The sequence below is a fragment of the Vanessa cardui genome, chromosome 4, assembly GCF_905220365.1.
Source record: "Vanessa cardui chromosome 4, ilVanCard2.1, whole genome shotgun sequence".
NCBI lineage: Eukaryota > Metazoa > Arthropoda > Insecta > Lepidoptera > Nymphalidae > Vanessa > Vanessa cardui.
The window spans coordinates 14882019-15170376 of NC_061126.1; the positions used below are offsets into that span (position 1 = coordinate 14882019).

Here is a 288358-nt window from a genome sequence, read left to right on the forward strand (position 1 = left end):
TTATTCAATTCATTTTTTATTGTTATTTTTTTAATGTTTTTTCGTGTGAATATTAGTAGTAATTTAAGTTGCTTTTTTTCTTTGGTTAACATTTTTTATTTTCTTTCTGATTTTGAAGTAACTTGTATATATTTTTACAATTTTTGTACGGTCCCAAATAAAAGTGTTCTTTCTTTCTTTCTTATTAGTATAGATTGAGCTTTTTTAATACATGATTCCCAAGCACTTATTATGAGATCACTTGGATTAAGTTTATTTTGATTCGATCATTAGTCAGATCACATTTAATTATACACGGCTGTCTTAATCGACTACTTAATGGGCTTGATTGTACTTGTTAAGCTGAATTAATCCTTTAACATCTCGTCAAAGTCACGATATTAATTTGATTATACTAATTAATAACATATTAATATTATATTAAAGCGATTTTACTAAAACAATGCGTGACTTTCTTAATCATTATCATTAAATATCATTACAATATTTATATTTTTTATTAATAACATTAAATGCTTAAATATATACAAATATGCACTAAAACTAGTTACTGTATAAATCTTGACTTGTAATGGTGGCAAGAATGCTAGCAGCATTTCCCCGTTGAATCGCAGTTCCGATCCTCTGGGTGTCCGTGTGGAGCCGAAGTGGATTGCTAGTTATTATATAAATGTTGTAACAGTGTGTAGATGAGCCACGGCTGGGCTGCTGTGTGTATATAATACACGGGTACATGCATGGATTTGAATCTAAAATCATCGCGGTTAGTTATCTACATAAATAAAATTAATCAAAATGAACCAGTAAAACATATTAATTGTATTTTTTTGTAATCACACTGGCTCACTCGCCTTCAAGGTGAAAACAAAAAATATACCAATTATTGGTTACTTGGTTTGGTGGCAGAATATCTGATTAACCAACCCTTAATCACCTACCCAGACGGGTTTTCACAAAGCTTTATATAAAAATTAATATCTTTTGTACAATATTATGTTTTTGCTTACAGACAGATACAGTTTATGACATAGGATTGAAGGTATTTATTTGCCGCAAACTATCTCTTTACATTGTCAAATGTGTTTAAATAATTATTATATAACTCTAGTCGATATGGTCTATAAAACGAAAACGAAACGACCTTGTATTTCTGTAGAACCTGTTAAAAGAAACAGTTATCAACCGACTTTCAAAAGGAGGAGGTTATCAATTCGTCTGTATTTTTTTTTTTTTTTTTTTTTTTTTTTTTTTTTTTTTTTTTTATGTTTGTTACCTCATAACTTTTCACTGGGTGGACCGATTTTGATAATTTTTTTTTTGTTTGAAAGGTAGTGCTTCCCGTGGGGTCCCATTTTTTTTATTTTTTTTTCCGATGATGGTATCCATGTGAAAACGACATAAGTCTTAAATTTGCATTATGTATATGCGCGACAAATAGGTGAATAACTGAAAATCACGTTAACTAATTTTGATAATTCTTTTTTTATTATAAAATATATACTTCAAGGGTAATTTGGTGAAAGTTTGGTAAGGTTCTGAGTACAGGATCCATAACAAAGTAACGGAACGGAAGGGAACGGAACAATTCTGAGGAGCACGTTAGCGATACTCGGTCGAATCTTTTATTTATAGGTTATTTGGATATTTGAGTCACCTTCCGTAATGTGGTTATGTTTATGTAATTATCATAGTCGAATATTATAATCAACTAGCTACCCACCCCGGCTTCGCACGGGTGCAATAGTGATACTAAATATACTACAGAATTTGTTTATATACGACATCACATCGCAAACTTCTAAAATTATCAGTGTTTCTTTACTATATTGTTCATGTTTTATATACACAAACCTTGCCCTTGAATCACACTATCTTTTAAAAAAAACCGCATCAAAATCCGTTGCGTAGATTTAAAGATATAGGGACAGAGAAAGCGACTTTGTTTTATACTATGTAGTGATGGAACTCCTATACGGCTCGCAGTTAGGGTGCGATATGGGACAGAATTTCTTACTATCTTTAATCAAATTTTGTGTATGTGATGTGATGTCATATGATGTACGAAATATAGTTGGTCTTTTTCAAAGTTTTTTTGCTGAGTTCGATTACAGCTCTTTCGAGGGATCCTTGTAGTTTACGCCGCGTGACGTATTAAATCCGCATTTTCGAAAGTCTATTTTTGCTTTATTCGCAAGTTTCCTTTGAAATTGTCCTCGAAGTAGTTTCTGACTCATATAAACGGAACGTTTAATCTATCCATATTAAAAAAAATTAGTTAGTCAACATCAGCTTCACTTAAAATCAAAAAATAAATAAAATTTTAACAAAAAGAAAAACCGACTTCAAACAAAACACTATTTTAAAACAAATGAATATGCACGAAAAAGTAATAAAAATAATTGTGTATTCAACATATTTTTTAGAGTCTTCCTAAGTTAAATGAAATGAAAAATATTAGACTACTTAAAAGTCGATTAACGATTATATCATGTAGTTATAATTATTGTTATATTTGGAGTCGGTGTCAGCCAATAAAACCCTACAGTATATCTATCAAAAAACAATACGAGAATACTTTAACAAATATGTTTTTTACAAATTACCTTTTACACAATAATATACTGGATCAATCAAGGGGCTCGTATCGCTTCTTTCTTTTGATTGTTGGGGCAAGGGCACCGTGGCTGACACCGGCTCCAAATATACCAATAACTATAACTACATGATATAATCGTTAATCGACTTTTAAGTAGTCTAATATTTTTCATTTCATTTAACTTAGGAAGACTCTAAAAAATATGTTGAATACACAATTATTTTTATTACTTTTTCGTGCATATTCATTTGTTTTAAAATAGTGTTTTGTTTGAAGTCGGTTTTTCTTTTTGTTAAAATTTTATTTTACCGATTAAATCAAATACTTGTATTATTTTTTTAAGTTGTGAGCTAATGGACTAAAACTTGCTTAAGTGATAACTTATCTTACCGATTTAAATAAGTCGCTTTAAGGTCGATTTAAGTATCGTTTGTTGATAAGAACTACTGATATCCTCAAACCGTATATGCTACTGTGTTGATCTGCCTACTTTCGCCTCGAGGCTTTGCAAAGTGAAAGCATAGTGAGAAAGCTTCCAAGTGAGGGATGAAATTTTGCCACCGAAATTGACCAATCCATAGTGGGTTGCGTCATCGAATCTCCGACGACCTCCGGGATCGAGTAGTGTGTACAGCGGTTTTCATATTTCACTCCGAGGTCCCGAATTCGAATCCCAGTCGGTAAAAGTTCGTTAGATTTTTCTGTGGTCTTGGTCTTGGTCTAGGTGTTTGTGGTACCGTTTTAACTTCTGATTTTCCATTACCCAAGTGCTTTAACTACTTGGGATCAGAGTAATGTATGTGATGTTTTTCAACATTTATTTACTAAACCAATAACAGTGGACACTGACTTACTTAACATGAGTTATAAATATGTTTGTTGGACTTTTCCGAAGTACTCCTTAAGCTTTATTATACAAATCAATATACTACATATTTTTTAAAAAACATATATCAGTCGGCATTATAATTGGGGATAGCAAAACAGCGGGGCGTCCAAACGCGTCCGGTTTCAGAGTAAATCCAATTTTATTACGCCAATAAAAGGCAATCCAATTAAAGCTGAAGCTTTTTTTACGGGCAGCTCTTGGTTGTAGAGCTCTCGACTCGAGAGCTGGGAGAACGCGCCACAGGTTCAGAATGTAACTGTTGCTATAATAAACTGGCAAGTCTTGAAAAAAAAATCAATTTACCAATAGTGTAATCTTTTAATCCTATTTATTTTTAACGTAAATAAAATCTGTACTCCGGATTATATAATTATACAATGATCAGTTTTACAAACGTTGCTAAGCGAGTTTTAGACAATCACTTGTTTCTTTCTGTCATCATTGATTTTATATTTAAAAGAACAAGACAACACTTTAACTGGTACCTCCTTAGGCAACATTAATAAAAATTTAATTGCTAGTTGGTTAAAAACTTTAAAAAGAAGACTGAAAAAAAGCAATTGAATTGCGTGTTTAAGGAGCTGATTGAATAATTATGAAGTTAAATTACTCAATTATTACAACGTATTCAACTTTAATAATATAAAACATGATAAAATACAAAATAAGACTTTGAAACATTAAGTGCTGTTATAGTCAAAACCAGACAGGAGCGTACTCCGAAGCCACTAGAAAAACTATACTAGAAGCGTATCCTTCTTCTATCTTTCCCTAAGATATAATTAGGGATTATTAACTTTGGGGTCTTATCTTAGGGTGAAACCAATAGAAAACCAACGCCCCCCCATTTTGATATTATAATTATAATATTTGGTAACTTAAACTGATTTTCGATGTATGTTTTTAATAGGAATAAGGAGCAAACGAGCAGTAGCAGGCGCGCTCAGGATGGAAAGCGTTTACCACCGCTAATAGACCTCTGCAACACCGGGAGGCTGGCAGAAGCTTTGGCCTTTAAGGAAGGAGTACGCTTTTTTCTTGAAGGTTCCCAAATGATATCGGTTCAGAAAAACCGCCGGTGAAAGCTGGTTTCTCAGAGTGGTTATGCGAGCCATATATCGTAGTTATACATTTTATATTTATTATTTTTTATTATGAAATACAAAAAAAAAACATGCTAATGAGAACAGTCTTTTTGAAGCATTATTGAATTATCATAAATATTTACGAGCTTAAATTTGAAGCTATCACTGATACAAAAATTTAATTCCATTAAAAATAATTGTAAATAAATTCAGTAATCACTATATTTTATCAATTAAATAACACAGATAAGTTAATAAAATAACATAAATTAAGAAATACCATACGATTTTTTACACGTATCTAAGCATATTTAATATTAAGAAAATAATTAACAGGAATTAAAGAGGCAGTTAACTTTAGTAACGAACGAAATATTTAGGACGAAATGTCTTAAGCCTCGCTAATTGAAGCAATTACACTATTAAGAAGTTTCTATGACGTAAAGTTATAACGCGTAATTTTATAGACAATATATGTGAGGCAATTCCCCATTCATTACATTCCCACATTTTAATTGCGATGTTTTTAGAAATTGACCATAAAATCATCGTGAACCATGCTAAAAATATTAATCATTAGTTTTTTCTTGCTTGGTTTTGAAGGTATGAAGGGTTTTAGGTTTAAAAAGTAGCCTATGCCCTTTCAAAAGTATCAATCTTGTTTCATACAAAATTTCATCGAATTTGGTTTAATGGTTTATTATGTATCACACAAAAAGATGGAGCTACAATAACATTTATAATATTAGTATAGATTTCTTATATTATCATTAAGGTACTAAATATGTATGCGCTTACTTGATATCATGCTCATATTTGAAGGAGAACATCGTAAGGAAACCCACATGATTGGAATATTTCTAGCAAATGGAAAGCCACGATCAAAATTACAATCAAATTATACTTTATTCAAGTAGGCTTTCACAAACACTTTTAAATGGTCATTTAACAAACTATATTAAGTGAAGTTACCGCCAGTTCGGAATGCATATTCTATTGAGAAGAATCGGTAACAAATTCAGTATTTACTTTTTTTGAAGCTTTAAAAATATAAAGTCATATGAGTTAAATGCAAGATCTAGCCTGGAAGGCTAGATTAATGACACGATACATAATAAAAACTCCACACACAACGTCACATGGTTTTAAAAATAGAACGCTATTCACACACGTCAAAAAAACATAAACGTTATAATCTAATTTGAAAAGTTTAAATTAATTATCAAATGGCTTCACATTTTCATGATTGTGTACGCACATATGTCAATCGTAATATTTTATCGTTTACGAACCAATTAATAAAATCGCTGTGCCCCGAATAAATAGTATTATTCGATCCGCTGATTGCGCCTCGTTAATCACAGTTGGACCATTGACTTTCAATATTAATCATATGACTTCTGTCAGACTTGACACTTTCAACTCTAGTTAAACGAGAATCATATTTTTTACAAAATATGAACAAATTTTCCGTTGTATTCGAGTTTTATACTTTAGCTGTTATATTACAATGAACTAGACTGATTTAGATATGGAAAGTAACAGTCTGTAAATTTCCCACTGCTGGGCTAATGGCCTCCTCTCCCATTAAGGAGAGGGCTTGGAACATATTCCACCACGCTGTTCCAATGCAACCGCGTTTTTTTTTCACCGCCGAGCGCGAGATGAATTATAAACGCAAATTAAGCACACACATACATATATATATATGTATATATATATGTATTCATCATCAAGTCATTGGTTTAGATGCATCTGAGCTATCTCGTCTCATTTAGATATGATATACAGATAATTGTCAGTTCGTACCCGGAAATAGCAAATCGGAAGAAATACATAATAAGCTAACCTGCAAGTATCGGATAAATATTTCCCGGATATATATACATATCTACTTTTGTTAATAAATAATTGATCCCGACATCAATGTTGAAGAAGCGTCATAGAACCGACCACACACCTTGCACAAATAAAGCTTATAATACCAAGAAAAGAAGCCCAACAAGAAGTAAATATCGTAACATTCAAAGTATATTTACTGCACTTATAAAAATGATAGATTCACAATGTTCAATTCAATAATAGCTTAAGAAACATTCTTTCAATCATCTTTATGTATTTCCTTAATTACCTTTTAGTGGTGAGAATACGCCTCAAATAAATTCCCCTCGAATCACTGACAGTTCATTTTCATTTGTGTTTTATGAGTCTATAAAATTTGAACATAAAATGGTATTTAGCACAACCGGCATAAAAAACTTGAACATTATAGATTTCTGATAAGTATATAATAATTAATTGCATAATATAATATTGAATTATCAACCAACAATTATAAATAAATAAGTAGTATTACAGCTTATGATAATAATAGATCCCTTTTTTTATTTCATAATGTTTAACTACTGTTACTTACCAGCACAGAACTTGACAGTAGCTATTATGCCAACAATTTTGGGAACTAAGATCTAATATCTCTTGTGTCTATAATTAAACTGTGTCACTCATTCTTCAAACCGGAACAATAATGCACTATTGCTCTATTGAGGTAGCATATAATGATACCTACCCAAAGGTTATACAGCCAGTAAAAAAGTTAGTAAAAACAACAGCCTGTAAACGACCCATAGCTTAACCAAAGACTTTTTTCATTTTTAAGAATAAGTTTTGGAGCTTATTTCACCACTCCGCTCCAATGCAGATTAGTGGATACGTCGATAATAAACCAAGTACACAATATTGTATTTATGGCTACGACAGTAACTGTAACACTCATTAAGTATTGCTACTAAAACTATTTAACAGTACAGTAACTAGACATTAAAACTTTGTTATATAAGGAATTGTGCGGAAACTTTCCAGCATAGGTACTATGTTAACCGGTTACTTCTTCTGACTAATTACATTCTACGTTAGAATTACTAATGAATAATTCTTCGAGTTCTTGATAAAGTTCATGATTAGTTGCGGCTGGAATACCGAATATTTAATTACAACTATTAACTCACGTCTAAGATTGGATAAGAGAAATTGTAAAAAAAGAATTTGGTCGTCGCGTTCAAGTGTGCAACAAATATAATTGTAAAGTAAGTTAAGTCTTTCTCTTCCATTAACGAGAGAGTTTGGAACATGTTCCATCACGCTGTTCCAATGCGGATTGGTGAAATGCACATGTGGCAGAATTTCGATGAAATTAAGCACGAGATGAATTTTGAACCCGCAATCGTCGGTTTAGATGCACGCGTTCTACCCACTGGGCCATCTCTGCTCATTTTTTTTTACTTTTTTTACTTTATTAATAAATCTGAGATGTAGCGTTTTAAACTCATTCTAGAACTTCAGATTATCCATGTACTTAATTTGTGTTCATAATTTACCTCGTGCTCGGTTGTGATGAAAACCATCGTGAGGAAACCTGCATGCCTTTAATTTAAATGAAATTGTGCCAGCCGTGTTGAAGTATAGTGGTAAGATAACTCCAAAAAATCTCCTCAAAATAAGAACAAGCCCTGCAATTTTTTTTTGGTAATAATTAAGACTAATTCATACATTACTTCGTATTTGATTACTCACATAGAATCTGTGATACATAGTATTTCCTGCATATTACGGTAACTTATATTATTTCTCAATACTTTCTTACGTCGTTATATGTCTTTTCCTGTTTGCTTGTAAACTATGTCAAGTGTCACTCCGTCGAGCTTATTCAAAACGTATAAGCATATAATGTACGCATAAATATGTGCTCCGCTAATTTAGACACACTACAATTAATCTAAATAACAATTTGCTCATTGGTTTAATGGCTAGATATAAGGCTACTGTAGATCTTGAGGTCGTGGGTTCAAGTGGGATCGGGACGATATAAAGTTGTATTTTGTCGAAAAGTTCCTCCTTTCCTGCAACTAAACTCTATCAGATCATATCGATCTGCTTTCTCATCGAATAATGTAACTACAGTCACAAGGGGCATAACATCTTAGTTCCCAAGGTTGGTGGCGCATTGACAATGTAAAGAATAGTTAATATTTCTTACAGCGTCATTGTCTATGGGTGATGATGATAACATACCATCAGGTGGCCCATATGCTCGTCCGCCAACCTATTCCATAAAAAAATGTCATTGAGCTAGTCTCCATTGATATTTTTGTAGCTGAAATTAATGACATCGATATCATCATTTAAATTTTTGACAGATATAAAAGCATAATATTATTAGTCAATACAACTATTGAATTGCTTTAATAAGGAATTTAAAAAAGAACTCATTATTCATAAAAGTAATTTTTGACTAACTGAGTATTCAAGAGGAGATTCATTCGAATGATATTTAATAATAATTCAGAGCGAAACAGAATGATAATTAAAAAGAAAAATTTTGCGGACAAACTCATTCAACTGGGAGACTGAAGATTTTTATAGAATTGACAGTAAACTAAGGGAGAGGTTTCGCGTTCAATGCCCCGCGCTACTAATTGCATCCGCTTGCATTCAGCCATTGTCGATAGCCAACGCAGGTTTAATGAATATCTTTTAAATACCCAGGCTCGCGTTAAACCGAAGCAATTTTAAAGTTTTTCCCTATATAAAAGAAGCGGTCGGCAAAGTTTGACTGCTCTTAATTATTGCTACTTAATTAAAGTCCTCATTTTACTTGAGATATCTTTTAATGTTTCTTATTTAAACGGTATATTTTATTGTTTATGAGACTCAATTAAAAATTACGTCAAAGTTGTAATGGTTTGTGTAATATAATTATTTTACCGCGAATATTACGGTATGGAGTTGTTGCTGTATTTCTATTTAACAAACATTATAAACATAGCATTCTACTAACCGTTAGCATTAAAAATGTAAATACTGATTTATATTTGTTACATTACTTTACATTACGCCTATTAGCGACAGATACCACTTGCCAGAGTGTCAGCTGTTTGGTGATTTGCCTATAATTAAATGTCATTAAAATTGCATATAATGGATGTCAATGTCAAAGTAAATTTCGGTTTTAATTTTATTATAATAAAATTATTTATCGATCCATTTCTTATCAAATTGACATCAAGTTTATTCTTAACATCAAATTATTCGAAATAAATATTTGGAATTTCATGATTTACTGATTTCGCTTTTTGTTCTCAGGGGTCGTGACGAGTGAGGCGATGCCGAGCAAGTCAAGCGTCCCTACGATGAGCCGCTTGCTGTAATGCTGTGCTGCTGACACTCTAGCAGCATAATAGTGACTTTATGTGTTTATAAGTTTATACAGTTAAATGTTATATTCTAATAATGATAGGACAATCATTAATTCCCAGCCGGACCTCTTAACATGTCCCCAATGTACTAATGGGAGGCTATTCAGAAGCCAAAAAGGCTTAAAAATTCATACAACCCGCTGTCATAGCCTTCCATTAGAAAAATCAAATGATACTTTTTCTATTTTACCTACTAATTCGAACTGTGATACAGATTCAATTAATTTTGAAAATCTATTAACAAAATGTCACAAAAATATACCTTTAGTAAAAAGAATCCCTAGGGGAGCGAGAATATCTCTAGCTAGATCTTTATCCATTGTACTTCAAAATTGTCTTTCTAATAGTAATTCGGCATGGCAAAATCTTTTTACGTTTTCTTTTAAGTTTTTTCATGTCGATAAAACCAAAAATGGTTCCTTATCGACCAAATTAAAACAAAATAGTTTATTAGATAAACAAATTTCAATTCCAAAATACTCATCACGACCTCAAAAATTTGATTTAAAGAAAAATGTTGAGAATAAAGCAATGGATGGAGATTTTAAGAATGCAGCTCGCATTCTTTTTTCTAGCGATACCATCGCACCTTTTAATGATATAACGTTAGAATCCTTGCAAGAAAAGCATCCTTTGCCATACCCAACAACTGTGCTTCCGCCCCCGCCTACACAGAACAATTTTTTACTGGTTAAGGATGAAGATACCTATGCCGCCATTATGTCATTTTCTAGCGGGTCTGCTAGTGGTATTGATGGTATCACTCCACAACACCTTAAAGATCTTGTGAGTGCCTCAGCCGGTGACGCTGGCAGGGCCCTATTAAATGACATAACTAATCTTTGCAATTTTATGCTATCTGGTAAGGTGATTTCATCCTTTTTAAAACATTTTTATGATGCAATTTTTATGACGGAAGTATCCGTCCAATAGCAATCGGGACCACTTTTCGCCGTTTGGCATCTAAATTAGCATGTAGGCACATAGTCTCCACCCTAAAAACCAAATTTCAACCAATTCAACTCGGTTTTGGAAGCAGAGGTGGTTGTGAAGCAGCATTACACTCTACTCGTACCTTTCTAAAAGGAAACGAGGCCGAGGTACTTCTGAAAGTTGATGTAAAGAATGCTTTTAACTCCTTAGATAGAGGAACCTTGCTTAACGAAGTCTTCTCTAATCTGCCTGAAATTTACCCATACGTTTGGCAATGTTATAGTTCACCTTCCAAATTATTTTTTGGTGAAGTTACAATTCATTCTAATGTAGGCGTTCAGCAAGGAGATCCATTGGGTCCTGCTCTTTTTAGCTTAGGTATTCATAGCTGCATTTCGAATTTAAAATCTAAATTAAACGTTTGGTACCTAGATGATGGAACTATAGGAGGTAAAGTAGATGACGTTATTGAAGATTTAATTAAAATTAAAGAACAATTTGATAAAATTGGTCTTAAATTGAATTTTTCAAAATGTGAAATTTTTTTTACGGACAATTTAACTCACAAAAATATTAGTTTGGCAATAGATAAATTTAATAAAATTGCACCTAACATAAAAATTCTTCATAAAGATACACTTTGCCTCCTTGGTGCACCATTATTTAATGAGGGCCTTCTCTTAACGAAAAAATTAAAATATTTTCGGACAATTTTGACAGACTGGGCATTTTAAATTCTCATATAGCTTATACAATCTTAAAACATTGCCTTTTCGTTCCAAAATTAATGTACATTCTACGTGCGAGCCCAATCTGGAAATATCCTAGTCTTACCAATCAAATCGATGCCACACTTAAAAAAGCTTTAGAAAAAATTCTAAATTTATCTCTTGATGAATATTCTTGGAGTCAAGCTACACTTCCCATTCCTTTTGGTGGCATCGGCGTGAGAAAAATATCAAGTGTTGCCCTCCCGGCCTTTCTCTCTTCTGTACATAGCATTTCAGACCTTTGTTCAGAAATTTTAAAATCAAAATCTGTAAAAATCATGGATGTTACTGAGGCGATAGAGACCTGGAAGGTAAAGTGCCCTAATGATGATATCCCTAAGGAAGTTACAAAACAAAAACTTTGGGATTCTTCATTGATTTACGCTACACTACACAGTTTGACACAAAATTTAACAAGTGCTCAAGACCATGCCAGGCTTCTAGCGTTATCATCTAAAGAGTCTAGTCACTGGTTGAATTCATTACCCTCTAAAAATCTTGGGACACTTTTAGATAATGAATGTTTTCGCATATCGATTGGTCTCCGACTGGGAACACCTCTGTGTTCTGAACACAGATGCCCGTGTGGAAAGGAGGTAGACTCTTTCGATTTACATGGTCTCTCTTGCCCAATGAGTTCAGGTAGGCTTTTCCGCCACGGTTCTCTTAATGACATAATAAAAAGGGCTCTTGCCACCATCGACGTTCCTGCTCTTACTGAGCCTCGTGGAATTAGTCGTGATGATGGTAAGAGACCTGATGGATTAACATTGGTTCCCTGGGAACGAGGTCGGGCCCTTGTGTGGGACGCTACATGTGTTGACACGTTGGCCCCATCTCATATCCGGGAAACAATGTTAAGAGCCGGTGCCGCTGCGGAAAAAGCTGAAGCCAAAAAAATAACTAAATATTCGTGTATTATATCTAATTACTTTTTTTGTTCCATTTGCTGTTGAAACGCTTGGCCCTTGGAGTAGTGGTACAAAAAGCTTCATCAAAAGTACACCTCGCCTCATTGCCTCCACTGGTGACAAGAGGGCTGGTTCGTTTTTTGCCCAGAGGATCGGAATTGCGATTCAACGGGGAAATGCTGCTAGCATTCTTGCCACCATTCCACGCGGTCAAGATTTATACAGTAACTAGTTTTAGTTCATATTTGTATATATATATTTAAGCATTTAATGTTGTTAATTCTTATGTTAATAAAATAAAAAAAATAAAAAAAAAAATTTATAATTAAATAGAATTAGTAATTGAAATAGTGTGTATTTATAACCGATGAATTATTTGTATTGCATACATTTTATATGCTATGTGTTATAAAAAATAAATATTTATTCCATGCGTAAGAAACATCGAAAATCGAACTCTATCTCAAAAATTTAATTAAATCAAAAATTGACTTTATCTCTCATATATTCCACAAAAGTATTCTAACCGACAATTAGCAAATACCATTTGTCCAAGAATTTAAAAAATAAAACACTTCTTTGTATAAAAACGGCATAGGACATATAGCACTAATACCAACAATATTACGTGGAAAGGAATATATTATATGTATATTCCTTTCCACGTATTTTATTATATAAAATAACCAACATCTGATCACCGTTTCTACAAAGTTTTTATGGCCTAGATACTTAGATGACCAACCCCACCTGTGTCGCTGGGTGACTATTTCGATAAGTATCAGTAAGCACAGATAGTGAAGTGGATACCACCTCTTTTTAAGTACCTATTCCGGTGGAGTCTGAGCCGGTCCTACTTCATGTTTATCTATCGAGATAAAAAAGGCAGACGTGCCTAATTTATTATTTATTTAATTACACTGGCTCACTCTTGTATTTTAAACGGAACACAATAATACCTAATAGTAGTTCTGATTATCAAAACTAATGGGTATTGATTAATGATAGCCCATCCGTCTCTAGGCCCTTAGATTATTAAAATTATTATGCTATCAAGTCCATTTGGTAGGCAGAAGTGATTAATCCTCATAAATTTGCTTTGAAACACAATAATTAAACTAAATAAAGTCTTAAACCACAAAATACCTAAAATATATACGATTCGTAAAACGCTCTATAATTTGAATGTAAATTATAGTCAAGGGCAAATTCTTTAAGGGCCCGGTCAACTAGTCTTACCAGAAATTTTCACAACAGGTAATTATATATAAAGTAACTCATAATTCCGTGACATAGAAGTTGACTCGGAAAAGTTTAAAATGTGTTTTTGCTAAGGATTATTAAAAGCACTTAATTTAAATTAGCTGTTATTAGTTATTTTATAACGGATATTTAATTTGTGAAGTGGATATCATTGTCACTTCAAACGAGCTTAATTATAGCTCACAACTTAAGCTATATATGTTTAGATATATAAGGATGAAGCTGCTGAAGGACTACATAATCGAATGCATGTGAGTAATGAAAAGGTGCCTTATGTGTAAACACCAATTCACCTTGGAAAAGCATCGTGGAATCACATACGGCTCGTCAGGGAACGCGCAAAGGTATTTTTGGTTTTCTGAAAAGATTTTTTAGAAATCACAGTACATACATATTATTAGTATCAATACCATAACTATTGCTGTATTAATTACACGAGTTGTATTCTGTATTAAAATGAATACAACGGATCAATTTAACAAAGATATTGTCACTTTATCGAAATCGAATCGAATCGTAACAGTTTCTGTTTAACAATTTTATTAATCCACTAACACTACAATCCAGTTCCGGTTTGGTTGAAATTGTATCGACATACAATCAGGATAAGGATTAATAAGTAAATTTGTCCCTTATTTACGATTAAGCTGATGTTTATTAATCTGCAGAATAGTTGAACGGTTATACAATCCAAGTGGAATTGAAGTTATCATTTATCACCGGTTTTAATGGGTATGCCAATCCTAGGTCCCGGCTTCGATTCCCGGCGGAGTCAATGTAGATTATCATTAGTTTTCTATTTTGTCTTGTGTCTGGGTGTTTGTGGTACAGTCGTTACTTCTGATTTTCCATTACACAAGTGCTTTAGCTACTTACATTGGGATCAGAGTAATGTATGTTGTCTCATATTTATTATTTATTTATTTATACTTATAATATGACTTGTTCTAAGAATCGACTAGAAAAACAATTTTGAAGAAAGAAGGATATAGGTTATCCTAGAAGAGTACAGGCTAAGAATATTTTGTAACTAAAGTATATTTTGATTAGATTTAACTCAAGTGCTATCAAAATTTCCTTTTGTCAATTATGCTATTAAAAGCACTGTTGAATCGTCATATACCAACTATTTTAAGTAAAGCTACCACCGATTTATAGAGTAGGTTCTACCGAAAAGAACCGGCAAAAAACTCAGTCGTAACTCTTTTTCAACATTAAATAATATATCTAACGTACAATAATTCATAACCAATGACTTACAATAATGTTAACACAAGTAGAAAATATTTCATGCAATCCAGTTAGAGTTTAAATCAGGATACTGAGAGATGAATTTAACACCGAAATCCAACTATGAATAGTTCAGGCAGATGTCATGTCTTAACAAGGATCGATACGAGATTGCTCTTAAAATATGCACGTAGTACTGGACGACGTGATTATAGATAGATCCTCCTAGCTCACATGGGACGAACTCCGCAAGAACTACGATATTCGATTCGAATGTAATTTATTTATCAAAGGTTTTATCTTTGGTTCAATATTTTTTGACTGACTCGATAACATTTTGTAAACTAGGAAACGCCCGTGGCTTCGTTCGTTCGGAATTGGTCTTTTTTATATTGGTACACCACCGCCCATAAACAATGGCGAAAAGAAACATTCAATATACCTTTCATCACCAATGCGCCACCAATCTTAGAATCTAGGATGTTATAACTTTTGTGTTTATAGTCGTCATTTAGAATATAAGAATATTCACTAACATTATTTTTTTTTTTGTGTAAAGAAATCAAATAATTTTGAAACTCATCGATGAGTCAAAATTCGTTTGCTATATTTCTGGGTCATGTTTAATAACTGAACTGACTCAAAGGGTTTTAAAACTGTGATATCGTCGTGTATATTACGGAGTGCAAATTTTACATATTGGTTCAATTTTGATGTCAAAGCATTATGATAAGCATGACCTAATTCTACAACCAGGATTGACTCCCAATTAGTAAACCCAACAGTCAACAGCATAAAAAGGAAATTTTGTATTCGCGTTCAATTATGATAGTTCGTTCTACAAAGGCGCATTTTAATAGAACTTTTACATCATATTTATATATATAGACAAGAAAAAGGAGACACGATTGGACTCATATCATTTATTCATATTGACATAGGCGTCACACAAACGTATTTCATACAAGTATATAATGCCCTAATATCACTGTTCGGGCGGAAAATCCGATATCTTGAAGCCGAACATTGATGAGTGTTTAAATATTCATGAGAGATGCGACGCTCAGCCCGCTCTTAGCTACACTACAAATGACGCTCTAGGATCAAACAAATGCAGGGTTACCATTTTTTTTAAATATTAAAAGCAATTTTGAAGTCATCAACGGTTTTTACAATTGTAACACTGACAAAAACTTAATACATTAACTATCTATATTCATAATTGTATACAGGTCTACAGTAGACCGAGAGCCTACATATATATGTATCCTTTCGATCCATATTTTGCCTAGTCCACAATGTATTCTCAAATTGTGTAGTCAAAATATTTCGTTATTACATCCATAGAATTCTATTATATAACAGTTGAAAGGTTGGCCATATTTGACATTTACAGATTCATAAAGTGTATTCTAAATAATAATTTCGTGCAGGGGTACGATAGACTTGTAAAATAATAAACAAGATTTAATTGTTTATCTGTATATATTAATAGCTGGCAAATATTTATAGTATAAGATCGTCCGTTAAGCAAAGTTTTGAAACTAGTCTCAGACACACTTCAAACTAAGATAAATCGATTCCGAAGATGACAGCCTTGTCCGTTGAGGTAGGGTTGTCTAGCGATGGAACCGAACTCTATATAAACACCACTTACATACGTGTACAAATATCGTTATACTGTTTCATACATACTATAATTTACTTTAATAGAAAAAGGATTTAATGTCTAAAATAAAGTTGTGGCTTTCTCTTATTAGTTCAGTTATACAAACTGCACAAAACTTTATTTTTCAAGACTGCACTTTACTTCGAAGACGCTTTTGAATTATAATTAAAGGCAATTATTCATTTTGTTTTATAATCAGTTATTTGCCAGCACACTTTTCTTGCTTTTTAGCTATCGAACGAAAAGCTATTTTTATTATTTCTGTAATAAGTTCAATTTCGAGTCAAAATAAAACTCATATTATTAATCAAAAATGTACTGAAATATTTTATGTATATATGTAGTTTTGCGATTTATTATAAACAGTGTATATACGTGTACAACAGTATAGTATAATATAAAAGTATATTACATTTTATGTGTATTGTACAAATAAATATGTATTATAACGTTATTTTACAATTTTATTGTAATTATCTAAAAAATATATAGAATTCAATGATTGGAATTGTGAAATATAATATGACATGTTGTTAGTAACTTTTTAAAGTCAATTAAATTTAATTAATCAAAATAAAGCTTTTAAACTGTGGCGTGGCGTGTGAATTGATTTAAAAATGTAATATGGGTGAATACAAACTGCCCAAGATCATTCCATTCGTTGAAGTTTGTCGGTTGCCGTTTTGAGGCGTTCCAGTGGACGGCAACGATAAAAATAAATAAATAATAAAAACTTTTAAAATGATATTTCTATATATTATAAAACAAAATTGGATTTTAATGTGGTTTTTATTAATAAACGGAGCAATTCAAGACGAAGAAGCGCCAAGAATTTCAACAATCCTACTTATCACTTTTTCTTATGTTTGTTATTCAAACTATAAAATGTATATAGACACTTATTAAACCTGTGTGAAGCCTATACGGGTAGCTCGTACAATGTATATAATAAACAGCAGAGATTAATTTCAACAAATCGAGTTCAAGGTTCAAACTAAACAGAAGCGTCGGGAGCCAACAATAAACACTTCAAGATACTAATTGTCGTCGGAATCGAACATGAACTATGCATTTAGTACTATTACGAACGCCAGCTGTGTTTGAACTGTTCTCGAAATCGTAGTTACATACATTTGTATTACATTAACAGCCTGTAAATCTCCCACTGCTGGGCTAAGGCCTCCTCACCCTTTGAGAGGAAGGTTTAGACCATATTCAACCTCGTGGATACACGTGTGGCAGAATTTCGTTGAAATCAGACAAATGCAGGTTTCCTCAAGATGATTTCCTTGATCGTAGAGTATAAGATGAATTATAAACACAAATTAAGCACATGAATATTCAGTGGTGCTTGCTTGGGTTCGAACACACAATCATCGTTTAAGATGCATGCGTTCTAACCACTAGGCCATCTTGGCTATATACTTTAATATAAATGATTACATAGATTGAACACGCGGTCCAAAGTACAGATAAACTAGCAACACCAAGCCTTACAAAGTCATTACATAACAAAACACAAATAGTTGAATCTCTAAGGCCTTTCTAGGCAGGTAACGTCAATGTCCTATAAGATCACTGAGCCACTAAACTGAAAAGAGCTTTATTTAAAGCAATAATTAAATCGTCATATTAGAGAAGAGTGACGTTATGATTTCCGGTTCGAAAAGAAAGTTCTACCGAGAGGAACAGGCAATTAACTCAGTAGTTACGCTTTTCCATCATATGAAGTATGTCCAAAATTTGCAGTAGAAAACATTATACACTTATTTATTTTTGTCGTGTAGATAGTATTTGTAACAAAGGGTTAATTTCGCGGATACAAAGCTATAGGTTCAATTGCTTAAATGGATCTTGTGCGATGCCCCATCTGTTGTTTTGCGTTGTACAATAAGATATTCATCTTGATGCAGTCAGTTACAACAATATTGGTTAAATAATTTCAAGCTGTACTAATAGACTATTTGACTAGTTTTTAAAATCCATTTTATATTATTTAGTAGAAGTTAAGAAACCCAGTAAAAGTTGCGTTTTTTATTTCTGGAACATATTTGCCGAAAAATATCATATTAAAAATTTCATATTTAAATAGCGCGCAAAAACGCTACTTGGACAATATGGCGCTGCAATGGGGTCGGTGACGTCAATTTCCTGTATTTTAATCTGTGGTACATATAGTAGAAAAGCAAAGTTTACAAGAAAGTGACTTCATCATAAGCCCGGCCAATCAGGAGCGTTTTGTGTCACGTGACAAACGTTTGAAAAATGCGTCTTTATTTATGGGTTTTGGAATAAATTAAGTATTATTTTCAACTTTCGTTACTAAATAACTATTTTTAAAATCATAATACACACTGATTACAATAATTCACAATTTATTTTTCGCATTGTCAAATAGCCTATTCAAAGTCGCAGTTTCAATTCTGACTTCTACAATTATCGTCCAAAATTAAAGTAACCTGTTCGAGTCTGAGAACTAAAATTGGAACATATTACTGCTATGGTACCACATTGATGATCTAATGCAGGTATGTGACATATGAAGCCACCCATACCATCGATGCCGAAATCAAGAACATGAAAATTCAGTGAAGCTTACCCGGACTTGGACCAGCAATATTCGTTTAAGATTTACGTTTCCCAATAAAATTCCACAGAAATTTATAACTTTGCCGTTTCATAAATTTAAATCATTTTTAAAAAAATACATTGGTAAAGAGGATAAATTGGTAAAGAGGATACATTGATAAAGAAGGCATATTATACAGTACAAGATTATGCAGACGATAAAAAGCCGCTGTTTGACTTATACAGGCATATACAGTTGTATATAACTAACCTGAGTGTATTTTTAAATATTGAAAAAGAGTAACTACTGAGTTTCTTGCCGTTTCTTCTCGGTAGAATGTACTTTCTGAGCCGGTGGTAGCTTCACTTAAAATAGTTGTAAAATGACGATTCAAAAGTACTTGTAAAAACCTACATGAATTAAGTATATTTTGATTTGATTTAATAACTAATGACTTGGGTCAGACTATACATATTTGTCAACAATATTCAAAATTATAAATACCTAAACATTAATCCCCAATCTCGTATTTAATCGTAAATCAGTAATGTATTTTATTACGCAACGGTAGAACAAATTCATGAGTAACCTCGGGAACTTAACAAAAATAGGTACTGTATCAAATTCGGCTGGCATAATAATTAAGTAACAGGCGCTCAATCAAGGCTGAACCCTAATAGCTGAGATTGTGCAATACGCCTTGTTCCAGTTTCTAAACCTAAAGTCAAAGTACAAATTATTTAGGACTTGTGTGCCTTGTATTATGACACTGATAGCATTTGTTCTTAATAAAATGCTTTGGTATTTTCCAGTAAATTCGCTATCAGACTATTTCAATCTACATCTTCGTATATCGGACCTAACATATATACATATAAGTAATGAAACGTAGTAAAAACATGACATAATATAGTACTGTATGATAACTTATATTATTTGATATAACTGGATAATTAATATGAGGTATTTAATGTACATCATTGATTCGATTAAAATTACAACAACAACAACAACAACAGCCTGTAAATTCCCACTGCTGGGCTAAAGGCCTCCTCTCCCTTTTAAGGAGAAGGTTTGGAACATATTTCACCACGCTGTTCCAATGCGGGTTGGTGGAATACAAATGTGGCAGAATTTCTATGAAATTTGTCACATGCAGGTTTCCTCACGATGTTTTCCTTCACCGCTGAGCACGAGATAAATTATAAAGACAAATTAAGCACATGAATCAGCGGTGCTTGCCTGGGTTTGAACCCGCAATCATCGGTTAAGATGCACGCGTTCTAACCACTGAGCCATCTGTGCTCGATTAAAATTAAAATTTTGTAAATGTGAAAGTAACTCTATCTATCAGTCTGTCGCTATTTCAGTACCAAACCGCTGAACCGAATTTGATGAGATTTGGTATGAAGCAAACTTGAACTCCAAGGAAGGCTGTTTTGCCTTGACATAACAATTATCTTACACATAAGCGAAACCACGGGCAACAACTCGCACATAATAACATAAAAATTTAACAGGTTTTTTTGTAAGCGTCGGTACAGAGTCACTGGTTGTATGATAAATTTGCATTGACAGACTGATATCAATTTATAACAATTATTCAAATAACAATGGCGGCTGTTAATCATTTGAGTTCGGCATGTACAAAGTCGTGACTGAATCGAATTTGAAAACATTATGACATTAATTCATCTGCATATAACCGGTTATCTGCAATTCAAACGGCTTTAAATACGATCAAACTTGTAATAAGATTATCGAATGTTATTTCGATAATGATATTCTAAATAGCTAAAAATTATTTTTATGTAACGGGCGGATCATGAGTCACTGTAACTGTTGACTTGCAAGCAGGATATATTAATATAAATAATTGTATTTAACTAACTTGACTTTGTATTTTTTAAATGTTGAAAAAGAGTAACTACTGAGTTTCTTGCCGGTTCTTCTTGGTAGAAGCTACTTTCCGAACCGGTGGTAGCTTCACATAATTGTAAAATGACGATTCAAAACTGCTTGTAAAAGACTAGAATAAAGTTTATTTTGATTGATTGATTGATATAAATAAATAAATAAATAAATATTGGACAACATTCCATACATTACTCCGATCCCAAAGAAAGTAGCAGTTGTAATGCTTTAGCACTTGTGTTACGGAAAATCAGAAGTAACGTCGGTACCACAAATACCCAGACCCAAAACAACATAGAAAACTAATGAACTTTTTTTACATCGACTCGGCCGGGAATCGAACCCGGGACCTCGGAGTTACGTACCCATGAAAACAGGTGTACACACTTAGCAACAGTCGTCATATATATAGTTACGACTGTTGTTTAATTAACAGTCATAAAGATTGCAGTCGTTTTCAACCGACTTCAAAAAAGAGGAGGTTATCAATTCGTCTGTATTTTTTTTTTTTTTTTTTTTTTTTTTTTTTTTTTTTTTTTTTTTTTTATGTTTGTTACCTCATAACTTTTTACTGGGTGGACCGATTTTGATAATTTTTTTTTTGTTTGAAAGGTAGTGCCTCCCGTGGGGTCCCATTTTATTTTTATTTTTTTCCGATGATGGTATCCGTATGAAAACGACGTAAGTCTTAAATTTGCATTATGTATGTGCGTGATAAATAGGTAAATAACTCAAAATTGGTTGGCACAATTTTGATGAATCTTTTAAAATTATAAAGGACATACTTTAAGGGTAGTTTGGTGAAAGTTTGGTAAGGTTCTGAGTATAGGATCCATGACAAATTAAGGGAACGGGAGGGAACGGAACAATTCTGAGGAGCACGTTAGCAATACTGGGTCGAATCTTTTATTTATGGGTTACTTGGATATTTAAATCACCTTCCGGAACGTGGTTATGTTCATGTAATAGTCATAATCGAATATTATAATTAACTAGCGACCCGCCCCGACTTCTCACGGGTGCAAAACTGATACTAAATATACTAAAGAATTTGTTTATTTAGGACATCACATTGCAAACTTCTAAAATTGTCAGTGTTTCTTTACTATATTGTTCATTTATTATACATACAAACCTTCCCCTTGAATCACACTATCTATTAAAAAAAACCGCATCAAAATCCGTTGCGTAGTTTTAAAGATATAGGGACAGAGAAAGCGACTTTGTTTTATACTATGTATTGACGGAACTCCTAAACGGCTTACAGTTAGGGTGCGATTTGGGACAGAATTTCTTACTGTCTTTAATCAAATTTTGTGTATATGATGTGATGTCATATGATGTACGACATAGCATACGAATAGCTCTTTTGCAAAGTTTTTTTACTGAGGTCGATTACAGCTCATTCGAGGGTCGTACCTTGTAGTTTATACCGCATGACGTATTAAAGCCGCATTTTCGAAAATCTATTTTTGCTTTATTCGAAAGTTTCTTTTGAAATTGTCCCCGAAGTAGTTTCTGATTCATATAAACGGCACGCTTAATCTATCCATATTAAGAATAAAATGTTAGTCTACATCAGCTTCACTTAAAATCAAAAAATAAATAAAATTTTAACAAAAAGAAAAACCGACTTCAAACAAACAAAACAGTATTTTAAAACAAATAAAAATGCACTAAAAGTAATAAAAATAATTGCATATTTAACATATTTTTGAGAGTCCTCCTAGGTAAAATGAAATGAAAAATATTAGACTACTTAAAAGTCGATTTACGATTATATAACGTAGTTATAATTATTGCTATATTTGGAGTCGGTGTCAGCCAACCTATACTATATTTATCAAAAAACAATACGAGAATACTTTAAGAAATATGTTTCTTACAAATTACCTTTTATACGATATTATACTGGGTCAATCAAGAGGCTCGTATCGCTTCTTTCTTTTGATTGTTGAAGCGGGTACCCGTGGCTGACACCGGCTTCAAATATAGCAATAATTATAACTACATTATATAATCGTTAATCGACTTTTAAGTAGTCTAATATTTTTCATTTCATTTTACCTAGGAGGACTCTCAAAAATATGTTAAATATGCAATTATTTTTATTACTTTTAGTGCATTTTTATTTGTTTTAAAATACTGTTTTGTTTGAAGTCGGTTTTTCTTTTTGTTAAAATTTTATATTGACTAGATATAAATCCAAATGTTCATTATATACGTTTTGATTGATGTTTTAATAAAGAAATAATAATCTTCATTCAAGTAAATTCGTTTTCAAATTCGATTAACGAATATCTTTATATTATTTTAATAAATTAAAATATAAGCTAACATCGGTACTAAACTACATATAAATTTTATGTATAAATTTTTATAAATAAAAAATAACCGCCTTCAAAAATTAACTAAAAAGAAAAAAATAATCAGTTACATCCATATCCAATTTACGATTTTTTAATCACCTCTCAAAGTCGGTGCCAAAATTGCTAATATAGGTACATAATACATACATACAAACCTAAATCTATTTATTGTATAGATGACACCATTAGACAAACCTTACTATCGATACAAATTAAATGATTTCAATATAGGAATTTATTTACTTTCTTGGCACCGACTTCAAAAGGTGATTAAAAAATCGTAAATTGGATATGGATGTAACTGATTATTTTTTTCTTTTTAGTTAATTTTTGAAGGCGGTTATTTTTTATTTATAAAAATTTATTTACTGCTTTTCAGTGTTGTTTTGTTATTTATAATTACAATTGGTAGTGTTTGTCATTCACTTTATTATACTCAGTACATTTCGGCTTTCGACTCTAAACATAACTCAACGCCGTTTCAATACGATGTGGACTGCAACTCAAATTAAGCGTTACCTAAGTTACAATAGCCTAATGTTAACTGCTCATCGTCAATTAGACAATACCATTTTTCCCGATGCAATACCGTTAATCATTGAGGAGTTCTCTTGGTAGTCCACCATCAGCTAGACTTCATCATAGGCATGTTTACTAACATCAATTGCTTGAAGACTATCTTAAAGAAATAGAACTAAACCCGTAAAATAGTTACTTACTAATAGGTTCTGATTACCAGTTGTGGTCTTCATCATCAGTTCTACTTCATCAAATGTCACTTTTCGTAAGCATATGACCAAGGCACTTTGAATAAAACCGAAATCACTATAGGTGTGCCTATAAAATTTGAGGAGTTCCCTCGATTTCTCCAGGATCCCATCATCAGATCCTGTTCTCCTGACAATGGGACCACCTGTAAAACATGCCCTTTCAAACAAAAAAAGAATTGTCAAAATCGGCCCAGCCATCTTCGAGTAATTCGGTAACATACATAAAAAATAAAAAAATAAAAAAAAAAAGGCCCCGACGAATTGAGAACCTCCTCCTTTTTTTGAAGTCGGTTAAAAAGAACCTCAGAAGTCACAGTTTCTCATTTAAAATATAGTGTAATTTGTAAAAACAATCGGCACAGATACTTGTATTGGTACCAATAATTTTGCATATGTTAAACATATGATTCAGCTTTCGCACGGCGTTTAAGTACTACATCGCGAAGAAACCGGTATATAATTATGTATGTAGTGTAGATCTGCCAGATATTTGGGGCAGAGCTTTGGAAATGAACTTCTCTTCGGATTAAAAAATTGAGTACCCTATAATCGGTAGTAAGATAGGCTTCATATAATATAAAAATACTTTTAGATAAAAGTCTTACTGTCTTGTATCATAGTGCGCTTCGCTTGTTATAATTTTTATTTTTAATTTGTATCTCAAAACATGCTTGCCTATTTTGATTTTTTTATATGTTAGTTGGCATACGGGCAGGAGGCTCACCTGATGGAGCACCAGGGCTAGCAGGTGCGTTTTAAAACATAAACTAATTATGTAGTGATCATTATAAATAAATATTTAAACGAAGAAAACCTTAAATATTACTAACTGCGTGACCCATATATACGAAAACAAATCAATAAAACATAACACTGTGTTATTAAACATAATTATCAATATTTAATATAATCTATAACTTAACGAGTTCAACATTTCAAGTAGCGATCACGCACGTGCGGATATGCGCACGCGCAGCTTACACAACGCTGCCGCAGGTGACGGGGGTTGAATGAAGTGCGACACAGTTGCAACACCGCCCCATTCATGCAACTTGCAACAGTTAATAAATCTTATTTATCAACAAGTTCAATGCCTTTTTGCTTGTTAAATCAATACATAGCATAAAACAAAGTCGCTTTCTTTGTCCCTATGTCCCTTTTTAATCTTAAATCTTTAAAACTTCGCAACGGAATTTGATGCGGTTGTTTTAAATAGATAGTGTGATTCGAAAGGAAGGTTTTCACTGATCATTTTAGAAGTGATGTCTTAATAAACAAATTCTGTAGTATATTTAGTATCAGTATTGCACCCGTGCGAAGCCGGGGCGTGTCGCTAGTATTTGATAATATTGATAAAATAAAATTAATTATTTATTAAACCGAACCCTTTTTGAAATGAATTGCGGTTTCACTAATTTATAGCCCAGTGTGTACTGGCCTGATTTTTTTATCGCGTTTTGTGTTTAATTTGTTTTATGATCTTAATAATTCTTTTAAGGCTCATTAACTTGATATCTTTGTAAATTATATTATTTATTAAAGTAATTACATTAGTTGTAAATAAAACCTGTTTATTAATGTATTATTATGAGACAATTGTAGATTATTAAAAAAAGGATCTAGAAATAAATAATCCTCCTTGGATTGTTGTTGAAATTTTAATTTTCTAATTATATGAAATTATTAAAAATAAACTAATTTTAAACACAATTGAAGAATATAAAGAGCATACCCTACTTGCTCACACAATGAGCTAGTACTCGTTTACTGCTATTATATTATGTAAATTTAATGAAATAAATAATTTAATTAAATTAAAAAAGTGATGATAAAGATAGTATCTGGATATACGTAAAAATACCCTCACAGTATGAACTTGTATGAATTTGACGTCATCATCAAATTTACAACTGTTTAAGAATTAAACAATGCATATGCACATACAAGTAGAAACATGGATGGTCAGTAATGTACTATAAAACAAATGACAAATGACTTTATTAAAATATTATCTTTGCTAATGAATATAAAATTACTTGTTACTATTGATGACAGACCTGACATATGTTATATAGATTTCAACATATTTAAAACAAGTAGTCGCCCTCGGCTTAGCTCGCAGTCGTTTTAGGATGGTTTGATTGGTTGTCATGTATTAGGCAGATTCCATCAAATTCGGTTCAGCGGTTTGCTCGTAAAAGAGCTACAGACAGACAGACTGAGTTACTTCCTCATATATAATATTATATAGATAAAAATGTAATGAAACTTAATCAAATAAATTATTCTATTTTTAAATTATATTCAATTGAAAATATACCAATAAAATATATATTAATAGCATAAACGATTGCTATAAACGATGTCCAAATATTGACTAGACAATTATGATATATAATAATAACACACGCGCGATAAACTTATATTTACTTAGACGGATTTGATGATTAAGCATATATGTCAAATTGTATAACAATATCATATATATTTTGAGCCAAGATGGCTCAGTGGTTAAAGCAAGCATCTTAATCGATTGCAATTCAAACCAATTTTTTATTTTGGCATACAATAATTTGTTACTAATTGTCCCCCACACATGTCATTGAGCAAAACACCCATATCTCTTCCCATTCCATCACTATAAATTTTAGTACATTTTTTGGGAGGAACATGATGTGTTTTGCTTGGTATGGCGTTGACATAAGCTGTTGACTGAGATGGAGGCACCATACCAGAGCACAGCCCAGAACGATCCCCAGAGTCAGAAGCGCCCCGACAATCACAAGCATAGTGGTTTATGAGAGAGTCAAAGCGCTCCGAATTATACTTACTTAAGTCTAGTAGATTGTTCATGGCTGCGATATGACCAGTAATTTCATTTTGGGACAATTCATATTTTTTTGATATGGTGTCTAAGGAGCTTTTTAAATATGATATCTCAGCCTGAAGAGCAGTCACATCAGCCTCATAACCTTGTCTCATATCTTTCACATTCTTATTATACTCAATCATTTTTAATTTGAGTGTATTTCTTTCCTTACAGATTTTTTCATAATTAAGGCAATTATTTCTAGATTTTATCAATTTTTGTGTTTTCTTAATATACCTATTAATTTTAATATATTTCTTGAATTTATTATTACTTAATACTAGACTGGAAGAACCTATGTCATCACCAGTCAAATCAATTGTCGAAATGTCATTGTTACTGGTGAGTGGGGACACTACTGTGGCTTTATATCCAACCAGTTCATCATATAGACACTGGGTTTGAGAGGCCTTCAAGTTGAGGTTATTGTTTTCTAATTCTGATATATATAGTTGGGCCTTATGTAATTTAGCTTTTAAGTCATTGGTGAGCATAAGAGCTTGCTCATACTCATCTCTGCAATTATCAAACCCCCTGACTATTTCTTGCAAATTATTATTTTGTTCTTCCATTTCTACATATCGTAAATGTAACTGCGAAAGCTCAGATTTTAATGCGTTGTTTTTATTAAGAATTTGCAAGAATTCTTGTTCATTATCATCCCTTTCTTTTAACAGTAGATCACACTGAGTCCTGGATGCTTTTAGTTCCTGGAGCGTCAGCTGTTGTTCCTCGGCCTGACGCGCCTTGGTGCTACGAGTCATCATGTTTTATAAAAATAGAAGTTATTAGATAAAATAATATAGACGGCGTCAGTGTGATCAAACAGTTGCTATAATATTTGACTTATAAATTGTGAAATAGGGTTTCTATAGTGAGTTAGAGGGATAACAAGAAGTTGAACAAGAAAACTTTTTAAAATTGAGTTCGTTACCTGCGTAATGTCAGCTGACGAACACAACACAAGAAAACACTGCACATTAACGAACGACACTCAGTATATTAATATACTTTTTATATATTACATTAATAACTTGATATAAATACAAAATTAAAGCTAATACAGTTATTTTTTATAATAAAATAATAATTTTTATTTGTTGAGAGAAGTTTTTTTATGACATTAGGCTAGTGTTGCCACAGGAAAAAAAAAGTAAACTTTACAATGAAGCGTCAACAATTAAATACTACCACCGTTTCGGAAAGCAGCTTCTAGCGAGAAGAAACGGCAAGTAACTCGTATAGTTGCTCTTTTCATATAAACAAATTAATAGTTTTGTTATTTACAGTTATTAATGTTCTATCATGGAACCCGAGCCTAACTCCAGGGGTTTCTTTCCAAAAAGTACTCTTTTAATGAATAATACGATTTATTTATTAATTTAGTCTTAATAAATCTCCTCGAAAGGTGAAGGCCTATATTTATAGACTGTTCCTGTGATATTTTTCTGAAATAAATAAATAATTTCTACGTCAGGTATATACATATTATGTTAATAAATATTGCAGTAGTTAGCAAATTTACACGTAGGTAACCCATTATTTTTAATGACGCTAACGAACGCAGTGATATTAAAGGTCAATGACCACTTAATAATGAAATTATATGAATCGACTTATTTACCTATTTTATCATTTAAAAAATCATTATTTATATTAATAATTACGCCTGTAACAACGTAGGCAGTCAATATTTAATTCACTTAATTCAGTATAAATGTCACTTTGGAATCATTAGTGTATATAATGAGATATCACAAGTTCTTAAAATGGATCTATAATATCAATAGATTTTTTATCAACATGCGTTCAAATGCGTATCTGTAAAAATCCTATCTAAGATGATTAATGGTGATTTTTATTGGCAGCATAGAAAAATTTATAGTTAGAAAATGTAAAGTAACAGCCTGTAAATTTCCCACTGTTGGGCAAAGGCCTCCTCTCCCATTAAGGAGAGGGTTTGGAACAAATCACCACGCTGTTCCAATACAGATTGGTGGAATGCACATGTGGCTGATTTAGATGAAATTAGACACATGCATCCTTACGATATTTGCCTTCACCGCCGAGCACGGTTATAAAGGAATTATAAACTCAAATTAAGCACATATATATAGTGGTGCTTGCCTGGGTTTGAACCCGAGCATCGTATATATATATATATATATATATATATATACGATGATTTCGGGTGTATATATATACCAAAGAAAGCACTACTGAAGATTCGTTTACTTAAATTATGCTTATGAAAAACAAAACCAATGTGTTACCGACTTTTCCGCGAGAGATCCATTTAATAAGACTTTGCTATTAATATTTTTGTACAACTCAATAATTAATTGTTAAAATTAAAGTTAATAACTTTAATTTAATTTTCTTTTTAACTTTTGATTATATACGAATGACTTTAATTTAATTGAACGAATCAACAAATATTCAATGGACAGTTTAAAATTAATTATATAACAAAAGTGATTTGATTATAGGAGTGGAGTTCTCAAGGTTATTATCACAAGATAGGGAGATTGTTCTGCAGCCATTCCTTCGCTACGCACAATATATTTACCACTTCCGAAAGGAACTATGTACCTATCGTACAAAGTATAACATTGGAGGCATTTTAATCGGTATCTTAATGGTTCTGTTAGCGCACACGTGTTATCGTAATTACTTAAATTGATAGTGCTTTATGACATTCTGATATTAAGTGGAGCCATAACTTACAAAATGATATGAAATTTTATTACGGTGTACGTTGTATTAAATTCTAGTTTATTTATGAAATAATAAATAATATCTATTAACGCAGATAAGAACACGAGCCTTTTATGTATTTAGCTAATTCGTAAACAGTTATCATATTGTATTAACAGCGTTTATATATTGCTAACAAGAAACGGATTTGTTTGACTGTGTTTTCGTCGAATCACGTTGCATTATATATTTCCAACAAAAAACTTATATATTAAATCAATATGTTATTTATTAAAGTGGGCTGATAAAAACTTTTTCAAATGTATAGAACCGGAAAGAAATTAATTAGTTTTTAATTTAATACTTGTTTACTTCCAGGCAGGATACATACCTATATAATTGTAATTAACTAACATGACATTGTATATAATATACATTGTATATAATACACAACGTCATGTTAGTCAAAATAATTTTAATGTTAAAAACAGCATAACTGAAATTAATATTAGCATTTCGAACCGGTGGTAGCTTCAATATGGGAATGAAACGATCGCCTCCTGGCTATTTCATCTCATATTAAATTGTTTATATAATATATGAGAAAAACAAAAAAAAACCCGCTGAGTTTCTTTCGCCGGTTCTTCTCAGGTCAGGGTATTTTCTTTTCCGAACCGGTGGTAGTGTTTCAATTGACCATCAATAAGAAAGTGTAATGCTTCTATATTAAATAAAGTTATTTGAGTTTGAGTTTGAATTAATATAGTTTGAATAAAGTTTATTTTGATATCCACCACAATAATTACAGAATCAATATCAATAAAGTACTATTTTTTTATGCCTGGAAGTCAACATATACTAAGACATCTATTTGCTAACATAGAATTTCATTTTGAATATTCTTAAAATAATCTTTATAATCAGAGTATTATAGACTATATTATTTTGCAATACAGCATAAGATAAAGCGCTTATTTCGGTTGTACGAAATGTGGTGGGTAAATTTAATAGCTCGTTCTGGGTCACGTGGTACAGTTTTTGTTTGGGAATATATTGGAAGCGGAGTGGCTCGTGCATGTCGGACAGCGTTCAGTGTAAATCAATTAGCATCGACAAACTGCCAACTTGTTTCACCATGACACGTACATCAACGGAAAAGTGCTTTTGTTTCGATTTCAGAACCGCTGCCTCGGATTCGTTCGGAAATTTACACGAATCGGTTTATCATTTAGTGGTCGGTTGCTATTTTTTTCAAAACTTTGACTGTGATATTGTACGTACAGAGTAAGAAAACCTTCGTCAGTTTTCAAATTAATTCCTATATCAAGTCATAAACTCTTAGTACGTTTTAAATCTAAACATCAAATCAATGTGACGCAATATGTCATTCTCGATCGTAAAAGCAGATAATCGCTCACACTGAGCACAAGAATATAGACCTTTTTCTTACCCCGACTGTACGCATATCGTATGCGATTAATAAAAATACTCATCTATATTGAATAAATTTATTTTGTCTAAATCTAAATTTTTTTTGTTTTTCACGGCGTAATCTCTTCAATTCACCAAATTTCTAATTAATAATACTTGGATTTGTTGTTCTATGGGAGAGGCTTTATGTTAGCAGTGGAAGGCAAAAGTCTGAAAAAAATCAGCTTGTTAATCAACATAGTCAATGCAATTCTTAGTTTAATAGCTTTTAATTGATCAACATGGACGTCCGTCACATATATCAGCTGTCAACTGTCACCATGTGTCACTATTTTATATTGACACTAACAGTCGGCCGCGGTTTCGCTCGTGCTTTAGTGTGTTGGTTGTCATGTGTCAGGCGACAAAGTACCCTATCCTCCTATCATAGAGTTCAAGTTTGCTTCATACCAAATTTCATCAAGAGAAAGGAGAGAAAAATAGCGACAGACAGGTTTCTTGGTGGTAGGGCTTTGTGCAAGCCCATCTGGGTAGGTACCACCCACTCATCAGTTATTCTGATGACAGTACTCAGTATTGTTGTGTTCCGGTTTGAAGAGTGAGTGAGCCAGTGTAACTACAGGCACAAGGGACATAACATCTGAGTTCCCAAGATTGGTGGCACATTGACGATGTAAGGAATAGTTAATATTTCTTACAGCGTCATTGTCTATGGATGATGGTGACCACTTACCATCAGGTGGCCCAGATGCTCGTCCGCCAACCTCATAAAATATAAATATAACCTCATAAAACATAAAACATAAATATCATAAAAACAAAAAAAAGACAGTCAGACAGACAGAGTTACTTTCACGTTGATAATATTATTATAGATAGTTGGTAAGGAAAATTATGAAGTCATATCTGTTGTACAGCTGCAGAAACAGCCGTCAAATATATAATTAGTAAGTGTTATAATAGTACCTGAATATCGAGTACATAGCTCAGTATATAAAACCAGATTGTTTATTTAATCAACTAGATAGAAATATGACACCTCCATTAACATAATAACCAGTTAATTTAATATTATATTTCATAAATATTGTTCTGATTTATAAAATATATCCTCGTTCAGTTCCGGAAACTGCTGCTGATTCTGTGCTGTATTAAAACGCCTCGACAAATCATATGGTGGGAAAGAATTAACTTACTATAAAGTATTCTCATAACTTGTCAGCAACATACAAGTATTTAAAGACGACAGATTGCCTATGTAGGCGAACTGGCAATTGGGCTACCTAATAGTAGAGGGTTACTACAACTATTGACGTAAACCCTATCAGAATATTAACCATCCTCTACATAGTAGATGCCCCACTCATCTGCGAAATGAGATTTTATATTCCGTATACCTAGAGTAAGTTGTATATGTTAAAGAAAAACATCGTGAGGAAACCTGCATGTGTCTAATTTCATCGAAATTCTGCCACATGTATATTCCACAAACCTGCATTGAAACAGGTGGTGGAATATGTTCCAGACCATCTCCTTAATGGAAGAGGAGGCCTTATCCCAGCAGTGGGAAATTTACAGGTTATTACTTACTTACTTACTTATACCTAGAGTTACACGGACTCATTCATTCTTTAAACCGGAACACAATTATCCTTTATATTGAATATTGGAGGTATGTAATTTAAATTGCGAATCCAATAAAATGGAATAAAAATAATATGGTGATAATTTATGGAACTCAAAAAGTAGCAACATGCACTGTAGAAGAGGTTATTGTACCGCCTTTTACCGAAAGGCAATTATGTACCTATATTTCGTTGTTTCAATGGACACAAAATTTTCAATAGATTTCCATAGTCGACGATGCTTTAACTTGGAATTAAATGTAAATACTGCATCTTCTATACTGCCACTAAAATCGACCACTTACTTATGTAGCCCTTTTCCGTATACATATTTAAACACATATAACAAACGTATAGGTAACATTTACTTACCAGTGAACTAATTGTAAAGGAGGTAAATGACTACTACGTCCCATGGACATGCGATACCAGCTGCTTGAAGATACGTAGTTTTTAAGAAATGTGTGTTTCCCAAATCGTATCAATTCGGTAGACTGCTGGCAAAAACTGGAAACTTCCAATTTTGACAGAATATCCAAAGATGAAATGCAGTAGCCGCAATCAATTGAAATGACTCTAAGGAACGTTCCCAGGAATATCCAAGTTTAAGTTACTAACTCACCAATCACAATTTTTTTAAATTTCATCTCCTTCGCACCAAATTTATTCTACATCATAATACAATTTTGGCTCGACATGCTTAAATGATTTGTTACATTTATTAAAACAATAACGGTTCAATTTAACAAATAAACCTGTTAAAAATATAACATATGTTGACCCGCATCTGACCCTGATATAACTAAAAATTTAGACCACGTCTGTAGTTAAAATGTATGAGCCTTATAAGGCACAAAAACATTTCGGTATCCCAATTAATTGGAACAATATAATATACATTTATTTAATTTTATTAACACGAAAGATTTATGAAGTATTAATGAATAACTCTAGAGCTGTAATTGTAAATTTTATACCGTGTTTTTCGTCTAATAGTATAGTAGCTTTATGTATTATTTATCGGGGTCTGCTCCGGCCATATCGAGAATGTGCCTATTGTACCCTAAAAATAGTTTACGTGACAAAAAATAACCGCGTCGACAACAATTTCAGATCAATGTGAGCCCGATCGTTCACTAAAATAACAAGTTTTTTTAACAATAAATATTGCTGAGACCATTTTCTAGGCTGTCAATAATAGTGTTCGGTGTGAATAGATTTAAGCCGTGCCGTGCCCTAAAATTACGGATTCGTGAAATGGAATGTTTGTCCTCGAATATTATTTTGTATTCATATTAAAATGCCCTTAAACAAATGTTCAATGTAACGATATAATCGTTGATTGTTGTTTAATTTATCTGAGTTTTTTTTTATTTGAGATTATGATAAATCGAGGCAGTTACCTAAACGATGACATGAGTTTTCATTTCTTTTTTAATAGGTTAGTATTTTAATTATAATCCTGGTAGTATAATAGTAGCTAATTGGCAAAAGGGACATCTGATGGTAAAATTGATCAGTACCTGTGATGACTAATATTATCTACTCTTAACATCGCCAGTACGTTCCCAATCCTGCTAACTAAGAAGTATAAGAACTTTGCTGTTGAAACTCTTGGCCCTTGGAGTAGCGGTGCAAAAAGCTTCATCAAAAGTATAACACCTTGCCTCATTGCCTCCACTGGTGACAGGATGGCTGGTTCGTTTTTTGCCCAGAGGATCGGAATTGCGATTCAACGGGGAAATGCTGCTATCATTCTTGCTACCATTCCACGCGGTCAAGATTTATACAGTAACTAGTTTTAGTTCATATTTGTATATATATATATATATTTAAGCATTTAATGTTTTTAATTAGAAGTATATATTTTAATATAAACATTAAATACAAATATTGATCGACATTTATAAGAAAATATTATATTGAGCTATATACAAAAAATGGAATTCATCAAGAACGCAACTGACAGTTCAATGTTTCCGTAACAACCCAAGATGAGTACCTCTTTCCTTTATCTGACCGGTGACACCACTTCCTTGATTACGTCACTCAGTTTTCTTTCAACGATAATATACACATGTAATAAAAAAATGTGCGTTAATCACTTGAAACCTTCTGAACGAATCTGTATGTAACTCGAATTGATGTGTCGTCCGTATGGTTAGACACTATTTATTTAATAGAATTCCCTTGATTCTTATTTATTATTCCCTCTTTGTTTAATATCTAGCGAAGCGGGCGATTAACAGCTACTTACGATATATATATTTTTTTGATATAATATGTATGAATGAACAGAAAAAAAAATTGCTATAGACCATTCAAATATACAATTTAAAAAAAGAATCTTGTTTTTCATAAAATACAAAACCATAAAATTTTAAAAGAATATCAATGATAGTATACAAGAGAATTCGAAATAATATGAAATACATATTTAACTGCGAAAACATTAAAATTTTATTCAAACCACTGTGTAATGTTTTAACGAAAATATCATTAAGGAATGAATATTTAAATGTTTCAGACAATAAACAATTTGTTCGACCGAATATTGCTTTTGGACAATAAAGAGTTCGATTTATAAGAATTGCATACAAAGAGGAATATAAATACAATCAAGTTAAGATATTGGGAACATTTTAGAAAAATGTGTACGAATTTGATGTAGAACAATATAATGTTAATTTTGCATTCAACTGTTAAGTGAAGTGGTCAATGAATGAACGGTCAAGGAAGAATAGAGAAGGTTAGATTAAAATTAGAACGAGTGACATTTAACTAGTGCCGAGATGGTAATCATCGGTTGAGATACACGCGTTCTAACCCAGTGGTTTCGAGTGGATTTCGGGTTCAAGCCCAGGCAAGCACCACTATGTTAATGTGCTTAATTTGTTTTTATAATTCATCTCGTGCTCGGCGGTGAAGGAAAACATCGTGAGGAAACCTGCATGTGTCTAATTTCATTGAAATTCTGCCACATGTGCATTCCACCAACCCGCATTGGAACAGCGTGGTGGAATATGTTCCAAGCCCTCTCCTTAATGGGAGAGGAGGCCATTAGCCCGGCAGTGGGAAATTTACAGGCTGTTACTTTACTTTACTACTACTACATTTAACTAAAATCTTCTCAAATATTTTTTTTGCATTCACTGCACTTGATAAATTATATATACATATTTTGAAGGCCCATGAACTTTTAAGTATTAAATGTAAACAAATCTTATAAATTATTAAGAATGGTTGAAATTAAAATAATTTAAATGCATTAGTTTAGAGTTTTGAATTATATAATAATTAATCTGCTTCCAGTGTCTTGACTTTACAACTGTCTTTCATAATGTCCTGACTTGAAATACTACTATACCTGCGCTTGGACGTTCATAGCACAGACGCCTTCTCCCTGGTTCTTTTCGGCAAACAGGACCTCTCTCCTCACACATCCAATTCACAGATTCCATATGCAATATATAGATTCCCAGAAAATATTCATCACCTCCTATCACCTCTCGCTACACATCATGGCTCAAACAGCTCTTCCCAAGTGTTAGCACACTATTCCCTAAGGAATTTCGCCTTGTGACGAGGATGACACGACACACCTGGTGGTCCATCCAAGTACTGGAGGAAACAGCCTGGTCATTCACGGATGTTACTTTTTTATTGTTCCTACCACGACACTTGTTGTAGTCCAGGGGAAATTATCTGTATTGAGTTTCAAGCTAAAACGATATCACATAATAATAACAATCCCATAAATATATCTTACAGTGATAACGAAAATATAACTTTCCGGGTTTTATTACCAATCTAATCCCGGCGTAGTTGCAAGTTAAATTTGGCTCTTCCCCGGTCTGCCATAAAGCAATTCGTGCAATATACTGTTTCAACTTCAAACGAAGCCACCCCAAATCATATTAAGCACTAAATTTTCAACCCTTGTCCGATTTTTTGATGGCCATGCAACTTTGACTTTAAAATTTTATCACTATTTTACAGTCAGATTACTAAAAATGAATTTATCGTTATGTTTAACGAACTTTCTGTGATTACGGCTTTATTATAAAAGGCGTTTCTTTGATAATGGTTCATTAATAGATTCTGAAAAAATCTTAGTTTTAAATTGTTCCAAATAGTACATTTAATTAACACAATACACTATCAACCTACCCGGCTTTTGACGAGAAAATACAACAAGAATAGTATAGGAAGGTAGAGCATATCAAGAAAAGATTTAATGTATTTAAGTCATGTTAATTTTGTAAAGTTTATTTCACATATGCAAATATATTTTCTAATTCAAGTTTTTTCATCTAAATTCTCGTTAAAATATTTAATGCTTTGCTTACCTGTTAATTTCGATTGTATTAAAATACGATTTCGATTTTATTAATGTAGTACGAAAAATATAGCTTCAAATTTAACATTGTTATATGATTTTGAATTAATTAGGGTTCCGAAACGCATTGTACTTCCCAGTATTAGTTATGTGTATATTAAATTAGTTCAAGTGAAGCATTACCATATGATTTTATTTATGATTAATTAATTAAAGATAAAATTATTTAATTTGCCTCATCGTATTGACAGTCATTTACCTGGCATTATTATATGTGTCCGTATTAAATATATTTAAATTTCAATAAAAACTTATTTTAATATATGTATTCAATAATCTTTACGCTATAGTAAAAGTACTGCAAAATATTTAACAATAAGCGCATTCCGTAACAATTTTCTGAAATTGACTATAAAACTTAAGAAACGTAGTTGCAGCTGTGCAACATTGTTAAAGTTACGTGTTAAAACGTTAAACGCTTAACTTAACTCAAAACCTAATAAAGTTGGAAACCATTTCAGTTCTTATTTCAGAGGTTCATAAACAAGTACAATGTTTCTGAACGTTATTGTACTTTTGATTAAAACTATGATTAAACTATTTGTTGAATGATTGTTGAACTATAAGGTTATAAACGTCATATATCTTTACACCCACTTCATAAATATGTATGAATTTATTGTTATATAAAAACAATCTACATGTAACACGTAATCACAATGCTGGATTAAATTTCCTGTCCGTTAGAGGAGCTTATTACCAAACGCTGCTCCAATACAGGTTCATGGAGACATATTTCGTAGACATACATTCGATACATCTTAAGCTACTTACAATATGTTTCCACAGCTGAGCAATATCGATAATAATTCATATTAAGTCAAAAAATAATATGAAAGCGTAAGAATTTTACACGGCATGTAAAGAGTCCCAGGTTAGATGCAAACTCCTAGCATTATTGTCGATAGAAGCTTTAGGCTTGGAAAATTTCAAAGATTTCTCAGCAAATTTCTTATATACTGTATATGTATAAGTTACTCCACCATAGTCAGGAGAGATTTTGTTAGTTATTGGCACTAGGCCAATATTATATTTAGTGAATAAGAAAATACGTTTCACAAATCATATGTTATTAAATCATCTACAATACCATCCAATTCTAGTACAGTTATGAACCATCGTTACAAATACATACTGTACTAGTTGTCAGTAGTTGAGTTGATTGTCACGTGTTAGAAAATAAAAGTAACATATGTCTTTCCTCGGAGTTCAAGTTCATTGGTTTGGTAGTGAAAAAACCACAGACAGACAAACAGAGTTACTTTCACATTCATAACATAAGTATAATATTATTAGTATAATAGGTAATAAGCATACTCATATACATTTATCTTCAAAAATGTGCAAACTATTCCTATTCCACCTAAAACGAAATCAGTACACAGTAGCTTTTAAATAAAAGATAAATTGTTTTCACTTGTTATTACGACTAGCAAAAATGAACAATAATCAAATTAAAACTTGGCTCCGGCAACCCCATTCCGAGGAAATAAACCAAAACGCAACCTCGATGTAAAAGTTGAGAAGATATTTGTGAAATAGTACGACGGCATCGTAAGTTCCACGAACAAATAGACTTGAAATAAAAGTTTGTTTACTGTTTAACAGCGACCAAGTGATTTAAGATGCCTACTTTGGAAAGTTAGATTAAAATCAGTTGTTTACAAAAATGATTAAAATATTTGATTTATTTTTATTTATAATACTTTGGTTGTTGTATATATTGACCATTTATTTTGTCACCAAACTTGGGACCTAAGATTAATTTATATCCCTATTACTATATTATAGTGATGTCGATCATAAAACCACATCCATTTTTCTGGTTGACACTTTACCACTAAGTGGCATTTGTAATGAAGACAGCTCATCTAAATAGGCCGACATTATATTTTCATTGTTCCAATCTTATATGTCTTGGAGAAAATGAAACGCAAGCGCGATGCAGAAACCATCCACTTCATAAAAGCAAAATATCTGTAAACATTAATAACATAACGTACAAATGTATAAATAAAACTGCTAAGTTAAGTCGTCGTCTTCAAATTTCGAAGAGACAGTCTGGAATTTATTTCACCTTACTGTTTCAAAGCAGGTTTCATCTCATGTCCGTGGACCAGTTATCGTATGTTTTCCAGAACTGTTCAATAATGATTATAGTAGAATTTAAAACCAAACAAACACTGGTAAACATACATAAAGCATATGTCCAGTCATTGGAACATATTGACTCACAAACATGATCAAATCGAACGAAAATTTGACAGCAAAGATATATTCTGTAAGTATCAGCACCGATTAGGGCGTAATTCAAACATGAACTCTGCGAAACCGATTAATTGGCTCAATTGTCTGAATCAGTTTGACGTGGCACGAACAATCTGTAGGCAAAGTTTGCATGCAAAAGTCGCTCTTAAACTCACCCTACGATTGGATTGTCTACTACGCGAAGTTTGATAGCTTTGAGAAATGTAGTTAGATATGATAGTTCGTGTATGCGATGAATTATAGCTCCCACGATATAAGCAATTCGAGACACGATACGGATTGCTACAAAACGAAGTTCGGTGCGTTTACGTTTAATCTGAATTCGGCGAACCCCGAAGGTTATACCAGAGTTATTAAGATAGGAGTGGTATCGAATAATTTTATCGACAGCTTCAAATTAATGATATTTCGAGAACTTAGGAGTAAACTGAGCTCATTATTATGACGGTAATATTTTAAAGCTATTTTCGAGAACAATGGAAATACTTTACATTTTTGACGACCTCCATGGTCGAGTAGTATGTACACTGCTTTTCATGGGTACACTCTGAGGTCCCGGGTTCGATTCCCAGCTGACACGATGTAGAATAAGTTCTTGGCTTTTATTGAAACAACAACAGCCTGTAAATTCCCACTGCTGGGCTAAAGGCCTCCTCTACCTTTGAGGAGAAGGTTTGGAACATAATCCACCACGCTGTTCCAATGCGGGTTGGTGGAATACACATGTGGCAGAATTTTTATGAAATTTGTCACATGCAGGTTTCCTCACGATGTTTTCCTTCACCGCAGAGCACGAGATGAATTATAAAGACAAATTAAGCACATGAATCAGCGGTGCTTGCCTGGGTTTGAACCCGGAATCATCGGTTAAGATGCACGCGTTCTAACCACTGGACCATCTCGACTCTTTTATTGAAATGTTCTATCAATATTTTAAATAAGTGCGATAATTATTTACTATATAAGGTTCAATAACTTAACAACGGTTTATGAAATTAATCGTAAAGTCCATTTATACGTAAGATTTCGAGGCACTTAAGCTCATTTATTTGTTTGTTTTAACGAATAAATGGTATGACTGTTATTATGACACTATTATTTTATAAAAATAAATAATAATTTTTTTTTTGGAATAAATTTGTTTTTTGCGAATTACTACTACTAGAAAGAGAAAACTGGCAGAAATCGTCAAGTAATGAAAAAGCGTTATGTCCTCTCAAGGCAACCTAACCCTTTCTTGCACTTTGTTTCTGTCTCTTTCTATTGTTTTAATTCACATGGGTCTCAAAGGTTAATTTACTTAATTGCATCTGTTTTTCAATACATACTTAATTTACAGGGAAAGTTAATTCTTCCTACGAATTATCCTCAATTTTATAAACAAAAGCAACTCAAAAACCGTTAAAAAATAATTTCATTTGATGCTCATATGAAACAGTAGCGTTAGATAAAAGAAATGGAACAAAAAGAAGATTTGGAACATAAGACCAAACTATGAAAAAGCGAAAAATAATTTTATGCAAAGTTCGTGAATCTTTTGCATTCTGCGAATATTTGCGCTGCAATCGTTTTTAGATGAGGTATTATTTAATTTGTCTAGACTAAGTTCCACGGGACAGTAATTTACTCCAGTCAGGCTTGAAAATTGTAATAGTGTGAGCGTCACGAAGGCGATGCGATTGCATCAGTTCGACGAGCTTAAAGGATTTCTGCCGGTATAGGAATAGTTGGAGAACAACTGCAATGCTCTGTTTACAGGATGGGATAGTACCGTAAAACTAGTCTAAGCTGTTCAAACTGATCGTGGAATAAAGTTCAAAGGGCGTTCCTCTGGCCTTTGTGTTCAGGGAGTGGCTTAAACTGCAGCCATTAGATCTTAGATTGGCGCGTTTCGTAAAATTGCAGGATTTCGAAATTGTAATAAGACAATCCACTTAAACAATTATGTCTTATTTAGATTATCTTCTGAGACATATACGTATACATACACATAATAAGGATTTCATATAGTTTGTAAAAGATATTTCAAATAAAAATTAAAAAATATGTTCTGAATCATTTCAGTTCAGTTAAGTCATTAGTTCCAAGGATTGCCCCTAGAATATAACAAATTTCATCTTACCTGTTTATATTATAAGTAAAGTATTGTAAGTAAAAGACTTTACTCCAAAATGCATACACTTTATATGACTAACTAACCGGGTACCTGTGGGATGGGATGTCATATTGTACCGTTGGTATTGCTCTTATAGCCAAAAGTCTAAATAAAAAACTATTCAATTCAATTTCACTCATGTTTAGTGATGAACTTTCAAATCGATGTAATTGCTGTATTTAAATTATAAAAAGCTAAATAGTCTACTAATCATAAAATAACGATTTTTCCAAAAAAATACTCATCTAAGTTTCACCCGCTTAGAGGAAGAATTTTCAAATCATCTTTAATTTCTGTCATAAACATAGGCCCAAATACCTATTATTCTTTTTCTATCATTTATGACATATATTTATCCACATTTTAACCCCATTTAAGGTCGAAAAAATTTAGAACAATGTTTCTTAGGCACCTATTTGGTCAGTTAAATAAATTATGTACTAAGTTTCATCCTTTTAAATACCGGTTTATAACAATGTGTTGTATGTGTCTCTAAAAGTACGTCATATCTATTGCGAAATGATTATCGCTAACTATAAATCTGTACTGAATTTAATAGAATTTTTGTCATTTACTTATCTATGAAAATCGCTACAGCTTATGTATTACGTCATAAGTACAGTTCTGAACTTAATACGTCGGTAACAAAGGGATCGCAACTTGTTCGCCAGGCGATATATTCCCAAGCTCTTGATAACCGACCGCCAAACGCTGAAATTCCAAGTCTCACAAATTTAGTATGAACTTATTTCAAGTGAAGTTCCTTCTTGTTGATATAACATAAATGATAATCAAAGTAATTTTTGTTTCATTTGAGCTAATAACTGAATATGTGTGTGTCTGTGTGTGTTTTGGAATGTTTTATCATGTGATTGAATTGAACCTCTCCTAAAAGACAGACAGAGATGCGGGAAAATCTGATATACTAAAATTATCATAGCGTTGTATTACTGTATAATTTTTAAACATTTATTTAGTTTTATACTATGTGTCAATAGATGTCGTTATACAATTAGTTTGATTTGATTTGATGAAAATATGTATATAAGACTTTAAAATTAAAATTAATAACTGGCAACCAACGAATACGTCAACATGAAAAAAATTGGGCTGTCACAAAATTATTCAAAGAAATTTATTTAAAATAGTGTAAATCTGATTTTTAAACCTAAAAAAGTAAAATACAGACCTTTAAAGACCAACATAAAACAATAAAATATGCATACATACCAATATGAACAAATATACAACAACAATCTACAGAAAATGAAAGTGACAGTGTCAAAACACAATAAATAATGTAAAAATTCTAAGAATATGTTGACAAGAGCCAGACAACGAGCGCACAACTATCCATCCCCGGACCCGCCGCTCAGCTCCGCCTCGCAGGCACAGGACCCCGCACAAGGAAGTAGTCTGGTGTCTGCAGCTGCGTCGAGCTCGAGCGACGAGTACTTCTCCCCGCCGACGTCGCCAACACCTGTACGTCGAGCGGGGAGACGCCGGCCACCGACGGGCTTGGGAGCCAGAGGCCAACCGGTCTCGAACAGGGTCCCCGCTTCCGGTGGTGGTGTGCAGCGCATGCGATGGACACAACCCATTAATGAAAATGTCATGCGCGCATACTATGGGGCTACAAAGGGGGGAACTAACCTCACTGCGTACCGTGTTAGGATGCTCTCTCTGTTTCAGGCGCTTGAACCAGCTGTCAACGTCTCGGCTCAACGACTATCGGATCAGGTGCGAGTCATTCTGCGTAACAACAGGCTGAGTGACACCGTACTTGATCGGATTCGCTCGGAAACATGTAATAGCGATGTCACTTCTGGCCCGTCAACGCCCGTGGTTGAGGAACCACTTCCTGCAATACCACAGGGTCCAGAACATGATGATGAGGGTGGTGGTGACATGGCTATTACAAAAAGTAAGTACAGTGATCATTTGAGGAGCGCACTGGGGGATGCGATTCGGGAGTATCGTAACACTCCCGCTGAGCTTAGGCCACGTTTGCCACGTTTACCCATGACTAAACGGAATAGGGACCTAGTGTGCACTCTGGATTCACTGCTCGCAGATTATTTTGAGAGCAGTGAAAATCTCGAGGATACGCACTCAATTCTGTTTTGTGCGGCTGTTACAGCATGTCGTGTAGCTTGTGTTACATTTGAAGACACCGAACGTGCTACACGACCAAAGGCTGTTGCACCGGCCTGGCAGAGCAGGATTGAGAAACGTATTAATGAGACCAGAGTGCTCATTGGAAAACTATATTGTTTTAAGGAAGGGAATACGCGTCCACGTGTAATGCGTTTCGTGGGGCGGGCGTTCTTGGGAACTGGTATAGGTCCGCAAGAATATCCATCCCATGTCGTGGAGCGTATTGACTTCCTAAAACAAAAAGTTTATGCATGGGCAAGCCGCATCCGTCGGTACAGGCGGCGAGTGGACCGTTATCACTTGAATCACAAATTCCAGAGCGATCAAAGGTGGGTATACAGAACGTGGGAGCGACTCGACCAGGATGTGAGCGATGGGTGCCGCCCAGATGATGATGCCACGAATACATTTTGGCGCAACATCTGGTCGGTGCCCGTCGACCACATTGAAGGTGATTGGATGCTGGAGGTCAGGCAAGCGTGCGAGCCTTTGGAAGTGATGGGAAAAATTTCCATTGCTTCTGAAGATGTAGCTGCTGCAGTTCGATCCGTTGCCAACTGGAAGTCTCCGGGACCGGACGGGCTGCATAACTTCTGGCTAAAATGGCTGCGCAGCTCGCATGAATGCTTGGCATCCCAGTTCCAGTCAGCTCTAGAGTCTGGGTCGCTACCACAGTTCCTTACCACCGGAGTCACCCACCTGCTCCATAAGTCAGGTAGTGCAACGGATCCTAAAAATTATAGACCGATTACTTGTTTACCGACGGTCTATAAGCTCCTTACCGCCATTCTGAGAGATAAGATTAATAGTCACATACAGAATAATAGTATTTTGTCTGTCTTTCAGAATGGATGTAGGGGTGGATCACGAGGCACTAAGGAGCTACTCCTCATTGATATGACCATTAGCCAACAGGTTCGTCGTTCTCGAAAGAGTCTGTCGACATGCTGGATAGATTACAAGAAGGCCTATGATTCCGTGCCGCATACATGGCTCTTGAGGGTGCTGGAGTTGTATAAATTAGATACAACTCTATGCAGTTTCTTGAGATCATGTATGGGGCAATGGCGGACAGTCCTTCGCTATCCAGGATGCCGAACGATTCATGGTAATGACGAACCGATAAGGATTGAGCGGGGAATATTCCAGGGCGATAGTTTGAGTCCATTGTGGTTTTGTTTAGCCTTGAACTCCCTAAGTACTCTCTTGGAGAGTTCAAGGCTAGGCTATCGTTTGCGGAGAGGAGGTAAAGTAATATCCCACCTACTTTACATGGATGACTTAAAGCTCTTTGCACCTTCAGATTCACAACTAATGGAGTTACTAAAGGTAACAGAAACTTTTAGTAATTCTATTAGAATGGAATTTGGAGTTGACAAATGCGCGGTTATGCATGTAAAGCGAGGAGAGATTATGGAATCTGACGGATTACAACTTTCAGATTCCATAAACTTTAAGTCACTGTCCGCAAACGAATCATACAAATACTTGGGTATGTCGGAAGCGTTAGGCATCAATGTGACCGACATGAAACAATCATTGCAGGAGCGTTTCTTTGATCGCCTGAAAAAGGTACTCAAAAGTCTTTTATCAGGTGGCAATAAGGTTCGCGCCTTCAATGGTTGGGTCATGCCGGTCTTGATGTACTCTTTCGGCATACTCAAGTGGACTCAAAAAGAACTAGACGCCTTGGATAGGAAAGTCCGTGTCCTGCTGACTGCATATCGAATGCATCATCCTCGGTCTTCAGTGATGAGATTGTACATCCCACGGAGATGTGGTGGCCGTGGCTTTTTAAATGCCAAGACCCTACATAACCGTGAGGTATACAAACTCAGGGAGTATTTTCTCCACACTGACTTGGATATGCACCGAGATGTAGTTACAATGGACAAGGGACTAACTCCGCTCTCTTTAGGCAAAGAGAACTGGCACAAACCTGTAGTACTAAGTACTGAGAACCGCAAGGAGGTATGGAAGAGCAAGGAGTTACACGGACGCTTCTATCGGGCCCTTCATGGACCCGATGTGGACTTTATGGCGTCCGTATCTTGGCTACGGTTCGGTAACCTATTTGGTGAAACCGAAGGTTTTGTCTGTGCGATTATGGATGAAGTTATCATGACGAACAATTACCGGAGGTATATTGTGAGGGATGGCACGGTGGACATATGTCGGGCGTGTCACACTCCGGGCGAATCCCTTAGACATATTATTTCCGGTTGTTCTCGTCTTGCTAACGGAGAGTATTTGCACAGACATAATCAAGTGGCCAAGATTATCCATCAACAACTTGCACTTCGATACGGTCTTGTGGTATCAGAGGTACCATACTACAAGTATGTGCCCGACCCAGTTCTCGAGAATGGTCATATCACACTGTACTGGGACCGATCTATAATCACTGACAGGACTGTTGTCGCCAACAAGCCTGATATAGTGGTGATAGATCGGTCAGAGCGCCGCACGATAATTGTTGACATCACCGTCCCTCATGACGAGAATCTCGTGAAAGCTGAGAAGGATAAACAAATAAAATATCTTGACTTAGCTCACGAGGTTGTCGACATGTGGGATGTGGATACAGCAGTTATTGTGCCGATAGTTGTTTCAGCGAATGGCCTAATGGCCAAGAGCCTCGACCAACATCTTAAGAGACTCTCGTTAGGCAGCTGGGTCAAGGGCCTGATGCAGAAGGCAGTACTCCTCGGCACGGCGCGTATTGTGAGGAAGTTCCTCTCTTTGGAGCCCTGACCACCGGTGGCTTAGACCCTGTTCCCGTCACTGGTTGGCCTCTGTATTTTATATTTTTAAATATATTTTATACATATGTTTGTATTTTATATTTAAAAATGTAATATAATATGAGTAAAAATAAATAAATAAAAATTAATAAATTTGTTTTTGTCTTGGGAACGAGTCGTGTTTTATTTAATTACTAATTATTTTATATTCATTAATCAAATTATTCTTTACTGTAATGAGCTTATAATAAAACAACCACAGCCTGTTAAATTCCCACTTCTGGGCTAAGATTTGATCCCGCAATCATCGGTTAAGATGCACGCGTTCAAACCAATGGGTCATCAGTCATCACAGCTCTTAAAATATGTATAAGTATAAGCTATACATTCCGAATATATATTCTACGGAAATGTAATAGCACAAGACGCAGTTGTTCCTCGTTTCCCGAATTTACGAATTAACATCAAAACAGACAAAATAGCAAAAATAATGGTAGCCTTTGTTATGTAAAAGAAAATAACCATTGCGATTAGCGCCGCGTCCTCGAGTTTGTTAGATAAGGCAATCGGGAGTACAGTTGTTCGCAAAAAACTATATCATTAGTTTAATGTGACATAATATCAATATGTGATATTAAAATGCCTAGAATAAATATTCTTTTGTTTTATTTTAAATAAAGAACATCACAGGTACTGGCATTTCACGACTAGAAATAATTCGATTTTATTGCGTTTGTTTTGCATTTTGAACGAACAAATATTATAATTATATTCTTTATTTGAAAATCCGACTGACTCTTCCAAGTATGTGGTATACCAATTTACAGTGAATAGATATAAGAATAAAAGCTTAAGCGTACTTTTCTAAACAAAGCAAATTAATATTTATCTTTTCGACATTACAGATTAAATAATAATGAATGATGTATTGACGTTTAACCTCATGTAAGCATTTATTTCTCCACCTTTGGAGCACTAGATCGTTAACCGGCTTAATTAATTATGAAGTAGGTTTTGGCTAAAAAGACTACGTAAACATTTATTACTATTTTCACACACAGACATCACATGCAGATTACCTTACGATGTTTTCCTTCACCGCCGAGCACGAGATGAATTATAGACACAAATTGTGCACATATGTATAGTGGTACTTGCCTGGGTTTGAATCCGAAATCATCGGTAAGATGCACGCGTTCTAACCACTGAGCCATCTCAGCTCTTTCTTTTTGTACAATAATCTTAAGTGTATAAAAAATAAGTTATTTAATGTACAGTAGGTTATTGGCTGGCTTAATAAATAAACAAATAGATTTCGGCTAAAAGAACGACGTATATGTTTTGCAAACTGTACTCAAACCTCGTGATATTAAACGAATGTCTGCCTCAGAGCTGTGATATCTTTGCTCTCAAAACTTGGTATAAAGTAAGTTCGAAAGTTTTCCATATGACTACATGTTGAGACGCTTATACTTGTAACTTAGGCGCTCGTTTAGAACTGCCGCGTCTTGTAGAACTTGTACCTTGAATAGCATGTTTTCAAAACAGGTTATGTTAACAACTTAAATATGCCTATGTATCGTAAGTTCCACTCAAGTGTAAGGTTACTTTTCAAATCATCTCCTGTACATAGGTCTTAGGTCTAGCTATGTGTGGGTGCTGCACACTTGGAAATTATTATATAACCAAACAGCAATATTTTGTATCTTGTGTTGCTGTTAATAAGCCGGTGTAATTACACAAACTGGGGATATAATATATTTGATCCAATGGTTGGCGGTTATAGAAAGTTGGGACAATACATGTTAGATCCCTTGTATTTAAGATAAAATTCCTCTGGTTATCACTATCGTTAGGCTGCCTACGTACTCGTATAAAAAAAAAACTGAATAAACTATATTCCAAATTCTCATTACTTTAACCAGTAAGAACTCTTGTAGTATTTTCCAATAGTTCCAAAACTTACATGAAAAATCTTTGTCATATATTAATTTGCTGATGATCTCATCAGCAAATTAATATATTTAAAACATAAAAAAAAAGAAATACAAAATAAGAAAGGCTTTGGGCAAGCCCGTCTGTGTAGGTACCACCCACTCATCAGTTATTCTACCGCCAAATAACAGTACTCAGTATTGTTGTGTTCCGGTTTGAAGGGTGAGTGAGCCAGTATAACTACAGGCACAAGGGACATACCATCTTAGTTCCCAAGGTTACAGGTAAGTTGGAACATTTATGATGTAAGGAATAGTTAATATTTCTTACAGCGTCAATGTCTATGGATGATGGTGACCACTTACCATCAGGTGGCCTATATGCTCGTGCGCCAAACTATACCATAAAAATATATATATCTGCTTAAATTTTTTCGTAGATAAACACCATATTTTTTTTTACATTGAAGTTATTGTAACTAAAAGTACTAAAAGTGTAAAAGTTCCTCTCACAAATTGTCCGCGCAATTAATCAGTAAACCCCTGAATTGTCATGCAATTCATATTGTTTATCTTAACTCAAATCTTCGACTGCGGTGACTGGAAAAATGTTCCGACCATGTGCAATTTGTCACAATCAATCATTTGATAAGGTCACTCGGCGCAGGTGTCTATTGTCCTCAGAATACAAACGTCTTACGATATAAAGTTCTACACACATTGAGCAATCTAAGCATTAACGGATTTACCTCGTAATTACGTTTTGGCTGTGATTGCTTAAACATAATCTGTCTTATTCCTTTGGATGTCCATTCAGTTATGAAAGAAAGAGAAGTATATAAAATTAAATGGAAATAAAATGACTACAAAATGGTAAGTGATGCATAATGAACCTAATAGAGCTTCACTTACATTGCAGAGGCTGCTTTAAAAGATTACCGCGTTCATTAAAAATTTGACAAAATCGACTTTTATTTCATTTCATGGACACATTTGGCCTACTTTCAGAACTGGTGGTAGCTTCACTTAATTGTTAAATGACGATTCAAAAGTGCTTGTAAAAGCCTATTTGAATAAAGTTTATTTTGATTGAATTGATTGAATTTTTGATTCGATTTTGATTTTAACAGGTGTAACAGAAGTTCGCGTAGTGTATTTTAGCACTCGCATATATGTTTTATTGGTTCTAGGCTTTGATTAGTCTGCATAGATACCACCCATTCATACTACTGTTAAGTAGCAACACAATATTGATGTGTTACGTGGAACTGATGTATTCCGATTTGAAGAGTCAATTCAAGTACAGGCACAAAGGACATATTTCAGTGATCAAATTTGGTGGAGCATGGAGGAAGTCAATAGTATGTAGATGAAACAATATTCTTAATTTGTAATTCAAAACATAATCGTGCTGTCAAATGCTGAAGTTTTTTTTAAATAATTATAAAATTTGACGTTTAAATACAATGTTCATTGTGTGCAATCGCTACCTTAATCGCGTGAGAACAGCTTGAAAGCTTTAAGGTTTTTCACAAGTTTATTAGAATTCTTCTAAAGATTCTGATAAGGGCGTTAACGGAGAGCTTCGTAATCTTTTTTATTTGTTTTAATATATGGAGCCTAGCAAATGGTCTACCCGATGTGAGTAGTAACCATCGTCCTTGAGACACATGAAACGTGAAAAAACTGACCATCCCTTACAATTGACATCCCAAAGTCAATCAGGCTTTGAAACAAATATATCAAGTTCCTTTGTGTTACTGGCGATTTCACAATTCATTATAAAAGCAAAACATTACTAAGAACAAAAAGCAATAAATATAATTGACAATTACTCAATACAATATTAAAAAAAAATATCTCAAACGACACTAATTCCACAGTGCTACTGCATAAAATACCATTTAAACTATTAAATTATGAATATTAAACTGAATAATATGAACTAAGCTAGCGAAAGAACCAACTGTTCGATATTGGTTACAACAATATCCTCAACAAATTTTCTTTAATAACTAAACTTAATTAGGAATATATATGTATAAAGGTCAAACAAAATTATACAGTGTTACATCCCGAAAGTAATTGCTAATACCTCTTATTCCACTAATAACAAAACTGCATAGTTTTTACATAAGACCGTGCAGTTATCGAGTACCTATTCTCTATACAGCAATTCCATTTTAAACGATGTCGAGAAATTACTTTCATAAGAAAACAAGACTTTGTTCTTCAAGTGAAAACTTCAGCGATCCTAATTAGCTGCGTACTCACTTGGCAGGCAGACTCGCAGAATCGCCTCGGGCACTCTACCGAACGAAGATTGCAGTGTACGTCTTTTTTGATTTCGAAAATTTCCATACTCAAAGAGACTTTAAGACGTATTTTATTTGAACACTAGTTGTTGCCGCGACCTTGAACGCCTTTGAATTTAACAAAAAAATTTATTATTGTAGCCTAAATTACCCCCTATGATATCAGTTATCTAGCAGTGAAAATCCCGTCAAAGTCGATCCATCCATTCAAGAGATTAGCCGGAACAAACAGACAGACAGACCGACAAAAATATGCATCGAGTAAAAAAGGGCTAATTTAGTATTTCAAACAGACACTCCAATTTTATTATATGTATGGAAGGTATTATTTTTGTTAAGAATCTTAAACACAATTACAATACTTGCAGGATTATTGACACTGGAATATTGATAAGTAGAGAAGGCTTTAATATAACTTTTATAAACAATTTAATGCTGTTGTTTTAAATAATAAACTTTTTAATGAAAATATACTGAAAATATCTGATATGTTGATAAACGTATAAGTAATAGTAAATGTGAATTGTGTACCAATAATAGATAGGATTTAAAGAAAAATACCGTTAAATAACAATAAGTGAATAACTCATTGCTTCCAACTCTTATAATAAAACAATAGCTAAACAAAAAATATTATCTCAAAGCACAAAGCCATTGACTATTGAACGTCTTTTGAATAGTCTATTGAGTAAATGAGTGTCAATGGCATAATATGTTATGTGAAATATCCTAGCTATGTTTATATTGTGTACAAATGCACTTAACGTAACTCTTAATACCTATTTGTAATCTTGGAGCTAGATACTCCCATCGGGATGATTTTAGCTAAGTAAGAATACTTACGGTAGTATCACAACGTATTTGAATAATGTTATTACATTATAGTTGATTATTTTAATTTTAATCGTAAAACTAGACTAGACTTTTTCATGTCAAAACAATATGGATTGTCCCTATACCAAAATATTATTTTGATGTTACATCAATCACTACATATAAAATAATCATTTAAATGAAATTCGCAACTTTCAATTGCCCATTATTAATCCCAAGGCCACTTGGAGGAGCTTCGGCGATGTATATATGATGATATTTTCTGAGGTGATCCTCTTTCCCTCTATCCCTCTATAGTCATACTAATCACTCTTTTTGTAACATCTGTCATCATACCATAAATATATGATCAAAAATATATTTTAATAACTTCCATTGAATTATATAGGTGGCTTCAATTTACTCATAAATAACAATACGAAACATTGTTTACTGTTACTAAAGAACAGTTACCGTCGTTGTCATGTTCCAATATAAGGAGTAAGTGACTTTCGCAGCTATGCAGGTAAGTTATCCCAAGGGTTTCCTGGGTCCAGAATATAATTCCGGCTTTACAAATGGTGGATGAGTCACTTTAAATTTGTCACGTACCAATTAACGTTGTTGATATATGTATTTGGTTAAAGCCCTCTGCAACTCGAAAAAGGAAACATTTACAAAATTAAATAGATCAAATTAATAAATCAATAGAAAATGTCATTTTATTTTCTTGTGACCTTGAATATTATACTAACAGTAGTACTATATCTATAAAAGCGAAATACAACTTACTGCTTAATCGCGAAATCTCAGAAACTATTAAAACCACGAGCTTGAAATTTGGCAGGTCATAGCGTGACATCCGCTAAGAAGGGATGTTACGAAACCTCTAAGTGGTGAAACGGGGATTGGAAGTTTGTGTTATACAAATTTCGCTCGGGTAAAGCCGCAGGTTCAGCTAGTACAGTATATAACTTTTGTTCCCCGTCTTTATTGTAAATACCAAAAAAATCTATTCATTTGAAAATTTAGTGATTACCAAATATTGAGCAGACTTTTGAATTTTCGAAATTGACACTGAAATTTCGTTATATTCTTGTGATCTAGCTACTGGCCCATTGGAACTAATAATTAACGATCTATATTTTATTTTCATGTTTTTTTACCGCATAATCTGACTGTCTACTGCATTGATATTTGTACATGGAAATTTTAAACACGAGAAAATAGCTTCACACATATCCTAGCATTATTCCAATTGTTATGTCCCGTGAAACCAGCGCATATGAATGTTTACGACGCCAATACCGACCGAGTTGTTCCATAAACTAAAATTTACTAGGCGAATAGAGTTCGCCCCTTTTTTATCGACGCAGTAGATTTTCATCTCCAATCGTAAAGGATCCAATTGATATATCGCTCTGTTATATAGCCTACTGAAGAATTTTATGAGTCATTTCCTGCGATACACCCGCTTATAGATTTTATTGCTTCGATAAGTAAGTCTAATTAAACGACGTGAAAATGATTCTCACGCTTTTGTCAAACAAATGGCATATTGAATTATACATTCAAACTTCTGTCAAGTCCTTGAAAATTCCAGTTTCCGTGGCGTTGCAGGAAAGGCTTTCCATTCCCGATATATTAATTTATTTATAAATACAAGCTCGCGACTTTGTCGTTGTCACCTCACTTCAAGTACCGCGGAAAACTACTTGCATTATTCAAAGCGTTTGCCTCTCCTCTCCGGTGTTATCTTTGCACTTAAAACTTTAAATATCACCACTCGCACCGGTCACGAAAATACTATAAGTTCTCATATTTCGCCGATATTTGAAACTTAGTTTCTTATATTATTTGTACACGTCACTGCGCAACGTTTTGACTGTGAATAATTTGTTACGTTCACTTCGATAGTAAATAAGATTTTAGAATTCATACTCAGAAATAAAATAGTCTAGTGAATAGGCTTGGAAGTAAATCTAGAAGTCCTAGGTTCCAAGCCTAGGTTAGGTCGATAATTTATTGAAATTTTTGAGACGTTGAAATTATGTACGATTGGAGGCAATTTCGTGCCTCGGAAAGTCGTCGAAAGCCTGTACTTGATATTTTTGATCTTGTTGGATTTGCCAAACCATCAGCATAAACGAGTAAGGGAACGGATACTGTCTATCGTACCGTATACCATAAAATATCTGTGTTGTTTGTAAGTTCATTGAAATTTACCGCCATAAATTTGGGCAGGAGAATATTATTATTATAAGTAGCTTTGATTGCTCGTGTTTGGTAGATAGTTAATAAGATCGCAACCTTGGATTCAGTAATTGGGTCAGACTTATCCAAAGCAATCGGCTTAGTCTAGTAATTCTCAGAAACCATGAGTCTGGAATTTTCCATTATTTACGCTCCCGTGCCTTGAAAAGATTGAAGATTAAGTCGTTTTTAGCAACTTGGCATCCTTTTTAAGGCGAGAAGATACTTCACACCTGAACTGCTTTATAATTTATATCAAGCTCAGGTTCATTCATGTATCCATACACTCCAGTTACTTGCGGAATGGCTCAGGCAAATTGACTAAGACTCAGTGGATTGACGCGCTCGAAGACTCATCAGGAATGCATCGCTGATTCAAGGCAAATTCCAGTATGGAACATCGACGCAAAGTAGCGTGCCTAACGGTCTTCTACGGGTTATATTCAGAGTGCAAAGGAGTAAAATGACATAATTATTGTATCAATTACCTATTACAACAATTATCGGTATACTTATTTCGTTTTTTTTTTTTTGTATTTTTTATTTGTCGTTATTATTAAAGTTATTAATTTCGGAATATTTACGAATGTATTGTTCATGAGACTGACTGACTTGTGAACAAGACATTTGTAGATAATGTTGAAATATCGAACTCCACCGAACAAAAATAAAAATCATGGTAAATATCGAGAAATCAATAACTTTAATAACAAAAATAACCATGTTAATTTAATATCTTAGTCGTTATTTCATAAAATTGATAGATGGACGGACAATGCCTCTGATGCTTTTGTCACTAATTTATCTAGCTTTACACATTGGTGGCGTAAAAATATTAACCATCTCTGACATAGGCAATGTGGCGCAAACTTTGGAAACCAATATGTTATCTCTTGTACTACAGGCACATAGTTACATTCGAATGTCATCCTAAATATTATACGAATAAGTATAGTATATATAGTTGACTTAAGGCAATTTATTAAAAAATAATATCAAAACCGAAAACATATTTTCTTATACGTAATTAATGGTTGTTTTCTTACAAAATATACTCTTACATGCAAATAAAATATTTGTTAATTCATTTTAATAAAAAGACTCTATCGCTGATCCCTCGATTGATTAAAGATATTAATCTCTTTCTAAATAAACTTGTTTTGTATAACAATTTATTTAATAACGTTTTTAACGTTTAGAAATAAAATTCATATTAATTAGTTTGTAAATGTAATTAATTGAATACTTGAGGAGACTTAGTTGTTAAGTTTGATATGGGATAAGAAAGAGGTTTTAAAGTCAGTAAATATTTAAACTTTAAGTTTTAAAGCAACTATACGAAGGCTTAAGTGCAAGAAACTTATCTTTCTTTATAAAAAAAATTGCATAGACGGATTTGAAATATTAAAAAAAACTGATAATTTATGTGTAGAACAATTTCAATCGATATCCATATTCAAAAACTCATAATGAAATAGTATCTTAACACTAGAGGCGACTGAATAAACATCTCACGACACGAACGTGTCTTGGGGGTGAGATCGGCTCGTAAAACGTGACGGAAAACGACATGACCTCTCTTTACTCCCTTTTGATATTAGTGTTGCTATATATTATAACTAGCGGCCCGTCTCGGCTTTGCATGGGTGGACATAATTATTTAACATTTTTACCTTATATTTATACGTTTAACAGTTGTCGTTCTATTTTAACTTGTTTACACTAAAACCGTAATAAATTATAAAGCTAAAACTTCATTTTGAATGTCTCTGTCTATTAGTGAAAACCGCATGAAAATCCGTTCAGTAGTTTTGGAGTTTATCACGAACACACTGACAGACAGACAGATCATTAGAAAATATAAAATATTCCTAACGTAGCTCTATTTTTATTTAGTAATCAATCATCCTTTTTAAATCAGTTAATAAAAATAATTACAATTTATTAGTCTATATTAGTAATAAATATATTTTAATATGCAAAATCTCTTTTCTCTTTCTTACAATCTGTTTGAGTGTAAGGGGTGGAAGTGTGTAACATTACGTTGGAAAAAAGCGAGCTGTTTAATTGACCAATGAGCGCTCGTAACTTAAGTTTGCGGTCAAATGACAGCAACCCATTTACATAGGACATAATTATTATTGAGGTGTGATGTTACTACACATTAGATACAACTACTGTAAAGCATTCATCGCCTATGATATACAATTTGTAAGGAGCTATACAACAACAGCCTGTAAATTCCCACTGCTTGGCTAAAGGCCTCCTCTCCCTTTGAGGAGAAGATTTGGAACATATTCCACGACGCTGTTCCAATGCGGGTTGGTGGAATACACATGTGGCAGAATTTCTATGAAATTTGTCACATGCAGGTTTCCTCGCGATGTTTTCTTTCACCGCTGAGCACGAGATGAATTATAAAGACAAATTAAGCACATTAATCAGCGGTACTTGCCTGGGTTTGAACCCGCAATCATCGGTTAAGATGCACGCGTTTTAACCACTGGGCCATCTCGACTCTCTAACTCGAAGGAGCTATACAAGATAACATAATATTGAATATTTATATATTCACATATAAGGTATTTATAAGTGAATACTTGAATGCTACAATTATTATGATTCCAGCTTGTTAGTTGGGATTTGCTTCTAACGAGGTACGGAGATCATCGCTATCATAAGATCCACTTTATGCAAAGAAATTTCAATAATTTATTATATGCATACATTTCTAATTGAATGCATTTGTATTTATCTTAATCAACATTATATTATATAAGGAGTAATTCCTACGAGCAAAGGGATCAAGTTATTAAAATATAAAATAATTAAAAAATCTTGTAGTTGCTGTTTCCTAAAGAAATGTATCAAATGTAGCTAAGAGGTGTTTATTGTTGGATAGAAAAAGTATGGAATAATGCTTGAGACCTTGGCGGAGTGCAAATGAGCCATCTGATGGTAAGTAGACACGAAACATTAAAAAGTAAAGTAACAGCCTGTAAATTTTCCACTGCTGGGATAAGGCCTCCTCTTCCATTAAGGAGAGGGTTTGCAAAATATTCCACCACGCTGTTACAATGCATGCATGCATTATGCATACAAAATATTAACCAATACTCATCACCAATGTACTACCAACCTTGGAAGCTGAGGTTCTATGTCACTTGTGTCGCTATCTCTTCAAACTGGAAGTCTAACTGAAACTTAAACTCAAATTCCTTATCAACACTTAAGGAGAACCGACAAATAAAGCAGCAGGTTTTTTTGACAATTTTATTATTTACATGTATTTAATATGTATAGAAATAGCCAGAAGGCGATCGCTTCATTCCCAAGCGGTATTATCAATCATTGAGTTTAACTCACTAATTGCATAATAACCTTTCACACACACGATCCTTAATTTTTTTTTTTTATTTGGTAACAAAAATGTTTTGAACGCTCTCAGGGATCCTGTTGTAGAAAATACTAAGTATTCTTGATGGGTGACATGTGATAAGAGGGGATATTTCTCAGTCAAGCAAGCACCCAAACACATAGTAAAATTCTTCGTCTAAAATTTAATTTGCTGATTCCTATACCTGAAGTATATCTGGGTTCACGTTGGGTCAAGTCATGATACAAGCCCACACGTCCAAAAGCACTTAAAGGCTATCGTTTCTACGTATCATCTTAGTATATGTGTTGATTGCGTAGTTCATTAGCCTTTGAACTTTTTTATGAATACTAAGATTTAATATGCAAATATATACAATAAGTAAGATGATTTAATAATTCGAATTAAAAAACCTTGACATATTACGGAACCACGTACAATTAGACTATTCTGAAAACATGAGAGCCGAAATGGCCCAGTGGTTAGAATGCGCGTCTAAACCGATGATTGCGAATTCAAGCACCACTAACTATTCATGTGCTTAATTAGTGTTTATAATTCATCTCGTGCTCGGTGAAGAAAACAACGTGAGGAAACCTGCATGTATCTTATTTCAAAGATTTATTGCCACATGTGTATTCCAAACCGTATTGGAACAGCGTGGTGGAATAAGTTCCAAACATCCTAAAAGGGAGAGGAGATTAATCCAGTAGTTGGAAATTTACAGGCTGTTGTTGTTGTTGTTGCTCATTTCTCTCTGAACTTTGACACCAAAACTGACTCGGTTACATCTGACTGTATATGGTATTGTCTAGCTTATAGCAGACTTCTTTTTAAGATATCAAAGGCGCTCCTATATAAATTAAAACGCAAGATCAATGTTATTTAATATCATTTCCATATACGGTAACGTTTATCGCGTAACCTGTCAAGCGCTTCCATATTTAACAACATAATAGTTGTAATGTGTTCACTATTAAGTATGCCTCCATTCAATAATAAAATATTTAATGCCTATCATTATTATACAGCCTGATTTAAAAGGTATTGTACATACACTGACGATATATTTTTGTCTTTTTATATTTAAATAAATATAAAAGAAATGTTTACCAGTGGTATTTTTTTAAGCAGATGTTTCCATATATATAAATAAAATTTTAACAAAAAGAAAAACCGACTTCAAACAAAACACTATTTTAAAACAAATGAATATGCACGAAAAAGTAATAAAAATAATTGCGTATTCAACATATTTTTTAGAGTCTTCCTAAGTTAAATGAAATGAAAAATATTAGACTACTTAAAAGTCGATTAACGATTATATCATGTAGTTATAGTTATTGGTATATTTGGAGCCGGTGTCAGCCACGGTGCCCTTGCCCCAACAATCAAAAGAAAGAAGCGATACGAGCCCCTTGATTAATCCAGTATATTATTGTGTAAAAGGTAATTTGTAAAAACATATTTGTTAAAGTATTCTCGTATTGTTTTTAGATAGATATACTGTAGGGTTTTATTGGCTGACACCGACTCCAAATATAACAATAATTATAACTACATGATATAATCGTTAATCGACTTTTAAGTAGTCTAATATTTTTCATTTCATTTAACTTAGGAAGACTCTAAAAAATATGTTGAATACGCAATTATTTTTTTTACTTTTTCGTGTATATTCATTTGTTTTAAAATAGTGTTTTGTTTGAAGTCGGTTTTTCTTTTTGTTAAAATTTTATTTATTTTTTGATTTTAAGTGAAGCTGATGTTGACTAACTAATTTTTTTTAATATGAATAGATTAAGCGTTCCGTTTATATGAGTCAGAAACTACTTCGAGGACAATTTCAAAGGAAACTTGCGAATAAAGCAAAAATAGACTTTCGAAAATGCGGATTTAAACGTCACGCGGCGTGAACTACAAGGATCCCTCGAAAGAGCTGTAATCGAACTCAGCAAAAAAACTTTGAAAAAGACCAACTATATTTCGTACATCATATGACATCACATCACATACACAAAATTTGATTAAAGATAGTAAGAAATTCTGCCCCATATCGCACCCTAACTGCGAGCTGTATAGGAGTTCCATCACTACATAGTATAAAACAAAGTCGCTTTCTCTGTCCCTATATCTTTAAATCTACGCAACGGATTTTGATGCGGTTTTTTTTAAAAGATAGTGTGATTCAAGGGGAAGGTCTGTGTATATAATACATGAACAATATAGTAAAGAAACACTGATAATTTTAGAAGTTTGCGATGTGATGTCGTATATAAACAATTTCTGTAGTATATTTAGTATCAGTATTGCACCCGTGCGAAGCCGGGGTGGGTAGCTAGTTGATTATAATATTCGACTATGATAATTAAATAAACATAACCACATTACGGAAGGTGACTCAAATGTCCAAATAACCTATAAATAAAAGATTCGACCGAGTATCGCTAACGTGCTCCTCAGAATTGTTCCGTTCCCTTCCGTTCCGTTACTTTGTCATGGATCCTGTGCTCAGAACCTTACCAAACTTTCACCAAATTACCCTTGAAGTATATATTTTATAATAAAAAAAGAATTATCAAAATTGGTTAACGTGATTTTCAGTTATTCACCTATTTGTCGCGCATATACATAACGCAAATTTAAGGCTTATGTCGTTTTCACCTGGATACCATCATCGGAAAAAAAAAAAAAAAATGGGACCCCACGGGAAGCACTACCTTTCAAACAAAAAAAAAATTATCAAAATCGGTCCACCCAGTGAAAAGTTATGAGGTAACAAACATAAAAAAAGAAAAAAAAAAAAAAAAAATACAGACGAATTGATAACCTCCTCCTTTTGGAAGTCGGTTGAAAATTAGATTACATGCACATAGCTAAAAAAAATCTCATTGTAAACGGTTTCTTTTGCTGTAATAAATTAAGTAATTTGTAATTTAAAATAATTATAACGACTATATATATTGTAGGATCTCCATAAAATGTTACGATCAGTATATTATTTTAAAATTCCCTCAAATCATATCATGCTACTAAAAATAAATAACGGACAGTAGGTACGATAGCAACAAAGCAGCGCATTAATAAAAATATTATCTAACAACTAAAGGAATATTAAATCAATTATAATTTTAAAAAATGTAAATACTTCTTTGATTCAACCTGTATATACAATATAAATCTTCTCTTTAAATATTGAATAACAATTGTTCCGTTACGATGCCCTTCAATTTCACGTCAGCACGATTTTGGCTATCTTTTCAATTAGTTTTTATATTTATAGTAAAAGCAAGGTAAAGTATTTATAACTGAATACATTATAAGCAATTGTTAGTGCCATATACCCCTTGACCTTTCATTGAATAAAAGGCGTAAATGCCACTAACAAAATACCACCCTTCATAAATTTAACAGCTAAAGGTCCAAGCTCGTAACAAACGATTTCATAACTAGAGTTTATATTGTATATTCTACATTGTAAAGCACAATATGAGCAAAATATGCGTGTACAATGTTAAAGATATATATCGTGATAATCGTTTATAATTTGTAATCGAAAACGGTATATTGGTACTGTAAAAGATTTACCTTGGAAACCGCCACCAACCTTGGGAACTAAGGTGTTATGTCCCTTGTGACTGTAGTTGCACTTTCGTACTCACCCTTCAAACCAGAACACAATAATACCAAATACTGTCATTTGTCCGATACCTATTTATCGCACTGTAATCCTGTCGGTGTAATAATAAAACCTATAGATACCAAAGAGTAATAACTTTTTTAATTACCGAAGTGTTTTTCCATGCGACCTTGCACATAACACTCTATTTTCGTCCCTGAAAATTATTCTATTTAGAACAGATTGTTACTGGAGGTGTTCATGAAATCGCTAAATGCAGCATATTACCAGGAGCGGACATGCCTTCGCCTTATGAGACATATCCCAGACTAAGAAAAATTAAAAAAGTTCTAAAACCTAAACTGGCCTTACGTTAAAAATGTAAAGGTGAGCGCTTGCACTACAATATTCTCGCTCGTCTGAGCTGAAGGGCACAAGCATCTTATACTCATGTGCGGTAGACTCCTTTTGGATACCCATGTCATTGTGAACAATGACAGCTAACCAGCGTCTCACTTTCGAACGTAGTTAAGCCACATTCAATTCTGCGCTCCAATTTGAAATTAAAGATTTTAAATCGGTACATGAAAACCAGTATAAAGTTAATTAATGTTGATCAAAGTCAAAAAACTATTTCGTAATTATACCATTTAAAGTTCACATTATTAAATAGTTTATAACTTTACAGACGTAGATGAAGACTCGTTAAATAAAACTTTCGTCCAATATTTTGGGTATCCGACGATTATTTCTCGAAGAGATTTATGCATAAAATAATAATAGGCGAGGGCGATATGCCGTTCAGTCTCCTCTAACTTTGAACTATAAATTAGGGCAGTTTTTGTCCGATTCCCTTTGTTGGCTATCGGCGCTGTATTTAGTAGAATTGTTTCATAACTGACCCTCATAAAACTCAGAGCTCGCAGAACTGGATGCCAAATAACCTAGGCATTTATATTCATTTTGTGTATTATACAAACCTGTTAAGCGATTTAATGATAAAATCAATTACGGTTCCTTACGAATTAGTATTGACCTGACTACGAGCGTGGGTTCTGACAAAACTCCGGCTGTTTTTGTAATGAAATAAGGCGCTAATATATTTTCCTTGTAACAATCTATTTATGAATATAAAGGTATAATCGTATACACTGGTTTTATTTAAGTTGATTGTTTGCTGCGTTAATTCTTACAATGTGTGTGAAGGTTTTTTTATACAAGAAGGTACAGCATTTTTGGATCGTCGTTATAAAATTCGTTCGACAGGTTATATCAGCTGTTTTTTTTATGATTAAATACCACTGAATAATAATAACATTAGAAAATTCTTCATCATCGCTGTGGTCAACCAACGCTGACGCTGATCAACAGCTTCTTCCAAAGCGCATCAACGCTCCAGATTCTCCGCCTTCCGCATCCAATCGGATTGCGCCAACTTCTTTATCGAACCTTCTTTATTATGCACATAATGTTTAACCAAGTAAGACTTCTTAATAATGAACTTAAGTCCATTTACAATATATATCATTAAAATGATCTATCTATCTCTGTATTATGGAAGTCACATTTTGTCCTGTAACGTTATACGTCGGCCACAACAATATTTTTCAATACATACTAGACAATTGCAAAGGAAATATTACGGTGAGTAAGTTTCATGAGTGAACCTTGATGACGTATGTATATAATTTTCGAAAAACTTACACTGCTGTACCAATTTTCTAACGTAATCTTCTAATAGTCTTTCATCTTTAAATTCGAACTCCGTATTTGTCAATCTGCAGCCGTACAAACCAACGGGATAGCCATCTCATGTTACGTGAAACTTATTTTAAATACGTTCTTATCACCCATAAAAATCTTATATTACACAAACAAACAACAAACAACAGCCTGTAAATTTCCACTGCTGGGCTAAAGGCCTCCTCTCCGTTTGAGGAGAAGATTTGAAACATATTCCACCACGCTGTTTCAATGCGGGTTGGTGGAATGCACATGTGGCAGAATTTCTATGAAATTTGTCGCATGCAGGTTTCCTCACGATGTTTTCCTTCACCGCTTCACGAGATGAATTATAAAGACAAATTAAGTACATTAATCAGCGGTGCCTGCCTGGGTTTGAACCCGCAACCATCGGTTAAGATGCACGCGTTCTAACCACTGGGCCATCTCGACTCGACTATATTACACAAGTATAAAGTAAATGTCGAAAACGTGTAAGTTCATATAAGCTCGGCTAACAATGAACAATTTCCTCAAAATAAAAAAAAAAAAGTAATAAAAGAAAGAAAATTGCCCTCAATGGTAAATCTCAGCGGAGGGCTTAACTTTCGACGCATATTGTAAAGATAGAAATTTTGAAAGGGGTTCAGGTATACTGATTCGAAAAGGACATGGAAAAGGTGGTGCTTCGCGAATAAATTGGCATAGGGGGTGGAAGGAGCAGATGCGACTCTCTTTGTCACCCAAATTATTGAAAGTTTTAGTCAAGTAACTCCTTTAACGATATGTCTCAGTAAAGTCAACTAGGATTAAATAGTGCCTAGAAACAAAGATTTCTTATTATTAATATTAAAAAGATTACAGTTTATAGTAATAGTAAATTGTCAAAGTAAAACTACATACACACAATAGAATCAAGGGTTTTATAATATGGAGCTTACAAACAGACACATTTTTGGATTTATAGTGATGATGGTGTCCTCTGATTGACTTCGATCAAGGCATACTATTATTGTACACAAGTATGCTCTCAAACACGGGAGTGTACGTGAGTATACTTGTCTGTGTGTGCATTATTGAATAGAAAAACTAAAAAAAATTTATCGAACCGACCCGGAATGCGAACCTAGGACCTCAGTATTATATCCAACTATTAAGCCAGCAAGGTAAGCAAATTCGCATTTTATTTATAATAAGAAATATCTAAAATATTTTTTCAATTAAATATAAATAAGATAAATACGACTTTTATGAACGAATGAATGAATAGAAACAATTATAATTCAAGCTAAACATTATCATTCGAAATGTGAATCTTTTAAATAAAAATTCCTACGCATCTTAAACTTACAACAATAATTATAATGAAGCCAGTTTTATTACTTGAAGAGGTGCTTCAACTGTTAACTGTTATAATTAAAAATACAAGGCGTTTTTCAGAGGTCTCCCGATTTAATTAGGAATACTTTTCCTTTGCTTTCTAACAAGTTCTAACTTAATTAGGTTTAATATTACTTTTGTACTTACATTTACTTCATTTTTTTTGTACTTATATTTTTATGTAAGTATAAGAAGAAATGCCACACTTAAGTGTTAGTAGACGGGGCACATTGCTCGACCACGGACCGGACAAGGTGGTCCGACAACCTGGGCCTGGAAGGTCACGGGAAGCTGCTGGTTGCGACCTACACAAGACCGGCCGTTGTGGCGATCTTTGGGTAAGGCCTATGTCCAGTAGTAACGTCCTTCGGCTGACATGATGATGATGATGTAAGTATAAAGCCGACTTTGCTTATTGGCTTTATTTATATAATATTTTTTGCTACGTTATCAGGCACTAGACAACAACGGAGCCGCTTTTTATTTTTCAAATAAAATGAGCGATATTTACGGTCGGTTATTTGTTTAATTAAAAAAATCCTTACAAATTCGATATAATTGTTTTATTACTTAATAAAAAATATCTTAGAAGAAATAAGCAAATTTAATAAAATATAAAATTGTATTTGTTATATTTGTACAGTTATACTAAATTAAATGTGTTTACTCGTCGGAATTGGGTTACTTTTATTTGGGAAATTTCCATTGTATTTCCTCTCTTAGAGAGACCTTGGGCTATGGATCTGGCTCTAATATTATCCAAAGATTGCAAGCTACACCGAGTTATCATCACAGAGATATCACCTGCTTTATTTTTTTTTATAATGATCTTCGTCGTTGTACGCAAACATCGTTTTGAAATGTATGCGTCAGTTTTATAGTATCTTTATATGTATATCCTTAATATTATCCTCATCACAGTAGATATTTCTATTTTCGTTTATAATTAAAGACTCTATATTGATATTTCTATAACATAATATGCACAGGCCTGGAAATACAACTACGTTCTCATAAAATTACAATCCCCTAAATGAAGGAATTCATACCCAAAATATTATACCCAAATAGGATTTAAAAAAATAAGAGAAATATTAACCTTACAAATATCGAAAGATATTGAAGATAGTGGGTTCAAATCCTGGAAGGCATCCCTCAAAATGTTAATAGATCTGCTTTTATATCGAAAACAACTTGTATGTTTTTACTTAAAATAGGAAATTCTACTAAAAATGGCAAACGTACAGCGTCAACGTTTTGACTTTATAATCTCTTAAATCTCCTATAGAAACCCACTTAGCAGGGTTTAAACTAATCCGCTGTAATTCCTTCTTAATTGGTTCATGTTTCGCCAGAAATAAATAATAATCTAAGCGATTATTTTAAGAAGCAATTAAGATAGCTAATTGCTTCACGTACGGTATTACTGCTTTTTAAATATTTACATTTTAATAAGTTTAATTGTTTTGATTATTTTATTACATACTATACAAATCACCTGAACTGTTTTTCTCATATTCAACCAGAGGTTTCATGCTTTCTCCAGTTAAATATAAACTTTAGAAACTCCATTATGCTGGTGCAACGTGGGTTGGATTACACGTGAAACATATATTCGTCCGACACATGCAGATAGCCTCACAAGGATTATTTGGTGCACTAGCAATTGGCTACCAGACGTGATCACCAGTGCTCATAGACTAGAGAGAATAAAAAAGCCTAGAATACTAAAGCAAATGCCTTAATACGTCAAAGATTCTTGTTGTTAATTAACATATCATTACAAATCTCCATTAAATTATACCCATTCACATAAAAATAATAATCAGATTATTTCAAAAAGTATTCAAATATATTACAGAGAAGATAGAAGGTATCTCGATTATCATAATGAAATTGCCGGCAGTCTGAAGGCTATAAGAAAAATGTTGAAATTTGTGGCGTTAAATAATATCGTTAAACGTAAAGAAAAATGTTCCTACTGGATTGGGTACCGTGCCTCTGAAATTGCAAGTCGTATATTACACAGGGAATTTTCAATTACAGCAATCCCGCGGTTTTTCATTTATAATGTGACTTTTAGGCTTCGGAACGAGTTGGTCATTCATAACTGCCGCTCTGAAGACTTAAACGGCGATAGAGAACCGATCTTCATATTGCGAGAAGATATTACTTTAATGCAAATTTCAAATTTTGCATTCGCGATGGCCCAAGTGATCGGAGCACCTACATCTTGACCGAATAATGCAGCTTCAAAGCCAGGCAAACACAGCTTAGGTGCTTAATATTTTTTTTTATAATTCATCACATTATCAGCCATGAGGAAACTTTTATATGGTAGATGAAAATCTTTCAGCCTTGGAAGAAAAAAACTCTAAATGAGGTTCTCAAATTGAGATGAAGCTTTAGCCCAACAGTGGGACAAATTCAGGCTATTATTTTTTATATATATTATATACCACGTTAATACTAACACGTTTGAATCGTCAATTAAACAGACATACTCAATGTAAAACCACAAGCAGTTCCGAAGTATGTTATAGACTAAAAATAAATAATAAGACACTTCTTAGTAAGGCATTATTCAAGTTCAGATACATACCACTTATTCATCACATATTCAACCACTAAAATGCAAGTCCATCAATGCAAAAAGACACATAACAAAGATCCCTTTTCTAGGGAAACCGGGTTATGGGTGACAAAAATCTACGAAAACCACTACGATGGCAATCTTCACGTATCGGAGAGGCTGCGGAATCGTATTAATATTACGCTCGTAGCTCTGCGGAGTCTTGGGGGGTGAAGTTGATCTTGCCCCACAAACTCCTCACTAGTGCGTACAGCAGCACCAGGCCATACCGTCTGTCATCATGCTTATATATTAGGAATAACATATCTCCCTAGGTTAATAAGACATTGGCCAGTTTATATGTGCGGTGCGACTACTGAACATCCGGTAGCCGGTAGTTAATATTTTTCATCAATCATATCACATCTATCAATCATAAACAATTACGTTATTCATTTATTGCATGAGACCAATACTAACTCCAAGCGTTGATTAATTGATTGATTGTCTTACATTAAAATTTGTAATACGTTCAATTTTTCATCTCAATATACATATATAGGTTTCAAAGTATAATACGGAAGTTTAAACGATAAATTCTCGTTTTACATAACCGATTAATATATAACACTATATACTAATGGATACAGAGAATTTATTGCATTCAATATAAAGATTTCCAACCGATCACAGGAATCAGAACTCTTAAAGCTTCCAATATAAATTTATTGTAATGCAAATTGCATCTCTTTGTAAGTCCGCTTTAGTAACTTTGGAATCCTTTCAGAAAACGCTTTTAAAGAAGTAAGATTTATGTCTAAGAATCCATATATTTGAAAGTAATATTTAAACTGGTATTTACTAAACAACATTTTATAAATTATGCTTTAAGCAAAATCTACAGAAAAATGTATACATTCAAGTAGGCTCATAAGAGCTCGGAATCGTCTTGTTACAGTATAGAATAACTGTAAGCCACCATCGGTTTGAAAAATTCTATCAAGAAGAACGGACAAGAAGCGTTATATTTACTCTCTTCCATTTAATTTAGAGAATATATCAATAATGTACAATGAAATTTACCTTTTTTATCATTAATATAATATTATAATCTCGTATTGAGTGGAATACATAATTTTTTTGACATATGCTTTAATTTTTTTTATTGGCTAAGTATCAAATAACTTAAATACACAAAGTAGCTAACTATATTATAATAAAAGGAATGTCGAAAAGGAGAAAGTCTTTATGTCTCTGCTGGGCTCAGCTCTCCTCTTTGCTTGAGGAAGAATTTTTGGAGATTAGTTCCTACACGCTGCAAAAATACAGGTTATTGGACACGCAATGTTTTTTTAATACAATTCTAGTAAGATCAGGTATATGAGACATATATTTACGGGCATTTTCACTATTAAACCTGTTACTGAGTTTTAACTCAAAACTCCGTTCATTGCACTGACATGAGTTTTTAAATTTAAAACTGTAAACTGCCACACAAGAAAAAGATAAATAAACTTGCAAGATTTGCATGAAAATTTTTATATGTTTTCAACCCATAAATCACCTGATGGAATAAACTCTGAAACCTCACCAGATGAGGCTTTTTAATGGTATTTCTTTATATCAACACTTAAAACCAACGAGACGTTTTATTTATTTTCTTTAATTCTAAAAAACCTCAAACAAAGGTCGTCCTATTTGTACTACCATTACTTGGACGAAATTGAATATTAAAAGTTTTCTACCTTCAAATTTCTTTATTTTATAAAACAAGAAAAATGAACATCTACTGACTAACACAGCGGAGGATCTGAAAAAATAGGAATAAATCTCTTAATTTCATAAAACGTCAACATTCCCTCATCAAAATGTCTCGGAGAGGAAATTAAATACGTTATCTTATCGCGATGAAAACCTCCATCTTTTTACCGCCATTCTAAATTGAGCATCCATCCTCTCCTGTTTCGATTTAAGTCTCATTTGAAGCGCATTATTTTTCTTACAGTTTCCGCACGATTTAGGACACAATACGGAGTTTTTCGTCGAATCAAAGTTGTGTCGGAAACCTCATTTTTATTCAAAGTGGAACCGAGTGGGCATTAAGACGCGTTAAATTCGCCAACCAATCTCGCTACGTTGGATTTGAAAAATCTAAAAGAAAATTTCTCCCGAGCCGTATAATGCTTCCACGTATTTCCTGCCCTTATGAAGAAGCTAATTATAGGAGTGGTAAATTTGTAAGAGAAAAAATTATATATTTTTTACCAAAACAAAATTCTCTTGAAATTTCGTTAAGGGAATACAAATGCCTTAATTATAAAAGGGAGGTATGCAAAATCTTTCGCCAATGCTTTACCAAGCGTTATCGTAATTAAATCATAAATTATTGAAGGGTACCTACATCGTATACGAACGGCTATATAATTATTTAAATATGATTTGTCATCTAAAATATTATATCGTGGATTTTATGTAGACGAGTTAATTTTACGAAATCATTATTATAATTTATTCAATAAACCTATTATTATCTAATGTCTAATTTACGAGTATCTTAGAAATCAGATCGAAATTTTCATATCAGAATAAAATGATACATATTTTTTATTAATATTTGTATGATAAAAAAATAAATATATGTAACTTACAAAAAGTATTTTAAACATTTTTCAATTAAGCATTTTAGAATACAAATATAATGCAATATATTTTATCGTTAAAACTGTTTTCTTACACTTATCATGTAAAGAAATGAAATCTAATTATACATATGTGCTTAATTATAATAAAATATGTAAATAAATATAATAAAAAATGTCAAGATTCCAAGCGCAAGGTTCTCAGGCGTGTGAAGCCCATCAAGATGGAATGCAGTGATGGCTTACGCCCCAAATCCTTCTCATTAGAAAAGCCTTTGCCGTAAGACTCGGATTTGCAACGCCACCTACATTCATACGACTTCGCTTTATACAAGCGTTTTAATTGAATCTGCATTATATAGTAAATACAACAAAAACACACACATATTTAAATGAGCTTAGCTCATAAGCTTAGTGTTTGAATTATACATTAGAGTCAATTTGAAAGCATAATTTTAAATCTATATATATAATTTACAATGAACTAAGTTCATCAACGTTGTTCTGTGAACATTTCTATTTAATTATTTTTATGCTATAGAAGAACGATGTAAGTATCTTATCCGTTATGTATTTTCGGTAATGAGGTTTTTTTTTACTGGGTTCAAACCCCGCATATCTGTGGTGATCTGTGGTACTCTGGTAGTATTGGTATCTCTAAGGTGACCATTCAAATTTTTAAATTTAATCAGGACGTCAGAGACTTATAATAAACACTTATAACTTAACTGTATAGAACTGTATAGGCAAAAAACTGTCAATTGTACAGTACCAAAATCGAATGCATATTTTAGAAATGTAAACAGATACAGTCAGAGGCAGCGCCTTTGTTTTATACTATTTACAGATGCAATTGCTAAAAATATCTGCAATATTTTAGGACAACAAGGACGCTTGGACTTATCCAAAGATTTTCTGGACTGTGTAGTATATTTTATAGTTAATATATATATTAGTTATATAAATGTTTCGATTCTCTTATTCTTATTTAGGTAAAATCGGAGTTATTGAGGTAAAAAAATCAACAAAATTATTTTAGAGACACAAATAAAATTTCCCATGTCTATAAATATTGAACTTGCTTTACTTAAAACGGGTCTTTCATGTTAATTTAGTTAGAGTAACTATTCGTTGTTTAATTTCCATTAAAATACCTTTTAAATAGCTAGAATTTATTTCTAAATACATTACAATTCGAGGCCGAGTTTCAGTATGCTAATAAAATTGTATTATAATAATAACTTTTAGTAAAATGTGATTTCTTATTTTGAATAATTAACTTTATTTCTGAGTTGGGAACAATGATGTATTACGTAATGCTATACCGCTTGCTTCGATTTTGTGATCGTTTTTTAATCTGCAACGATTACTATAAAATACCAACAAATTATAGTACGACACAACTTAGATGTAGCATCGGTAAAATTCGTAAAATCTATCACATCCGAATGAAGTACGCTATCCCAAATTATCAATATTTATTTCTTATGTGAATATGATCATTACACAAACGTAATAACTTGTAATATCATTTTGACACGTCGATTTATATGCACTTGCTTTCTAGGGTTGAACTGACGCGAGAATCTATAGCGACGGATAGCGTTGAATGGCGCGATAGGGAGCAATTTCTATTGGTTATACCAATCGGCAGTAATCGGTTTAATTAAATTTGCTGATGCTACATCTAAGCTGTGTCGAACAATACTAAACTAAAGAAAAAAGTTCAAGAAAATAGCGTACATATTACTTAAAGGCCGGCAACGTACCTCCACGTTTGAAGTAGGAGATGTCCATGTGTGCCATCTCGGCTCAAAAGTATACTTACAGTGATGTTAGAAGTAATGAATATTATGCGATTCGTTAATTATTCGTTTTAGTAAATAGACTAAAACACTTTATTATATATAGTTGGTTTGTTAGCTTGGTAACTAATTTTTGCTAGCCGTTACTCAATTTTCAATAACTTGTATTATCCATTTTTTTAATTAATTACTTTCGCGAGAGTTAATAAATCTCAGAATTTTACAACACTCATTCTTTATATAAGTAATCTAGCGGGAGGAATAAACTTTTAACGCTCTCTTAAAAGTTTTCCTTGTTCTTAATTACATTTTCATTTATCTTCCCTTCCGTCTGTCCCGACTACGATTACCAACGCGTGGTTTTACGCCTAAGTTTAACGCCGAAAAATTTGAAATAAAAATATACACGTGCCTCAGATTCTACAAGATAAGATTGATCTTAGACATATTCAATATTCATTATAATCAAAATAAATTTTATATAAACAGGCTTTTACAAGCAACTTTGAATCGTCTTTTAACTAGCTATATTGAGTTAAGCTACCACCGATTCGGAATGCAGTTTCTACCAAAAAATACTGTGAAGAAAATAAGTAGTTACTCTTTTTCAACTTTTAAAAAATACAAATTCATGTTAGTTAAATACAATAGCATATGTGGCATGTGAAAGCAACTATTCCAAAGCTGATCCGAAGACGATCATCACAAGTGTGATTAAGTTTTATTATCCTTATACTATTGCACAACATACAGAAAACAAGGCGCAATGTCAGTGTTATCACTTGAAGCGATCTCTCGCAGATGACCTTTAGTGAAAGAAGATTTATTAAAGAATAAGCAAGTGCATTCAAATTAAGAAGGAAAATGTAATTCTATTAAATATTTTATATTAAAAAGAAACAGTAAAGTGGGAAATTGTGGAATGGCTTTACACTCAAACATGACCTCGTACTCTGAAACGAAGATCAAAATTCTGAGGAACTGCCAGATAAAAATGTGCCTCACATATGTGAATCAACCTGCCTTGAACGGTGTGTTGAATTAACCCGATAACTTTGTCTGCAGAAAAGTGGAGGCTAAGCCCAACAGTGGTAGTTAACTTAATTACTTATGTATCAGTAAAATATCACTTACTACATAAAGACACAAACTTTTTCAATCGGACAAAATATTTCAAAATATCAATAATATTACTTTCGAATATCAAGTTTGCATATAAATACATAGGGTATGTATTTATATGCAAACTTTTTGAAGCGACATTTCGTTTTTTATTTCATATAAGTAATCCATACCAAACAATCCAAAGTACCAAAACTCTTCAAACCACACATAAAAAACGACAAGTGAAAAAATCCATATAACGAAATCGATGAAAGTCTATAATTAGTGGATTATATAAAAAAAGTATTTCAAGTTCGAGCAAGGGCCTTATCGCTAGACGGCAGGCCAGCTACGATATTGTCTGTCGAATCGCACTGACGCAGGAGCACCTGGCTCTTTTCCACGAAATTAAAAAAGTTTTTAGTCACACCCAACTTCGCGGGTCCCGTTCATTTAAATTCTAACGGATTTCGTGTTAGTATTCGCTCTGAGTTTTGTCATTCTCACTGAAAAGTTTTGTCGACGCTCAATCTAGCTGAATATGCGAACACGTCTATTATTTAATATATGTTTCATTAAACAAAAGACTGTTTCGGAATAAACAGACGTAATAAACGTATAACTATTCACATATGATATGTGTATTTATAGCGTAAGGAATGTCTAATTTTTTATGTATACGGTATAGTACCAAGTTCAAGTACCAAATCTATATTTGGTTTATCTTTCAGTGTGGGGATAGTAAGCTATTAATATCAGTCCTTGTCTAGAAAAGAACTTAAAAGTTGACCTTGATTCTATTTTGTAGAATGAAGGAGAATGAAACATCCGAATCGCCTGATATCTATCTTTTTGCATTCCATCAACGAAGATAGTATCCTTATATGTGCACATACCCTTTCGTTTTTTTATATTTCCTGCGCAAACCATTTGAGACTGGATGGCCTGGCTGAAATATTATATAACACAAAAATATGTTCATATTTTTAACTATTTAATTTAAAACCATAACGACAAAACATTGACAAAATGTTATAGATTCAATATGGTCATTAATTAAAACGTGAGTTCATACTATGTGTAGTTTAAGATAAGACCTTAGACAACTAAGGAAGTTTTGGTTTCAGCTGATGAAATCTCGTCCAAAACGAAATTTTTGTATACATCGTTCTTAAAAAATATATTAAAGGTCATCGCTTACCGGTAAGGAGGAAGGTATTAATAATTAAATTTAATAAAACATTTATTTATATATAAACAGCGCCTTTATTTTATATACAATCTTTCCATTAAACGAGCAAGATTCGTTAAGACATGTATAAGTAAATATTCTGTTTTATAGTCATGACATAATATGTTGACTATACTCCAGAGACTTTCTTTATCCAATCACGGATGCCGACGCTGGATACCCTCGTGTAAACACCTGGATAACCTTTACGTGCACAGCCGCTGCCGAAGGACACAATACCCAGCTGGATACCCGACGACTTTGATACAGCAGGTCCACCAGAATCTCCCTGTAGTGAGATACATTCATTGTTATGAATATAAAGGAAATATAATTGTAATTCAAATTTGGGCATAAAAGGAATTACGCGAAATGTCTATCAGTTACAAAGAGTGAGTTTTTGAGATTATATTTTTGCTGAACATTTATAACATATATTATAAATTGCGCAACAAAATATTAGAAATAAATGCAGAATAAATATCGAATAGTGAAAAAGTAACATTTATCGATTCGATTGTATAATTACGTTTTCAACTAAAATTGATGTTTAACACTAAATATCAGACATAATAATGTTTGAAATGTTCCAATCAACAAAAAGTTTTAGAACAAGAATTCGCATGGTTTCTTTTTAAAATCAAAATCTTCAACGACGATATTAATCACCTGACAAGAATCCTTGCCGCCTTCAGGAACACCAGCGCAAAACATTCTTACTGTAAGAGTACTGTAACTTTTACGGCACTGGTCGTTAGAAACTGTGGGCACTTCAACCGCCATTAAATTATCACTTGTTTCACCGTTTTCCTGTAATAATTATATTAAGAATGCAACAAAATATCTCTAAATTTTATTTTACTCATATAAATATTGTTGCAACAATAACATCTAATTTAGACGATAAGAAAGAATGAATCAATACTATAACGCTAAAGCCAAAAAAAAGTATACTCATCACCAGGGACGGAATAAAAACATTATTTTGTGTATACAATTTACAATACCCTAACTTTATTATGTGTTTTCTTGGTAGTAGGGCTTTGTGTCGTATATTTTTTTGCACATTCTTACGCTCTATTCTGCACAAATTATCTTCTGACTAAACTTGACTCTTCCAAATATCTATATATTTTAAGGGAATTTGCTGTCGAAATACTTTGCCCTTGGACTAGTGGTGCAACAAGCTTTATCAAAAGTATAACACCTCACTTGTCACCTCCACTGGTGACAGAAGCATATTCGTTTTTTGCCCAGAGGATCGGAATTACGATTTAACGGGGAAATGCTGCTAGCATTCTTACGTTCAAGATTTATACAGTTACTACATTTAATTTATATTTGTAAATATTTAAGCATTTAATTCTTTAGTAATAAAAATAATATTTGTATATTCTGTTTATGGGATCAATATTATACAAATACATTGCTGAGTATCATGATTCACTTACAGAAGTAGTTCCCCATCCTGATACAAGAACATTGGTGCCCGGAGCAATGGTTGATCCTTTTTTCGCCAACTGAATCACCTTTGTTTTATCGCCATCTATTGTAATTGGTGTTGATAGTCTTACGACTCCAACGTCATAATCGCTTGTCCTTGCATTATACTTCGGGTGTTGCGTGAAATTATTCGAGACTGTCATGCTTCCACCACTTCCAGCTTCAGAACTGCCAGTTCTAACATACACTTTAGAGATACTGTTGAACGATAAAAAAAAACATTTTTATAATATGGTAATTGTTAATGCTGGAGAGCCGAGATGGCCCAGTGGTTAGAATAAGTGCATCTTCAAACCCAAGCAAGCACTATTCATATGCTTAAATTCTGTTTATAATTCATCTTGATCATGGCGGTGAAGGAAAACATCGTGAGGAAACCTGCATGTGTCTAATTTCATAGAAATTCTGCCACATGTGTATTTCTCGGAAAATTCAGGCTGTTGTTGTTGTTGTTAGTGCTGAATAAAAGCTGGTGGTGTAACATGCCATACCCAGTTAAACAGTGTGCCGCAGTCAGAATAGTGTTCTCGTTGATGATAGAGCCCCCGCATTGATAATAATCTTCCCCCTTTTCTAAAAGTAGCTGCGCTTGATACGGAAAGTTTTCGATTGTGGTTTCATAACCACCAACAATTTTCCCTCCATCGCTTCGACTGCTCTTGTGGTGGCTTTTACAAAGCACATCTGAAACCAAACTAAAGTGTAATTAATATGACTTTATTAATAATTAATTTAATACATAATGTCAGTGCCAAGAATAAGTAAGGCATATTGATTTGCAGACATTAATCTCCTCCTTGAGAAAAACTCCGCCTTTCCTCTGAAAGTAACGAGCACAACATGATACCACACCCCAGGGTCAAGTGCATTTAAAAACGATTCCTGTTGGATTCGCATCTAAAAAGGGTCTATCAAAAGATTTACAGGCTATTAATCCTCACAGCCCGGTTCCCTGAAGTAAAGCTGATATACAATGCGGGATTGAATGAGTTCGTCTCCATAAGAAAGGAAAAACTGTATTCCTAACACGTAATGGTCTTAACATTTATGGGTTGTGACGTTTTTCTATACTTTACCTTTGGATAAAAATGCACAAAATAGATATAAAGGTATCAAAAACATCTTCATTGTTCACAACTTAGAGACACTATGGAAAGTACTCGGACTGTGTAATGTTTTTATAGGACCAAAGCTAATATCAGTAAGGTAACATTGGTAATCGGAATCAATATTTTTCTTTAATTATCTCCCGGTGACATTACATATCACTATTAAAAAGTCATTTGCGTGTAAATATCTAAATGCTTCTTGGAAAATAATGATACAAAGATTTTGAAAAAATATATAAAAAATCTTGTAATTATTTTTTTTTTCAAGAAAAACAAGTATTTTTTGCGAAAGTAACTTGAAATCATTGTACGTTCATCATATATTCATTCAGAGCATGGATGTGGAAGCCTGTGACCACCAACACCACTTATTCTGCGGCTGAACATGTAACAACGCCAACTTGTTGTCGTGGTTGGGTGAGTATAAGGGTGAGTGAGCCAGTGTAATATTTATTAGAGCCTGTTTATTTGGTTTCCTTTTTTAGAAATTGAACGTACAACTAATATTATAGCCAATTATATGGTTTTATATTTCAATATCATATATCGTACGTCATATCAAAGTACGTAAAACTATATAATTAAATGTCACATAGAAGTATACAATACAGGTGTTTATATAATTATATGTTATATTAAAAACTTCTTCATAAGGCATTGCATCTTCTGGTACTCATTTTATGTATATTGGTTTAATTTTTTTTATTTGATAGGCTCACATAAAGTCCTTTGATACACAAAGCACTAAGATTATTAAAAAAACGTATAATTGTTAAAAAAAAAGTTATAATTAATGAAAAAAGGAACCTTTATTTAAGTAAACACATATAAGCACTTTTTAATCATTATATTACAGTGTTGAATTAAATTTAAACCTATTTCTGGTCGGAAAGTAGATTCTACTAAGAAGAACCGGCAAATTCAGAAGATACTCAATAGGTACTTATACTGGTTTGTATGTATCCTACCTATTCTGATTACTAAATCTACGCTTTCTTATAACCTAAGATAACCTTTTATTAATATGTCTTACTTATAATATTTTTTTCGATATAAGCTTTTCTTTTTGTTAAAAATATTCCTGAAATTCTATTAAACCAACAAATACCGGGCCCAGGTAAGATATATACGTATTTACTTTATGAATTTGGAAACTAGATGTTCTGAGTTAACTTTAAAACAGAAAAAACATCTTAATTACAGTGAGTATACATACATAATCATCAAGATCATTCCGTAGTATATAATAAAGTCGCTCACCGTTGTCTGTCTCTATGTATGCTTAGATCTTTAAAATTGCGCAACGAATGTTGTTTTTTTTTTTTTAATAGATAAAGTGATTCGAGTCAAAGGTTTTTGTATGTTATAGATAGACAATATAGTAGAGACACACTGATAATGTCGTAAATAAATACATTTTTCGCTTACATTGCAAACGCTAATTGAAACCTAAGAGATGGGTCAAAATAATGTACTACAGTATTATACACCTTAAAAAGGTCTTCAAAAAGTCCCGGGTGGTACATGACTATGTTTTGGGGATAACCCACAATAATCATTTCTACACTTTAATTTTTACGAGATTTAATGCTGATTTTCGAAGTGATTTTAAACAATACAGCATTTATCCTTATCCAAATTAATACCTTGAATATATTGTGCAATTCATATAAATTAATATGGCCCTTTACATTATGTAATTTAAATAAATATTTTCGAATATATTGTGGGTTTATAAATAAAAATTTTAACAAAAAGAAAAACCGACTTCAGACAAAACACTATTTAAAAACAAATAAATATGCACTAAAAAGTAATAATAAAAATACTTAAAAGTCGGTTTACGATTATATAACGTAGTTATAGTTATTGTTATATTTGGAGTCGCTGTCAGTCAAGAAGTCTAATATTTTTCAGTTCATTTTAATTGGGAGGACTCTAAAAAATATGTTGTTAACGCAATTATTTTTATTTGTTGTGTATATAATACATGAACAATATAATAAAGAAACACTGATTATTTTAAGAGTTTGCAACGCGATCTCGTAAACAAACAAATTTTGTAGTATATTTAGTATCAGTATTGCACCCGTGCGAAGCCGGGGCAGGTCGCTAGTTAATTATAATATTCGACTATGAAAATTAAATGAACATAACCACGTTACGGAAGGTGACTCAAATATCCAAATAACGTATAAATAAAAGATTCGGCCCAGTATCGCTAACGTACTCGTCAGAATTGTTCCGTTCCCTTCTTTTCCGTTAGTCATGGATCCTATGATCAAAACCTCACCAAACCTTTATCAAACTACCCATGAACTAAATCCTTTATAATAAATAAAAATCATCAAAATTGGCTGGCGCAATTTTGAGTTATTCACCTATTTATCGCGCACATACATAATGCAAATTTAAGACTTATATCGTTTTCATATGGATACCATCATCAGAACTGGATTAAATTAAAATGGGACCACGTGATTTCAAACAAAAAAAAATATCAAAATCGGTTCCAGTGAAATATAATATATAACATAAAAAAATACAGACAAATTGATAACCTCCTCCTTATTGTAATCGGTTGAAAACCCAGGGACAAAACGGTTTGTATTGTCTAATGACTGAAAAACTGTGAACGTTGTAAGATATTCTGTAGTATATTTAGTATCAGCATTGCGAACCCGTGCGAAGTCGGGGCGGTTGGCGTGGTTATAAAAGTATTGTGGAGCAACCGTAAGTATACTCAATTTAATGAAAACGTCCCAAAGAGTAAAAAATTAGCTGCTTTTTTGCAGGATGAAAATATCGATATCTATAGTGTCATAATGACATAAGACTTATTATAGATTTTTATCGACATTACCTAATATGTCTATGCGTTTGAGTTGTTTGATGTATTTCTATCAAAAAAAGATACATACAGTCTATAAAAAAATCATGCAAAGCATTATACATAAATTGTTATTATATAAGTTACGAATAAATTAAAATATCATCACTAATTAATATTTATTTATTTCAATATATTTTAACATTATATCTCGATAACAATACCTTAAAGCAATAATAAGTATGTATCTTATAAAGCAGCAATAAACAGCACCAAGATCTATTAAATAATATTTTAAACCTAATAACACAAGTAGTACAATATAAAACAATAAATAATTATTAATTTTTACTTATCAGGCATATTATATAGTTTAATTTTTTAGTAATACTAGATCTTCAAATCTATTCTTATCAGGGGCTACATAAACTACACGGATCTGACAATTACAAAGAGATCTTCTGATTGTTCTAATAAAAAATAATGTCGTAACATATTTTGAATACAAAACAAAAGAAAAAAAAAGATTAACAATTTCAATAAAAAGTTCAATAAATATAATTTCCTACATAGTAATTTATTGTATTTATTTTTAGATAATTTTAGAACATCATACTTAAACTTAGACGCCCGAGTTTGTTTTAATCCACCTTCTTACTTTGGCTACATTAGTATAAACTCCCGGCGTCCCTGGTCGAGCACAACCCGATCCAAAAGACACGATTCCGAGTTGAGTTCCACTATCTGTTTCCACTGCTGGACCTCCAGAATCACCCTGGATCATACATATGGATAGTCTCATTTACAAATCCAAAGGCAAAAGTATATCGATTCCAATTATTAAGCTAAAATATCCAATCATCCTACAACAGTTCTCCAATGCAGGTTGGCGATATAGACAAATAGAGAACAAATTAAGACTTGAAATTTTCAGAAAGAAAATTATTACTAATAATAAATCTACATCGTAGATATATTTTCTTGATCTAAAATTTGAGTATCTGAGCATTAAAAATCATTTCAATTTTAGAGGTACAATTTTGAAGATGCTACGCAAATATAACTAAATATGAGAAATAAACATGAAATTTTTCAGAAATTTCTAGAAGTAAATATACCTGACAAGAGTCCTTGCCTCCTTCGGGTACGCCGGCACAAAACTGTCGAGCTGTTAGTGTGGAGTAAGACCTGCGACATTCCTCATTAGATACGGTCGGTACTTGCACGCCCATCAAATTTTCGCTCACCTGGCCGTTTTCCTAAATAAGAGAATATTTTATTTCAATAAAATTTAATGGTTGCATTTTAAATGCAATAGAAGTTTATTTAGTAGATTTCTTATATTTTATTAATTCAAATGAATTAGAAATATAAAAAGATGAAATATTTTTGCATAATTAAAAATATAATTTAGAATATACATCTTAGGAGACTAGGGATAGATAGATAGATCTTAGGGACTCATAACTCTGTTTTTTTATAATTGTTTAATGATTTTGATTTAAAGATTTTCTGCAATTTAAGCAATAAAAATACTTTTATATTAAAAAGTTACATCTAATATTAGAAATAATTACAATAACAGCGCGAAACATATCATTTACATCCATAAATAAAGATACTAATTTATTTATGATCCAAGATTTTTTAAATAATCTCAGCCGTAATATTTGAAGTATCCTTGTACTTGATGTAGAGGAGAATTCCACAGATAGTTCGAACGAACTACCAAACGTCTTGAAATATCTGGGCAAGGATAAGGGTGTAGGAATACTTCTCTCCAAATACCTTCGTTCGGAGCGGAAACAAAAAGCTGTCAATACGAATCTGCAGGGTTTTGGAGAATATTGACTATCCTACTCATGTAGTTTTATTTATATTTCGTAACAATTGTCGTTCTATTTCAACGTATAAAAACCTTATTAAATTATATACTATAAACCTTCCTTATATCCTCTGAATGAATTCCTCTGTATAATAGTGAAAACCGCATGAAAATCCGTTCAGTATTTTTGGAGATTATCGCGTACTAACGTACAGACAGGCAAACGCGGCCGGGGGAGTTTATTTTATTATATGTAGTGATTAGTCAATTAATAATAGACGAAGCCTTTATGTAATATTATATATGACGGTGTGTGGAGTTTCATGATAAAATTTTAAATTAATCAATATTCTCACTTACAGTAGTATCTCCCCAACCAGTCACAAGAATATTTGTACCATTATTGATTGTAGTTCCAGCTCTTGGTAGTGGAACAGCCTTTGTATTAACACCATCCAATGTAATACCACGAGGAACATTTATGAGACCAACATCATAGTCGCTGTTCAATGGGTTATAAAATGGGTGCTGTCTATATAAAGAAGTATTGTACTGGGTACCACCGCTGTCTGCTAAAGTACTGCCAGCTCTTATGTAAATTCTTGTTATACTGGAAAAATATCTACTATTAGAATATTTTTATTTAATACAGTAATATATTGAAGTCTTTTTTGTATAGAATAAAAGGATAGGTTGATTAAGAATTTTAGGTATTTCTATTAAGAAGCATAATTATCACTGTACCCTGTCAGACAATGCGCTGCTGTCAATATATATCTCTCGCTAATGATGGAACCTCCACACTGATAGTAATCAGTACCCATCTGCAGCAGTAGATACACTTGGTAAGGAACATCCTGTATAGTGGTGTTGTAGCCTCCTACGATCTTACCACCTGATTTCTTAACGTCACCACTTTTACCACGATAATGACGTCTCCTGGATACTACATCTGAAAATATATTTATAAATAATACAAATGAAATATAGAATATTTCATGGAAATGGTTTTTATGTGTCATTTTATAAACTCTGAGCTGCTACTATATATATATATATATATTCAAAGGAAATACAGGGTTAGAAATCAAGACATACAGATCTGCAGCATTATAAAGTCACATTAGCCACCCACCAAGGTTTCCCACGGATGCAATACTGATACCAAATATACTACTAATAACAATAATACTACCACATTAGAAACATCTATAATAATATAGCAATACAAAGCATACAAAGTTGACAAAAACTCAATAAATTTTAAAGATCTCAGCGTACATAGGGAAAGACAGCGATAAGCGACTTTGTTTTATACTATATAATGATGATGAAGAGCAATGAGGCAACAAAATAAGACATATAGTTCTTAGAATATACATTTGTTAACTGTTACTTATTACCATATCTGGATTTGTATCTTAAATTAATTTACTGTCTAATGAAAACACAAACAACAATTGTATTTACTTCTTTATAAATAAATACTTATTTACAAACTAAATAACAAATTTTAAACTAGTTAAAAATAAATCCAACGTACCTTCTATAAATAAACAAAGCAATAAAAATACGATTAAAAAATAAGACTTCTCCATTGCAAATAAATACGAGTTTTAATAAAATAACTGATTTGCAAAAATGTTTAAATACTGCACTTCACAAGGATTTTTTTATCTATAACTACTTTATGAGGGTGATAAGTGGTCCATTAATGTCATGTCTTCTATTTAAAATAATTATCTCAGTAAATACTTGGTAAAATATGTGAATATTATTTATCATTTTTCTGCTAACCATCCACGAGTCAAGTGTGAATCAGAACGTTTATTTTTTTTAATGATTCGTAAAAAGATTTGCATTTTTCGACATTTTAGGACTTCTTTCTCTATTACTACTACTCAACAACAACAACAACAACAACAGCCTGTAAATTCCCACTGCTGGGCTAAAGGCCTCCTCTCCCTTTGAGGAGAAGGTTTGGAACATATTCCACCACGCTGTTCCAATGCGGGTTGGTGGAATACACATGTGGCAGAATTTATATGAAATTTGTCACATGCAGGTTTCCTCACGATGTTTTCCTTCACCGCCGAGCACGAGATGAATTATAAAGACAAATTAAGCACATGAATCAGCGGTGCTTGCCTGGGTTTGAACCCGCCATCATCGGTTAAGATGCACGCGTTCTAACCACTGGGCCATCTCGACTCATACTACCACTACTCAGATATAGTCTAAACGTGACGTAAGCCTATCGTTGTCATTCTAGAAAGCCCAACTGGACTGATGTTGCCCACTTAATGGTTATTGAATTATCAATTTGCTATACTTTTTATAAAAGAGCTCCAGACACGAGATACCCAATCTTGGTTGAAGGCGAATTTGTGGCGGCTTTGTAAGTGATTACTTATACCCCATAGTGTTACCGAAGGTAACCTTACCATCAGATGTTGAATACTCTCTCAAAAATAAACAATAAAACATTATTTGAAACTATTATATTCTTCTTAACAGTTCGTAAGAATATTTATAATATCTAGGTTATAGCTAAAATCAAACTATAATCGCAGTTTTAAATTATCTTTGTATATTTTCAGGATAGACTAAAGTAAATTGCCTACTTCTATAAATGAAAGCCGTATCGGCTGATTTACATCCAGGCCGTTGATGAACTTGGTAAAAAGGCTAGGCTGTTAATTAAACAGCTAATTAAACTCGCTATTTATAAATTGTTTTATCACTTAACTATCTCTTTTGAGGTTCCTTAAATCTCTACAACAACCTTCTTAAAACAATATTCTTCTCATTCAATTTCCACCAGTTGAGCCTGCTGCCAGGAATTATATAAAGGAAACCCTATTTCGGATAAGCTAATAAAAAAATTCAACTATATATATTCTTTATAAAGAGTCCAGATGGCCCAGTGGTTAGAACGCGTGCATCTTAACCGATGATTGCGGGTTCAAACCCAGGCAAGCACCGCTGATTCATGCGCTTAATTTGTCTTTATAATTCATCTCGTGCTCAGAGGTGAAGGAAAACATCGTGAGGAAACCTGCATGTGACAAATTTCATAGAAATTCTGCCACATGCGTTTTCCATCAACCCGCATTGGAACAGCGTGGTGTAATATGTTCCAAACCTTCTCCTCAAAGGGAGAGGAGGCCTTTAGCCCAGCAATGGGAATTTACAGGCTGTTGTTGTTGTTGTTGTAGAGATATTGTTTTACCCTAATCAAATCCTTCTGTAACAGCTGTAATACTTTTGAATTGTGATTGTAAATTTTAGTCCTTCGAGCCGGATACGGTGGCTGCTATACTACTCTCAGTGGAAGTTACCTAAAAGTATTGAGTTATTATTCGTTGTATCGTATATACAGGGTTATTTGTAAAACATTAACAACCTCGCAGGGCTAGATTGAGAACATCATAAACAACAACTTTTGTTTTATGACTTTTCATAACTCATTAATTTTTACTTTCATACAAAATTAAAAATATTAAAATTGATTTCTCTAATGTTAAAAACTCTATACGGCAATGAAAAAAAAAAACAGTTAAAATAGTCTGATTTTAGCTCCACCCACAAAATGGGCGGAGTTAACACGCTTGACTTGACGTAATTAACGCTTTGATGCGCCGTCGCAGTCTTACGCTTTGATGTGCCCGCGCAACGTGCTCTTATTGCTAATTTCAGTTTACAGTCCGTTGATTTCAGTTAATAAGTTCACTATGCCATATTCCAATATCGAATATACTGAAATGGTTCGCATTTTAGCGAAATGCGATGACAACGTTTCAGAAGCATGTCGTCAATATGCGATTAAATTTCCAAATGTGCCTACTCCAAGCCGCGTGACAATGCTAGCTGCCACACAGCGATTACGCGATTACGGCCAATTCCGTTCTCCTTTAAGAGATAGTGGTCGTCCGCCAAGGCGCACAGTTCAAGAGGAAGAAGACATCATGGAGTTCTTCGAAGCCAATCCAGCAGCGAGCACCAACGATGCAGCCCGGCGGTTTAATGTATCGCAATACTTCGCATGGAGTGTTGTACACAATGAAGGGAAATATCCCTTTCACCTTCTTCGCGTCCAAGAATTAAACGAACCCGATAAACCCGCGCGAGTTGCGTTTTGTAACTGGGTGCTAAACGAGAGGCCAACTATTTTATGGACTGACGAAGCAACATTTGGCAGAGTCGGTTTGTTCAATTCTCGCAATGAGCATTTGTGGTGCCATGAAAATCCACACAAAACTAGACCACATCATTTTCAACACCGATTTAGCGTCAATGTGTGGGCAGGAATTGTAAATTCAACTTTACTAGGCCCTGTCTTTTTGGAGCGACTCAATGGAGAAACATACCTACGTTTCCTCACTGAAACACTACCAGATTTAGAGGAAGATATACCCCTCGCTGATTTACGTGTTATGTATTATCAACATGACGGAGCGCCAGCGCATAATGCTCGCGAAGTCCGGAATTTTTTAAATAACAATTTTCCTGGTCGTTGGATTGGGCGCGGCGGACCTCGTGCCTGGCCCGCTAGGTCGCCGGATATCACGCCATTAGATTTTTATTTATGGGGACACGTCAAAACATTGGTGTATAGTGGACGTGAAATCACAAGCCGTGAAATGTTAGTGGAGAAAATCACTTGGGCTTTCGACCAGGTTAAGTCAAACTCACAAGTGCTATCGAGAGTGAATGAACAATTAATTTTTAGGTGTGGATTATGTGTAGGTTGTGAAGGTGACTACATAGAACAATATGTGCGGAATACACACAGACATCCCCGGGATTTAACCCTTAGAGGTACAATAGAATAAAATTTAATTTAAAATAAGCATCATTGTATAGGTTCACCAATACATTAACATAATTTCATTGTATGTTTCACATTCCTAAGCAAATATAAAAGCAAGCAAGTCAGTATCAATTAAGCGTTCAAACAGACAAGTCATTCTCATTACCTAAACGCGATACTCACAAACTAGCTGGTCTCCATAAAACTATCAATTCTAAATGGTGTGTGGTTCCAAACCCATACTATCATTTTATTATGTTTTTGTTTTATTTTTAATTTGTTAAAACAAAATCAATGAGCTAAAACTTAAGTTTGTCTTTTAACTTGAGAAGAATCTTTATACCCAGATCCTAATTCCATCGTGAAATCAGTTTAACAGAGTTAAGATCATATTTTTTAAGTTAATTGTATAATTCATATTTGCATTTTTTTTTGTAAATGAGGCAGTCAGAATAATAAAAATATTGCCCTTAGGTTTTTTTGTATAAAGTTTGTTCATAATAAATTGTAAAAAAAAACAATTGAATGTAAAATTTAACAAGAATGTAATAATATTAAGCATAAAAATTAAAGCTTATTAAATTAAGGTCTGTTTTTTGTTTAAAAAAAAATTATTTCAGTTCTTAATTTATTATACAAAAATATTATTATAACAAATTAGATGAAGAAAGGAATAAAAGATATTGAGTCATATTAATACAGTTACTAAATACCATAGGGACATACAATACCAAGATTAATAAAAAACAAGGCCTTTTGTGTATAATAAAATAATTTTATTATTCTTATGATTGATGTTCAATTGAGATTTTCCTCTGAAAATTTGCAGGAAGGTTTGATAGTTTCCTGGTCTAGCTCGCTTGAGGTACCCAATCCCAGCTGGTCTGATCAGCTCTTTGCCAGCATGGTTGATATACAACTTTTGATAAGTTGTCTACCTGTAGAGATTATGAGACTTATTAAAGAACAGAAGTTTACTGGATAGAAAATACAATCCATTCTGAAATATGTATTGTGGAATTCATAAAACAAACATTTCATCAGAGGCGTTGGATTGAATTCTAATTGCAATATTAGCAATACCAAAAAGTTACATATGCAAAATAAAAATAGTTTTATTTAAATGAGGACTTTACTTTCACATTTTAAATCTAAGCAAATACATCTGCTGCTATTCAATTCCAAACTAAAAGAAAATAAAAATAGTTAAATTACATGCTTAATAATTTAGTTAATTTTTTTGTCTTATCAATTCAAAAATAACATTATTAATTTATGCTTCCTCTAAGAATTTAATTTTACTTTGTATTAGTAATGTAAACTTATTTTACTAAAAGAAAGGAATACCAATAACAACCATAGGAAATAACAATAAAGAAAGCTGTTGAGCACAAAGATGAGCTTTCTCTTCAATATTTTTGTCAAGAGAATAGAAATTGTATGACATTTATAAAATTTTAAATAGATTGGTTTATTTAAAATTGTTTAAGGGAGATCAACAAGGTCTTGTACACATCTGTACAGAGGTGCAAAGTAACAGACAACATTTAATCTTGTATCACAAAATACGCAAAATTTTACATAGGTAACTTAGGTATAAAGAATGAATTAAATTTTCCACACTTTAATATTAAAAAATATCCCAACAAAAGATTACATTAAAAAATGTAAAACATAGCAGAGAAATAAACATACTTACTATTTAATTTCCTTTTAATTGTCTTATGGTGGAAAGAACTAAACTTTCAATTTGCAACGGTCAGTAGCAATGTCGCAAAATAGTAGTCCAACTAAAAGTAAGTTGCAAAAACTGTTAAATCTAAAACTAATGATTCATAAAACAAACTCGTAAAACAAGACCGAAAAGTTGCAAAAAAATGTAAACAAATACATAAATGTCACATTGCAGGGTTTAATTTTAATTTATCTTGATTGGATATAGGCAATGATACTAGACCATACAGCCTTGTCTTTACAGTAAGATTCTGATAGATGGATAGAAAAGATACCTACTATTTTGAAACTGAAAAATAATTTGTTTTGATAAAACTTATTTGTTTTTATTCTATTGTTGAATGTAAATTAATAACACTGACTCCTTTCTTCTCAAAAAAAAAATTTTAAAATGCACTTCTAATTCTTGGTTCTGGTAGCCGGAATTTCAAGTTGATGGCCTGTTTTTAATGTTTAATAGATTCGTGTGTCATATTACTTTATAGAAATAGTTAAATGTTGAATACATTAGTCATACACGTAAATTACGTACCTAGGCATCTAAACATGCCGTGTGCCTAAACAAAACGATTTAACCTTTTATCATTTTAATACGGTCAGTTTTATGCTTTGATAAGTAGGAGTATGAAGGCGTTGTGGTTTACCTATGTACCTACATAATGAGTCACAATTAATATTATTACGGCTTTTGATGGATAGGCCGGCCAGATCAAATGTTGACAAGTTTTTAATTTATTGTGATTATCGGATTTTAGTTATTGTTCGATTAAATAACTCATTAGTTTACCTTGAATAAGATAAATTAAAGTAAAGTAATAGTAGTACAAGCAGTTTTACTAAAAAAAAGATTAGGTATTGATAATAATCATATTGTCTTTTGTTCATAAATAATTAAATAGGTACCTTATTTTAACTTAGATTGTTAAAATTGAGAAATATTTTTTTTCTTGTTCGTAATTAACTTTCATTTAGCTTTATAGCTTTTTTTAAACGACTTAAAATTGCGGTTTTTAATTTGTCGGGACTTTTTTATGTAGGTAGGTATGTTACGGAATCTCAAAGACGGTTTGACCGATTATGAAAATTCTTTTTTATTTCAAAGTATACTTAACAGTCGGTCTCATTATCAGGAGTCGAGGATCCTATTATCAGATAGGATCCGGGAGATTAGGTACATAGTTTAAGAAAAGGTATAAAATAATAATTAACTTTACTACGTTATACGAATACCAAATAACTAAATAATCTTTTGCAAATTAATTAGTCAAGTGTTTAAATTGGAACATGAGACTGAACATCACTTTTTGCTCGGCACTTCAGAGTAAAAATTTCCGGGAATCCTAATTCCGGACGTAAACATAAAATACAAACATTCACACTATGATAAACATTCGTCATCGTAGCCACGAGAGGAACAAAATCTGTTACATCCTGCAAACATTTGCGCGTCGCTGTGTCAGTTAAACTGATAATACGAAGACGTATAGCGAAGCGTGTGGGCGGCGCGAAACCCTTCTACGCGCTTTCCGAAAACCGCTGGCCAATAGCGAGCCAGTCACGTGATTACGTTGAGGGTTTTTACTATTATTATTAAATATGAATGACGCAACACGGAAGGATATTGAAATGTTAGAGAGTGCAACAAAAACTTGGAAATGTTTTTTTGGAAAAAATATTTAGTTTTGTTCAAGGTCATAAAACAAAAGTTGTTATTTATGATGTTCTTAATCTAGCCCTGCGAGGTTGTTAATGTTTTACAAATAACCCTGTATGTATGTAATGTCCAAGACAACATAGAAAACTACTGAGAATCTACATTGACTCGGCCGGGAATCGAACCCGGGACCTCGGAGTGTCGTACCCATGAAAACCGATGTACACACCACTCGACCACGGAGGTCGTCAAATAATCAATCTTTTGTAATACCCGTATGAGCACTGAGAAAGTAACTAGTTTATAGTGAAGTTGTTAAAAAAAAGTTCAAGAAAACTGTAAAATAATAGGCACTTCGCATTATTGTTTTTAATTAAATATAATTCAATCAAAATACGCACATCAATGAAAACTATTTTATTTTATTAAAAATATTATTAGTACTAATAACACTATGTCAAAATTATATACTAATCAAATTTTCAATTCCAACGACATAGTTAATGAAAACGATACATCATGTATTTGATATTATCGACAGTATAATCTTCAATAAATAACCATAATAAGTTTTACTTAATCTGTTATAGTATCCTAACTAAATTAATACTATATAAAAATTACATTAGCAGTAAAACTTCATGACTTGACGTCATGATCAGTACTGTTAATTAGTTTCAAACGCCTGAGTTCCGTTTGATCCACCTTCTGACTTTGGCTAAATTAGCATACACCCCAGGGGTGCCTGGTCGAGCACAGCCTGTTCCGAAGGAAACGGTTCCGAGTTGAATTCCTGTATCTGTTGACACTGCTGGACCTCCGGAATCCCCCTGAACAGTTATCATATTTCAAAGAATCTTTAAGGAATACAAGAATGTTTTTTTGGATAAAACATTTTTTCGTACTATATTTATTTTATTTATTTATTTATTCATTGAATACATTATACATGCATTGTTTATACAGACAACGATGTAATAAAAACCCCACTGGATTTATCCGTACATCGGTATTCGTTGTCAACACTTATACAAAAATAATAAAATAACTATAAAATAAACAAAACGCAGGTACATATCAAAACTTAAAATTAACAAAACAGCGATAAAGGAAGAATAACATCGTTTAGTATAGTATAGCGTATACAGGTGTTCTATGTATTGTGTTAATTATATTATACATATTTGCAAAATATACATCAAGCTTTTTTTTAATGTTTTTTATATTTATTTCTAAGGTCTGCCTACCGTAAATATTATTACACCGGGGGACAATAAGTTTAGAGTTTGTAACATTTCGTGTTCTTATTGGGATATCAGTCAATGTTTGTAAGTCTTTTTTAAAGTAATTTTGTATTAGCAATGTTTAATTTTATCATGTATTGGCATGACTCCACAATAGGAGAATAGTTGGTCATAATTGCTTTTGCACCTACTTTTAATTTTGTACGGTACTAAGGTTTTATGGCGCCATAATGTCCGATTTAAAAAAAAAAATTACCTGACAAGAGTCCTTGCCTCCTTCAGGAACACCAGCACAAAACTGTCGAGATGTAAGAGTGGAGTAAGACTTGCGGCATTCATCATTAGATACCGTTGGCACTTGTACGCCCATCAAGTTTGAGCTTACCTGACCGTTCTCCTAGAAAGATAAAAATTAAAACTTTACAGTAAAAATAATAATAAATTTAAAAGTCTTTAAAACTGAGTATAAAATGTGATATGATAAAGGTCGAACTTAATTTATAAAGGTTTGATTAAATTTAAATTAATTTCATAATCACTGAATCAAATATATTGTCAAGGCAAGTCCTTGTAGAAAAAATTCTGAGTTTTTATTTAAAGTGAAGACAAACAACTTACTGGTAAATCTTTTCATGTATATTTTATATTAAATAAAGCAACAATTTTTCTCGTTTTAAAAAAGTGCTAATGAGATAATATTTGACTAATACTGGTCACCTTTATCTGCCGGCGCAACGAGATGAATTTTAAATACATACTAAGTACATGAAAACTGGATTGTAGTAAGTGGATAAAATGGTCGGAAAATGATGATCGCCGTCTAAACAAAAGTAAGAAATCACTCACAGTAGTATCTCCCCATCCAGTGACAAGAATATTTGTACCATTTGCAATTGTCGCTCCAGCTTTTGGTAATGGAACAGCTTTTGTATTTACCCCATCCAATGCTATTCCACCAGGAATATTTACCAGACCAACGTCATAATCGAAATTCATTGGATTATAAAATGGATGCTGTCTAAATCTCGTCGTATTGTACTGTGTACCTCCGCTCATAGCTAGAGTACTGCCGGCTCTTACATATATATATTCGAGTTATCCTAAAACATGTCCACCAAACAGATCAGAACAAGATTATAGCAAAGAGATAAACCCTGTGTCCAAATCTATTTTATATTTTCCAGCTTTTTTATCATTATACCCAAGAATTCCAAATATAATGACCAATCAAAGACTACACAGCATAAATTGCACAATGAGTATCCGCAAACACAAAATACCTTACTCATTTACTCTTTTAATCAAAAGGGATAAAATACACTACCGGATAGATCAAGCGCAATACCAACTCTGTAACTACCAACTTATAACTCCGTACTGCTGCCGAAAATAATATATAAATTTTAGATAGAAAATTAGGTTGCATTGAAATAATCCTATTCGATATTTAAGATATCGGACTATCTCTTTTAGACCAAAGAGGAACTTTACATAAAGTATCAATAAATATAACTATCACTGTACCCTGTCAGACAATGCGCTGCTGTCAATACATATCTCTCGCTGATGATGGAACCTCCACACTGATAGTAATCAGTACCCATCTGCAGCAGTAGATACACTTGGTAAGGAACTTCCTGTATAGTGATGTTATAACCTCCTACGATCTTACCATCGAAATCTTCAACGTTATTTTTATCGAGATAAAGTCGTCTCCGGGATACTACATCTAGAAGTAGGAAATGAAAAAAAATATGATTATTACGATATACGTATAATGTGATGCATAATAATTCAAACTATAACATTAACAAGCTGAAAGCCCGAAACGACTAATTTAATGTTTTAAGTTTATATTAGTTTATAGAATATTTGGTAACTTATTTTGAAAACATTGATAAAGATACGAATGAATATATTAAAAAAAAAATTCATTAGACTAAGCATTCGACATAACTTTCACTATGGAGTTAAAGATGCAATCTCAATTAATAAACAGAAAAAATATATAATGAATTCATAAGCTCTTTGGCGCACTGGCAACATCTATATCAGATGTTAACAATATTAGTATCTTAAAGTCTTTTTGAAAGTTAATATGTATAATTTATGGGTTATTTATTCAACAAAAAAATACACAGTATCAGTAACAGAACACGCTTACCTCCTATAAATAAACAGTACAATAAAAAAATGATTACACAATAAGACTTCACCATCGCGAATAAAAACGAGATTTGACATAATAAATCATTTGCAGTAATGTTTAAATACTTCAGTTCATATTATCATTTTTATCAATAACCACTTTTATGGGGGTGATAACAGATCAATTAAATGTAAAATTTTCTATTTCCAATAATTATCTCAGTAAATTGCACGGATAAATTACTACTAGTTGAAAACGCATACTAATATATTTTTTTATTGTTTTTGAATACAGGGCCGAATTTTGAGGTCTGCAACAAAGATAAAAATATTTTGAATAATTTATTGAGTCAGGGGTTTGTTACAACTAATTTGTCTAATATTGAAACCAACTAAATACATTTTTCTATTGCTTTTTTTTCGTTGAATACAGGGCAGGATTCTGCCCAAAGTGGGATCTGCAATAAAGTATAAATATTTTACATTTATTTTGAACAAATTATTGAGTCGGATATGTGTTACAAGTAATTTGTCTAATTAATGAAACTCATTTTTATTTTATTTTAACTCATTATTTTTCAAATATATTTTTTTTAATTCCTTATTAAAATCTTGTAATAAATATATTTGCATTTATATAGTAAAATCTTAATTTAAAATAAATTACGTCCTCAAAAATTAATATACATTGAATGAACTATTTTCTACCGATTCCATTCAACGGGAATTTCAATAAATTAAAGCAAATTAATATAACCTGCATGTATGTAGGTAATAAAATAATTACTGATATTATTTTGTCACTTTTCAATAACTCCTCGTCAGCCTCGACAGCGTACTAAAAATATAATCAACGATAATATTTATGATAATTTACTTATTTTCTATTTACTAAAATACGTTCAATAATTTTATTTATGATGACGAACCGTTTTTGTAGAAAATGTTGTATATAATAATTTATTTATTTAAAAAAAACCAAAATAGTATTTGTACTGTGATAAATGACTAGATAGATAGACAGATTTACTTTATAATAGGACATATCTTCTATACATATAGAAAAATTGAAGCGTCTGTTTGTAATATTAAGATAACTGCTTTTTATGCATATGTATGTTTACACAGCACAAAAATCAAAATAACATTTGTTTACTATTTTTGTCTGTTTGACTGTTTTTTCCGACTAACCTCTGGAACTGTTACACCGATTTTGACGGGACTTTCACTTGCAGATAGTTGATGTAATAAGGAGTAACTTGACCTACTTTTATTTTTGAATTACATGTGAAAATTTTAGCCCGTCTGGGTACCACCCACTCATCATTTATTCTACAGCCAGAAAACAGTACTCAGTATTGTCATGTTCCAGTTTGAAGGGTGAGTGAGCTAGTGTAAATACAGGTACAAGGGACATAGCATCTTAGTTCCCAAGGTTGGTGGCGCATTGACGACTTAAAGAATAGTTAATATTTCTCACAGCGTCATTGTCGATGGGTAATGGTGACCACCATCAGGTGGTCCATATGCTCGTCCGCCAACCTATACCATAAATAATAATAATAATAAAGTCACACTAGACAGTAAATTTTATTATATGCTCAGATAGTGAAGTCCGAACTGAACAATAACTTCTTTGTTCGTCGACGAACGAAGTAGCGGGCACAGCTAGTATAATATTAATCACAATAAATGGATAAACATTTGTTGACTGAGTTTGTCGGATATCGCATAGTAAGGCATCCGTTACGCTATAGCTGGAACAGAGAAGGAACTATTAAATGAAGTGGTTTTCAAGTTAGTAAGTTGAAACGGTTGGCAGCAAAAATTTTGCATCACGAATTTATGCTTCGAAATATGGTTCATATTCTGATATATTTTGCGTTTATATGTTACAGTTAACAATATATATGTTTTAGGTAAGTATGCTTGTTCGCTTTACTATGATATTAGATTCACGTCTGGATTAGAAACATTTTCAGGCTTGCTATAATAAAGATTCAAGATAGTTATGAGACAAAATTTCTGGTAACTGTTTCTATGAACGTATGACCTGAAAAAATTGGCGGGACCTGGCTAAATGGAGAAAGAATCTTTGCTCATTCTGAGAGTAACATATGTCTGATTTATGAACTATGATGACTATATTTAAGCTTAATGCAACAGTTAAATATTACCATCAATGTTATACCTTTTAGTGAGACCTTCTAAATTAAACGTGATGCTTCTAGAAGACGAAATCCTGTATCATTAACATTTATTTACCCCTATCGAATTTATTCATATATAAGCAACTTAATCATAATTTGTCATTTGTTCACGACACGTCGTCTGGCTTCCTTAAGAAATAAGTAAGCAGACGATAAAATGAGCCACCTGACAGTAAGGGCCATATACATTGACGCCGTAAAATATTGCCAAAACACTACCAACCTTAGAAACTAATACTTTAAGTCCCCTATTCCTCTACCTCACTTCTTCCAACCAGAACACAACACCAAGTATAACTGTTTGTTGGCAAATACGTGAAGAATGAGATCACCCAGATTGACTTGAATAAAAACCTAAACACCTATCTTGCTCAAACCATTATGGGAATGTCCAGCCTGGATGATGCAGAGGATAAAACATGTAAGTCCTTATTGAATATGACGGGTTCAAATACTGGCAAATACAAAGTACTCCATGTAATTCAATTCGTGCTAAACGATTTATTCTAAAAAGAAATAAAAGCTGCATTTGTCTTGTGAAATTCATCGTGGTAAAATAACCTCTAAAATTATCGTCAAGCCTTTGTCTAGCAGCTGGACAATTACGTACTGCTACATTAAATAACAAAACTAAATATGCATGAAAAATAACATAGAAGTAATTACATCCGAGCGAATAAAATATACATGCAATGAGGCTCTTTAAAAACGTTTTTATTTAATGTAACGCTTCAGCGAATACTTTGTATGTGACCTTTCGAATAAATTAACAATAACAATTATTATCTGTGAAAGTTTTGCGCCAATGATAGATGGACCAATGGTTCATTAATTACCACCAGGTAAATTAACAAAGATGTCTGAGTCAAATCCGGGCAACTACTAAAAACTATACCTTTACGTGGTGGAAGGAGTTTGTGCAAGGCCGTCTGCGTAGCTATCCATCTATATCCCATCACTAAACAACATACTTTGTATAGTTTTTGCTACTTTAAGGCTATGTGAGCCAGTGTACCTATAGGTCCATGGAACATAACATCTTATTTCCCAAGATTGATGGTACATCGATTTAATTTATGGTTCGATTACAGTGCCAGTTTCTATAGGCACTTGTCACCACTTACCTCCTTTGCATAACACTGCTTTCCAACACTTTTCGTAGAGAATACTTGTACCAATAAGGCAGATTTTTGTACAAATATATTGTGTGTTATGCAATATTGAATAAATAAGATAGACAATTAAGCGTATAGCTTACAATTTATCTACAAGCTTTATTGTGATGTTAAAAACTTGAGCGGTCAATGTCGGATTTGTCATCACTCACATTGTATGCGAAGTTTTGAAAAGGATTTTTCAATGCATATTATTATTGATAGAGTTATAACTGATGTGAGTATATCTTTATTAAAAAAACGTTATAAAAAATCAGCGATTAGGTCATTATTGATTCTATTCAAGGATAATACAATACAGTCTTGAATTTAAATCCAGCGATCTGCCACGTGATTACATTGAAGGTTTTTTTTTCTGTATTTATGTATTATATGTTTTATTTGTAACTGTCTTCTGGCACTGGCACTGACATAGTATCCACAATTCACCAACAATTTGCCACTGGCATATTTGTTGGCTTAGCTTTTATGTTCCAAAATATATAACAGGAAATAACATCAAAAGTATATAACATAAAATGACGACCTCCGTGGTCGAATTGAGTGTACACCGGTTTACATGGTTACGCCACTCCGAGGTCCCGGGGTCGATTCTCGTCCGAGTCGATGTAGAAGAAGTCATTAGTTTTCTATGTTATCTTGGGTATGGGTGTTTATAATATAGTCGTTACTTCTGATTACATAAAACAAGTGCTTCAGCTACTTAACTTGGCTTCAGAGTAATGTATGTGATGTTGTCCAATATTTATTTATTATTAAAATTATTTTTAATAATCGAAATTCGAACGCAATCATTCCTTCTTGAAAGGGATTTTATTGTAAAACTTATTACATGTTTTTATTAATAATAGCTCGTAAAGTATTGACAAACAAAAGAGTAAAATGGTACGAAACGGATAACTCTCATACTTATATATACATACTAGTATTATACATCTGAAGTAAATAGATTTAATTATTGAAGGATTGAATGTTTCTATTAGCCTTCCTCAGCTGCCATCCTAACTCATCCTCTCACCGCATTTGAAAATGTCCCCAACTATATTTAAGTGAATTTCCGAATTCCTGTATCACTGAGCATCGGATATCGATACTTGAATCTCAAGTATATTTGGCGTTGAGCATTTTATTGTTTAACTTTTTAAGTCATTTTGTATAAAAAAGAAACTATACATTGTTTTGATACAGGTATTAAATTCATTATTTATTGAACGAGTCGCGATGGTCCAGTGGTTAGGACATATGAATCTTAACAGAAAATTCCAGGTTCAAATCTAGACCATCACCAACCAGGTGCTTAAATTGTCTTATAATTCAATTTGTGCTCAACTGATAAAAATTGCGTGTGCCTAATTTCAATGAAATTCTGCCTCATGTGTATTCAAATACCAGGGGAATAAGCTCTTAAGCCTACTACTCCTCTGAAGGACAGGGAGACTTAGTCCACCAATAGGACTTTCAAATACTAACAATCGAAAAGAAAGAGTTTATACTCATGGTAAATGCTTACATTAATTAATCTCTTTTTTAGACATGTGCCGTGCAATAAAAATATATATATTTTCAAAGTTAAATTAAACCTGGGCACGAATATCTGTTGATAAAAACATCGATATATTTCTACATCGTGTGCACTTTAAAACGATAAATTTAATACAAAACGGTGCAATGAACTCTTTATAAACCGATTAAACTCGTATTAAAATTATAAAATTTATCGCTTTATCGCCAAAAATGGTTTTAACCCTTGGCACAAATTCATTATAGTAATAAAAATATATTATAAATAAATGTAAATAAAACATCATTAATTCATTATTACTAAAACCCTTTTGACACTGTTTTTATACGAGAAAATAAATTCAGGTCCATTGATAAAAATGTCATTCCGAATAACAAATGATCACAAATAAATAATGAGCAAATGGCAAATACCCTAAATAAAAATGTAGATCTAAACTCGAGCTCATTTGAAAGGGTTAAAATATTGTTGTGTAAAGAAAAATTATGAGACAATCTCGATTTATGTTCATTTGATTCGAGAAAATAGGGCTTAAAATAAATTTAAAAAAAACTTCGAGAAATAAATCAAATTATTTGTTTTGTATATGTTATAATTATTTGTTTTATATAAGTTTGTTTTATTATAAGTATTTAAAATATATCTATCTAGATCAAGTTTACTTTTCGTTTATAATTTTTCTCTGATTTGGCTATGAAGGTGAATACCGTTAGGTAACCTACATATTATGTAAAGTAAAATAACGATACTAGTGTATCCAAAGCAATGCTCGTATCTACTTAAAGAACGACAAAGCCCAGCAGTGGAACATCAACATATTTTTACTAACTTGTACTCGACCTGTAAATATCATCATAATCGTAAAAAGATTTGTAAGCATTTGAACCGATAACCTTCATTTATAATCCGTGTATATTATCCACTGAGTCATAACGGTTTTATATAACATTCAATTCGATTTTCAAGTGCATTTACATATTATATAAAGTTAAAATTGTACGAAATTTATTTGCACGTAACTTTTTGTATAATACCCATTTTCTATATTTAATTCGGGTTTCAAACGCGATCCTACCTTTGTTTTATTTTTGCCCGACGTTTAACTCCGCGCTAATGAAATATGTAAACGTGCAGCGTGTTTTATTAATTTGTATATACATATTTTATTGCAAAACGAAATTAAATTGCACAAATTGTGTCTTCTTCGTTAAATAACATAGCTTCAAAATGTACAAGATTTTTAAGCGTGCAAAGTGAATATAAAATAAAAAATATTGTATGATAACAAAAAACACTCATTGGAATATATTCATTGGTTAAACACAAGGCGGCAGGTACAAAGTCCTGGATTCAAACCGCATAGTGGGCCTATTTTTTCCGTCGAACAATTCTCAGCATTGGCCCAGTCTGGAAATTGGAATTGTGTACAATTTGTCACTAAGCAAATGTCTCTGCAATTTAAATCTGTAATACCTTCAAAAATATTAATTCAAACATACTTTAGAGAGCTATATTGATCTATGTATATGAAATGCACAATTTTTTTAAGGTACTTAATTGAATAATGCTGTATTGCTTAAAATCGTTTCAAAAATAAACCATTATTTTTGTATAAAGTAAAGGATAAAAATTATTATTATTGGATTTCACTAAGATATACACATAACTATCCCAATCTTTTTTTGAGTCCTTTTTAAGGTGTACAATACTGTGGTACATTATTTAGATCTGTCTTGTAAGGTTGAGCCGGCGTTTGCAATATAAGCGCAAAAAATGTGTTTATTTACGACAGCACGTTAGAAACCTCTAAAATAATCTCTGCTATATTGTGCATGTTTTATACATATAAACCTTCCTCTGTAATCACTCTATGTACTAAAAAAATATATCAAAATCTGTTGTGTAATTTCAAATATCTTAGCAGACAGACACAAATAATATATAAACACATTTAAGTGTAATATTATACTGTAGTATAGTATAGGTATTTGTATATAATTTATAATGATATTTTTATTTTGTTTTCGGTTGTTGAAATAATGACTTGATTGCCTTTCATTTTCAGTGATTTAAATACTTTTACTTATTTATATTTTAAAATCAGTACTTTTACTAAAATTCAACAAACAATATTGTGTCAATTAACAACAATTAAAAAACAACGTTTAAAACCGTTAAACGTTAATTAGACGTAACAGTTAACAACTAATTCAAGAAAAGGTTTGTACGTGTAATAGTATGCTTTACATATATACTTAATATATGTAAGTTATTCTCTGCTTTCAACTGCATTTAAATATATATTAGCATAGAAATGTTTAAGATACATTATCATAATACATTTGTGAAATATTTTCTTTATTATGTTAGTTATTTACTTACAAGCAATAATAATGTTATACAAATATTAAGACGCTGACAACACATATTAACTTAACTTAACATTTGAATAATTAATTATATTTACTTTTTATGGAATAGGTTGGCGGGCGAGCATATGATAATGATAATGTGGACACATGATGATAAGTGGTCGCCATCATCATCAACAGACAATTACGCTGTAAGATTAACTATTCCTTACATCTTCAATGCGCCACCAACCTTGGGAACTAAGATGCTATGTCCCTTGAGTCTTACTCACCCTTCAAACCGGAAAATAACAATACTGCGTACTGTTGTTTGCGGTAGCATATCTGATGAGTGGTTGGTACCTATCTAGACGGGCTTGCACAAAGCCCTACCACCAAGTAGCGGACGAAAATCTTTTCCGTAAGTATTCACTAACCTTCATATATTAGCAGCACGGTGGAGTGAAATCCAAGCATTATTTTCCAAAGGAAAAAGGGGTTAGCTGAGCTCGATTACGATAAAACTTGTTTAATGGTGGTGGTGACCACTCATCATCAGGTGGTCAATATTTCGATTTCCACACACTTGACATGGCGCTACGACGGCACACGTATTTTTATTTAAACGAACGTCACAAAACCATTCCATATTTTGACCCACATCTGAAGCATTTTTTTAAAAATAGCCTGTAAATTTCTGTAAATTGCTGGGCTAAGGCCTCAAGGAAGGTTCAGAACATATTGCACCACGCTGTTCCACAGTTGCTGGAATACACATGTGGCGGAATTTCTTTAAAATTAGACAGGTTTCCTCACGATGTTCCTTCACCGCCGAGTACGAGATGAATTATAAACACAAATGAAGCACATGAATATTCAGTGGTCTACCTAGTGGGCCTACCTGAGTCTGAACCCGTGATCATCGGTTACGATGCACGCGTTCTGACCACTGAGCCATCTCGGCTTAGCTTCAGAAAAGGTTTTTGTCTAAACATTGTCGTACAATATAAATCAACGTGCAACGTAGCTACAGCAACGCGTGCCCCGGTCTGCTACTATTTCAATATATTACACAAGTGACAAATAAATATATCAAGTTAAGCGTCCATAACGGTATTGCAACATAGACAATAAAACTTTTTTTACGTGTTATCTTTGGTTTTGTAATATCAATGAAATTGAACTGATTTTTGTTGAAATTTGTTAGTGATTTAATGCTGGGACGAGGGACTCTTTGTTTATCCCATAAGTCATTTAATCATTACGATATTATGAGTATATTTTGATCCTAAATATATCTCGCTTCTGCTTGCCCATCAAACATATATATGTGGCAGTCATACACATTATACAGAAGATATTTTCTGCCGATTCTAACGCATAGTTCCAAGATGGGAGAAAGTTTTATGGCACTTTAATTTTTAATATATAGCCGCACTTAAGCAAAGTAAAAGCGAGAAGTATCCGTGCAAAAGTTCGCTGTGAAACACTCGTAAATATTTTACAAATACCAAAACTCAGTCCTTATGCCCGATATTTAGCGCATGAAGTTAAATAAAGTCATTCGGTATACTAAAACTGTCTTTAAGAAATTGACAGTTAGTTTTTTCTGCCTCAGTGACAATTTAAAGTTATCAGTACTGCACGTCATATTTATATAGATTTTTATAACATACATAGAGCATACAGACAAACCGGCCACAGAAATTATTAGGCAAGTATTATTTCTAGTGGTATAGCATGGGCAAAGGGATGGCTTGAGCTTGCACATGGGCCACGACAGATTGGCGGCAGGGATCCCGCGGGGCTGCTCCTGGTACGTCTCTGGTTGAGCAAAGCGGCAATCCTGTAAGAACTCATTTAGTTTCCCGCTTGCATATTATCGAAAACACTTATGGTGATATGCTATTTTGATACATGTATCCTATTATTTTTTTATTTTTTATAATCGAAGTCACGTAACAAATGCTAAGATTTCACGCACAAAATTTACAGTAAAGTAAAAAGTAAAGTAAAGTAACAACCTGTAAATTTCCGTCTGCTGGGGTAAGGCCTCCTCTTCCATTAAGGAGAGAGTTTGGAACATATTCCACCACGTTGTTCCAATGCGGGTTGGTGGAATGCACATGTGGCAGAATTTTGATGAAATTAGACACATGCAGGTTTCCTAACGATGTTTTCCTTTACCACCAGGCACGAGATGAATTATAAACACAAATTAAGCACATATATATAGTGGTGCCTGCCTGGGTTTGAACTTAACCACTGGGCCATCTCAGCTCTCTAAATTTACACTGAGTTTCGAATTTCTTCTTAAAGAATACAGATGTAAAAACTTATACGAAATATCGAACATATTATTAATATTTTTTTAATGTGTTTTTTATTTATTTTATAAAACCTTATATCAAACTGACGTCGGTTCGGATATTAAATAATATTTTATTGCTTAAGTTTGTTTTATACGTTTTAAACACAGGACAAAAGGAGATGATATTAATGTCAAGATTATTTATTCCTTTTGTATTGCGTTTAGAATTTCTAGTAAAATGCAAGTCGATTTTCCCGTGTTTTGCGAAGAGAGATATCGTCTAGACAATCGAACATTCCAGGTATAATAGACGCCAAAATAAGGATCAAAGAAAATAATACATATAGACAAAAAATATATAGAAAAGACATATTTATATTTATAGTATAATTGTATGTTATAATTAACGAACAACAAACCTCATAAGGCAGTGTGGGGTACTAGCTTTTTTGTTATTATTATTCTGAGCAAAGGGTTACTTAATTGTTACATGGTCGTAGGGCTTTGTGCAAACCTGCCTGGGTATGTTACCTCCTCAGATATTATACCGCCAAACATAAGTACTCAGTATTTTTATATCCCGACTTGAAGGGTAAGTAAAACCAGTATAAATAGTATTATCACAATATAAATAACATCTTAGTTCTGTATTGTTGGCGTATTGTCGATGTAAGGAATGCTTTATATTTCTTACAGTGCTATTACCATTAGGTGGCCCATATGCTCGTCCCCCAACCTATAACATAAAAATAACAACAACATCTCAAATCAAATTAATTTGTTGGCGCCATCGAGTTGATATCATACACAACATAATTTATTGATACATAACTTATATATTAAATATTGGTATTTAATGAAAGTAAATTATGTTAAGGATACCAACCCATCCAGACCACCAACATCGACTAAAACATTTTCACAAAAATATCTTAAGATGTTATCCGTCATTGCTACAAACTAGATAAATACACAGCTCAGAGCATATATATGAGACAACAACATCCCATACATTACTCTGATCCCAATGTAAGTACCTAAAGCACTTGTGTTATGGAAAATAAGAAGTAACAACGGTACTACAAACACCCAGACCCAAGACAACATAGAAAACTAATACTAATCTACATCGACTCGGCCGGGAATCGAACCCAGGACCTGAGAGTGGCGTACCCATGAAAACCGGTGTACACACCACTCGACCATGGAGGTCGTCATATTATTCCAAAGACCTTAACAGAAAAGTATTAAGAGAATGTTTTACTAGTATATTGCTCGCTATTACCTGCAACCTATCGTCTCTTCGAAAATGACGTAACGGGTACACTGATAAAACGATGATAATGGCAAGACTGACGAGCAACCCAGTCCCGATGATCCCTGACCCCAAATGTCAAAACGGATTCTTAGATTTCATTACAAAACACGATCTTTCGCTTGTCTCATTACTAAATCGCAAACTTCGTCCCATTTACTCCTAATTAAGAATGAGATAGAGTAATGTCACGTAGTTAGGTTAACTCCGCGAAGGTTGCGTTACGAAATTCACATGTGAAATACATTGCCGTGAAACCGTAACGACATTTGCATAATTTCATAGTTTAAGAAACTAAGCGCCCGACACTAAAATTGCAATTATATTTTGTCAATACGTATCACAATCGACTCTGGTATCGAATTCGTGCGTTTATAGTTCTTTTGTAATTTACTTTTTAAATCGTATCATAAAAACCTAACGGTTTCTGGTCTGTGAGTTCATCGATTATATCGAAACTCGTTGCAAACAATATACAAAATAATGAGCAGTTCTCTGTATTCAGAACCACGCTTTTTTATATTTTGATATTTCTTATTAATCTCGTTAATACGATGCTTGCTTCATGGATATCGATAACACCGTTTTATCGTATTTGTATGTAAAACGAAATTTTCGGACTGCCTAATTTTTAGGATTCCTATAGTATTTTTATAACGTAAGAGAGCAGTAATGAAGACATTCTGCGATTCTTTATGTGCACCGCAATGGTCTTATGCTATTATATAATAACATAAAACCATTGCAAAACATCCAACTATTTAATTGTCAATATTATTTTACTAAAAGAATATTTTCAAAGATGCGGACGAGCGATTTAAATACAGTAAAATTGCACATCATAATAGATAACCTATACAATCAAAACAATTACAAACATTTAAATTTTATCACCCACTTTCATCCACGGCTTCAAGGATGTACCTCAGAGTAAGAAAACCTTAACCAGTTTTTAAATTCATTCCTTTATCAAATCTTAAGCTCTTAGTACGTTTTGAATCGAAACGTCAAATTATTGCAACGTAACATGACATTCTCGATCGGTGAAACATATTATACTACACGAAAATATAACCTTTTCTTATCCAGACTGTACAAAACAAAATCGACAAACGATACTAACAATACTTGTTAGACAAACGTCTCCAGAAAGCTGGTTAGTGCATACATCTAGGTGTTTAGAGTAATCGCAGCATCAAGAGGAAGCGTGACTGAGATCCGAATTGTTTTAATTGGCGTTAAGAGGATATCATCTAATGATGTCTTGATACTCAAAGATGTTTAGAACGAACAACCAATATCAAGATTAACGTTTCCAGATAAGTCTAAGTGATATATTTTATTCGAACCCAAAAGGTAAAGATTCTTTATAGATCTACAAGTAAAAACTATGTAACAACTTTGTATTCACAACAATATGCAATATCTCCCAACGTAATCTGATCCAAGTATAAATATATACGTTCAGTTTTTAAATTAAGTTTAACAATTGAATATTAGAAACTGATCTTGCTAGTAGTTTTCTCTTTCCGATTCTGATTGGTGTAGAAGAAAATATGTTTGCAATAAAATATAAAAGTACTCAAGTATACCTACATTGGACAGACTTCACCAAAGTCTATGAATGCTTTTCAGCCAATAGTGTAACAGCCATCTTCCTAATTCAGGGCTACTGTTGATATTTCCTGGAATTTGATAAGCTCAACTCAGAATCCAAACCTGGGACCTTATTCCACAAGCTGGTCACTAGACCAGAGAAGCAATTGCCACACATAATTTTGACGCATGTAATAACGGATACATAAAAATGTTTTAAATGTCTATTATTCTTTCTTCATTATTTTTAAATTAATGGCATATTATTATCTGCATCCTGCGAAGAAATACCTCATCGTATTAATTATAATTAATCATCTAATTATAACATATTAAATAATAGTATTTAGTTGAGTAAACATTAATTATATATAATTCTTGTTTATTTATGTTACAAATCTTATAGTGTTCTTATAACAATTTGTTTTATCGAATTGATTCTGTTTTCTATAATTACATGTACGTCACAGAAAAAAAATAACAATATTCTGTTTTGGCTATCTGTATAAAAATGCTTCACTTAAATAAAATATAATATTATAACTGTTTTTCATTCCGCAAAACAATCTGCAGTTCGATCTATTTATAAATATGGAGTTCTTAGACTTTCCGGATGATTTTTACTAAAGTGGTTTCTATGTTTACGAGAATATTTTGTATATTCACAGTAATATGGATATTTTTGAAAGCAACAGTGACAATCATTATATACTAAAGGTATTAATTTCGGGATATTTACCATGACGATATTTTATTATATTTTTGTTCTCGTGAACAAGACATTCGTAGATAATATCGAAATATCGAGCTCCACCGAACAAAAATAAAAAACATGGTAAATATCCTGAAATAAATACCTTTTGTAATAAAAATAACCATGTTGATTTAATATCATTATATAGACAAGACTTACACTTATACTACACTTTCGACATTTGTAAAAACAAATTAATGATTAAGTCAACAAAAAACATATTCAAGTAACATTACTGAATACAAGATTATATTAATTATGTTAAAAGAGCACGATTATTGTTTGATGATAGGCAAGATACAGACCAATTTCATTGATCTTGACTCAATTAAACTAGTGAGTTTGTGACTGGTTACTTCTGATGTAAAAATTCCGATCCAGATGTAACCGTACCCATCGTATTCATCATTAGAACATAACGATTAAAAAGTGGTTCAATGAGCTTACTTGAAGTAAGAATATTTTTAAATTTATAATATGTCACTATTAATAAGCCTAAATACTTGAATCTTTCCAATATTCTGCGACGTTCATTTAGTCCGTGAGTATCGCGACTTTTCCAATAAACCTTGTGTAATTGAAACAGTCTACAGCTAACGTTTCCCTTTGAAAGTATTTACGAGGTTGAAAATAATGTTACCTGTTAAAAGAATTAACCTTAATTAAAATTTAAAGAGAATGAAAAAAAATCATTTAAGACAAAACTAATATGCTCTATGCAACCTCTATAAAAATAGTTTTTTTTAATTTTTAAATGGATTTATTTTAGGAAGTCAGGGAAGCATATGGACCACATAGTGGTAAGTGATCAATTACAGCTATAGATGCTCTCTCTGCAATGTGTATCAAGCACTTCCTATAACGATAACAACAACTTTTATACCATAATACTGGCTCATTTTCCATTCAAACCAAACACGGCAGAACAACGCATCTCTATTTATGGTGGTAGATGAATGGTGAGTGGGCAGTAAGCTTATATGAAGTCTTACAAAGTATTATACAATTAGTAATATCCATAATAATAATGTAAATATATCTCAATTGAGCCGATTTGGCCCAGTGGCTAGAACGCGTGCTTTTCAATCGATGATAATGGATTCAAACGCGGACAATGACCACTGAATTTTCATGTGCTTAATTTGTGTTTATAATTCATCTCGGGTTCGGCGGTTATGGAAAACATCGTGAAGAAACCTGCATGTGACTAATTTAAACGAAATTTTGCCTGTGTATTCACCAACCCGCATTGGAGTATCGTGGTAGAATATGCTCCAAGCCTTCTATATTCATATATCTAAATATAAATATTTATAAAGAAAAATGTTATTTAACAACACGATTTCACTAACGTAATTTATCGAGGATGCTTGATAATTACCAACCGGTGTTAACACTCAGTTTGTCGACAATATTGAATTAATGTATTAATCAACAGAAACTTAATGAAGGTTTACGATTCAATCAAGAGTTAGAAATTTTTCCTCGACATAAGTGAGTAACCGTATTACTAATAAGAAATAATTTCAAGTAATATTTCAAATGAATATTGAATATTAACAGACAGATAACCTAACAGATAAGAAACGAGGATTAATAGAAAAGCACGACTTCTTCCAACTCCTGTTTTTATTTATTACAGCCTCCAGTGGCGTTCTCGGGGGAGTTCGTCACATGAGCACGTGGAGAATAAGGAGCAAGGCGCGCACTAGGCGCGCTTTCCACGTTAGTTATTCAGCCGCTTTACGGCGGCTGCCGCTAGTGGGGTCGCGGTTGCATGCCCTGGGCGATCCCGTTACCTCACCACTCGGCGGCATGGTGGAAACCCGAGGATGGTTTTAGTGGGTACGACAGGGCCTTCAGCCCTGGCACGGGGCCCTTATGGCCCCGGTCGAGTCCCACATACCCGTCCCGGTCCCCCGGCCGGGCGGGAGGCGTAAAAGCCTTTCCTCCTAATAAAAAAAAAATTTAAAGATATAGGGACATAGAAAATGTAATGATATATATACACTTTTCTCTCTCTTTCTCTCTGAATGTTTTATTGATGAATTCTGTATTAAAATCCAACCCGAAAAATAGTTTAAGACATTTAAATGTACAGCCGGAAGCCACTTTGTTTTATACTATTTAGAGATATTTACTTACTGAAGGTTCATTTTTAAAATGTTTTGTATGTATCTCATAAGAAATGTCAAAATCACTAAATATTTTATATTTTCTTATATACTACATCATCACATCAGGCAAGGACCACTATATATATATGTGCTTAATTTGTGTATATAATTCATCTCGTGCTTAGCGGTGAAGGAAGACATTGCGAGGAAACCTGCATGTGTCTAATTTCATCGAAATTCTGCCACATGTGCATTCTAACAACACGCATTGGAACAGCGTGTTTGAATGTGTTCCAAGCCCTCTCCTTAATGGAAGAGGAGGCCTTATCTCAGCAGTGGGAAATGTACAGGCTGTTACTTTACTTTACCTTAACTACATCATAAATGCACAGAAGGGTACGCTGCATTCCCATAGTCTGCATAGTTTAATTTTTAGGCTTTACGATCATTTTTTGTTTATAAAGTTTATCGAATCCAAACATATCAAAATTCCGAGTTATTAATGAAAACTTCTTGATAGAAGAACCCAATTACTTCACTTTATTGAACCCATTGACTCCACTTAAGGTGAATATTGATCCTTGTACCACCACAATCTGCTAAACTAGCCAAGCAAGATACCATAATATGATATCCACAAGGAAAAAGAAATGACTTTAAAGAATAAAAAATAAAAAAAATGATATCTCAATTCAAAAAGAAAATATGGTTACGTGACTCAGACTATATTAAGAGTTTAAGAAGTAGTAAACCACTCGTGGAATATAATACGAGGCAACGAAAATTTATGCTCATCATAAGTTTAAATATTTGCCGCTCAAATTTGGTCCGGTCAATTTTACTTGTTCGCCACAACCTAAAAATAAATTTCCAGCAATATATTTTTCATTATTCCTTGGAATTACAATTCCAAGAAAAAATGCTCCAAGTATTCAAGCATGTTTCTTATTTTAAAATATTATCTGTAAATATTGAACCAAAATTGACATGTGAATTGTAAATAGAGCTCTTGGATTCGGAAAGATTATGTCGTGGGATCATTCGTGTGTCAGATAAAATGAATATCCTCAACGAAGCATCATGATGGAAGAAACACCACAAATTCTTCTTTGAAAAAGGCAAATGCCCAAAAATGGTGAGAGGAATAATGTAAAATCTACCCACATACGTACTCCAATTTTATTTGATACTGAATGGAAATATGAATATATATTATACATATTTTTGCTATTAATATTGTCCAAAAAACGAATATCAATTTAGACCTGGTTATTTATTTGGATTGGTTTTTCTGATCTTATAAAAAATCCCTGTGTATTATAATGTAATTAAACAGAGGGACTGCTGTTATTTTGGAAAACGTTCAAGTTATCATCTCGATTACAGAAGATTGATTAAATTTAATAAATTAGTAAACTGTTATACTAAAATATTTACAGGGTTAAGAATACTTGCGCGTAGTCTTCGCGGTTGAGTATATTGATGTAGCTGCTAACTTAAATAGGCTGTTGCTACAAGCACTACCTTCGTATAGTGAGATTTCTTGGACAAAGTTGAATCCAGATACGTAAAGTGTGTCCTACAAGTGTAGTTCAATTGTGACCTTATGTGAATTATTATATACCATAACAGTTCGATCTATGCAAACCTATATATGACACGTAACATTGAATAAGATATACATGTAGCGTAGGACTTGTCTTAATTAATTATTTATTTTGCATGACATATCACAACATTATAACAGCTGTGTTAATAATAATATATATTAGGTACGTCTGTAATTTTATATTTAATATAGAAATATAAAATATAAGTTTATAGTATAGTATCTGTGTTACTGTTGTATTTTTTGAGTGACAAAATCAACTTTTTTATTTGATTAATGTTATGTTTTTATTAAGTCAGCAGGCGGTCAAATGCGCCATTTGTATTACTGTTAGAAATATTATAAATTTCCTACTTCGCCAATACGCTACCGACCTTAAGAACAACGTTATGCACCGGATTACTCACCCTTCAAACCGGAACACAAGAATACTAAGTATTGCTGTTTTGCGTTGAGTCGATGGTACCTTACTACCACCAACTTTATTGTAAAAATATTGATATGTTGTACAATATTTATATGATTAATGTGTCATCAAACAAAATCATGAGCTTAAGTTTTTTTTAACAAGTAAATATCTGACAATTTTTTAAATCAATCAGAGTAAAACAGTTATAAAACACCCTGTAAATATTTGACAGTTGTGCTTAAGTCAGCTTTAATTTTAAACTTAATTGCACCTTATTTCTTTAATGACAAAGTTAATAAATAATATAAATATGAAATATCACATACACTGCTCTGATCCCAATGTAAGTAGCTAAAGCACTTGTGTTAAGGAAAATCAAAAGTGACGATGGTATCACAAACACCCAGACTTAAGACAACGTAGATAACTAATGGTAATGTACATCGACTCGGCCGGGAAACGAACCCGGGACCTCGGAGTGGCGTACCCATAAAAACCGGTAACACACCACTCGACCACAGTCTTCAAAGTAAGTTTTGGTAAATAATTAATCAAGCTAAATCTTCTTTTATAATAAAATAAAATTCTAAATTCAGATGCTAAGCTCGTGTGTATCTACGTGGGAATTTATAGCGTTTGCTATAAATCTAAATAGCTTATTTACTTCAGTATGAATACTATATTTTATAGTAAGCAATTCCGTTCCACTAGAGATCTCTCAGTAACTCAGCAACTGATGCTAAAATACAGTTTCTTAGATATATGTGTATAGAAAGTATGGGAGAATTTTGTGATGTATCTTATCTTGTCTTGATTGAATCAGATGACACGTTTTTATGTATATTAAAACATAATGGTGCTTAAGATATATATGTCTATCGATATCATTGTTTTGATGAGATTAAAGAATAAGACACACTTCCAAGAATAAGGTCTTTTATATTTATACCAAGAATGGGTGTTTCAAAGGGAAAAATTCTAGGACCTCTTCTATTTCTTGTTTTCATAAATGATTTAATATTTTATATTAAATATATTTAATCTAATTTAAGGTATAAAGCAGAAAACCTTTCTGCTTTATACCTTAAATTAGATGTAGATATCCGCCAGGTTCCTATTTTTTAAAGAGAAATTAGCGGGCAAACTTCATCACAAAAAAGCAATTCGTTGACGTCACGTAAAATAAAATATTTTTTTTGAAAGCTCACATTAACCAATTAATTTGTAAAATTAATTTTTAGAAATAATTTAAGTCTTGAAACGTCTGTGGAATCCTCATTTATCGTTCCTAACAGAAATACTTAAGCAGTATAAACGCTTAGAAATGTAAGACAACGAATATTGATACACCACGATTAGTGTCTTCCACGCGATTTAATGTGTTCATTTAAGCCCACATCAGCTTAATATTTTTAAGAACCTAGGTCCGAGATACATATTCTGAAAACTATAGTTAAATATAATAAAACAACGTATCACTTATTAATGAACCTGATTGATATAATCATATCTTATACAAGAAATCACTAAAGCTACAGGAATTTGTTGAATGATTTTGTATTCGACTAGAATCTGAAAGATACACCATTCTATTATTGTTTCATTAGTTACAAATTTCCAAACCCTTTTCATAATTTTGGAAATGCTAAAATAACTCATTATGTTTTCATACAAAACATAACACGAAAAAACCGTATGAGCGAATGTATTTTGCCCTTTCGAAAATGTTTGGATTGCGTTTAAAGTTAATACGATTAAAAAAATTGTTGTGAAATTAGCCTTGCCCATCATTTTTATTCAAATAGGAAATATTTTTGTAAAGCCCTCATGAAAACCAAATACATCTATATTTCAGAAGGATATGCCTTATTTCTATTTATCGTTATATGTATACAATCTGTACAATACATTACAATCTGGGAGTCGAGATGGTCCAGTTGTAAGAACGCGTGAATCTTTACCGATGATTGCGGGTTCAAACCCAGGCAAGCACCGCTGATTCATGTGCTTAATTTGTCTTTATAATTCATCTCGTGCTCAGCGGTGAAGGAAAACATCGTGAGGAAACCTGCCTGTGACAAATTCCATAGAAATTCTGCCACATGTGTATTCCACCAACCCGCATTGGAACAGCGTGGTGGAATATGTTCCAAACCTTCTCCTCAAACGGAGAGGAGGTCTTTAGCCCAGCAGTGGGAATTTACAGGCTGTTGTTGTTGTTGCTGTTGTATACAATCTGTGGCTCTCCTGTCACGTAGACGAATGTCCTTAAGGCGGTGATAGGTTTGGGACTCTGGGCCAACTTCGTGAAAGATCTATGTCTGGTAGTGTAAGGGGATTAACTGGCTATTTTAATTTTGAAGACAGTAAGACAGACATTAATCCTAATGTTAAGTGTAGTATAAGTATTTATATTCTGCCTGCGTTATTGCCAGTAATAACCCTTATGTCTGTAATAACACCGGTTCACTCTTAACACAAAGCTCCTTCATTAATTTTATTAAATTGTACTTCCCCATTCAAGCTCGTCGTGTAATCTGTACATCACGAAAGTTGTACAATGATACGGCACAACTATTGAATTGATGTATATAATTTTAGCGAGTGAAAACGAAACCTCCTTACGATCTTATTTACTTTCTATTGAGTTGACTTATGTTTCTATCGTCGGAACAATATAAATTTCTTAAACAAGCAAAGTTAAAATAAACGGTGCTCTCGACCGAAGTTTATTGCGTACAAAAGCGCCTATCTAAATTATTTCTAAAGATTTCGTTTCCGAGTTAATTGTTTACAGCGCCGACGTCAACGCTCTCAAACCCTCAACTTCGACCCCACTTGGGATTGTTTTCTCAAATCGTCATTATTATTTTGAAATGTTAAATTTTCGCACAAATATGATGACACAATTAATTTATAAATAAATTATTGTTCGCCATGTCATATCACATCATACAAGCTCCATTGTTTGTATATGTATGAATTCATACACATGTAAATACACACATATCTTGCAACACTTGCAAATGTTAAGTTGCATACGAGTGATTGATTTGATTTTTTTTTATTATTTTGCATGACAATGCGTATTATTTTCATGCTCTTGATAATAATATTTGAAAAATATTTTTAAATATTTTTATTAATAATACGTTAAATTATTGTGTAGAAGACATGTGTTTTATCTGAAGGTGGTAAATTCCTTTACCTGTATCATATAAAATACCACGTGTGCAACAACTATAAGTATATATATATATTTGTATATAAATGAAAGTCAGCGACATGTGTAAACCAACCTGCACTGGATCAACTCAAAACTTTAAAAAAAGAAGATTTAGATCAACCTAAAGTTTGACCAGCACTGAGGCTAAAGCATACTTCTTTATGTTGCCATGTAAAAAAAGTAATACATTTGGTTTTTTGGATATTTATATAGCGATTGTCTTTATTTATGTGACATTCGATATACTTCAAAATTAAGCGTTCATTTGTAAGATTCGCGCTCAACAAGACGATAAAGATTAAAAAAAAATTATACGCGAATTTAAATTTGAATTTGAAAAATAATCTATCGTAATTCAATACGAATTACTATAGATTATTTTGAGTGTCATTGAGAATATTAGAGATGATACATAAAGATTTAATTTGCAAGATATTTTTTCCTGGTTTTGTATATTATATACTAACGACCCGCCTCAGTTTCGCACCTGAGCAATACTGATACTAAATATACTACAGATTTTTCTTGTTTCGTTTATATATTGTCCATGAATTATATACAAAAACATACCTCTCGGATTACTTTATCTTTTAAAAAAACCGCATCAAAATCCGTTGCCAGAGGTTAGAGACTTTGTTTTATACTATGTAATGATAATGATATTGGAACACCCGTAAGTCTTCTGAATAGTATGTGCAATATAAGGTTATAGGTACAAATCACAAGTTGCGATAAAAAATATTGAGTTCTGCTGTTACAAAATATTTATTAATATGAGAAGATTTCCCAAAAGGAGATAATTTCTTATACCCAACACTGGGATTGCTAAGAGCTGTTGCTAGATGCTTGTTAAAGGCTCTTTGATCGAAATGTGTTATCTTTTAAAAGAAATTCTAAAAGATAACTCATTAATTTTTCCTACACAATATTAACTGTAATTTAATGAAAACTTTAAACGATTGACCATGTTATCATTTCATTTCCGTAATTTTAGTTCTATAATTTTTTTAGAATTCTTTTTTATTGAGTTATAATTTGTATTATTATCAGAAATGACATAACAGGCGTACAGTATAATACAGTGCTCTAATCTAGTTTTAGACAGAACGTTAATGCATCTGGGTTCAGGGAGGCCCTGTGAGGTTTAAATATAATATAAGCAGAGGTATAATTTTCGCAAACGTCTAAAATAGACATCGAGTTTATTTTACTCCAATGTTAATAAAACTTTATTTGGAGATATACTGCTAATAAGATCATTATTGAAATAATGTTATAAATGAGAATATATGTTAATGAAATAGGCTCTTATTTATTTATTTGACTTAAAAAACCATTCAAAACTCATCGTCATGTTTACAAAAACAAAGAAAACAAAAATACAATGAGTGATTTTATTTTATTTATTGATATAATTACACCATCAAATTATCACTAAACACTTGAAATTAACTATACAGGTAACATTCAATGCGATGTCTTTGAAGTATTAAATATCATAGAACTTCAAAAATGTAAACCAAACTAACCTATATACAACAAATTATATAATAATTGAAATTAAGAAACATAAAATACTATATTGAAGACTTAAATAACTAGAAAAAACTTAAATATATTTCTTATAAGTTATGTTATATATTTAACGATGCAGTGTTAGCACCAATGCCGGTGACTTCATTATTAAATCAAATCAAAATCAAATAAAGAAGTAATAATTACACTCTTCAATAATAAAATCATTAACTAGCATAAACATTGAACGAAGATAACGATTAAGATTTCAATTCAATCTCAGCAGTCATCTCAAAAAAATAGTAATAAAGATATAACAAAACCAATAATAATGCTACGCACTTACAGTGTACAATAATTATTTTATATTACTATAGATGTTAAATGTAAAGCTGCTATCGTGTCTTCTCCATTACACGTGACACTAGCGAATGAATCTGTGCCTTTTTGACCCAAATAAAAGCCAAATAATAAAATAATATTAAAAAAATGTAATTTCATAACAAATAGTATCTATTCAGTATTCTTTTCGAACGATTCAATTAATAACTCGTTATTAACAAAAAAAGTTTAAATTTCAAGTGCAACGATTGACTTAAATAACATAAGTCGGGATCCGCTAAAGACAACTTCGTGTCATAATATTAAAGATTCTGAGTACAACAGTTTTCTAAAAGATTAAAAATAAATTACATTTTTACCGACGGGTGGGCATTATCAATTCGGTTGTATTTTTGAAACGAAGTTTATTTACGTGACTTACAATTAAATGAAATCGCTACGTACGAAAAAAACGTTTTGCCCCCTCCATGCGACCTTTCCCTCTCTTTCACTTTTTCGCTGTCTCTTTCTATTATAACATTACTTATACTTTTTTTCTTGTTTTTATTCACACGGGGTTTATTAACAGTTTCATTTTTTGTCATTTAATTAATCTACTTATCGTTTATTGCATTGTTTCTGTTAGTTGATACTTAATTAAATATTATTTAATTAGCATAAGTATCTTGTGTTTATTACCTTCGTAACTAGAACTCCTTTATTTAAGAGACTTTTTTTTTATTGGCAGTATATATTTCATTTGGCATCATTTAATTTGAAAAAAATATCAGCCCTAAACTAGAAATAATACGGATTAAAATTTACTTTAGTAAAATATACCACGCTTGCGTTCATGATCTACTTAGTATCGTTTCATGTAAGTTTAAACTTCTCTCCCATAATTAATTGACGTGAGAGTATAGTCCTCATTAATTAACAATAGGTTGCTTAGTATACTAGTCGTATTTCTTTTTTATTTAAACAAATTAAAGAGACATTGCATCTAATCCAATACCTAATTAGCTAATCACTTTTCAATCTTGTCGATATGCAATCCAATTATACTGATAATGAGAAAAACTGCACTCGTGTTTGTACAAAACTAGTTGCTTAGTTTAAGCGTAATTGGAAATTCATCTTTGATGCTGTAATCAGATTTGCCGTCCCGCCGGATTATGACAAAGAGGAAATAGCGTTCACTTGCTTTTAGCCGATTTTAAAAAAGAGGTTTTACATTCGACCCGATAATTTAGTTTCAGTCATAAATGGTAATCTGATTAAATGTATTTGTGATTAAAAATGTAACACACAATACTTTAAATACATGTCACAAAAAAGCAAAAAGATAAATTAAATAAGGAAATATTATTTGACACAGAATAAAAAAAATAAAAGGCATTATTTAAGTCGTGTGAGTCTCTAAACTGATTATAATTTTTTTTCACCTTTGAGTTTCTTATACAGGCAATATTTAAAATATTTTTTTTGTACTTTTCTGTCAATTGAAATTGTCAGTCTGGGCCATAATCGATCATCATCACCATCACAATAATATTAACATTTACTACCTTGTTTAGAATTAGCAATATATAATATAGAAATAATTTATACATTTTAAATTAAAAAAAAAAAACTATTGTTATTCTTTCCAATTCTTCTTTTTATAATCTACATATATACTACATAATACACCGATGGTATCACTAGATGTTAGTAAAGGCTTTCAAATAAAAATAATTTTAATTTTCTTATAATCTTTTAAGCTTACTTACCCTACAACCATAAATTTTATTTGATATTTTTTTTTCATAAAAAAGCAATCAAATCACATTACAACTTGTAAAACATTGTTAATAAAAACCCATCAATAATGTGTAACAATATTAAACCCTCGTAAAACGTTTATCAGACGACGAAAGCGACCCACAGACAACACATAAAATAACAACACAGTTTTACGATATTTCTTTATTGATTATCGTTTAAAAGCAAATAGTTTTCACTAGACTTTTATTCGCATAAAACTTTGCTATATTAAAAAAATATATTCTATTTAAATATAATCTATACTCACATCACAGAATGATATATTGCGACGATGCACATACATCATTACCGTAGCTTATGGATAACTCAATTTCCCAATATAATCTTGGCTACAAATATCACCATTAATCGTATTTATCTAATTCAGCGGTAAATTAGGTATAATCAGCACTGTCGCAAGATCTTTCACAACTAGAGATCTATTTTATATCAATTTCACACTATCTCAAGCTCACACGCTCTCAATCTTACGAACAATTATCAAACGGTATAGCAAATCGATGATCGAGAAATTCTTATTGTTAATATTTCTATCCTTAACCTTAATATACAATACATATTAGATTGGTTGTATTTTTGATATGCGGCGAATGGTTTTGGTTTTACTTTTAGGTATGCGCGGGCGCAGGCAGTAGTCGGTTCCGCTCAGTGTTTCGACGACAGTGGCTGAGAACGAACTAAGTAACACGAACGAGACAACGCGCTTCGACATAGCTTGTGAACTGTGGCTAATGAACTTTTGTGCTTTGTGTGTGTTATAGTTTATATATATTTTAGGTGAGTTTTATATATTAATTTATGCTAATATATTAAGATTCATTCCCTATAAGGTTTTATCGAACAGTAATCACTCAAATAAAACTCTTGTTTTTCTATTAAAAAAAAATTAAATTATAAAAATAAATGTCACTTATAATTAAATATATATTTCATATGAATAACAAATAATCACTTATAAATTTTTTAATATTTTTTTTTGTCGTGTTCGCTTTTTAAAATTTAATTACGCGTAAAAATAAATATTAATTATTAAACTGACAAATATATAGAGACATTAACGGTGTCAATGTACCGTTCATTAGCTGTCATTAGCATGGTATATTATATGTTAATAAGGCTTCAAAATAAATTCAGTCAATATTATGCCACGATAAAAATTTAAACGAAAGATTTATTATTTTGAAGGAAAAATATTGCCAGTGTTATTAGAATATTAATAAAAAAAAATTATGCATGTGAATTTTTTTTTTGTATTTCATGATTTGAATTACGAATTTTAATCATAGATTTTTTCTACTTTCTTATCGAACGTCGCTTTCTGTTATATTATTCAAATAAATTCATTAAACTGCTTTTTCTTTTCCACATAAAATAAAATAAATAATAAATTATATATATGTTATAATAATGATTAGTCACATATATAGCCTCAGAAATACAACGTTTAACTTTTTTTTAATTTAGGTTGTAAACTATTTACTATATTTTTGTAATAATTGTGAAAAGCCCTAATTAGTATTATTCTCGTAGTTTTGTAATCGATTCTTGAAAAAATAGTGTAGCAACGTTAAAATTAGCATAGCTGCAACAATCGATGATTTTTTTCGTCATTTCGTAACATCCGATACAGTTCGCACGAAATATGTAACATCGCCGGGCCATAACGAAAGCCTATTAGCACTGTTCAAAACTCCGCGAAACAGACGTTAAATAATTTAGCGAGACGAAAACGAATTATTAAAAATGAAAGTTTTTTTTACGGTGTGCAATGGTGACTATTTCGCTTAAGAAACTATTTATATTATTAAATATTCGCATGTATAATAATGGAATATTAAATAATGACTTGACGCTTAATTACTAAAATTAAAAAGTTCTTTTTTTAAAAAGTCTTTAAATGAATACTTCTGTATTAATTTAAATCAATAAAATATTTATTTAATTATGTTCAATCAATGCTTTCTTTGAAGTAAAATTAAAAAGCTAATTATATCTTTCTTTTAAAATACATGGAATTTGTATACTAATGGAATTATTGAGAAAATGAATATCTGCTAGCTGCTTACCTTATTTTTCAATTTAGAGTAATCACCGTATCGACTACCGTGGGCAGTTAATTGTATGTAATAAATTAAATTGGCTTCAATTCGATATACAGGTGTTTTGAAAAGTTTTCAATTACTCGATTGTAAATTTCTAACCACAACGAACGCACGTTATTTAGGAATAATTTGCAGCAAGAAATCATAGCATGCTTGTTTTCTCTTGGTCTAAATATCCCACGCTTACTCGAAGGTGTGATGCGACCTACTAAACATACCACTCTCGATGTCGTTGGAACGGAAACCAAATCTATACATGGTGATGCAAAATAACAATATAATATTTTATATATATTAGAACATTTGTGATATTAATAAATTATTAAATAAAGTTATTATTTTTATACAACCACGCTGTAATCAAGGACGATAATGCAATTAACCTGTTTGTATGTTACCAACTAGAGCCTAAACTCGATGTCGACAAATGCCGGTGTGTACGTAATATTCCTAACGTTATTTAATATATTAATATTATTTTATTATCAGTAAAACAATTTTAATTTTCCAACTCACTAATTACACTAATAGAATTAATAGGTAACAATATAAATTGCAAAAATATTATCATTATTAAGTATATTAAATTAAAAAACAAAAACTAATTAAAAACAATACATAATCGCAATATTAGGAACCAAACGACATTTTATCAATAAACGAAAGGAACGATTTATATTAGCTATGTAATAACAATGATTCACATCACAACTATTCAGTTATATGTCACACTGACAGATAACAATTACAACAGTAACCATGGCAACGGGACGAGGAAAAACAAAAGAGGTTGCTAAACTCCTTTGACATCGTAAAATATATTAAATTTCAACAATTTCCCGAGAGATACTATTCTATGCTACAATTTAAAATTAAACTTATTAATATCGCCATAAGATATAATGACAACAAACATAATGAAACGTATATTCACAATGTTAGTACGGATTTCCTTGATCTAAAATCGTAATGAGTATAATCTGTCATCGTTCGTTGCTACCGAATTGATTTATATTGATTTACGACTGGTAATAATATAATGGCAATGTTGAAAACGTGGGCTGTTTGATAGGTGATCAGAACCGTATAACTCGTTATTTCAAATACTGATAAAGTTAATATGTATATCAATATATGAAAATACGTTGTAACTTCCGGATTCTCAATTTATCCTCATAATATCTTAGCTTATAGTTTTAGAGACGATAATTGATGTCGATAACTATTTGGATATAACTCATTCGTTTAACGTAGTCGTGGATAAAATCATACTGGTCACTATCCAGTCGAACGATATAAAATAGATTTACAAAAACTTTGTATGCAAGATCTATACAACATAATAAAATGTTTTAACATTCATAATAAATGGTAAATTACAGTAGCAATTTTAGTTATTATTTCAAAGTGGACTATTTAAATGATTATTTAAATTCAATTGCAATTCAATTCATTTTTTTTAAAAGTCATGTCGAACAATTTTGTTGTCACTATCTTCCTAAACGTTATTTGATACCAAATCAACTGTTCCAAATAAAATGAGTAAGGGCAGAGGCATTTTTTAATACTGTTCTAAGATTACTTAATACTTATTATGAAACTACTACAGCTAAACTAAGGAAGACAATGATATATAGGATAACATTGTTTTTTTTATGGTATAGGTTGGCAGACGAGCATATGGGCCACCTGATGGTAAGTGGTCACCATCACCCATAGACAATAATACTGTAAGAAATATTAACTATTCCTTACATCGTCAATGTGCCACCAACCTTGGGAACTAAGATGTTATGTCCCTTATGCCTGTAGTTGCACTGGCTCACTGACCCTTCAGACCGGAACACAACAATACTGAGTACTATTATTTGGCGGTATAATAAATGATGAGTGGGTGGTACCTACCCAGACTGGCTAGCACAAAGCCCTACCACCAACTAAATTAAAAAAAAAAGTTTAAAGTTGTGTGATTATTATTGACAGATGGTTACAATGTTTTATTTTTTAAATATAATGCAGGTAATATAATACTTACGGCGTTTATATAACTATAAATGCGTTAACCTTTTACATTCTCGATGTGAAGTGTGTACCTTGGCGTGATCGTGATTTCTCGATATCATTTATAATGCTTAGAATAAGAATGTTGACTACTATTTTATTATGGAAATTTATTTCAAATATTTTATATGTGAACTCATTAAATCAAGAGCCCTTATATGTGGCTATTACTGTTAATTATAATCTAACGTTACCTCGGGAATTTTATATTATAGAAATCGGAAATAGTCCAAGTATTATTTGACAAAAGTCTATTAATAATTATATATGTTACCTGGACTATATTTGGAGGTTTTTTGTGTAAATAAATGTCAGTTCACATTTCATATCTCGTTTTTTATAAAAGTATCTATAATTTAAATTGCATATTTTTTTAACGTTTTTAAATACTTTTTGTGATATAGGCATTCAATCATGTTCGATTTCTCTATTATATAGGTGTTCAAAAAAACTATAAAGTCATAACACCAAATAATATAAAAAAATATATACGAAATAGAGTTAAGCAAATTATTTTATTATGCTCTATGAATATGCATATAATTACTAGGCATAAAGGCTAACGATGAAGGTAACAATAGTTGGTAATATATGCTTTTGCAATAGAATGCGAAGTTTTAAATTTTGCTAAACAAACAGTTATGCCTCAATCACGGCTTTGTGGTAATTAATTCATTCATTAATTATTCTATTTTTAAAATTGTGAGCTCTTTACTTTTATTAAATAAAGGCAAAGGTCGTTAATTTTCATCCGCTGGTCAAAGATTTCCTTTAAGATTTCGTTTATATGCCTACCTTTTCTAACATATGTATATGACACCACAAATAAGGACGAAAAAAATTTTATTTTTTAAAAAAAAAAATCCATCGAAGTCGTGAGTCTAGAAGTTGGAAGTATGTATAATCCCTTGCATTAGAGAGCAAGTAAAGCCGCGCCGGAACTCTTTAAAATTGGAATATAAGATTAGAGACACCTTCTATCAATCTTCTGTATTCAATCTTAAGGACTGGTTATTTCAGTAAATACATAAAAGACAGTTTACATTTGTACTTTTTATGATTACTTTAATTACAACTTACTTGAGTCGTTACTAAAATTGCATTTGATAAACTAGCTTTTAAAATATAATTCATAAATAAAAAAAAATAAGGTCAAAACTTGCAACAGGAAAATATAAAAATAAAAAAAATAGGTATGTCTATATTAAATTTTAGTAAAAGAACTAACAATATAATTAAACGGTTATGTGGTTAAATTTTTTATTTTAGTTGGTTTTGATTATTTTTAAAACTAAATGGTCTGTTAAAGTTGAGAACGTGAAAAAATCAAACAATTTGCCTTTAAGTATACGCACACCAGTAAAGCGGTCTGACGATTGCCCAGTGTCACGCACACCAATATAATAAAATTGATTCCTTTGAATTAGTTCCTTTATTGTGCGATACAAGATATATAAAAAAACAAACAACAACAGCCTGTAAATTTCCTACTCCTTTTCCTCTCCTTTTGAGGAGTAGGTTTGGAACATATTCCACGTTGTTCGAATTCGGGTTGGTGGAATACACCTGTGGCAGTATTTCTATAAAATTTGACACATGCAGGTTTCCTCCGAAAACGAGATGAATTATAAACACAAATTAAGCACATGAATATCCAGTGGCGCTTGTGTGGATTTGAACTCGTAATCATCGGTTAAGGTAAACGCGTTGTAACCACTGAGCCATCTCGCCTCCTGAATTAAATTTTTATATCGAATAATATGGTTAAAATAATTTTGCAAGGTTTCAAAGGGTCCTCATATTTACCAAAACAGGACCGTATTCTTATCTCTTCGTTTCCATAAATTCAACATATAATGATACCTTTATGGTTACCCATGTAATTATAAGATAAAAAATCAACTTAGATTCCTTCTAAAAACTTATTGACAGTGTTATTATTTTTCAGTAAATCTCGACGCTAAAAAGGTTTTTTCGAAAGAGTATTTTATGTTTTTTTATTTAGATTTCTCGCAATTAAACTGAGACGTGAAGCATGTTACCGATTAAAAAAGACGCCTTGAAAAAAACATATGTTCCATTATTAAAACACCAGCGATAATTAATCACGGTTTAACCAGAACATCTCCAGTTCAAGCGCTCTCTGAAGCACAAAAATCTAAAGTTACACATCAGACAAATGACCATGTCGTTGATTTATGATAACATCATTATTATTCATCTCACTCCACTGGATCACCAACTCAGCTCCATTAAAGCCCTATTAAATTACCTTTTTGATATATATTGTTATGCAAGAACTGTCTCGTCTTTGAGGCTAGTGCTTGGAGGTCTCAAGTTCGAATTTGACTACGAAACTGAAATTGGTAGTAACAGCTCAGATTTAGTTACATCGCCGGGTCTTCGGAACTACCTACATTATTTGGTTCTACGCTTGATTTCTCCGGCAATCGAAATTGCCTCTGACTATTGAAAACAGAAGTTAAAAGTCAATCTATGTACATATATTTGCGTAAACAATCGTGCCTTGTAGTAAAGTTATATAACAAGTTGCAGGGCTTTTAAATAACATATATTATATAAAAAATCATCATCAAGAACAGGCTGTAAATTTCTCACTGCTGGGTTAAGGCCTCATCTCCATTTGAGGAGGATTGCAGCGTACTCCATCACACTGCTCCAATGAGGGGCGATGGATACACATGCAGGTTTCCTGACGAAATTTTCCTTCACCGACGATCACAATTTAGGCACATGAAAACTCGGTGGTGCTTGTCTGGGTTTGAACCCGTAATCATCGGTTATGCACGCGTTCTAACCACTGATCCATCTCAGCGCATCTCTATTAAAAATATTTTAGTTTTAATATACATAACAACATTATGTTACACTTCTACGTAACTAACCACACACGCTTCGTAATGAGAATTACATAATGTAAATAAATAGAACCGGTGACAGCTTAGTGCTTACTATAGCATGAGTGCACTTAACAGCTTACGTTTCAACCATACTAGAGTTGTATTGCGGTTCGTTTAGACGATATTCATATAAACATTACACCTTTATTTAAAAAAATATACATTTTTAACGTTGATTCGTTATTTTAGTAAGTACTGTTTTAGTACTAAGTTATGAACTTAGGGGCTATTTACATTTGTGTTATATTTTCAAAATCTGCTTCATGTAATGCACTGAAGTAGCTTATTAGCTGGACAAGTTTACCCTTAAAATTAGGATAGATTATCCCGAAGAGTGGGGTAGTTAAAGATTTTTATTATAAACTCTTATGTAATCTCCTGGACTAGGTGTTATTTTTTTGATTCACGAAGATCCAATTCCCAATTCTTCAATCTTATGAATATTACTATTTTTTACTCTGTATTTAATTTATTATTTTCTTACGTTTTTGAAAATTGCTTTGTTGTATTTTTTATTTCTATGCTGTGTTTACTGTTACGTAATCTCTGTACTTAGGTGTAAATAAATACTAAGTTAAAGGACATGACACGGAAATTTAAGTATTTTAATATTATGATTTTTTCATACGTTAGACGCTTTCAAATATTTGCCGACATTTAACGATGTTCGAATTGTTCTTGAAGTTAATTGATGCATACAATTAACATATCAAATCATGACATGCGAACTCGATAAACATGATAGGATGTAATGAATGCAATGCGATATTAGATAATAATGTTGATGAATTGTTTTTAGAAGTATTTTACATTTAGAAAAAACAATTTTTTTTCGATCTTTGTCAAAGACTTAAAGGGTATACACAATCAAATTTTAAATGCTATTGTTAAATATATTTACGAAAGTAAAGTACAGTAAGAATGTATCCATACTATGTATAAGTATGGGAACGTCTTATCCAACAGAGCCAAAAAATCGATCGAGTTTTCACTCAAATCTAATTCATATAATAAAAATTCATCCAATTTAATTAAATAATACGTACTCTATAACAGTAAATACTTAAATCTATAAATATTGAAAACATTAAACAGCGAAGGCAAATAAATATAAATCGATATATTAATACAAGAGATGTTACATTTTTATCAAAGAGTTTTCACGATATTTTAAAAATACACAATCCCCGAATATGTTATTCGTGCAGGCGAAAACGCATCGGGTTATAAATGTTCGAAGATTTGCAGTACTTGTGAAAGTGGCCGGCCATAACTTATTCTCAACACGCGACGAAACTATGGATTTGGTTAAGCCCTTCATACATTAACTAAAGCAAAGCGTTTTCTTTTTTGATATTTATTTATTTCAAATTTATCTGCGGAAGTGTATATTCTTATTTCATATATCACAAGTATGGTTGAAACGTATTTTTCAATGAATATCACTGAATATGTTTGTAGTGCTTCTATTGAAGAATATGTTTTGTATTTGATGACACAGATACAGTGCAATGGATATAACACGTACACTTACGATAGCGGTTTCAAAACCAGGCCAGCAAAAGTGAAGTTTAACTTCAAACTATTTGCTTCGTTTGAAAACATCGTGATTTCACTGAAATTCTGCCTCATGTGCTCCAAGCCATCTCCTCTAAGAGAGAGTAGGGCTTAGCACATATGTGATAGTGTTACGTATGTTCGCGCAAGCGTTATCGCTTACGCTGACACTGTGGTCTCTGGCCATAAAGCATAAGGCGCACGTAGCGGTATTCTGACGCAACTAATTACACACCAACAATTCGAATTGTTAACATAAGTATATGATGTTAAGCGAAAGTTATACAAAACATAATACAGCGAGTTAAGTAAAAAAACGTGACTAAGTTGTTCTTAACTACTAAATAAACCGTGAACATATTGTATATAATTATAGTGTTATTTTGAACTCTCACGCTAATATAAACACATAAATATGTATATTGTTATTATTAAAAGATATTAAGGTTTCACTTAATGCTAGTAAATAAAAAAATAGCAAATCTCTTAAAGAAATTCTTTGTAATTTTCAACCGACTTCCAAAAGGAGGAGGTTATCAATTCGTCTGTATTTTTTTTTTTTTTTTTTTTTTTTTTTTTGTTTGTTACCTCATAACTTTTCACTGGGTGGACCGATTTTGATAATTTTTTTTTTGTTTGAAAGGTAGTGCTTCCCGTGGGGTCCCATTTTTTTTTTTTTTTTTTCCGATGATGGTATCCATGTGAAAACGACATAAGTCTTAAATTTGCGTTATATATATGCGCGACAAATAGGTGAATAACTGAAAATCACGTAAACCAATTTTGATAATTCTTTTTTTATTATAAAATATATACTTCAAGGGTAATTTGGTGAAAGTTTGGTAAGGTTCTGAGCACAGGATCCAAGACAAAGTGACGGAACGGAAGGGAACGGAACAATTCTGAGGAGCACGTTAGCGATACTCGGTCGAATCTTTTATTTATAGGTTATTTGGATATTTGAGTCACCTTCCGTAATGTGGTTATGTTTATGTAATTATCATAGTCGAATATTATAATCAACTAGCTACCCACCCCGGCTTCGCACGGGTGCAATACTGATACTAAATATACTACAGAATTTGTTTATATACGACATCACATCGCAATCTTCTAAAATTATCAGTGTTTCTTTACTATATTGTTCATGTATTATATACACAAACCTTCCCCTTGAATCACACTATCTTTTAAAAAAAACCGCATCAAAATCCGTTGCGTAGATTTAAAGATATAGGGACAGAGAAAGCGACTTTGTTTTATACTCTGTAGTGATGGAACTCCTATACGGCTCGCAGTTAGGGTGCGATATGGGGCAGAATTTCTTGCTATCTTTAATCAAATTTTGTGTATGTGATGTGATGTCATATGATGTACGAAATATAGTTGGTCTTTTTCAAAGTTTTTTTGCTGAGTTCGATTACAGCTCTTTCGAGGGATCCTTGTAGTTCACGCCGCGTGACGTATTAAATCCGCATTTTCGAAAGTCTATTTTTGCTTTATTCGCAAGTTTCCTTTGAAATTGTCCTCGAAGTAGTTTCTGACTCATATAAACGGAACGCTTAATCTATCCATATTAAAAAAAAAATTAGTTAGTCAACATCAGCTTCACTTAAAATCAAAAAATAAATAAAATTTTAACAAAAAGAAAAACCGACTTCAAACAAAACACTATTTTAAAACAAATGAATATGCACGAAAAAGTAATAAAAATAATTGCGTATTCAACATATTTTTTAGAGTCTTCCTAAGTTAAATGAAATGAAAAATATTAGACTACTTAAAAGTCGATTAACGATTATATCATGTAGTTATAATTATTGTTATATTTGGAGTCGGTGTCAGCCAATAAAACCCTACAGTATATCTATCAAAAAACAATACGAGAATACTTTAACAAATATGTTTTTTACAAATTACCTTTTACACAATAATATACTGGATCAATCAAGGGGCTCGTATCGCTTCTTTCTTTTGATTGTTGGGGCAAGGGCACCGTGGCTGACACCGGCTCCAAATATACCAATAACTATAACTACATGATATAATCGTTAATCGACTTTTAAGTAGTCTAATATTTTTCATTTCATTTAACTTAGGAAGACTCTAAAAAATATGTTGAATACGCAATTATTTTTATTACTTTTTCGTGCATATTCATTTGTTTTAAAATAGTGTTTTGTTTGAAGTCGGTTTTTCTTTTTGTTAAAATTTTATTTATATTATTATACTAAGCTTGAGTCGATGTCAATAATATTAATAAATACGTATATTGTAATAATTATTTCGATAATTGAATAAAATCAACTGAAATAAATATAATGATTTACAGATAAAAGAAACACATAATTGAATACTGAAATCATATTAAAATACTTATATATTATTTATTCAGACTTGTTCAAATAATATAATTAATAATTACTAATTAAATTTATTAAAGAACCTCATTCGTTATTTGATTTCTCACAAATGTTGTTTGTCCCATAAACAAGTCATTATTTATATGTATAAATAACTTAATCGAATACTGTAATGTCTAATATTTAACTTAGTACCTACATTATTCTTACTTGTGTGACGTTTTCTAGCATATTATCACGATACTCAAAAGCGTTTCGAATAATTGTTACAAAAAAAGTAAAGAAGCATTATACTTCGGACATTAGCCAGCTCTAATGAAAAATGTTGTAATAAATTAACATCGTATGCTACATTTTTATACCCCTTAAATAACTACTCCTAACGTTTGCGGAATGGGCTATATACATTTATTGAGTTATTAAGTTACGATAATCGTCTGTTATTTATTATAAATCGTTTCAATTAATAGTCATCAATTCTTTTGCATTTTGTATGACTAAATGCTACGATACTTGTTATGGAAATGATCGCAGTCGCAACGGGCACAATCACTGGAATACATTAATCTATTTTACAAGTTTGACGCCTGCTTCGACTTTACTTAAGCCATTCCACAATTAATGATCTGCGAACCAACTTAGCCGTCAGTGAAAAGCGTAAAAGATCGTTTAATTTTATTATGTAACAAATAAGTACAGCTAATTATATATTATTAACATTTTTCATAACCTTCCTTATACATAATAAATATATGAGACAACATCCCATATATTACACTGAATTAATAATATATTAAGCTAAAGCACTTGTGTTATGGAAAATCAGAAGTAACGACGGTACCACAAACACCCAAACCCAAGACAACATAGAAAACAAATGATAATCTACATCGACTCAGCCGGGAATCGAACCCAGGACCTCGGAGAGACGTACCCATGAAAACCGGTGTACACATCACTCGACCACGGAGGTCGTCAAATACATAATACAAGATAATCAATTCAAATCAATGATTTCTATCAAATATATTTGAAGTACTTTTGTGATGTCAAGCGTTATCACGCATTCAGAATATGAATCGAGATGAACCGACGAGAAACTGAGTAGATTATCTTTAAAAATGTCTGTAAAATTAGTTAATTTAAAAACGACATCCAGATATCATTCCCATCCAATTAATTACTAATGAACTATTATGTATTAATATTTGAAAAATCAATTTGAATTAATTATTAATAATAAATATTATATAATAATACGAAACGTTTATACTTTTTATAAAACAGTTATGCTAACTCGTACCTTGTAGTGTTAAAAGTTATTTAAGATATAATGAAATAAATATTACCAAGACTTTCTCGGTATTCGAACGAGTAGTATGCGAGGTACGAGTCCGGGGAGTCATTGCACCCAAGTTCACTCCTCCCGTCCACCATGTCCTGAATACTAACCTTTTTTGTGTTTTATTAACTGGACAATCCATAATAGGAAGAAAAGAAAGATTATAATTGCGCAAACGCATTGTAAAATCAAGATTTTTAATTTAAAGCCGGTTCGAAATGTAAATTCTATATAGAGACGGTAACTAAGTAATCGCTTTCTTTCATCAATCATCTTTATGTAATAATCGTTTATTATTATTTGTATCTCGTATAATAAACGAATACTCAAAGCCCTTTTATGATCTATATTTTCTATCTAATTTTGTAAGGTATAGTAAGTTTTTTTTATGTGAGGATTTCATGAATTCCTTAATAATTTGAAGTCGAAATTAAGTCTCTTTACTTATTATTCAAAATTTATTGTATTTTTTAACATTGTAATTTAAAATGATTGAAAAATTATCATTAATTTAATTACATATTTCACGCCGTGGAACCTCAGATTGGTATCGTAATATAAATTAAGAAATGTGCAATAATTTAAATTTAAAATTAATTTTAAACAACACAGCAGGGCTACTGTCCTTAGTGTGAAAACGTAATAAGTGATTAAATTTTTGTAATAATTTAATCAATTTTCTGACATTGCGTTTTTGTGTTCCCATTAAGATAAGTTTACTAATATTTGTAAGCGATCGTAAAATCTAAATCATTCTGTGTCAAACGCCAAAATGTATTTACAACCTTAATTATTTAAGCGGGTTTAACTTCCACCCACTTGTAAATTATTTGGCTTTATATTGCTATGTTACAGTTTCAATAGTGAGTCAGCCAGTAATTATAAACACATGAAATATGAAACCTATAACATCCCAGAATTTGCTTGAAAGTAAAATATAGTAAATATGTGTAATTTCTACTATTAACTGAAACGCCAATTCTGTCATCCTCTTTAAAAAATTATAAAGCTTCGCAATGATAAATGTTGCAGTAAATAAAAAAATTATTTAAAAATAAAAAAATGCCGTTTAATTTTAAATATTTATCATTTGAACATATAAAGAAGTGTTCCTTATATTTGACACATTAATATCTATTTGAGCCATTCTGTGTTAGCAACATTTAGTCTTAGTGGTCACACGGCATATCAATAATCCTTCAGGTATATGACTATCATAGATGCGTCATGTATAACCGCTATCAGTAATTTATATTAAGTTACATAATTTTTTTTGCTATGCTTTGAGCAAGCTCGTCTGAATAGGCATTCGCTCTTCTTATATTTTACCGCCAAACAACAATATTTAGTATTGTTGTGTTCTGATTGGAACATTCAGTGGAACAACAGACACAGAGCAGAAGTGGAACGTGGTATCTCAGCTCCCAAGTTTGTCGCATCGGTGATATAAGAGTTGGTTAATATGTCTAACAGTCATGTTTAAGGACGGTGATAACTTACGATGGTAAGTCGGGCTTATTAGGAATTCGTTTTTCCTATCGATAAATAAATTTCGAAACTCGCGTCACGTAATCGATTTTAATAATCGTTACTCATTACTCAACAACGATAAGTTACTAACAAACAATATCGATTTTATAAATATAGGAACCAATCTGTACACAAAAGTCTATTCAAAGACACTTAAAAAAATCAATTTTATTAATCTTACAGTTAAGTATCAATCAAAATGATCTTAAAGTATAAGATAATACTAAAAATCCTATTCATTAAATAACAAGCAACAACAGTCTTTATATAAAATATATTGTGAATAGCCATTAAACGACGAAGGTTTATATGTTTATGTAATAATTATTATGAAGCCTCGCGGAGACCTCTAAATCATCGCTCACATAAATCTATTATCCTCCTCGGTACAAATATTTCAATGGCCAAGCTCTTATATAGATGTTTCTCGTAAGGTAAAGTTGTAAGCTAAGATGGAAAAGAACGCTCTAAGTGGGTCAAGTCGACGGATATATTTCTTTGATCTTGACATTACGCGCAGGGTGAATGCCGATACATAATGTAAAGCCATCTGTGCATTGGTCTTATTATTAATAAAACAAACATTATTAAAAAAAATTATAATCTCGGCAAACGTAGTGTTGGACGTCCTCGGGCACGGAGTAGCTGGAGAACGATCACAGTGGCGTGCAATTGGAGAGGCATATGTCCAGCAGTGGAAGAACATGGGCTGTTGATTGATTGATTTATTAAAAAAAATTATACTTGAAGGACACTCGTTTGGAACGAATTTGTTTTCCTTCAACAGTCATCGACTTTGTTTTATAATACTCTTATGCTTAATTGAATTTACGAATTACGCAACAGATTTTGACGATGATCAGACACAATGGCTTATTTTCGAAGCTTTTTGAAGCAATACAAAATTAATCTTTATCCTCTTAAGTACTTTAAATACATTTTATATTTAACATATATCAATACTGGCCCTTTGCAACATGTAATTGAAAAAGATATTTTCGAAAATGTTACAGATTTAAAATGCAGGGTAATAGCGGTTTTTATTATGTAATGACAAAAATCTCTGAACATTTATTATATAAATAATGCATTACACATACATAGCTATGTATAAATTACAGACACAGAAATATATTAAGAATGTTCGAAAATAAGGAAATAATTAGAAAAGATTTTAAAATTTACCACAAAACCTAAAGCCAATGATGATCCTGAAGCCTAGATCCATCAATAGTATTATAAATTGTAAAAATAATTATTTAGACAATAATTAACGCATGACTCCGGGACTAGTTGAACTGGATTTTACTAGATTTTTCGATCTACTTCTAATACTAGTGAGTCTAAGAGCCGTTGTATATTTCTAAGTAAAGTAGTGCATTCAATAACTGCGTTATGTGTACGTTTCTCGACTTAAATCACAAATTAGTATAAAGCAATACATTACTAGTTTATTTCGTTTAAAGTAAATCTAAGATAGCGTTGATTGCGCAATGGAATTAAAAGATGTTAATAAAAACTTCATGGCACTTTTTTCGTAAAAAACATGTACATCGAGTTTCGCATGATATTCTAACATTCCGGCGACTATGTAAATGTCTGCAATAAAATGTAAGAAGTGAATCAACTTGTTTATCTTTAATGTTGCAAATGTAATACTAGAACAACAATTGTTGTAATATTAAGGAAATAATAAATAAAGTTACTGTTTGAGATATAAAACGTCTCATCATAGAACATAAACAGCTATTTTTTATGACAAATAAATGCCTATACAACCTTTCAGTTTTAGATAAGTCACTACATAGTATATAAAACAAAGTCGCTTTCTCTGTCCCCATATCCCTATATATGCTTAAATCTTTAAAAGTACGCAACGGATTTTGATGCGGTTTTTTTCAGTAGAGTTATTCGAGAAGTAGATTTTTATATATAATACACGGACAATATAATAAAGAAACACTGATCATTTTAGAAGTTTCTACAGTGATGTCATATCATTGCACCCGTACGAAGCCGGGGCGGGTCACGAATTTCATATAAAGTACAAGAGGTAGTTTTAAATAGAGCCAATTGCTCGTTTATATAATTTAAAAAAAATGTACAAAACCGCTCTAGATAACGTTACACCATTTAAGATAAGACAAGAGCGGTATTCTATTCGGATCAACCTTTCCATTTCTGTTTCTCGTTAAAATAAACAACGGTAACAATTTTCGAAATATGAATTTTAAAATAATAAGCAATATAAATATTTAATTGCAAAGTATACTTTATAGTGCTCTATTTATATAAAAAAATGAAAGTATTTTAAGATAGTTCGGTTACTTCAAATATAAATGCGATTTTACTTTCGTCTTTTCTTTGGTCTTTGAATTGGTACCATCTCGGACCATTGTACCACTAAACGGTACATTTTACATTGCTCTATTCCGATTTGAATGGTGTTCCAAAATGGATTTACAAACACAAGATATAGCATCTTACATACCGTGTAAAAAAGTAACTAAATGTGAAATAGAGTAACTACTGAGTTTCTTGCCGGTTCTTCTCGGAAGAACCTACTTTCCAAACCGGTGGTAGTTTCACTTAAAATAGTTATTAAAAGGCGATTCAAAAGCCTACTTGAATAAAGTATATTTTGATTTTTGGTGACATAATATAATGAATTATTCTTTTATCATCCTTCAATAAATTAAAAAAAAAAACTCCTTGTCCTAGCATCACAGTAGATTTCTCTAAGCGATTACAAATAAATAACAAGAGAACAGGTTAGTATAGGATTTATTTTACGCAGAATCTATGTCAAGATCAAGGAGGCTTTAAACTCGTTCGTTAGTCATGTTTATCAGCGGATGCCTAGCGTCACTGACCTACAAATTCATCACATTACAATATTATAATTGTAAAAAAGTGTCGTTAGAGCGGACGGCGAAAGTAACCCAACCCAACGAGCGAACGTAATATATTAAAAACAATTTTTATTTATTTTATTTAATATTTATCTGGTCACACGAATTTTAAAACCGTAACGTGATAAAAGCCGTAAAATACTTTCATTTTTTTATTTCAAAATAAACTTAATTTGTATTCCCTTAGAGTTCTTTACGGATAATCGAGTTTCAAAGAATTGTACCCAAAAAAAAATGTATTACCAATATCGGTGCAGGTTCGAATACTAATAACAAAGACCAAATATTCGACACAAAACTTAATCTAACTTTGTAAAAAAAAGCGAGAATTCAAATGACGCCGGATTAGGCTAAGTCCGCTGTTTTATTTAACTCAGTAAATATAAAAATAAGTTTGTTCCGCTGCGAACTTGGAAAACGATTGGAAGTCCAGAATACGAAATAATGCACTTCGAACAGTCGATACTGTAAGTTCGAGACTTAATCTTAGTTGAGATTACTCGAGTTCTGTAGTCCGTTGTGTAGTCCGTTCCATTACTTAGGTAGTTGGCTTGGGCACCGTGTAATTTTATTTTAGCCTCGTGAAGCACGAGATGATCTGGAAGGGGCCCAACAACTTTCAAACGAGATAAACAGAAAATTTCAATATTTAATCCTGAGAGATATTTTCACTTAGCCTTCTATGTTTGAATATTCAAGTGAGGTTTAGGTTTTTGCTACAGGTATTTATTTAACTTCATTTGTTTATATGTGTGCGTCAAATTTTGCAACTGACCTGAACCCACACACCCATACAATTTGTAGTAGATTCCTACTAACACTAATTAATTACAAAAATTTACTAAATGATAATTTACTTATAATATATTAAGCTAAAATCTTTGTTTCGTAATTGTTGCTTTATCGTTATTGTTTATCTCAAAAATGACAATTTTAAATAATTATAGTAAAATTAGTCACTTCACGCCAGAGGCAAAGTGGTAACACTAATAGACCGAATTTTTTATGCGTTACATTAATTTAATATTACCGAGTTATCTCATTTTGCCCTTTTATAACATCATTTAATATATATTTATAAACGTTACGATCAAAACAAAAACTGTTTTAATTTTAGTTAATGCGCAAATTGGCACGAATAAGAAATAAAGGCACGGTTATATGACTACAATGATATCTTTAAAGCAACAAACCGTGAAGTTAAACAAGAATCTAGTTGAATAATATTTTTCTTAATATTGCAATACGATATAATTATAATTGAATATAAATATATTACTTTATATAGAAAACTAGCTGTCAATCCCTGGTTTACGTGGAAAAAATATTGAATATATTATTTTATATGGTACAACAAAAATTATTTTATTATATATTGGTATATTAAATATTGGTATTTTCGAACCGCCACTACTTAGGGCGGATCAAAAATACCGACATTTTTGGTCGATATCTGTCCCTTTTGATTATGAAATTACAGATAAGATTCTGTGCTGCACAAATGCCTTTGAAATTGGCCGCAGCAATACCAACTCCGCCATTTGGCCAGACCGAAATTATTATTTGTCGATGAAGAAAGTTATGACAATATGAATAATAATTAAAGATGAAAATAAAATTAGGCAGCTTAAAATATTAGTTGAATTTCTATACACATATATATATAATTAATGTTTCATTAATAATCAAGATACGTTATTTTATTCTTTTTTAAGAAATACTCGGTTGATTCTTTGGTATATTTGAATCAAAAAACGCGATTATTATGTACTATTTTATTACGTATTTATTTATTTGTATTATGTGAAAAATACTGAAGTAAAACAAGGAGACGATGTATAATGATGTCAGACAACAATCGCTTTAGTGAGATATCATTATCATATTTAAATTTAGTTTGTTTGTTTATTTACGAAATTAAAAAACTAACAACACATTGCACAACTAACATATATAAAAATTTATTACGATTATTTCTTTATTAAATTTTATTTAGTTTATACTAAACTCGCTGTCGCTTTCGCCGGTTCTTCTTAAATATTTTGTTTTTTAAACCGGTTGTTGTATTTACTTTGAATGTAAATAAGTAAGTGTAATGTGATATTTAATAAAATGAATTTTGTATCAAATTAGAACTTGATATTAATATTGTATAGTATGCAATATGTATGTATGCTATGATTTGCAGCATAGTCAAAGAAAAAAGTGTTTGTTCCAATGCTTTCAAAAAATCAAAATATCATTCAAGTAGGCTTGTAGCTTCTAGTTATAAAATAAGCTGATTCGAACCCGTTTCCTCCGGGTCTGTTATCAAACAAGTTGGCTAGAAAATCATCGAGGCTAAACTGCTGCCTGCCGATGATTTTCTGTATTCAATCATTGGTGTCAGTTATCTTCCTACATATAAATAACATTACATAACGCTACTTAAGGCTTGACTAGAAATATAAAGATTATAAGAATATAAAGATTTTAACCAAGAAACGTCGTTTACAATTACAATTTCTTCAATATTATCATACTTTCAAAAAGCAATGTGAACCAATCACTGGCCACATAAATATTTATAAGCACATTACTTTTCTTTTCAAACTTGATGCATTGTTTTTAATTGACGTGAAGATAATCGTTTAAGATGATTTGATGTTTTGATTGTATACGAATTACAATGTACGAGATCATATAATTACTGTTGGTTCCATACACTACTCATACTTTCATACTTTGTATAAGAATTGATTATCAAAAAAGTCATTGCCCAATAAACATTTAAAAAAAAACAACAATAGTAGTATATAAAATAATTATCATTATTTGAAATATCGATAGTGAATTCAACACTCACATTTAAGCCGAATGCCAATAAATACACTTAATAAAATATTTAGATTCCATGTAATATTGAACGAAGTTGCTGTCGGTCTGTATTGTGTATTAAATAACAGAGATAATGAAATAAGACTAATACTAATTAAAACAATACAAAAAACTAAGTTTAACGAAAACCTGATTTAAAAGAAAGAGAAAGATATAGAAATAGAACGAGAGGAAAGGTCATGACGTGACGATAACGTGACGGTGACGATCTACCAGACCACTGTACTGTTAGCTGCGTAAATGAATTTCGTTCCACTAATCAAAACAGTTATATGCACCAAAGGCAAAAATGATATGTCGAGATGACTGTTAAAGAAAAAAAAACGTTCATTGCTTACAAAGATGATCGTAGTATGTTTTCTCTTATATAAATACGTTTCAATATTGATTTTTCATATGTTATTTATATTGAATTCGTATTTTTGTGTTTGGCGAATAATATCTAACGGATGCTCAAATAAGACCCAATCTGTAGGTATCCCAAAAGTGGGCGGGCACTTTTCTCCTCTCTTGAGGAGAAAGTTCCGTACTTACTCCACTAATGATCATAAGTAACTTAGTTGAATACATATATGCTAGGGCAATTTAATTTACATTTACTTTCTAAGTCAAAATATTCAAATATTTATAATAAATAAGTGTAAGCTTCTTTCTTTCGATACATTGGAATCGTTCAATTTAAATGTAACAAAACTACTTTAATCGTCTTAGTGTCAACTATAAACCTTTGGTATGTCTATGAATGCACTAATTACGACTATCAACCGGTTTTAATGCAAACCGCTTTTCTGTGCCTACACTGCTTGGTAAAGGTTAAAATATCATAACACATTTACTAGTTACAAATACATATTTAATTAACCAAAAACACAATCAAATTAGTCGAAGATACATACAGCAGGTCTATAAATTCACAGATAATCTGCTTAAATCTCGGTGTAAAGAAGTTCCGTCTATATTCGTAGATATATTCATCTTTAAACTTTTGCTACTTAATTTTAACTATTCATAATTGGTATGAAGGTTTATCCACCGCCTAACCAAGTGTATTGTATTACTGTGTCCAGTTTCATGATGTATGAGTAAAAGCAATTAAAGCCACAAGGGTTTCAACCAATAAGATTGGTTAGGTTAGGTTAGCATAGATTAGGGAGCCAATAACGATATGTGCAGTGCCAAATTTACACTTCTTAAACTAACATCTTTTCTTTCTTTCTTTTTTTCTACTTTCTTTCTGTCATCTATCTGTCAATGGTTTATTAATTTAATCTGTAAAGTTAAGGCTCAAATTCCGGAACAAAATTCAAATTCGCTAATAGTTAAATGCTATTGACGATAATTTACAATATACTATATTATTATAAATGTTTTTTTTTGGTTGAAAAGTACAAGGGACATAACCGCTTAGTGTTTGGTGATGTAAGGAATGTGGAATATTTTTTACGTCGCTAATATCTAAAGGCAGATGACCGTTTACATCAGGTTGTACATTTGTTCGTCCACAAAACCATTCTATAGAAAAAGACAATTCAAATATCTACAAATATTATATGCAACGTTTCTGTTTGAGTATTTATAATAGCTTGACAGCATTCGCTTCGAAAGCGCTCGGACCAATAATTTTCTCTCCGATGACTCGAACATTGACATAAAGCCATATCAAACAAAAGCAATATACAAACGTACTGGCTGACGGTCATTCTGCAATAATATCACGATGAATAAACTTAACCAATCTATTATTAAACGACTTCAAAAAAGGAGAAGATTCTAAATTCGAATTTAAAATAGGCTGAACAATTGCCTCCCACAGTCAATTACTGTTGCTTTTTTTTTAATTATTTTGTAACGACGACTAATAATACCCTTGCTATTTTGATTTGTTATTTAAATTTTTCATTCTATCCGGTTTAATTTTCTCATAAAACCAGTTTCATTATATTTAACATAGAAAGCGACATTTAGTAGGCGTTGTTCACGGTTTACCTCACGTAACTTTCTTATTTGCCATTTAAACAAAACAAACTATCAACAACAATTTTTTGTTGAAAAACTTATTACTTGTTGCCAACATATTGTATTCATTAATTTGTTGTTTTTATCGATTCACTATTAATAGCAATTCGATTGTTATAGAGCGATGTTAGCTTTAAGCGATAAAACGGTCAGGGCCCTGATTCTGTATGCCACAATTCGTAACGAGTCGAAACGAGTGACGTAATAATAAACTCAGAAACGCAAACGTCTTTTCGTGACACGCCGAGTTACGTTTTCTTAAAATGGTATTCTGTATGCCATAAGAGAACATGTCTATGCTTTTTTGAGAGATTACACAGAGTACATTCCGATTCATTTCCTTTATTTTAATATAATTTTACCGGTTTTTTTTCTAAGTAAATTTATTATTTTTTATTTATCTAATGCCAAATATTTGAAAATAAAATAATACTAAAACTTGTATATTTATAAATGCTAGCGGTAAAATATAATTCAATCCAATTAATACAAATATTTTAAAAAATTAAATCAATATATATTTTTTTCTAAGTTGTTCGGAACGTATGGAAATGAAGACAGACGTCATTATTAACAAAAATGTCAAATTAAATGTAAACATATCATAAAAATAATATTTACTTAAAAATAGATTTTTTCTTAAACCTTCATTAAATTTCTCTTAGCAAACGATTTAATAGACCAAAGTGATAAGATATATTCAAATGGAATGGATGCACAGTTGATTCGAGACACATCTTTAACTTTTCGCCTTTTCGCTTACGTATTGGATATTATCAATTCGATTTCCATATTATACTGCAGTACGAACTTAAAATATTCCAGTATATGGTTTAAAGGTGGCACTATACCAGCAGTAACATGGTTATCTATAAAGGTAAATGATGTTTTACCTAGAATTGAATTTATTGAAGTACCTATTTCAAATCTAACCTTAATACATTATAACCTAACCTAAACCTTAATATATATATCGCTCATTTCTTTTAGACACTCAACATATTAATTTATGAATAAGGACTGTTATGAAAAGATTGGACAGTGCTAGCTAAGCTTTCCTTGGACACACTGACATTAGATGATGAGTTGAAGTAGGGAAGAACAACTACAGAATACTTGTTTTAAGTGTTCTGTGCCAATCTTACATATACATTACATTGGTATGAAATCAACTGAGAATGAGAATAAAATGGAATTAGTTTCAAATTAATCATTTGTTAAATAATTATGTAACTTCTAAAGAATGGAAGGATTACTTTGTAATGTCAAAATATCACAAGCATTGTTTCTGAAATATTAGTTCCCAATCAGTTCAAAAGAAGAAATGAGATTGGAAATCTATTAGTTTAATGAATGCAAATGTACTTATGTAAAATTGCTTTAACAAATAAATTTATTTTAATTCAAATATATATTTTTCTGATTCTTTCATTAATATTTATTTTAATTATACTATACTATACTATTTATATTATACCTAAGTAAAATAAAGAAAATGGTTTTTTGGAATTATTTTATTACTTCTAGATATGTTAATAATTAGGTAAATAGGTAATGTCAAACTGCAATGAATCAATACAGTTATATAATTTAAAACAGAAATTTAATTTGTATTTTATTAAGCAAATAAAGTTATAAACTTTGTACAACACAAATACCTATATAGAAATTTTTAAAATAACATAGGGTAACAAAAAGGATTGCTTTACTTTAAAATTTTGCATAATTATGTTTCTATAAAAATGTTATTTATCTGATAAGAGACAATAAAAATAAATAATCTTATTAGAAATGCAGAATTATAAAATATATTACTAATGATAATATTTAGCTGAGTAACTTTTAATCTAAAAGAAAACATTATATTACACACTAATTGTTATTTCATAATATTAGCACGAGCTGATTTAACATTAATTTAAATTGATGGATTATTTAGAATATATTTACATATGCCCAGTTATATTTTTTATATAAATTTATATATACAACAAGCATTTAAAATATCCTTCTCAATTTAAACACATAAAAAGAAAATTATAATTGTTTAAAAAATAATAATATTGCAGTTTTAATATGACATAATTTTGCCTTATTTATTTTTTGTTTAAGGAGTTAAAGTCTACATTGATTCTCTTACATTTATTTTATTATTGAAATACAAGATCAAAACCTTATATCAACTTACTTAGTTTCATTATGATAGAAATGTAGTGGCTAAGTAAATACATATATTTTTCTACTAAAACTAGTCACCTTTTTATGAGTTTTATGTAAAATAATTTATTCACTTTCACACAGTTGTTTTAAAGTTAGTGGTATTCCTTTTTCCTGTGGATCATCACCATCTCTCATAAAAATAGCTTTAGTTTAATACACTGCCCATTATTACGTAGAAAGTCTTCTTTACCTCGTCTTCTTTGTCTCGTCTTAACATTCTTGCATGGATATTAAATGGTTTTGGTCTTGATGTTTTGATATTATTCTTCTATTAATCAGTCAATTTAGATTATAAAGCTGTTAGCGAGCATTGTTATATCTCGCATATTAATGCACACTTCATTTTTAAAGCATATGTTGATTTTCTAAGCCTATTAATCGCACATACGTGTGGTAAAAATTTTTATATCACCTTTATATTTTTGTAACATAAAATGAACATGAACACTTTTTTAACTAAATATAACTCTAAAAACTATAAACATAATTTATAAATCACATTAAAAACATATTTATTTCAATTTTTATGTCAAATGACATTCGCGTTTCGTCAAAACACGGAGATTGAAAGCGTGTAATTTTGACATTTCAAAACGAGTTAAAGACGCGATTTAAACAACCCTAGGTATAGTTTTTGATTTGACATTGGCATTCGGAATACCGTTTTTAGCCAAAAACGCGTCGCGAGCTCGTTACAAGCGCGTTTGCGTTTTCGGTGGCATACAGAATCAGGGCCCAGCTACGATTAAAATGACAATCTTCAATTTTGAGTCATTTCTGAATTATAAGCCAATTAACTTACTCTAATATAATAAATTAATAATATTACTTGTAGTTTATGGTTTTAGTTTATCTGATTATTATTACTATTAAATTATTAATACTATTTAATAAATATTTTTTTCGTACAGTAAACGTGTAAGACATAATTAAAATGACACCTATTATATCTAGTGTACTGTCCCTCAAAGTAGCAACAAGTTTGCATATAACATACGTTTCACATAAATAATTGTTATATTTTCAAAGAATTTATTTTTGTGGGGTACCACAATTCCTCAGGAGAAATTAATTTAATTTAAAATATATATATATATATATATATATATTAAGTAAGGTAAGATTTTAGACTGGTCAAGGTAATTTCTAAAAAAAATATATTTCATTTGTCGTTTATTTTAACGTATTTTATGGTTTAAACAATAGATTTCGTAACTCTGTACAGAGCGTTTTTTGATTGTCAAAACTAGCGTATATTATTACTAAATATTAACTAACAATGTATCTAAATTTAAACAAAAGGTCATAAAGATTATTCATACTTAATTATATGTTTAATATTTAGTTACAGCACAGGATTTGTAGTTTATATATTTACCTCAATCTTAAAAAAGGACATATTATATACAACATAATATATAAATGTTATATAGAAATAATCAATTGATCAATCAATCAATCAATCATCAGCTTACGATATGATATGTTGGGATGCGGTGACTATTTTCCGCTTGATTATTTTAACTAATTAATTGTTCCAAACCCTCTCCTTAATGAAAGAAGAGGCCTTATCCCAGCAGTGGGAAATTTACAGGTTGTTACTTTACTTTTTATTTTAAATAAAACAAATATAAACACATATAAATACTACTTAAGTTACACAGATTATATTCAATTTTATTCATATTAGATATTATATAATTTAAGTCGATTTCGTTCCATTGATTTCATTTATTAGAAATTAATATCTCGATTTTGAAGTTTAAAAATGTAATAATGATAAAATTAAAATGCATATAATCTTAACCATAACATTATTGTAACGTAATTATCTTGCTAATTAGGTGAGCCGCGTTTAATCATTAGACGCGGTATTCAATTGGGCAACGAGCTCGATTCGATCTATAGCGGTAAAGGTCATTGACATTTCGATCTGTTATAAAATATTATATCTGTGAAACCTTATCGAATTAGAAATTTATAATATTTACATAATTTTATACGCTTATTTAATGAAACAACGTAAAAGTTGCAAATGCTTGCAATTCTTGGTAGAAAGGTTTACGTACTTTCTGGCGTCAAAAACGTTACTGTAAACTTTGACCTTAAAATATAACTTTTTTTATTTCTGATTGCATAAATAATCAATAAAAATATCTTCAAATTTACATTGAAATATTTTATATAATAATATTGTTGACACCTTTTTAAATACAATGAAACGGATTAAATACAAAAACGTTAATTCGTTTACGAATAACGTTTGATCAAATGTTGGCGTAAGCGATGTTACCGATGCCCAGCGACCGTCCCAAATGCATTGCAATTACCGGCTCTTTGGCAACACAAAACTAGAACTAGAACTACTTAACAAGCCGTACAAATATAAAAGTGAATCGCTATTTGCCAGTCATTAGACATTTAAATACGGTGCACATTTCTGTGCCAAGGGTTTTCGGCTTTAATTTTGCCAGCTATTACGTAATGTGGACCTCCAATTTACGGTATATGTATTAAAATTTTATAATAAATGTAATGTAAGGTAACAGCTACATGAGGTAATGCTGCATAATTATTCTAAAAACTTAGTGTAAATTCCAAATCATATCAAATGAAATCAAATTAATTTTATTTAAGTAAACTTCACAATGAAGCGTTTTTGTATCGTCAATAATTAAATACTACCACCATTTCGGAAAGCAGTTTCTTGCGAGAAGAAACGGCAAGAAACTCGCGTTGCTCTTTTCAAATAAACAGATTTACAATGCTGTTATTTACAGTACTTTGTGTCCTATGATGGAAACCGAGCCTAAATCCAGGCGTTTCTCTGTAAAAAGTACTCTTTTAATGAATAATATGATTTATTTATTAATTAAGTCTTAATAATCTTTTTAAATTTGGAAATGGTAAATTGATTATATTTTCCGGTATCTTATTATATATGCGTATACCATTGCCCAAAAACTTACTATTTATCGTTTGCAAACAGAAACTGGGGGTTACAAGTTTATTCTTATAAACCACCACGCTCATTTTCGGGTTGATGGAAAAATTACATCCGTTACAAAATGACCTTCAACGATCGTAACATAAGTTATGAACACTTATGATGAACATAAAAACTCAGTACGTACTCAGTAGTTATGCGTTGACTAAGCCATCTTCAATCTCCATGATTTATGACTTATGATAACAGATCTATTCCTTTGACTGCTTTCCGTCCGTAAATTAAAAAAAAAAAACTGACATTTAAAAGTATTTTGCGTAAAATAATTACATAATTATAATAACACATGATATGTAATTATGTATTATGTGTTAACAATATTACACGTGCAGAATTATTCATCGAATTTTATAACAAGCGACGGCAAATAGAGAAAGCGTGGTGTATTAATTAGTGATGCGATTGCCCTTTAATTACGATAAATGCCATAATCGATACCAATGATGATATAATGATAATTTGTTTGTTTACAATTCAACCGGCACAATTAACTACGGTACTTTAAAAAATAATATCTCTGATTTCGATTACGATGGCAATTCACAGTGGAAACTAGACATTGATGATTACGCAGTAGATGTTACCACTCTCTACGAAGATATTCTACCGCCAAAGATAAAGAATACCTATCGTATAGTATTGTTCTGTTCTGGTTTAAAGGTAGGCCAATGTAAACACTGAAGAAATTTAGATGAAATTTGATATCGAGACAGTTAAAATTTAAGGCCCGGAAAGGACAACTGCTACTTTTTTTAAGTTGCCCTTAAGGGGGGTAAAATTTATGTGACGGTTTTTGTGGTTTAGTTTTAGAAATTAGGTGCAGGTAAAATTTCTTAAAGAAAAAACGTGTCAGTGGTGAACACTTGCCAACAGGTAGTCTATTTGCCGACCAATATCATAAAAAGGCGTATGTATGGCCGCAGTCTTATAATTCAATGGAACAGCAATCTGACACGACCGGAAAGATATCAATCGTAGGTCTAACCGCTTTACGTGATTTCCGTGGCACTGGAGTCTAATATGGTTAACGCCTTAACGGATAGTAGTTTGTTATTGATTTTATGATAATACTTTCCATCTTTAAGCTAACTAGTTCGAGATTCAAGATGGGGTCCCAACATCTAATTCCATACAATCTAGCTGAATTTAGTTATACATAATTTATAAGGTTTTTATAGATCTAGTAAAATTTTAGAAGTAGGTATATTATGAGTTATCATTTGAAACAAAATTATTTTGTTTCAAGAAACAGATCATATATAATTCATCAGCGAAAAAGAAGAAAAGCGGAAGCGCCAAAAATATACCATTGGGATATGAGGTTTAAAGTTTTCACTCTAAATCTTATTTCCCAAAAGTACAATTTTGGCGCTTTAGCGTTTCTTCCTTTTCACTGACAATTACGTTTATATTTGTCGACCAAAACCTCGCTATTACACAAACTGCTTTTTTTATTTCACAGAACACATATATCTCAGGATAAATGTGTTCATGTTTCTGAGCACAAAACACATCATTCAATTTTTTTGAATTGGTTATCACAACAATTAATAGTGAAAACTCAAAATCATATTCGATTTAAAAATAGATTAGTGTTATTAATTAAATTTGTAGTCTCGTTAAGCTTATTCAATTTGAAGTCTCATACAACCACTCTATGGAACCACTTTCGCCGGCAGTTTTACCGAACCCATACGACTTAGGAACCTTAAAGAAAAGAGCGTATTCCTTCCTTAAAGGTTTCCAAGCCTGATGTTGCAGATGTCCATGGGCGGTGGTATTCACTTTTCATCAGGTGAGCCTCTTGGTCATTTGCTCCCTATAACTTAAAAAAGTTGTCTATTTTTGGAGGTTAGCTTAAACATACAGCAAATTTAGAGTTGCATATACGGTACGAACGATTACAATTTTCTATAATAGCTACGTAGTTCCATGACCCAAATTAGCTAGCCAGTAGTCCTTTAAATGATTATTGAAGGCATTGTGGTATTGACATTAACGGTGATTAGTGTCATTATAATCCATCATTGCGTATCCGCAGAACCCTGTTGCTTTGTTGAAAGCATTTAGGTTTAAGTTGAAGCCACACCTTCCCTAATTAAATATAATAATATTATGAATATACCTTAATAGCCTGGAACTAAGAAATTATGCCTTCGCCTGTGGTGTAGTTTAATTGTAAGCTCCTATTAAAGATTTACGCAAGCCCTGTGTACTAATTAGAGTAGACGAGACGAGTAAGTGTGTGTGTGTGCCAATGTATTTGTTATTCTAAGGAACGGATAATGCTAACCAACAGGTGATTCATTGTCTTCTGTTTCTCCAAGAAAATTAAAAAGATCTTATGTAACAGTGCTTTTCAATCAACAAATGGAATATTTTATCAATCATATGTGATACATATGTTCACCAATCCACACAGAGTGGTGTGATGAATGAGTATTTGCAAATATACTAACCCGGTATTTTTCTAATTATATTGGCACATGTATACATGAATAACAGCTAGTCTACAAAAAAAAGGATAAGATGATTTACATATTATCTTGAAATCTCATCTTGAAGAGGAGACCATTTACCATATTATATAGACAATTACAAATACGTACGTTCGAGTTTGTGGCGAGTCGAACTAGATCGTTCCCTTGTTATCTCACCGCATGCATGCTTGTATCGTGATTGAACCTACAGTTTTCGCATCACTAGACAGCTCGTATGCTGTTGAACTAATGATACTTTAGCATACCTCCTTGACGCGTAACAATATAATTAATGTAATAATATAATTTTGAAGCGTGAATAGCGCAACGGTATTCTGATGTAAAAGGCGGAGGTCAAATCCTGATTTTTTGGGCTTAATTTTTGGAGTATATGGAAATGTTAGCAATTCATTTCAGAGAGAATAAAAAAAAACATAAACAAATATTTCACGTTGATATTAAGTTTAAAAGCATTTTATTTTTCAGCCCATGTTTGTTTACTAAAAATGTTTACTAGAATATTCCAAATACCACAAATCCTCAAAATTGGATTCGTTGTCAAATATTGTAACCTTTTAAATCAAAGTGCAATTGCACAATATCCCGAAATAACAGATTGTATAAAAGTCAAACGTAATCAATATGAAAGCTATATCCATATTATTGATGATATTCCTCTGGCCAATCACTTCCAAGGCTTCTATTTTTAAAAACAAATATAACCAATAATAGGCCGTAATCCGAGATCCACTTTATTAATCTCTAGGCAAACAATACATTATTTACCTAATAGGTAAATGAATACTTTAAAAAACACAAGCAATTTAAATGATATATGAATATTATATCCTGTCAGAAGAAATGATTGGTACCATCTGACGGCTAACTTAAACACAGCGCGCTCATTGGTCAATTCAAATAGCGCGCGCATTCCTATTCCCGTTACTTACTTCCGTCCCTTTTCACGCAAAGAGTGCAAGCGAGAGCAAAGATACAAACAAAACACTACAAAAAAGAACTTGTTCTAAATTCGAATTCATTTTGAACGTCACATATAATGTTACTGCGATGAAATATCTCGTAGTCCATCAAACCTAACCTTAATTACAATTTGGTATAATTATTTAGACTCAATACTCGGTCGGTCCGTACTGCGTACGTTTCATCCCATAGCATTACTTCCGCATATCTGCATACTTCAATGATGGACTGCACCAATATCAGTGTGTAGTTTAAGCGCTTTTCATTAACAGATTTCATGTCCAACGCTGATTATTGGAAGATGGAATTGATGAAATGGAATACCTGCAATTTCGATGTCGGTTATTATTGTATCCGTACGTGAAATTGAAAATTGTTGTACATTTTTTAAAAATATTTTGTGATAATATTATTGGAATGGAACCGTACCATAGATATTTGCAAAGAAATTAAAAAAGTAGGCGATACAAACAATATTGATTACTATTGTTTGTGGTGTTTTTATTTATTCGTGAAATAGGTAGACGAATGAACCACTTAATGGTAAGTGGTCACCATCGCCTATAGATATCGGTTCCGTCAGAAATTTTAATCATTCCTTAGTTCTCACTTATGCTACCTTCAGAACTAATTTATTACTTCCCTTGTGCCTCTAGTTACACTGACTCACTCACCCTTTAAACCGGTACACAACAAAACTATGCTAAAGTTGCTTAGTTGTGTAGAAGTAGTGTGGATAGGCCTACTCAGACGGGCTTGCATAAAACCCTACCATCAAGTAGTTTTGATATAAACTGTCTTCTTTAAAAAGTAAATTTCTGAATTGCAAGAACAAATACAAAGAAATGAACCGTTATCTATTCATTCATCTTTTATTCATCACAGTCTCTTTAAAACAAAGACATCTTAGACAATTGAAAAAGGTTGAATAATATCAAAGGTAGGTATCACAGTCATTTTAAAAAAAACATCTCTATTGCTTTGCATTACGGAACAAAATAATTCCAAATTTAAATTTCTATAATTTTTAAAACTATGCCAATAATATTGATAGATTGTCACGTCGTCAGTCAATGGGTTAATGCGACATATAGTATTTTAACTAAATGTGATCGTTTCACGTAATAGTTATATATGTTTACACAATCAGCGTTTCGTCTGACAATAGTCGCGGACGACCAATAGCGTACCTCGCTCTCTCCGACATCATTCAACAGTAACGGGTTAAGCCACTTTCTTCTACATACTTGTAACGCTGGATGATATCGGACGAATCTCGAAATCACATACAGGATGTAAACACATGTTGCTAATGTAAAAACAAGTATGTGCATGTCATGTGTCGTATACAATTTGACAACGTTGATGGTTATCTATTATTAAAATTCTTGACTTTTTAATTTTAGTAAGTTACTAGGTTTATATTGAAAGTGTATCACGCGGTTTCGTCAGCTTTTTATATGTCTATCCGATACAAGCTGAGCACTTATTGTGTCCTAACGCAACGTGATTTTTTGATATTGTAATGATAATTTGTGAGTATTTTCAACGACAAATACATAATCATCATAAATTGTAGCGTATGTGTTATTCTAATGCATAGCCTATATTAGAATAAAATTTCATCCAAATCCGTTCAGTAGTTTTTTTGTGAAAGAAAAACATACATCTATCCTCACAAACTTTCGCATTTATAATATTAGTAGGATGCATAATAGCTGTGATATCTCTTATAGCGTCCGTCTGTAGCGAAAATCAATCGGTAGATTATTACAATCAATTTTATAAAGATCTATGTATGATTTGCTTGGCCAGGTTTTCGTATGTGTTTAATTCAAAAATGTTACTATGTATCATAAAAATTAATAATGTAAACACTCGTTCAGACAGCCTTCAATTGAGTGATAAAACTCCATGAAGTGTAAAATTATTTGTTTGCATTTCCGAGTCAATCTATCGAATGAAGAAATTCGCAAAGTGACTTCATATTTGCTTATAACAATATTATTTACACTTCATAAGAAATCTATGAACAACCATTTGTGAAATCGACAGATTTCATTTTAAACAAAAACGAATATCACACTTTGTTTAGGCATTAAACGAATTTCCTGCGATGAAATTAGATTTTTTGTCAGGTGTCAGATCTTTAAACATCGTGCTAAAGTTAAATAAGATAAAACTGTTACGCATTGTTGATCAGCCAGCGAATCGAGTCTCTTGTTGTAATTGTGTCGGTACGAAAGTATTCACGTATTTTGGGCCATTAAAAATAGACTATTTACTTTAATATGAACTTGTTTAAGAAGTCGAGATGGCCCACTGGTTAGAACGCGTGCATCTTAACCGATGATTGCTGGTTCAAACCCAGGCGAGCACCACTGATTCATGTGCTTAATTTGTCTTTATAATTCATCTCGTGCTCAGCGGTGAAGGAAAACATCGTGAGGAAACCTGCATGTGACAAATTTCATAGAAATTCTGCCACATGTGTATTCCACCAACCCGCATTGGAACAGCGTGGTGGAATATGTTCCAAACCTTCTCCTCAAAGGGAGAGGAGGCCTTTAGCCCAGCAGTAGGAATTTCCAGGCTGTTGTAGTTGTTGTTGTTGAACTTGTTTATTGATGATTATTACTTGTAAGTAAATAAATAAATATTGGACAACATCACATACATTACTCTGATCCCAATGTAAGTAGCTAAAGAACTTGTGTTATGGAAAATCAGAAGTAACGACGGTACCACTAACGCTGAGACCCAAGATAACATAGAAAACTAATGATCATCTACATCGACTCGGTCGGGAATCGAACAAGGGACCTCGGAGTGGCGTACCCATGAAAACCAGTGTACACACTACCCGACCACGGAGGTCGTCGATTGGATCTTTTATCATCTATAATTGCCTCTTTTCTCCAGAATTGTGTCAAAATCGAATATACATTATACTTTATTCATATGTATGGTCACAAACACCTTTAAATAATCATGTTACAATATTTAAAGTTTTCTTTACGTTTCTTACGTTTTCTCAAACAATTTTAATGATACATTATATGTCAATAAAGTGTTATTAAGGTTATATACATCAACGAATACTAAGACCACGCATTTTTATCATTAATACGTAAAAGAGTTTTGTCCAACACAATACGTCTCATCGTGTATTGTCTATGCCTTATTTATCATTGTTTTTTTTTTTAATTATTAATTATCCAAGTTAAAAATAACTATGCTATCATTATAGAAACTATTATCCTCCTAATGATTTTGTTCACCGCCGTGTACAAGATGATTCATAAATACAAATTGAGGCCCGACTCAGTGATGTTTTTGCTCGGATTCGAGTCTGTAATCATCAGTCAAAATCCACGTGTTCTATCACATAGGCCATCTTGAATATCTTAAATGTATAAAAAGATATGCGGATGTCATGTGACAGTTTTAAATTTCGCATAGATAACGTCTTAAGAGACATGACAAGCTGTCATGTTCTTTCAAGTCTGTCAGCTTAATGCTTTCGTGGTATACTATCCATTTCGTATATTATGTTCGAGTTGTTTGTCGTGGTCAGATAGCCTGTGACCACGACAGGTGCGACTTGATACCCGGTTAACATGCACGTGTGATATATAATATTTCATATTTTCCAAAGTTCTTGCTTGCATTTCTTTATATGAAACTACCCGCCCCGCCTTCGCACGAGTGCAATACTGATAATAAATATACTACAGAATTTGTTTATTTACGAGATCACATTACAATCTTCTAAAATTATCAGCGTTTCATTACTATATTGTCCATGTATTACATAGATAAAACCTTACTTAAAAAAACTGCATCAAAATTCCTTGCGTAGTTTTAAAGATTTAAGCATACACAGGGATATAGGGACAAAGAAAGCGTCTTTGTTTTACACAATGCAGTGAGCTCAATAATGATCATTTTTGCTTTTGATGTTTGATATAAAATTGTTTGTAATATTATTTGTGTTGCCATGATAAAATTTGTTTATATTTCCTTTGAGATTGCATATCTAGCAAATGACCGTCAATGCCTAATGGATATGAGGAGCGTCGGTCGAGAAGGTCATAACCACCTGTCACCATCATTCAATCATAATCTTCGCTTGCACATGAGCTATTTACTAACATTGTCAAAATTATATTATTTTTCACGGCACTTTAGTGTCAGTCTGTAATTACTTATTTAATTAGTAAAACGTTTTTTTAATAAAGGAACTTTTAACATAACACCAAACACATCAACACCAAAATTAAAAAAGTCATTTTTTTTAATCGTTAAAATGTCGTAATAACTCGATTGACATAATTTTTAAGAGTATCATTTATACATAGAAGGACTTCATACAAAATAATTTATAGTTATCATCAAGTAATAATATATATATATATATATATATATTTGTTGTTGCATTTATTAATATATATATATATATATATATATATATATATATATATATATATATATATATATATATATATATATATTAATAAATGCAACACAGACGTGTTGTCTATCTTTCGTGTATCCTACATTATTTTAAATGAGTTTATTTCCTTTGCTTGTACGAGTATATATATCGAAATATAAGGATTTCCGATGTGAATTTACGACATCATTAGTGTTCTAGTATTACATTTTTTAAATTACATGAATTAAAATAACATAATAATGAATTATGTATTATTGAAGTTTAATAATACAGACAGATAGCCTCCATAATTGACTTATTTCAAGATATATCATACAAATTCAATCAGGGCGTTTTCCTAGCATTGTATGTTGATATCGAGAAAATTATGCATTCCGTTATATTGATAATGATTTATATTTCTCATAATATGTAATACATTAAGTTACAATTACAAATTATACGCCCAGGAAGCCCGTGAGAATTTATTAACGTTTTGTGTTTTGATAAATTAGTAAAATTTACGATACTACAATTAAATGTTCTTTATATTCAATGGAATAAAAACACTAGTCAGTGTCCCACTTGTGGGCAAATTAATGTTTTCTTCTTAAATATAGCATTTATTCCACAATGATTCATTATGAAATTGGTAAAGGAATATACACAATTCTATTCCTCACAACAGGTAACCACGCGATGTAATCCTTATTCTTCCTTTAAATAAAAGCCAAAAAAAATTAAGTGCCAGGTAATTAAACGCGCTATCTTTGTATTTTCTAATAAATTTTTTTTGGTGGTCTTAAAAAACTTGGTGGTAGGGCTCTGTTCAAGCCCGTCTGAGTAGGTACCACCCACTCACCAGTTATTCAACCGCCAAATAACAGTACTCAGTATTGTTGTGTTCCGGTTTGAAGGGTGAGTAAGCCAGTGTAACTACCGGCACAAGGGACATAACATCTTAGTTCCCAAGATCGGTGGCACATTGACGATGTAAGGAATAGTTATTATTTCTTACAGCGTCATTGTCTATGGGTGATGGTGACCACTAACCATCAGGTGGCCCATATGCTCATCCGCCAACCTATTCCATAAAATCAAAAAAAAACAAACAAACCTTCTACAGGAGTTATACGTATTTCGCATTACGAATTCTCTCTCACGTCATAGTTCCAACCTCATGACCATACACATAGCCTTGCACTAGAATCGAATAAAAACCAGATTCAGTTCCACATACACTTCTCGTGACATTGCATTAATCGATTGCCCTTAAATGCGGCCTGAGCGGTCACGGAGTTTATATCCTTGACAAATAACTTTGTATCGATCATGAGAAATATTATAATATATAAATCAGAAGAAGGTTTTATGTATTGCTTAACTGAAAAAACCGCATAAAACATATAGCTGAAGATACTTAAACTTCGGAGCTTTTAGGAAATAAAATTATTACAAGATTGAGCTTCACAGCTTCAAACAACAACAACAACAGCCTATAAATTTCCCACAGCTGGGCTAAGGCTTCCTCTCCCTTTAAGGGAAAGGTTTGGAAAATATTACACCTGGCTGTTCCAATGGTGGCGGGTGGGAATCACACATAAAATTAGATACATGCTGGTTTCCTGGCGATGTTTACCTTCACCGCCGAGCACTGGACCATCTCGACTCTTAGGTTTTGGACCATTCACAGCTTCTTAATTATATTTAATAAAATTGAATAGTACTAAATAAAACATTTAATCTTCTTAAATTTTGTTGCTATTTTTTCATTACACTTCCTTATTTCATAATAAGTGATGTCCTCTAAGCTGAATTTTGGCTATGACAACTAATCTCAAACATCGCCAACGATGAGATTATGCACGAGTGTGAGTGTGTGCACTAACACAGATGCATTTCTATTCCCTCGTTCACGAATATAACGGAAGGTTAATCTGACTTAACAATTATATTCACAGCTAGCCGAACTGGCTTTACCCGCGCGAAATTTATAAAACACAAACTTCTAACCACATTTTTACCCCCTTAGAGTGCAGTTTCTGAACAGATGTCTACACCCTAAAAGGTACCTATCAAATCTCAAGTTTGTAGGTGTAGTGTGTAGTAGGTATTATAATTTTGTACATATAAATTACTATGTTTATTTTAAACACACACACACAATGCGATATGTTATAGTTATCTGTAAAACATGAGACAGAAACGACCCCCGACATCTGAAGCGTGAGGTCACGTCACGTTGCGCTCGCGCAGCATTAGGTAAGTAATACCTTTATTTTAACAGTCGTGACACTTCAAGCTTCCTCCTTTTTGATATATGACATCATAATATATTTTTTTTTCTCAATGAAATACTGCAAGGTTAATGTACTTATCTTAAGTAATATGGATATGACATACCTACATAAGTAATAAATGCCCTGCATACCTACCTGTCTGTTTTGAGATTTATTACCTTTAGTTTTTTTGCACGCTTAGATGTATTTATAAAACATAAGTCACGAGGAGACTTATTGATTGCGGATCCTTTGAAGTTCTCGATTTTTATATAAAGGTACAGTTTAATGATACTTCTGGGCTTCAAGGCCTTGGTATTGTTTATCCACCACACTACTCCCATAGGGATTGAAAAAACATGATGAATTATAATCTCAAGCTAGGTTCGTTAAAATTAAATTTTCCTCAGATTTAAACCCGAAACCTTCAGGTCATGATATGTTTTCCTTACCACTGGACCGTAAGCTATAAACACAGGTCGGGTTGAATACGAAAAATTTATTCAAATTTAGATTTATAAGTGGAATTTTCCATAACAATTGCTGTCGACAGGTGTGCAAATAAATCTTGGAGTTTTATCGTTACCGCTGAGCTGGACCAGTCCAGGTAATAATTTCAATCCGCACCACCGTCGGAACTTCAAAACGGCCAAACTTAAAGCCATTATCTTATAATGTCTAGCCGTTTGGCTCACGGGACCAAATAAGAAGATATCAATTATGAGCTATTGGAGTAAAGTTGAAAGTAAAGTAACTGCTTCTTTATATCCCATGGTGACTCATTCTTTATGAAACTAGCTTGGAGCTCTATTACCACGTTCAAACCTTGGAGCTACCTATCTTAATTACCATGGTAGTAGAGAGTGCAGTACACCAGGGACCCAAAGCCAATGGAAACCTCTAGGGACGAAATCATCAAACTTGGTTTTCGATAGGTAAATAATCTAAATCTTTGTTATACGTTAAATCCACGTAGAAACTGGAATCTGGGTCCTGGCTTAATCAATGCAACGCTGTACCGGTTGCTTGTCAACATATTCACGCCACTGAATCTAACATGAAAACATCATCATCAAAAACTTGACAAAACCGAAGTCCAGCAGTGGGATATTAACATGATGAAACTTAGCATAAAAAAAAAATATTGTTGGTGATCGGCTAATATTTACGTGTTGCCTGGGCTATTGGAGTAGAAATCTCTTCTTCAATAGCCTAGTGGCAACAACTAGGTAAGACTCAAGGTAAAGATCCCTTGTAATAGCAATAAAAAATAATAAAAGCAATAAGGCAGGAAGTCCTAATTAAAATTTCGTTATAAAGTCTATTTCGGATCCTTATTCCTTTGCTCCATTCAATTGTGCCTTTTGAAACTAAATCGCAAGTTTTAACGAATTACTATTACAATAAGGTATTGAGAATGAAAGTCGGGATTCAAATTCAATTAAATCTGATGGAATGTCGAGAATTGGAGCGTGGAATAGCGTGGATAAGACTCATCTTTTTACTATTAATTTTTTTCTAAATTATAGAGATGTATTTTTTTTTAAATAGTTGATTAAAATAAGGATCTGCATTTTTGTTAGTACACTATTTTCTAAATGTTCAGAACTAGCGTTAGTAACACTTTACCCTATTCTACCCCCTAACTTGATATAAATCTTTCATGAAAAAAATCATTGAAGAAAAGTTCATAGTGTATTTATATCTACATATGTATGTGTATTGTACATCTGAGTACACAGTACTCTTAATTTAAACCAGGATGAAGCCTTAAGTTTTAACCGAACAAGATATTTATGCAGATATAAGGAAGTAAGTCAATAAAAATGAAACAAAACAACAGTTTCTTCTTTATCCGTCGGACAAATCGTTTCTGATCTTCGCAGACCACACCCAGACCAGACGTAACGAACAGGAACGGCTTTGCGGAACTAGTTACGTGTCGTGTCCATACGTAACAGATTCGAATACGTTAACAAAAACTCGTACAAACTTGATTGTAAATACATACGAGTATGTCATAATGACGGTATCGCGCTAATATATCGAATAAAGATTGATATCACATTGGAAAAATAAGTATGTATAATTAATAAAAGAGTTGTAGATAATAAAGATTAAAAATCTAAATACATAAATGTAATTATTAAGACGATGGATGACACACACACTTAAAGAAACGATCGCTTTAAAAGTAACTCATTTTTGTGAGATCTTAAGCCAGAAGTATTTCCGTATCTCAAGTAATTTTTATTACGACTATCAGTAAGAATGCATAATGCTTTTGCACTGAATAAATGAAATATAATTATAAGCAGAAGCAGTACATAAAATAGAGGATCCGTCTTATTCTATCGTGGACAAGCAAAAACTTTAAGACTGGTCGATTTGCGGGCGTCAGGTGAGACGTTCGTTTTCATCCTAACTTGTATTATGCTAATCAACAGCTCTGACTTTTCGAATAGAATAAATTTTAATTTCTTAGCTGCGTCCCCGTTGAGAAGTAACTTTTTCTTGAATGGACCTTCCTGATTAATTTTCGAGGCCCATTTTCATTAAGCATAGCAAGTTTAATTAACAATAACGTCTGATATCGTGACTTCTCTTATTTTAATTAAAATAGGCTCATCTTTTTCATCTAATGTAATTTAATTAATGGAAATGATTTACTTCGTTGCCAGTCCTTCTTCGGACCGGTAGTTTTAATTAATTTATATTTTATAATGACAAACATAACTACACGTAAGACCCTATTTAATTAAAGTATATTTTAATTATATCAGAATTATCATTACGTTCTTTTTATTGATTTAATAAAAATAGACTTTGATCAATAAGTCATCTCACTTCCATTCAATTCTAAATGGTTTAGTAATTGAATTTTAAATTTCGAATGATGTTTTTTTTTAAGAATTTAAATTTACTTTTGCACCTTTATTTATATCATAAAGCAGAACATTTTGCATCCGTGCATATGCTAATCCTATGTATTAATAATTCAGTTTAAACAATTTAACTTTTTTTATAAAATCGCGTGAATCTTCAACAACTGCATAATTAAGAAAGTTGTTGACAAAAAAAATATGATAAGCAAATTAAATAATGATATTATATAATTACAATTTTCTGTAACAAATTTTGCTTTCTCTCAACGCAATTACTTCCGACAATAAAACTATCAGTTCTGGTTATAATATAGATACTCGGATATGATTAAACAGCTCAACATAAGCCTAAGAAATTATTTACTTTACGTAATAATATTATATAGGTACACCGCGTGACTTATTATATTATCAAGATTACATTGATTCAACCATTTCATATTTTACTTGCCATATCTTAAATTACATAATGAATCTATCTTTCAAAATAATATCAAACTAAAATAGAAATAGATAAATTTTAAAAGATAATTTTACAAAATAATGATCAGTGGCCTCAATTGTCAATAGGATTGACGATAAAATAAATGCTCTATTCGTCTCCTCACGACATTCAATAAATTGTGTTTAATGAATCATAGTACCTTTTAATTTATATCCTATTATAAATGTGCCATCGTTATTTCTTATAATATAAATTATAATTAATAATAATAACAATAAATGTTGGACAACATGACATACATTACTCTGATCCTGTAACTAAAGCACTTTTGTTATGGAAAATCAAAAGTAATTAAACCTACCACAAACACCCAGACTTAAGACATCTTAGAAATTTAATGAACTTTTTCTACCTAAGAATCGATTCCTGGACCACGGAGCTCGTCATTTATTAAATTTTATATTTAATATACATGTAAATATCTGTGAGCTACATATGTGGCACTCAAAGAGCCTGAGTGACGCTATTTATTTTTTATTTATTTATTTTAAGGACCACTAGTAGCTACTACATGTTTTAATGACAAATGTAAAACAATTATGTGAAAATAGCTAACATGTGAAGCTTTTTAAAGTAGCCACAACAATTACAATATCTGTTTCAAAAATACATTATTAACGCTATACACGAAAGGTTTAAACTCAAATCAAATCAAAATAAACTTTATTCAAGTAGGCTTTTACAAGCACTTTTGAATTGTCATTTTACAATTAAGTGAAGCTACCACCGGTTCGGAAAGTAGATTCTACCGAGACGAACCGACAAGAAACTCAGTAGTTACTATTTTTTTTATAAAATAAATAGACATATCCTAGGCTCCGTAACGGGATGATTTCGACAAACCTTATATTGTTTTCATGATATAATAAAATATTCGAATTGATACATCAATTAGACGCAGGTCAAAATAAACAGCTTGTTTACATATTTAAAAATGTTAAAACTTTGAAATTTAAATTTAAATGACATTTAATAATGCGAGATTACGTCACGCATATGAGTTATCGAGGATGCACCGACTCGTTAATAATACATCGGATTACATAAAAAGCGAACTTTGTAAATTTCAATATGTGGTATGATATTATCATACATCGGCTTTCTCTTCAACCTCTGACCCAAACGTGTAGAAATTCACGCAACTGTTTCTGACGAAATATAAATTTCACAATAAAACAATATATTCGAGCATAAATTGCACCGTATTTCCTCTTTCTAATTTATTTTTTTCGTGGTCAAAGGTTGTGGTTTAGTTTATTTCTTACATAAACATCTTACGAGATATATAAATTAATTTATATCGAATTGCAAGAACATCACTAGTGTTGAAATGTTCTTTTTTTAAATTCGAATTATTCTGTTGTATTTATTATCCAATAATGGTTTACTAATTCTTTATAACGGAAGTTGCACACTTGACCATTATCTAGAAATAAAAAAACAAGATGACGACATAGCTCTACATTCTTTTATAATTAATAACTATTAAAAGTTGTTTGAAATCAGCTTGTCTATATTGAATAGCTTCATAAATATATTTTTTTATCAAATAACTAAGCTTATTGACGCTAAAGAAGTAAAATAAACAGCCTTTATTAGTCTGTATGCAACTTATATCACGGCCGGAAATCAATAGACGGTTTTAAATTAATTTCTTATAGTGACAGTTAAGATATAGAACTCATTTCAACTTATAGACTTCCTTGATTTTATAGGTAATGTGACCAAATTAAAATATACGTTATCGGAGTAGGAATACCTTAGAAGCTATTTTCAACCATCCTTAACAAGATTAAATCATATCGTTATTGTCAAGAGAACATAAAAGCACAAACAACAATAACAGCCTGTAAATTTGCCACTGCTGGAATAAGGCCTCCTCTCCCTTTGAGGAGTTTTGGGACATATTCCATAAAAGCACATAGAGCCCTAATCATATTAACTCTAAGTAGGAGGAAGGAAAGAGGAAGTTATGGGTGGAAACGAGTTTAAGAAATAGCTATCACCGGTTCGAAAATATGTAGTCGCTTACGCTTTTTAACTAATATTTTAACCGCAAACGATTGTAATCCATCTCCAACTCGAACCAACACACCATACGGAACCCACTATATATCATTGTATGTGTCTGCACTGTCCTCAATACTCGTATTAATTTAAGCATTATTTGAAATTAGGGCGACACCCGTTGCGGTTAACTCTGCCATGGGCTGCGGTAGAATAATGCAACTTCGCTATGAAACACTCCAAATAGATACAACACTATAACTCATATCAACTAAGCAGCCTGGTCATAAACACGAAGATTATGAATCAGCTCACGCACACATTGATAATAGTTATTAAATTAACAAGCAGGTTGCCTGGCATGTAACAGTCACACCCGGGAATTGGACAGGCGTCGATAGTTTGTGGCAACACAAATACCAGCCACTTATATATAGCCCACAAATACAGCCTGGGAAATTAACTCGTTGAACTCATGACCTTTAGAAAACAATTTCAATACAGTTTCCTAAGCACTTAAAATTGTATCGGTATAATTAAATTATTTCAGAATAAGGTTGAAGCAGAAATTTCATACAGTTTCGAAACAAAACATATAACTAAATATAATTATTATATTTGTTAAAATGTATCAACATATTCATCAACGTCGTAAATATCAAATTTAATTAACTTGTTTTGAATGATGTATTACTGGCATGGCATTTAGTCACAGTTCCGATTCTTAACGGCCAACTGCACAGGAGATGCACAGATTATCATTTGAATGTCTCACCGCATGAACCAGAAGATGTTGCACAGATGACCTTTCGAATCTCTCACCGCACGTACATATACTCTCCTCATAATCTAGCCAAACAATAGACCCACTATAGAAACAAATTTGAATGCTTCTACTAAAATATAAACGCCTATAAAAATGTATAGTTTATTTATATAAAAAAAATGATAGGTTTTCTTTTATTTGTATAATTTTTTTTTTATTTCTGTTTCTCGCATATAGCACTGATGCTAGTAATGGAAGCACGAGACTACCTGTTATAGTTTTCTTTTTATAACATACTAGGAGATTTTCAACGTTAAATTACGTTAATTTTCCTCTTAAATTATTAAGAAGAAAATTAATAAACTAATTATAGGTCTTTATAACATGATATCATGGTTATCAACGCTATAGTGTAAGAGGGAAATTAATAAAGTTGATATTGTTTAACACATGAACCTATATCTTTGAATTCCTATTCCTTGAAGTCATTATAGGAATTATCTGTTGTATTGTGATTTTTAAAGTTTTAACAGATCTGATGTAATGTTTATTAACTTAATAAATTAATAAAGTTTTGTACATGAATAAAAAATAATGTTATATTTACCTTAAAAAAGTTAGTAAGGTAATTTGTCATCTACTTAAAACATCTGCTTGTTATCGTCCGTTGTACATTTAGAGTTTTGTTTTATCTGTATCATCAAGTTTCCCGCGAAAACTTCTTGAAAATAAAAAAAAGTTGTAACATGATTAACGAGCGCACGGCCAAAGAAACAGATTATAAATCTTCGTGAAATCGAGAAGGCCTTTCACTACGGATTGTTTTTATAATCTTTATCAACTCGAAGAAGTTATGGCTTTGTCAAAACCGTTTTTTTTTTTTAATTACGTTATAAGCTTTGGAACTAAGCGGAAGTGAAAATTAATCATTGTTGTCATATCCCAACATTGCAATTAAAAAATGTATAATTTGTAAAAACAAGTAAGTAAAGTAACAGCCTGTAAATTTCCCACTGCTGGGCTAATGGCCTCCTCTTCCCTTAAGGAGAAGACTTGTGTGTGAATAACATGTTAATAAAATAATAATAAACTAATGTACTGTACCGTTAAAGATAAGCTCTCCAAGGAGGCATTATTATATAAAAGTAAAATTAAAGTAAAGTAACAGCCTGCAAATTCTTTCGGCCTTCTCTTCCATTAAGAAGGAGGTTTCGAACATTTTTCACCACGCTGTTCCAATGCGGGTTGGTGGAATGCAAATGTGGCAGAATTTCAATGAAATTAGACACATGCAGGTTTCCTCACGATGTTTTCCTTCACCGCCGAGCACGAGACGAATTATAAACACAAATTAAGCACATACATATATAGTACTACTTGCCTGGGTTTGAACCCGCAATCATCGGTTAAGATGCACGCGTTCTAACCACTGGGCCATCTGGGCTCTCAATGTATAGTTTAATTATAATTAAAACGTAGTTAGAATATAAATCAAGTTTCTTTATATTTTACTTATGTACATAAAAAACTATGAGTCAGCTGAGATGAAAATGTTAAAATAACTATTAAACACCGGGTCACGTCCGCACAAACTTACAATTGCCTAGACTTATACTCTGTTGTGAATTGCCGGTAACAAATTCCTGACTTTATTGTTATCTTATTATAATAAAAATAATTTATTCATTGTCCTCATGTTCTTTTTTATGTTATATATATGGTAAATAGGCCATATATAGATACATACTTTCTTGTCGGTTCTTCTCGGTAGAATCTACATTCCGAGTTGGTAGGTACACTAAATGTAATTTGTTAAATGACGATTTATAAGTGCTTGCAAAATCCTACTTGAATAATGTTTATTTCTAATTTTTACCAAAGCACCTTAAGTAAAGTAATATGTGGTGTACCGTGTGCCTGTAGTTCCCCTTGCTCACTCGCTGTCGAAGTGTTTGTCGACGCATTGTCTCGACAAACTTAATAATTTTTATATAAAATGACCGCAACAGTAAGTCAATTTAGTGTAACTTATAAAACGCATCTTAACATTTTTTGTAATAACACACACACACACACACACACACACACACACACACACACACCACACACACATACACAAACACACACACACAAGAGTTAGTAAGTGAAGCAATAATATAAAGTAGAAAATAGTATTTTAGTAAAAGCCACACAGAAATCTGAAATTATTAAAAAATATATTTTATATAAGTATTTTATATTTATATGATTTAAAAAAGTCTTACTGTGCATACTATAACTTCCAAGACGAAGCGACGAAACTGTAATAATGTACATTACTGTAATGTAATAATATACATTACAGCTCGTAATCGTGATTGATTTATTCTCTACAAATAATATTAATTACACCCTTAATTTAAATAGACAGATAAAATATGTAAAAATGATTACAATTATAATGGACTACAATTTTTTATGTGTTGCGTGTTTACAGTTAAATATATCGTTAATAAATTCACTAATAAAAAAAATTTAAAATATTTACATGACATAATTATGCTGTTGTAAAACTGAATACTAATTTTATATTTAATTTCTGTTTCAGATATAAAAGCACAACTGTTGGTAAGTAAATATAAATGTATTAAATATTTTATATCTAAGTAAGCTTACAAGTCAAATAAGGAAACTACATATATATTATAAAAATTTTAACAAAAAGAAAAACCGACTTCAAACAAAACACTATTTTAAAACAAATGAATATGCACGAAAAAGTAATAAAAATAATTGCGTATTCAACATATTTTTTAGAGTCTTCCTAAGTTAAATGAAATGAAAAATATTAGACTACTTAAAAGTCGATCTACGATTATATAATGTAGTTATAGTTATTGGTATATTTGGAGCCGGTGTCAGCCACGGCGCCTTTGCCCCAACAATCAAAAGAAAGAAGCGATACGAGCTCCTTGATTGATCCAGTATATTATTGTGTAAAAGGTAATTTGTTAAAAAACATATTTGTTAAAGTATTCTCGTATTGTTTTTTGATAGATATACTGTAGGGTTTTATTGGCTGACACCGACTCCAAATATAACAATAATTATAACTACATGATATAATCGTTAATCGACTTCTGTAAAAGACTAACTATATTTCGTACATCATATGACATCACATCACATACACAAAATTTGATTAAAGATAGTAAGAAATTCTGCCCCATATCGCACCCTAACTGCGAGCCGTATAGGAGTTCCATCACTACATAGTATAAAACAAAGTCGCTTTCTCTGTCCCTATATCTTTAAATCTACGCAACGGATTTTGATGCGGTTTTTTTTAAAAGATAGTGTGATTCAAGGGGAAGGTTTGTGTATATAATACATGAACAATATAGTAAAGAAACACTGATAATTTTAGAAGTTTGCGATGTGATGTCGTAAATAAACAAATTCTGTAGTATATTTAGTATCAGTATTGTACCCGTGCGAAGCCGGGGTGGGTAGCTAGTTGATTATAATATTCGACTATGATAATTACATAAATATAACCACATTACGGAAGGTGACTCAAATATCCAAATAACCTATAAATAAAAGATTCGACTGAGTATCGCTAACGTGCTCCTCAGAATTGTTCCGTTCCCTGCCGTTCCGTTACTTTGTCATGGATCCTGTGCTCAGAACCTTACCAAACTTTCACCAAATTACCCTTGAAGTATATATTTTATAATAAAAAAAGAATTATCAAAATTGGTTAACGTGATTTTCAGTAATTCACCTATTTGTCGCGCATATACATAATGCAAATTTAAGACTTATGTCGTTTTCATATGGATACCATCATCGGAAAAAATTAAAAAAAAAATGTGACCCCACGGGAAGCACTACCTTTCAAACAAAAACAAAATTATCAAAATCGGTCCACCCAGTGAAAAGTTATGAGGTAACAAACATAAAAAAAAAAATACAGACGAATTGATAACCTCCTCCTTTTGGAAGTCGGTTGAAAAGATCAACTTTCATGTATCAAAAGATAAATATCAGAGGAGACACATTGGTGTCTCCTACAACCATACAACTAAACACAAAATTAGCACAATTATCTAACAACGGAATATTGTATTACTAATTCGTATTAATTACTCATCAATAATTTTCGTTAATCAGAACATGATACTATAAATGGGAAAGTAGCTCTCTCTGTCTGGTTGTCAGCTCATCGTGACAACCAATTCGAGTGAAATTTCAAGCATATATAGTTTTAGACTTGGATAAGCCTAAACATATTGGATTAACTTGGAATTTGCGGAAAAATTAAATTAAATGAGGGTGGAGTCGTGAGGAGTTAATAGAGTGATTATAATTATAGTAATAACCTATAAATTTCTTACTACGAGGCTAAGGCCTCCTCCTCTTTGAGGTGTAATTAGGAGCATATTCCACCAATGATTTCCTTCATCGACGAACTCGATATGAAATATAAACACATATTTAGCACATGAAATTCAGTGGTGCTTGCCCGGGTTTGAACTCGCAATCATCGGTTAAGATGTACGCCGCCTAACCACAGAGCTATCTCGGCTCAATATGATTATAATAGAACAAAATCGATATAGACTACTAACAACCTATAGGGTAGGTCCATATCTACTATAATAAATGTATATATTCGTTATTAAATAATAGAAATGTTATACTTGATACCCAGAGTTATTTCGTAAATAATATACTGGTTGAAGCTCCGATTCTCATACATATATCACGAATAATAGATGTTGACTCACTTACGTGCTTACTTTGTAAAAACTTCTCATTTCACTTGTGACATTTTAAGTCGTTATTTTGATACATTACATCGCGTATCATTAAAATGATAATTATTATTATTGCAATTGTCGCATTTCACTTTCTGACATCTCACGATTCTCATCTGTTTTTACAGAATACTATACTCAACGTTGATGATTACGAAAGCGGTTTTGCTCTTTTATTAAATGCGAAATTTAAAATATATATGATTTTTTAACATTGTGCGTATTATATACGTATTACGTATTTGTGTGATACTCTCTATATAAGCAATAACCCTCATCCAGACAGCTGTTCTGCCCAATATTATAACTAAAATGCATTAAGCCAGCAATTGCACAAGGTCAATCACCTTTCAGAACATAGTCGCTATATATTGATTGGTGTAGGTTTTAGTGGCAGCGCATCTTTGATCCCAGGCCCGGAAGCGAGGTGTGCGACCCACTTAGATTAGCTCATATGTCTTATTAAGTTGAGTTCAGGCCACATCGGAAACTATCGACCCTCCGGCGCCGGCGGCCGTCGGAAATCAAACTAATCGATTTTCATTTCGCCGACAGGAAATTAAATCCTTTGAGAGTCGTTCCCGATAACGGATTTCAGCTAAGCACGACACGTGTTCCAACATTCGAGCATTTGATCCGAAACGTGAAAATTTAAATATCATCGGAACCTTTATTAAATTTGTCGTGAATCTAAAACGAGGGATTTACGTCGAATTAATTTTCATATTTATTTCTCCATTCGTAAAATCTCGTCTGCGTCGCTTATCAGCTTTGTAATTTAATACTTTTTCTCCAAATTTATCCGTTCAAATGACATTTCAATAGATAAGGGATCGCTTTAAAGGTATCTTCCTCAATTGCAAATTTAGTAAATACTAACAAGCATCAGTACACAGTACAGTGGTACAGTTATGGTAATATATGGAAACCTTCAAATTTGATTATTTTAAAATATTGTATTTCTCAGAAGGAAAAGAAAATAGCAAGTGACAAAGCTACTCCTTTGAACTACTTTAACTTTGACTCGTGCGAAATTTATATAAATATTTCATAAAGATTTAAACCAGAGGACAAACTAAATCTATTTCTCCAAGAGCAGCATTAAAAGATTGCATTAAACCTGATAAATCGTATTCATTTAGGAATCACAGTAAATTATATTGAGCATTATGCCGTCGAATAAATGTGCAGAAGTTATATCGTTGCAGGCCCTTTTTTTTCGCTTCAAAAAGTTTCCCCCACATAAGGTGCCATACAATCCCCCCACCCCGGTATGTGTGACTCACCGGTACCTAGGATTCTAGTACACCGAAATACCCACTAAAAACCAGCGGCCCCTGTTGTTTCGATGGTCGCCACATCGCTTTCGTATGCTACCATGACGCCCTGAAGGTCAATCTGCAATTCCTATGAAGGTTTTCCAAGTACTGTTAACCCTGAAGTCGGTGCAGCATCTATTGAGTTAAGTTTTCGGTTATTTCTATTAAGAATTTTTACAGTAGTACTCTGCATTTGAATGCGTTTCTATTCTCATGCTCGTGCACATAAAACCGCTCATAGTTCCTGATCTTTGATTTGGAATCCTACATCTCTCCTCAAAAAGAAGGTTAGCATGTTATTTATCTTCGCTAATCCAAGGCGAATTACATGTAGTAACACGATTTCATTAGGCACGCTTGCTTTGCAATGTTTTCCCACAGAGCACGAGACAAATTATAAACAAAAAAACTCTTTTAGCTTTTTCAGATTTGTACCCGCAATCTACGCTTAATATCCACGTCTTAATATTAATTGTATCATCTTGTTAATAATTTATATTACAAAGTTAATATTCACATTTAATAAAAATAACCAAAATAAAGAACCGAGATAGCCCAGTGGTTAGAACCGTGCATTTTAACCGATGATTGTTTGTTCAAACCCAAGCAAACAACACTGAATATTCATGTGCTTAATTTGTGTCTATAATTCATCTCCAAATCTTCTCCTTAAAGGGAGAGAAGGCCCATTAGTAGGAAATTTACAGACTGTTATTGTTATGTTTAACCAAAATACTAAAACTACTTGCATGTGTATACATGTGCATGTTTTTTTTAAATTGCTAAGTCTGTTCTCTTTCTGTTCGTATTGTGAGCACACTATTAGTTATGTTTTCGAAAGTAAGGCGATCGCCGAGGTCGAGTGCTATGCCATGTACATAAGAACGTTTGGATTCGTTCGCGGACAAGACGCTTTCCCTCGGGAAATTAGGAAGCTATATACTGACCACGGCTGGTACGAATCCGCATCAGACTTTAATAAATATAAACGCATATTGTACATGTTTACTTATAATTGAATCGTTTCAATTGTTTTAAAAATGTAACTTAAATCTAAAATTCACGTTCAAAGAAAATCAAATTTAAAGACAGTATTTATGTATCGGTATAATTTTTTTTTTGTTTTAATGACTTTAAGTAATAAAACCTTATTTTAATTAGGCAATACTTAATTGTTTTTAACGGTATATAAGAGTTATTTAATTTAAATGAGAATTAGATAGCCCTTTCATAGCGCGGTTCCCAAGTGCGTTTAATTAGGACGCTTAGTTTAAGAAATAATTAGTAACATACAGTGATTTTTTTTTAAATAATATTGTATTTTTTTTTAATGAAAATCGATTTTTAAAGATCACACGTAAAGGCAAAATCGAATATCGTTTTAATCGACTAGAAATCAGTCTCTCGATATAAATATAATCGCTGTAGTAAAAATAACCCCCTTGCACTCAGCTAATTTCATCTAATGTAGAACTGTTAAACAAATCGCGGGACACGAGAAAGCCATTATTTTTTACTCGAGAGTTTTAGGTGTAGCGGATATAAAGTTTACGCGCGACCACAATACAACACAACGCTTTCAGTGCTTAATCTAGATTTATTGGAATATTTTAACTTTATTTTTGCCATTATTAAATTACATTTTTATATTTCCATTTCCATTCGAAACGAGTTCCTGAGGGTTATGGATTTTTTGAAACCTGGAAATGCCTGTTTGTTTCACCAACATTTACAATTCTGCCTCTGTGACCTTGACAATGCTAGCCAACCAAGAGCTATTGGCACTCGACAAAACTAATATCTAGATCTTTATTGTGTATTTATTCATAGCACATTACATGATTAACTAAATTTACGGCATTACCCGCTCGAAATTTATAAAACTTCCAATTCAAATTTTACCCCCTTATGGGTGCAGTATTGTAAAATATATTCTTAGCCAATCTACACCCTAAAAGGAACTTACCTGTCAAATTTCAAGTTTGCAGCTGTAATAGTTTTTGCAATAACGTGATTAAAATAATTAGTTAAAATCCGTCATTATATTAATATTTCCTCAACGTTATTTATTCTGCTGCCAATTACTAGTGCTTTGATTTATTTCATTCTAAGTTAATAGGTGAGTCATAGCTATTAAAGGGTCCAGAAAATTAAGGTGTCAGAACTTTGATTATTTATTACAACTGCAATATCAAGAGGCGGTAGTAACAACATATCAGATAAATTTTTGTATCTATCTATCTTGATATTAAATTTTAGACAATTTCATACATAATATCCGAAATTACAGTGAATAAATGGTATGGTTTTCTTATTGAGTACCAATGTTTCTTTATAGATAGATGAGTCTATCATCTTCATATATTTTATCTTTCTTATATTCATCCTACTGTCCATTATTGGTAGCCTGATATAGCTGTAACATAACAAGAATAATTTTTGTATTTTCTACTGACAGTTTCAAGCAAGCAAACGCATATAATGTTGTCTTTAATTTTCGCGATTATTACACAGTCTACCCGTGACCACGAACGCTGTAAAGTGCTCGAAACGTCGGGATGTTAAAAATAATTAATATACGCGATTCAAATCCGTTATAGCTAGATTTATTTCAAAGCAAACGATTATTTTGTTTTTTTAAATACAGTGACCGAACATAAGACTGTGTATACCATAAACAAAGTATTCATCTAAATTTCAAATCCCATTGATTTCACGCTCAATGATAAGGAAACGAAATCTATATGCTATTTGACTTATGTATTTACTACGACTATATACTTGAGTGGTGTAGGCGTTTACCGCCCACATCATTTAAGTTTTGATGTCACAATACGAGGTCAACGACCTTTATTTTTATCCCAACGTAAATTTACTTTAAAATAAATCGTTATAAAGAGGATTTAACTAACGCGCGTAATTTTAAGGCTTGCTTGAATAGTACTATGCTCTGTTGTAACCGCCACCGAAGCGTGCTAAGCGAAGATTAAGTAATTATTCACATTTTGTGTTGATAACCACACAGTTAATAATTTATTACGTTCTTACATGCATATCTGAAACTAAAACTCGTTTAAAACTAAAAATTAAACCACTCTGAGTTATGAAATTTTATACTATATAATGCAATTTTATGTTTCCATTACCCGTTTCTTACGATTTATTAAGTATTTGTGTATAGTGATATTATTTATAAATAACAATTATTGGTATGGATACGATAAATAATTGTCGGCGTGCTTTTGTGTGTGTGTGTGTGTGTGAGTGGACAGAATAATAAATATAAATTCGATTAATATTGTTGAATTAATTTTACCAAATTTTAATTCGTGTATTGAAGATGAAGAGTCTTTGTGAGTGTGTAAATCTATAAAAAAACTCATATTGTACTTTTTTTAAAGAATTTAAAGTGATAAATGTGGATTTATTTTATCTTTTATTGCGTATATTTGTTGTGTCATAATGTACATGTCTTTATTGTTGCGTCATGAATGAAGTTTTTGGAAATATTATAACAATATTTTTAGGCAAAATTGTGCCAGTTACCAAACACAAGAGCAAAAGTACCATCACGACCGGATAAGCTTGTTCTTGTAACCCATACTTTCGTATTAGTGTAGTACGACATAACTTATATGTAGCATCGGCATATTCAATAAAACCTATAACTGCCGATTTATACAATCAATAGAAATATCGCGCCATTCGACGCTATTCTTCGCTATAGATTCTCGCGTCAATTCAACCCGAGAAACAAATGCATGTTAATCGACGTATCAAATTGAGGAATATATTAAATCATATGATGTAAAGAGCATATTCACGTAAGAATTCAATTTTGATAATTTGGGATAGCGTACTTAATTTGGATGTGATCGGTTTTACGAATTTTGTCGATGCTACATCTGAGTTGTGTCGTACTACACAATGTGTTAACTACATTTTGACAGGTTTTTACGACCGACTAGTTTAACGTTATTGTGATTTCCCAGATACAATACCTTTGGTTTAGTTCCCTCGATTCTTGAGATAAAACTCGATTGAAGTGAGCTCTTAACATAAAATCTCTAACAACTTACAAAGAATATAATAATCATAATATAATAATAAAACATTTTCTTTATTTCCTTAGCATACATAGCAAAGTAAATACTTTAAATTTTTCTGATATACGCTGGCGGGTAATAGGCCTCCTCCAAAATTGCAAGAGATGAGGTGACTATATCCAACATACGAGTAAAATACTTGTAAAATGACGTTTCTTGTCTGTCTTCGCTTTACTTTTAGCGCATTTCTTTCCACCATCCGATAAAATACACTTGTGGCGAGAACTAACTTATCACGTTCATCATTTTTATTGCGAACGCGTCTGAAATATTAGAACAAGCATAAAACCAGTGATATGTAAAATATACATGAGTAATTATTGCTATGTTGGCACAGAGGCTGAAAACGCCACTAAAATCGAAATTCGAACCTCTTGCTTTCAATAAATTTCGAATTTCGAACACTACAAACCTCTTTTGTCTCATAACAAGGGACCACACACTTTGGCACAGATAGTTAATATCCTAGAGATTTAAAACAATTTAAAAAAGGACCGCTTGTTGTATATTTGCTTGCAAAACTTCTGCCTCGCAAACCACTTTGTGGAACCAGCTATCACCGGCGGTTTTTCCGAATCGATAGGACTTCGGAACCATAAAAAAATGTCCATGGGCGGTGGTAATCACTTTTCACCAGGTGAGCCGCCTGCTCGTTTGCCACATATCACATATTTTTTTATGTAGTTAACAGTCATTTGTTAACATGATCAAACTCATATGCATAATATCAATAAAATATCGTAAATAAAAAAAATCAATTAAAAGTGTGACAAATTTTATTACTAACATGAATACCTTCAGACAATTTTATACTAAAATATTAATAATACTTTGTAATCAGATCGTTTAGTATTTTTTATTCATCGTCGATCATTTAACAACGACCACTTAATGTCATAAACTAAGCAGTAATTATTATAACTTCAACATATGTTATATATATTCCAGTAAACAACTCACTAGTTAATTAACATAATGTTTGCTGTCTAGATAAAATGGCTTGGCTAAATTTTAAAGTAAAAAATTAAACATCCTTCGAACTTTCTATCTTTCAAAATGAAAGTGCTCACTCAGCCGTCTTCAATTAACTCTTTGACGCGTTTTAATTTAAAAAAGAAGTTACAAAGTGTTTTTCTATCGCAAACTTATAAACAACGCAAAAAAATACGAACGAAACCTATGACATCAACGCTTTAAAAAAGTCACAAAAACGGACAGTAATTAATAATGAATTAAATTCATGATCTCAGAAACAAAATTACAGCATAAAAAAGGTTTTATATATTTTGCACTGGTACAACAACAAAAACAACAGCCTGTAAAATTCCCACTGCTGGGCTAAAGGCCTCCACTCGTTTTGAGGGGAAGGTTTGGAACATATACCACCACGCTGTTCCAATGCGGGTTGGTGGAAACGGGTATAATGCTGACACTAAATATACTACCGAAATCTTCTGTTACTTTACTATTGTGCATGCATTATATACAAATACCTTCCTATCTAATCACTTTATCCATTAAAAAAACCGCAACAAAATCCGCTACATAATTATAAAGATCTAAGCATACATAGTAACAGACAGCGGTAAGCGACTTTGTTTTATACCATGTAATAATAATAAAATAATAATGATGATATGACAATAAAGATATTCTTTAATCAAATAGCAGTACTCAGTATTACTGTGGGTCAGTTGATGAGTGAGACAGTGTCACCTACAGGCAAGGGACATCTTAATTTCCAAGGTTGGTGGCGCATTGGCGATATAAGTATTAGTTAATATTTCTTTAACAATGATGATGAATACGACGAAAATGTATCTAAAAGTATTAAAATTAAACTGTAACAGACATATTTAAATCCGACGAGGGAGATTTTAAAATTGGAACACCGAATCCACAATCGAATTATGTAAATTTCATCCGTCATATTTTATTGTCGAACATAAATTATTGTTGGCTGGAAAATCACGGAGCAATCGATTTTTTATTGGCAGAGCGAATCAACAAGGGCTGCATGGGGAATTCAGATTTCGCCTTTTCGCCTCCGGATAAAAACCGACAAGCCCTTTGTTAATTTAAACGTGTAATAAAGAAAGGAAAAATTGTGACAGTTTTTTTAAATTTCATTTTCGAAAAATGTATTTCGACTTTTTAAGATGTTTTATGTTATAACCGGAGCATAATCTAATATTAGAAAGCATTTCCTTTTAATTTTTAGTATCTTAAAAAAATAACGAGCGAAAATACGCCCTTGTTGAACAAAGCCTGTGCCATCACGCTGCTTCAATACAAATAGGTTCAAATGAGGTAGACAACAGAAAATGTAGTGGAATATGTTCCGAACCTTCTCCTTGAAGGGAGAGGAGCCTTAGCCAGCCGGGGGAAATTTACCGGCTGTTGTTGTTGTTGTTTTTGTTGTTAACATGCATTCAATGCTTTATGACGTTTTTCTCCATCACACCAACCCAAAATTATGATAAGAGACACAACACAAGACTCACACAAACTTAATATCTGTCTGAAGTGTTTCATGATAAATCAAAATAATATCTTTATAATTAACAAAATAAAATTCAATGATTAGTCAATCCAATTTTATGCTCGAAATCAATTCACAAATATCTAAAAGAATCTATTATTCACTGGCCTTAAAATAGACACACCTTTTTGTTGCGAGCATATTTTTTCTCATTCGTTTTTTGAGTGCGAGCTGGGTGCAAAAAAACAATTTCAAATACTGTTTAATTGACAATTAAACGAAATTAAACTTGTGCTTTACTACTAGTATTACTACTATTATAAAATACCATTAATTATTTTAATGGTAGTGCGTAATAAGTAAATGTATCCATAAAAAACTGTGGTGTCTAATATATATGACACTTAGTAGTTTTGTACACCTTTTTTATGGTATAGGTTGGCGGACGAGCATATGGGTCACCTGATGGAAAATGGTCACCATCACCCATAGACAATGACGCAGTAAGATATATTAACTTTTCCTTACACCGTCAATGTGCCACCAACCTTAGGAACTAAGATGATATGTCCCTTGTGCCTTTAGTTACACTGGCTCACTCACCCTTCAAACCGGAACACAACAATACTGCGTACTGTTGTTTGGCGGTAGAATATCTGATGAGTGGGTGGTACCTAAACAGGCGGGCTTGCACAAAGCCCTACGACCAAGACAGCTACTTCAAGTCCTAGGCACCTATTGCCAATAGGTGCCTAGGACTTGAAGTACTTGAAGCAGGTATATTTTTTATCTACTTACTATTAATATATTTTCATAAAAACACTCATACTTGTGATAATAAAGGGTAAGTGAGCCAGCGCAATAAAAGACAAAAGATACATAACATCTCATTTCCCAAGTGATGCATTGATTGGTGAACGTTATTATTTCTCTGCAACGCCAATCTCTGAGATCAATGGTGACTACTTACAATATGGAGGCCTTTTTGTTTGTCTCTACATTAATTAAAATACACTAAAGACACAATAAATTATATGAGTATTATATTTAATTTAAAAACAAAATATTAAAAATTTCTTTGTTAAAAATTAATTTCGCGTTCATACAAAATATTTACTTGCGTTGTTAAACGTTTGCGTTAGACCGGCGTGTTTGTGTGAGGATTGATGCCTAAGTCTAGGCGGAAGAGACTGTGCTGGGCGCTGTGGAAGTCTCGTGAAGGCTCTAGTGAGCGTAGGACAGTTAATTACACAAAAATGCGGAAAATGCTTGCAAATGATAATTTAGAAACGTAAGAAAACAACTGAGAAACGCCTTGAAAATATTGTAATAATTGCTTCTCATTGTACCTATTATACGACTCTATTATATTGTAAGGTGCAACCTCTCTCTATTTAAACGTATTTATTACTTGCGCGTGCGACACTCAGGTACAGCTATTTGCGGCTGTGGTTTCATTCGTCACATGGTGCAATGCTTGAGAAATATTTATAAATAAAATTTACCATTAGAAAGTTATAGGGGTTTGTTTTTATTTCAAATTCATATATATATTTAAAAAAACTTACCAATTCTTGTCCTTCATATAATTAAGGTGAGCCGTTTAGTAATGATCCTTCTTTTTGAAATAAGCAATATGATTCGGATTCAAAGTCAAAATATTCTCGTTTCAATTAGGCTTATAAAAGCAATTTTAAACTATCATGTTAAAGTTTTGTATTATATGTAAATATACCACCGATTCGGATTAAATTCTATCGATAAGAACCGGCGAGAAACTAGCGAACGATAAAGATAAATTTATCTATTTACAGCTTTATTAAAACTTTGGAATTAGCTTATTTAATTTTGGAATATGTATCCCGTGTCTTTAATTACACTGGCTCACTCACGAATCAAACTCTTGATTTATGAGTGATTAACAGCTAAACTAAGGTTTCCTTTCGAAGAAGGATTAGAACGTATTCCACCACGATACTGACAGTATACTTTCAGTATTTTAATATGTAGGTTTCACGACGTTTAGCTTTTACGAAGCATTTATATATTGCAAGAAATCGAAATATTTGATTTTTTATAAAGAAACTGGGATTTCAATAATGTCGTTAATAGCTATTGTGCTAACCAAACATATTACATAATACGTTTGACATAAATCGAGCTGCCCGAGAACATAGTGTGAAGCAATCCAATTTAAAAGATCTGCAGTAACAGTACTCAGCTTATAAGTAGACGTAAATAGATTACCTGCTACGTTAAATTGTTACGAATATGACTTTTCGAAAGAGTCGTGACGAGAAATGTCATTTTTTTAAAAATACCACTTATATTGGCTTTTGTTATCCAATACTCGACATAAATGGTTCCATTTATGTTAAATAAAATTTTCGAAATATGTCAATTCAAAACTTTTGAGATTAATCAAATTAAGTGTTATTAAAGCTACTATCTTGACGATCTCCGTGGTCGAGTAATGTGTACACCGGTTTTCATGGGTACGGCACTCCGCTGTCCCGGGTTCGATTACCGGCCGAGTCGATGTAGAAGGAGTTAATTAGTTTTCTACGATGTTTTGGACCACAAACACCCAGACGTTTATGGTGCCGCCGTTACTTCTGATTCCATAACATAAGTACACTAGCTATTTACATCAGAGCAATGTATGTGATATTGTCCAATAAAAAAAAAACTATTTTTCTCATTTAAAAACAAAAATAATCTAATTTTCATAATTAACCACAATAAAAATCTTTCTTAGCTAACTTCCTAACGTTTTCCAAACAAAACAGTTATTTCTGATCCTTCATAATATTGACTCAAGGATGCACAGACGGTAAAACAGATCCCTTTAGTACTAGACGTAATACCATTGTGCAAGTGGCAAGTCATCACGAGGAGCCATCGCGGTGACGACACGTGAAACCATCAAACAAAACATCACGACACTTTCTCTCGAAACATTTGGCCCGCGTTAAAAAATTTAAAAGTAAAAGTGTCACTTGCGAAACCTGTTCCTAACGTGACTTTAATAAGTCTTTCATTAAAATAAATATAACTTGTAATAAACAGTTCATTTTCCACAGCTAGGCAAAGCATAATTTCATTCTAAGCATGTAAGTTTTTGAAGAAATATATTACACTTCTCTGCTAAGCAAAGCTAGTGTTAGCGCGTTTTTTAAAAAAAAAAGTAACAACCTATAAATTTCCCACTGCTGGGATAAGGCCTCCTCTTCAATTAAGGAGAAGGTTTGGAACATATTCCACCACGCTGTTCCAATGCGAGTTCGTGGAATGCACATGTTGCGAAATTTAGATGAAATTAGACACATGCAGGTATCCTCAGGTGTCAGAAGATGAATTATAAACACAAATTAAACACGTATGTATATATAGTGGTGCTTGCCTGGGTTTGCACTCGCAATCATCGGTTAAGATGCACGCGTTCTAACCACTGGGCTTTTTGATTTGATGATTGACTGGGTCAATATTTTTATTTAAAATATTGATAATGTACAAAAAATGACCGGTTTGAGAAACACAATACGTCCTCACCTCACTCAGACCTGCGTAAAAAGAAATTGCGGGCATAATCATATTTCTATTTGAAATGGCCTGAAGGCAAACGTTCATTCCCAAGGTATGTATGTCATCTAAAAATCATTAGTTTTATCTCTTCCGTTAAAATTCACTGTTTATTTTATACTGGGCCGCACACTCACACTATTGTATTTGGACTCAATACCATATATCATATAACACAAATAATATGCTTATATTTTTATATAATCACTGATTGTCTAATGCCCTTTGGCGTGAGACATAATCGAACGAATACTTTCTGTCTTACAGAAAAAGTTGCTGTGAAATATGGACGGACAGATATAAGGGTTCCGTTTTTTGCTATTTGTCTACGGAACCCTAAAAATTATAGCAAGCAATATTAGCAAACCATCTGCAAAACGACTTATGTTCTTTCAATTTGATTTATTAATTCTAAATATAAATTTGAAATGATCGAATTTACAATGTATTAAATGACTAGTTATTACTGAATATTTATTTTAATTTAATGTCACGAACTATTTACCTAAACTATGCCATCGGTATGTTTAATATCGTGTGAACGAAACCCAAGAATTGTTATCAGTTCATTATCTTACAAAATAATTGACACAAATATTTTAAAAATAGCGCGGGTCATAACTTTACCATATAAGACAGTCTGATGCTTAAATAAGTCATTAAAATTATTACATACATTCATAAATATGACAATACTGTAAAGGAATTCCTATGATTATTGTGTTATTTAAATTGTGTTATCTAGTTCTGAATGAGTTATATTTAACCTACATATAAGAAATATTTTTACTTTAGTTAGTCCAGCTTGTCTGAGGCTAGATTAACTTAGCAACTGCAGATCATGAGTTCGATCGAATACCGAAATAAAAGTTATTTCGTTTGTGTCTCGTATTAGTTGAGTTAAGAATAATCACGTAAAATCGTTGATTCTGGGTTCGATCTAAGCCGTGCCTTTTGCGTCGTCGATTATGAGTGAAATTGTAGTACAGCTGGATATTATTCGGGGAAATAAAAATGCTACATAAAATTGAAGTTTTTAATAGTAAATAAATGACATCCTAGCAGCATCCTCGTCGTTATCATAATCATTTCTTAAAGTAATCAATTCAAAAATATATTAAATTCGAGTAGGCAACATTTCCAAGGTACATTTTATATACACAACTTGATACATTTATAATTTCATATATACAATTTAAAGTTCCTATGGATTGGAAAATAATATTAGCAAAACACTCAGCAGTTAATCGTTTTCGTAGAGATATAAGTACTTATCATATAAAAATAGATTTATTACATAAATACGTGTAAATACAAACGCAAGAGGGGACATCCCCAGGCTAAAGTGATAACTTAAGAATACACTAGCTGATGGCAGTTGGAAAATATAAGTCGAATATTGGGCTCAACGGCGAGGTCTGTTATAGCTTTATGTCCAGCAGTGGACACACTATGATACCATAGTAACTCAAAGCTCTTACATCATCATGCATAATTATAATCGTCTACATAGCATACGTATATAATAATAGTTTTTTAATACGATCTTTAAATATTGGTACACGTACAATCAATAAATAATCAAGTTACGAAATACAATTATCTCAAAATTTATTGAACAACTTTTAAATTCGTATCAATTGAACATATCAGTGTAATTGACTTATACAAAAGAAATATATAGCAATTATAAAGCACGCTAAGTATATTAGTGGTCGCCTCGTTGAAGTCACTAACTCGCTCACACTTAGAAACCTGTAATTACAATTGAAAACATGAATTGAAACGAATGACAGCGTAATTTCAAAAGACTAGAATTTATTCGGAATGTAGAGTAGCCAGCTGTTGCAACGAATAAAAGAAATAGATGCGTGACCTTTGAAATAGAAAAGTCGGCCTTCACGCTCGCTGAACGTGAATTAAAATCATTTTTCAATGATTATACCGCGCGGCAGGAAAAGGAAATAACACTAGAAAATTACTAGATCACCTCAAGGCGGTGCGGATTATGATCTAATTATTATGTAAAGATTTACAAGCTATGGGTATTAATTCCATGGCTTTGTTTACATCGATTTTCCAAACTTATATAATATACATCGTGGTTTTTAAAATGTGAATTAACAAGTAAGTGTAATTATTCTATATTGAATGAAGGATTTTTAATTGATTTGCTTTAATTAAAAAATGAAAAGTATCGAAAGCTCGGTAGATAAAACATGCAACACTTGACCAAAGATCAAGTTCCCAATCATTTTTTTTAATGAATTTCGTGAAGGAAGTTCTATTCGCAAGCTCACACAGCAGCCATGTGGCAATGTGGATTTATTTGATCAGTAGGTGGACACGCAAATGGCTCGTCTGATGATAAATGGTCATCGCTTCTTCAAACATTTATACCATATGATATTTTACCACCTTGAAACTAAAAAACCACAATATTAAATAATGCTTTTAGGCGATAGAAGCTTGCATAAAGTGCAGGTAGACTTATCAATTAATTATAATATATTTGTAAAAATGTTTTGAATGTGACTATGTTAATACAAATTTATTGTTTTATCTAATCATACGATAAATCAATTACTGTTTTATTTTTGTATTTAAATTAAACACATTCCTTATAAATATACGACTAAAACATTATTTAAATCAATTAGATTTATATATTTGTAATCTAGCAAAAAAACGTCGCGATTTCGTTCGTAAATATATGAGAATAATAATATTTGCTTTTAAAGCTATATATAATAATATAATTAAAAATATAATTGAAATATTCTATTCTATCATGGAAATTATTCTTAAGTATTGCTCTCTACTCTACTGCTGGGCTAAGACTTCTTCTTGAGGGGAAAAACTTTTTTGAAGCTTCTTCCACATCCATCCATATTTACAATATTCTCTATCTTGTAGAGTTCAGTCAGTGTTTGTAATGTAAGCGCAAAAAATATATTTATTTACGCCATCACTTTAAAAACCTCTGAAATTATCAGCGTCTCTCTACTAAATTGTACATGTACTACAATCAATGTATCTTGAAATAAACTGAATCAAATTCCGTCGCGTAATTTTAAAGATCTAAACATACATAAGGACGGCAGCAGTAAGCGACTCTGTTTTATACTATGTAATGATGATGATTACAAAAACGAGACTTCACCTGTTTTTGCGAACACACTGCGCACAATAATATATCCTGTGCAGGCTCCTTTGAGATCGGACATCGTGGTGAAAATCTCCAAGCATTTTAAAGGAAACCTTAGCTTGACAGCGACATTTACTTTACTATATAATACATGCATTTTGAAAAGTAGTGTGGCAGGATTGAGTCATTATAAGACGTATGTATGTATATCCTTCGTTTACGTGATTGTAAGAAATAGCAACTTGACCTTAGGAATCTATTCTTATACGCTCTGAGGTCATCTGTAAAAGGAATTGTTGTCATTTACGAGTAATAAACTCATGCGAATGATTAAAATATTCATAAAGATTCCTAATTAAGATTATGCTTTAAGTTTCAGTATATACAATGTATTATCTTAATTCCGTCATTATTTTTAATGAATAAATTTGAACCATTCAAATATTATATTTTTCCTTATTTATAATAAAAATAATATGTAATATTCTGTATTGTAAACTAAAAATACAGTAATTTATATTTAACAATACAAATAGAAATCGTTTCTTTTTACCAGACTACTTTCATTTTTAAACATTTTTATTGCTACAAATAAATTCATAAACTAAAAATTAAACAGTAATAATTATAGGTATTCAACAATTGAATGAAATCCTCATTATATAGGTGAAGTTTTATGGACTTAATTTCATCACGATGTACAGTCGCGGTAAAAAAGGTTCGTCACCTTAAGATCTATTTTCGTATGTTCAGTATGAACGATAATCTGTTTTACTGATTGATAATGACATGTTTAGATACAAAACGTACTAAGAGGTTAAGACTTCATAAAGGAATAAATTTGTCGAAGGTTTTCTTACTCTGACTGTACAATAGCGAACGAAAAAATTACATCCGATATAATTAAACATAAATCGAATTTCTTTCACAGTCATATACTGTATCGTGTTATATAATTCTTAAAGATATGCAATGTCCTGTAAAATGATGGAATATCAGTGAAAATTCTTCGTTATTCGACATCATAACTGACCTAGTTGTCACCGTCTATGGTTGACCGAAGTTGTGAAAATGCAAGGGTCAACGGACTCGTGATCAGATAAATTGCAAGGAATTGAGCCGTAACGGACGAAATACGGAGCATCTGTCCTGCGAGCGAACTTGACATCTCGTGAAAGATATATAACACAGCTTTATTTCGGCCTCGTATGTTTCCGTATTTTATACATCATGTTCCCTTAACGTCTTGTGGGTCTTAGCTTGGTTTTTGTGTTTTGTTTACAAAGGAAATCTGTCATAAGTTATTATGAATACAAAGAATACAAAATAAGATGTCTATTCATTATTTGTACTATGAACAAAATCTTTCCTACGATACGTAATTTTTTTTAAATATAGTAACAATTAGCTACAGCCATTACGTTCGATTAATAAATGATTAAGCTACAATCAATGTCTCTGCGACATGATATCGAAAGTTTCGATATGTTGCCTAATTCGCCAAGCAGGCGTGACTCCGCACTTACGAGGTAATTTATAAATTTTACAATTTTATTATTGCATTTTTCAACGGAACACTAAAATTCAATGCCGCCATAGGAAAGCGTGCTACGAGCCGTACTCCAATTTTGCTAGCTATAAAAATTTCGCAAAACTCTTGGTTTATTATTATTACGACATTCGATATTAGCCAACTTTATGATTTTTGTTATGATATTAATTAACCGCTATTATAGCACACAGGAAACTCGAAACCGCTTCGAAATAATGCTTTAAACAAACATATTGCTCTACGAAAACAATTACCTTGTTTATTATAGGTCATCGACACTATCAAAACAAATATTGTCTTTATAAAATGAATGAAGAATTTGGAGTAACGAGGCCTTTGTCATACCTTGGGTAAGACCATAGGCAAATGTCAGAAACGAGTTTTTATAACAATGGATTAATTAATTAGGATTTTTTTCATATGATTGTTATTATGTCATACTTCATACCGTGTTTTATAAGCTGTTAAAGTAAGCGGAAAGAAAATTAAAGGTTCGGACACTTTCGCGGAAAACGTTAACAAAACTATTACATGTTACACTAAAACTTTACACTGCAAATTATGGATCCCGGAAATGCTTCTAATGATTGCATAAGAGCGTGAAATATTAATTTATGTGTGACATAGGTAATATATACATAGTATATAAGAATCGAGATGGCACAATGGTTAGAACACGTGCATCTTAACGCATATGAGCTTAATTTGTGTTTATAATTCATCTCGTGCTCAGCGGTCAAGGAAAACATCGTGAGGAAACCTGCATATGACAAATTTCATAGAAATTCTGCTACATTTGTATTTCACCAACCCGCATTGGAACAGCGTGGTGGAATATGTTCCAAACCTTCTCCTCAAAGGGAGAGGAGGCCTTTAGCCCAGCAGTGGAAATTTACAGGCTGTTGTTGTTGTTGTTTTAGGTAATATAACACATAACTCACACAAACATATTCCAATTCCCAATGACAATGTGTGATCAATCATTACATCTAGACGTAGGGGGCATCCCTGTGTGTGTGCGTTGTGCCTACATAACATTAATAAACATCGTATATTTTAAGTTTTTTTTCTTAATATTTTATCTAAATGTAAGTAAAGACCCTTCTTTATCATCGGAAATCTTTTCAGGGATCCGAGATATTTCGTTTCGCCCCAAACATTCAATCAGTGTGAAATAAAATATTATGTCACGTGTTGGACCTTAATGGTATTTGGGGTGAATATTAAAATAGAATTTGATTGTCGTGCGAATTTTCGGTTTTTTTCGAGGAATAAATAATTTATTATAAGTGATTATATTAATTTTGTTTTACGTATTGTATTACAAATGACAAAATTAAGGGAGACATAGTTATTGGTTATTATTAATGAGATAATATGATCAACTGCTAACATAACATCGCTTATCCTTCTTAGAAGGATTAGAGGTTCATCCATTACGTCATTCCACAAAAAGAACGTCACGTATATAAGCACGTCGCAAAATTAACAACTCAAAAATTTTAAATCACCTTGTGTACGTATTTTTATAATTTGTAATCATATTTTCTTTTTCGTCATAATGAGAGCTGGATTGCGGGTTCAAATCCAGGCAAGCACCACTATATAAATGTGCTTAATTTGTGTTTATAATTCATCTCGTGCTCGGCAGTGAAGGAAAACATCGTGAGGAAACCTGCATGTGTCTAATTTCATCGAAATTATGCCATATGTGCATTCCACCAACCCGCATTGGAACAGCGTGGTGGAATATGTTCCAAACCATCTTCTTAATAGAAAAGGAGGCCTTGTCCCAGCAGTGGGATATTTACAGGCTATTACTTTACTTTACTTTTACTTTCACATAATAATGTCGCCTTCGAGAGCTTATCTTTACCGATATTTACCGATAACGGTATATTAGTTTATTATTATTTTATTAACAACATGTTAATTAACATACCTAAAAATTTATCTGTCATCATAGTATCATATTATGTTAGCTTTTTGTTATCGATACATGGATCTAAAGTGTACAGTATGACCTTAATTTCCACTGACCTACGTCGTAGAGGTTATTCAAAGAGAATAATTAAAATAATGAAGAAACCCAAATAAGAGAACGGGGTATTGCAATTTTAAGGTCAGACACACACTTGTCAGAGTATGCGAAGCGGGAGCAAAAGAAAATCTGTAAATACAATACGTCGTAATCACAACACGAACTGTAAAAAAATTCTTCATGGTAAATCGATAACAAATATACTTAAAACCCAGATCAAAATGTTGCATCCACACATGATTTACATTTAGTCCATCCTGTAGGCATATATCGTTATATACAGTCGACGACTTAGTAATGTCTATCATTAAATAGCGCGGGTTTGTCCGCAGCATTAATTCGCGTGAGGTTTTATCAGGGTAAAAAGAATTTGGACAGTCCTTTACGTAACACGGCTCGTTAGATATCGTTTTGTTTCTCCAGCTAGTTGTATGGTTCAACGCGTTTTAATAAAAGAGTGTCTAAAATTGAATGTAAATACGCAATTGGCTTTGTAGATATTATTAAATTACGTGTATTCGTACGGTATGGGGCCTCTAAAGTCGTTTGTTAGACAAGTTTTTGTACAATATATCATAGGATAAGCAAAAAGTTATAGATAATTATGATGGTGTCATAATAAGCGTTTGAAGAAACGTACGATGACTAATAATTCGATTTTTCTAAGAAGCGTATATTTAATACTTGGTCTTGGAATGGCAAAACGCTCGTCGCTCTAAGTCTGCGTTACTTTATTAAAAAGTTTTGGTTCGTTTACAAAGACAGTCTCTGAAACATTTAGATTTGCAGGGTCGTTTAGAAACGATCTCATCCCGAGATTGCTCGCCCGAGGTAAAAGGAGGTCTCTTTATTAATGCACGCCGCAGCCAACAACCTCACCAACTTTAAGAAAACTACGCCGGAGACGCGTCTCGCATCCCCTCATTTTCTCGACGCTAAACGGGTAACAGTTTATTGCTAAATGAGAATTTCTCGTACAGTTTCCTTTTCACACTCAACTAGACCATTTAAAACTACTCAGGAACAAATTACATGGTGTTAAAAGTCCGTCGGACATAAGAGAATATTGTTAAAGACACAAAAAGTTTACACTGCATTAATGTTACGCTCTTAGCGAACCAACATGACTTAGAGAAGACATAAGATGATTTTATACCAAATAAATAAAGCTGCTATATTTTTTAATAGTATAATAGGTGGTCAGATCAAAACCCCTGAAGATAACTGGTCACCACTACCCGTAGATATTGGCACTGTTATAAATATTTACCACCTTACATCACCAATCCGTCGCCAGACCTTGGAAACTAAGACATGTCCCCTATACATGTTACATTGTTACATTGCCTCACACACATGCCTGTAAACTGGAACACAATGATACCAAGTATGGTTATTTGCTGAAAGAATATTATATCGGATCAAGCAATTTGTGATTCAAATTTAATTCGTGCTTAAAGAATCGAGAAATCTGCATATGTCGTTGGAACTGCTAGTTATAGCTTAAAAGGCTTAACAGAGAGATCTATGAAGTGTTATTGTTATCAGCCTTACGTTCACCACTATTTAGATATAGAGAATAAAATTGCAACCTTGGGAATGATAATACATCGTATCTCTTCGGAGCGAACCATTCCTTCTAAATAAATTGTACTATACCATTTATGTATATTTTTTATGGAATATCATGGCGGACGAACATATGGGCCACCTGATGGCAAGTGGTCACCATCATCTAAAGACAACGACTCTGTAACAAATATTAACTATTCGTTACATCGTCAATGCTCCACCAAACTTTGAAACTAAGATGCTTTGTCCCTTGTGCCTGTAGTTACACTGGCTCACTCACCCTTCAAACCGGAACACAACAATACTGCGCACTGTTGTTTAGCGGTAGAATATCTGATGAATGGTTGGTACCTACTCAGGCGGGCTTGCACAAAGCCCTACCACCAAATAAATACGTGTACGTACTATATGGACCATATAATAATAATAATTAAGCAAATATGCAGCTTATTACGCAAACAATAAAGTTCAATCACATTATCGAGAAATAAATATTGTCAAACGTAAATGCTTCACCATTAAAGCGCACCAGACCGAGGACAAGGGGAAATCACCATGAGCAAATACAAAAATCCGTTTTCTAAGCATCTTGCAAAACAAATTCGATCGGCTCTTGAAACAAGTGACTTTACGAAACATTTCGCGATAACAAAGCCAGTTTTACTACGACTTTTGCTTACACTTTACTATCTGGGATTTCAACTTTATTATATTGAACATGTATTCACATTGTCTTGAATACGTGAAGTTACATTCATGTTTGTTTATATGTATGGCTTTTAACCTGACTTGTAATTATACACACACAATTGACACGGTTTGCTAAGTTATATTTAAGTGCTATAAACGAAAACCCATAACGATAAAACATCAATTATTAATGTTTATTAATAGAGTTACGAATGACATCTATAAAATGTATTAAATTATTCATGGCTTGCTAGGGCTTTGTGCAAGCCAGTATAGTTAGACATCACTGTATATAGCACTGGTATATTTATCATATTTTCAACCACCAAACAGGAATACTTGTTATATGTTGGAAGATGGAGAGAGCCAGTATAACACAAGGGACATAACATCCTAGTTCCCTATATTGGGAGTGATGATCATTTACCATCAAGGAGCCCTTTTGTTCCGCCTTATTTCTTGCTGTTAATTAATATATAATTATAGCAAAAGATAGTTCATTTCAACCGGGACTCCTAAGATATATTTTGTTTTTTATTTATGTCATAATAAGTGGTCACCACTGTCCTTACATTATGGTATTATATGAAACACTAAACATTCATCATATCTGCAATACGCTACCAACCATACCATGTTTCATGACCACTGTAGTGCAATGGTTGCCTTACTTTTCGTTCTGACTGAACGAAAGTGGATGGTGCCTTGTATCTGATATCTGACTCCCTATAGACAAAGATACTGCAAAAAGTATTTACTACATAACTAATAAAAAAAAATCAAGATGATAAAACTGCTTTCTTAATTATTTATGACGTAATCATTTCACTTTATGTTAACTATTACAAAAGCTATAGACGTTGTGTTAGGAAGTGAGAGAACATTAACGAGGAGCGATGATGAGCTTCTTACGCCATAGGTTTTTAAAGGAGTCGTACATTCCTAATGACTCTAAAAACTGCAGAAATAGCAATTTCTATTAGAAACATACGTAATGCAAATGAAAGTCTTGATATTGGTGATACCATGATACATTAGTTACTGCATTCTATGCGGAAATGTTGTATTTGTGTGTATGGAACTCTACCATAATCCTGTCCTTATCCAAATTTTATTTACTGTCGACGCAGCACATTTTCTTCTTCCATACGTCTCTGTCTGACGTCATCTCGCATGTAATTATTTTTAGCCATATCGTCCTTCACATAAACCATCCATCGTTTTTTGCCGATTAAGCCGGTGGAACTTCGGGCTTAAATGTTTTCTTGAAACCATGGAGTCGAAAACGATAATTTCTTAATGGAAAAGGGCAGATTTATTTTATTGACCCAACCCAAGATACATAACAAGTCCCTCGAATCTGCAGTCTTATGTTCCAACCTTTAGATTAACTAATGACAGCTTTTAGTACAAAATAGCGTTTTGTCAAATTGAATTGAAATATAAAAAATAAAACTCGATTATAATTATTTTAATTTCATTTATTGCAAACCATTCGCATAACGAATCCACTGACGTTGATGGTATTGATTATAATTTTATACATTTTTGAAAGCAAAACATAAAATTTCAACATCAATTTGAAATAAATTAACTACAAAAGCGCTATCGGTGACCATAAGCCACTGAGCTATTAAGTTACAACACTGAATAAAATAATGTCGATGAAGTAACTTGTACGTTGTCCATTGCTCATTTTATATATTAAACTAATGGCAACGTTTAATAAATTGTGTAATGTACGTTACAAAATAGAAATGTTAGTGAAAGAGGCTGTATTGGTCATGCCTAACTGGTATTGAACTGGGACGCGTTCTCTCGGTCAGATATCCGCAAACAGGTTTCATTATCAAAAGTCAATAACTTTTCGATGCATTCGAAGTCAGGGCCAAGTCCGAGCTACAAACGTAAGCTTAACCGCATTACCAACTATAGAAAATGAGTTCGAATTTTGAACTACGACGGTTTATAACATTTCTAAATACATTTCTTGTCTAACAAGACCACATGGCCCAGTCTTTAGAATACGTAACTAAAGATCGTGGGTTCAAATCCGGAAAAGAAACTAAAAAAAAAAAAGACCTAAACTAACTGTTATTTGTTAAAACATTATCATAGTAATAATATAAATATTTTTTTTATAATTGCTTTTTTAAATTGAACGCAACTTTACCACACGGAATGTTTTAAATAAAACTTTTCTTTTCAACTGTATCTGCTTTGCATTTAAGTATTCAATAACAATTAAGATTAGAACATATATATTTATCTAAAAACATTATTCATACATCATAATTTATGATTCAAATAGACAATAAATTTAAACGATATACGACGAATAAACAAAAATGTACTCAGTTGCATCATCATTAGCCCACTAGTGCTGAACATAGGCCTCCCCCAGAGCGCCACGTTGCTCGATTCTCTTCATCCCTCATCCAGCTTCTACCGACGATCCTACGAATCTCGTCGGACCAGCGGGTCGGAGGTCGTCCTACATTACGCTTTCAGTTACATGTATCGGTTTATTATTTATTAAATTAAAAGCCCATTGAGATAAAAATAGGTCGTTTTCTAACAACAGCCTATTTAGGCTTTGTCATTAGACACCTAACATAATTCAAAAATATTATTAAATAATATATTTAGCGATACCGTTGGTAATAAAAATGTAAAATTTATAATACCAAATTATTAATATATGTATAAAGATCAACTTTCGCATTACAAATCCGACTTTATCGTATCACGCGACGATTTCATAGAAAGTTATTGATTCGAATTTAATTTTATTTTTATTATATCGTTATGGCCGATAATTAAAAATAAATTTTCCATACCAAGTACTTAATGCGTAAATAAACTCTTATATAATTGTCATAATAAATATGATTTCTACTTTTCACTTACACGTCCAAATTGTTATCATGAAAAATGAGATTTGATGTAAGAGCAATAAATCTTGTTTTCCAATACTACCATTTTGGCACATAAGCTTTTCTTCTTTCCGCTTAAGAACTATATTTTTAGAGACGCGTTCATTGAGATTGTTTTTGTTGATTAATTTAAAAAAAAAATTAATATAGATTTTTTAATTTTTAAAACAGAATTAGATTTAGTAGGAAATTAGATCGTGGTGTTTTAACAACATTTTTATTAAACTATTGCTCGAGAACAATTAAATAAATATATAAGTTTCATAGAACCATATGCAATGCAGAACTAGAGTTTCTTAGTAAAGAATAATTATATACGCATTTACAACTTCGGAACTCGTTATTTAAATTCTAATTATTGTACGACAAACGCTTTTCTAATTATTTCTAGAATTAATTGAATTAAAACTTCCGTAGCTCAAAGGTGGGAGAACTGGCTTGCAATTCGAAAGTGACTTATTTGACTCAAACTTTTGTTATAAATAGTCAAAAGATTGATGACCTATCTATTTGTACCACATACAGTGGTATAAATAGATATAATATATAGATCGGATAGACCCCAAAATTTTAATCGTCGGTAGAACAAGCCCTTTGGATAGGTATCACATAATACCACCATAAATTCTACCACCAAGTATCAATACTCAGTACTTATGTATTCCATTGGAATCTAGTCTAACTACAGGCTCAATGGAATATACATATCAGATCCGAAGGTGGGTGGTGACTAACTCAGGAATGCTAAGAATTGTTTTGTTTAATTACAGTAAAAATATCAGGTTTATTCAGGGTACAAGTATTGTGGACACAAAAAAGTAATAATTGAGCAAAATTCAATCAAAGAAATTTTTTTGACTTGATGACCATGGTCGAGTAATGTGTACACCGGTTTTCACGCGTACGCCACTCCGAGGGCCCGACTTCGATTCCCGGCCGAATCGATGTAGAAAAAGTCCATTAGTTTTCTATGTTGTCTTGGGTCTGGGTGTTTGTGGTAACGTTTTTTACTTCTGATTTTCCAGAACACAAGTGCTTTAGCTACTTATTTTGAGATCAGAGTAATGTATGTGATGTTGTCCATTTTTTTTTACTTATCTCGTGAAATTTGTGATTTGAAGCTTGATAAGCTTCATCAACGAGTCAAACAAGCAACAATAGATACAAGACAAAACTTTTAGCACACAACACATGGTAATTAAATTAGTTTTAGTCGAGCGACTCGGAGTCAGCGTTACGTTAATGCGGATGTCTGTATCCATATTATCAGATTGCTTACAAGGCAAAGAAACATCCTATAAAACATTAGTAACGTGGATTGCGTCCTTAAAACTAGAGACATAGAGTTTATATTTAAATTAATTAGTTTGAATACGGAACATAGATGACCTAGATCTCGTTAGGCATTCCCGCGATTTGTTTTCGAATAATTTAAAGCGTGTAACAAACAGAAATTTATCGAATTAATCTAAACATAAAGGGTGTTGATAACAGTACTCAAGTTTAACCCTAGAATAGTTTAAGTTATAAGGCCCCTTAATTTACTTAGTAATATGTAGTAATCATTACATAGTATATAGAGTCGAGATGGCCCAGTGGTTAGAACGCGTGCATCTTATACCGATGATTGCGGGTTCAAACCACAGCAAGCACCGCTGATTCATGTGCTTAATTTGTCTTTAATAATTCATCTTGTGCTCAGCGGTGAAGGAAAACATTGTGAGGAAACCTGCATGTGACAAATTTCTTAGAAATTGTGCCACATGTGTATTTCACCAACCCGCATTGGAACATCGTGGTGGAATATGTTCCAAAAAAAAACCTTCTCCTCAAAGGGAGAGGAGGCCTTCCAACAGTGGGAATTTACAGGTTGTTTTTGTTATTACATAGTATAAAACAAAGTCGCATACCGCATTCTGTCCCTATGTATGCTTAGATCTATTGAATTACGCAACGGATGTTGATGCGGTTTTTTTAATAGATAGCGCGATTCGAGAGGAAGATTTTTGTATATACATAATACGTGGACAATATAGATAAACACTGACTTTAGAAGTGAAGTGATTTTAGAAGTGAATGTGATGTCTTAAATAAACAAATTCTGTAGTATATTTAGTATCAGTATTGCATCCGTGCAAAGCCTTGTCAAGTCGCTAGTATATTATATAGATGAGGGTTTTTGTTTTTATAAACACTCAAATATATCTTTATAATGGAAGATTATTTTGCTTTTCATATAATCTTGTTGTCAATTACAGTAAAAACTTAGTTCCTTAGCCGGTATAAGCACTATTCATGTTCAATTTGAGTTTGAAGTTGAAGTTAGGATTGGTTATTTTTTTTTATAATATTTAGGTTTTATATTCCCTAATTTAATAAAAATATCAAATTTACTGTAAATGAGAACAATTAGTAAAAAGCCGTGTGATTTTGACGGAGTAAACTATAGCAACTTCATCTGTCGGTGTTCATACATCTAATCTCAAGCTCATCTTACTCAATCATGAAAGGAGCTATTCTGACCACACCCAAGCAATTCATCAACATAAGCATTCCCTAGGAACCCTACTATACACATAAAGGCTGACGTCAGACAGAAAAGTCCACCAACCACATCTGACAGCAATGAAAGAACACTCTTTAGAACCAGCTTTTTCAGGTGATTTTTAGAGTCGATTCGACTTGGGAACATTCTAGAAAAGAGCTGATACTTTTCCATATTTCCATGTTATTTTCTATCAGGTGAGCTTCCAGTGGTTAGAACGCGTGCATATTAACCGATGTTTGCGGGTTCGAACCCAGGCAAGCACCGCTGATTCGTGTGCTTAATTTGTCTTTATAATTCGTCTCGTGCTCAGCGGTGAAGGAAAACATCGTGAGGAAACCTGCATGTCACAAATTTCATAGAAATTCTGCCACATGTGTATTCCACCAACCCGCATTGGAACAGCGTGGTGGAATATGTTCCAAACGTTCTCCTGAAAGGGAGAGGAGGCCTTTAGCCCAGCAGTGGGAATTTACAGGCTGTTGTTAAACTTCCTGCTCATTTACCACGAGTCTTTATATGCATAGTAAACTTAATATCGACTACATGTTTTAAATAACGTTGTAAACACAGAACGCAAATATAATGAATGTATCCGTGTCCTCGAGTGCATTGAATTGAACCTGAACTCCCAAGCTTCATGAAAAACATAAATAAAATTTCTATATAAAACTTTCACAGCGTATACACTAAGTACTTCACACGTGGAATACGGATAAATGTATACAACTTTGAATCGACAGTACCATTGAAATGAGTATATCTAAAAAAATTTACTGCATTTAACTTTTTGTTTTTATGGCTTTAATTTGTGGCACAGATTATTTCGCCAATGTTACATGCTATGGAGAAGACACGATGTAGATTGAACGGTACGATTGAGATTACAGGTTTTTTAACTACTACTTTACTTTTGTATTTGAAAGCGTATATAACTGTCATATTGACAAACCAAATGTATTACCACGCGTTCAAGATTTATTCAGTAACTATTTGTAATTCATACTCGTATATATAAGGAGCTAATGTTAATAATCTATACAAATAAATATATGATTTCAATACTATACCTACGTGGTCGAGTAGTGTGTACACCAGTTTTCATGGGTACGCCACTCCGAGGTCCTGGGTTCGATTCCCGGCAGAGTCGATGTAGATTATTATCTTGGGTCTGTGTGTTTGTGGTACCGTCTTTACGTCTGATTTTCATAACACCAGTGCTTTAGCTACTTACCTTGGGATTATAAAAAAAAATACTATTATGTATATATAAGTACGTTGATCAATGTAAAAAAGTTCAAACCAAAAATCGTGAATCGTAATTCTTTGAGGTCACAGATTATATCATGGATCGAATTGATTAACTGCATTGTCTGTACTCTGTGATCGAAATACTTACCTAATACATTGCTATAACTAAAACCTCATTACAACCTTTGCTACAGTTTATTCATAAAACTTTAGCTAAAATTGAAATAATTTCCAACCAAACTGTGTAAATGCAACGTAACACTTCACGCATCGACCTACTTCGGCAATGTCAAAATTCTAAACTTCTGGTCGCGATGGATTATGATTGCCAAAAACCAGTTTAGCAAACAATTTTGTGTAATATTGACTCGGAGTTAAATACGTAACTGTGGATAAAGTTTATTTATTTAGAGCAATACTTGCAATTTCTGTTTTATTTTTACTCACTTCAAAAAAGGTATTGCTTAGTTTGATTAGTTTAGTAAGGGCTAATTTCGAAAATATATTTGGATTTGAGAATAATTTCATTGTTATTGAATTAACTATAAGTCATATAATTGTTAAGTTAGTATTTTAGATATATCAACTAAGTTATTTAAAGGAGGATGCATATTATATATTAAAATAAATAAACATAGATTTGGTCTTAATAAAACAGGCGTACAATTTTGCGACCTCATCGCTACATAGCGGTCTCTTCCAGGCAACCAACGGTGTAGGATAGCGTATAGTATATGAGGTGGGTGGTAAATAAAATAAAATAATACATATACAATGCCTGGCATAACAAAGAACCTTTGTATGTTAAAACTATTATAGACTTGAGTCCTGGTGTGAAAACAACAAATGTTTAAATGACAAATGTTTAACAAAAGCTAAATTGATTAAAAAAGTATCCGTTTGTTGACGGATATTGCAAAAAAAAACAACACGTAATTCAATTATTTGCAACGCCATAAAAAAACAGACAATTTAAATATAAACATTGTACAACTATACAATTGTTCGTATAAATAAAATACAAGTTTGTAGGATATACTTTTTTTGGTTGTTGTTCGACGAATGTAATATTTCGATATAAATTTTATGTATTCAACTTTAATTCTTTGTAGTAAAGGGGTTTTTATTAATAATTTATTTTTGATGAGAAGTAACATTACTTAGTACACTGTAACGGACTAAACAATACTTTATATATATGTGAGAATGAATTATTGTTATTTTAATTATTTTTTTAAACGTAACATCTGTCGCAGCGCCTACCGGGATGTAAATCTAATTAAGCAAAAACTAAAATTAAATCAAAATTGGTCAAATTGTTTTGGAGGTTACAACACTCAAGTTCTTTTTGAAGCAAAACGTCCGTACGTCTGTTTGTCACTGAAGTCCTTATCGGCTGTACTGAATTGATGTTTTTTTCTTAGCGAAGTAAAAAAAGGTAGCTACCTTTTTTACCCATGCGAGGTCGGGACGGACAGCTAATAATATATATATTAAATAACAGACGTATCAATTAAATCATATTGATCGTGGAATTACTACTTTACAAATACATAATGATGTAAAAAATATATGCTACGTATTGGGACTAACGTCTCATTATTTGACTTCCTATATGAAATAATGATATAAAATTGGTACATTCTTGATATTAAAATATATATTTACTATAGTTCCTCTTGTAAATTAGCCAATGATTTCATTCTGATTATGAGTCTTTATTTCTATACATTTTTTTATGTATTTATTCGTTACCACAGTTTACATAGCATATTTAAGGTTTCTCTAGTAACAATTGTTATAGATTTTTAAGCTACAGGAACAGTGTAACAATAATAAATATATAAGTCAGTAATTAAAATAATAAATTAAATTGCACTACCAACATATATAGCAGAAATCTCAGGATTAAAAAATAAAAATATAAAAACTTTTTTGACGTACTTATTTTTTTACGTAAAATAAATTGTATTTGTTTGTTGTTACGGAACACGGTCGTGATATTTCAAAATGTTATTTGCGACAGTTTATTCATATTACCGATCGTTTATTTGAACACTTTACAACAATTACATTCTTACGGAGAGGGTCTGCTATAAGTGATTTGTGTTTTTTTAGACGAAAACACAATAGATGAAATAATAGACTACAAGACTCAATATTGAATACTTTAATTAACATTGCGGAAACAGAGATTGTGAATGATATGGAGGTTTATCAATTTGTTGCGCTATTTAGATAATTGTGTTCTATATATATCGTAATTATTGTACTCAATGTCGTGTATTACTTTCTGACGTATTTATTTAACCTTTTAACAAATTTGCTTAGTGCTAATATTTACATTAAACCAATGATGTTGTAGTATAACAGATATGTTATTAACGCGCAAAAAGTGAAGACTAGAAAACGTCCTAATTGGGACGTTTGCCTTTAGTTGTTTTACGTAATAATACGTTATAATACATCATAATTACGTAGTTATACGTTTTGCGTAATTAAAACATCTAGTTATCCCTTTTACTTATTGTTTTTATCAAGCTATCATTTTTACTTTTAACGAAATGTAAAAATAAACTAAAATAAACGGTCCCCGGCGCGGCACACTTGTTTCTGTTGTTTAGTATGGATATAACATATCTGTTTATTAGAATATCATTGCATTAAACAGAAAATGTAACTCTAAGCTATTTAAAAATATAATGTTATAGAAAGAGAAACAAACAATAAGTAACAGCCTATCATGGTCCCACTGCTGAGCTCAGGTCTCCTCTCCCTTGTAAGGACAAGCTTTGGAGCTTTACATATGTGTCAGAAAGACATAGAAATTATACACATGAAGGTTTTTATGTCAAGAAAAGGATGAATTACAAATACAAATTATCCCCCAAAAATTCAATATTTTTACCGGGATTTGAAAGCACAACCACCGGTTAAGAAGCTTACGTTCTAACCACTGAACCAGTAACAAGAAAGATTACAAATAAATAATCCAATTTATCCTGTATAACAAATAACGTCAAAACATCTGTCCTAAACGATTTGATCTTGAAAATAATCACGTGGTCCATAATGTGTGAAAAGTGTCTAATGACTGCCTTAACAGTGTGATAGGCCATTAGCCGGCAAGCATGACATGTTATCTGTGACATTTCATTATAATATTGTCTGCATGCTCTCGAATTATGACTCAAAGCTCACTTTTTAACGATTGGTACAAAGAGAAGCGTTCGATTTAAAAAAATATATAATTAAATTTTACACCACAGATTAAATTATCTTGTCTTATTAAAAAAAAAACAACAATTACGTTTTATAAAATGTTTAAATAGAGAATAGCAATAAGGAAGTAACAAGAATGCGATAAATAAGTGATAATAATAAAAAATAGTTTTGACGTTCAGATCTGTATAATAATCGCTGTTTATAATGTATACATACGTTATAAAACATAATTTTACTGCAATTGTGTCCTTGAAAGTCAACTAATGAACAGTGAAAGGAATGATTTAGATTTATTGGTGAACGTTAATGGTAAACTGGTCGGGACCGCTCTCTCTCGTACTTGGACCACGCCTGGTCAACGCGCTCACGACTACGGTCAAGTCTCAAGGTTTCGAGTTACATAACTCAGTGTTTCTGTAATCGATCGATTGCGCCGCAATTAACGGTTTCACGAACTTTTACATGGAAATATATTAGAAATTATTTCACGTATTTGTTCGGGTTTTAGCGCATATGCCTTCGGGATGAAGTAGTGTCATTGTAGCCACAAGCACAAGGGATAACATCTTACATATATTCCTCATAAAATATGAGCTGGCCATTTGAATTTCCACTTAAGTATTTTAAATAAAAAAATGCATTCTTTGTTTATGTCAATATTAAATCCAAAAAGTATATGTAGGATACCTCGCCTCCTTGCGACAATAAGGGAAATATATATTTACAGAAGTAAGGATGTAATGTATAATATGTTTATCAATATGGCGTTCTAACTGCAAGCTTTTCATGTCACCTTTAACAAATAAACGCAAAATGTAATCTAACATAATCGAATATGGCTCCTGTTTCTGAACTAAATCAATAAATTGTATTTCAGATATAAGGGGTCTTCCACAGACATCACATAACATTTTACATAACATGACAAAACAAAATAGGATAAACAATAAATAAACATGTTAAAAATTGAATACTTTGCCTTAGGAACTAAACTTAAGGAACTATATTTTTGATCATATTGAATTGACAGTTTAATAAAAAATTAAAATGGATAGGCATAATTTAAAAAAAAAATACGCGATAACAAATCTTATATATTATACGATTAGAAAATACCAATTGTTTCAGAGATTCTTAGATTAGCGTTCTTAAACAAAGTCTTCGAGCTTTATTATTGAATAAAATAAATATACATTCAGTGACATTGATAAATAATTTTAACTAACAATTAGCTCCGTGAACAATTTCGGGCTGCAATTAATTTCAAATCTATTCGTTTAAACAAATATTATTAATTTATATTTCCTTGGCATATATTTAAAAATAGAATACAATAGTTTTAACGCAAATAATTCAAACCGCAAATATAAAACTGCAACTGACCGAATATCTTTAAAGTAGATGTAGATAATTTATTTATTTTTCAAGTCGTTTTTTGTATGCATTTTGTCGAAAGCCATGATAACTGTCTTATACTTCAAAATCTATGGCTTATGTGATTTACGATTACGTAATGTTTTATAGTATTACGAAAATAAAAACAAAAGAACTGTACCCGACAAATGTTCATTTGCATTTCCCACACTATCTTAATTAGATGGTACGACAATCTGGGACCATCTGAGCTCTCGAGTCACAGGAGTGTAAGCTTGTGAATGAATTAGTGAGCGCAAACAGTGTTCCCGTTTGACTGGACTAACGATTTCTTCAAATCACCTGATTTGTTCAACCGTATTACAAATAGATACAATGTTATTTACACTTGCGTAAACAGCTCTAACAACACCATTACAAAACAAAAATGCACTGCATACCTTTAAAGGCGCAACATTTATCTAGACCATTTAAGGGACAACCTTCGAATAATTCAAATCCAAAAATAGTTCGAAAAAAAAAAATGGTACGATTTGCATAAAATCTTCACGGTGAAATCGTGACTGTCAAATGGTCACCATGAAATATTTGCAGAAACGTAAATGGACGTATGAATCCAATCTACAGAGGCGTCTCAATACGGCGCTAGATGTTATTGATTTGGTCCATTGTCAGATAATGATCTCGAGTTTACGTTCGATCTAAGATATTTCGTTTCGCATTCAAATGTAGATACTCTCTGCAAATGTCACGGCGTATCGCCTTGAATTTACAATGTTTGTTTTCTTTTCACCTTCGGAGTGCTGATATTTAACAATGGTCGTGAATCGATCATATCGAGACAATAAAAGCGTCGGGTTGTTATGAATATTAGACAATGGTTCGGCATTTAATCGATTGGTGAATTTATCAGTGGACATTTTGAGTTCAGTGTCAATCAATGACCCTCTGATGGTTAATTGTTTTGTTCTATTCAGGTCACTACGACTCAGTACGCGATTAAACACATAGACAAATCATAATGCTATAACAATACCACATGGAAATTATTTCGGTCATTCGTTAGCAATGTCAAAACCAAAAGAGGTTTTATATCTCTTCTCATATGCTTTTTGATTGGTAGCTATTGATAGCAGTGGCATTGTTATTAACTTAATAAAACAAGGTGCCTTTTGACACTTGGTTGGAACTAATGTTGTTTTTGCTTTAAATTATGTATTAAATAACAGACAAAATAAAGTAAATTAACAACATTTGAGGACAATTAAATGACAATAAAATCAATACGAAAACTCCCACGTTGATTAAAGGAACAATAATAAAATAATCTTAAATAACATTATATAAAAGCTTTTGCAACAGAAAGGAGAAGAGAACGAAAGATCGCCTGGACATCGTAATGGTTTTTCCTAACTCACTTCACTTCTGACTTCAATCAATTGTCGTGGAAAAGAACTCACTTCCAAAAACTGGATACTAAATAAACTGTTATTCAATAGGCAGTAATACTATCTGAGTAATTAAAACAAGTGAACGCATTAATATATGTGAATACAAATTATTTATAGAAAAATTTAACCAAAGGAATGAATAACACGTTCAGGAAATACGATTACCTGAAAAGAAAATTAAAATAAATTAATTTCCACCATCTGTTTTATACGTATATAATTTAGTAATATTTTCCGTACTTTTTCTTTTAAAATTGCGGAAACAGAACACGTACGTAATCACCTCTGTGCCTGTACGCCTGTCGTCAAGTCTGACATTTTTTCTCAATGGATATTAAGTTGAAAAAGAAATAATACCAACGTATTATACTTATAACATTTTAAGATATATATATACAACAACAACAACAACAACAGCCTGTAAATTCCCACTGCTGCGCTAAAGGCTTCTTCTCCCTTTGAGGAGAAGGTTTGGAACATATTCCACCACGCTGTTCCAATGCCTGTTGGTGGAATGCACATGTGGCAGAATTTCTATGAAATTTGTCACATGCAGGTTTCCTCACGATGTTTTCCTTCACCGCTGAGCACGAGATGAATTATAAAGACAAATTAAGCACATGAATCAGCGGTGCTTGCCTGGGTTCGAACCCGCAATCATCGGTTAAGATGCACGCGTTCTAACCACTGGGCCATATCGACTCTGTCTGTCTTGTTCTGTATATATATACAGAAAATAAGATACTTGCATAATATTTTTTTCGTGCTCAGCGATAATTTGTATAGGATATTTGTCTAATTGAAATCGAACCATGACCTTCGACGAAAAATGTTTCACTAACGAACTGGACGTTTGTCAAATAAAACTCATTATGACCGTTAATGACTTCGAACGTATAAAGGCGTGGTGACCATTTAATGCTCAATAACAATCAAAAAGGCTATTAATAAGACTAGTTGAAAAATCCTTCAGTTTAATGGACAGAGGTACACGTCAAATGCTTGATATGAAAGTTTTACTCGATTGACGTAACCTTAATATCAAGTCCACATCAAGTTTACATCCTTGTAATGTCATGGAAAGCATTTAAAGTCCCTTAACATTTCAAGAATATAGAATAGAAGATATATAGTCTGTGGATGTTTAAAATTTAATTCTTTATATTCACTATCAAATTTAATGTAATGTAAAATAATAATAAAATGAACGCGAAAAACTTTAAATTAATATTATTAATCTCCATCACATTGATATTGTATAATTTATCAAATTGATCATTTTCAATATAAATAATGGTAATCATAAATGTCAAAACATTTTCAATCAAATATTGATCATAAGCAAAAAATATGCCGAAAAACGATGGTTGCAATAAATATCAATTTGACAAAGTCCCGAATTTAATGGATGAAAAATTTTCGACGGCTGACGGGAGACACGGCATGGTTACACGGGTATTTTGTCACCCTCGGACGATAAACATCAATAATAATTTGTATCAACTTATCACTTGATTGGAGCTGCGCCCTTATATCCCAGTTCCACCAACGGATACAAATTATTCACGACAGAAAGAAAGGGAATTACGAGCCTTATTATGGAGCAAAAAATTCTACTGATCAAGAAGCATTACAAGATAATATTAATCGAAATTCTTTTATAATTGGACTATTACAATAAAATTATATCAAGCGCAAAAATAGAATATATTACATTCTTTTATAACTTATAATATTCTCCTAACACGATGATTTCTAGTTCAAGATATTGTATGACGGCATTTTCAAATTAGCAATATTTTCTAATAAAATATCTTTGGCGTTTTAAGGTAAAACAATATGCTTCAAATAAATCTTCAAACCTTAAAAATAATAACAGAAAAATTTATTGAAAATTCCAAATCGCAGCAGCCCCAAACGTTATGGAAAGTTTATTCCTGCATTTACTGCAAAGCTCAAGTGATATATTATCCATTTAACTAGCCAGATAGAGTGTATAAGTTTTTTTCTATTAAATTTCTCGCATACAATGCAATGCCTTTAAATGGGAATGGCATTGTTAAATCAGGCTTCAAACTTCTACCAAACACAAATTTCCCCAGAAACTCCCATAATTAGTAGCTGCTGTACTAAATTAATAATTTGGTTTAATTTATCAAGAAGCAATATACTAAGGGCTATGTAATAGTGCAATAATCGCATTGAATTATGTATTTTCATGTCAAGTGTTCGATCGAAGTAATGTTTAATTATTTATGCTTAACATCACAAGACGTTGACGCCATACAAATAACTCATAAGTAACACGGCACTGAATCCATACATTAATTGAAGACGACAAACTAATTTGAATAAAGCGATATAATATATTATGTTAAGTTATATAAATAGGACTCGTGTTTTGATATATTGTATAATTAATTGATATTATTATATTTAATACCATTGATGAAGTACTGCTTATATCCTTACCCATTCTTCTCGGTAGCAACAATGCATACTGGAGAAACAAATTCCATGCCTAACGTATATTTACATTCAATTGAATCCAGGTAGACTACCTTTTTTATTTCACTGTTAAAAATTAAATAACGAATCGGCTCAATATGACGCGAGGCCACGAAAAGCGCGTGTCATCATTAATCTTCCAGACGATTAACACGATATCCTTAATTAATAACGAGCATACAGGAGCGGTATTCAGATATTTAATTTAATTTCGTATACAATACCCTCACAAATGTAACAATTGAATTACGAGACATCCTCTGAAGTTAAGAAGTTTTAATGGACTGATTGGTATATATGAGATGGCCCAGTGGTTACAACGCATGCATCTTAACCGATGATTGCAGGTTCAAACCCAGGCAAGCGCCACTGTATATATATGTGTGCTTAATTTGTATTTATAATTCATCTCGTACTCGGCGGTGAAGGAAAACATCGCGAGGAAACCTGCATGTGTCTAATTTTATCGAAATTCTGCCACATGTGCATCCACCAACCCGCATTGGATCAGCGTAGTGGAATATGTTCCAAACCCTCTCCTTAATGGAATAGGAGGCCTTATCTCAGCAGTGGGAAAGGTACAGGCTGTTACTATAAGATTAAATAATCTAAAACGTATATTATTATGAAACTATAGCATATTCCAATCGGAGGACTAAAGATAAACAAGCTTTGATTTATGTATGACGTGCTGCATTTGCTAATAGTTCTGATATAATGTGCACTACAAACAGTTCCTGAATAGTATAATTTACTTTGTTGATAATACGATACAATACCAATCAACTTCTTCAATCCATTTTAATATTACTCTCAAAATTCTGACTTAAGGTAAAAACTTATCGAAGCTAAGTTTTGAATATGGTAATATTGTGCTATTATCTATAATGGATAATAATTATTGATTTAATGTATTAAAAATATATTGTGATTCTGTGTTTAAGTATTTATATAAATAGTAAAATAAATTGTCACAGCTTGTCATAACCACATAGGGTACCATTGGGTTCTTGGAACCTAACTTGGAAGTTGAATGCCTAATTAGGACACATTAGCTATCATTGCTTATTTTGTTATTTAAATTAAGCAATATGATCTTTATTTTTGTTTTTTCTGTTTAGTTAATTTATTTATTTATTTCCACCAATCCGCATTGGAATAGCGTGGTGGAATATGTTCCAAAAACTTCTCCTCAAAGGGAAAGAAAGCCTTAGCCCAACAGTGGGAAATTTATAGACTGTTGTCATTGTTGTTTATACTTTTTTAAAATTGTGCAGTGTTCTAAACAAACTTTTATTTCTGTCTTTCTTTATTCATTCAAACTAAAAAAACGTCTTTTTTTCGCGAATCCAAAGTGAATTTTGTGAATTGGTATCGCGTCAATTTGTCGTCAATTGTTGTTGAAATCTCTTAATCCCCCTTGATGCTTATCCACCAATGCATACTGGAGAAACTTGATGGAATAAACTCCTTAAAAACGAACACGTATAGACATTTAATAATACCCATACTTACTATAAGTACTTTTTATTAATACATATTTTAAAATTTACATTTTAAAAAAACCACCTTACCACCAAGGATCACAGATGACCTAACGCATAACAATTAAAAAAAACACTATGATGGTTCAGTGATACTTAAACGGATATGAATCCGCGATCATTTTAATTATTAATAGATTCCGTTGTTCCGAAGAAATTACAAGCAATAACAAGCAATTTGTAAAACGTATCAGACAGTAATTAAGTTTCTCGTTAGTTTTTAATTGTTTAATTGTTAATCATTTCGACCTTCGATATCGAGAGTATATTAATCGTAACGGTATATTTTTGTTACATGTATATCACAAAATTACGTTGATATAGCTTAGACTTAAATCTAAGGTTGCAGGTTCAAATCTGAGCTAGTAATGTTGAGTTCAAGTGTTTCATTTGTTTTTATAATTTATCTTGTGTTCGGCGGTTAAGAACAACATCTTGAGGATCCTGCATGTGTTATGTCATGCGATCATGAAATTTTGCCCATTATGTATCTACCAACATTTATTAGAACAGCGTGGTGAAATAGTTTTCACTCTTCTTCTCGTGAGGAAAAAAGCCAAGCCTGTATCAACATTAAAATACATTTTACAGTCATATAGTATTATATAAACGAGTTAAAAAGTTACTCCAGTAATACTTTTAACACGACATTGGAATACTTGCATAGTTATTAGGGTAATAGATTACAAACTCCCTCGTGGTGTGATCTATTTCTTTATTTTAATACGCGACGTGCACGCGACTTCTGTTAATTCACACTAGTGCGATATTAATGATATATTATAATGAACTTTATTTTCTACTACCGAGGGAAATTAGAGTTGATTCATTGAACATACTTTTGTATCTATTTTAAAAAGTTTTGTGTTTAAATAATTTCATATGCATTTTAATTATGTCTGCTATTTCATAATATTTCTATCTATATAGATATGTAACCTCTACTCTTCATATTGTATACTACCACCATTACCACCACTTAATAAGGTGGCCCATTTTAGCGTCCATTCACCAATTTTATATTCAATAAATTCAAAATGAAAAACCCTTTAAAAAATCTAAATATTTTTTCGATAGCAATACGTCCTATAACAAAATCGCCTTGCTAAAAATTAATGATTGGAATACAAATACATTAAATGCTTATTCGGAAAAGTTAGTGCTTGCCTGAATTTACACCTGAGACCGTTTGATATGGGTCGGCATTTTCTCACAACTGGCCTGTCTGGGCTTAAATTTATCACCTAACTGGAAATGGAAGGCAATTCTTCAGTTTCACAAGGTGTAGGACGACTCTTTAAAATAACAAGGATTTCTTGAGAAAATATCTATTTAATTGTTTAGAATGAATTACTCATCAATGTCAGATATACACGTACAAAGTATATTTAGCCTTACTAATAAATTATATAGCTATTTATTATATGGTCAAAAGTTTTGCATTTATTCAACGAATGTATTTATAATGTTTAACGAATTTATACGCCATTTGCACCCGGAGTGGAGCAGCGTGATGGAATAAGCTCCAAACCCGATCCTTAAAGGGAGAGGAAGCCTTAGCCCAGTAGTGGAAAATTGACAGGCTATTTTTAATGCTATTTAGTTTTAGAGTGTCTGATGAAGGTGTGATATCGGGTTTGCTCAAAGCCCTGCCTTCAAGTAAATACTGTGTCATAACCATCTGAAATAAATTCCCAAACACACCTGCCTAACCTTGGGCCATTACACAGAGACCTACATTCTAATAACCTTTTAACAAAACGAAATGTAGTTCAGCATTCGCGAGAAAACATTTCGTCGATCGGTGGTCGTCTTTGCATAATAATAGCACAATGAGTCGATTCGTACAACGAGCGACATTTGAAAATTTAGCTATTGCAATATAGCTTTTAAATTATAGGGTATAAAGGTTACAGATCATACATTCGTGATCGTCTCGCTGTACGAGACCGTCGGTTACAAAACGGCTAGTAACACCTCCGAAGCCGCCCTCTTGCCTCTCATGAATTATTCGGTTCTGCGAGTTGTGACACTGCGCTTGCCGAACAAGCCCCTACGGACCCATTGCTTCTATCATGATTTAACTCAAATGCGACTTCAATCAAATCACCGCTAACTATTCCAGGGTATATATGTCATCGTTAAATTGTAAATAACGTTAGATTATAATCTATCTCATAAGATTGTAAACCGTAACACACTGATCACAATTTAACGCATTATTTTTCGGTAGATAATAATCTATGAAAGTAAATTACACTTATAAAAACTCTATCCTAAACTGAAATATTATGAGCTATCGAAACTGTGCATGTATTATGTAAGTTGAATAAACGTTCACAATCTTTCGACAATTTACAATCTTGCGAGATAGATAACAATCTAACGATATTTACAATTTTACGGTGATATATAAATTATATTTGATCAAAATAACCTAACTTTGATTAAAACTTTAATTAACGTGATCATGTGGAAACTCAATTTACCATGTAGAAATAAATTAATATTAATCCACTTTAAAATTTACATTTTACATTTGGTCCTTTGTGTAATAGAGCAAAAACTTTTCACACACCCCCTTGGTGCCTCCACTGGCGACAAGAGGGCTAGTTCCTTTTTTCGTTCAGAGAATCGAAATTGCGATTCAACGAAGAAATGGTGTTAGCATTATTGACTTACATAATTTGCATACTGACTTGATCGTCGATACATTTTTTATAATTATTACAAATACTAGCGACCCGCTTAGGCATCGCACAGGTGTACTTCTGATACTAAATATAGCACAGAATGTGTCACAACATTCACAGCTTTTTTTGTCATTAGACAATACAAACTGTATTACAAAATGTGTTATTTACAACATCGCTTTAGTAACCTCTTATATTAGCACTGTTTCTCTATTATACCATTCATATATTTTACATTAAACCTTCCTCTTGAATCAATCTATCTATTGAAAAAAACCGCATCAAAATCAATACATACAACGATAAGTGATTTAGTTTTATACTATGTAAAGAAGACAGTGAAGACATGCACCGTTTTTTTTTTTTTTGTTTTTAATTATTAATGATAAACATTATCAATGTCATTCACAACCAAGTCACTTTCTATTAAGGATAAAGTAATACCGACCCTACTATCTACGTCACAAGTAGATCAAGCTGAAAAATAAATGCCTCGTCAATTTGAAACGGGGTTGAATGAACATCCAATGTAGGTAGCCACCCTCCACAGTTCAGTCACACGAATCATTAGATTAATTTTCTTGGAACAACCCTCTTATGTTCGTTAAGCTGAAGGAGAATCGATGAAATAATATAGACCCTATATCTCTATATGAAGATAATATTGTCCTATAGTTTTAATAATGACCTTGATTGACCTTTGCAACATTACATGAGTATTTGTAGTACATCTCTAATAGCAGAATCACAAAATTCAATTTTAGTTGACTTTTGTTTAAACATATTTTAAAAAAGGAATAGCATTATAAAAATTAAAAAATATACATAATTAACGTATATTGAAAGATTACGATTTGTTAAAGTTTGTTCCGACTATATAACAAATCAATATTAATTTATCGCTTGTTCGAACGAAATCATTAATGTCTGTTATTTTCTTTTCTAAAAATAATTTAACAGTTGACTTTACAACATAATAACAAGTACGATTTTATTATATTATACTTTTATTAAAGTCTGTATAGCATTTCATATTTAATAATTCTTTGTTTTCATTTTAAAATGCACAAGAAACTAAATATTTTTCTAAGAGAAATCTCCTTTCCTTGCAGAATTTCAACTTTCGCGAGAGCAGTCTACTGAAGTACTACTCGAGAAACGTAAGTTGATTTACCTAACTAGCTTATTTTTTAAAAAAACCGAGCCGACTAAATATTTTATAACTTACATATTTAATATTAAAACATGCTTTATTTATAACTATATCTTATATGTATTGCAAGGAGCTGAGATGGCCCAGTGGTTAGAACGCGTGCATCTTAACCGATGATTGCGGGTTCAAACCCAGGCAAGCACCACTATATATATGTGCTTAATTGTGTTTATAATTCATCTCGTGCTCGGCGGTGAAGGAAAACATCGTGAGGAAACCTGCATGTGTCTAATTTCATCGAAATTCTGTCACATGTGCATTCCACCAACCCGCATTGGAACAGCGTGGTGGAATATGTTCCAATCTCTCTCCTTAATGGAAGAGGAGGCCTTATCTCAGCAGTGGGAAATTAACAGGCTGTTACTTTACTTTACTTTTATTGCATTTGAATATATAACTTATTAATAGACGACATTATTTGCGACAAGATTAAGTAAGCGTCATAGCATACTAATTAACTAGAAAATAAAAAAAACAATCCTTAATTCAAAGAACGCAGTTTTGTTAAAATCATTCTAAGTGGTCACCACCAAACATATCTATTGATGCCACCATACTAACTTGGGAGCTAAGATGTATGACCCTTGTATCAATAGTATAACATTGGCTCATTTACTCGTGTATCTGGAACAATAATATTAAGTATTGTTGTTTGACGAGTGTACCTACCCAGGCGGGTTTACACAAATCTCAAATCAAGTTGTGTCATTCTTTCACATACAAGATAGATAAGTATCTATATAGCGACATCAAATGTTCAAATATAATTGTCGAAATAAACTTTTTAATATAGATGTTAATGCCTAAAAATTTAGGGTATTAGTTATATAGGGTATTAGTTATACCAGGCAATGATAAAAGAGATAAAACGTAATCGTTTACTTGGCATTGTGCAACCCGTCTGGGTAGGTACCACTCACTCATCAGGCATTCTCTTGCCAAACAATAGTACTCGGCATTGTTGTGTTCCAGTTTGAAGGGTGAGTAGACCAGTGTAACTACAGGCACAAGGAACATTACATTTTAGTTCCGAAGGTAGGTGGCGCATTGGCGATGAAAGGAATAGTTAATGTTTCCATTTCAAGTATTGGTTACCATAAGGTGACCCATACTCGTCCGCCAACCAATAGCATAAAAAACACGGTATTCGAAATAGAGTTAAATATATAACAGTTTTCTTAAATGCGTGTTCAAAATACATGTTTCCACTGGCCGTACAAAATTTCAATATTGTCAGTGGTAATGGCGCCAGGCATTAACCGCGCTCCTGATATATAATAGCAATAATGGCCGCGCATTCCGGGAAATATAATCTCTTTCAATATTGCTATAAAAGCCCACGACCAGGTTTAATTAAACGTTTAAATACTGATTAAAAATACATTCGGGGAATATTCGAGAGCTCTCTTTATAATGCCATATTAATGAATTTAGCGCCGTACTATTTTTCACATTTATTTTTAATACTATCACTCGTCGCGACTTTGCTCGCGGACTGTGAAATTTTATCTTAATGCGTTTTCAATATGGACTAATATATTTCATATGGACCGTTATACTGTATAAAAAATACTTATGAAATCATTTGTCCTAGCTGACTGTCAACGCACAGCCTGGAGCTTATGTTTGAAATATTCGTTTATTTTATAACGTAATCGGATTTTACCTTTACGAATTCGGAACAAGCATGTATTCATATATATTGCTATAATTTTACTTCACGAGTCAGTTAACGAAATTAAAGATCAAAGTATACAAGGCTCAACTGAAAATCAATGCTGTGCATTACCACAGCTAAAATGAACCCCTTGTTACCAACACTGTATTCTTTAAATTTAATATTTTTTTTCTGTATAATCTATGTAATGTATGTGTGTAGCAAAATAAATGGTTTAAATGGTTTAACTGGAACGAAAATTTTGTAAAATCCATTCTTAAGGTACATTTGCATTACGAAATGTAAAAACTGAGTTATTAATATTTTTTATGACGGAAATATGTAAGGTGACTTACCTTTAACTGGCCCATTTACTCGTCCGCCTTATAATAATAAAAAAAATTCTGTACACACGAACCGCCATCCCGAGTTTTGTTATATGTATATACAAATTCCAGTTAATCGTTAAATTTGTTTAATTACAATATATTATGTTGCCTCTATAATATTTTCATGATATAAATTTATATATTTTATCTGGTTTCGGGTTTTATTCATTAATATTTGTTTTTTCGTTAAATATTTGCTTCGTCGGCCATCTTTTTTCCGTTCGCTATTAGCAATTGCGAATTGTAAATATAAAATAGCGGTAACAAGCGGTATAAAATATTTATTTATGAATTTTTATTTTATTTATCACTAGCTGTGCCCGTGACCATTTACGCGTTTGAATTTAACAAAAAAAATTGTAGTCTAAGTTACTGCTTATTTTATCAGTTATCTGCCAGTGAAAGTCCTGTCAAAATCGGTCCAGTCGTTCCCGAGATTAGCCGGAACAGACAGACAAGAAGACAAATATTGTTAAAAATGTTATTTTGGTATTTGTACCGAGTGAACATATGCATTGAGTAAAAAAGGGCTATTTTGATATTACAAACAGACACTCTAATTTTATTATATGTATAGATAAATTAAATATCTGCAATTATAGTATTGCACAGGGAGTACTCGTATTGAACGCTTTTATCGCCCTGCTAATAAACATTGTATATCGATTTAATGTGGGTTGATAAATGTTTTATCTTCCTCCCTCTAATGTTTAATTACTTATGACAGAATGAGATGGATTACTATGTACAATAAAAGGGTAAATGTTTAGTTAAGTACATTTTAAGCACGTGATATTCACAGATATGATTATACTCTTATATAAAACTGTAGCTCTATTAACTCAAAAAGGTGCCCATCGTGTTAAATATAATTAACAACAACAATAATAGCCTGTAAATTTCCCACTGCTGGGCTAAGGTCTCCTCTGCCTTTGAGGAGAAGGTTTGGAAGATATTTTACCACGCTGTTACAATGCAGATTGATCGAATACAAATGTGGCAGAATTTATATGAAATTAGACACATGCAGATTTCCTCATTATGTTTTTCTTCACCGCTAAGAACGAGATGTATTCTAAACACAAATTAAGCACATAAATATACAGTGGTGCTTGCCCGGGTTTGAACCCGAAATCATCGGTTAAGATACACGCGATCTGACCACTGGGCCATCTCGCCCCAATAATAAAATAAACCTGACAAATTTTATCCAAGGGTCGTTCAACAAAAAGTCCTCTCACACACACAAAGATAACTTGTAATCAGCAAACTCACTCATACTAATACAAGCTGATAATAGTTTAGCGTGCGTGTTTTCGAGACTGAATGTGATGTGGGTAAAAATCTATTTATTAACATGTTCAAAAAACAAAGGCTGACCAAACCGAAGAATCAGCTAATGTAATTAAGTTGTGTAAAGTTGAAAGGTTGCTGTCGATATTATCCAAACGGGCGGCCGGGGAGGATTAATAGATTAGGGTAAACAGCATAAAGAGCCTTTTGTATTCTAAATTAAATGTCACCCAGCGTCATTATTCAGGCTTCGTGACACACACGAACGCTGGCAGGCAGCGACCACGGTATACTACGACACAGCTTAGATGAAGCATTGGCAAAATTCGTAATACCGATCACATCCGAATTAAGTACGCTCTCCCAAATCATCAATATTTATTACTTATGTTAATATGATCTTTACGCATAGATGTCAATTTGACAAATCTATTTACACCCAATTACTTCCTCGGGTTGAAGTGATGCGAGAATCTATAGCGAATAATAGCATCGCTTGGTGAGATACGGAGCTATTTCTATTGGTTGTATAAATCGGCAGTAATCGGTTTTATTGAATTTGCCGACGCTATATCTAAGTTGTGCCGTACTATACGCGTTTACATGCTACGATTTTAGTTATAATGCGCTTTGTTTAATTACAAAAACCACACGCTATAAATCTACTGTATAATGAACTATAACATAAAATATGTATTTTTTAATGAATATCATCATTAATCACTATCACTACATAGCATAAAACAAAGTCGTTTTCTCTGTCCCTATGTCCCTATATATGGTTAAATCTTAAAAACCACAAAGTCCATTGTATTTTGATACATTTTTTTAGTAGATAGAGTGATTCGAGAGGAAGGTTTTTGTATAATATAATACATGGACAATATAGTAAAGAAGCAATGATCATTTTAGAAGTTTGTAATGTGATTTCGTAAATAAATAAATTCTGTAGTATATTTAGTATCAGAATTGCACCCGTGCGAAGCCGAGGCGGGTCGCTAGTTTAAAATATTTTCAAGTCTACGATATTAACAAAATATCAATACTTACCAAATTTGTAAAGAACCAAATTTTTACTTTAGTTGCAGTTTGTTCAGTACCCATCCGGTCTCAATTTGACAGATGGTCAAATAAAATTATCACTCTCGTTTATACAGCATATAAATACACAATTAATAAGTCTGAATACCTTTTCATTTAACGTAATTTTTTCAAATAGTATAAATTTACATCTGATATTTTTTTAGGTTATACCTAAAGATTTGCATTTTGCATTCATTAAAAATATATAATTTATATAACAAGCTTTTGTCAGTATATGTCGGGAAATTTATCGTAATTTCATTACACCAGAATTAATATCCCATCACATGTAAAAGACGTTTTCAGCCATTAATTATATTTGTAACGGCTGTCGAAGATGCCTGCCTGACAAACTTTACACTGTAGTATAATTTAATTGAATTACCATCACGCTTCTAATGTACCGTCAACTAAAACAACGAAGAGATTAATCTCGAATACATTATCATTTACGGAGAGGTCCAGGTTTTAAATGAGAAAGAAAAGAAAGTCTTAAATGAAGATCATAACTCACCTTACAAGTACCTGAAACTTAATTACTGAATGAACTTAACAATGAAAATAGTAGAAAGTAAATGTTGCAAAAGGTTGACTTTGTTTTACTTTTTGTTTTCATAACTAATAGATCTATAAAAACCAAAAGAATGAAAAAATATATTTTTAAAATACTTACGACCCGGCTCGTCTTCACACGAGTGCAATGCTGTTACTAAATCTTAAATTATTCTATCTATTAAAAAACCCCATCAAAAACCGTTACGTAATTTTAAAGATCTAAGCACACATAGGGACAGACAGCGTTAAGCGACTATGTAATAATATTTATTTAATAAAAAGATTCTACTATAGTAATACCGGACTCGACGATTAAAGTCGCTGACTCAGACTTTGTCGTGTCCGTTCCATGACAACATAACATTCCTCAATAAATAATGTACTATAAACAATATATAAATCTTCCACAGCTACAAGGTATTCTTTTAAAAAGTGTTGGAACTTATTCTACTACGCTGTTTCAATGCGAAGTGGTGGAACTTATGGCTAATTTTCACCCGACATATGCAGGTTCCCTGACGATGTTTTCCTTTACCACCGAGCACGAGATGAATTATAAAGACAAATTAAGCACATTTATATGGCGGTGCTTGCCTGGGTTTGAACCCGAAATCATCGGTGAAGATGCACGCGTTCTAACCACTGGGCCATCTCGGGTATCTACTGTGTTAACCACTTACTACCGTGGCCCATTGTAGAGTCCTATGCTATAAAAACATTGATAATATTAATATTCTATACAGTCGCGCCATGTAGTAGTATCGTATCGTACTCAAATAGAAAGGGGATTAGATAGGGTAATGCAAAATTCATATTTTCACACCCTCCGCGCCACTGGGACCACTTTAGTTTGCGGCCAGCGACATCACCGCAAAAACCCTTTGACAATCGTTAATATTTTAAATTACTTAATTACGTTTATGATATACTCATTGCTTAACATGCGGTCTGAATTAGGCTGGTGAAATGTGCTCGCTTTATTGGATAATAAAATGAAATCATTCACAATTATATTGTAGAGTAGGTGTTCCTGCGACCTTGTTTGAATTTAACAAAAAAATATATTGTTGTAACCTAAGTTACTCCTTATTATATCAGTTATGCCAGTACAAGTCCCGTCAAAATCGGTCTAGCCCTACCAGAGATTAGCCGGAACAAACAGACAGGCAAACAAAAATTGTAAAAAATATAATTTTGGTATATGTACCGTGAATACACACATATGCAATGAGCAAAAAAGGCTATTTTAATATTACAATCAGACATTCCAATTTTATTATATGTATAGATGAAATAAAGGTAACAGTTTAAGTTGCTTTCAAATAATAAATTTTTCACAAATACATTTGAAATCTTAATTTAACAAGATTAATTTTAACTTTCAGACAACTCTAACTCGGAACATAGATTTTATCACGAAGATATCAACCAACAAATACCGTGGTTACTCTTTTAGACGTTCAATGACATATGTCAGATTTTTTTTTCTTTCCTTAGATGGAAAAGGCAAAGGTATTACACCGTACAGTCAAGTCTTTTGTAATTTTCATTCATATTCAATTAAATTGTAAAGCATAAAGCCATGTCTTCCGTTCAAACATACGTCAGAATCGAACTTTAATAGGTATATTTTTTAAATCGCTAAGCAATAGAAACACTAAGATCTAAATATATACAGCCTAGGGAATAAAATATTATCTCCGAAGTATAAAAGTCAAGTAGAACGGAGCAGAATGCAAATGGCAACCGCAGTCCACAACACAACTGATTGTTTTAGTTGTTGGCGACTTTGCGACGTGTATGGTTGACCCGTGATTAGAAGGCGACTGTCCCCAACATTTGTTACCCTAAGTTACACTTCTCTCGGCCATTTGTGTAATTTACAACTTCGGTTAAGCCTCCTTGGTGTAATTGCCTCAAATAATTTGTACGTTTCGAATGTTATGAATTATTTTTTATTAATTTCATTTGTTTTTAGAATACGTATATTATAATAATAATTTGATTAATGGTAGTCATCAATGAATTGATTTACAATACAACATTTAAAAATGTACTAGTCACCGCACGCGGCTTCATCCTTGCTTGTGGAAAGTAAAGTGTTAAATACTCTATGTCATTATCTGTACTCCTGATAACGAGTCTGTAAACAGACAACAATGTCTGGAAGCGTCGATAGCGCAAGGCTTTACGAGCTATCTATCAATGTAAAAGACGCAGGATCGTTTCTGACCCAGGAAGCTTACAAGGAAGGGTGAATAATAATATTAGTAATTTCTTATTATATATGGAACATTGCTGGTATTCTTTATAAAAAAATGTCCTTACTGGGAGTTTAAGCTTGCTTTATATCGACTTTCATCTAATTCGGTTTTGTGGTTTTGCCGTGAAAGATCAACGACTTTCCCCTATCCTCTTACATTTTTTTAATTTAATAAAATGTACTAACATAATTTAAAGTGTCACTGAAAGGAGTAATTTCTTAACGCAATAATACCTCCTTTGTTTAAGATCAGCGAGCGTCCCTAAAGTTAACTGAAGGGTCTTAAAGAAGAGCTCTTTAAGAATACTTTACTTAGAGTGAAAACCATTGTCCATAATTGAAGAAAAACAGTATACGCCCTGTTGATAAGAAAGCCTTGTGTTTGCATAACAGATATATATTTTACATTTATAAGTATAGACATACATATCATCATTAAATAGTATAAAACAAAGTCGCTAACCGCTGTCTGTACCTATGTGCTTAGATCTTTAAAATTACTCAACGGATTTTGATGCGGTTTTTTTAATAGAGTAATTCGATAGGTTTTTGTATATAGTAATTTAGTAAAGAAAGATTGATAATTTTAGAATCTAATATGATGTCGTAAATAAACTCTCGTAGTTTTAGGATCAGTATTGCACCCTTGCAAAGGCAAGGCGGGTCGCTAGTATATGTATAAGTCGAAATGGCGCAATGGATATAACGCAAATAATTTTAGTAGATATCACGATTAAAATCCGACCAAGCAAACTTTTGTTTATAAATCACTCTACCTTCGTCACTTTCATTTAAACGAATTCATTGATTTACTTGTTATCTTACAGACCTGCCAATTTCAAAGTATTGAAATCCCTTTTCAGTTTAAAAAAAGACTGTGTTACACTCTCGCGACTCGAAAAAGAATGTACACACTATTTCAACTATAACAGAAAAAAAAGGAAATAAACATTTGACAACAAATTGACGCGATATGATTAGTTGAGAGCTTGATTAATCTGTGGTATTTTGGCTGTAGAATAAAAGTGGAAATTAATAGTTAAGTGAAATAGTGTTGTATTATAAACAAAGATACATTAATCGTAAACTTTTACGACAATATAGCAGAATTTCATCAAATCCTATAAAATATGTTAATCTAAGGGGCTGATATGAATGGGCTTATAAGTTGTGTCAGATCCTTAACTTTTTATCGAAAGATATTAATAATTATGAATTAATTGAGTTAATTGCGAATTGATGTACTATCTATTCCAATATCATAAAAATCAATGTAAGTTTGTTACTTTTCCACGCTTAATTCGCTGAAATAATTTGGATGACATTTGGTTATAGTTAAGTTTGAAGAAAGGACATAAGTTATTATTTTTAACTCAAACCTCGAGGAAGTAATATGTGATGATCTATATAAACTCAAATCAAATCATATTAAAATATATTTTATCCAAGTAGGCCTTTACAAGCACTTTTGAAACTTTGAATCGTCATTTAACAACTGTATTAAGTGAAGCTACCACCGGGTCGGAAAGTAGATTCTACCGAGAAGAACCATTTAAAAATACATTCATGATAGTTAATCACATTATACTTATATGTATGTAATATATCCTGTCTGGAAATCAGCAAGTATTAATTCCACGCCTTTTTATCGTCTGTATAATCTTATATTGAATAATATGCCTTCTTTACCAAGGTATAGGTAAAATTACGGTTTCATATATTATGAATAAAATCGCTGCTACGCTTACTGAACAAACCCTTACTAGGCTTACATTTATCCTCATGAGCATAAATAAACTGATCACGCATACTTCGCCTTCAAAGTAAGTAATTTCGAAATCCCTCCATTGTTTTGTTAACTACTTGTTGTTTCTAGTTATTCGACGTCGAGGACTATTTTGAAATACAAAACATACTTATAGTAATTTAATGCCTGTATGGGCGTATCTTTGCCTCATAAAGTAATTTCGTACTAGTTATCTTGCCTTGTTATATGTATTTCTACAAAAAAAAATAATAAGCAACCTTTTTTGATTTTGCCAAAATTTCTAGTATATTTTGCTGTAAATTCAAATTTAGAACACATTTTAACCGCGTCAGTTCTTACAATCTATTATTTTATAAAAATAAATCTTTTAAATCTAATATTTGAACAAAGCACTAAAGTAAAGTACCAAAATAAACATATTTTAATTTGTGTAAATAACCACAAAATAAATACCTACGTGCATTGAGTGTTAAATACAAATAATTGCGACTCAACGCATGCGAACAGGATGTTATAGCGAATAGGTGTGCAAATGATAAAATAACAATACTGAACTCAGTGACTTTAAATTATACACCGTCTAGATACCTATCTAAGTCGATATGAATCATCATTCGAAATTCAAAATTTACAAAATTAAATTTTATTTATTGAATGAATGATCATTATTTCAAAAAACAAAATTGGTAACAGTAAATAATGTTGCCAGCATTTATAAAGATCGACGAATGATATTCAGTAGGATTTTTTTGTTCTTCCACTAACTGTCAATACTTTATATTGTATATTCTGTCCTATACTCCAGTTTGAATGATTGAGTGAGCCATTGTAACGCCCTTGTGATCGCAAAGTTGACAGCTTAATGGCGGTGTAAGGAATCAGATGAATATAATTAATACAAATATAATTCCGTCTTTGTGTCTTGTTTCAAAATACAGTTAAATTATATTTCCTAAAATGACAATGTCTATGATAGTAACCCATATAACATTTTTGCTTTTACACCTGTATGCATAAAGAAAACCATGAAACTAGAACTTTGCTCTGATGAAGCGAAAATGGATACGCAATTTATAAAAAGCAATAAAATCATAATTCCAGTATGAGATACTCGATCAAAGCGAATCTATTACTGTATTAACTGGCAAATGGCCAGAGAAAAAAAAATAAAGTAGGACCAACTTGCCCGTAATGGTAAATGTAACAATAAAGATTGTAATTTTTCATAATAAAAGTCAACCGTACGGAATTTCGTGATACAATCGAAAAAAAAAAAAAACTATTTAGATTATCTCTTGCACAAATAAACATTCGTTAGTTCTTATAAAAATGAAATAATATATGAAACATAAGGTAAACATTCGAGATGACACAGAATGTCTGTTCTCGGAACGAAACTTTTTAAATGTTAAAAAAGAGTGACTACTGAGTTTCTTGCCGGTTCTTCACGGTAGAATCTACTTTCCGAACCGGTGGTAGCTTCACTTAATTATAAAATGACGATTCAAAAGTGCTTGTAAAAGCCTACTTGAATAAAGTTTATTTTTATTTGATTTGAAATATTCTTGATCGCCAAAGCATCACGGTTCACCGCGCCCAACGTAGACATCTACCATCTTGTAATTAATAAATTGCAAACTTAAGGCATGAATTAAAACGAAGTGAATCGTGATTTCGATTCGCTTTGCGTAACGTATTAACGTTGTAAGAGGATGTTTAGTGAATAAACATGTTTTAATTGTTACAATAATCGCCTTAAAATCTGTTCTCGTAAACTAATCTCGCCTTGAGAATAGAGATTTACTTTTTTCACATCGCAGGGCGCTTGCCTAACGTCAATTATATGAGGAAACTCTAAGTACTGAATATATAACATCAGATTTACACTGGCATGATTAATTTTAAACATAATAGTGGGAATAGATGTAGGAGAGATTTGAAACTGCGGCGTTTACCTTACGTAAAATAACGTTATGAAAATATCTGTTTCTAGACGAAGACTTCTACCATTTATAAGAATTAAAAGCTTAAGGTATCAAGGTGTTTAACCGTCTTCGAGGTTGAAAAATAAAGCTAAACTATTCCTGTGTGATATTTACGTTTTGTATTTCTTTTTATTTTTTTGTTGTTGGCCCAAACTAGATTATATTTAAAAAAAAACGCATTTACTTTAGCATGAACTTTAAAATCACAACGATGATCTACATCTAAAGATTTTACACCTCAAAAAAGGTTTTAATGAACGCACAACTTCAACTAATAAACAATATTGTAATAAACTTAAATACTCTTTTCACAAATAAATGTTTATCGCCGGAGAAATACCCGAGCGGGGAAATAGTCGGGGTTCGGGACGATAGGTTGAAAAAACGAGGAACTATTATAGTACTATTATAGTCGAGTCTAACACCCTTTCCGTATTTATACATATACACATTATACATACATAAACTCATTTTTAATAATATAGAGGAATATCTGTTGTGATCCTTATCAGTACTTCTCGATGGAATATTAATTCCAAACCTTCGACAAAATCTAAAAAATGACGTTTTAATAAACTTTATTTTTATACGGCCGATATATGCACAGACTATAACAAAAATATTTTAGATTGAAAAATGCTAGTTAAAGTTTAAAAGACAATGTTTTTAATAGCATGGGTTTGCGGACGCGTAAGTGACCTGACGGTGAGTGGTCATCACATTGAAATTATAAGGAATTATAACCATTCCTTCACTAAGATGTTAAATCCCTTATTCCGTAGTTACACTGGCTCACCCACACTTCAAACTGAAACATAACATTATCAAGTATTAGGAGTACCTAACCTACTGCTTAGTGGTATAAAATATGATGACGGGCTTATACAAAGGCCTACCAAACAATTAATTGTAATTAAAAAAAAGTAAAGTTAAATTAATATAATGAGTGCAGAGCCGATTATAATCATTTAACTTATTTCCTACTACAATTTCATTCATTAATGTTAAGATCACATCTAGAGAAAATTACAAATAGTCATAAGGCAGCTTATTGCAATTGTTTACAAAATTCAAAGTGCGCTATCTGTAAGAAGCGCGCTCAATTAGGTTAGAGTCCGCAATAGCGTGAGAGCTTCCCACGTGCGTTATATTACTTAAGAACAATTCACACCTTGGGACTAACTATTATTCTAAGGCTACACTAAGCTGGGTGTCTAAACTTGACAAATAGTGATAATTAATTAAGTTATAATTCGATAAGAGCGTGTCTCCAAGTGTAAAGGCGTTGAAAACATATAATTTATTAATTTTGCGTTGTTTGAAACTGAATGTAATTTATATGATTACTTTTAAACAGTAATTGTAATGATTACTGACTTAACGGCTATATTTTAAATCAATTCTCGGGTCGGTAACACGAATCTTATTATTTTAATATGCTATAAATATAGATATAGTCTTAACAACAAATGTAATTGATTCACGTTAATATTATAAGCAATATTGAGATATTTTTAGAACGAACACGTGCAAATGGATTATGTAATTCGAATGTTCACTATTTAAAATAATTGTGAACATTCGAAATAAATTAAATAAATATTGGAAATCATTGACAAATTATTCAGTTGCACATAAAGAAGGATGTAATCGTAACGCGACGTTAATTTAATTCATATGTTGGAGGCGTAAGGACGCTTAAATAAATACCTATGAATATGTATCAGAATACAGACAATACTCGTTTCAATAACGCTAATCCGTTCTGTCATAATACAAATATAATACCGAATTTCCCAACACTACGATTACATAATCAAATAAATATTGACGTACACATAAAATTAAATATGAATCTGATTTATATTATATATATAATCTTTATTCTTATGAGGTACACAATTATATGTAAATGTATTATTAAAAATAGGATAGGAGATTAGTCGGTGCAGCTACGCTTTCTTATCTTTTTAAACTTAAAACTAAAGGTTTAGCCACGATCAGGTGGTTAAAACGCGGAACTGAAATTATTTCTGACGGATGGCACTTACGACGTTTGTCTTCGTAGCAATAGTGCACAGTTGAGTATAATTTTTGAGGGTATAGTCCATTTTTGCATTCGTTTTGAATGTATGTGTGTGAGTTTCGTTCTGGCTCATGAGGTTGACAATGATACATGTGGGATTAACTGTGATCCCTATGATTATATTTAAAAATGTTTTCCGTTCCGTTCCGGATAGCTTCGGTGACAGATCACTGGCAATATTAAGAATTCAGTGCTGCTAAATTCGTCTAGGATAATCCGCCGGCTGCTAAACTTGACACCCTTGAATTGCCCCAGGGAGACCAAACGGGCGGGATCCGTCTGGTCTCCTTGGAGTATAATCCTCAACCCCCTAGAAGTATTTACCTATTTTTGTTATTAATTATATTTCTTAAAATTGTAAAGATTAGTTGTGCGTCAACAATCAGTAAAGACCATTTATTTACACAAACAAGTTTTGGCAAATACTTTTTGGCATTTTATTACGGAACACGATGTATACAAATACTGACCAATCAAAGCGAAGGAATATTTATTTGAGGACCGCCATGAATCGTAATGAACTTTTTGAAAACTCATCAAATATTATGAATCGGAATCGGTTATTCGAGCAACACTGTAACTATGAATTCGCAGATGAGATATTTGTATTCGAATTCGCAGATGAAAATATTTTAACAGGTTATCAAAAATAACAGACTTGTTTGGGAAAGAACACGCTGACCCTTTATACTTCACGAATAATTTTTAATATTTTAGTTAAAGCAAATTAAAGCATATTTACATATATAGTTTCATTTGTAAAGATTAAAGTATTTTTAGTAATTGCGAATCGTAATTGCTACCCAGAATTTTATATAACGAGAAGTTTATAATAATAACACAAAAAAAAATCTAAAAATATCTCTTGATTTGAACCCGTGACCGTACATGAACTGTCACTCTATTAATAAAAGTATCCCACAGCTGGGCAAAGGATCTTACTCATCATGCTGTTCGACTCTGATTTAGATTCACACTGGAAAGAATTTCATCTATTAAATTAAAACAGGATTCGAATCCGTGATCTCCGCTTATAATCCACTCGTTCTAAACACTAGGCCTCTCAGCTGTGTGGGACAGATAACAACAAGAGTACTTTAAAATTATCTAAAATATACTTTAATACTAGATTTACATCTAAATAGTTTTACATCTACCGGTCATCTTCCACATCTTTATTTCATGATTGTATATAGCAATCTCAAACTAGCTAATGGAACCCATTTCTGTTTGCAATTAAAACTTTTTGCTCGATGAAAACTGGAGTGAAATCCCAAATGAAAATCACGAATGTCATCATCGGTTATCACGATCGGAATTATTAGACACAATCCAATTCCGTCGACGCCTGCGCCGCAATACAGTGCAACTTAGCATTGGTAGTTTCGACACGTACGTCGTTTCTCCACCTCACTCAATGCTAGTTTGTTTCATCAGCTGACGATATTTGAATTTCGATAACTGACAACAATGTTCGCTTTCGTTAATATTAAATATATTTACGAAAAGGGAAATTATATTACTGACAAAAATTTGTACCAGAATATGTAGCGAATTTCGGACGTTTTTAGTATTTAATAATAGATATTTATACCTCCTATAACTCGCAGTTTTACCTCAAAGCAGGTGACGATCGACGTGACAACGTGACTTACACGTTCTTAACAACAGTTTTGATATAAAAATAAATCCCTTTCCCTTTCGAAGAATTAAAGTAATGTAAAGTAAAATAAAGTAACAGCCTTTAAATTTCCCACCACTGGGCTAAGGCCTCCTCTTCCATTGAGGAGAGGTTTTGGGACATATTCCACCACGCTGTTCCAATACGGGTTGGTAGAATGCACATGCGACAGAATTTCGATGTAATTTGACACATGCACTAGATGAATTATTAACACAAATTAAGCACATATATATGGTGGTGCTTGCCTGCGTTCTAACCACTGGGCCATCTCAGCTCTTTCGATAAATTAAACTATTTTATTTAAATGTATAAATTTAAGTAATATGTACGTTATTTATTTATATTAAAACATAAGATTCAATCGTCCACGAGATCCGTAGAATATTAACAACCTAATATTGAGTCACATCTTCAACCAAACAAACCAATTATAGTAAAACAATAAACAGGACGATGGAAAAAAATAAAAAAGAAGCGTACGAAACAAAGGGCAAATACCTTTTCACCTTACGAGATGGTCTGGAGTTTTTTCCACCGAGCTGCTCCAAAATGGATTGATGAATACAAATGTTGAAATTTATCCCACACAAGTATCTGATGAATTACATACCAATCAATCACATTTAAGCTCAATGCTAATTCAGAGTTTGAACCCGCTATCTTATGCTAATATTAACGAATTGTAACTACTTAGTCATAACATCTATAAATAAAGCGAAAAAGTAATACGAATCAAATAGTTTTAATGCTAACTTCAGACAACCATATCAACCCCTGTATAAGATAGACATAGCAATATTACCCGCTATTCATATAAATTATAATGGCGTCCATTTTCGTTTTCACGACATATTTATGTGTATAAGGAAAAGAATAATAACAGTTTTGATAGCCGAGCCGTCCGCGGTACAGTCAAATAATGCATATTCCTCACGGTCGACGGTTTCGAAGTATCAAATTTATTTTTATGTATATTTTTATTGTTTGCGGAGAGGATTGTCGCCTCCTTAGGGGCTGTTTGTATGCGGACTGAGAATTACGTGCGCGCTCGAGGATCCACTTTGCTGGAAGCGATAAAACAATTTGTTTTCAAAATATATTATATAATTTATTATTGTAACAGCGGAATATGTGAACGGGGTTTTTTTCTCGCTTCGTCGCTTTCCTTGATTTTTTAAATATTTATAACGTTAAAAGACATTCAAAATATATACAATAGTTTATTATCTAAGGTGTATTCATCAATCACGGTAAGATAGTTTCCCACAGCTGGGTAAAGTAATACCTCTTGAAAATAAACATTTGAACTTATACAACTATTTCCGAGCACGAGATCAATTTGTAAATACAAGTTAATCAGTATAGTTTAATGGTACACAATAATCGTATCCAAAGATTGCTGATAAATATTTACCTTTATCGATTTCACTGCTAGCTACTGGGCTAACTTAATACTTATAATGTTTATGGGAAATACTAGTTTGTATATTATTTAAAATGAAAACCGATTTAACAATCATTATATAGTATAAAACATAGTCGTTTACCACTGTCTTAATTATGTATGCTTAGAGATCTTTAAAATTATGCAACGGATTTCTTTAATAGATAGACTGATTCGAGAGGAAGATTTTTGTATATAATACATGGACAATATAGTTAACAAACATCGATAATTTTAGAAATGTTTAATATAATGTCCTAAATAAACAAATTCTGTAGTACATATAGTATCACTATTTCAAAATCAAAATCACAAGAAACTTTATTGAAGTAGGCTTTTACAATCTACCACCGGTTCGGAAAGTAGATTCTACCGAGAAGAACCGGCAAGAAACTCAGTAGTTACTCTTTTTTAACGTTTAAAAATACAAAGTCGTGTTAGTTAAATACTATTATTTAAATTAATATATCCTGCCTGGAAGTCAACAGGTATTAGCTCCACGCATTTTTATCATCTATAAAATCTTGTATTGAATAATATGCTTTTTCTACCAATGTATTTTTTACAAACAACTTGAATTTCATAAATCTAAATATTAACACTAAGTCAATGCCAATATAATCAATATTACACATATCTATCTCACAATCATTAAATAATCGAAATGTAAAATGAAAACCAAATACATAAATGTTATATAAAAAATCACACTTACATTACATAATCATGGAAAAAATACAAAACGTAGCAAATAAAACGATTCGAAATTTCAATTTTAATGTAAACATTTCATATTCAGCGTTGTCCATAAATAGACGAAACGTGGTAAGCTGGGAATTCATAACAATTTTTAAACCGTCTGAATAAAGCCAAGCCAATTTACTATTCATTGCCGTGAATCCAAATAATTTAGCCGGCAACGAGTCACGTTTACACTGAACCGGTGGAAATGTTTTCGATTGCCACTACAGATAGTGATGGAACGAATCACTTAAAATCGACTCGACTAATACAATCGATAACTAGCCCCTGGTATTTTGCATCACTCGTGACTTTATTCTTGGAAGTTGAAATGCTATTTGAATATTTTTATCTTTTAATAAAAAATATATCGAAAACGAAACAAAGCTTATATGTTAAATATACATATATACATACTTTTGTAATATAAATGATAGTGTAATCATTTAGCCGTTTATGATTAGATATAACTGTATTTTTCATCTATACTAATATTATAAATGCGAAAGTAACTTCGACTGTCTGTCCGTCTGTCTCGCTTTTACGCCAAAACTACTGAACCGATTTAAATTAAATTTGGTACATAAATAATCGAGAGCCTGACTAAGCACATAGGATATTTTGGAACCAAGAGGTAAGACCTCTTTGTACACCAATCATCAACGTAATATTTTAAGTTAATTTGTAAATATATTCATATTCTACGTGAGCAAGGCCGTGGGCAACAGCTAGTCTAAAAATATAACATAAGTAATATTAAACAAAAATAAGTTTAAACAGTCTTAAGACCGATATGATTTTTTTGACAACTGTTTTTGCAAAAACAAGTGAATATTTTAATCAAAATAAATAGTCACGATTAAATCTAAATAATTAAAATATCGAGAATTCATATGATTCAGAATGAGCACAACACTAAATACGGTCTTTTGATAAAGTGAATCCCGGAAACTACACTCCGAGAGCAATCAAGTCGGTGTTAACGTTCAAAGTAATTTCTTTGGCTTCGTCCAACGACCAACGACTTTACTGCTCAATAGATCGTTCACATTCATTTTGTTTATATTCCATGAATAATAAACTTAATTACTATTTAACTCTCTATTGAACATTTGTTTAACAAAAATCTTATTAAATAAAACTCAGAGAAAAATACAATGTTAAATCAACGTTTCGATGCGTTACTTGACGACATAAGATCTTATTGATAAAGTATTGGAAAGTTACAGTGTATGTTCCCACTGTTGGGCTAAAGTTTGATTATCTTAATCCATCATCTAGGTCAATTACAGATTGCGGGTGTTTGTTGGAATCCGTAACCATCGTGCTCGATGAATTATCAAGACGAATTAAGATTACGAAAATTCAATTGGGCTTAAAACTTCCTTCTTCTCTTATTCTGGATCATCATCTCATCGTATATTGTGGATCGATATTATGTAACAAGCGACCCGCCACTTCTTCGCACGGTTGCAAAACTGACACAAAATATACGACAGGATTTGTTTATTTACATCACATTAGAAACTTCTAAAATCATCAGTGTTTCTTTACTATACTGTCCATGTTCATATACAAAAATATATTATTTCTTCTCTCATCTCTCTTTCTTTAAAAAAAACCGCATCAATATCCGTTGTAATTTCAAAGATCTAAGCACATAAGGACAGACAGCGGTAAGCAACTTTGTTTTTGTACCATGTAATCATAATGATTATTAGAACAAAGCAAATACGGTACTGTATTATTATAAAGAACAGTTGTAATGATATTTAATTCAAAGCATCCCCTCTTGTAGTTAAAATCGAAAACATTATTAGTGTACAAAATAGCAACAGTTAAAACGGCATAAAACTGCAAAATGTAATACTCGCTAATTGAGTTTTGTTCCCGCAAGCGTGCTCTGCGATGTATTGCGTCGTGGGACAGTGTTATTTGTATACAATGTAGTTTCACAAATACACAGGTGGTACACGTAAAGGCTCTTTATTGCATTATAACCTTTATGGTTAGTGCTTTAAAAACTTGAGTCGTTTACTTTTCTCAGTCGCTAGTTCGAAGTTCAGAAAGTAAAGTAGAATCTACTCGGGTCCAATTTCGTACGTTCTAATTATGCAATTTTAATTTGAATAAAACTCTTAAATGTATTTTGTTTTGCTTAAATGTTTATAAAACAGAGTAAGTACGATATAAATTTTAATATTAACACTTTAACTTTGTTATAAATGCTAAATTAAGTTGTACAGTTTAAACTATCAAAATGGCCGGTTTGTTCAGAGATACGCTTCAGATATAATATTGCAGTGTACGTCTGTTGATATTATATGTATTTGTAATAATATTGATTGTTTTTGTGGTATAGGTTGGCGGACGAGCATATGGGCCACCTGATGGTAAGTGGTCACCATCACCCATAGACAATGACTCTGTAAGAAATATTAACTATCCCTTACTTCGTCAATGTGCCACCAACCTTGGGAACTAAATTGTATGCCCCTTGTGCCTGTAGTTGCACTGGCTCACTCACCCTTCAGACCGGAACACAACAATACTGAGTACTGTTATTTGGCGGTAGAATATCTGATGAGTGGGTGGTACCTACCCAGACGGGCTTGTACAAAGCCCTACCACCAAGGTTTTGACTAGAAGAATTACTTAACATTTTACAGACAAAATAATTTAAACAAAAAAACCTTGCCACACCAAGATTCAATGTAACAAAAGTCAATTAATCCTAATTTAGTGTTCGCCTTTACAATAAAATCCCGCAAATACTTTAAGCTTTGGCAGTGAAACAATTTAAATCGAGATAGATAATAATGTGGAATTAGTATTCTTTGACTTTCGTATAAGTAATCAATTTTATTTAAAGAAGATAATTATCTAGAATCCTAGTAGTTTCTTAGGTTTGATGAAATTCTTTACCCAGGCCGATGATTGTTATAAAACTAAATCTAACTCTATTCTAATTCTATAAAAAAATGTATTCAAAATGACGAACATATTAGGTCATACGATATCACAAGTTACTACGTTTGTGTAAAGATCATATTCACATAAGAAATAAATATTGATAATTTGGGATAGCGTACTTAGTTCGGATGTGATCGATTTTACGAACTTTGCCGATGATACATCTAAGTTGTATCATACTATATATACATAACTAAATATATAATTTGACAGTACATGTAAACAACACTTGTGATATCACTACGTCATAAATAGTAACGTGACAGGTGAAACGCAAATGCATTCTGCCGAGATGAGAACGTTGAGATGGACGGGTGGAGTGACGAGAATGGATAGAATTTGAAATGAGAACGCTAGAGGACGTTTGGAAGTATAAATGACGGACGCCGGAAATAATATTGTCATCGCTTAAAAACAAGTGACGTCCTGCTATTTTTCTAGAAATGATGACGTCACCAAGTGAGTACGTACTCGCTGTAAATCAGCATAAGATATTTCCGAATCGATGGATAGATTAAATAAATGAATAGTCAAACTGGAATATACTTATACGAGGTAGACATGAAGATGTATTGTATATTAATCAGATCATAATATATACTCAAGGACCTAGGACCTAAGACTATGGACTCTAGGACCATAAACTCAAGGATCATAACATCTTAGATGGTGGCCGCATTCAGAGTACAGGAAAGAGTTTGTTTATAGGCGTGGTCACGGCCGTAAGTGTATAAGTTATTAATAATATTATGACTTGATTTGATTTATATGTCCCGAAATAAATATCATCATTGCATAGTACACAACAAAGTCGCTTACCGCTGCTTGTCCCTATATATGCTTAGATTTTTTCAAATTACACAACGAAATTTTTTGAATGGAATGTTTCGTAAAGAAGCTTTTTCTATAACTAAAACATTACTGTATATTTAAGAAACGCTTCAGAAATTTTAAAAGTTTCTAATGTGATGTCGTAAATAAATAAGTTCTGTAGTATATTTAGTAGTATTAGTATAGTAGTATTTAGTAGTAGTATTTATATTCAATATGTGATGTGGCTATGTGGCTGTGGATGAGATGAAGATCAGATGATACCAGACCACCTAAGAGACTTAGCGATAACTTTCTAGAATATATAAAAGCCAACACATGATACTGACGATGATAAAATTATTGAATACATTCATAAATTGAATTCACATTTAACAATGAGTTTCTCAATACGCAGCCAGAACAAAGCTGCAGACAAACATATCCTTCGCTTGCCAATACTCGATCATTGAATATAATGACAGGCATAAACCGTTACGAAATCAAGTCCTAACACTATGACCTTAAATTTATGTTCAAATATGTTATTGTTTCTATATTCACCTTTCAATATTATGCAAACTGTATTTTCGTAAAATAAATCAGGTTTAAGAAAAATAGACTATATCATTCAAACATGTTAACCTGTTAAATTTCATAACAAAAAAAACTATTTTTTTAAAGGCCGACCAAAACTCGAACCCCTGATATCTAGAGATTTACAGCCCTCTTTGCTAACCACTACGACCAGATCAACGACACAATTAGGCTAGATGTAGTACGACACAACTTAGATGTAGCATAGGCAAAATACAAAATACCGATTACTACCGATTTACACAACCATTAGAACTAGCTCCCGAGAAAGCAAATCGACGTGTCAAATTGATGAATATATGATATTACACGTTGTTACATTTCTGTAAAGATCATATTCACATAAGAAATAAATATTGATAATTTGGGATGGCGTACTTAAATCGGCTGATGCTACGTCTAATTTGTGTCGTACTATACAGCTATGTGACATGTGTAACTAAAGAACAATGTTTCACATATGCTGGCAACACAATCAAAACTCGATTCTAAACCACTTCAGAATCTGAATCACGCAATGGAATCGAAACTTTGGAAACGAGATAATAGTGAGGGTGATTCGTAACTCGTAACAAGTCCGACTTTGTCAGAAAGTCTGCGGGGGCAAAGTTCAATATCGCATGAAAATTAGTTCGGGTCGTCGCACAGTGTGCTGGGAGCGAAGGACAAAGAAAGATAGGAAACTTGCCTCTGAAAATAGTTGTTGCATCTGATATTGCTGAGAGATAATTTAATTATGGACGTATTTCAAGCTGAATGCATTATACTTTAGGCCATTTTTTTTCTGTGGCTGTGTAAAAAGTAAAAGTAAATGAACAGCCCGTATATTTCCCACTGCTGGGATAAGGCCTCCTCTCCCATTAAGGAGAGGGTCTGGAACATATTCCACCACGCTGCTCCAATACGGTTTGGTGGAATGCACATGTGGCAGCATTTCGATGAAATTAGACACATGTAGGTTTCCTTACGATGTTTTCTTTCACCGCCGAGCACGAGATGAATTATAAACACCAATTAAGCACATATATATAGTGATGCTTGCCGGGGTTTGAACCCGAAATTATCGGTTAAGATGACCGCGTTCTAACCACTGAGCCATCTCAGCTCTCGTGGGTGTGTGGCTATATAAAAATGAATATTTCCTTTTTCTGTTTACTTTCCTGAACCATACGTCGGACTGCGATAAAAAATTCGTGAACCGTTGTACGCTGAACCGCGAACGTTTCTAAATTAGTTTTACCAATTTATATCGGGTCCGTGTCAGTCGTTTGAGCCGGACTTTTTGACAACTCGGACGATGTTGCAGGCAACAGCTAATGCCTTTATAATGCCATAGGTCATATTTAATTCCTGCTAGCTGATCACAATGGTCGTTCTTAACCGAGAATAACCAACTGTGCTAAACATTATACTAAAATTGATGCCAACACACAATATTAATAACCTTAATCTTATAATCCGATGAACAACAGAAGAGAATTATAAAGAGGACAATATATCTTTTCACAATTTTCCTAGAAAAGGTCATACGGGTGTTTTAGTAGGTTTTGAGGTGGAAACGTCATTAATCAATGGTACAATTATGACAATAATCGTACGTTCGTATCACACGTTCATTTAAGTATAATATATTTTATAATATACATAATATTTCCTATAAAGTGAATTAATTTAAGCACACGTCAGAGAATATTGAAAATTTTGGCACAATGATGCATCCCTCGATGGCAACGCCATCCAGATTTTCCTTCAACTAGAGTCACTTCCTACTATTGTAATGCGAAAATTTAGATAGATGGATGGCTGTTACTCAATAATACCAGAACGACATAACTGATCTGAATGAATTTGGCACCGGTATAGACATAGCTTGGAATGAATTATAAGTTATTTTTATTCGGTATAAATGTACCCAAACCACTGTTATACCTTTAAATACTTCCCCTTCTTTAATTTGATGTCCAGCAAAGCAAAGTCTGTAACAGATTTTAAAATAAGAATTAAATCGAAACTGCTTAATTTCCGGGGTAATGTAAATGAAAAATTACCCACTGCCTTCAGTTGAGCTATCTTTAATCATCATTGACATCTCACTTCAATTGGCATCAGACGTCATTATTTACTTGACACTGACATGCCTTTTAATCGGAACAGAGTTCATTCACCCAGCTATTGAATATAATCATTAATCCTTCCAACATTATGCACATCACTCGGCTAATAGCTCATGTCGATAAATCTTGTTGCATAATTTATAGGCGTATTTGAAGAGAACTGCTACAACAGAATCCTGACTCAACTATGCGATGCGTCAACCTGTAATATATTTCACAACTTTTTGTCAAACTATGAACGCGCAAAGAGGTCAGGTTACTTCAAGTTTAGATTGATGACGAATTATGTCACTATTTTATCTTTTGTCAGTTTATAATCTACTAGCGACCCCGGCTTCGCACGGGTGCAATAGTGATACTAAATATTCTACAGAATGTGTTTATTTACGACAACACATTAGAAAATCCTAAAATTATCAGTGATTCTGAAATATATTGTCCATGTATTAGATACAAAAACCTTACTCTTGAATCACTATCTATTAAAAAACACGACATTAAAACCAGTTGCGTAATTTTAAATATCTAAGCATACATAGGGACATACAGCAAAAAGTGACTTTTGTTTTATGCTATGTAATGGCGATGATCAAGTTAATGCCTGGATAAAAATATACATAATGTAAATATCATTTCCGTATATGATATTTCCAAAAATATTACCAATATTCAGTATCTTTAATTTCCCCAAAATATATTTGAAACTATAACGGGTGCGTTATAAAACGACACAGATACATAAAGTGCATAATTAAAAGTGATCACTGGAACTGAAACAGCGCCCTCGTAAGCGATTTACATGCGCAAACACACATGCATGTGTGACGTGCGACGGGCGGCGGGTCGTGCACAGGAATAATGACCGCTAAATGAACCTCCGAAGCTGACAGGAATCAAAATGCGTGTGACGCAATTTCATTAAAGAATTATTACGAGCACAAGCTGGATATTCCGTTCGAATGACGATACTGCATTCTGATTTCGATGTTCGTAACAATGTGATTGTAACAATTGTTTTAAAATGCAATTACCGAGTATGCAGTTGAGATTAAATATATAAATAAATATGAGACAACATCACATACATTACTCTGATCCCAATGTAAGTAGCTAAAGCACTTGTGTGATGGAAAATCAGGAGTAACGGTACAACAAAACACCCAGACCCAAGACAACATAGAAAAGTTATGGTAATCTACATCGACTCGGCCGGAAATCGATCCCGAGACCTCAGAGTGGCGTACTCATCAAAGCCGCTGTACCCACCACTCGACCACGGAGGTCGTCGTATTGTACTTTAACATGGAATATTATGTAATAAATACTTTAACACATAATTTCAAATACTTATCAGTGTCCGTAAGGGATATTCTTGTCTTCGGTTAAGAAGAGGTTTGGAATAGAATTCTCCATAAGAACTTTGCTGATTTTAATTCTATCCCATTCATTTTATGAGACTTAACACAAATTAAGAATTTAAGAAATAATTGATATTACCCGGAGATTATCCCGATCTTGTATTCCATTGAAATAGATAGATCAAACGTAAATTAATGTCACAATAAAAGTGTATTAGTTTTTAGTTGAGAAATATAGAAATGATTTTCGTCAATTAACAAAATATTGTTTTTTTACAGGTACCGTTCGTCAACTTGTTTTTAACAGCCTTCGGGCTAAAGGTATGTATTAAGAATACCCTCATATCCTCATCCCATTAAATTTGAAGTCTATTTTTGTATATACAATACATTTCGATATTATTCAATAAATATATGTATTACTCACACATACATAAAAATATTCACAGACACACACTAGGAACTTTTTGTAGTAACTTGTATTTGTTTTTTTTATAAAAAACAAAATAATATGTTTCCTTTATATCATGTACGATTGAAATTACTGGATCCTCGTGTAGGGGAAGGTCTAATGAATATGAGCGTGTTTGATTGGCAGGCTATGGCGCATTATGCTGTCAATTCGAGACGTTTTAAGTCTGAGTAAGCCACTAACAACTACACATCGTTACTGTCATTCAAGATGATCTACTTATTAAATGCCACTAAATAAATGCTTAGACTGACTTGATACACATTTCTATTCTATTTATTATTAATAAAATAACACGCTACCTACATACCATTACAAATATATTAATAAAAATAAAAATAAACCACAATATTGAACGTCTTCACAAAGAACATATTTTAGCGTCCATGGAATTTTTCAAGAGCAATTTCTTTTTGTGATATAGCATCAAATATATATTTTTTTCTTGTTTGCGTTGAAAATTATTATAACAGCCAAGGATGAGGTGACTGTTGATTATTAGATGTTTAGGTAATTATTATACAAATCTAAAGCAATTTTTCATTGACGATGTGTTATGTTAAAATACCTACTGAAGTAGGCTCAACATTTTTAATCTTGTTTCATGTGTCAAAAGTAATAGTACCCTAGCACTTCTATCTTACTTGGAGGTAGAGCTTTGTAACCGCCCGCCAGCGTAGGTACCACACAGTAGATTTTCTTTGTAATGTTAGGTTCCGGTTTGAAGGGTGAGTGAGCCAGTTAATCTAGATCTATTATTATCTTAGTTCCCAAGGTTGCTGGTGCATTAAAGGTTTGTAGAAATATTAAATATTTCTTTCTCAGCGCCAATATATATGGGCAGTGGTAACCAGTCACCACCAAAAGACATGATCAAAAAGACATCCACGTATCCATGTCTATATTATAAAGGTGAAAGTAACTCTGTCTGTCTGGCTCTTTCACGACCAAACCGCTAAACCGAATTTGATGAAGCTTGGTTTGAAGGAAACATGAACTCTAAAACACATAGGCTACCTTTTTTGCCTTGCACATGGCAACCAATATCCTAAAAATGGCGACTACTAGTATAGACGTAAAAATGTAAATTTCATCGAAGTGTCTTTATTAAGTTTAAATTTTTTTTATGGGTGTATAAGCCACCTGATGGTAAGTGGTCACCATCCCCCACAGACAATAACGCTGTAAGAGATATGAACTATTCTTAACATCGTCAATGTGCCACCAACCTTGGGAACTAAGATGTTAGGTCCCTTGTGCCTGTAGTTACACTGGCTCACTCACCCTTCAAACCGAAACACAACAATACTGAGTACTGTTATTTGGCGGTAGAATATCTGATGAGTGGGTGGTTCCTACCCATGTTTTGTAGAAACACGACATTATCAAAATGTACAAACTTCAGTCGCATATAATGTTCGGCCTTTGGGTTAAAATGCAAATTGTCCTTATCCAAAACGCCATCGTAACAATATTCTAGAGTGTTATGTTATCTGCAGCCGACATTTATCGAAAACTCATATCGAAGTAATGAGATGCACGATCGAACGTATCGGCTCGTTAGCGCCGAACAGTTTTCGATAACTCATCGATGTTTTCACACTAAGAGTTACGGTTTAGCAACTTTATATTACTTTCAATATTTTCGATTTTTATTATTCGATTTTTATCATAAAATTACGATTCTTATTCTACTGCTGAGTAAAACTCGACTCGCTTGGATGCAACTTTCCTTTTAAAAGAACTTGGAAATTTTGTGTCGTTTGAATTCAACGCGTGCAGCTTACCTCGCGAATTTTTCCTTTACCGTCAAACACAAAATGAATTGTATACAAAAATAAAGCAAAACATCTCAATAATTGTACATCGATTCGAACTCACGCCCTTCCATAACAATCCACGTTAACCACTGAACTATCTAGGCTAATTAAAACTTGAAGCATTCCCGATACATTCACGCTCCACGTAAATTTGTCTGCAATTATGTTTCTCTCAAAATCGGAATAGCAAATTAAAAAAATAAAGGCAATAAGTATTTCGAAAGTGGCAAAGGCTCCTTCGGTCGTGAATAAAGCAAAGTTTGAAGGGGCAGAATTTTCAAAGCACTTCGAGCGTCGCATAATTGACATAGCAAACATAAATTCTAGGGACGCCGGGGCCCTTGCAGCGCACTAACTGTATTATGTCTGCTTGAGCTTGGGACATGCATGTTTATGAATAATGATGGAACCACGCACACGTGACAATGAATAAAATTTATGCGATGATCACATTTACTCGTATTCCACATTTTAACACTTAAGCATACAACATGTAATTTTCTGCTTCATATTAGCAGAGTAATAAAACCGACCTCGTATAAAGGGTAGCTTGAGCCGAGATGGCTTAGTTGTTAGAGCGCGTACATCTTAACCGATGATTGCGGGTTCAAACCCATACAAGCTTTTTCATGAGGTTGAATTTTCATGTGCTTAATCTGATTTTATAATTCACCTCGAGATCGGCGGTGAAGGAAAGTATCGTGAATAAACCTGCACGTCTAGTTTCAACGAAATCCTGCCACATGTGAATCCAATAAGATATGTCCTAATCTTGCTCAGCGGTGGGAAATTTGCATATTATAAAGGGTAGTTCACAAGACTTAAAAACTGCTATTAGAAAGGAAGACTACTAAAGACTACTTATTTTTTACTATCAAGAAATTCCGTCTGAAACAATCACGACATCAGAATGATCTCGTCGTGTAGAGTTATCATTTAACTATGCATGTCATCTGGTATAACTACACTGCAGATAGCATGTCCCTAAGATTAACTGTCTAGGCTAAAATTCAAGAAACTGGTCATTAGGAGATTAGCCCAAAGCCATGGGAATAGCAAGCATAGTGACAGTAAACATATAACTGCATGACTTTTTCTTCTTTTTATTATTTTACATTAATTGAATTAATTGTATTTAATTAATATGACGTTGTATTTTTTAAATGTTAAAAAAGAGTAACTACTGAGTTTCTTGCCGGTTCTTCTCGGTAGAATCTACTTTCCGAACCGGTGGTAGCTTCACTTAATTGTAAAATGACGATTCAAAAGTACTTATAAAAGCCTACTTGAATAAAGTTTATTTTGATTTTGATTATGATATAGGTTGGCGGACGAGCATATGGGCCACCTGATGGCAAGTAGTCACCATCACCCATAGACAATGACGCTGAAAGAAATATTAACTATTCCTTACATCGTCAATGCGCCACCAACCTTGGGAACTAAGATGCTATGTCCCTTGTGCCTGTAGTTACACTGGCTCACTCACATTTCAAACTGGAACACAACAATATTGAGTACTGTTATTTGGCGGTAGAAAAACTGATGAGCGGGTGGTACCTACCCAGACGGGCTTGCACAAAGCCCTACCACCAAGTAAACTGACTACAGATAGTTTTTTTTTTTTAATAGTACTGACCTAGATTGGAACCCTTGACCGTAGAATGAGATCCACGCGTTTAATCACTAAGCCATCTCGGAATTCGAAAGTAAAATCGATAAGATTCTGATTGAAAAGAACCAATCAGCCGTGACATTGATGTCATTCGATATGAAAATAAACAAATGAAATGCGTCAAAAATATCGAGTACGCTTGAAGCATTCACGATATATTATCTGAAGCATAGAGAAGCTTACTGCTTACAAAGCGTGAGTTTAATTAAAATCCATTGTTGCCGTCCATTAGTAAAAAATATATCATTAAAACGCAAAATATATTAGAAGTAAAATTTATTAATTTAAGCGAATCAACTTTTTTATATCATGAACTTTCTCTGCCAAACATTGGCACTGTAAGAAATTTTAACTATTCTTAATATCAACACTGCTCCAATAACCTCGGGAACTAAGATGATTTGTACCTGTCTGTAGTAATACTAACTCATTTTTCAATTTTCAATTCAATACTCAGTAATCTTCTGCTCTGGTTTTAACGCCCTTAAAACCAGGACACAAGATTACTAAGTATTGATGTTTGGCGGTAGAATATCTGATCAGTATGTGGTTCATACCCAGGTTTGCACAAAGCCCTAATATCAAAATTAATGGTTATGAAATGATATATCATTAAAGAAAATGAATAAATAGAAATATAAAATTATATTCAGTTCTATTTCTTATTATTACAAATTTATAATTACGTTATGTTTACAGTAATCGCGCAGAATACGCTCAAGGGACTAAAGAGCGACGAAAGCGTTTAAGAGATACTCGGTCTAGCAGCCAGGCCTATAGACATCTCACATTAAACATGTCTAAAAACCTAAATAAATTTTCTTTAATTACGATCCTTTATAACAAACTCTTTTGTAACGTTATTTTATAAAACTAGAACCAGCTCTACGTGTAGATTTTCCGAGAACTAACATAAAACTCAGTGCTCTGTTTATCTTTAATTAAATTATTTAATATAATAATTATGTCCTATCGCGATTATGGAATTCACTTCGTATATAAGATACGTTGGCCACGAACAAACGGTGATATGCCATTTTGATTCGTATTTCCTATACATTTTATAATTATTATAATCAATATGCCTTAACACTTATGCTATAATTTAAGCCCTTTTTCCCCGGTGCCTTTCGAGTTCGAGTTTCTTCTTACGTATAATTTTATTTAAATAAAAACACTTTTTCTTCCAATCTTATATCCAGTAATCATGATTAATTGGTCAAATTATCAATTTATTTTAAATATTAGCGACTATAAATATATTAAAATCTATATACATATATACTTATCACAATGTCTCTTAAATTAAAGATCGATTGGACTTAAGCATAGTTACTCTCTTTGCGACTCAAGAAAGGACTTTGCAGATTCCAGGTTTAATAAAGGAAAATGGTTGCCGTAACTCTGTATGAATATTATTATTAGAAAACGGGGCGGATAGTATAACTATTTGTATTTATATAGACGTGGTTATGTAATGAATACAATGATATATTAATAAGATGCTAAGAAATAAATTTACATACGCGTAGTTCAAAAAATATATCACGAATCGAAAAGTACATTGTCAGATGAAGCTTTTGAACTTTGCCATTAGACAAGTGTTCATTTAATGTGATTTCTATTCACGTATTGTGTAGTCGAAGTGTAGGCACGACTTCATCTCAAACACAAGTAATGTTTGACGCTGTAATTGAATACCTATATTACCTTGATTTAATCAAACATAAAGGATGAATGGTTTTGTATCGGATTCATCTTACAGTACAGCAAACGGAATGCTTTAATTGATTGAAATTCCATTCACAGCGCCGCAAGGGCCACGTGGTCTTTAACCGGAGATTACCGACTCAATCCGAACATTACAGTTTTATGGAAGTTTGTTTGATGACCATGCTTAATTATATTTGACGATCGTGGCCGAGTAGTGCGTACACCGTTATTCATGGGTACGCCAGTTCGATTCCCAGCCGAGTCGATATAGGAAAAGTTTATTAATTTTCTATGTTGTCTCGTGTGTGGGTGTTTTTGTCTCATGCTTCATTATATTTGACGACCGTGGCCGAGTAGTGTGTATACCGGTTTTTATGGGTACTTACTCCGAGGTCCCGGGATCGATTGCCGGCCGAGTCGATGTAAAAATGTTAGTTTTCTATATTGTCTTGGGTCTGGAAGTTTGTGGTATCGTCGTTACTTCTGATTTTTCGTAACACAAGTGCTTTAGCTACTTACATTGGGATCTGAGTAATGTGTGTGAGGTTGTCAATTGTTTCCAATTTAAAAAAAAATGACTACTTATAGTGGGATCGGGGTAATGTATGCAATGTTGTCCAGTATGTATTTATTTAATTTTGTTGACGACTGACAAGAAAAAAAAATTATGTGCACAAATACAGTTGAAACGTGGTTTAAGTTCCAATATTTTTCTTTAAAGAGAGTTTTTGAAGAAACATTTACGGTTACCTACTTTCCTTTACTACACGATATTGACATTCAATTTATTGATTGCTTAGTTCGGTAAATTAAATTTTGATTTTAAAACATTTTTTTAAATATTATTTACTATGACTATGGACTGCAACTTAAAGCATAACGTAATAGCTTGTAAAATTATTTGTTATGTGAAAAAGAAAAATACAAACGCAAAAATCGGAAACATTCTCCGACTTTCTGATTCAAATAACAATATATTCAATACGGAATACAAATGGCAATATCAGTTTAAATAGTGAAATATGCAATACAAAAGCGGGGCATCGCCGTTTCACGTCATAAGCCAGGGGAACATACACTCGTCTGCATACGTATATATAGTACACTATTATTCTAAAACGCCTTAAGATATTTTCACATTCAATATATTACCAGACTGACGAAAATAAATAAATAAAAATAAATAAATATGAGACAACATCATACATTACTCTGATCCCAATGTAAGTAGCTAAAGCAATTGTGTTTTGGATAATCAGAAGTAACGAAGGTACCACAAACACCCAGACCCAAGACAACACAAAACTAATGATAATCTACATCGACTCAGCCGGGAATCGAACCCGAGACCTCGGAGTGGCGTACCCATAAAAACCGGTGCACACACGACTCGACCACGGAGGTCGTCGATATTATATGTTACAATGAACTCATTATTTATTTAATGTGAGATTTCATTAAAAAATAATATTTCATTAATCTATATTATAAAATTATAAATGTGAGAGTAACTCTGTATCTCTCGCTCTTTCAAGACCAAACCGCTGAACCGAATTTGATGAAATTTGGTATGAAGCAAACTTGAACTCCAAGAAAGGATATAGGCTGCCAAACAACCAACAACAACAACAACAACAACAACAACAACAACAACATTTGTGTAACTAAATATATACACAATAGTTGGAATTATCGTTTTTGACGTACATATAACAAAAGGTGCATAGTTTTCCACTACCGCTAATTTGTATTTACTTTAGTTGCTTCACTATAATATTACACGCGCTCCATTTGCTGTATTTTCTCAAGTTGCTTCATTATAATATTGCATATGCTGTTGTTTTTCATTTGAGCCGTAAAAATCATGTATAAGTAAACTAAATTTGAAATCGTATTGGGCACAAACCGTTCCAGATCGGTTCATTTGCATGTTTTCCGAGCAATATCAAATATCGGCTATAGCGACGTATCGCTTCTCTGTAATTACACTTCGACGCTTCTTACATAATTACAGCGCTCTTACTGTCGACGCTACAAATAAATTATTCATGAAGGGATGATAGCGATTACTGTAAATATCGCGAAATCTATTCCGTTACATCACGATATCCTTGTCAGCTTCTATTATATTTTATATATACGAGTTTGTATACACAGTTATTTATCTCGTGAACGTATAGAACCGTCTCGCACACAGATTGTAATAGGATTATTTGTGTAATATAAACACTGTACGATCCAATTACGACTATATTATTAGCATATTTTGAATGAAAATTATGAAATATTTATTGAGTAAAACCTTCATAAATATATTTAGATATGTAGTTATGAGGTTGCCAAAACTGAAAACTTTTTACGGAAACTTTCTATACGTCTAAAATATCTAAAGAAAAACTGTTTTTAAAACCAATCATCGACTATTATTTTATACGCTCAAGATAAATTAAAAAAAAAGTAGCCCATGTCACGAAAGTAAAACTATTATTTCACCAAAATTCATCTAAATCGGTTCAGCGGCTTAAGCCTTAAAAGATAGCAAACAGTTATATATTTGTCACATTTATAATATTAGTATAGATACATACACAATAAAAACAGTCTGTATATATCCCCATTGCACAACAAGATACACTACTTAGGAGGAATATTTCCAGATGATTCACGTCATAATACTTCGTGACGTCAGGACTTTAAATTGCCACTCTCCGTTAAGATTTACGTGATCCATCTATTCAACTATCTTGCATTATCGTAATCATGTTAATTTAATTATGCTAATGACTATTCAAACTTGAGAAACCGTTAACTTTCGTAATTTCTAAAATGCAGCTATAAATAATGCATTTAAAACTAATATCTAGGTATGTTCACTGCCCGACAGTATATACAGAGTGTTTTATTTATATTAGAATAACTATTGAATTTCTGGTCGGTTTTATTCAATAAAATCAACGTACAGTCTATTTGAGCAATATGTTTGATTTTGTTTGAATCAGAGAGTGATTGATACTAGACTAGATTAAACTGTGGTTTCGCCTGCCTGGATCAGTTTGTACTAAAAATCCTTGACTATGTCCTAAGATGTCAAGATTGCCTCGTATTCTGTAACTCCTCGCCTCGTGTAACTACAGGCACAAGGGACATGACATCTGAGTTCCCAAGGTTGGTGGCGCATTGACGATGTAAGCAATTGTAATATTTCTTACAGCGTCATTGTCTATGAGCGATGGGTACCACTTAACATTGTGTGGCCCATATGCTCGTCCGCCAAACTTTATCATAAAACAAAGAAAAAAAATATCTAACTTCACCGATATACATATATACTGTAAGATTATTGCAATTGATAATTTAAGTTGACGTAAAGTGCTGAAAAAGGATGTACGGAATCCGCGTGCAAAACCAAGTTATACTAAAACCGGAACCCGCATATAATATTCGGTAAAGTGTTATAAGGAAATACAGCTTCCTGGTGTGCAAGATTCGCGCGACGTCATACAGATCTCGCCTGATGCGCCGTTACGTGCACATAAAACTTTCTTCCAAAATTACACGTAACATTTAATGTTTGAAACAACATAATTTAACTTGCACATTCAATGAAGTTTTTAAAACTATTTTGATGAGGATATTCAATTGGAGTGTTTTTACAAACATACTGAGCTGATAACTCATCACCCCTTCTACCGCCAAATAGCTGTACTAAGTAATGCCTTATTCTAATTTGAAAGCTGAGTAAGCCAGTGTAACTAGAGCCAAAACTTTAATTTTAAAATGACAAAATAAGTCAGTGTGGGCCACGTCTTCCAAGAAAACGACAAGCTCGAAGATCTCCTGATGTTAAGTAAAAGTATAAAACGTCAAAATTTATCTATTTAATATGCAAAACGAGGCACGGGCGCTGTACCGGTGGATGTTGTAAATGAAATAAATACAAAAAATATCATAATAGTAACCCAGGTGACATTGATTTAGGAAATTTTTGGTTCTACGGACGATGGATAACATACTGCAGCGTGACTGTTACTTTTGTTAAAGGAACTGTCAATAATTATATCGAATTCAATCCATAAACTATCAAGTTATACTTTTACAATCTTTAAGCTGACATCAATCTCTAAAATAATTTAAAATATACTAAATGAATACCTTAAAAACAGTATAGTCAAAGAGCTAATGATCTTGGTATTATCAGTTTCATCTCTCAAAGGTACGTAAAAGTTGTCAAAAGTTATCCGGTTTTGCACATAAATGTAAAACGTTTCACACGCAATCTTTACCTACACATAAAAACACAAGGCACCATAACAACATAATTGCAAGTATTTTATGTATTTGCATCACTAAGAAACAATGTTTATTTTAGTATGTTATTAACTAATTGCATTTAACAGATACTAAACTTAGCACAAATTACACGAACGTTCTGCGACCTTTGCGCAAACTCAACGTTACGAGATCAGACGGCGCACCAAATAAATAGTATTCCCTGATTCCTTTTAAACATAAACTTGTATTTATACTACCTTTATTTACTCCGGCTAAATCCCACTCCAACATTCCCTTGCATGATATGTATGTTTCACGCAAATGAGATAAGGAAACAGGCCAGATCCCCTGAAGCGTTTTCTACCACTTTTCTACGTGAAAATATATCGCAATCCGCACAGCAAAATACGCTTGAAAAGTCCTCTCAAAGAATACAGAAAGCATAAAAGACGCCTAGTTACACTGCAGGGAATAATCTCTAGTTGATCCTCATTTTAATAGCTCTTTTGTATTTAAATATTAATATTCGCGAAATATCTTTTATTCCCGGAACTATTAACCGGGGTAGGAATTTATTTAAGAGAAAAAATGTATAATTGAAGATACGGCGTCCTTTTACATGATAAAAATGCTTTATAAAATTTAATATTTTTATCTCTATAGTATGTTATATGCGCTTTTTTTGTTTTGGTAAAACTCCCAACATTTTCAAATATCTATTAATTATAAAGCTAAATTTTTTCCTAGTTCCTTAACCTACATGAAAATCTCCAAAAGTCAAGTCTCTGTTTCTTATAGTTTAAGCTATGCATTGATATAATCTCTCAAATATATCTTCCCAATAATAAACATATAGTTTGCCAAATTATAACGTCACAAAATATAAAATACAATCTTAAAAAATTGCCCAATTTTAGGCATACTCTTATGGTCTTCAATAAAATCGCAACAGTAACTAATACCGATGACATTCAAATTGGGTCAACTTAGATCCATACAAAAACCAATACGGAAAAGTCATCCCAATCGGTTCACAAACAAAGAAATATATAAGAAAATCAGAAGAATATGTACGTACAACGGACGAAACAAGAACCGCCGCAAAACATGTAAGAATTCCTCATTTTTTTCGTACTCTCGTTTCGCGTTCTCTCAGTTTGAAAGGAGCGTCTCTCAATGTCGTTGAAATAAGTTATATGAGTTGTATTGTTTGACGGTAAACAGATATTACGGCACACCCTTCGCGCTATTATAAAACAATTTAACTGCAACACTGCAAGAGCGATTATCGTATCCGTAACATTTGATTGCCGCTAAACAAGGACTCGTGTGTATAATCAAAGTTAATATCAATATCATGAGAGTTGAAACACGACTCGCGATCAATAAACATAAACAGGCCCTATAGGATTCCAACGAAATAATATGAATTCGTCACGAGTTATTGATGACTTCTGACCTCATGACCTCTGCTAAGAAAATAATGAACGCTTAAAGCCTTAAGTCCTACGCTTAAAAATGCTAATGGCTGTCAAGATACCAATTAAGCTGGAATGATCGATCGCGTAACTATAGATATTGTAATGCAGACGCCTTCGTGTTTTAGGAAACAATAGAATATAACTTACAGCCATGAACTATTGGCTGAGACGAGGTTACAATTTAAGATAACAATAATATATTGTGTAAACCGTGTTCTTAAACTTGCTCGTTTAAAGTGCATTCAGCTATCGCCCGTTTGTTGTATATTTTGCTGTACGCAAATATTTGTTACATTTTTTATACTATACTAGCGATCCGGTCCGACTTCGCACGGATGCAATAATATGATGTCACAGTGGAAACTTCTAAAATTATTACTTTTTCTTTACTAAATTGTCCATATATTATGTATAACAAACTTCTTCTCGAATCACTCTATATTAAAAAAATACATCAAAATGCGTTGCGTAATTTTAAAGATTTAAGCATACATAGGGATATAGGGACAGAGAAAGCGACTTTGTTTTATACTATGTAGTGATAATTAGATGCAGAAAATGGCCCATCTGAGGACAAGTGGTCACCACCATCAGACAAAAGTCCTCTAAGAAATATTAACCATTAACCACATCGCCAATGTGCAATCAACCTTTTTTTCGAAATGCGTATGCTGTTGGCCCTAATGGTCTCTATAGTGTCACCGGACGGGAAAAGGAAATATTATTGCCATCAACCTTGGGTACTATGATATTATGTCCCTTTTACTTATAGTTACACTGGCTGACTCATCCTTCAAACTAGAACAATACCTGATGAAATATTACCTTACATTACTTTGTGAACTCTTTCATACATACTAATCATATCATAGTTTTTTTCTGTAACTTAAATACATATTGAACAAATATATTACTTATATCAAAAGGTACAACGCGAGAACATATAGGAAGGTTCCATTACGTATTCAAAGAAAGTTTATTTTTCGATCTCCGTAAGCCATAAGCTATTATCAGTTATTATATCAGAACCAACTTGAAACTCACCGTGAAACACTAATCGTGAAATGTCATAAAGGTATGTCTGAAATTTACTGTAATAATAACTACATATATTATGTACCTCCATACAATTAGTTACACGTTTTAAAACATCATATCAATGAGTCGGTTTTTAATTTTTTATGTATAAGATTCAAAGCGATGTCTTTTATATTCAACACAGTAAATTCGATTTTATTGAAGACGAAGTCAGTAACTTATCCACATAATATTTTTCCAGACTCAATAGATATTATAGCGATCGTATTTATTTTCTAGGTCTCCGTATAATAATTGAAATTATTTTACTGTCTAAGAAGTCATTGAACGATATCTTTTATCAACAGTGAAACATTTACTTGACACGTTATATTAGAATCACCAAAATAATAAAATTTGACATTGTAAATAATATTATGGATAAGATTCGTTGCCTATCTGTAGTCAAAGAAGACTGATACTAATTATTAAAAAGTCAAGTCTTGATATATCAAGTGAAAAGTTTATGAATTTTTATAAAGGTTTTAAGCTTTGTTTTAACGCCTGAGAAGATAGAAATTAGAATTTATCAAGTAATAGTAAAGTAAAATTATTTAAGCGACAATGGCGCAATGTATTTACTGGACGTCTAGCTTTGTAAAAAGTCGCAGAATCGAATCCTGACCACTTGGACTATTGTCGTCTTCACTTCTGATACAAGCGATAAGCTTTAAAGGAGGGGGTGAGTAGGAATATTAGTAATTCCTTTTCCCTTTTTATAGACACTATTATTTTTCAAAAAAAATGATGTTAAATTGGTGAGCGTAGTCCACCTCCATTTGTGAAATAGTTTTGGGGTTTGTTACACTACAGAGCTCGCAGTTAATAGATCAGCAAGTGGCAGATTTTCAGAATTTACTTGCTTGCAGGTGTCCTGACATAATTTCCCTGAACACAATACAATCTAGTTCATATCAAAGACTTACTTTTGATTGTCAATTATATTATTATAGAACGATTTTATCTGATAAATATTATAAAATCCTAAAATGTTTTTCAATTATGAACCAAGCTTATCAAATTAAAACGAAACAATGACCTATAATATATAATTCAGTTTTGTATAAATTTATAAATTATCATATCATTAATAATTTATAACGCACCCTTGACTCTGGAATATTAACTGATTAGAATATATCTCAGAGGCATTTCATCTTTTAAGGGAGAGATTTCTTATCAACCATAAAAGATTCTACACTAAACTCGCACCACGTGTATACCCACACGTGGGGGATTTAGTCCAACACAGACAAGTCCTCACAATATTTGCCTCAATGTTGAGGATGAAATATAAATACAAATTAAGCAATTCTTTGATAAACTTCTTGTGTTCTTACCGCTTCGACCGTAATGGTTTAGTTAAATTTAATTTATAAAAATACTAGTAGTCACCCGCGGCTTTGTCTGTGTTTTAGAGGGTTGTTTGTCACGTGTTAGGCAAAAAAGTAACCCATGTCCCTCCTTGGAGTTGAGATTTGCTTCATAGTAAATTTCATCAAAATCGGTTCATTGATTTCGTAGTGAAAGAGCGACAGACAAACAGAGTTATACAACACTTACATATTTATATTATTAGTATATATTGTTCTTTCGTTTAATTTAAAGTTTAATTTGAATAATATTACTTATTTAAAAATAAATTTATAACTCATCAATAGATAGAAGTTAAATTCATATAATTTCAATAAATTTGTTCAAATAGAATTCTTTAAAAATGTGCTTATATGGAAATTATATTGTTTTCAATTCTGTTATACTTCGTACGTTAATCTGTTCCCAATATAGTCCTCAGTAAACGAACAATACATTTACAATAACACCGACCTCGTTCGGTAACACTTCAATCAAAATATTAGGTCAAAGATTATTTGAGAAACGTTGAGATAATTAACTATTGTGCCAATTATAGTAACATTCGAGAAGTATTTAAGGTATTAATAATTAATATATACGAGCAAAATGGTTTATCTCATAATACCTATTTATAATATATTTTGCAATTATCAAATTGTATTAATGTAAAAAAAATACACGTAAATCGGATTGAACGCTTGTAATTTGTATTACAAATGGGGGTTAAAACTTAATTTTTTATTTTGATTTTAAAACTTCACTAATTAAGTAGTTTTCTTTAATATTTATTTGCTCGTTTTTTTTTTTTAAATAAAGGCAAATTCAAAGTTAGAGGTATATTTGATTAGAAAGATAACTAATCTAAGAATCATAACTGGATTCTAAGATTATTGTTTATATCTGTAAATTCGCGTGCGTTACCACTATGCTAGACACTTGCCAAATATCATACTATTTAATACGTGTGTGTGCATACACTTTGTGCACAACTGTTTTCTACTATTTTTTTAAAGCAACTTTGACAGTCTTAATATACACATAACGTAACACAGTTTATACAATAGTAGTATTAGATACCAAATATAAACAAAAAAACAAGTTACAATTTTAATTTTTTAAAACGTCACGAATGGAAATACACTCCTCACTCGTTCGTTTCCATTCGACTCATTATAATTGCAGTGCGCGTTTAAGGCAATACTTCACAATGCGAGGGCGATTCATCAAAAACCTAATTAAGTCAGTGCTTGATGTCAGCTGAACTGGTGACAGGAGATTAGGTGCAGGTTTAATTACGGTGCCATTTTAGACTGCAATTTTACCTCCGCCCCACCTACCTGGTCGACCGCACTCGGTAGAAATTTATAAATCAACTAGCTGTGCCCGCAACCTTGTACGCGTTTCAATTTAACAAAAATAAATATTATTGTAGCCTAAGTTACTCCTTATTATATCAGTTAACTGCCAGTGAAAGTCCCGTCAAAATCGGTCCAGCTGTTCCAGAGATTAGCCGGAGAAAACAGACAGACAGACAAACGTAAAAAAAAATATATTTTGGTGTATACATATATCGTGTATATATACATATTAATTGAGTAAAAGAGGGCTATTTTAATATTACAAACAGACACTCCAATTTTATTATATGTATAGATATGGAAGTAACTAGATACCTTTGAGATCTAAACATGTTTAGTATAATATGGAATATTTAATTATATGTTTTTGATAAAGCTTCGTCTGTATCTGGATTAAATAGAATCGGATATAATACCAGTCAATCTCTAAATGTGTTTCTTTAATGTGAACTGTTCGTGCGATCTGATTGTGTTCGTGTAGTGCTCATGGCATTACAGTAGGAAATATAAAAAGTGAAATTGAAGTAGACGAGAAACAGACGAGAGACTGCGAGGAGTCTGCTCTTGAAAACTCCGTTGAAAAGTTTTATCTTTAAGTACTTAGCATGAATAAGAATAAACAAAATGAATTTCAAAATTAATATATACTTCATTGAAGTACTTCACATGTTTGTAAAAGTACTCTTTTATTTCGGCATTTTACAGAATTATTAAAAGTAAAGCAACCACTTTAGAATGTAGATTCTACTGAAAGAAAGCGCTAAAAAACTCAGTAATTAATGTGTATAATATGGTTAACTTTAACGGTAACTAAAGAACATTATTTATAATTACCAATTATAGAAAAGCATTATAATAGTCAGCGGCGTATATGAATCTTACCTATACGAAAAAACGTACATCGTTATAAGGGGAGACGTGGTTCACTAACTAAATAAACGGATAGGTTTTCAACTGCAAACAACAACTAGATATCCCAACTAAATTAGAAGCCACTCTCTAATTATAAACGACTAAATCGTCCACGTACTGTGAGACGTGGAATAAACTTAATTTTATGTAAGGAAACTACTATTTGTCCTCAAGTAGAGATTAACAGAGATGAATTCCTTGAAAGCTATCGTTCGAATTAATACATAATAACGTAATGATCAATAATTATTACTTAATAGCAAAGCCGATGATTTAAAACCGAAATTACTAGAAAATGCAGCCTTAAATTCATATAAAAGCATCGTTGTATCGTTAATGAAATATAATTAAAATATGTAGCGTGTTGCATGTTTCATCGATAAATAATGAAAAGTATTAACATCCTACCATTAGCTATAATTCGCTTCGATTCAGTCTGAATTAATTTAATTTCACGTCAATATACGAATTTAATGACGTCTTGAGACCACTTTCAGACACACTAGGTAATAAATATTATTGCACAAATGTGTGCCCAAACACAAGTACTAAGAGTGTCACTCAGAAATCTGTTACAACCGAAATTAATTCAAAGGCAGGATTAATAAATAAAGGTGCATTTTCAGGGACAGGAGTGTAACACTGATAACTTTAAAACTTGAACCCACTTACTTTAATGAGCCCGATTTGACTTTTGAACCCCATTGGATTGGCTCGAACGAAACAGATGTTTTATTTAACGTCAAAATACTATTTAAACTGTGGAAAGTTATCTAAACTTCATAAATTATATATCGCAAAACATAAGTGCCGTTATTTATTTTTATTAAATAAAATATATGTATAAATTTGAGAAAGTACTTTCATCAGATTTATTATTTTAATTAGCCAATGTTATAGTTGAATTATGCATTTTATCTCGTATAATTTACCTCTGTAACAAGAATTAATTACCCTTTTGTTAGTTTAAACAAAAGATGTAATGGAGTCTTAGAAATATACGAGATAATGTTTATAGAGTTATTATTTTACGAGAATTATATTGTAATAGATGACAGCCAGCACTTTTAACATTAAGGAGGTAGCATTTGAACAAAATATTTAACAATAAAAATATAATGTCACTTTTACACATAAAGGAAAATGCATTAAATTTATAATGTAGGTATAAAATATACAATTTCAGTAATGTTACATTAATGATATTAATTTGATGCCAACGAAATATTTGTCAATTAATGCCTTTGTTAATTGACATTTATGAAGTCATATTCGCCATGTTGGATTTAATATGACAACACCCAATCTATTACACGTGGCACTCAAACACAACTCTAACAACAGGTTATTTGTCAAAATATGATGGACGCTTAGAACTGACACAGTAACCCATAAATACTAACATACAAACATAGACCTCCTAAATCATAACGCTCCATTTTGTTTGCGGTAATCGTAAAGCTTGATGACATTTAATTATTTATCTACAAACGATACGGCTTTATTTAACTGTTCATTTGAAGATATAAAATTAATTTTATCAGCTGGCAACATTTGTGGAAATAGGCGGATTATCGAAATGAGCTATCGCGTGAATATTAATTCGCACACATTAGTATTCAAGTCGAAACAAAAACTAATAAAAATGGGGCACCGTTGAGAAAATTGAAAATATCCGCAACCGTCAAGAAAATGAGCCCTCCGTCACGCCCGTGAAATTAGAATTGTCTCGTCGTTTGGATGCAAAGCACGTGATGTTAAAGTTTATTTATGTTTAAATTCCATTACAAGTCACGAATCTTCGTAACGAGTCTTGTATGATGTGTAAAAATTTGATATATTTCAGCCCTTCCACAGTTTATAGGTTTTTTTTATATTATCGTGTTAGTCTAACTTAATTAATTAATAATATTATATATACAATATAAAAAAATACCTTTTAACAAATGAATTTCGTTCGTTTATTAATAATATTTATCATTGTGATCAGTTATAAAAAAACCCACAATATTTTCTTAATTGTAATATAACAGATTATAATCATTTGCTTCCAGTAATCTCTATTAAAAATTGATGTGGATTATTTTTATATTCCCACAAAATAATGCAATAATATCTGTATGGAACTTTTATCTGCTTCATAGTAAACTAATGTTAGCTATTACACGACAATATGCCCGTAACGTGAGCACTGATAGAACAAGAGTCTCTTTCAGAACGTTTACACCGCAAATGAAACCCGGACGTGAGCCTCGTAGCTATCTCCACCAATAGCAATCTGCGAAGATACTTAAGAACACGCCGCGTGGTTCCCGGTAGAGTACAATAGACCACATCACAATCTGAATCGTATGAGACTAAGATAAACATTTGTGCTTCACGTATCAAATAATGCCAACAGCTCGTACTGGTGACAGGAAATCAAGCTACCAGCTATCATTAGACGAATAGGGTAAAAAAAATCTGGTGTTTCTCTTGTTTTGAATGAGGTAACTATATATGGAATAACTTCCTGTTATTACCTTAAGCAATTAGAATTATCGGATTTATATAAAATAAGCCATAGAAATCAAAATATAATTCATGTTTGTGTTTATGGAATTTTATAAAGCATATTATGACGATTTAAATTGTCAAATTTTCGAATATTTCAATGATAAATATTATAAACGTATTGATATATAAATATTTAGGTAAGATCATAATAATTTTCTATAATATGAGATAATTAAAATTTGAACTATATATTTTATTGAGGATGTTCCAATCAGATAAAGTTACGTTTACAAAACCCTTAAAGATCTCTGAACAAAACTACTCACTCAGAAATGAGGTTTGGTAAATAAATATACAGACAATATTAATTTAACATTCAGACAAAGTGTTCGGAGTGGGACAAAGCATCCTCCGCGACAATACAGAATCGAGTTGTAATACATATTATTAAATTGAAGCAGATACTCACTGTTCTGCTTTTAACAGGGCTTGTCCGTTATAACAGTAAATGTATACAAGTATATTGCTGTTACAAAACATCTTGCAAACTTATAACATTGCTATTTTAAGTGACCTATATGGATTCACAATATAATACGAATTTAAATAAAATTGTGTTGATTATTTTCTATCTCTTTCAGATTATATGTGTCAGTAAGAAACACCAAAAAGTACCCAAATAATACATATTTTGGATGTAAATGGGAATATGACTTATGAGCAAATTAAGAGCAAAAGGCTTGCTTATTTGACTTCGTAAAGAAATATATTTATCCATCCATTGTCCACCTTGAAACTATAATTTGACGTGGGTCTATAATTTTAAAAAGTTTTTTGGTCATTTTCCCATAAGTCAAATCAATTAACAAACCTTACCTATTCTTATCTTAAATATTTATGTGCAATTAACACATAAATATTTAAGATCTAGATCGAGATCGTTTGTAACATATCTAAAGAGAATAAAAATAAATATGGAATCCGTTAGCTGTAAATTAAATCAGAAGAAGGTAAATTAAACTTGAGCCACGTTGCGGCAAATAATTACAAAGGTACTCTGCCACGGGACAATTAATGCCATATAAATCTAGAGAACATTTAGCGGTATTGTTGGATTTATGTACAAACGAAGCTCTCGAGACGACATTATTATGTGAAAATATATATTAGAAATTCCATTATGGCACTGGATATTATTATTCATCCATTAATGGCCACCCGCCCCTCCGCGCCCGGACTCCAATCTGAAATTCAAAATTTTGTTGAAACAGATAAATGGAAAGAATATCCCCATTAAAAGTGGATGACAAATGATATTTCGATGTGAAGCTATTTTCATGCGGATTTTATTTAATACTCGACAAAGATTGACGGAATACTTTTATTCGAGAGGAAATTGAAAATGTTTGCGTAAAATGATTACTTAAAACGGTTTACGATTGACGGCAAACCGAAATACTTTTGGTTTGGTTTGATTCTGAGAACTGTTTTTAATTCTGTGATACAGCGAGTTTTGACTGATATTTCAAATAGATGAACCGCGTACATCTTAAACCATGGATCTTTAGTTTAAACCCCTGCAAGCACCAGTTTATGATGTGTTTAATTTGTGTTTATCTGAAGCTAAGTAATGCGTCGTGAGGAAAACCTCTAAGGCAGCATCGAATTAGACCTTTTCTCAGATGTGAAACATTAATGAGCTCTAGTTTAAGCAAATAATTTTAATCAAAAGCTTTCACGTGCATGATATTCTTGAAAATAAGAGCACCTTCATAAATAAGAATAGCTCGAGTAATGAATTTAAATGTTATTCAATTAAATGCATATGAATAATTCAGCAAAGAATACTAACGTAGGAAAGAATGCCAACCTTCGTCGCTGCCTTAAAGATTTCTTGGAGCGAGTAATTAATGACTTTTTAGTGATATAACGAGATAGAAAACAAAGATATTCAGGAAGCAACTGCGTACTGGTTCTGTCTAACCCTTTGTGTGCATAGTGAATTATTCATACGATCATATATATCAGCAATATTTATATAATTAAAGGTTTTTATTAGCTGTGTGAATTGATTGATTAAAATTACTTTTTGCTATTAAAATTCTTAATAAATTTTATCTCGTGACTTAAATGTATACAGCTCGAATGCGACTCCGGCATTCAACATATTATTTCGTATAGTTTTTATCGTTTTTCACGTAATCATTCTGTGGAGGTGTTGTGTATTTTTTTCTTTATAAATATGCATAGACACTTTCTGATAATAAATTACTAATATTTTTAATTTACGAACAATTCAAAAAGTCAAGATGACGGATTTAAAACCTAGGCAAGCACTACCGAATTTTTGTATGCTCAATTTGTGTTTGTTATTCATCTCGTGCTCGGCAATGAAGGAAAACATCGTGAGAAAAATGTTCCAAATCTTGTCCTTAAAAAGAGAGAGGAGGCCTTAGCCCAGCAGTGGGAAATTTACAGAACGTTAATATAAAAAATATATCTTAAGAGTAATCGAAATCACGGCTTTAAAATATTTAAACAATGCAAATATTATTAAGCTAATGACACTTGCGTTTATATTTATTCAAATTACTAGAATGTAAAGCGATATACATATTTTAATCTGCAGGCCCTCAGGTTTTCGCACGGAAGACAAAATTTTACGACCCTTAATAATAGCGTATAATTTATCTGAATAACGTCTCGAATAAATGTGATAACGGAAATGACTGCATGTAAGACTTTTTAAGCAATCTTAATGAAAATCTCCGTCACAAATTACGTTTTTATACTAAACAGTCGCTTTTAATCTATACTTATATTACAAATGTGAAAGTAACTCTGTGTGTCAGTCGCTCTCTCACTACCAATCCGCTGAACGGAATTTAATGAAAATTGGTATGAAAAAAATTTAAACTCCAAGGAAGGACATATTTATTTTTGCCTAACAGAATACAACCAAACCCCAAAAATACTGCTGAAGCCGCGGGCTAGAACTAATACTTTACTCGGTGGTAGGGCTTTGTGCAAGCCCGTCTGGGTAGGTACCACAAACTCATCAGTTATTCTACCGCCAAATAACAGTACTCAGTACTGTTGTGTTCTGGTTTGAAGGGTGAGTGAGCCAGTGTAACTACAGGCACAAGGGACATAACATCTTAGTTCCCAAGGTTGGTGGCACGTTGACGATGTAAGGAATAGTTAATATTTCTTACAGCGTCCTTGTCTATGGGTGATGGTGACCACTTACCATTAGGTGGCCCATATGCTCGTCCGCCAACCTACTCCATAAAAAAGTACTTTATGTAATGAATAATTGTACTATATTTTATAAAACAAGTTTGTTTATATTATTAAACGTACATACGTTTAATAATATAAACATTTACCTGTATTCAATATAGAAACAAGTTCTTAGAAGCGTTGATATTAAATTAGTTGAATACAGCTTGATGTTTTCAAAACACATGTAAATATAAGCTACCGTTGTCAATTCTTGTAGGTTGCACATCACGAAATAAGACAGTGGAGACACAAAATAAAGCAGCTGAATATAATTTAGTCCACATATATTTGTTTACGTCAAAGAAAGATAAGTCAGAAGTAAATAACATTACGCCCGTAACTCGTTCACACGGACCATAAACATGGTATTCTTTGAGACATTTGATAAAAGATTGTAGACGGTAAGAGACGGCACGCCACGAAAATATGTTTGCGCTAAGACTGCAGATCGTTAAGGCGAACGCGCACTACAGTTTTATGTCTGCGATAAAAATAAGCAACGCGAAAGAGAAATTTATAACTCAACTTTGTACGATGGTTATCCTGTAAAGCTATGCTAATAAAATTACACGACTATGTATTACATACAGTTGTTTTTATATATGGTTTTTTGTAAGGCTAGATACCGACAGCACATTACATAATAATACGTGGTGTGTTATAATAACAAACCACATATATTTATTTGTATAACAATGAAAGAAACGATATATTTAAATTCCTTTCAGCCAGTCCGACGTTAAAACAATCGTATTTGGACCACAGTTTTCGGCAATAGTGTACGAACGTCTATAAATTACCCGCTATGTATATAGCCGCAGAATAAAAAGCAGTGCGTCCAAGGCTTCATGTTATCTGTGATATATAGGATATGTTACTAGCCCGTCCGAGTCCCGTTCTGTCTGCCGCCATAATAAATTTTGTGACAAACAATATTCCCCTGTCCTTTGTCTGGTCGCGGCGAACATCGATCGCCCATGACAATACCTCAGCTCCTCCTTTAAGGTGGTTTTTCTTTATATAAATATAATATAATACATTGCTACTAACTTGAATTCATTTTGTAATAAATTTTGAAACGGTTTCCAGAGAGAATATTACTTTATATTACTCGAACAGAAAATGTTATAAGTTTGTTATTTTCAACAATTTCATTATTGAAAAGAGGTTTTATATACGCAAGTAACCTTTGACTCGTAATGAAATACAATGTAATTATTATTAATTGTATAATTGTCAGTTATTTGTATTTACATAATTTAAGAAAACACTTTATAAATATATTTTAATGAATGAGATTTTTGTTATATAAGAACCGATGGAATATACATATTTCTTTACTCTGGATCATTCTCTCGTCAAACCCGCACATTCTTACTTACTAAATATCATTCTAGACGTTCTTTGTCATAAATATACATAATATTAAAAAATATTTAAATAAATAATATGTTAAAATAAGACATTAATTTCAAAGACAGTTAAAATTAAATTCACTTGTACGAATAAATTTATATTGTGTTTAGAAATTGAAACGCAACTAGTAGCGCCATCTCTTGCAACAACAAAGAACTATTTCTTATATCGTTGCCTACAACTCGTATTTGGCGAAACCGTAACTAACGCGACTATACAATCATTATAATTACATATAAATTACTATGTTAAACATAATAGGTACAATTATATGTTGAAATATTAATACTTGCAACATAAATAATTAAAAAAAAATAATACCGGAAACCAAAACCATAATATTTATAAATACCCAAATCCCATTCGCATCACCTGAGCCAGTCACGATCTTCTTGAGAATAATATACCGTGAAATAACATTTGAATAAATTTCACGCTCTACCCCGTGTAAAAAGATCAATTGTAATTCACATATATATCATCATTTTTGTACTAAAATGTCAATGTGGTCCCCAAAGGCCCAATATTTTTTACATCCGGAAAAACTTTTGTGTTTACATAACACGCAGCTTGTACTCAGAGCTGAAGGTACAAGTCGAATTGTATATTGTATAAAAGAAATGATGGAATAAGCTCCAAGCCAAATGGAAAATACGTCTTGTCCCAGCAGTGAATCATTCACGAGCTGTCTCATTAAACACGCGATATATTTATTATCTATACCAACGCCTATAGACATTAGTGCCATAAAAAATATCAATCGTTTCTTACATATCCAATTATTCAGCAACCTTGGAAATAAATAATGTTGGCGAAACCTTAACATATTGAAAAGCCTTATTCGAATAACGAAAACATTATCAAAACATAAATACCATGTATACATTGAAAACATTACACGAACAACCTGACATTTGAAATTAAATGCATAACAATCCAGCGAGTGAACTAGCGCTTTATGAGTTATCATCCTCGAGGTATTTGAAACGTGGGTGCGCTCAGCATCACAGCTGGCATCTATTGTTCTTATCTCGACAGTTCAGTGCCGCGCCTCTGTACTTACCAATGACTCATTGCAATTCTGATCAGTACATCTTCTTCCATCGGGATCACTTACGAAACGTTAAGCATTTCAACTGTTGAACATACTTGTAACGTTATTATTATATTCGTATTAATAAAACAAGTGCATATGGTAAGATGGATGGGTTGTGTGAAAGAAGATATAAATTAGAAAGAATGTTACTTTTTATGGTATAGGTTGGCGGTCGAGCATATAAGCCACCTGATGGTAAGTGGTCACCATCACCCATAGACAATGACGCTGTAAGAAATATTAACCATTCCTTACATCGTCAATGTACCACCAACCTTGGGAACTAAGATGTTATGTTCCTTGTGCCTGTAGTTATACTGGATACTGTGATGTGATGATACTGTACACCACCATACTTGTGAGATGACGTCTGACAGAGAAGTATAGAAGGAGAAGACGTGCTGCGCCGACTTCAAATAAAATTGTGATAATGGCAGGTAGATGATGAAAAGCATCTGCTACGGATTGCTACAAACTCTGAAAGGATCAAGTTCAATATAGTTTCTCGCTGTGATGTGATATCTGCACGTAGGATGATTTCTCATATAATTTTTTCCGCCTAATACGCCATATAGATTACCACTGCCTTGATGCTATCTCACGCTATAGCTTTAAGTGAAAAGCGCCTTTAAATTAAGAAGAGGATTCAAATTCAATTTCGTCAAATTTAATGCCTGTTTTGAAAGCAATTGACATATATCAGACCAAAATAAATTAAAAACTTATTTAAAATATTTTGTCAGACCAATATATTTAATAGATAAACGCACTAACAAGATTGTTAATACTCAGTTTTACCAATTAACGTCCCTGATTTATATACCTCGCTAGCAACTATGCAACCTTCAGAGTAACTTCGTCGAAACGCATTCGTATTATAACTGGGTACATTTCGTTGACGTACGTACGCATTACTTAAGTAGAATTAAATGTTAATCCGAGATACAATTTAAATGCTCTTTCAATCTATACAAATAATAATTAATTGGAGTTTCTGTTTGTAATATTAAAATAGCCCTTTTTTGCTCAATGCATATTTATGTATACACGGTACATATACCAAAATAACTTTTTAACAATTTTTATCGGTCTGTATATCTGTCTGTTTGTTACGGCTAATCTCTGGAACAGCTGGACCGATTTTGTCGGGACTTTCACTGGCAGATTAGTGATATAATAAGGAGTAACTTAGGTTACAATATTTTTTCTTTTGTTAAATTCAAACGCGTACAATGTCGCGGACACAGCTAGTTGATAATAAATTTGAAACAAATTCCAAAGTTCATAATTTTTAATTGATGTCAGTTCGCAGCGGATCACGATTCGAACCTTTTGGCTTTGTGGAATTTGAGTTAAAACGAGATGTGATCGAATAAACAAAACATAAATCCGTTTTGGACAAGCTGATTAAAATTCTTCGAACAGTCCCGGGTGTGACGCAAAATGTTCGCTGGATCGAAATCACGTAATGCCATTCAGTTAAACCTCGTGATTTTTAAGTGGATGAATTAATTTAACGATTATTCAGTGAGACTGTATTTTGTTTAACAACTGCCTCGCTGCTCTGGTGACTGGCTCGAATGCAACACACGAGATACATGGTTCAAGACTCGGAGTGGTTTGAAATAAAGCTAATCAAATATTCCATCAAACATTCGTACGGAAAGTTGACTGGGTAACAAGACCATGTCATTTCGAATTCTCTCTCTTACAAATTTCCATAGTGTGGAAGTAAGGGGAGAAGACCTCTTCTTCTTTTTGTGAGATTGGGAACTGCACATGCAATATTATTATTTCCAGTAGATTAGTCACATTTAAGTATGTCCATCGAGACCGTAATCGCTTTCCGTCCTCTTTACATTTGTATTAATACTATCAATCCGTTAACAATATAAAAAAATATTTAGTTATCTATGAGGGTAGAAGAGGTGTGAATAGAAAATGGGAGCGCAAAATAATTCTTTCCAGTTGATTACTCTCAGACCGTAATCGCTATTGAGGAGATGTATCCATTAGCAATATAAAATCAACTATACAATGCTTCAATGTAGTCTTCAAAATAGATATTTAGCTTGAGTAAGCTATACCAGTACTCTGTGTACGACTCAGGTGCATTCAGATCACGTCAAAGTAGTAAAATAATAAAAGTTTATCCTTCACGTCAACGCTTTGAATAAAACGCTAAACGTGTCTGGGCTGCAGCCAAAACAGCGCCGAACACACTGAGCGTTTAGTTCATAGTATTCGCAGTTTGGCAAATTTTCCTTTTGCAAATTATTGATGATATAAAATAAATATTTCAATTTTTATTTGTTATTTTGAAGTTAAACAATAGCCTGTAAATGTCACACAAACATTTAAAAGTCTGATCTTCTCTTGAGGAGGTGTTGAGCTCATTGCACCAGGCTGCTCAAATGCCATTGTTTCATATACATGGTTCAGAATTTTATTACCAGATTACCAGTCAGCAGGTTTGGTCACTATGTTTTCTTTGATAACCGAGCAAGACCATAAACGCAAAAAACATGAAAACTGCTTGTCTGGACTTACTCTGTTAGTAATAGAAATAAACAAAAAATTGTTTCGACACAATATTGTTTGTAAGTTAACTCGTATTTATTCTTGCTAATAGATTAATATCTCAAACAGATTTTTCTTTAGACTCTTGTAATATAAGCGCTTCTCCCATACAAAGTTTTAGAGTGGAGCTTCCGCGGATCTGACTGCGTTAACATAATCAACAATATACGATTGTAGAACATAAATAAAGCCAGTATAACTATGCTAATCAGATTACTAGCCTTGACGGGAATCTCTCGCTTACAAAGAAAACTTTCTTTATTATAATAATAAAATAAACTAACTGAAACAATAACGCAATACTCTAAGAGCAATTTTGTAAATATTGCGTGTTTGCAAGAAAGTATTCAAACTGATTATTTATTTTACGTCTATAATATTCTTGTTTTTATTTTTCCTGTTTCCATTCCAACTAATATTTAATATAAAGGAACTTTCAAAACATTCGGTTTTTTTATTTACACCCTATTTCATTATGTGCATCTGTAAAATTGTAAATATCTCTTGATTATAATCTATATCACGAGATGGTAAACTGCCGAGATTATGAACTGCAAAACTGCTTACAACTTAGAGTATTATTTTCCGGTAAATTATAAACTGCCAAAATTTAATATGTGTTGACTCTCACCTGACGCCTTTCCTAACAATAAATATAATTGGTTTATTTCTCAATCCATTCGGTGCTGTAAACTGCACCTGACTCTCTTTCAACCCTATTGTGTTGATTTTGTATCGTTGCTTAACAAAAACATAAACAAGTATATTTAAGTATGTTAATACTCAATTGTGCTTTGAGAGATCTTTATAGATCACTTGAAGCCTACACTACAAAACCTGTTACCGAAATTCGGAATATAAAGGCAACGGCCCGTCTGTTGTCCGTAGAACAATAGACTTGGTCGAAAACGTCAATTTTAACGAACAATACTCATCTCGAGCTTATACACAACGATGGGCAGCCTTTATGGTACCTACGTGTAACAATACGTGTTGAGGAATAACTTATAACGATTTGAATAAATCGATCGGTATTTATAACAGGAACACGTTTTATTATAAATCCATTTAAATAAATAAATTACATGAATACAATATTTGTATCTTATTGGAAAATGCCATTTATGTGTTGCCCGCACATGAAGCGGGAATTAAACATGAGTGTTGTCAGCCCTTTTCTAAGCTCTTATCCATCTTCCAACTTGGTGGTAGGGCTTTTTGCGTGCTCTTCCAGTATACGATACGTTAATCATCGAATATACCGACAAACAGATAGGAATGTTCAAAACAAAGCCAATCTATATCACGATGGTTTCCACTTACGATCACGTCAAGATAAAAAATCTTTATTCAATAAGCAACTGTAACACTTGCTTATTGATAGTCAAAAATATACTACCTGAACAAACGATCATCTCATTCCTAAGGTATCCAATCAACTAAAATGCCATCAATGGTATAATATTCCCTAGTACATAAACGCTCATTAACGATTCTTTTAAATTTTACAATTGTATATTTTTAAAAGTTTTTTGGGATCCATATATCCGTCCCCCAAATAACAAAAAAAAACAAAACGTATAAACGGTTTTATTACTTACATCTAATCTGTATAATCAATAACCTAAATCTTTATAAAATATATAAATAGTAGTATATAGTATGGGTAGGCTATTGCCTCAGTTAATGTATATTGTGTCTTATGAACGACTTGACTGATTGTCGTTATATTAACGCAATCAATTTCATTTATCGAGTTACAATATATACTAAAAGCAGATAAATTCAGTTCTATCCAATTTATTAACAATTTCTATATTTATAAATATTCATTATATTTTTTTATAAAAACTGTGTACAAAAATTGTATTGTCAAGCTAATCTTAGTATTAAATATTGTCGTTTTTAGATATTATAATTTTTGTATAGTTTTTAAACAAGAATATTTCCATCGTCAACAAAGAAAGTCACAAAATCTGCCCCGAAAACGTGCCACGCTCCCATTTCCGACGCGTGGATTAAAACCTTGATAAGATGTCTGAAAAATCTCTAAAGAGGCTTACGCTTCCCGTATTCAATATCGTCTTATATAACATTCAAGTAAATCCTACTTTAAATCCCTATTATATGATAGCAATCCGTTACGACGCTACGCAAATATCGATAAACGTATTTTGCCATTATAACCTCAAAATCGATATGAATATTTGGATTTAACCAACTCACACTGGAACAGCATATTGGAATATGCTCTACATCTCTCTCGAAACGACATAAGACCTTTCCGAAAAGTGGAACATTTAATGCTTTTACTAAACTAATTTTAGACAATTTATACAAAATATTAAAATAAAACAATTAAAACCTCTTTGGGTCCGAGGAAGAAGTCCTCATATATAGTAACGAATACTATAAATATAACTGCATACCATTAAACACTATAAAATACTGCTACTTTTACTTTTATCTGTGAACAAAATAAGCAGATATTCTATCCATATACGAAAGGGCTACGAACTTTCGGTTGCTTTTCAATTTAAATCAATTTAACCGTTAGTATTTTTTGACATCGGCCAGTTATCGATTTCCTTTAAAAATGAAATAATTAAAATTAAATTAAACACGTTCGTATCAATAATTTATAAATAACATAATGATGTGGTTTCATTATAAGCGTTAACCAATCAAAGGACAGCATTTTACACAGTACTTTTAAACAATTTCGAGGCAAGTACAATCGAACATGCTTTTTGGAAGAGATCTCACAAAAATCGATAGTACGTTTTATATAAATCTTTTTCTTTACATGATTTCTAAACAAATATAATCAAGTTCGTTTATTATAAAACGATTTAAATATAGAAGACGTGTCTTAGGCAAGCGTTGTATTGACATGTGTTTACATAAATGTCGCGTTCAGTTGTGAAAACATCGTGAGAAACATGCATCTATCGGACACATCTGTTTTAGCAGCTAATTAGCATAATCTCCAAATCTCCTTAAATGGAAACGAGGAGGAAATGTGCAATTAAACAATTGAGGGAGGTTGTTGTGACTATAATTGTATAATAGTTAAAATATTCAATTGCATAAGCATATTTGTATAACAATAAATTAAGAATGAGATGAAGATTTCTTGACGACGAAATTTCAATATTACAACGATTTTTTTTCACTCTTATCTCATCTTATCTTTCTTTTTATGGAATAGAAAGTAGGATTCAAGAGGCTCTGGTGGAAAGTTATTACCACCACCCGTGGATGTTTTGATCGTATCGAATATTATAGTATTTTATTGTAAAAAATATATATATACCACCTACTGCTAGTGCTGGGTAGACTTCTGACTGTCCATCACATAAAAAGCGTTATGCCTTATATTTGCCTCTTTTTCTCTATTTTTTGTTTCTTTTTAATTCTCAAGTGTTGTTAATTGATTCTATTGTGTCTGGTGCTTAATACATATTTATCATGAAAAAAGGTTTAATAGGATTTAAAATTCCTTCTTGAGTGTTTAACGATAAGTATTTATAGCAATTTCATATAGTTGAGCACAATGAAGCGTTGATCTCATATGATCTCTAAAGGCCCACGTTCCTGTATAAGCGTACGCCTCATTAAATTTTGTTTGAATAGAGGGATGAACCAGCCACCTAGCTGGTCGGACACAGCTAATACGGTTTGCAAAAAAAATATAAAAAATAATGTATTATTTTTAATTTAGAGCTCACATAGTCAGCTCAACGCTTACCAACAAATTTTTGTAATTAAAAAATATATCTTTCTAAAAATTTATAAATTAGTTTGTACATAATGCATAAAATCAACCTTTGTGTGATAGCAGGTTCATAATAAGTTCTTAATATAAAACTATTAACAGTAGTTCGAAAAAAAATTGTGACTCATTTGGTAGCAGTAAATAAGTTTTTTGTAAAAAGTATTTATATTATTTCGCGTAATAAAATTTATTCTTATTCCATTTTTCAAATACGTATGAAGTTGTAAACTTTTTTTAAAGTCTACAAAAGTTTTATATTATGTTTTTGTAACAAAAACAAAATTATTTTAAACTACTAGCATTTATAAATATAACTAATAATGAAAAAATATTTTTGTGTTTTTATCTGTCGTTCCCGGTTCATTAAAGTTTAAACATAACATTATTTCGTCAACAGTACAAGAATAACCCATGCATCAGCTGAATGAATAGTTTCAGACAGGAAGAGCCGCCACAAACATCACCGCCATCACCGCGCCCATCTCGCGAGTAAACACTCACGAGTCCATTCATTCACTCACACACGCGTTTGTACACACACACACACACACACACACACACACATAATCATAGCACTCTCAATGATTCCTCAACCCTTCGATGATGGCTTTTGTGAGTTTATCTCTCGTATCTTATACATGTATCTTTATGCTGTACATTTTTCATTTATTAAAACGTTTCGATATCAATTTGATAGAATTTTTCTTTTTTTATATGTATTGGTTTACATTAAAATAATTAGATACGAAATTTCATTGCGCATTAAAATATTGTGACTTGGAATTATTGGGAATGTTATTTATTATTTTTCAATTACCGATTGATTAAAATTTTAATGAAAACCAACTGCTTGTATCAATCTGTGCACTCGAATTAATGAAACAGATTAACGTGTAACGAAACATACGAAATGTATTCGAACAAATTTCCATTTAATTAATTAAAAAGCACCGAAGTGGTCGCACAGTATCTAGCGAATAGCAAAATAGTACACGAACCTGCATTTTGCTATTTGGCCGAAACCACAAAATGGCCGACCCGCATTGATTAAGATTGCTCATCGCATGGATGTGTACAATCCTACATTTTAAACTTATCAAAACCAAATTCAACCATCGAAATATGTAACTGAAATTTGAAATATTAGCATAATTAATTATCAAACTATCAAGGTTTTATTAAAACATTAATAATAATTATACTTGACCTCATTATTTTATACGATTTGAATGTTGTATCACTGGTTTAAAATCTAAATTATATTATATATTAAGTAATATATAAAACAATTAGAATATTATATTATTATTCCTTACAATAAAATAAACTGCATAGTTTCGAAATATATTATTTATTGTTCACATTTAAATAACTTTTTAAAATTATGCGTCCTCAAATAACAAAACATTAATTTTTTTTTTTAATTTGATTCGTTGCTGAATTGCATACAGCCAAAAATCCTTGACCAGTCATTAAAATAAATAGACGTAAAGATAATTATATAAAGTTTAGTGAATTCAACAGAATTACTCCAACACAAAGCTCAATACATACCTAAATTGTACTCTCATACATCAGCTGCCTGCAATCGGAACTTGCGAAGCATTCAAATGCTTTCTATACCCCTCGCTATGCTGGACGGGCAGGACTCGGCACAATGGCTGTCAATTTAACCGGGAATTTGGCTTGGATGCCTTTGCTAACGTACTACGATAGAACACTGACATGACCAGCCAAGAGGCTTATTGAATTACCTATTGGTCCTATTGTAATTTAGTTACAAGCCCATAATTCGCTAAGATGAAATTTGAGATCAAATCCGATATTGGGATTAATTATATTACGAATTTTCCTTCCTTTTTAAATAACTTCTATAACATATAACATTCTATGAACAACGTGATCTTATCAACAGATATTTAATTTATTTACAACAATATCCAACTATAGCAGCATTCTTGAATAAGCTTCCAAATTTCCTCTGAAGTGGAAATGTCTCCAGGACGAGGGGAAGGATATTAAAAACTATTTACTTTTACATAAAAACTCTTTTGAATGAAAATCAAAACGAAACAAAACCTAAACTATAAACATATAACGGCTCCCATTTCAGAGAATACATTAAATACATTGACATTACATTTATAAGATATTCTCAATGAACTGCATTCTGAATTCCCAGGCTAACCTTACCGACCTTAAGATTAGTCCTTCGCTCGTGAATTCAAATGCCACAGCCCCACAAAGGATGCCGATCGTGAATTACCAACCGCAATCTTTAGGCTGATCGTAAATTACAAATATTTCAATACTGAACTAGAAATTTAATCGATTTTTCTGTTCCATAATTATTATAACACAACTTTTTACGTGTCTAACCTACTCGACTATTTGTACGGAGGCAATACCTACATACATATATTCTTTCGTTGTTCTTTTACATAATTATGATAAAAAATAAAGTTTTGCAGTGCGTTAGTTTTAACATATCAGAATTAAATATGAAGATAATACATATGTAATTATTTTATTCGGGCCTTTGGATAACATATATGTATATTACAAATTACTTTTGCCAAAAACTTCAATTGGTTATATTCAAAGTATTAATTTGATGACGAATTTAAAAAAAAATGTGAAATAATTGAATAGATTAGATTTTTTACATTTTTACTTTTTTTAAATTGTACTTCAACTAAATTAAAAAGTAAAACATTTGCAAATTAAGTATTGGTGAAATTATATTTAATAGAACCTTAATACATTTGCATAAGGGATTGTTAACATTACATAGCCCATATCGAACGGCGGTGGTGACTATCATTACGCGGTCCATTTGAATAGATATCTATTTTAATACATAGTATAATTTAATTACTAAACATTTCCTACTACAAAGCATTTTATTAAAACGTTAATATAGTACATTAAAACAAACAATTGGGTTTATTTAGGACGACCGTACATGTTTAACTGATTTCCATAGTAAACAATTGCGGTCTTGCAAACCAATTCGCTTATATACATTTATTTCTGTCATTAATTAAAATTAATTGTTTAGTAAATTATTCTGCCTTAATTGAATAAACTTTTATAATAAAATAAATATAGCAAATAATTATTTCGTATAAATTAAGTAACCTTAATAATGTAGGAATATTTTTGTTAATCGTTTATTAACAACAATAAATATAATAACGAATTATTATAAATTTGATATTAAAGAAACACGGTTGACGACCTACGTGGTCGAGTGGTGTGTACACCGGTTTTTATGGGGACGCCACTCCGAGGTCCCGGGTTCGATTCCCGGCTGAGTCGATGTAGATTATCATTAGTTTTCTATGTTGTCTTGGGTGTGGGTGTTTGTGGTACCGTCGTTACTTCTGATAATCAGATTCCATAACACAAGTGCTTTAGCTACTTACATTGGGATCAGAGTAATGTATGTAATGCTGTCTCATATTTGTTTAATTATCCGTGCTGAAATCAAATCAAATCATAATACTCTTTATTGTACCCTAATAAATAAATCATTAAGATACGATTAAGAGAGATGCACAAGACGCTGCCTTATCGCTAAAACAGCGATCTCTTCCAGGCAACTTTAAGGTACAGGAATGAAACAAATATCTCTACTTAATGTACATTCAAAATTTCCTTTTCAACGACCCTAAAGAGATAAAAATAAAACTAGCTATAACGGATTTGAATCGCGCATATTACTTATTTTTAACATCCCGGTCACGGGTAGACACTACCGTGACCACGAACGCTGTAAAGTGCTCGAAACGTCGGGATGTTAAAAATAATTAATACACGCGATTCAAATCCGTTATAGCTAGTTTTATTTCAATGTGTAATCGCGAAAATTTAAGACGACCCTAAAGAGATCCGTCTCGAAATATAAATGACGTTTTCACTCGTAGTTGTGATATCGTTGAAAGCTTTCGATCGTATTCATTCTAAAGCGTTGTCGGTTGTGATCAATTAACCGACAGACAACTGAAATGAGTAGCGAACCGACGCTACCGACGAACCGCATTTTCACTGATTATTTCCCCAACCGCGCTGATTCGTTGTATCGTCAGCCTTAATGAAAATATACAATATTCATTTGTAATTTCATTCCATGTGTCAAAACATTGTTTATTATTGATTGTGATCCGTATAAAAGACTAACTAAAGAATCGCCAACCGGTACAGCTTAGAGACAATCTTATATTATAATCGTTAACAAGACACATTTGATTTAATTTAAAAACCTAGATCTAGATATGTTAATAACAACTACAAATGAAATAAATATATAAATAAATATTGGACAAGATCACATACATTAGTCTGATCCCACTATAAGTAGTAAGAGCTCTTGTGTTATGGAAAATCAGAAGTAACGAAGGTACCAAAAACAGAGACTAATGATTTTTTCTACATCGAATCGAACCCGGATTCTCGGAGTGGCGTACGCATGAAAACCGACCACGGAGTTCGTCAAATATACAATAGTTTATATGTTTGAGGAATATATAATAATTAACACCAGGCATTATATATATATGGCATAAACTAATGAGTACCTAAATAATGTAAATACATATGTTAGGCTTCTATATCACGTGACATATGTGTCTAGTATTAATATATAAATGGGCATCAAATGGATAGAACTTTGCAAGGGCTGGGTTCAATATTCGATATGCTTTGGTTACCTTCGAAATTAGTTTGACGTTTCAATGTTACTATGAATTGTTTTCGTTCTCTATTTATATATTATTATTTGAATATCGAACATTGTCTTATATTTTAATTATTGATAGCAAAGGACTCAAACTTATATAATACGAGAACCACAGATAAGCACAGAATTTTTTGAAAATTGCCCTTATAAGAAATATTTAATTCATCATTTTTTTTCGCTCTTAATAGTTAAATGTGATTATAATTAATAATAATAAATTTATTATCTTTACAGGTACATCCGAAGAGTATTGATCAAAATGCGTGTTAACCACAGTTGAAGTTCATAGCTGGAAGAAACTTAATTCAGAGAACAAGAAAACGTGTGCCATGGATCTACGAATGTTCATATTCGTGGCGATATCTGCCCAACTTTGTAAGTTCTTAGTGACCTAGTAGCCTTACAATAGTTTTCAATACCCATAGTCGAATATATTAGCCTCAAAATTGATCTCAAAACCCAAATATTTCACTCAAAGCATCATAGTATGAAAAGCAAAATTACTACTAAATGCTTATTAATATTAATAAAAGCGAAAAGAAATTTAATTAAGTTAAACAGCCAACAGATATACACATATTGATTGTAGAGACGAACTCTTAACATACTTTCCTGGACAGTCCGTTCCAAGAATATTAACAGGAACAAACGATGTAGCGAAAAGGAGAGAAAAATGAAAATGTTTAGGCCAAAGTAATTGAAAACACATAGATTGGAGTGGGGGCCGATACCGATCGCATCTAAGGTGGACTATCTCAGCCCACTTGATGGCAAATGGCCCGGAAGTAACAAGGATATAGCGACACGACCCCGCCAGAATTTTGTTATCCAATTTCTATGCGAAAATGCAACATAAATTTATATTTCGCAGCGTAAAATAAATTTGGGTGTTTATTTATGCATATTATCATCGTTTAATACAATCCTATTAGACGATTTAATAATATTCGATAATATGAATTCCATTATATAAAATCTTAATTAATTTTGTAATTTTAAAGAAAAATATGATTATGAAAAATCTCAAGAATAGTTTTATCGTATCATTAATTTTATTTATAATTATTTACATTAATTTAGCAAATAACGAAATCTTTGCTAATTATTTCATTGCTTTTAATTATATTATTTAATTCTTTAACAGTATCAAAGTATAACATAATAGAAATATCAAATTTAACGTCTTTACACATCAATTGCCAAGCTTCACGCATCGAAGTACGTAAAGTTCACATCTAAAGGCTCTGAAGCGAGGCCTAGGTTCTATTACGGACCATTTACTGATCAATGGATTTGAAGTAACTCATACAATAACTGCCCTTTACGTTCCTTTTTTTTAATAATGGGGATTGGAATGTATATCATTATTTTAGAAAGATATTCGTAATGTAATATACGATAATTTTACCTTCTTATTATAATTCAAAGAAGACATGTATGATGTAAACTTCAAAAAATAATTGATACACTATAAAATAGACGAAAAGAGCCAGCACTTACAAAACGGCTGAGTGGTCAGCCGGTGTTCTAACCAAGGGTTGTGAGTTCAAACCCAGACAGGCACCAGCGTAGGGTGCTTTATATGTGTTTATGATTTATGTCAAAGTCAGCGGTAAAGAATTTCGTGTCGGTGGAAAATCAGTCACATGTCTGTCCATAAACTCTTAGGACTAGAGAAATTAACCCAGTAATGGCACATATACAGAGTGTTTATGTTAGTTTTATGTCAATATTTCAGGTAGCGTAATATCGGCTGACGGTCCATTCTACGATGGCGGACAGAAGGCACCCAGTCCAGCACCCGCTGGTAACTTTTTAACGCAAACTGTATACGGATTCCTGGACTTCACGACCACAATAGGCAATACTGTTATGGTTTTTTCGCCACACTCAGCCCCACCACCAGGTGATTTGTTTTTTTTTACAAAGTCTATAACTTAAACACTATTTTGTGAATTATTTCGTCATTGTGCTTATAAATATCAATGAATTTCGTATTTAAAGTTTTCAAACAATTTTTTTCTTAATCATATTAATAATCAGATTTTAAAATTTGTTTAATAAATTTATAGATGTTAAAGTTAAAATCAAACTCAAATTTTAGTAAAGCCTCAGCTTCACTTTAACTTTCTTTTAGTTTATATATAATCTTAAATATATTTTTTTATGTTTAGAACCACCGAAAACTGAAAACTCTGTACAAGATAATATTATAGAAACTAAACCACCACCGATTAACAATGTAAAGCCGGAAGCCATTAAACCAAGCAAGACGACAGACAAAGATAAGACGAATAAATCAGGAGTCCCAATCGCAGCGTCAAGTGCTATATCAGTCATAACCTCCTCCCCTAAAAAAGAAGAAAAAGTTGCAAATGTACCCAAATCAGTAGCTAAAGAACAAAAACAAATAATAACCAAAGTCGAAGTGTATGCGGGGCCATCGAAAATTGTTGAAAATATCCCCAAACCGGTAAAGGCTAACAAACAACCCTCGCCCAAAAAACAAGATAAAAATCAAATTATCAAAAGCGTCACTAACGTAATTAGCAGTAAGGTTGAAGTGAAACAAAACTCTCCACCGTCGTCTATAATAAATTCTAAGGTTAGCAGTGTAGTGGAAATTAGATCTAGCAAAGCTGAAGACGAACCTGCAATTTTAGTTTCTAATAACATCGGTGAACCAGAGTACGATTACTTGTCACGACAACCATCCGAATTCGTTGAAGAAACATACCGAGTTATTAACTTACGTCCATCAAAATCCCATGCACAAAAACCAAAAAATAATCTTAAAAACAGACATCAACCGACCCCTCCTCCTGATGATGAAGAACATCCCGTTGGTCTCGTAACTACTCTCGGGGGAACAATAGTCAAGGATGGACTAACGACAGTTCATGAAACCAGTGTCATAGGCACTTATATATCAGGAAAATATGCACAAGTTCTTAATAGTAACTCGAAAATTTTACAATCAGGCCATAAAGCTAAAATATCACCCAGCCCATCCCATAGAATTTTGAAAACGGCAGCACCGGTCCTTAATAAAAATCATAGACACAATTTGGAACCGACTCCATCCATAAGCGACGAAGATAATCACAGTAAAACTACCCGTAGACAAACAAGTAACGGAAGCTCTTATAAGAACCGCCACAGATCTCAAAATAATGAGAATGATGCTCCTGAGCCATCTAACCAAGGCAAAAAGTTTAAAAACAGAAATTCTTCACATTCCCAGCGTACACAAAGGTATAGTATATGTGTCAAATGTCTACTGTGACTAACAAATTTCACAATCGTAAAGATGCATCGCATTTGAATAACTAAAAGACTATTCAAGTCAATAACAATCTACAGTCATATTGTATAATGATTTATTATTATATAAAAGACAGTAGACGACGAGCTTTCCATTCAATTTGCTAGTCTTCATTAAATTGCATGACTACTTGGCTGCACTTTAATTATATTAACAAGTAATTGGATGAATCTTTGTTAGTTTTACATGCACTTTTTCCATTTTCAGTACACGTTTTGGTCGACCTGCCAACACAGCTCAACTGGCAACTGTGTCTGTTTTCAGTGAATCATCATCACCACCTTTTTCAAATAGACGAAAAAGCAATCGCAACTCTGGCCACAAAACGACGGTGACGCCATCTAGCAACAATGATAGCCAATCCAGGCGTGGATTCAAGCCTCGTATTCAGCCCACTGCGGTCGAACAAGTTACTCCAGTTGCGTCTTCGAGTGTATATAAATTTAAATTAAATCGTTCACAAAGTTCAGGACGCTGGCAATATAAAACTAGTCCTAAGCCCAAAGTAACAATTCGCAAAATGAACGGTGATGATGAACCTCAGACTACACCCAGCTTGAACCCTCTTCTCGATGATCCTCAATCGAATGATCTATCTCCTCAAGCACGATCCGATAACGATCTGGAGCTCTCAGGTTCTCAGAGTGGTCCAGGTACTCTTTTAGATAACGATACTGAAGATAATTCAATAGAAAAACCACCACCAGTTGAAACACTTAAAGTAGAAATTTCTACTCCAGCTGATTTTCGAGATGTTTACTATGAAATTGCAACACTGAAGTCTCCCTATACCTTCCAGGTTTGTATTTTTTAGATTAATATTTTATGCACTAATGGCCATATGTGCCAACTGATAGTGAGTGATCACCACCACCCATAGACGGTACATATGATTGCACTATATGACGGCGCTTTGGCGATATAATCTCATATCGCCAAAGCGCCGTCAAACTTCACTACGAAGATTTTCCTTGTGCCATACCATACGATCTGCCGGTTATCGGTGGCACAAGAATACATGATGTGTGAGCTTATACTAAGTAAATATGTATCTAATTACATATTTCGTAATTTTACAGGTTGGACGCGTTAAAAATACACGTATCATCACCGTAACTACTACGATTGAAAAACGTATCGAGCCAACAGCCTTACCATTAAATAGTCAGAGTGTTCTAAATGAACCATTGACTGAAAACATTTTAGCAACAGCATCGCCATACGGAAAGGATCATTACCTCTTAGATTCTAGCATCGTAACATTACCTCCAATAACACTGTCATCAGATGTCGAAACTCCTCCTTTAGAAACTGTAACTGAAACATTTAGTACCACACAACACATGCTTAAAACTCATATACTACCGGTTGTAAGAGATGTAAATATGACAAATAGTCTTACTTTTATACAGACTTACCAAGTCACAAGGTTCGTTACGGCGACCAAAACATTACCTCCTATGGACTTCTACCAATTCATACCAAGTAAAACTTTGAAAGAATTTAATAGCCGCCTTGACGAAGCTGGTTCCGAATTACATCTTGAATTAGACTTTGGGGACAGCAACGAAGACGAAGAAGGAGTACCACGTCGCGTCTTCCCGCCTGATTTGGATCTTGCCAATGTTGGTTCAAACTTCGACTTGACTGAAATAGATAAATATAGAGATAACCACTTAAGGCTTAAGAAAGCTCACGGACAAAATAAAGTGAACCAAGTAACGGAACCTCCAAACCCTGCCACTCCAGCTCTAACTCCGGAACAAGCACAACAACTCGCTCTATTGAGATTGCTCAATCCCGCTGCGGCCGCACAAATCCCGAATGTCGTCACAACATCGAAACCAATCCTTAAATACGAAACGATATACGAATCCCACGTGATACCGCTTTTCGATGGAAAGAATACAATTCAAAGCACAATATCGCGACCGGTTGCGACGATAACTAAAACGGAATACGAAATAGGAACGAGTAGCTTACCGGCCCTGCCCATCAACCCTCTCTTCCCTCAGCAGCAGTTCACGGTAACCTCGACTCCGGTCGTTTTGAACACGGAAGTTGTCGCAACAAACAGCCAAGTTCTGAAACTGACGTTCGGCGCCAAGACGGTGTACACGACGCTGTTCACAACTAAAGTTGTTCCAACGGTGCTGACGTCTTACGTGACGTCCTCTATTCCCGTGCAGCCGAGCGCCGCCGGCTTCCCCGGATACTATCCTGCGCCATTCGCGCCTTTCCCCTACGTCGGGTAATTAGATAAATATAATTTGAACACTTGTTAGAAATGTAACGGACTTTTATCTAAATCAGTGTTAAGGGTTTTGATGATAGCATAAAATGTGAAACTTTAAACGTGGTGCGTCATTATTATTAATAATACGAGTGATGAACTATATAAGTGGCAGTGTAAGGTGCCAACGCGGCAAAGTGTTGCGATTTATAGCTTTTGTGAAAGTGCGTGAAACTTTTACGTATTTCTTCTCTTAAAGTTTCTCGAGCGTAGAAATAAGAATCGTCGTTATGGTAACCCCAATATTGTAAAATATATGAGGTTTACTTTTGGCGTGTATAAAAATATCAATAATGTTATTTTTAATTTACTTAATTATTATTAGTAAAAGCTTTGTAAATACTCGTAATTTATATTAATCTTACCTTGTAAATAAACCGTGTATACATTATAATATTACCGAAGTTGTAGATATAAAGGATATATTATATTTTATATATTTTGTAAATTGATTGCTTGAATAAATTGGTTAATTTCATCATCAACTTGCCGTTTTATTGACTCTTTTAATTAACTTAATAAATTTAATTACGAAAGAAAATCCTATTTTGAAAAGATATGTATATATTTAGAATTACACAATTTGCTTCCTCTTCAGAATAAATTAATTCTTAAAAACAATAACTAACATTTCAAATTATACTTATGATAAATTGTATCATAAAATATATTAGTAACGTACGAAATATAGCATTGAGACTAAAATTAATTCGAAAAAAACTATCGTCATATGATTTTTGTATTATGCATCAATATTTTACTAAAATAAAATATAATATGATTTGCGTGTCTGTATATAATGTTAAAATAACAGATTTTTCAATTTTTGTTTTTTCGACTGTTTGTCTATCAGTTCAGGCTAATCTCTGGACCAGTTAGACCGATTTTGACGGGACTATCACTGGCTGATTGATAATACATTACCAATAAGGAGTAAATTAGGCTACAAAAATAACTTTTTCGCACATGAAGCCAGCAGGCACAGATAGTAGCTAATAATTTCAATCATAATAAAGTGTAAAATGATTTACATATATAACGAACAAAGTCAATTAATTACCTTTTAAATTATAAGGAGTACACATTAAAATTATGCAGCCGATGTTGACTAGAGACTCAGTAGTATTAGGAAGTCTTAATTCATCATTAATAGTTTAAACCATTCCCTACTTCGCCGATGCACGACAGACCTTGGATCTAAGAAGTTATGTCAATATGTGCAAGTAATTACACTGACCACTTCAAACAGTAACACAACAATGCTAGGTAATGTTGTTTAGTGATTGAATTAGTGATGACTATCTAGACTTGCACAAAGACCTTTTACTAAATATAACAATCCTTAGACTTAAGAGTTATCCTATGCTACAAAAGGTAAATAGGTACCTATATGATTATTATAAATATGAAAGTGACTCTGTATGTATGCCTGTCTGTCCGCTCTTTCACGACCAAACCGCTGAACCAAAATTGATGAAATTTGGTATTGAGCAAAGTTTAACTCCAGGAAAGGATATAGCCTATGTTTTGTCTAACACATGACAACCAATACCCTAAAATATAAGGCGACTAGTATTGAATAATTTCATTCAAATAGTGATACTTATTCAGAGATGTTTCTCGATGAATAAAAAAGCTCACGTACAGAAAAAAATATCCAATTTACTTTCCCGTATAATATTTCAAAAGGATGCGAGGTATTTCCCATGATAACTTAATTAAAGCGTTTCCTAGCGAACGAGCGCCGAAGATACAAAGAGGCCTCCAGTTATAGAACTAAGATTTATAGAAGCTGTACTGTAAACATAATATTAAAATATAATACTCAGCTTTTGTTTTCACTTTTCGCCTGTTATTAGTATTATTACAAAATGTTTTTGATTAGAACAAGTATATTATATATCAAAGCGTTTTTTGCCTGTATTGGACACTTAATATTTGTATAACTAGTTGTCTCTTGCGGTATAGCTTGCGTTTTAATTGCTGGTCTTAATTACAGGTTTAAAAGGTCTGTCATGCTTTGTTTTGCTTTAAATCTAATTTCATCAAATTCGGTTTAGGAGTTTGGCTGCCATAACAGCAAACCCTACTCTTATTTAATAATTCATGACCTTACTCATAGTTAATAAATAGTAATTTAAAAAAATACAAATTATATGCTTAAATTTAGTAATTTATTTCGAAATATATATATTTATTCATTTTTAATCTTTTTCGTGTTAAATAAAAAAAAAACTAATCGAAAAAGCCCTGTAAGCAAAACCAAGGAAAAATAAGTCTAGGTTTGACCCGGTGGAATGAAGACAAAGAAGACAGCTTGAAATCAATTAATGCAGTGAAAGACCAACAAAATCGACCTATTTAAGCCCATAATTTGATTTAAAAAACAATAAACAGATGGATGAAATTAGGAATTAAATGAATTATTCGCTAAATTGATGATATTATAAAAAATATGACATATGTTATTACTAAATAAATAAATCGTAATAACTAATTACAATATTTACTTTGAAATAATCTGGATAATCTCCGTGTTATTTTCATCTAAAACGCTGCTTAACTCTTAAATAACAAAAACAACAGTTAACAAAATCTCTAGAAATACATTGTAAGTTTTAAAATGTAATGTCATTCAAGAAATAGAACTATTTAGAAACTTTAAAACAAATAAATCGAGAATAACAACATTGTAAATACAAACAAAACAAGCTCATTTATTTTCAAAAGTATTTATATCCATAAGTTATCTAAAGCAAAGAAAATACTAACAGATCGAAAGATTCAATAACATATACGAGTTTGTGTTTACTTTGGGAAAACACGTATTCATGTTATTACTTAATATATAACAACTTTATCATACTAATAGGTACATCTATATTGTGTTACAAAGTAGCTCGTATTGTTCCTAGTATTCTAGTGCTTTTCATTTCAGAAATAAATAAATTTTAGCGGCCCATCCCGGCTTCGCACGGGTAGCATAATTTGTTTTATATATTTTCCATTAATTAATTTATTGTTTGTTGCATGATTTATGTTTAACAATTGTGGTTCTATTTCAACTCATTTACACAAACTCCTTAATAAATTATACCTAAACCTTCCTGATCTATTAGTCAAAACATGAAAATCTTTTCAGTAGTTTTGGAGTTTATTGCGAGCATACAGACAGAAGACGCGACTTTTGTTTTATAATATGTAGTGAATGTTGGTGTGAACCAAAACTGTTTATAATAAACATATTTTTTATAGTGGATATACCTGATATGTAATTATGAGGTGGCAGTTTTAACTTCTGTTTAATATTGTAAAATGATGATTATAAAAGCTTGTAAAAGCTCTCACATCTCATATAAAATAGAAAAATAAATGAATTATCCATTAATGAAACAAGAAAGGAAAATGTCAATATTTCATTATCATTTCAAATATTATTAATACTGTTGTATTACTATTGTAATATTTATGTTCACATCAACAGCTATTGTTCCCAATGACGTGTGAGTCGTCCGCTGACATGACGAAGCGCTTTACAGCTCCGAAAAGCGGATTGATTTAATTGTTACAAATATGCAATGATTTTAACAGATTAATACTTTATTAAAATATTATAGAAATTAATTATTTTTTATATAATAGACATATTATTCGCCAGTGTTTTAAATAGATTGTGAAGAGTCCGCGCCTGCCCTGCCATATAAAAAACTTAAGTCGAAATCAATACATTTGACTAGTATTTCTACTACAATAAGTATTTATCAGCATTTTTAAATCGTGTATTACATATTTTTTGAGGTAGAGCTTTGCGTAGATTTCTGCTGTAGTTTATTTCATCAATTACAGAGGTTTTTGAGGTAGATCGTAGCAAAAATTTCAGCTGTAGTTTATTTCATTCTTAAAACTATTGTGAAATAGCCATATTATAACCATATCAACATATTTATTTTGACCATATTACCACATTTTAACTGACTACGGAATAGAAGAGAATGAGGAGAGAATATTTTTGTTTTTTATTGTTATTATATTTTTTCCCTTCCATTGTTTATTAACAGTATATTACAAATAACTGTATTTATTAATATATACGAAAAATTATTGCACAACTCTTTCAGATAAACACAGCATACATGTAATGTAAGCAATTATAATATTTATAAACATATTATACCATTTAATTATTTATTTGAAAGAGTTTAACGGATTGCGACCCAGAATCCCTACGACTGAAATAAGGGTAAAAAAAAAGTCTGAGGATTTGTTTCACGTTTATCTTGAATAAATTCAATTTGTATGGATTCGATATAGCGATTTTTGGCTAAGATCTACATATTTTATCCGCTGTGCTGTATCGGCTCTGTAATACAAATAAAATCGAAACAGATTCTAAATATTGTTATATCTATAGTTGTCCTTAATCTGCACGAGCAATAGGGTTGACTGATTTCTGATTGAAGTTTAGACGAAATCGGCTTATCGTATACCGATAGAGTAAAGGAAATGATTTAATTGGAATACACAGTGTACGCTCGTCATGGAACTATGCTAATAGGCTATTTGACAATGAGAAAATTAATTGAGTTTTTCTACCGTTTTTTTCAAAAATCTTTCCTCGTCATGTTAAAATAAATGCTCTTTTATCTCACTACATTTTTGGTGAAGTACACTTGAATGATAATTTCGATTTTATATCATTTAAATAATGTTAAAAAAACATCTGCATAATTAAATTTGTCATTGGATAATACTGAAGTTTTGACAAACGAATCAATGATTATTTGAAGAATAATTTTACAATGATCGTAACATTTTATTGATGATAACCGGCAATGATAAATTGAACATACTGTCGAAGAACAAAGGAATATCATCGAAGGCGAAACTCAATCCAACTAAAGCAGCTACCTCGTATCGAACCCATAGTCTTCACAATGAAACTGACACTTTTAACAAAACTACAAGAGCGATAAATTACTCTATTTAATTATGTAGGTATTAATTGATAAATCAAAAGGTAATAAACATTGATTTGAATTAATCATTCGGCGCAGTATAAGGAATTGATAAAGTTATCAGGACAATAAAATCTTGCAAGCGGTCTTCAAATACCAAGATAAGCGATCCATACATACGTAGCTCCTATTGTATTTATATTTTAAAAGATATCATAATTAGCGTTAAAGAAGTTTTTACTTTTAAATCGATAAGTAACAAAACACAGATAGGAAGTCCACTTGCACGAAATCGAAAGAAAACATTTCGTTTATTGGATTTAAATGATTATTGTGTAACAAAGACAAACTGTTCAATGGTCACGCATCATGTTTAAAAGTTTTATAATAACAATTGTCCTGACAGCCTTCTGTAAGTATACATTTGTGTTTTATTGATATCTTGCTTCGTACCTTCTTAGTGGGCCAAATTCAAATAAAAATAAATATATAAAAACTTCAATAATAATTTCAAAAGCAATATATTTTTGTGAGAGAAAAATTAGGTTTGTTTCTAGAAATTGATTGATAGTTAGCATTTGTGAGTATTATTATGCTTTAATATTTCCTACGTGACACCGGCCACTATAAAACTAAAAAAAAAGCTATAATTATTAAAAAGTCATAATAATAAAAGTTATGCAATAAAATATTTAATCTATTCCAGGTAAAACTGTAATAGCGAACACCGACCGCAGCAACAGTTCGCGATGTTTCCAGTTCACATGGCTAGGACCTCGTTACACGAATGAATCCATATTCCTGAACGCAACATGTGATATTGCAACAAAACTCTACGATAAAGTACCTTGTCAACTTCCACTCGTTGTATCATGTAAGATGCTAACTTTATTTAGTAGAATAGACAAGCAGACAAACAAATAAACCACCTGATGGTGAGTGGCCAATATGCCATGGCACTGTAAGAAATATTAATAATTCCTTATATCGCTAATGCGTCAATAAACTCATCCTTCAACAATCTTGCAGTCGCTGAAATACTGAGCAATGTTATGTTTTAGTGAATCTGTGGTCACTGATTAGTAACAAGCGATGCTTATTGAAATGAAACCAGTTATAACGGATTTGAATCGCGTATATTAATAATTTGTTGACATAATAATATATGTGACATATAAATAATTAATATAGGAGATCAAATCCGTTATAACTAGTTTTTTTCAATGTGTAATAATCGCGAAAATTTAAGACAAGCGATGCTTAAATAAACGATCAATGTACATTTCATAAAACTCACTGAAATACCAATACAGTGGTAAATTAAACTGTATTACATTTTTTATACCACTTAATAAAATAAAAAAAATCATTTGTAAAATAAAAAAGCTACGATGAGTAATATATTCAATATTTATATTTTTTAAATAGATTATTTTTAAAATGCAAAACTATTGTTTATAACTTACAGATGACGGAACTTGGCCGGATGTCGAGTACATTTGGACTCATCATTCTGAACAAGCGTCATGTACGCTACAAAACAATGACGTATGTGCAAAATATACTTTTTACTTCAACGGACAAGGTGAGTTAATAATTTTTTTTTAATTTAAATCAATATTATAGTATGAAGACAATAAAAAGATACTGCATAAAAACGTTCGATATTTAAATTTTGTTTATTGATATTGATTATTAAATTATAATGTAATATACTAACATTTCTGAACTTAGTAAATTATTTTACAAATAAATTAAAACTTAAATACATTTCTTTACTTTCAGCGGAAAATTCAACGTACATGTGCACTAGAGCTTTAGATGCTAATAATACCGCAATAACCAGTGGTTGTTATGAAGAAGTTAAAGGAAGTTTCGCGACAAAAGTATGTTTTTGTCGCAGTTTACCTGGCGGTGTGCCCTGCAACTCCGCGTCTACACTCTCCGTCATCCCCATATTGTCCTTTATTCTTGGAACAATGTTAATCATAAATAATGATTTCACTTTATTTAATCTTAAGTTTATTTAACAATTAACTTCATATTTTATTTATTAATCATATCTATTAAAAAAATATTTATTAAACATACCATATAAAATGTGTATTGTTTTATTACATTACATAAAGCAAAAACACTACAAACTCTAACAACCTTACGTGAAGTTCATGACAGAAAATCATTTTACTGTTTAATGGCCCTGCTTGAAATCTGAACTCAGGACTACGAGATCCGTCCTATGAGCTACAAGACCAGCGAATCAGTATTTAAAAAAAAAAAATATAACCAATTAAGTAATTAATTAATAACGAGCCTGGAAGAATAGTGCGAAAAAAGGCTTTAAATAAATAATATCACCTCGTTTTATTACTTCCACTGAAGGCAGCATTTCGCCACTAAATGGCGAAATGCTGCGAGTTTTCAAAACAATTCCACACGGTCATGGTTTTTATTTTTATTTGTAGGATATAACTGTGGATTCAATATAAATAATTGGTATATAAATATATTTTTCCTTTATTGATAATTTTTCGAATCAATTTCGAAAATTGTACTTCATTTAAATGTTTTTAAAATCTAAAATAATTTACTCGAAATATAAACAAGGTGCTATAATTATTACTTTCTTACTATACACAAAACAAATATACTAATGAATCTCACTTGAATAGTGTTATCGTGAGAGTATAAAAAGTATAATATATTTTCATTCAGATTATTTATCGAATAAATTTCTCAGTTATCTAAAAATAAAAATAAATGATTATTTTTTGTAATGAAAATTAAAAGTGTTGCACTCATAAAAATGTATATGGTTATATACAGAATTTCTTTAAAACGGAACGAACGTATAAATAAATCGTAAATGAAACTTATTCACTTACAATATGGGTTATAATTGCATGACTAATCGGTACATGTACACGAAGATAGTGTGACGTGTCTCTAATGTCACTTAGTTGTCATCGTCAGCTAACAGAAAGTAATTCAATTCCAAAATTATAAATTTTCGCTTCCATTGCGGTGGAATTTTTATCCACCACGGCAAAATAAACATTTCCTCAAAATGTATTCTGTTTTAACAAGAGTTAATGCTATATTAACATACACTCTCAGTGTTTTAGCATGTTTAACATTTCTGTGTTTTCTTTCCACATTAACTGTGGATTATAGAACTACAGCTCAGATGAATACGGTTAAAGTGGTCGTGTAAGTGAATTCAATCTTTAATTTATTAAAAAATGTACCAGTCCTCACATAACCTAAAACAGAAGTAAACTACACAGGCATATGTATACTTTCCAGTTTTATGGTATTAACGAAAATATAAACAAAAATGTTAATTTTAATGTTTTAGTTGTGTGGGAATAGATTATTGAAATTGAAACGGCAATCATTAATAAACAATGTCTAATATTTTTAATATGATGCTGAATGCTTGATGCATAAACAGGCTTTATAAACAAAATATTTTTTCCTTTCAGAAAGAATGTTCCAGACTATGGTGCCTCTAGGGAAAGAAATGATCTTGGCTATTTAACATTTGATCTCAAAACAGATTTGTCCAACCTTTTCAACTGGAATGTAAAACAATTGTTCCTGTACCTCACCGCTGAATATGTCACACCTAATAATGAGTTAAACCAGGTTGTTTTATGGGATAAAATAATTTTGAGAGGGGAGAATGCTGTCCTAGATTTTAAAAACATGAACACAAAATACTATTTCTGGGATGATGGAAATGGTTTAAAGTGAGTTTGAAAAATCATTTTGTACACTGAAATATTCACATTTTTAATTATATGTATATTGCATTAAAGATTTTCCTTCTAATCTTAATATATGGCTTTTTTACAGAGGTCACAACAATGTTACACTGACACTGTCTTGGAATATAATCCCCAACGCAGGTTTGCTGCCCAATATTCAAGCCCTTGGTCAACATTCTTTTAAATTCCCTGTTGAATATACTCAGACGAGAGTATGATTTACGGAAGATATAAAAATGTGTAGGTGAACTTGTGAAATGTGTGTTATTTGATAAGACAGAATATACAATTTATTTAAATCTGATTTTGATTTATATTTCAATAAAAAATATAGATAAAAATAAAATATTACCATTATTATCCATGAATAACTAAACAATGGCAAACTACAACACAGATCAAAGATGCCAGGAGTTCAACTAACCATTTTTAATATAGCTAAGATGTTTGATAAAGTAATTCAAAAAATTATATCAAAATAGATTTAAGTCAAATATTCAATTAAATAACTTTAGTAAAACCTAAGTTGGACACATTTTTCTATAAAACTTAAATTATTAATGTTGTGATTGACTTGTTCTAGTTAGCCTAGTGTTCATTGCTTATGGTGTGTGTGTGTGCATATTAATGAAAGGCTGTTCCAAAAAAAAACTTGTTTTTTTTAATGACAATATAAGAGTAACTACTTTTTAGATTATTCCTGGTTGAGTGTAAGTGGCAAAAATAAATGAACCATGTTTTTTTATACTGTATATTTGTCAATTGAAATTTTACAGATACATTATTATTAAATTTAGCACTACTTTTTGTTCTACAGCAGAAAACTTCTTATGTATATCCTATCACTCACAATATTACCAGAAAAGGTACTTGTTATGTTAACCATACTTCATGATGCTTCTACCAGTAATGTATCTATTAAATTCTATTTATTTTTGTGATCTCCAAACATACATAAATGAAATTTGTTAACATCTAAATTATCTATTTATTGTATTCTTTCATTTCAAACCTCTTAAAGCACTAAGACGGCAGCACTACATCATTATCTAATCTTATAAATTTTGAAAAGTAGAGCTCTATTGTAATATGTAATATTTATACTAAATACTATAATTCCGATGTGTATTTTGTTAGTAGGTACACTTATAAATCCATACAAGTTTGAACTCTTTCTAAATTTAACTTTTTATACTAAACTATTTTTTCACTTTGAATACAATAATTTGCATAACAAAGATAATAAAAAACCTCAATTTAATCAAAATAATAATAATCATTACAATCTATCCGCTATAGCAATTACAACTTGCTGAGTTAAGGTAAAAATAATCTATTGGTCTTAACATATGTGATCCAGTGATCCCCATAACTTTGTGGACAAAAATAATCTATATACTACATCTGAAATACTACGAAACCTAAAAGCAATTGTTTCATTTATGTTTGCTCAGGCACAGATTTATTTGAATAAACACAGGTCTCCTTGAAGGGTACAATTAAATATTTATATATATTGAAAATGGGAATTTGTAACATTCAACCTCAATCATAGTAACAAAATATTAAATTGTTATAATTAATATACATTAACAATGTTCTTTCACTTAATGCCCAAGATTTAACGATCTTTGATTTTGGTTGTATATTTACTTAAAGATACATAATGGTTGTGAATTCGAAATAGGAAACTAATTACTAACGTGAACTGTTTGTGCTAATAAATTTAAATCCTGTCGGCTTTAACACATGAGGTAACAATTAACAACTAACATTATGATTAAAATATCTGCAAAAAATTATTGTTTAATAGAAATTATAAACCATTTTCACTTCAGAATAATAATTATATTTGAGTATAATTTCGTCATAAACAATCTTAACATATCAAACGCTCAGTACAAGCAAATTTAATTCAATTAAATTGTATACAGATTATCAATGATATTCTAATAAACAGATATGTTATATCCATACTAAACAACAGAAAAACGTGTGCCGCGCCGGGGACCGTTTATTTTAGTTTATTTTTACATTTCGTTAAAAGTAAAAAGGATAGCTTGATAAAAACAATAAGTAAAAGGGATAACTAGATGTTTTAATTACGCAAAACGTACATATTACTACGTAATTATGATGTAACGTATTACTACGTCAAACAAGTAAAGGCAAACGTCACAATTAGGACGTTTTTTAGTCTTCACTTTTTGCGCGTTAATAACATATCTGTTTATTTCAACATCATTGCAGATTATAGACTAATCCAATCATTTTTCGTTCAACATTCAACTCGAATTTAATATTATTTTTATCATTATTTATAAAAATAAAACAAGTAATTTTGGCTACAACTACTGATTCCATTAAAAAGATTTCCATAAATTTACAAATGTTTCTTTAATTTTATTGAATATTTTATACTAAATCCAATTCAAAAATATGATCTATACAAACTTCTAGTTATGCATCATTTATTAATAAATCTTAGAACTTGATTTACATATTTAAGGCTTATTTGTTTTCAACCAATTTTATTAAACATAAGTATTCCGTACCAAAACAATTAAACCATTAAATTACGCAGAAAACCACTGGACTTTACTTATAAATTGTCTTGTAAGAGATTGATATTGTTGAATAAATAATTCAAAGTAGCTTATATGGGTTAAAAGTTATGGATTCCTTGAATTTATAAAACAAGATAGGTATTTATATTCAAGGGTTTTGTTTCGTTGTTGCAAGTTAGTAACACCCAACATTTTAATACGTTTTAAATTTCTTTAACATTCTAAAATTAGCAATTGTTTGAACTCCATAGTCCATATCTTTATTTTGGTACGAAATACTAACATCCAGTGCATACGTGAACACCTATGTACTCACTATTATTCAATTTCCGAATTAACACTTTCTCTCTTTTAAAAACTACTAATAACACGAACAGTTAGCAAATTATCATTATTATTTGAACTAGTATCATATCTTAGTCGTCAAAAACTACGCTTGTTTTAGTAGTAGTAGGTAGTATTCTGGCACTTGCGTGAACTCTTCTGGCATATTACTATAATCCAATAATAGATGGCACATGACATTTCATCAAACATACAAAAAAAAATATGGAGGTAAATAACGCTCGCTGAAAAAAAAATACGTTATTAGAGTTTTTAAACGAAAGGAAAGATTTTATTGCTGTTTTTTTTTTTTTTTGATTTTAGGTTAGTGCGCCAAGTCTGAAGGACGGTTAATTTTCTTACAAACTGAGTAATCATATCGTCCTTTAATCAATAGACTAAGTATATCTATATGAACCAGTCCCTATAATATTGCTCGCATGCTATAGCGTGATCGAAAATCACGAAATCTACCAAGACTACCGCTAACTACAGTATTTTCTAACATCCAAAGCTTATCCGCATGAAAAAATATTGCATATCAATTTAACGTACTACATTGTAAATTGAGGAAATTTGACGTTTACCATTCTAATACAGATGACTCACATTGCATCTAGAAATATTATAGTATAGATTTATAAGCATCCTTAATCTGTGAGCCATGCCCTCGAAAGAGATAAGAACTTTTTAAATTCAACACATGATCCTAATGTTTCATTTCCCCTTTAAAAGTATAGTAAGTACATATTCATCTTTACATTTCCGTAGCCTGTTTGAAAAAAAAATGGATAAGAAATACAAGGCACACTTAAAATGTATCTATTAATAATAGAATATTCGAGCAATGAATTTTGGCCTTCAGCGATAAAGCAGCCTAACTTTTAATAATAATTAGAATCAAATACTGTTGTTAAAATATGTAATTTGACAATAATTTTTAAAATAGTTGAAAGCCACTTTCACACTGATGGCCTCAAAAATGACCAGTAGTATATGAGTATTGACCAGTAGATACTGGAACATTTCTGACATACACAAATTTGTATCTGTTAAGTAGCAAAAAACTTAAGTAATTAAAAATTTATATGCATTAAATCTTACTCAAGCTTATTTTTAAGATAATGAGAATACATTTTCAAAGTAGTCGTTTACGCAATTATTAATGTAATCACATAATTAAAAGTTGTGTAAAATTTAAACAGTCAAAAGTACAAAACATCAAAAAAATTTAACATAATAAATGTGGATGTTTTAATTATTGTACGTAGATGAGGGAAATATTCTATGAACATGTTTTAATCAATCTATGAGTATATTGTTCGACACTAATAAAATAATAACATTATATTTTTATTTATGTGCTTTTATCTTAAACAATTTGGTCCATGCCATAACATGCAGCAAAACAGCATTTATAATTAAACTTGTGTCAAGGACAATACGACCATGGAGCCAGGGCCAAATTTCTAATTGATCATTGCTGGAAGAAATTAATCACTCGCTCCTGGACGATAATACAAACACTTAAAACAGAGATATACAAAACAAAAGTAATAGTTGGATAATATGAATATTTGCGCTAAACCTATTTATAGAATTTGATGAAAGGAATTAATACACATACTGAATTTGCACTCATCAATAACATCATAAGAAATACTGTAAGTCTACTTTGCATTACAATTACTATAGGTATTTGTCTATAATATTCAACATCAATACAACCAATGAAGGAATAGTATTATATGACAATAAATTTATATTTCGAATACATATTTATTCATTGTAATTTTGTTACATTTTTATATAAGAAATATGAAAGATACAGGCTGTCAAAAGACCTAGAATCCAAAATCTGCATGTAACTTTAAAGTATAAGTTGTATACTGGAACGATGACCGTCATCAGTGATTTTACACCCTGTCTGCACACCAGGTAGTAAGAAGTAACACATGTACACGGATAGCAGTCTGTGAGAACATTTCACATGTGTAGGGAGATGAGTTATGGTATGTGTGGGTGAGGGAGTTGGTGGCCTGAGGCCAATGCTCAGAGGCGGCAGAGGTCCACTGCTGGGCGTCACGCCCCTGAGAGTGGAGGCCCGTCGGTCTGTACATCCTTGTCCTCCATGGGTGGTCCATATGCCTTATCTGATCCATACCGCCTTGACAAGTTCAACATTTCTCGTAGGCCCTGTAATTAGCAAATAAAAATCAGGAAATTAAACACAATATAGTGAGACAGAGTGCGGCTTAATTAACTCCCATTGAGCTTTAAGCTAAAATGGGAAATATAACCTTTCAGGTTAAAGCAACAAGATGTGAATTCAGAAATATTAGAATAATTTACTAATTGTAGTAACAGAGACTTCAGACAGGTATAATAATAAAAAAATAATAATATAAATATAACACATTGAAAACCCAGACCCAGCTTTCAAGTCTGCCTACACATATTACAACAATATGGAACACTTATATGAGTAAATACTCTGCAGCATTTTTTGTTTAGATACATCTTTTAATGTTATTTAACAAAGTTTTTTTTTTTTAAATAAATAGATAATAAGAGTTTGATTATTATTGTATTTTAATAAAGAGAAAAAATGTAGGTTGATTTTAGGTCAATCGTTTTTACTCCTTGAAATTAAAATATTCATTGAATTGAAATCTGTGAATTAAAATCTTTGTATCATATCAGGGTAGATTGAAATTGCAATATTATTGAAATGACTTAATTAGTTTGTTGCCTAATATTTTATTTAAATAGTTAAAATTAAAACCTAGATTTATTGTAATTAATAGGGAAGATGCGATATTTTTATTTTCGTGACTATTTTAAGGAACTCCATATATGGAGTTTTCTATAATAACAATAATACTCTTTATTGCATTGTGAAATTTTACATGGTAATTTGACACATGAAATTATTGTTCACAATGGCAGGCTTATTTCTAAAATAAATTTCTTCCAGCCAACCCACAGCTGTAAGAGATAGTGTTATATAGCAAGTATAAATAGTGCAACATTAGATACTCTTAATAATATTAAATCCTACAGGATAGACCACAAGTATATTAAAACTATAAAACACTCTAATTTACTGCAAATAATGCGGTTTTAAAATGTCAATTTAAATTTTCACACGAAAACGGATATATATATTTCGTATGACGTCACTGCTGTCTGTCACTGGCCCATTGGTCGTACTTGTCCTCACTGGCTTTCAAACTTATGCATTTTTTGTCGACTTTAGATAAAAAAATTTTTAATTTATAACGGACTACTCGATACTCCGGGAACAGCCGTATTTAATTGATTGTTTTGTGCCAATGTGTTCATCTACTTCAACAATGTTTTCAAATAAATGGTTTTTGAGTGGACCTTCTGACACAGAACTGAGAAAAAGGTGGCTTCAAACTGAAAAGAGGAATCTGGAGTCTGCTTTGACAAACCTAACTTCACGTTCAGTTTCAATATTCACTTTTTTTAGAAAGAAAGACAACTATAACCTCAAATAAGTAGTCATAACAGGAGTGACGTCACTGAACGCTAATTAGTATTTTGAAATGCATTCCGTTTCAAGTTACTTTAATTCGTAATTATTGTTAAAAAAACAACATTATATTAAACCTTCACATTTTTTAAAATTTTAATAGCAAAATTTTCATAAAAATTATAATTGCATGTTCCCAATTAGCTCTACATTAAACCAAACTTTCGATAGTTGAAGTAATACTAAGTCAATTTACCACCTAGATTATATAATGCTCAATAATAGTGGCTCAGCACACAATCATCGCTCAGCTGGTCTTACTTCTGTAAGCTTTGCTTGTTTATAGCTTAGCATATGAAGGTAATGACTTGGTATATTTATTGTTTTCATTTATATTTCATATCTGAGTGACATATAAGGTTCAATATTAATTTTATTTAATTTATATTCATAGCAATGAAATTAAGTGAGTATTCATTTCATTAGATATTAAAGTGAAGGGTATATTTCACTTTAATACCAAATGTTTAATGATGATGATGATGAATTCATGTCACTTGTCATACTCATTAAAAGAAATTGTAAATACAGTACATTTTTTAAAATTAATTAATATTTAGGTAATTGAGATACTAAAATAAACAACCTTTAAGAGTTTTTCACTATAAAAAAAAAATCATTAGATTAAAAAACAGGAGGAGCGTATTTATTTGAAACATATTTCAGGACTTATGATTAAGCAATCTATTATGTTACACAATATATTGGTTTCACTAAATCATTTGACTTTCCACTCCTATTCGGTCTCATTTAATTTGAAGACTTTCTTTTAAATAGTTGTTTTAAAAAAAAAAAGAAAACAGCATTCAAAACTATTTACCTTGTTTTCAGTAATCAGCCTTTGGTACAACTCTTCTTCTCTTCTGGACTCACCATTTTCGTCCATATTTACTGCCTTGTACATAACACTTGTCATCTCATTAATTCTCTCCGCCTGTTGGCGAATCAACTATAAAAAAGAATAACAATGTTATTGCCATAAGTAGATAAAATTAGTGACAGTTTTCTAGTAATATTTGATTAATAAGGCTGTATATATTTATAACAGAGAAGGGATCTGGTGCAAAGCATTTCTGTTAATGTTATCATTGCAGCATGCAATGAACTTCACATTGGGAGTCCAATCTACCAGCAAAGATATTTCCTAATATCAATAAGAGACCTAGACAAATTCTTTTACTTAGATTGATATGAAAAATATGAGCATTTTGGTTGAGATCAAAACATGCAAAATTACTCCTATATATTAAATAAATATATATATGAATGATTTATTGAGTCATAAGCTAAATCATCAATCAATAGCAGCTGTACTCAACATATAAAGACTCTGAATTAAAAGGCAATTCAAGTAATAATTAAATCAACATACTTCCTGTTGTTTTTCATTTATTGCTGCTGTAAAGTCTATCCTCGACTCCCATATTCTCTTTTCAGTATGCTGTCGATACTTGGACATGATAAGTTCTAGAGCTTTCCTGTGATCTTCTAAAGCTGCTCTCAAC

At 32.2% G+C, this 288358-nt stretch overlaps 5 protein-coding genes, 1 long non-coding RNA gene and 1 pseudogene across 7 annotated transcripts in view; 3 read left to right on the top strand and 4 right to left on the bottom strand.

The window, feature by feature from the left end:
- Positions 1-73436: 73436 nt before the first annotated feature.
- On the bottom strand, positions 73437-76016 carry LOC124544293 (trypsin-7-like). The gene is made up of 5 exons (XM_047122773.1): positions 75911-76016; positions 75326-75518; positions 74783-75032; positions 74001-74141; positions 73437-73620 (listed from the first exon to the last, which is right to left on the bottom strand). The coding sequence occupies exons 1-5, from the start codon at positions 75960-75962 to the stop codon at positions 73462-73464; spliced, it is 795 nt and encodes a 264-aa protein (XP_046978729.1). The 5' UTR covers positions 75963-76016; the 3' UTR covers positions 73437-73461.
- Positions 76017-79302: 3286 nt separating this feature from the next.
- LOC124544519 (trypsin-7-like) lies at positions 79303-82196 on the bottom strand. The gene is made up of 5 exons (XM_047123117.1): positions 82142-82196; positions 81343-81550; positions 80959-81208; positions 79892-80032; positions 79303-79548 (listed from the first exon to the last, which is right to left on the bottom strand). Exons 1-5 carry the CDS (start codon positions 82194-82196, stop codon positions 79396-79398), a joined length of 807 nt encoding a protein of 268 aa, XP_046979073.1. The 3' UTR covers positions 79303-79395.
- A 7270-nt stretch (positions 82197-89466) lies between these two features.
- Positions 89467-92308, bottom strand: LOC124544520 (annotated as a pseudogene).
- Positions 92309-117049: 24741 nt separating this feature from the next.
- LOC124544318 lies at positions 117050-230940 on the top strand. Its single transcript, XR_006967530.1, has 4 exons — positions 117050-117226; positions 162286-162305; positions 205632-205679; positions 230812-230940. It is a non-coding gene; the product is annotated as an uncharacterized LOC124544318 (long non-coding RNA).
- Positions 230941-266295: 35355 nt separating this feature from the next.
- Positions 266296-272163, top strand: LOC124544217. 2 transcript variants are annotated; one of them, XM_047122680.1, is made up of 5 exons: positions 266296-266435; positions 267799-267966; positions 268235-269315; positions 269593-270184; positions 270465-272163. In XM_047122680.1, the coding sequence occupies exons 1-5, from the start codon at positions 266390-266392 to the stop codon at positions 271638-271640; spliced, it is 3063 nt and encodes a 1020-aa protein (XP_046978636.1). In that variant the 5' UTR covers positions 266296-266389; the 3' UTR covers positions 271641-272163. The 2 variants fall into 2 exon arrangements, with proteins under 2 accessions (XP_046978636.1, XP_046978638.1); XM_047122682.1 differs by having other exon boundaries at positions 269650-270184.
- A 4682-nt stretch (positions 272164-276845) lies between these two features.
- LOC124544523 (signal peptidase complex subunit 3) lies at positions 276846-281388 on the top strand. The gene is made up of 7 exons (XM_047123121.1): positions 276846-277045; positions 277340-277507; positions 278102-278218; positions 278419-278520; positions 279675-279843; positions 280119-280385; positions 280492-281388. The coding sequence occupies exons 1-7, from the start codon at positions 277003-277005 to the stop codon at positions 280619-280621; spliced, it is 996 nt and encodes a 331-aa protein (XP_046979077.1). The 5' UTR covers positions 276846-277002; the 3' UTR covers positions 280622-281388.
- A 2902-nt stretch (positions 281389-284290) lies between these two features.
- LOC124544524 (FGFR1 oncogene partner 2 homolog) overlaps positions 284291-288358 on the bottom strand; it is a 4779-nt gene continuing 711 nt past the window's right edge. Inside the window, exons 3-5 of the mRNA XM_047123122.1 lie at positions 288226-288358; positions 287674-287802; positions 284291-285490 (exon numbers count right to left, since the gene is read on the bottom strand). The exon at positions 288226-288358 is cut by the window's right edge and continues 119 nt beyond it. Coding sequence (XP_046979078.1) covers positions 285377-285490; positions 287674-287802; positions 288226-288358 — 376 coding nt within the window. The 3' untranslated portion in view covers positions 284291-285376. The remainder of the gene's footprint in view (positions 285491-287673; positions 287803-288225) is intronic.

Excerpts from the sequence above, each read along its gene's own strand:
- LOC124544519 (XM_047123117.1), bottom strand. The coding sequence starts at position 82,196 with ATGGAGAAGTCTTATTTTTTAATCGTATTTTTATTGCTTTGTTTATTT. Across the intron at positions 81,209-81,342 it reads GCAGCGCATTGTCTGACAGG|TATAACAAGAATTTACATAA; the intron begins GTACAGTGATAA and ends ATATTTTTCCAG. Across the intron at positions 80,033-80,958 it reads CTGGTTGGGGAGATACTACT|GAAAACGGCCAGGTGAGCGA; the intron begins GTAAGTGAGAAT and ends TCTCTTATTTAG.
- LOC124544523 (XM_047123121.1), top strand. The coding sequence starts at position 277,003 with ATGTTTAAAAGTTTTATAATAACAATTGTCCTGACAGCCTTCT. Across the intron at positions 277,046-277,339 it reads AATTGTCCTGACAGCCTTCT|GTAAAACTGTAATAGCGAAC; the intron begins GTAAGTATACAT and ends AATCTATTCCAG. Across the intron at positions 278,521-279,674 it reads AGGAAGTTTCGCGACAAAAG|CACGGCAAAATAAACATTTC; the intron begins TATGTTTTTGTC and ends ATTTTTATCCAC.
- LOC124544293 (XM_047122773.1), bottom strand. The coding sequence starts at position 75,962 with ATGAAGATGTTTTTGATACCTTTATATCTATTTTGTGCATTTTTATCC. Across the intron at positions 75,519-75,910 it reads TTGTGCATTTTTATCCAAAG|ATGTGCTTTGTAAAAGCCAC; the intron begins GTAAAGTATAGA and ends GTTTGGTTTCAG. Across the intron at positions 74,142-74,782 it reads CAGGATGGGGAACTACTTCT|GAAAACGGTGAAACAAGTGA; the intron begins GTAAGTGAATCA and ends TAATTATTACAG.
- LOC124544217 (XM_047122680.1), top strand. The coding sequence starts at position 266,390 with ATGGATCTACGAATGTTCATATTCGTGGCGATATCTGCCCAACTTT. Across the intron at positions 267,967-268,234 it reads ACACTCAGCCCCACCACCAG|AACCACCGAAAACTGAAAAC; the intron begins GTGATTTGTTTT and ends TTTTATGTTTAG. Across the intron at positions 270,185-270,464 it reads AGTCTCCCTATACCTTCCAG|GTTGGACGCGTTAAAAATAC; the intron begins GTTTGTATTTTT and ends GTAATTTTACAG.